The following is a 288,358-nucleotide window of genomic DNA, read 5'->3' as shown; positions in this document are numbered from 1 at the left end:
TCTTAATCTCCTGGCTCTTACTGAAACCTGGATCCAGCAGTCAGACACCACTGCTGCTGCTGCTCTTTCATATGGTGGACTACACTTTTCTCATACCCCAAGATCAGACAACAGAGCAGGTGGAGGCGTTGGCCTGCTCCTTTCACCCAAATGTACTTTCCAAGTTATCCCCCAAGTACCCTCACTTGTCTTCCCTTCCTTTGAGGTCCATGTGGTCAGACTCTACGTCCCCTTCTCCATGCGAGTGGCAGTGGTGTATCGTCCTCCCGGCCCCTCTCATCAGTTCCTGGATCACTTTGCCACCTGGCTTCCACACTTTCTCTGCTGTGACACCCCCACCCTTATCATGGGTGATTTCAACATCCCCATTGCCTCTCCCCTCTCCCCATCTGCTTCTCACCTTTTATCTCTATCCTCCTCTTTTGGCCTCTCGCAGCATACTAACTCTTCAACACATGAAGATGGAAACTCCCTTGACTTGGTCTTCTCCCGACTTTGCTCAGTGGATGATTTCACAAACTCCCCTCTCCCGCTCTCTGACCACAACCTTCTTTCATTCTCTATCAAGAACTGCCATCCCGCTCAGGTCACCCCCACTTTCCACACTTATAGAAACATACAGGCCATTAACACCCAGAAACTTATGAAGAACTTGCAGTCCTCATTGGCCCCTATCTCCTCCATCTCATGTCCTGATTCTGCATTGAAGCATTACAATGAAACCCTGCAAAGTGCTCTGGATGAAGCTGCTCCTCCTATACATAAAACAACTCGGCACAGACGGCAACAACCGTGGCACACGCTGCAAACACGTTTCCTGCAGCGGTGCTCCAGGTGCGCAGAACGTCTGTGGAGAAAATCTAATCTACCCGAAGATTTCATCCATTATAAGTTCATGCTAAAGACATACAATTCTGCACTTCACCTCTCCAAACAAACCTACTTCAACACCCTCATCACCTCCCTGTCCAAAAACCCTAAACGTCTCTTTGACACGTTCCAGTCCCTACTCAACCCAAGAGAGCAGGTCCCAACCACAGATCTCCGTGCTGACGATCTGTCCAATTACTTCAAAGAAAAAATTGACCACATTCGACAGGAAATCATCTCCCAATCTCTTCATACCATGCACTGTCCTCCCTCCCCCACTGCATCTAGTTCACTCTCTGACTTTGAAGCAGTTACAGAAGAAGAAGTAAGCAGGCTCCTTGCATCTTCTCGCCCGACCACTTGCACCAGTGACCCCATTCCGTCACATCTCCTCCAGTCCCTTTCCCCGGCTGTCACCTCTCACCTAACAAAAATATTCAACCTTTCCCTCACTTCCGGTATTTTTCCCTCCTCATTTAAGCATGCCATCATACATCCATTACTTAAAAAACCATCCCTCGATCAAAACTGTGCCGCTAATTATAGACCTGTCTCTAATCTTCCCTTCATCTCTAAACTCCTCGAACGCCTGGTCCACTCCCGTCTTACCCGCTATCTCTCAGATAACTCTCTTCTCGACCCTCTTCAATCTGGCTTCCGCTCTTTACACTCTACTGAAACTGCCCTCACTAAAGTCTCTAATGACCTACTTACAGCTAAATCTAATGGTCTCTACTCCATGCTAATTCTCTTGGATCTCTCTGCAGCATTCGATACTGTGGATCATCAGCTCCTCCTCACTATGCTCCGCTCCATCGGCCTCAAGGACACCGTTCTCTCCTGGTTCTCCTCCTATCTCTCTGACCGATCCTTCACTGTATGTTTTGCTGGTTCCTCCTCCTCTCACCTTCCCCTTACTGTTGGGGTTCCTCAAGGATCAGTCCTAGGCCCCCTACTCTTCTCATTGTATACTGCCCCTATTGGACAAACAATCAGTAGATTTGGTTTCCAGTACCATCTCTATGCTGACGACACCCAATTATACACTTCTGCTCCTGATATCACACCAACCTTTTTAGAAAACACCAGTGATTGTCTTACCGCTGTCTCTAACATCATGTCCTCCCTCTATCTGAAACTAAACCTGTCAAAAACTGAACTCCTCGTGTTCTCTCCCTCTACTAACCTACCTTTGCCTGACATTGCCATCTCCGTGTGAGGTTCCACCATTACTCCAAAGCAACATGCCCACTGCCTTGGGGTCATCCTTGATTCTGACCTTTCATTCACCCCCTACATCCGATCACTGGCTCGCTCTTCTTACCTGCATCTCAAAAACATTTCTAGAATTCGCCCTTTTCTTACTTTCGACTCTGCAAAAACTCTGACTGTTTCACTTATTCATTCTCGTCTGGACTATTGTAACTCTCTACTAATCGGCCTCCCTCTTACCAAACTCTCCCCGCTCCAATCTGTCCTGAATGCTGCAGCCAGGATCATATTCCTCACCAACCGTTACACCGATGCCTCTACCCTGTGCCAGTCATTACACTGGCTACCCATCCACTCCAGAATCCAGTACAAAACTACTACCCTCATCCACAAAGCACTCCATGGCTCAGCACCACCCTACATCTCCTCCCTGGTATCAGTCTACCACCCTACCCGTGCCCTCCGCTCCGCTAATGACCTCAGGTTAGCATCCTCAATAATCAGAACCTCCCACTCCCGTCTCCAAGACTTTACACGTGCTGCGCTGATTCTTTGGAATGCACTACCTAGGTTAATACGATTAATCCCCAATCCCCACAGTTTTAAGCGTACCCTAAAAACTCATTTGTTCAGACTGGCCTACCGCCTCAATGCATTAACCTAACGATCCCTGTGTGGCCTATTTATAATAAAAAAAAATAAATAAAAAAAAGGTTCCTCGCATCATGTTCTCATACACTTTATGCAGTATTAGCCCTCTGTGTCTGTACTGCTACATACTGGTTCATGCAGCTTTACATGAACACCTGAGCCTTACACTATAGCTGGTCCGAATAACTAAAGCAATTGTTACCATCCACCTCTCGTGTCTCCCCTTTTCCCCATAGTTTGTAAGCTTGCGAGCAGGGCCCTCACTCCTCCTGGTATCTGTTTTGAACTGTATTTCTGTTATGCTGTAATGTCTATTGTCTGTACAAGTCCCCTCTATAATTTGTAAAGCGCTGCGGAATATGTTGGCGCTATATAAATAAAAATTATTATTATTATTATTAGGATTAGGGACTGTGGTCAGTAGAGATACCACCTTCTCAGAGCTCGTTCCATGTTGCGTTTTAGCCACCAGGTCATTTCAGTGTGGCCTCTTAACCACCAGGTCATAAGTTACGCCCCTGGTTACAGTTGTTAGTTTATGGCCAAGGACTCATCTGCGCCCATTTCTGTTTTTGAGCCTTTACTTTTTTCCTTCTCTTCTTCTAAGGGTATTTGTCCACGTTCAAGATTGCATCAGGATTTGGTCAGGATTTTTCATCAGTATTTGTAAGCCAAAACCAGGAGGGGAACAATTAGAGGGAAAGTATAATATAAACATATGCACCACTTTTGCATTTATCACCCACTCCTGGTTTTGGCTTACAAATACTGATGAAAAATCCTGACCAAATCCTGATGCAATCCTGAACGTGGACACATACCCTTTAGACTCATAACTTTTTTTTTTTCCTTTGACATATGAAGGCTTGTTTTTTTGTAAGATGAGTTGTAATTTTGAATTACCGTATATAATCAAGTATAAGCCGACCCGAGTATAAGCCGAGACCCCTAATTTTGCCACAAAAAAACTGGGAAAATATAGGCTGTATATGCCTAGGGTGGGAAATGCAGCAGCTACTGGTAAATTTCAAAAACAAAAATAGATACCAATAAAAGTAAAATTAATTGATACATCAGTAGTTTAAGTGTTTTTAAATATCCATATTGAATCAGGAGCTCCATACTCCATACAGTTCATGATGGACCCCATAAGATGCTCCATATTAACCCCTTCATGACCTTGGGATTTTCCATTTTTCCGTGTTTGTTTTTCACTCCTCTCCTTCCCAGAGCCATAACTTTTTTATTTTTCCGTCAATATGGCTATGTGAGGGCTTATTTTTTGCGAAACAAGTTGTACTTTTGAACGACATCATTGGTTTTAGCATGTTGTGTACTAGAAAACGGGAAAAAAATTCCAAGTGCGGTGAAATTGCAAAAAAAAGTGCAATCCCACACTTGTTTTTTGTTTGGCTTTTTTGCTAGGTTCACTAAATGCTAAAACTGACCTGCCATTATGATTTTCCAGTTCATTACGAGTTCATAGACACCTAACATGTCTAGGTTATTTTTTATCTAAGTGGTGAAAAAAAATTCCAAACTTTGCTGAAAAAAAAAAATTGCGCCATTTTCCGATACCCGTAGCGTCTCCATTTTTCATGATCTGGGGTTGGTTGAGGGCTTATTTTTTGCGTGCCAAGCTGGCGTTTTTAATGATACAGTTTTGGTGCACATACGTTCTTTTGATCGCCCGTTATTACATTTTAATGCAATGAAGCGGCGACCAAAAAAAGTAATTCTGGCATTTCAAATTTTTTTCTCGCTACGCTGTTTAGCAATCAGGTTAATGCTTTTATTATTGATAGATCGGGCGATTCTGAAAGCGGCGATACCAAATAGTGTAGTTTTGATTTTTTTTTTTATTGATTTATTTTGAATGGGGTGAAAAGGGGGTAATTTAAACTTTTAGATTTATTTTTTTTTTTTTCACTTTTTTTTTTTACTTTTTTTTTACTTTTGCCATGCTTCGGAGGCTAGAAGCTGGCACAACTCGATTGCCTCTGCTACATAGCAGCGATCATTAGATCGCTGCTATGCAGCAGAAATGCAGGTGTGCTATGAGCTCACAGCTAGCCGGGATCAGTAACCATAGAGGTCTCAAGGACCTCTATGGTTACTATGCAGAAGCATCGCTGACCCCCGATCATGTGACGGGGGTCAGCGATGTGCTCATTTCCGGCCGGATGGCCGAAAGCGCCGGTTAAATGCCGCCGTTAATAAATGGGGGGCGAAGGTCTTTAAAGGGATAGTGTCCGTGACGCCACCTGTGGTATTCGGCCAGGGTGACCATCGCTGCTTAGGGGTCCGCTGGGGTGATGTGATGGCAGCTAGATGGTATACCTTCCCACAGGTGAAGTATGTCCCCAGGGCTTCCCAGTGTATAGATAGTGGATGGTGAGAGGCGCAGTAAAGAAAGAGGACACAAGGTTGCAGTCTCTTTACTAGTGTTGAGCATTCCGATACCGCAAGTATCGGGTATCAGCCGATACTTGCGGTATCGGAATTCCGATACCGAGATCCGATACTTTTGTGATATCGGGTATCGGTATCAGATCAATAGGGATGTGTAAAATAAAGAATTAAAATAAAAAATATTGATATGCTCACCTCTCCGGCGGCCCCTGGACATCACGCTGCTAACCGGGAAGCTTCTTTGTTTAAAATGCGCGCCTTTAGGACCTGCGAATGACGTCCCGGCTTCTGATTGGTCGCGTGCCGCCCATGTGACCGGCACGCGACCAATCAGAAGCCGTGACGTCATTCGCAGGTCCTCAGTTCCTAGAATTAGGAGTTTAGTGAATGAGAATGACGTCGCGGCTTCTGATTGGTCGCGTGCCGCCCATGTGACCGCCACGCGACCAATCAGAAGCCGCGACGTCATTCTCATTCACAAAAACTCCTAATTCTAGGAATTAAGGACCTGCGAATGACGTCGCGGCTTCTGATTGGTCGCGTGCCGGTCACATGGGCGGCACGCGACCAGTCAGAAGCCGGGATGTCATTCGCTGGTCCTAAAGGCGCGCATTTTAAACAAAGAAGCCTCCCGGTTAGCAGCGTGATGTCCAGGGGCCGCCGGAGAAGTGAGCATATCAATATTTTTTATTTTAATTCTTTATTTTACACATCCCTATGGATCCCAGGGCCTGAAGGAGAGTTTCCTCTCCTTCAGACCCTGGGAACCATGAGAATACCTTCCGATACTTGATGTCCCATTGACTTGTATTGGTATCGGATATCGGTATCGGCGATATCCGATATTTTTCGGGTATCGGCCGATACTATCCGATAACGATACTTTCAAGTATCGGACAGTATCGCTCAACACTACTCTTTACCTTTACTGGAGGCTTCAGTGTCCACAGTCCAGAGCACCAGATCACAGGGCAGGCAGAGTCCGGCCGGTCTGAAGACAAATCCAGAGTTCCCTTATCCAGGTGGAAATCAGTAGCCTTCCTCTAGCGCCTGAGTGTTGTAGTCCCTCCCTGCTGAGCTTCTTGGTGAGGTCCTCACAACTATTGTAGATGTAACGTCTCTTTCTCTTTGTCCCCCTGATGGGTAGGACAGGACAAACCCGTATGACTGATGGCCTGAGGCTTTTTACAGGGACACTATCACGCCCCGGCCCTCACAAGTTGCCATCATGCCTCCTGGGTATAAGGTCAGGCAGCCAACGTGGAATTAACTGTCCTGCCAGTCTCTGAAGTAAAGCGTAGATATCCTTACTCCCTCGGTGTTCTGGCTACCGGCTTCTGTGCCTCAGAAAGGAGGCAGCCTTTTACAGGGCAGAACTCCTTCTGGTTTCCTCTCGTTTTGCTATGACTTTGTTTCTCACTCACTACAAGACAATTCCCTTCTGATCTCTCTTTCTTAGGATGCTGCCTCACGTGGGCAGGTGCAGCTCCATGGACCCTCATCCTCCGCAGACCTCAGTCTGCATCTGGCTTCCTCTCTCTCCAGCCAGCTTCTCCCTTTCTTCCTATCCAGACTACCAGTTTTACCTAGTTGTGAGGAGTGCCCTAATAGATAGAAGCATGGCTCCCCCTGGCGGCCTGGAGTGTGAAGTGTGTTGGGTGGTTTGTGATACCTGGTAGGGTGATCTCCTTTATTGCCTTCAGACGTAACACAACTCCCCCTGGTGGAAGAGCGATATTACTGCAACAACCAGGACCCTGGGGTGCTGCACTTTCAGACCTCAAATAATGCAAAGAAAACAAGTTCATAATCATTTAGAAACAATAATACTAATGCTTTAACTCGGGAAGAGTTCAGAAATCATTATTTTGTGGAATAACCATGATCTTTAATCACAGCTTTCATGCGTCTTGACATGCTTTCCACCAGTCTTTCACACTGCTTCTGGTGCAAAAACGTAAGCAGTTCTATTTTGTTTGATGGCTTGTGACTATCCATCATCCTCTTCATTACATCCCAGGGGTTTTCAATGGGGTTCAGGTTTGGAGATTGGGCTGCCCATGACAGGGTTTTGATGTGGTGGTCTCTTAATTTTTGCCAGAGCTGTATATTATGTCCCTATAGGCAGGGCACAGAGGGGCACAGTCGGGGACAATGGCACGCTATGGGGCCTGTGTGTGCTTTAAACATTTGAAATCCTCACCTATCCTCATTCCCCGCTGGTCGCAGTTCCGGTATCTTCTGACTCTCTGATGTCTCAGGGAAGAGAGCGCGATGTCTCTTCGGTGTACCTTCTGCACTGAATAGTGCAGAGAGCCAGAATAGGCTGAAGACACCGGAGCCGAGGAGACCGGAGCTGCAGCTGGCGGGAACGAGGAGATGTAAGTATTTAATTATTATTTATGTATGGGGCCCATTCTTTGTGGAGTATTATATGGGGCCAATTCTGTATGGAGCATTGTATGGGACCCATTCTGTATGGATTATTACATGGGGCCCATTCTGTGTGGATTATTATATGGAGCCAATTCTGTATGGAGCATTATATGGGACCCATTTTGTGTGGAGCATTATATGGGGCCCATTCTGTGTGGAACATTATATGGGCCCATTCTGTGTGGAGCATTATATGGGGCCCATTCTGTATGAAGAATTATCCCATTCTGTGTGGAGCTGTCATGATCCAGTTCTGAGATTATGTTCAGCTCCCTTGTCTCTGGACTGGTCATGTGGGAATTAATCCTCTCTGTATGACCTTGTTTCATGTCCCTTTCATTACCTGTGACACCTGTGTTGTTGCTCAGTGTTGCTGTGCTGTATGTGCAACCTCCTTTCCTTAGCCAGCACCCCCTGGTGGAGGTTGCTCTATACTGCACTGCAGCAGCACATTACATTATAGCTGACCAGACATTTAAAGGGGATTTTGTCATTTTTTTTTCTCTGGTCATGGATCCGCTTTGCAACCTGGCGGATCAAGTGTCCAGTTTGACACAGATGGTGCGGGATTTTTTGGTGGAACATCGGGCCCTTGTCACGTCTCATGCTCTCTTACAAAAAGAACTGACAGAGACTGTTCTGACCATGCAGGGAACCACCCCCCCTTGCTGTTAGTCAACCTGGTGAGTCTGTAGATGTTGCTCTGCATTCTGCCGAACCCTTGGTTCAGCTTCCTGACACTTTTTCTGGCGAAAAAGATAAATTTCACCTGTTCAGGGAAAGCTGTAAGTTATTGTTTTCCCTTAGACCTCTATCGTCTGGGAATGAGACTCAGCGGGTAGGGGTTATTATTTCCTTACTTAGGCAGGGTCCTCAGTCTTGGGCTTTCTCACTGCCCCTCACTGCTCCTGAACGCATGTCAGTAGATAGGTTCTTTGAGGCCCTAGGACTTATTTATGATGAACCGGACCGTGTCAGGTTGGCAGAGGACACTATTATGGGTCTGGTTTAGGGGGAGCGCTCAGCCGAGTGGTACAGCTCTGAGTTCCGCCGATGGTCCACTGAGGTGTCCTGGGATGACTCTGCGCTTAGATGTCTGTTCAGGAGTGGACTGGCGGATTACCTGAAGGACGCTCTGGCCTTTCATCCACCTCCCAGCTCATTGGAGGAGACCATGACTCAGGCTATCCGCATGGATCGGAGGCTGAGGGAGAGAGGTATTGCACAGCGAAAGGGTCCGTTTTTTCCTGCAGGTCCTGTTTCATCCCCATCTGAACCTATGGAGGTGGGAGTCGCCAATCTCAAGGAGAAGGAGAGGAGACGACGGTTTGAAGCAAAGTTGTTTCTACTGTGGAGATCCTGGACATTGGAAAAAAGACTGCTCCTCCTGTCCACCAACCTACAAGCGGCTGAGTCTGGGTGATTGCCGTGGTAGTCACCCCGACTCTCAAGTACCTTTTTTGGCATTTTCAAAAATTTTGTTGGAAGTGGAACTTTGTTGTGGGAGTGGCTCCGTGTCCACTTCTGCCTTCGTGGATAGCGGGTCGTCCATGAACTTTATTAACTCTGACTTGGTGTCCAGGTGTAAGTTAGGGACAGTTAGGCTGGAGACTCCTATTCATGTTGTTGCCATTGACAAAACACCACTGGCTAAGACTGTCATCAAAATGATTTCTGAAGAGTTTCTCCTTAAAGTGAGTGCTTTACACCAAGAACGTATTTCATGTTTTGTTATGGACAATCTGCCTGCGGGACTGGTGTTGGGGCTTCCCTGGTTGCAATCACATATAAACTGGGAATCCCGGGACATTGTTAAATGGGGTCCCAATTGTTCTAAGAAATGTCTTGCTTCTGTATCTGTGTCATCCGTCAGTCTGGAGGGTATTCCGGAGTACCTGAAGGACTTTGAGGATGTGTTCTCCGAAAAGGAGGCTGAGGTTCTGCCACCACACCGCCCATTCGATTGTACTGTTGATCTTGTTCCTGGTGCCAAATTGCCCAAAGCCCATCTGTACAATCTCTCTGCCCCTGAGCGGGCTGCCATGAAGGAGTACAGGTCCTTCTCAAAAAATTAGCATATAGTGTTAAATTTCATTATTTACCATAATGTAATGATTACAATTAAACTTTCATATATTATAGATTCATTATCCACCAACTGAAATTTGTCAGGTCTTTTATTGTTTTAATACTGATGATTTTGGCATACAACTCCTGATAACCCAAAAAACCTCAGAACAATTTGGGCCCAGCTGCACCCTGCAAAAAATATACGTGCAAAAAAAACCATATAAATATATGTAAGGTATTAGTTGATATTACGGCCATAATATGGAAGCTGGCAACCTTACATATATTTATATGGTTTTTTTTGCACGTATATTTTTTGCAGGGTGCAGCTGGGCCCAAATTGTTCTGTACATTGTGGCCTCTGTTCACGCAGGATGCATTTTAGCACTGGGCAGCCCGCCATACGGCATCATTAATAGGCTGTAGCCAGACGCTTTGTATTCCTTGTGTGAACACGCCACATACAGAGTATTTTATCTTAGTGCATTGGTGTACCACATGGCCAAACCCTTATTGAAGGCTCGCTGTTTCATTAGGTATTGCACCTGTGCATTTGCTATTTTGTTTGGGTCCACTGCACCCTGCTTGTGCATTTGTATTGAGGCCTATTTAGACAGGTAAGCATCTTTGCCTGTTTTTGGTGTTTTTTCTTGAATGTGTCCTTTTTTGGTGTTTTTCATGGTTATCCACTAAGAATATTAGATTGAGGATTCCCTCTGCTAAGCTGGGTCCCAAGTTTTTTGGCCCTTATGAAATTTTGGAGGTGGTTAATCCTGTGTCCTTCTGTCTATGCTTGCCTCCGTCGTTGCGGATCCCCAATGTATTCCATAAGGCGCTTCTGAAGCCATCAGTGCCTTCCTCAGGTGAGTGTCCCGCGCACCCTCCGCCTGTTGTGGTTGATGGCCAGACCGAGTATGAGGTGGAACGGGTGGTGGATTCTCGTATGCTCCGCCGTTCACTGCAGTACTTTGTCCATTGGAGGGGTTACGGTCCTGAGGACCGGTCGTGGGTGCCAGCGCGTTTGGTCCATGCAGATGGGCTGGTCCGGGCCTTTCATGCTCGTTATCCAGAGAAGCCTGGGGGTCCAGTGGCCCCCCATTGAGAGGGGGGTACTGTCATGATCCAGTTCTGAGATTATGTTCAGCTCTCTTGTCTCTGGACTGGTCATGTGGGAGTTAATCCTCTCTGCCTCACCCTGGAGCTGGCTGAGCTATTTAAGTCCTCTGCAGCCTGTGGGCCAGTGTCAGCTATAGTTCATGCTGCACTGTTTGAGCTCCTGACCTGATCCCTGTAATAGTGTTCCTGTTTGCCTCTGACTGACTGCACCCGTTTATGACTTGTTCTGACCTCTGGCCTGTACCCTGACTCCGTCTTACGTCTCATGTTTTGGTTACCACGTTCCCGGTAGGTTCTGACATCTTGCTTGTCCCCGACGATTCTCTGCTTGCCCCTTCTGTACCGCGCTGCTATCTCTGTGTATGACCTTGGCTTGTTTCATGTCCCTTTCATTACCTGTGACACCTGTGTTGTTGCTCAGTGTTGCTGTGCTGTGTGTGCAACCTCCTTTCCTTAGCCAGCACCCCCTGGTGGAGGTTGCTCTATACTGCACTGCAGCAGCACATTAAGGGAGCATTATATGGGGCCCATTCTGTGTAGAGCATTATATGGGGCCCATTCTGTGTGGAGCATTATATGAGGCCCATTCTGTATGCAGCATTATATGGGACACATTCTGTGTGGAATATTATATGGTGCCCATTCTGTATGGAGCATTATATGGGGTCCGTTATTCGGTGTGCAGCATTATATAAGGCCCATTATTCTGTGTGGAATATTATATGGGGCCCAATATTCTGTATGGAGCATTATATGGGGCTCATTATTCTGTATTGAGCAATATATGGGGTTCATTATTATGTATGGAGCAATATATGTTCCCATTTACAGTATACTGTACTAGATGGTGGCCCGATTCTAACGCATCGGGTATTCTAGAATATGCATGTCCACGTAGAATATTGCACAGCCCACGTAGTATATTGCCCAGCTACGTAGTATATTGCCCAGCCACGTAGTATATTGCCCAGTCACATAGTATATTGCCCAGCTACGTAGTATATTGCACTGCGACGTAGTGTACAGCACAGAGCCACGTAGTATACAGCACAGCCACGTAGTATATTGCCCAGCTACATAGTATATTGCCCAGTCACGTAGTATACAGCACAGAGCCACGTAGTATATTGCCCAGCCACGTAGTATATTGCCCAGTCACGTAGTATATTGCCTTGCGACGTAGTATACAGCACAGAGCCACGTAGTATACAGCAGAGCCACGTAGTATATTGCCCAGCTACGTAGTATATTGCCCAGTCACATAGTATATTGCTTAGCGACGTAGTATACAGCACAGAGCCACGTAGTATACAGCACAGAGCCACGTAGTACAGGTCCTTCTCAAAAAATTAGCATATAGTGTTAAATTTCATTATTTACCATAATGTAATGATTACAATTAAACTTTCATATATTATAGATTCATTATCCACCAACTGAAATTTGTCAGGTCTTTTATTGTTTTAATACTGATGATTTTGGCATACAACTCCTGATAACCCAAAAAACCTGTCTCAATAAATTAGCATATTTCACCCATCCAATCAAATAAAAGTGTTTTTTAATAACAAACAAAAAACCCAACAAATAATAATGTTCAGTTATGCACTCAATACTTGTTCGGGAATCCTTTGGCAGAAATGACTGCTTCAATGCGGCGTGGCATGGAGGCAATCAGCCTGTGACACTGCTGAGATGTTATGGAGGCCCAGGATGCTTCAATAGCGGCCTTAAGCTCATCCAGAGTGTTGGATCTTGCGTCTCTCAACTTTCTCTTCACAATATCCCACAGATTCTCTATGGGGTTCAGGTCAGGGGAGTTGGCAGGCCAATTGAGCACAGTAATACCATGGTCAGTAAACCACTTACCAGTGGTTTTGGCACTGTGAGCAGGTGCCAGGTCGTGCTGAAAAATGAAATCTTCATCTCCATAAAGCATTTCAGCCGATGGAAGCATGAAGTGCTCCAAAATCTCCTGATAGCTAGCTGCATTGACCCTGCCCTTGATGAAACACAGTGGACCAACACCAGCAGCTGACATGGCACCCCATACCATCACTGACTGTGGGTACTTGACACTGGACTTCAGGCATTTTGGCATTTCCTTCTCCCCAGTCTTCCTCCAGACTCTGGCACCTTGATTTCCGAATGACATGCAAAATTTGCTTTCATCAGAAAAAAGTACTTGGGACCACTTAGCAACAGTCCAGTGCTGCTTCTCTGTAGCCCAGGTCAGGCGCCTCTGCCGCTGTTTATGGTTCAAAAGTGGCTTTACCTGGGAAATGCGGCACCTGTAGCCCATTTCCTGCACACGCCTGTGCACGGTGGCTCTGGATGTTTCCACACCAGACTCAGTCCACTGCTTCCTCAGGTTCCCCAAGGTCTGGAATCGGTCCTTCTCCACAATCTTCCTCAGGGTCCGGTCTCCTCTTCTCGTTGTACAGTGTTTTCTGCCACATTGTTTCCTTCCAACAGACTTACCATTGAGGTGCCTTGATACAGCACTCTGGGAACAGCCTATTTGTTGAGAAATTTCTTTCTGGGTCTTACCCTCTTGCTTGAGGGTGTCAATGATGGCCTTCTTGACATCTGTCAGGTCGCTAGTCTTACCCATGATGGGGGTTTTGAGTAATGAACCAGGCAGGGAGTTTATAAAAGCCTCAGGTATCTTTTGCATGTGTTTAGAGTTAATTAGTTGATTCAGAAGATTAGGGTAATAGGTCGTTTAGAGAACCTTTTCTTGATATGCTAATTTATTGAGACAGGTTTTTTGGGTTATCAGGAGTTGTATGCCAAAATCATCAGTATTAAAACAATAAAAGACCTGACAAATTTCAGTTGGTGGATAATGAATCTATAATATATGAAAGTTTAATTGTAATCATTACATTATGGTAAATAATGAAATTTAACACTATATGCTAATTTTTTGAGAAGGACCTGTATATTGCCCAGTCACGTAGTATATTGCCCAGTCACGTAGTATATTGCCCAGTCACGTAGTATATAACACTGCCCACGCAGTATATAACAGTGACCACGTAATATATAGCACAGCCCACGGAGTATATCACACAGCCCACATAGTATATAACACTGCCTATGTATATATAGAAGCCACGCGGCATCTAACACAGCCCACATAGTATACAGCAGTGTGGTCACCATATCCCTGTTAAAAAAAATAATTAAAATAAAAAATAGTTATATACTCACCCCCTGGGATCCACCGAAACTCCGGCGATATGCGCGCGGCTGCCGCCATCTTCCGTTCCCAGGATGCATTGCAAAATTACCCAGATGACTTAGCGGTCTCGCGAGACCGCTAAGTCTTCTGGGTAATTTCGCAATGCATCGCCGGAAACGGAAGATGGCGGCAGGCGCGAGCGGATCGTCGGACAACGGAGGGTGAGTATAGCAGGTTTTTTATTTTTAACATTACATCTTTTTACTATTGATGCCGCATAGGCAGCATCAATAGTAAAAAGTTGGGGACACACAGGGTTAATAGCAGCGGTTACGCAGTGCGTTACCCGCGGCATAACGCGGTCTATTACTGGCATTAACCCTCTGTGAGCGGTGACGAGGGGAGTATGCGGGCGCCGGGCACTGACTGCCGGGAGTAAGGAGGGGCCGTTTCTTCCGGACTGTGCCCGTCGCTGATTGGTCGTGGCAAAACAATCAGCGACTTGGATTTCCATGACAGACAGAGACCGCGACCAATGAATATCCATGACAGACAGACAGAAAGACAGACAGACAGACGGAAGTGACCCTTAGACAATTATTTGGTAGATGGAGCGCTATATGGGGTTCATTATACCGTATAGAGCAATATATGGGGTCCATTATTTTGTATAGAGCAATATATTTTGCCCATTATTCTGTATGGAGCACTATATGGGGCTCACTATTCTATATGGAGTGCTATATGGCAGGGGTGTCAAACTGCATTCCTCGAGGGCTGCAAACAGGTGATAATTTAATCACCAACTCATTATTTGTGTAGGTGATTAAATTATCACCTGTGCAGTACAAGGAAATCCTGAAAACATGACCTGTTTGCAGCCCTCGAGGAATGCAGTTTGACACCCCTGCTATATGGGGCTCATTTTACTATATGGAGCAATATATAGGGTCCATTATTCTGTAAGGAGCCATATATGGGGTCCATTATTCTGTATGGAGCAATATATGTTGCCCATTATTCTGTATGGAGCGCTATATGGGTCCATTATTCCGTATGGAGCATCATATGGGGCTCATTACTCTGTTTGGAGCATTATATGGAGTCCATTATTCTGTATAGAGCATTATATGGGGCCAATTTTTCTGTATTGAGCATTATATGGGGCCCATTATTATGTATGGAGCATTATATGGGCCCCATTATATGGGGCTATACAATACCCAGAGAGATTAGCAAAATTAGGATTATACGACTGAGGGGCGATCTAATAACCATGTATAAGTATATAAGGGGACAATAACAATATCTCTCCGAGGATCTGTTTATACCAAGGAAGGTGACGGTCACAAAGGGGCATTCTCTGCGTCTGGAGGAGAGAAGCTTTTTCCACCAACATAGCCTGGCCCTAAAGAATCCTCTTCTATGTGCCCACATTGCAGAATCTTTGCAGAATTTTCCTGAGCAAAACCGGACTCCCTGTGCAGGAAATCAGCTTGCGGGGTTTTTTTGCATTTTTCTTGCGGTTTTTCCACGTTTTTCTCGCTTTTTTGCGTTTTTTCCGGAGCTTCGCAATGCAATAATATAGTGGCAAAATCGCAAAAAATCAGCAAAATGAATGAACATGCAGCGTTTTTTTTCCGCGATGCGTTTTTTTCCCGTGAAAAAAACGCATCGCGGAAAAAAAACGCTGCATGGGCACAAACATTGCGGAATGCATTAAAATGATGGGATGCTTAACCCCTTCCCGACCTGTGACACAGCGTATGCGTCATGAAAGTCGGTGCCAATCCGACCTGTGACGCATATGCTGTGTCACAGAAAGATCGCGTCCCTGCAGATCGGGTGAAAGGGTTAACTCCCATTTCACCCGATCTGCAGGGACAGGGGGAGTGGTAGTTTAGCCCGGGGGGGGGGGTGGCTTCACCCCCCCGTGGCTACGATCGCTCTGATTGGCTGTTGAAAGTGAAACTGCCAATCAGAGCGATTTGTAATATTTCACCTAAAAAACTGGTGAAATATTACAATCCAGCCATGGCCGATGCTGCAATATCATCGGCCATGGCTGGAAATACTAATGTGCCCCCACCCCACCCCACCGATCGCCCCCCCCAGCCCCCCGATCTGTGCAGCGCTCCCCTCCGTCCTGTGCTCCGCTCCCCCGTCCTCCTGTCCGCTCCCCCCGTGCTCCAGTCAACCCCCCCGCACTCCGATCACCCCCCCCGCACATCGATCCCCCCGTGCTCCGATCACCCCCCCCTGCACAGCGATCCCCCACCCCGTGCTCCAATCCACCCGCACTCACACCGATCCTCATCCGTGCTCCGACGCCCCCCACCCCGTGCTCCGACGCCTCCCCCCCGTGCTCCGACGCCCCCCCCCCCGTGCTCCGACGCCCCCCGTGCCCTGATCTCCCCCCCCTTATACTTACCGAGCCTGCCGGTGTCCGTCTTCTTTCCTGGGCGCCGCCATCTTCCAAAATGGCGGGCGCATGTGCAGTGCGCCCGCCGAATCTGCCGACCGGCAGATTCGTTCCAGAGTGAATTTTGATCACTGAGATATAACCTATCTCAGTGATCAAAATAAAAAAATAGTAAATGACCCCCCCCTTTGTCACCCCCATAGGTAGGGACAATAAAAAAAATAAAGAATTTTTTTTTTTTCACTAAGGTTGGAGTCAGAACTAGGGGTAGGGTTAGGGGTAGGGTTAGGGTTAGGGGTAGGGGTAGGGTTAGGGGTAGGGCTAGGGGTAGGGTTAGGGGTAGGGTTAGGGGTAGGGTTAGGGTTCGGGATATGCACACGTATTCTGGTCCTCTGCGGATTTTTCCGCAGAGGATTTCATAAATCCGCAGTGCTAAACCGCTGTGGATTTACCGCGGTTTTTCTGCGCATTTCACTGCGGTTTTACAACTGCGATTTTCTATTGCTGCAGTTGTAAAACCGCTGCGGAATCCGCAGAAAGAAGTGACATGCTGCAGAATGTAAACCGCTGCGTTTCCGTGCTGTTTTTCTGCAGCATGTGTACAGCGATTTTTGTTTCCCATAGGTTTACATTGAACTGTAAACTCATGGGAAACTGCTGCGGATCCGCAGCGTTTTCCGCAGCGTGTGCACATACCTTTAGAATTAGGCTATGTGCACACGGTGGCTGAGGATTCACAGCGGATTGGCCGCTGCGGATTCGCAGCAGTGTTCCATCAGGTTTACAGTACCATGTAAACATATGGAAAACCAAATCCGCTGTGCCCATGGTGCGGAAAATACCGCGCGGAAACGCTGTGTTGTATTTTCCGCAGCATGTCAATTCTTTGAGCGGATTCCGCAGCGTTTTACACCTGTTCCTCAATAGGAATCCGCAGGTGAAATCCGCACAAAAAACACTGGCAATCCGCGGTAAATCCGCAGGTAAAACGCAGTGCCTTTTACCCGCGCATTTTTCAAAAATGGTGCTGAAAAATCTCATACGAATCCGCAACGTTGGCACATAGCCTTAGGGTTGGGTTGGAATTAGGGTTGTGGTTAGGGGTGTGTTGGGGTTAGGGTTGTGATTAGGGTTACGGCTACAGTTGGGATAAGGTTTAGGGGTGTGTTGGAGTTAGAATTGAGGGGTTTCCACTGTTTAGGCACATCAGGGGGTCTCCAAACGCAACATGGCGCCACCATTGATTCCAGCCAATCTTGTATTCAAAAAGTCAAATGGTGCTCCCTCACTTCCGAGCCCCGACGTGTGCCCAAACAGTGGTTTACCCCCACATATGGTGTACCAGCATACTCAGGACAAACTGCGCAACAATTACTGGGGTCCAATTTCTCCTGTTACCCTTGAGAAAATAAAAAATTGCTTGCTAAAACATAATTTTTGAGGAAAGAAAAATGATTTTTTATTTTCACGGCTCTGCGTTGTAAACGTCTGTGAAGCACTTGGGGGTTCAAAGTGCTCAGCACATATCGAGATAAGTTCCTTGGGGGGTCTAGTTTCCAAAATGGGGTCACTTGTGGGGGGTTTCTACTGTTTAGGCACACCAGGGGCTCTGCAAACGCAACGTGACGTCCGCAGACAATTCCATCAAAGTCTGCATTTCAAAAGTCACTACTTCCCTTCTGAGCCCTGACGTGCGCCCAAACAGTGGTTTACCCCCACACATGGGGTATCGGCGTACTCAGGAGAAACTGGACAACAACTTTTGGGCTCCAATTTCTCCTGTAACCCTTGGGAAAATAAAAAATTCTGGGCTAAAAATTATTTTTGAGGAGAGAAAACGTATTTATTATTTTCACGGCTCTGTGTTATGAACTTCTGTGAAGCACTTGGGGGTTGAAAGTGCTCACCACATATCTAGATAATTTCATTTCGGGGTCTAGTTTCCGAAATGGGGTGACTTGTGGGGGGTTTCTACTGTTTAGTCACATCAGGGGCTCTGCAAACGCAACGTGACGCCCGTAGAGCATTCCATCAAAGTCTGTATTTCAAAACGTCACTACTTCACTTCCGAGCCCCGGCAAGTGCCCAAATAGTAGTTTACCCCCACATGTGGGGTATCACCGTACTCAGGAGAAACTGGACAACAAATATTGGGGTCAAATTTCTCCTGTTACCCTTGGGAAAATTAAAAAATTCTGGGCTAAAAAATTATTTTTGAGGAAAGAAAACGTATTTATTATTTTCACTGCTCTGTGTTATGAACTTCTGTGAAGCACTTGGGGGTTCAAAGTGCTCACCTCACATCTAGATAAGTTCCTTTCGGGGTCTAGTTTCCAAAATGGGGTCACTTGTGGGGGGTTTCTACTGTTTAGCCACATCAGGGGCTCTGCAAACGCAACGTGACGCCCGCAGAGCATTCCATCAAAGTCTGCATTTCAAAACGTCACTACTTCACTTCCGAGCCCCAGCATGTGCCTAAACAGTGGTTTACCCCCACATATGGGGTATCAGCGTACTCAGGAGAAACTGGACAACAACTTTTGGGGTCAAATTTCTCCTGTTACCCTTGGGAAAATAAAACATTGTGGGCTAAAAAATCATTTTTGAGAAAAGAAATTTTTTATTTTATTTTCATGGCTCTGCGTTATAAACTTCTGTGAAGCACTTGAGGGTTCAAAGTGCTCACCACACATCTAGATTAGTTCCTTTGGGGGTCTAGTATCCAAAATGGGGTCATTTGTGGGGGATCTCCAATGTTTAGGCACATAGGGGCTCTCCAAACGCGACATGGTGTCCGCTAATGATTGGAGCTAAATTTCCATTTAAAAAGCCAAATGGCGTGCCTTCCCTTCTGAGCCCTGCCGTGCGCCCAAACAGTGGTTTACCCCCACATATGGGGTATCTGCGTACTCAGGACAAACTGGACAACAACATTTGTGGTCCAATTTCTCCTATTACCATTGGCAAAATAGGAAATTCCAGGCTAAAAAATCATTTTTGAGAAAAGAAAAATTATTTTTTATTTTCATGGCTCTGTATTATAAACTTCTGTGAAGCACCTGGGGGTTCAAAGTGCTCATTATGCATCTAGATAAGTTCCTTGGGGGGTCTAGTTTCCAAAATGGGGTCACTTGTGGGGGAGCTTCAATGCATAGGCACACAGGGGCTCTCCAAATGCGACATGGTGTCCGCTAACAATTGGAGCTAATTTTCCATTCAAAAAGTCAAAAGGCGCGCCTTCCCTTCCGAGCCCTGCCGTGTGCCCAAACAGTGGTTTACCCCCACATATGAGGTATCGGCGTACTCGGGAGAAATTGCTCAACAAATTTTAGGATCCATTTTATCCTATTGCCCATGTGAAAATAAAAAAATTGAGGCGAAAAGAAATTTTTTGTGAAAAAAAAGTACTTTTTCATTTTTACGGATCAATTTGTGAAGCACCTGAGGGTTTAAAGTGCTCACTAGGCATCTAGATAAGTTCCTTGGGGGGTCCAGTTTCCAAAATGGGGTCACTTGTGGGGGAGCTCCAATGTTTAGGCACACAGGGTCTCTCCAAACGCGACATGGTGTCCGCTAACGATGGAGATAATTTTTCATTCAAAAAGTCAAATGGCGCTCCTTCCCCTCCGAGCCTTACCATGTGCCCAAACAGTGGTTTACCCCCACATGTGAGGTATAGGTGTACTCAGGAGAAATTGCCCAACAAATTTTAGGATCCACTTTATCCTGTTGTCCATCTGAAAATGAAAAAATCGAGGCGAAAATAATTTTTTTGTGAAAAAAAAGTACTTTTTCATTTTTACAGATCAATTTGTGAAGCACCTGGGGGTTTAAAGGGCTCACTATGCATCTAGATAAGTTCCTTGGGGCGTCTAGTTTCCAAAATGGGGTCACTTGTGGGGGAGCTCCAATTTTTAGGCACACGGGGGCTCTCCAAACGTGACATGGTGTCCGCTAAAGAGTGCAGCCAATTTTTCATTCAAAAAGTCAAATGGCGCTCCTTCCCTTCCAAGCCCTGCCGTGCGCCCAAACAGTGGTTTACCCCCACATATGAGGTATCAGCGTACTCAGGACAAATTGGACAACAACTTTCGTTGTTCAGTTTCTCCTTTTACCATTGGGAAAATAAAAAAATTGTTGCTGAAAAATCATTTTTGTGACTAAAAAGTTAAATGTTAATTTTTTCCTTCCATGTTGCTTCTGCTGCTGTGAAGCACCTGAAGGGTTAATAAACTTCCTGAATGTGGTTTTGTGCACCTTGAGGGGTGCAGTTTTTAGAATGGTGTCACTTTTGGGTATTTTCAGCCATATAGACCCCTCAAACTGACTTCAAATGTGAGGTGGTCCCTAAAAAAAATGGTTTTGTAAATTTCGTTGTAAAAATGAGAAATCGCTGGTAACATAGTAACATAGTAACATAGTTAGTAAGGCCGAAAAAAGACATTTGTCCATCCAGTTCAGCCTATATTCCATCATAATAAATACCCAGATCTACGTCCTTCTACAGAACCTAATAATTGTATGATACAATATTGTTCTGCTCCAGGAAGACATCCAGGCCTCTCTTGAACCCCTCGACTGAGTTCGCCATCACCACCTCCTCAGGCAAGCAATTCCAGATTCTCACTGCCCTAACAGTAAAGAATCCTCTTCTATGTTGGTGGAAAAACCTTCTCTCCTCCAGACGCAAAGAATGCCCCCTTGTGCCCGTCACCTTCCTTGGTATAAACAGATCCTCAGCGAGATATTTGTATTGTCCTCTTATATACTTATGCATGGTTATTAGATCGCCCCTCAGTCGTCTTTTTTCTAGACTAAATAATCCTAATTTCGCTAATCTATCTGGGTATTGTAGTTCTCCCATCCCCTTTATTAATTTTGTTGCCCTCCTTTGTACTCTCTCTAGTTCCATTATATCCTTCCTGAGCACTGGTGCCCAAAACTGGACACAGTACTCCATGTGCGGTCTAACTAGGGATTTGTACAGAGGCAGTATAATGCTCTCATCATGTGTATCCAGACCTCTTTTAATGCACCCCATGATCCTGTTTGCCTTGGCAGCTGCTGCCTGGCACTGGCTGCTCCAGGTAAGTTTATCATTAACTAGGATCCCCAAGTCCTTCTCCCTGTCAGATTTACCCAGTGGTTTCCCATTCAGTGTGTAATGGTGATATTGATTCCCTCTTCCCATGTGTATAACCTTACATTTATCATTGTTAAACCTCATCTGCCACCTTTCAGCCCAAGTTTCCAACTTATCCAGATCCATCTGTAGCAGAATACTATCTTCTCTTGTATTAACTGCTTTACATAGTTTTGTATCATCTGCAAATATCGATATTTTACTGTGTAAACCTTCTACCAGATCATTAATGAATATGTTGAAGAGAACAGGTCCCAATACCGACCCCTGCGGTACCCCACTGGTCACAGCGACCCAGTTAGAGACTATACCATTTATAACCACCCTCTGCTTTCTATCACTAAGCCAGTTACTAACCCATTTACACACATTTTCCCCCAGACCAAGCATTCTCATTTTGTGTACCAACCTCTTGTGCGGCACGGTATCAAACGCTTTGGAAAAATCGAGATATACCACGTCCAATGACTCACCGTGGTCCAGCCTATAGCTTACCTCTTCATAAAAACTGATTAGATTGGTTTGACAGGAGCGATTTCTCATAAACCCATGCTGATATGGAGTTAAACAGTTATTCTCATTGAGATAATCCAGAATAACATCCCTCAGAAACCCTTCAAATATTTTACCAACAATAGAGGTTAGACTTACTGGCCTATAATTTCCAGGGTCACTTTTAGAGCCCTTTTTGAATATTGGCACCACATTTGCTATGCGCCAGTCCTGCGGAACAGACCCTGTCGCTATAGAGTCACTAAAAATAAGAAATAATGGTTTATCTATTACATTACTTAGTTCTCTTAGTACTCGTGGGTGTATGCCATCCGGACCCGGAGATTTATCTATTTTAATCTTATTTAGCCGGTTTCGCACCTCTTCTTGGGTTAGATTGGTGACCCTTAATATAGGGTTTTCATTGTTTCTTGGGATTTCACCTAGCATTTCATTTTCCACCGTGAATACCGTGGAGAAGAAGGTGTTTAATATGTTAGCTTTTTCCTCGTCATCTACAACCATTCTTTCCTCACTATTTTTTAAGGGGCCTACATTTTCAGTTTTTATTCTTTTACTATTGATATAGTTGAAGAACAGTTTGGGATTAGTTTTACTCTCCTTAGCAATGTGCTTCTCTGTTTCCTTTTTGGCAGCTTTAATTAGTTTTTTAGATAAAGTATTTTTCTCCCTATAGTTTTTTAGAGCTTCAATGGTGCCATCCTGCTTTAGTAGTGCAAATGCTTTCTTTTTACTGTTAATTGCCTGTCTTACTTCTTTGTTTAGCCACATTGGGTTTTTCCTATTTCTAGTCCTTTTATTCCCACAAGGTATAAACCGCTTACACTGCCTATTTAGGATGTTCTTAAACATTTCCCATTTATTATCTGTATTCTTATTTCTGAGGATATTGTCCCAGTCTACCAGATTAAGGGCATCTCTAAGCTGGTCAAACTTTGCCTTCCTAAAGTTCAATGTTTTTGTGACTCCCTGACAAGTCCCTCTAGTGAAAGACAGGTGAAACTGCACAATATTGTGGTCGCTATTTCCTAAATGCCCAACCACCTGCAGATTTGTTATTCTGTCAGGTCTATTAGATAGTATTAGGTCTAAAAGTGCTGCTCCTCTGGTTGGATTCTGCACCAATTGTGAAAGATAATTTTTCTTGGTTATTAGCAGAAACCTGTTGCCTTTATGGGTTTCACAGGTTTCTGTTTCCCAGTTAATATCCGGGTAGTTAAAGTCCCCCATAACCAGGACCTCATTATGGGTTGCAGCTTCATCTATCTGCTTTAGAAGTAGACTTTCCATGGTTTCTGTTATATTTGGGGGTTTGTAACAGACCCCAATGAGAATTTTGTTACCATTTTTCCCTCCATGAATTTCAACCCATATGGACTCGACATCCTCATTCCCTTCGCTAATATCCTCCCTTAAAGTGGACTTTAGACAAGACTTTACATAGAGACAAACCCCTCCTCCTCTCCGATTTTTACGATCGTTTCTAAACAGACTGTAACCCTGTAAGTTAACTGCCCAGTCATAGCTTTCATCTAACCATGTCTCGGTTATTCCCACTATGTCAAAGTTACCTGTAGATATTTCTGCTTCTAGTTCTTCCATCTTGTTTGTCAGGCTTCTGGCGTTTGCAAGCATGCAGTTTAGAGGATTTTGTTTTGTTCCAATCTCCTCACTGTGGATTGTTTTAGAAATGTTCTTACCTCCCTTCTGAGTATGTTTTCCTGGGTCGTCTTTGTTCGAGTCTAATGTTTTTCTTCCCGTCCCCTCTTCTTCTAGTTTAACGCCCGCCTGATGAGTGTAGCGAGTCTTCTGGCGAATGTGTGTTTCCCAGGTTTGTTGAGGTGTAGTCCGTCTCTGGCGAGGAGTCCATCATACCAGTAATTCACACCGTGGTCCAGGAATCCAAATCCTTGTTGTCTGCACCATCGTCTTAGCCAGTTGTTTGCATCAAGGATCCTGTTCCATCTCCTGGTGCCATGCCCGTCTACTGGAAGGATAGAAGAAAAAACTACCTGTGCATCCAGTTCCTTTACTTTCTTCCCCAACTCTTCAAAGTCCTTGCAGATTGTCGGTAGGTCCTTCCTTGCCGTGTCATTGGTGCCAACATGTATCAGAAGAAATGGGTGGACGTCCTTGGAGCTGAAGAGCTTTGGTATCCTATCGGTCACATCCTTGATCATCGCACCTGGAAGGCAGCATACTTCTCTTGCAGTTATGTCCGGTCTGCAGATGGCTGCTTCTGTGCCTCTCAGTAGTGAGTCTCCCACCACCACCACTCTTCGTTGCTTCTTGGCTGTACTTTTTGCTGTCACTTGTTGCTGTGTGCCCTTTTCTTTTTTGCTTGCTGGTATTGCTTCATTCTTAGGTGTGCCATCTTCATCCTCTACAAAGATTTGATATCGGTTCTTCAGTTGTGTGGTTGGTGATTTCTCCATGGTCTTCTTGCTTCTTTTGGTCACATGCTTCCACTCATCTGCTTTTGGAGGTTCTCTGACACTTTTTTCACCTTCTGTGACCAGTAGAGATGCTTCTGTTCTGTCTAGAAAGTCTTCATGGTGAAATTTTAACCCTTATAACTTCCTAGCAAAAAAAAATTTTGTTTCCAAAATTGTGCTGATGTAAAGTAGACGTGTGGGAAATGTTATTTATTAACTATTTTGTGTCACATAACTCTCTGGTTTAACAGAATAAAATTTCAAAATGTGAAAATTGCGAAATTTTCAAAATTTTCGCCAAATTTCCGTTTTTATCACAATTAAACACAGAATTTATTGACCTAAATTTACCACTAACATGAAGCCCAATATGTCACGAAAAAACAATCTCAGAACCGCTAGGATCCATTGAAGCGTTCCTGAGTTATTACCTCATAAAGGGACACTGGTCAGAATTGCAAAAAACGGCAAGGTCTTTAAGGTCAAAATAGGCTGGGTCATGAAGGGGTTAATGTAAGCGTTTTTTAAGCATTTTTGCGGCGGAAAACTGCTGCAAAAACGTGAAACAAACGCTAAAAATCCTGAACATGGGCACATAGCCTTACTGTTAGGGCAGTGAGAATCTGGAATTCCTTGCCTGAGGAGATGATAATGGCGAACTCAGTTGAGGGGTTCAAGAGAGGCCTGGATGTCTTCCTGGAGCCTAACAATATTGTATCTTACAGTTATTAGGTTCTTTAGAAGGACGTAGATCTGGGGATTTATTCTGATGGAATATAGCCTGAACTGGATGGACAAATGTCTTTTTTCGGCCTTACTAACTATGTAACTATGTTACTATGTTGCTTTTATTCTGTATAAAAATATATGGGGTCTATTAGTCTGTATGGAGCATTATATGGAGTCCATTATTCTGTATAAAGCATTATATGGCGCCCATTATTCTGTATAAAGCATTATATGGGGCCCATTATTTTGTATGCAGCATTATAAAGGGTTAATTATTCTGTATGCAGCATTATATAGGGTACATTTTTCTGTATGGAGCATTGCATGGGGTACATTATTCTGTATGGAGCAATATATGGGGTCCATTATTTTGTGTGGAGCAATATATGGAGTCCATTATTCTGTATGGAGCACTATATGAGGTCCATTATTATTTATGGAGCAATGTATGTTGGCCATTATTCTGTATGGGGCAATATATGGGGTTCATTATTCTGTAGGGAGCAATATATGGGGCTCATTATACTATATGGAGCAATATATGGAGTCCATTATTCTGCATGGAGCAATATATGGGGTACATTATTCTGTATGGAGCAATATATGTTGCCCATTATTCTGTATGGAGCACTATATGGAGCTCATTAAACTGTTTGGAGTAATATTTGTAGTCCATTCTGTATGGAGCAATATATGGGGTCCATTATTATGTATGGAGCAATATATGCTGCCCATTATTCTGCATGGAGCACTATATGGGGCTCGTTATACTGTATGGACCAATATATGGTGTCCATTATTCTGTATGGAGCCATATATGGGTCCATTATTCTGTATGGAGCAATATATGGGGTCCATTATCCTGTATGAAGCAATATATGGGGTCCATTATTCTGTATGAAGCAATATATGGGGTCCACTATTATGTATGGAGCCATATATGGGTCCATTATTCTGTATGGAGCACTATATGGGGCAAATTATACTGTATGGACCAATATATGTTGTCCATTATTCTGTATGGAGCAATATATGGGGACCACTATTCTGTATGGAGCATTATATGAGGTCCATTATTATTTATGGAGCAATGTATGTTGCCCATTATTTTGTATGGAGCAATATATGGGGTCCATTATTCTGTAAGGAGGAATATATGTTGCCTATTATGTATGGAGTGCTATATGGGGCTCATTATACTGTATGGAGCAATATCTGGAGTCCATTATTATGTATTGAGCAATATATGTTGCCCATTATTCTGTATGGAGCACTATATGGGGCTCATTATACTGTATGGAGCAATATATCGGGTCCATTATTATGTATGGAACAATATATGGGGTCCATTATTCTCTATATAGCACTATAAGGGGCAAATTATACTGTATGGACCAATATATGGTGTCCATTATTCTGTATGGAGCAATATATGGGTCCATTATACTGTATGGAGCAATGTATGGGGTCCATTATTCTGTATGGAGCAATATATGGGTCCATTATCCTGTATGGAGCAATGTATGGGGTCCATTATTCTGTATGGAGCAATATATGGGTCCATTATCCTGTATGGAGCAATGTATGGGGTCCATTATTCTGTATGGAGCAATATATGGGGTCCATTATTCTGTATGGAGCAGAATAGATTATATACACATGTGGTCAAAACTGTTGGTACCCCTCGTTGATGACAGAAATAACTGAAAAACCCACAATGGTCACAGAAATAACGTGAATCTGACAAAATTAATAAGTAAAAAAAATCTATGATAATAAACAAATGAAAGTCAGACATTACTTTTCAACCATGCTTCCACAGGATAAAAAAAAAAAATAAAACTCATGAAATAGACCTGGACAGAAATGATGGCACTCCTCAAGAGCAAACTGCTCCAGTTGTCTTGTGCTTGAAGGTTGCTTTTCTCCAGACGGCATGTTTCAGCTCTTTACAAAGATGCTCAATAGGTTTTAGGTCAGGGCTCACAGAAGGCCACTTCAGAATAGTCCAATGTTTTCCTCTTAGCCATTCTTTTGTGTTTTTAGCTGTGTGTTTTGGGTCATTATCCTGTTGCAATTCAAAAACCTGATCTGCACATCCAAACATAGACTGAGTGTGAACAGGTGCTGAACCCAGAGTCGCCAACTCGTACATAGTTAAATAAATAGGGCAGCACACTGCAGCGCCAAAACATGCAAACTTGAAAACACGAAATTTAAACTGCATTACTGCACTAGAAACATGAAAAATGAGAGCTTTTAGCGCATAAAAATGGCCAATTTTATGTGTACCTCGTAGCCACTTTACGGCATCTCTCTTATACGAGGTCCTACTCTAAACCTACCTCGCTGAGAATAAACGTCTCCATCTGAACGGGTACATGTGAAACCTCTTCTTGGACTCAAATTCTCTCTCTCTGTGGAGGGGTATTGGACCTACTATAATTAAAACACCTGAAGCTAGGAGGCAGGGAGTGCACGATCAGAAGGCTAGAGAATACATTTCAAAAACCTGATCTGCACATCCAAACATAGACTGAGTGTGAACAGGTGCTGAACCCAGAGTCGCCAACTCGTACATAGTTAAATAAATAGGGCAGCACACTGCAGCGCCAAAACATGCAAACTTGAAAACACGAAATTTAAACTGCATTACTGCACTAGAAACATGAAAAATGAGAGCTTTTAGCGCATAAAAATGGCCAATTTTATGTGTACCTCGTAGCCACTTTACGGCATCTCTCTTATACAAGGTCCTACTCTAAACCTACCTCGCTGAGAATAAACGTCTCCATCTGAACGGGTACATGTGAAACCTCTTCTTGGACTCAAATTCTCTCTCTCTGTGGAGGGGTATTGGACCTACTATAATTAAAACACCTGAAGCTAGGAGGCAGGGAGTGCACGATCAGAAGGCTAGAGAATACATTTCAAAAACCTGATCTGCACATCCAAACATAGACTGAGTGTGAACAGGTGCTGAACCCAGAGTCGCCAACTCGTACATAGTTAAATAAATGGGGCAGCACACTGCAGCGCCAAAACATGCAAACTTGAAAACACGAAATTTAACCCCTCTGTGACCTTAGACGTACTATCCCGTCGAGGTGCCCTGGGCTTATCTGACCCTGGACGGGATAGTACGTCATAGCCGATCGGCCGCGCTCACGGGGGGAGCGCGGCCGATCGCGGCCGGGTGTCAGCTGCTTATCGCAGCTGACATCCGGCACTATGTGCCAGGAGCGGTCACGGACCGCCCCCGGCACATTAACCCCCGGCACACCGCGATCAAAGATGATCGCGATGTGCCGGCGGTGCAGGGAAGCACCGCGCAGGGAGGGGGCTCCCTGCGGGCTTCCCTGAGCCCCCCGCAGCAACGCGATGTGATCGCGTTGCTGCGAGGGTCTCCTCACCTCCCTCCCTGCTCGAGCCCCGGATCCAAGATGGCCGCAGATCCGGGTCCTGCAGGGAGGGAGGTGGCTTCACAGAGCCTGCTCAGAGCAGGCACTGTGAAGCAGCCTGCACTCCTATCAGATCGGTGATCTGACAGAGTGCTGTGCAAACTGTCAGATCACTGATCTGTGATGTCCCCCCCTGGGACAAAGTAAAAAAGTTAAAAAAAATTTTTCCAAATGTGTAAAAAAAATAAAAAAAAATATTCCAAAATAATGAAAAAAAAAAAAAAATATTATTCCCATAAATACATTTCTTCATCTAAATAAAAAAAAAAAAACAATAAAAGTACACATATTTAGTATCGCCGCGTCCGTAACGACCCGACCTATAAAACTGTCCCACTAGTTAACCCCTTCAGTAAACACCGTAAGAAAAAAAAAAAAAAAACGAGGCAAAAAACAACGCTTTATTATCATACCGCCGAACAAAAAGTGGAATAACACGCGATCAAAAGGACAGATATAAATAACCATGGTACCGCTGAAAGCGTCATATTGTCCCGCAAAAAAAGAGCCGCCATACAGCATCATCAGCAAAAAAATAAAAAAGTTATAGTCCTGAGAATAAAGCGATGCAAAAATAATTATTTTTTCTGTAACATAGTTTTTATCGTATAAAAGCACCAAACCATAAAAAAATGATATAAATGAGGTATCGCTGTAATCGTACTGACCCGAAGAATAAAACTGATTTATCAATTTTACCAAACGCGGAACGGTATAAACGCCTCCCCCAATAGAAATTCATGAATAGCTGGCTTTTGGTCATTCTTCCTCACAAAAATCGGAATAAAAAGCGATAAAAAAATGTCACGTGCCCAAAAATGTTTTCAATAAAAACGTCAACTCGTCCCGCAAAAAACAAGACCTCACATGACTCTGTGGACCAAAATATGGAAAAATTATAGCTCTCAAAATGTGGTATTGCAAAAAATATTTTTTGCAATAAAAAGGGTCTTTCAGTGTGTGACGGCTGCCAATCATAAAAATCCGCTAAAAAACTCGCTATAAAAGTAAATCAAACCCCCCTTCATCACCCCCTTAGTTAGGGAAAAATAAAAAAAATGTATTTATTTCCATTTTCCCATTAGGGCTAGGGTTAGGGCTAGGATTAGGGTTAGGGTTAGGGCTAGGGTTAGGGCTAGGGTTAGGGTTAGGGCTAGGGTTAGGGCTAGGGTTAGGGTTAGGGTTAGGGCTAGGGTTAGGGCTAGGGTTAGGGCTAGGGTTAGGGTTAGGGTTAGGGCTAGGGTTAGGGTTAGGGCTAGGGTTAGGGCTAGGGTTAGGGTTAGGGTTAGGGCTAGGGTTAGGGCTAGGGTTAGGGCTAGGGTTAGGGCTAGGGTTAGGGTTAGGGCTAGGGTTAGGGTTAGGGCTAGGGTTAGGGTTGGGGCTACAGTTAGGGTTGGGGCTAAAGTTAGGGTTAGGGTTTAGATTACATTTACAGTTGGGAATAGGGTTGGGATTAGGGTTAGGGGTGTGTCAGGGTTAGAGGTGTGGTTAGGGTTACCGTTGGAATTAGGGTTAGGGGTGTGTTTAGATTAGGGTTTCAGTTATAATTGGGGGGTTTCCACTGTTTCGGCACATCAGGGGCTCTCCAAACACGACATGGCGTCCGATCTCAATTCCAGCCAATTCTGCGTTGAAAAAGTAAAACAGTGCTCCTTCCCTTCCGAGCTCTCCTGTGTGCCCAAACAGGGGTTTACCCCAACATATGGGGTATCAGCGTACTCAGGACAAATTGGACAACAACTTTTGTGGACCAATTTCTCCTGTTACCCTTGGGAAAATACAAAACTGGGGGCTAAAAAATAATTTTTGTGGGAAAACAAAAAGATATTTTATTTTCACGGCTCTGCGTTATAAACTGTAGTGAAACACTTGGGGGTTCAAAGTTCTCACAACACATCTAGATAAGTTCATTGAGGGGTCTAGTTTCCAATATGGGGTCACTTGTGGGGGGTTTCTACTGTTTAGGTACATTAGGGGCTCTGCAAACGCAATGTGACGCCTGCAGACCATTCCATCTAAGTCTGCATTCCAAATGGCGCTCCTTCCCTTCCGAACCCTCCCATGCGCCCAAACGGTGGTTCCCCCCCACATATCGGGTATCAGCGTACTCAGGACAAATTGGACAACAACATTTAGGGTCCAATTTCTCCTGCTAACCTTGGAAAAATACAAAACTGGGGGCTAAAATATAATTTTTGTGGAAAAAAAAATATTTTTTATTTGCATGGCTCTGCGTTACAAACTGTAGTGAAATACTTGGGGGTTCAAAGCTCTCACAACACATCAAGATGAGTTCCTTAGGGGGCTACTTTCCAAAATGGTGTCACTTGTGGGGGGTTTCTACTGTTTAGGTACATTAGGGGCTCTGCAAACGCAATGTGACGCCTGCAGACCATTCCATCTAAGTCTGCATTCCAAATGGCGCTCCTTCCCTTCCGAACCCTCCCATGCGCCCAAACGGTGGTTCCCCCCCACATATGGGGTATCAGCGTACTCAGGACAAATTGGACAACAACTTTTGGGGTCCAATTTCTCCTGTTACCCTAGGGAAAATACAAAACTGGGGGCTAAAAAATAATTTTTGTGGGAAAAAAATTTTGTTTTATTTTTATGGCTCTGCATTATAAACTTCTGTGAAGCCCTTGGTGGGTCAAAGTGCTCACCACACATCCAGATAAGTTCCTTAGGGGGTCTACTTTCCAAAATGGTGTCACTTGTGGGGGGTTTCAATGTTTAGGCACATCAGTGGCTCTCCAAACGCAACATGGCGTCCCATCTCAATTCCTGTCAATTTTGCATTGAAAAGTCAAACGGCGCTCCTTCCCTTCCGAGCTCTCCCATGCGCCCAAACAGTGGTTTACTGCCACATATGGGGTATCAGCGTACTCGGGACAAATTGGACAACAACTTTTAAGGTCCAATTTCTTCTCTTACCCTTGGAAAAATAAAAAATTGGGGGCAAAAATATAATTTTTGTGAAAAAATATGATTTTTTATTTTTACGGTTCTGCATTATAAACTTCTGTGAAGCACTTGGTGGGTCAAAGTGCTCACCACACCTCTAGATAAGTTCCTTAGGGGGTCTACTTTCCAAAATGGTGTCACTTGTGGGGGGTTTCAATGTTTAGGCACATCAGTGGCTCTCCAAACGCAACATGGCGTCCCATCTCAATTTCTGTCAATTTTGCATTGAAAAGTCAAACTGCGCTCCTTCCCTTCCGAGCTCTCCCATGCGCCCAAACAGTGGTTTACTGCCACATATGGGGTATCAGCGTACTCAGGACAAATTGGACAACAACTTTTGAGGTCCAATTTCTTCTCTTACCCTTGGAAAAATAAAAAATTGGGGGCAAAAATATAATTTTTGTGAAAAAATATGATTTTTTATTTTTACGGTTCTGCATTATAAACTTCTGTGAAGCACTTGGTGGGTCAAAGTGCTCACCACACATCCAGATAAGTTCCTTAGGGGGTCTACTTTCCAAAATGGTGTCACTTGTGGGGGGTTTCAATGTTTAGGCACATCAGTGGCTCTCCAAACGCAACATGGCGTCCCATCTCAATTCCTGTCAATTTTGCATTGAAAAGTCAAATAGCGCTCCTTCCCTTCCGAGCTCTCCCATGCGCCCAAACAGTGGTTTACTGCCACATATGGGGTATCAGCGTACTCAGGACAAATTGGACAACAACTTTTTGGGTCCAATTTCTCCTGTTACCCTTGGTAAAATAAAACAAATTGGAGCTGAAGTAAATTTTTTGTGTAAAAAAGTTAAATGTTCATTTTTATTTAAACATTCCAAAAATTCCTATTAAACACCTGAAGGGTTAATAAACTTCTTGAATGTGGTTTTGAGCACCATGAGGGGTGCAGTTTTTAGAATGGTGTCACACTTGGGCATTTTCTATCATATAGACCCCTCAAAATGACTTCAAATGAGACGTGGTCCCTAAAAAAAAATGGTGTTGTAAAAATGAGAAATTGCTGGTCAACTTTTAACCCTTATAACTCCCTAACAAAAAAAAAATTGGTTCCAAAATTATGCTGATGTAAAGGAGACATGTGGGAAATGTTACTTATTAAGTATTTTGTGTGACATATCTCTGTGATTTAATTGCATAAAAATTCAAAGTTTGAAAATTGCGAAATTTTCAAAATTTTCGCCAAATTTCCGTTTTTTTCACAAATAAACGCAGGTACTATCAAAGAAATTTTACCACTATCATGAAGTACAATATGTCACGAGAAAACAATGTCATAATCACCAGGATCCGTTGAAGCGTTTCGGAGTTATAACCTCATAAAGGGACAGTGGTCAGAATTGTAAAAATTGGCCTGGTCATTAACGTGCAAACCACCCTTGGGGGTAAAGGGGTTAAACTGCATTACTGCACTAGAAACATGAAAAATGAGAGCTTTTAGCGCATAAAAATGGCCAATTTTATGTGTACCTCGTAGCCACTTTACGGCATCTCTCTTATACGAGGTCCTACTCTAAACCTACCTCGCTGAGAATAAACGTCTCCATCTGAACGGGTACATGTGAAACCTCTTCTTGGACTCAAATTCTCTCTCTCTCTGTGGAGGGGTATTGGACCTACTATAATTAAAACACCTGAAGCTAGGAGGCAGGGAGTGCACGATCAGAAGGCTAGAGAATACATTTCAAAAACCTGATCTGCACATCCAAACATAGACTGAGTGTGAACAGGTGCTGAACCCAGAGTCGCCAACTCGTACATAGTTAAATAAATAGGGCAGCACACTGCAGCGCCAAAACATGCAAACTTGAAAACACGAAATTTAAACTGCATTACTGCACTAGAAACATGAAAAATGAGAGCTTTTAGCGCATAAAAATGGCCAATTTTATGTGTACCTCGTAGCCACTTTACGGCATCTCTCTTATACGAGGTCCTACTCTAAACCTACCTCGCTGAGAATAAACGTCTCCATCTGAACGGGTACATGTGAAACCTCTTCTTGGACTCAAATTCTCTCTCTCTGTGGAGGGGTATTGGACCTACTATAATTAAAACACCTGAAGCTAGGAGGCAGGGAGTGCACGATCAGAAGGCTAGAGAATACATTTCAAAAACCTGATCTGCACATCCAAACATAGACTGAGTGTGAACAGGTGCTGAACCCAGAGTCGCCAACTCGTACATAGTTAAATAAATAGGGCAGCACACTGCAGCGCCAAAACATGCAAACTTGAAAACACGAAATTTAAACTGCATTACTGCACTAGAAACATGAAAAATGAGAGCTTTTAGCGCATAAAAATGGCCAATTTTATGTGTACCTCGTAGCCACTTTACGGCATCTCTCTTATACGAGGTCCTACTCTTAACCTACCTCGCTGAGAATAAACGTCTCCATCTGAACGGGTACATGTGAAACCTCTTCTTGGACTCAAATTCTCTCTCTCTGTGGAGGGGTATTGGACCTACTATAATTAAAACACCTGAAGCTAGGAGGCACGGAGTGCACGATCAGAAGGCTAGAGAATACATTTCAAAAACCTGATCTGCACATCCAAACATAGACTGAGTGTGAACAGGTGCTGAACCCAGAGTCGCCAACTCGTACATAGTTAAATAAATAGGGCAGCACACTGCAGCGCCAAAACATGCAAACTTGAAAACACGAAATTTAAACTGCATTACTGCACTAGAAACATGAAAAATGAGAGCTTTTAGCGCATAAAAATGGCCAATTTTATGTGTACCTCGTAGCCACTTACGGCATCTCTCTTATACGAGGTCCTACTCTAAACCTACCTCGCTGAGAATAAACGTCTCCATCTGAACGGGTACATGTGAAACCTCTTCTTGGACTCAAATTCTCTCTCTCTGTGGAGGGGTATTGGACCTACTATAATTAAAACACCTGAAGCTAGGAGGCAGGGAGTGCACGATCAGAAGGCTAGAGAATACATTTCAAAAACCTGATCTGCACATCCAAACATAGACTGAGTGTGAACAGGTGCTGAACCCAGAGTCGCCAACTCGTACATAGTTAAATAAATAGGGCAGCACACTGCAGCGCCAAAACATGCAAACTTGAAAACACGAAATTTAAACTGCATTACTGCACTAGAAACATGAAAAATGAGAGCTTTTAGCGCATAAAAATGGCCAATTTTATGTGTACCTCGTAGCCACTTTACGGCATCTCTCTTATACGAGGTCCTACTCTAAACCTACCTCGCTGAGAATAAACGTCTCCATCTGAACGGGTACATGTGAAACCTCTTCTTGGACTCAAATTCTCTCTCTCTGTGGAGGGGTATTGGACCTACTATAATTAAAAGACCTGAAGCTAGGAGGCAGGGAGTGCACGATCAGAAGGCTAGAGAATACATTTCAAAAACCTGATCTGCACATCCAAACATAGACTGAGTGTGAACAGGTGCTGAACCCAGAGTCGCCAACTCGTACATAGTTAAATAAATAGGGCAGCACACTGCAGCGCCAAAACATGCAAACTTGAAAACACGAAATTTAAACTGCATTACTGCACTAGAAACATGAAAAATGAGAGCTTTTAGCGCATAAAAATGGCCAATTTTATGTGTACCTCGTAGCCACTTTACGGCATCTCTCTTATACGAGGTCCTACTCTAAACCTACCTCGCTGAGAATAAACGTCTCCATCTGAACGGGTACATGTGAAACCTCTTCTTGGACTCAAATTCTCTCTCTCTGTGGAGGGGTATTGGACCTACTATAATTAAAACACCTGAAGCTAGGAGGCAGGGAGTGCACGATCAGAAGGCTAGAGAATACATTTCAAAAACCTGATCTGCACATCCAAACATAGACTGAGTGTGAACAGGTGCTGAACCCAGAGTCGCCAACTCGTACATAGTTAAATAAATAGGGCAGCACACTGCAGCGCCAAAACATGCAAACTTGAAAACACGAAATTTAAACTGCATTACTGCACTAGAAACATGAAAAATGAGAGCTTTTAGCGCATAAAAATGGCCAATTTTATGTGTACCTCGTAGCCACTTTACGGCATCTCTCTTATACGAGGTCCTACTCTAAACCTACCTCGCTGAGAATAAACGTCTCCATCTGAACGGGTACATGTGAAACCTCTTCTTGGACTCAAATTCTCTCTCGCTGTGGAGGGGTATTGGACCTACTATAATTAAAACACCTGAAGCTAGGAGGCAGGGAGTGCACGATCAGAAGGCTAGAGAATACATTTCAAAAACCTGATCTGCACATCCAAACATAGACTGAGTGTGAACAGGTGCTGAACCCAGAGTCGCCAACTCGTACATAGTTAAATAAATAGGGCAGCACACTGCAGCGCCAAAACATGCAAACTTGAAAACACGAAATTTAAACTGCATTACTGCACTAGAAACATGAAAAATGAGAGCTTTTAGCGCATAAAAATGGCCAATTTTATGTGTACCTCGTAGCCACTTTACGGCATCTCTCTTATACGAGGTCCTACTCTAAACCTACCTCGCTGAGAATAAACGTCTCCATCTGAACGGGTACATGTGAAACCTCTTCTTGGACTCAAATTCTCTCTCTCTGTGGAGGGGTATTGGACCTACTATAATTAAAACACCTGAAGCTAGGAGGCAGGGAGTGCACGATCAGAAGGCTAGAGAATACATTTCAAAAACCTGATCTGCACATCCAAACATAGACTGAGTGTGAACAGGTGCTGAACCCAGAGTCGCCAACTCGTACATAGTTAAATAAATAGGGCAGCACACTGCAGCGCCAAAACATGCAAACTTGAAAACACGAAATTTAAACTGCATTACTGCACTAGAAACATGAAAAATGAGAGCTTTTAGCGCATAAAAATGGCCAATTTTATGTGTACCTCGTAGCCACTTTACGGCATCTCTCTTATACGAGGTCCTACTCTAAACCTACCTCGCTGAGAATAAACGTCTCCATCTGAACGGGTACAATACCCCTCCACAGAGAGAGAGAATTTGAGTCCAAGAAGAGGTTTCACATGTACCCGTTCAGATGGAGACGTTTATTCTCAGCGAGGTAGGTTTAGAGTAGGACCTCGTATAAGAGAGATGCCGTAAAGTGGCTACGAGGTACACATAAAATTGGCCATTTTTATGCGCTAAAAGCTCTCATTTTTCATGTTTCTAGTGCAGTAATGCAATTTAAATTTCGTGTTTTCAAGTTTGCATGTTTTGGCGCTGCAGTGTGCTGCCCTATTTATTTAACTATGTACGAGTTGGCGACTCTGGGTTCAGCACCTGTTCACACTCAGTCTATGTTTGGATGTGCAGATCAGGTTTTTGAAATGTATTCTCTAGCCTTCTGATCGTGCACTCCCTGCCTCCTAGCTTCAGGTGTTTTAATTATAGTAGGTCCAATACCCCTCCACAGAGAGAGAGAATTTGAGTCCAAGAAGAGGTTTCACATGTACCCGTTCAGATGGAGACGTTTATTCTCAGCGAGGTAGGTTTAGAGTAGGACCTCGTATAAGAGAGATGCCGTAAAGTGGCTACGAGGTACACATAAAATTGGCCATTTTTATGCGCTAAAAGCTCTCATTTTTCATGTTTCTAGTGCAGTAATGCAGTTTAAATTTTGTGTTTTCAAGTTTGCATGTTTTGGCGCTGCAGTGTGCTGCCCTATTTATTTAACTATGTACGAGTTGGCGACTCTGGGTTCAGCACCTGTTCACACTCAGTCTATGTTTGGATGTGCAGATCAGGTTTTTGAAATGTATTCTCTAGCCTTCTGATCGTGCACTCCCTGCCTCCTAGCTTCAGGTGTTTTAATTATAGTAGGTCCAATACCCCTCCACAGAGAGAGAGAATTTGAGTCCAAGAAGAGGTTTCACATGTACCCGTTCAGATGGAGACGTTTATTCTCAGCGAGGTAGGTTTAGAGTAGGACCTCGTATAAGAGAGATGCCGTAAAGTGGCTACGAGGTACACATAAAATTGGCCATTTTTATGCGCTAAAAGCTCTCATTTTTCATGTTTCTAGTGCAGTAATGCAGTTTAAATTTCATGTTTTCAAGTTTGCATGTTTTGGCGCTGCAGTGTGCTGCCCTATTTATTTAACTATGTACGAGTTGGCGACTCTGGGTTCAGCACCTGTTCACACTCAGTCTATGTTTGGATGTGCAGATCAGGTTTTTGAAATGTATTCTCTAGCCTTCTGATCGTGCACTCCCTGCCTCCTAGCTTCAGGTGTTTTAATTATAGTAGGTCCAATACCCCTCCACAGAGAGAGAGAATTTGAGTCCAAGAAGAGGTTTCACATGTACCCGTTCAGATGGAGACGTTTATTCTCAGCGAGGTAGGTTTAGAGTAGGACCTCGTATAAGAGAGATGCCGTAAAGTAGCTACGAGGTACACATAAAATTGGCCATTTTTATGCGCTAAAAGCTCTCATTTTTCATGTTTCTAGTGCAGTAATGCAGTTTAAATTTCGTGTTTTCAAGTTTGCATGTTTTGGCGCTGCAGTGTGCTGCCCTATTTATTTAACTATGTACGAGTTGGCGACTCTGGGTTCAGCACCTGTTCACACTCAGTCTATGTTTGGATGTGCAGATCAGGTTTTTGAAATGTATTCTCTAGCCTTCTGATCGTGCACTCCCTGCCTCCTAGCTTCAGGTGTTTTAATTATAGTAGGTCCAATACCCCTCCACAGAGAGAGAGAATTTGAGTCCAAGAAGAGGTTTCACATGTACCCGTTCAGATGGAGACGTTTATTCTCAGCGAGGTAGGTTTAGAGTAGGACCTCGTATAAGAGAGATGCCGTAAAGTGGCTACGAGGTACACATAAAATTGGCCATTTTTATGCGCTAAAAGCTCTCATTTTTCATGTTTCTAGTGCAGTAATGCAGTTTAAATTTCGTGTTTTCAAGTTTGCATGTTTTGGCGCTGCAGTGTGCTGCCCTATTTATTTAACTATGTACGAGTTGGCGACTCTGGGTTCAGCACCTGTTCACACTCAGTCTATGTTTGGATGTGCAGATCAGGTTTTTGAAATGTATTCTCTAGCCTTCTGATCGTGCACTCCCTGCCTCCTAGCTTCAGGTGTTTTAATTATAGTAGGTCCAATACCCCTCCACAGAGAGAGAGAATTTGAGTCCAAGAAGAGGTTTCACATGTACCCGTTCAGATGGAGACGTTTATTCTCAGCGAGGTAGGTTAAGAGTAGGACCTCGTATAAGAGAGATGCCGTAAAGTGGCTACGAGGTACACATAAAATTGGCCATTTTTATGCGCTAAAAGCTCTCATTTTTCATGTTTCTAGTGCAGTAATGCAGTTTAAATTTCGTGTTTTCAAGTTTGCATGTTTTGGCGCTGCAGTGTGCTGCCCTATTTATTTAACTATGTACGAGTTGGCGACTCTGGGTTCAGCACCTGTTCACACTCAGTCTATGTTTGGATGTGCAGATCAGGTTTTTGAAATGTATTCTCTAGCCTTCTGATCGTGCACTCCCTGCCTCCTAGCTTCAGGTGTTTTAATTATAGTAGGTCCAATACCCCTCCACAGAGAGAGAGAATTTGAGTCCAAGAAGAGGTTTCACATGTACCCGTTCAGATGGAGACGTTTATTCTCAGCGAGGTAGGTTTAGAGTAGGACCTCGTATAAGAGAGATGCCGTAAAGTGGCTACGAGGTACACATAAAATTGGCCATTTTTATGCGCTAAAAGCTCTCATTTTTCATGTTTCTAGTGCAGTAATGCAGTTTAAATTTCGTGTTTTCAAGTTTGCATGTTTTGGCGCTGCAGTGTGCTGCCCTATTTATTTAACTATGTACGAGTTGGCGACTCTGGGTTCAGCACCTGTTCACACTCAGTCTATGTTTGGATGTGCAGATCAGGTTTTTGAAATGTATTCTCTAGCCTTCTGATCGTGCACTCCCTGCCTCCTAGCTTCAGGTGTTTTAATTATAGTAGGTCCAATACCCCTCCACAGAGAGAGAGAATTTGAGTCCAAGAAGAGGTTTCACATGTACCCGTTCAGATGGAGACGTTTATTCTCAGCGAGGTAGGTTTAGAGTAGGACCTCGTATAAGAGAGATGCCGTAAAGTGGCTATGAGGTACACATAAAATTGGCCATTTTTATGCGCTAAAAGCTCTCATTTTTCATGTTTCTAGTGCAGTAATGCAGTTTAAATTTCGTGTTTTCAAGTTTGCATGTTTTGGCGCTGCAGTGTGCTGCCCTATTTATTTAACTATGTACGAGTTGGCGACTCTGGGTTCAGCACCTGTTCACACTCAGTCTATGTTTGGATGTGCAGATCAGGTTTTTGAAATGTATTCTCTAGCCTTCTGATCGTGCACTCCCTGCCTCCTAGCTTCAGGTGTTTTAATTATAGTAGGTCCAATACCCCTCCACAGAGAGAGAGAATTTGAGTCCAAGAAGAGGTTTCACATGTACCCGTTCAGATGGAGACGTTTATTCTCAGCGAGGTAGGTTTAGAGTAGGACCTCGTATAAGAGAGATGCCGTAAAGTGGCTACGAGGTACACATAAAATTGGCCATTTTTATGCTCTAAAAGCTCTCATTTTTCATGTTTCTAGTGCAGTAATGCAGTTTAAATTTCGTGTTTTCAAGTTTGCATGTTTTGGCGCTGCAGTGTGCTGCCCTATTTATTTAACTATGTACGAGTTGGCGACTCTGGGTTCAGCACCTGTTCACACTCAGTCTATGTTTGGATGTGCAGATCAGGTTTTTGAAATGTATTCTCTAGCCTTCTGATCGTGCACTCCCTGCCTCCTAGCTTCAGGTGTTTTAATTATAGTAGGTCCAATACCCCTCCACAGAGAGAGAGAATTTGAGTCCAAGAAGAGGTTTCACATGTACCCGTTCAGATGGAGACGTTTATTCTCAGCGAGGTAGGTTTAGAGTAGGACCTCGTATAAGAGAGATGCCGTAAAGTGGCTACGAGGTACACATAAAATTGGCCATTTTTATGCGCTAAAAGCTCTCATTTTTCATGTTTCTAGTGCAGTAATGCAGTTTAAATTTCGTGTTTTCAAGTTTGCATGTTTTGGCGCTGCAGTGTGCTGCCCTATTTATTTAACTATGTACGAGTTGGCGACTCTGGGTTCAGCACCTGTTCACACTCAGTCTATGTTTGGATGTGCAGATCAGGTTTTTGAAATGTATTCTCTAGCCTTCTGATCGTGCACTCCCTGCCTCCTAGCTTCAGGTGTTTTAATTATAGTAGGTCCAATACCCCTCCACAGAGAGAGAGAATTTGAGTCCAAGAAGAGGTTTCACATGTACCCGTTCAGATGGAGACGTTTATTCTCAGCGAGGTAGGTTAAGAGTAGGACCTCGTATAAGAGAGATGCCGTAAAGTGGCTACGAGGTACACATAAAATTGGCCATTTTTATGCGCTAAAAGCTCTCATTTTTCATGTTTCTAGTGCAGTAATGCAGTTTAAATTTCGTGTTTTCAAGTTTGCATGTTTTGGCGCTGCAGTGTGCTGCCCTATTTATTTAACTATGTACGAGTTGGCGACTCTGGGTTCAGCACCTGTTCACACTCAGTCTATGTTTGGATGTGCAGATCAGGTTTTTGAAATGTATTCTCTAGCCTTCTGATCGTGCACTCCCTGCCTCCTAGCTTCAGGTGTTTTAATTATAGTAGGTCCAATACCCCTCCACAGAGAGAGAGAATTTGAGTCCAAGAAGAGGTTTCACATGTACCCGTTCAGATGGAGACGTTTATTCTCAGCGAGGTAGGTTTAGAGTAGGACCTCGTATAAGAGAGATGCCGTAAAGTGGCTACGAGGTACACATAAAATTGGCCATTTTTATGCGCTAAAAGCTCTCATTTTTCATGTTTCTAGTGCAGTAATGCAGTTTAAATTTCGTGTTTTCAAGTTTGCATGTTTTGGCGCTGCAGTGTGCTGCCCTATTTATTTAACTATGTACGAGTTGGCGACTCTGGGTTCAGCACCTGTTCACACTCAGTCTATGTTTGGATGTGCAGATCAGGTTTTTGAAATGTATTCTCTAGCCTTCTGATCGTGCACTCCCTGCCTCCTAGCTTCAGGTGTTTTAATTATAGTAGGTCCAATACCCCTCCACAGAGAGAGAGAATTTGAGTCCAAGAAGAGGTTTCACATGTACCCGTTCAGATGGAGACGTTTATTCTCAGCGAGGTAGGTTTAGAGTAGGACCTCGTATAAGAGAGATGCCGTAAAGTGGCTACGAGGTACACATAAAATTGGCCATTTTTATGCGCTAAAAGCTCTCATTTTTCATGTTTCTAGTGCAGTAATGCAGTTTAAATTTCGTGTTTTCAAGTTTGCATGTTTTGGCGCTGCAGTGTGCTGCCCTATTTATTTAACTATGTACGAGTTGGCGACTCTGGGTTCAGCACCTGTTCACACTCAGTCTATGTTTGGATGTGCAGATCAGGTTTTTGAAATGTATTCTCTAGCCTTCTGATCGTGCACTCCCTGCCTCCTAGCTTCAGGTGTTTTAATTATAGTAGGTCCAATACCCCTCCACAGAGAGAGAGAATTTGAGTCCAAGAAGAGGTTTCACATGTACCCGTTCAGATGGAGACGTTTATTCTCAGCGAGGTAGGTTTAGAGTAGGACCTCGTATAAGAGAGATGCCGTAAAGTGGCTACGAGGTACACATAAAATTGGCCATTTTTATGCGCTAAAAGCTCTCATTTTTCATGTTTCTAGTGCAGTAATGCAGTTTAAATTTCGTGTTTTCAAGTTTGCATGTTTTGGCGCTGCAGTGTGCTGCCCTATTTATTTAATTATCCTGTTGCAAGACCCATGACCTGCAACTGAGACCTAGCTTTCTGACACTGGTCAGCACATTTCTCTCTACAGGGAGGGCCATGTATATGGATACACCTAAATAAAATGGGAATGGTTGGTGATATCAACTTCCTGTTTGTGACACATTAGTGTATGGGGGGGGGAAACACTTTTCAAGATGCTTGGTGACCATGGCGGTCATTTTGAAGTCGGCCATTTTGGATCCAACTTTATTTTTTCCAATGGGAAGAGGGTCATGTGACACATCAAACATATTGAGAATTTCCCAAGAAAAACAATGGTGAGCTTGGTTTTAACATAACTTTATTCTTTCATGAGTTGTTTACAAGTTTCTCTTTGTTTACAGCCATTGACATGTCACCGAGGTTACATGCTTAGGGTGTCTTGCATTGAAATCAATGACCCGGGTACTGCGTCCAACAGACAGCAACACAATTTCTATCCGCTCCTCATGTGTTAACCTCTGCGACATGTCAATGGCTGTAAATAAAGAGAAACTTGTAAATAACTTATGAAAGAATAAATCTACATTAAAACCAAGCACACCATGTTTCCCTAACACTGTTGTCCCATTGATGCTCTTTAATCTTCCTTTTTAAATGTCACAATTAAAGGTCATGTTTTAATCTTTTTACCCATTTGCAGCAGATGCTGTTTTTTTTCTTCATCTTATTGCTGTCTTCTCTGCCCAGGAGCCGGTCTGGAGTTCCCGCACACCTCATCTCTGGCCAATCTCTACATGGCATGGTGGGAGGAAATAGTTTTATATCTGCCAATCAACCCTTTTCATCGTAACATCATTTAGTATGGCAGGTATATTGACGACTCATTGTTCATCTGACTGTCATGAAAATTCATCCGTTATTCAGAATTTTTGCCTTTCCTTACAGTAATACCTTTAATCTGTGGTTTACAGTGTTTTGTCTGGTTCACATACACCATTCCTAGATGTTCATGATTAAGGGTGCTTAGTCACCGGAAACGCGTTGACCTTGGTTTTAATTTTTTTGTATGCTGATGTTTTGTCCTTTCACTATATTTTAAGTGAAATAAATTATGGATTTTTCACTATTTCGTTGAGCTGGATCTCCTTCTCTTTCCTGTTCCAAGACTATTACCTATGTTACATTCTTCAGTACGGATTACCAAGCCATAGTATCCATTTTCAATAAAAATCTTTCTATCCGTTATCAGGATGGTAAACTGGCCAGCATCCTTTACCAAGGTATTAGGGTATGTGCACACGTCAGGATTTCTGGCAGAAATTTTCCTGACAAAAACCGGACATTTCTGCCAGAAATCCGCATGCATTTTTTTTGCTTTTTCTTTTGCGTTTTTTATTGCTTTTTTTGCGCGCTTTTTAATGCGTTTTTGATGCTTTTATTTTTGCGTTTTTTCCAAATGCATAGGATAGCGGGAAAAACGCGAAAAAAAACTGCAAAATTAATGAACATGCTACTTTTTTTTACCACGATGCATTTTTTTTCGCGGAAAAAAACGCATCATGTGCACAAAAATTGCAGAATGCATTCTAAATGATAGGATGCATAATGCATGCGTTTTTAATGAGTTTTTACAGCATTTTTATCATGAAAAAACGTGAAAAAAACGCGAAAAAACCTGAACGTGTGCACATACCCTTAGACATTCTGCCTGTGCACAAGTCTAAATCCTTAAGTGACACACATGCTCATCTAGCCTCTTTGGCTCTTTGGGAACACGTCCCTACTTCATACACTTGCCTGACTAAAAAAGGCAACTTTAAAAGGAACCTGTCAGCAAAATTGTGCACAGAAACCTACAGTGTCAGGTCGGCACCGTTATACTGATTAAATTGATACATTGGTTGATGAAATCTGTCTTGTGGTTGTGCTTTACGGTATGTGCACACGTCAGGATTTCCTGCAGAAATTTCCTGACAAAAAACTGACATTTCTGCCAGAAATCCGCATGCGTTTTTTATGCGTTTTTTGCGTGTGTTTTTTTTTTTTTGCGTTTTTTCCCAATGCATAAAATAGCGGGAAAAACGTGAAAAATCCGCAAAATTAATGAACATGCTGCTTTTTTTACCGCGATGCGTTTTTTTCACGGAAAAAAAACACATCATGTGCACAAAAATTGCAGAATGCATTCTAAATGATAGGATGCATATGTATGCGTTTTTATAGCGTTTTTATCGCGAGAAAACATGAAAAAAACGCGAAAAAACCTGAAAATGTGCACATACCCTTAATCTTTTTTTTTTTTACGGTTATGAGTTAATGATTTGCTCGTGCCCTGGGGCGTCCTGTGGGGGTCTCCATGTGGTGCTCTGATTAGATATTCATAATGCAGACTGCTGATAGGTCACTGATCCCTCAGTGACCTGCCTCTAGTTTGCATAATGAGTATGTGTACATAAAAAAAAAACGAAAAACCTGCAGACAAGTGCCAACAGTGGCACTTGCTCTGCAGCATAACACATGTTCTTGATGTTATTCAGCGAGAAAAAAAAAAAACAATTTGAAAATGGCGCACGCCGCGCCTGTGCATTATCAGCTATTGGTGTATATAGTTGTGATCCAATTGCTGCTACTGCGCAAGCACTGGCGGCGCCATCTTACTGGAGAAGAAAAAAAAATTCCTCCTCCAAGATGGCGCCGTCCACACCTGTGCAGTAGCAGCTCTCGGAGATAGCCTTGGCTTTGTGTTAACTGCACACATAAACCAGATGTTGCAGAGCCACCTGCTCTGCAGCTTGCAAACCAACACTGACACACACAAATCTTTGCAGGGTTTTTAGCATGGAATCTGTGGCCATGGGCCACTTGTAAGACCCAGCTGGAAACTGAGCTGCTCGACTGCTATCCTGTAGTTCACTCCAAAAATAAAAGCCCTCAACGGGTTTTCCTAAATATTGCATTGGCCAAATAACTTGACCAGGTCCACACTTACTTTTACTCTGCACTACAACAACAGCTATGCCTGTGACTGCAATGCACTCCAGCGGCCTCAATATGCTTCTATGCGCATCCTGGGGGATACATATCGACCCTCGCATATGATCTCCCTCACTGCCTCACATCGGTGAGCCTATCCATCCTCCCCCTGCCCTTCCCTCTTTGTTTTGTGTCCTTTTCATAAGACTTTTATCATGGGGGTACCGTGACAGAGCGTTGCCTCTATTTCAGTGGTCGAAAGATCGCAGCGTTTGGCTACACGCATGTCTGTACTGGTTGGATCAGCTTTGCTTTCCAGTCAGCTGTGCAGATTTCCCTTGGTCATTTGTTCGAAGTGTTAAACACTTCTGCTTGTTTCCTTTGGTATAAGTGCTCACAACTTAGCCTGGGTATTTGCCAGTGATAGCTTGCTATACCTTGGAATTGGTTTGGAGCTGTGAGCCATGGAAAGAGAAGGGTTTAGAAATCTTCTCTGGAGATTGCTGTTTGGAAGCTTGTTTGGTGTCTTCCTTTTTATTTTCTCTGTCATGGGTTTACCCCAACAGAGAGGAGCCAGAAGACTACAGCGTCTGATGACTCCCACTCCTGCACTGATTAGAAGCACTTCACCTTCATATTAAATGGTGTAAATTTCTTTTAGCAGTGCTCTGCTTAGAGCTCCTGAAAGCTTTCCTGGTTAAGGCTCTCAGCTGTGCACTGTTAGCCACTCCCACCTCCTATATAGTCTAGGCCCTGGCAAGCACTCATTGTCAGAGTTAGCTTATGTGGCATGGCTGGAGGTTGTTGGTGGTTGTTATTGGAGAATGTGTATGGTGGATTTCTCTGTGACTGTTGCTAGTTTTGAGTTTGTGATAACTCCCTTTTTACTCCTACTTTGGTTTATTGCCATACTCCACTCCCTGGTGTTTACCTCTGTTGTTTATGTGTGTATATTTGTATTATTGGTATTTTCCTTTACCCTGTTTGGAGTACCTTGTTAGACTGGTTGGTGTATTACAGTACTAATCTCCTCTTACCTTGGTGATGGAGGGGTACAGACTGAGGGAGGATTCAGGAGCTAAGGCAAGGTACATGGCCCCGGGTCTTCACCATCAGAAGGAATTGGGGGAACAGGGCAAGCTAGGGCACCCCTAGCATTAGGAACATGGAAGGAGCCCTTGTTCCTGGGACACCGTCGGTCTGTTCCACCATCTCTGTTATATTTGTTTACCTGTTTGTCCTGCTGGGATAGCTGCCACATGTCCAGGGTCTAACTGGAGGTAGCACCTGTGTCCCCCAAGTATTCCACTCTGGTCCTGTTCGAGGGATCTTACTACGGATACCTGGGTCTCACTAGTTACTCCCCCTTCGGAGCTCTCCAGACCGTGGTCCTAAGGTTCCACTCAAAAAAAAAACAAAAAAACGAATGTGAACTTCATCACCTGTGCCTCCGCTTCCATTCATTACAGATTGCTCCGCCATGGAACCCGCTGAATCATAGAGACCTCAAACTGTGGAGCTTTGCCCAGAGGTGACCCATCTAAAGAATCAACAGGATAAGATCACGACTTATCTTCGCAGCTTGTCTACCCGCGAGAACTCCTTGCTGACTTCGGCTGCAACTAACTCGTCTACCAGCACTCAGGTACCTGCCTGCACGGCAAGTAAAGGTCCTTGTCTGTCAGCCCCCTACTCGCTTCCATGGCGACCCCACTTAGTGTCAGGGTTTCATCAACCAGTGAACGCTGCACTTCGAAATCCTGGGGCATATATTTGCTTCCGACCGAGGTAAGGTGGACTTCATAATGTCACACCTTGCCAGAGGGGCCCTCGCCTGGCTGAACCCTCTATGGGAGAGAGGGGACCCTCAGGTTAATGACCTCCAGTCTTTCCTAGAAGCATTTTGCATGACCTTTAATGAACTTGGTTGTGCCACGTCGACAGCTTCAGCTCTGCTCCATCTACGTCAAGGAACGCTCAGGGTGGCTCAGTATGCTGTTCAGTTCCGCACTCTCTGGTCCAAATTATCCAGGAGCAATGAGTCCTTGCTGGCTGCCTTCCGGGAGGGTTTGTTGGGAAGAATCAAGGATGAGCTGGCGGGACGGGACAGGCTTACCACCCTGGGTGACCTGATTTCTCTTGCAACCCGAATAGATCTGCGTTTTCAGGAACATGCCAAGGAGATCAAATGAGACAAAAGGCCCTATCATCTGGGCTCTAACTCACCTAAGTCGGCTCCCTCGTCTTCCTCTCCTGAGCCCATAGAGTTTGATTGTGTAAGTGTGGTCAGCCGCCGCCAGGTGGTGCATTGCAAGGAGGGAAGTTGTCTCTACTGCAGTAGTCTAGAACACTTGATTCGTACCTCTCCAAAGAGGTCGGACAAATCCAGTGCCTGGGTTCGGTTGGAGAGGCCACCCTAGGTAGAGAACGTTCCTCTCCATCTTTGCAAGTCTCGGTCACCGTGTCTTTCAGAGCAATTGAATTTCCTGAACTCTGTTTGCTGGATTCTGGAGCCACGGGGAACTTCATCCAGCAGGCGGTTGTGGATCGTTACCACTTACCAGTCCAGTGTCTTCCTGATCCATTGCGGGTAACCGCCGTCGCTGGCAAAAGACTGACTGAGCCTGTGCGGTTTCAGACCGAGTCTGTGGAATTTCGGGTAGGTCTAACGCATTCTGAAAGAATCCGATTTTATATGTATCCCGGTTTGTCTCATCCCTTACTTCTAGGTCTTTCATGGCTTCAGATGTATGAATTGGTCCTAAACTGGAGAACAGGAGAGGTTCTACATTGGGGAGATTGCTGCATGAAATGATGCCTAACCTGGATTCATCCCATTTCTCCTCCATCCTCTTACTGGTCCTTCTCTGATGTTTTTGGGAAAAAAAGAGGCTGAGAGACTTCCTCCGCACAGGTCATATGACTGTCCGATTGATCTTCTCCCTGGAACATCTCCTCCTCGTGGGGGAGTTTATCCTCTTTCTCAAGCAGAGACTCAGGCCATGTCAGACTATATCAAAGAGAACCTGGCAAGAGGGTTTATCCGAAAGTCATCTTCACCGGCAGGAGCGGGATTCTTCTTTGTGAAGAAAAAAGACGGATCCCTGCGGCCCTGTATCGACTACCGGGGCCTAAACCAGATCACGGTAAAAAACAGGTTTCCATTTCCTCTTATTTCAGAGCTGTTTGATAGTCTCCGAGGGGCCAGGATCTTTACTAAATTGGATCTCAGAGGGGCCTACAACCTGATCCGAATCCGAGAAGGAGACGAATAGAAAACAGCCTTCAACACCCGTGATGGCCACTATGAATACCTGGTAATGCCGTTTGGCCTAAGCAATGCACCTGCGGTCTTTCAGAAATTTGTTAATGATATTTTCAGGGACCTGCTCTATACTTGTGTCGTTGTCTACCTGGACGACATTCTGATCTTTTCTTCTGACTTGGTCTCGCATTGGAGGCAAGTGCGTCTGGTACTACGAAGACTCAGAGAGAACAGGCTTTATGCCAAATTCGAGAAATGCCACTTTGAACAATCTTCTTTGCCTTTCCTCAGCTACATTGTATCTTCTACAGGATTAAAGATGGACCCCGAGAAATTGTCTGCCATCCTCAAGTGGCCTTGTCCATCTGGACTGAAAGCCATACAACGATTCCTGGGGGTCGCCAACTACTACCAGCAACTCATCCCACACTTCTCCACCCGAGTGGCGCCCATCACAACTTTCAACCGGAAAGGGATAAACTCCAAGGAATGGTCTTCCGAGGCTGAGTAGGCCTTTGTTTCTCTCAAGAAAGCCTTCGCTTCTGTACCTGTTCTCCATCATCCAGATTCTAATGAGCAATTCTTCCTTGAGGTAGATGCTTCCTCCATAGGTGCAGGAGCGTTTCTCATCCAAAAATCGTCTACCGGTAGGATGGTTTCCTGTGGTTATTTTTCTAAGGTTTTTCCCCCGCAGAGAGAAACTATTCCATTGGAGATCGGGAATTGTTGGCTATCAAATTAGCTTTGCAAGAATGGAGACCTCTTCTAGAAGTAGCACTTCATCAGGTAGACATATTCACCGATCATAAAAACTTGCATACCTTCAATCCGCACAGAGGCTGAATCCCTGTCAGGCCCGTTGGGCTTTGCTTTTTGCTCGCTGGGCTTTCCTTTTTGCTTGTTTTAATTTTGTCCTTCATTTCCGTCCAGCTGACAAAAACAAAAAGGCAGATGCACTCTCCAGAGCCTTTTTGCCTCCTGAGCTGGAAGAAGAACCTCAGCTCATTTGTCTCTGTGGCGCCCAGACTGGTTGGCGTGGGCGTGCGGGGGTGTGGCCCCACTGTGCCACAAGCCAGACTACCCTGGAAGGGGCGTAACTAAGTAGCTTCCTTGGTATTCGCTGGAGCCTCTGATGGTGAGGTCAGACTTGTGTGGCAGGAAGCTACCAGGTACCTCTCCAGGGTGATGTCTGACTGTGGCTGCTGATCCCACCGGGGGACAGAACACGGTGGAGACCATGGCGGGCAGACGGGCACGGTTGAGACACTGGCAGGCGGGCACGGCTGGCACACTGACAGACAGGCGGGCACGGCTGAGACACAGGGCAGGCAGGCACAGCAGGTACTCAGGCAGGACAGGATGATTGAACTGGTACACTAGCAGGACCGGTATACAGGCAGGTACGACTGGTATAATGGGAACAGATAGGGATCTGTTCGGACAGGAGGAACAGAGGTAAAGGAAGACCGCAAGAGCAGATGCAAAGCAGAAGCACAGGAGGTAGCGCTAAGAGCAGGTGGCGGAGCCAAGAACAGGAGGCAGAGGCAAGAACAGAAACACAGGAGGCGGAGCAAAAAGTAGAGACGTAGAAACAGAGCAAGGTAGAACCGCAAGGAGCGGAGCCAGGTGGAGCCGCAAGGAGCGGAGCCAGGTAGAACCGCAAGGAGCGGAGCCAGGTAGAACCACAAGGAGCAGAGCCGCAGAGCGAGAGCAGAGGGCAGAGCAAGAGTGCAAAGCCGAGAGCAGAGCAAAGCAAGACACAGAGTGCAGAGCAAAGCAAGACACGGAGTGCAGAGCCAAGAGCAGAGCAAAGCTAGATACAGAGTGCAGCGCCAAGAACAGAGCAAAGCTAGATACAGGGTGCAGAGCCGAGAACAGAGCAAAGCAAGACACAGAGTACGCACAACAGAGAAATCAAATCAAGACAGGGATATAAACGGACTCAGGAACAGGAATAGACTAAGACAGAGTCAGGAACGGGACAACACACAGATATAAGGATACAAGCCAGGGTACAATGCCGCACTGAGTGGCAGACAAGGACACAGGACACAGGCCAGGGTACAACGCCCCACTGGGTGGCAAACACAGGAGTCAGAAAAAGGGACCTGGCACCTCAGCAGCAAGGAATTGACTGAGGAAGAACGTTGCACAGGCCCCCACCAATGGGTGGGAAAGTCTTAAGTACAGGAAGCCTCAGAGCAATTGGCTGGGGACACCTTAGCAGTCTCAATAAGAAGGAGTTGCCGGCGCCGCCCCCTATGCACACAGACAGAAGGCATACACAGAGCAAGCAGGAGACATGAGGCACACAGCATGGAGCCGGCAGCAGAGAGAAGTCACAACATGGCCCAGAGAAGTGAGTGAGTTTGTGTGTAATGCAGGGGGGGGGGATGGGAGGCCATGCAGTGAAGCCGGCAGGGTTGTTACAACATTACTGAACTTTCATGGTTAGTTTCTGTTGCTTCTATTGATCTTGCCAGGCTTCCCCCAGGGAAAACTCTCGTGACCACCTCAGAACGTAATCGTGTCCTGCGGTGGGGTCATTCTTCCAAGTTGGCTGGTCATGCTGGTCAGAAAAAGACTCTGCAACTCATCACCCGTTACTACTGGTTATCTGCCATAGATAAAGATATCCAGGAGAATGTTGCAGCCTGTCCTTCATGTGCCTGTAACAAACTTGATAAACGCCTACCAGCCGGTAGGTTACAGCCTCTTCCGATTCCGTCCGCTCCCTGGCAGCACATTGCGATGGATTTCATCACGGATATTGCCATCTCTTCTGGCTGTTCTGTGGTATGGGTTGTGGTGGACCGCTTCTCTAAGATGGCTCACTTTGCTGCGCTACCCGGTCTCTCATCTGCTCCTGAATTTGCGGATCACTTCATTCAGCATATCTTCCGTCTCCATGGATTTCCTCTCCACATCGTGTCTGACAGGGACATCCAGTTCACCTCAAAATTCTGGAGAGCAATCTGCAACCTGGTAAAAATAGAACTGGATTTCTCTTCAGCATACTATCCCCAATCCAATGGTCAAGTGGAGAGGACCAATCAAATCCTGATGGATTCCTGCACCACTTCGTCAATGCACACCACGACGACTGGGTAGAACTACTGCCTTGGGCGGAATTCTCCTACAACAACCAAGTGAGTGAATCTTCTGGAAAATCTCCCTTTCAGATTGTGTTTGGACTCCAACGTGGAATTCCTCTTCTTATCTCTGGACCATCTGGCTTTCCGGCAGCCAATACCTTTACCGAGGATTTCTCGAAAATTTGGAGTGATACAAAGACTGCATTGGAGAAAACCTCACAACGTATGAAAAGGCATGCGGCCAAAAGACGCTTGGATGCTCCCACCTTTCGTTCTGGAGACAAGGTATGGCTCTCCAAGTACATTCATCTGAAGTTGCCTTCCTACAAATTAGGTCCCCGTTTCATTGAGCCTTTTGAAGTCTTGAGACAAATCAACCCGGTCTCTTACAAACTGAAATTGCCTACTTCCTTACATATGCCTAACTCCTTTCATGTTTCTCTCCTCAAACCAGTAGTTTTGAGTTCCTTTTTCAAGGACCCGGGAACCACTCCAGATCCTGTCTCTGAGGTTGATGTTTTTAAGGTAAAGCATATCTTGGCCACTAAGAAAGTAAGGGGTAAGACCTATTACCTGGTGGACTGGAAGGGTTTTGGTCCTGAGGAGAGGTCTTGGGAGCCTAATGAGAACATCCAAGCCCCTCTCCTTCCTAAAAGACTTCACGCAGGCTTGAAAAAGAGGGGGCATAAAGAGGGGGATACTGTTACACCCGATTCTGGCGCTGCCCCCAGTTCTGGTCCCTCACCTGCTCCTGCTCCCAAGGCAGCCCCTGCACCTCTGCGACGTCCCTGCCTGGATCCTCGCTCTCGGTCTCTTCCCCCTCGATGTCCTGCTGTTGCTTCTCCCTCCCTCACTTCCTGGCACGCTGCCAGCAGGCTTCCAGGGAAAATGCTTAGGACAGGTGACCATACCTCTGGTCTCTTAAAGGGACAGCGCGCATTTTTTAAAAATCTTAATTAACCAATGGCAGCGTACTGATTACTACTTCTGGCCCCTCTGTCAAAGGGAGGGTGCCGGAGCAACGAGTATCTACTCTTGCTATTTCTGGTTCTGTTCTGTCTGCGCTGTTATAGCATTCCATTTGGCACTCTGCTTATACTGTTTGTTTCCATAGAATATCAGTGTCCAGTTGTTCGGCAATCCTAAGACGACTCCTGCACCTTTATATTCAAGTGCCATCCCGTTCCACCACCCGCCACCTGTACCCCTGGACTACGCTAAAGGTGCCAGAGCCAGCTTCTTCTCATCTACCCGGAATCTGACTACACTCACCAGAGCCAGCTTCATATCTCATACCCATTGTCCGTCGGTCTGCTCCACCATCTGTTATATTTGTTTACCTGTTTGTCCCACTGTGACAGCTGCCACGTGTCCGGAGTCTAACTCTAGGTAGCACCTGTGTCCTCCAGGTATTCCACTCTGGTCCTGTTCGAGGGATCTTACTATGGATACCTGGGTCTCACTAGTTACGCCCCTTTCGGAGCCCCCTGGACCGTGGTCCCAAGGTTCCATGTAAAAAATAAAAAACGAATGTGAACTTCATCACCTGTGCCTCCGCTTCCATTTGTTGCAATGGGTTTATCATGCTCATTCATCGTGGGGTTGAGATAGTGCTCTGTGCAGTTGTAGGGTACGCTGTGCGAGAACGGGAAGAAATGAAAGATCTAAGCTGAGAACTTGAATGTTTTATTTAGATCTAGCAGTTAACAAGATCGCTTCTTTCTCCTTGTATAAGTGCACACAGCAAATAATGTCACGTGGTCTTTACAAAGATGTAGGTTTAGGGCCCAGAGCTCTATGAATTCTATCAATTTTAAAATGGTGATTATCTGACTTTCCCAGCAAATCACAAAAAATATTTGCAAATTTCTGTAGATCTTGAGTGAGGACTTCCTCAGATAGCCCCTGTATTCAAAAATTATATTCCACCTACGGCAGTTTTCTATCTCCTTCATATGAGTGAGAAGATAGGCTATCTGGTAGAATGAGGTGTTGTTCATCTAGCCTATGATGTAAGGTCGATGAGTCAGATGCAAAATCAGCCACTCTTTTACCTACTTCAGTGAGATCCTTTTTCACTGACTGATGGTGTGGGTCTGTGCTTCCTTGAGTTGATAAACAGAAGGTCCTGTCTTATGAGAATAGATCATAAATGTTGTCTCCAATCCCACTCACCACCTGAATCTTGCAAAGATTGTTCCTTCAACTACTGATCTGGCTTTGGCATTGCGGTCAAGAAAGACAGAAGACAAGCAAGGACTAAGACTGGGAGGAGACTCAGAGCTGCAAGACTGTGCCGTGTCAGAAGTAGTCTACACAGAGCTGATCATATACTCTGTGACGTAGATATCGAATAATACTGGAATCAGATATCAACAAACTTGGCGCCGTGGTCATTGAAGCTCTCATTTTGTCCATCGACAGTGTGGTGTTACCCCTTAGTGACAAGGCCAATTTTTTAAAATCTGACCAGTGTCACTTTATTTAGTAATAACTCTGGAACGCTTCAACAAATTCCAGTGATTTTGAGATTTTTTTTTCGTGACACATTATACTTTATGATAATGGCAAATTTAGGTTGATATGTTTTGTGTTTTTTCTCAAATTTCTGATATTTTTTGTAAATAATTTTAAAAAAATTAGCAACTTTCAAACTTTGAATGATTATCCCTTTGATCCATATAGTAATACCATAGCAAAACCTTAATAAATAACATTTCCCTCATGTCTGCTTCAAATCAGCACCATTTGTAAAATGTTATTTTATGTTGTTAGCATTTCAGGAGGTTTAAAAATGTAGCAGCATTTTTTTAATTTTTTCAAGGAAATTTACAAAATTAATTTTTTAGGGACCTATCCATGTTTGAAGTGACTTTGAGGGTCCTATATATTGGGAATGTAAGGAGGTGGCAGGGACCTCGTCTGCCCCTCTCTCCCGTGTGCTGGGCCAGTGCCTGGACGGTGTACCTGTTTATTAATGCACTAGATTGTGGCCCGATTCTAACGCATCGAGTATTCTAGAATATGCATGTCCCCGTAGTATATGGACAATGATGATTCCAGAATTCGCGGCAGACTGTGCCCGTTGCTGATTGGTCGAGGCAACCTTTATGACATCATCGTCGCCATGGCAACCATTATGACATCATCGTCGCTGTGCCCGTTGCTGATTGGTCGAGGCCTGGCGGCCTCGACCAATCAGAGACGCGGGATTTCTACGTTGATGCTGTGCCCGTCTCTGATTGGTCGAGGCCTGGCGGCCTCGACCAATCAGAGACGCGGGATTTCCTGGACAGACAGACAGACAGAAAGACAGACAGACAGACAGACAGACAGACAGAAAGACAGACAGACGGAAAAACCCTTAGACAATTATATATATAGATTAATGCTATATTCATGTGATGTACTGTGTTTGTGATGTCTTTATGCGGTATCATTGTAATGTATGTGCTGTGATGTTCCTTGTGTTTTGCATTGTTATTAACATGCACCAGGGGTGTCAAACTGCATTCCTCGAGTGCCTTAAACCATGCATGTTTTCAAGATTTCCTTAGCATTGCACAAGGTGCTGGAATCATTCTCTGCAGGTGATTAAATTATCACCTGTGCAATGCAAGGAAATCCTGAAAACATGACCTGTTTGCAGCCCTCGAGGAATGCAGTTTGACACCCCTGACATGCACTGTAGTGTGCTGTGTTTGCCATGTACATGTTAGAGGCAGGGACAGAATGGGTTAACCCAGGAGGCTGGGCTAGCAGCTTCCAAGCAGACAGGAAGTCCCTGTCTGCAGCTCAGTGAGCTTGCCTGTGGCTGGGTCACTTGTGCTCCCCAGCTGGGAGCTGGCCATACCCCTGGAGGGGAAGGCTACTTTCACACTGGCGTTTTTTTTAATACATCGCAATGCGTCGTTTAGGGGAAAAAACGCATTCTGTAAAGTTGTTTGCAGGATGCGTTTTTGCCCCAAAGAGTTATATTACCGACGCATTGCGACGTATTGACACACGTCGCAACCATCTTGCGACGGTTGCACTGTGTTGTGGCGGACCGCCGGGAGCAAAAAACGTTAAATGTTTTAACGTTTTTTGCAGCCGGCGGACCGCTTTTTTCGATCGTGCATGCGCGGCCGGAACTCCGCCCCCACCTCCCCGCACCTCACAATGGGGCAGCAGATGCGCCGGAGAAATGCATCCGCTGCCTCCGTTGTGCGGCACAACAAACGCTAGCGTCGGAATCTCGGCCCGACGCAATGCGACGGGCCGAATCCGACGCTAGTGTGAAAGTAGCCGAACAGAGCAGCCAGTGACTGTTGGGCAGCAGGCACAGTTACTGTCTGTGTGCCCCACAAGAGACTTGCAGCTCCTGGAATTTGTCTGGAGCTAATGACTGCTTCTGCAACTGTTGCTGGAGAGAGGGACAGCTCAGGAATTGTACCTTCCTTTCTTCACCACCTTTATTAAATACAAGTTGCCACTGTTGGGCCCTACAACGTGTGACGCGAGGTGCATTCGTTCCAACATGGAGAGGAGCTAGATGTCTGAGGTAACCCACTGTGACGCGGGGCTAGGACTAGAACTGTCATTTCATGTGCAAGGGGCCGGGATGCTCACTGATTGTGACCTAGTGGACTCGGCTATGACTACCACCCAGTGCCACCTTTACAGGAAACCCCCAAAAGTGATACCATTTTAAAACCAGCAAATTGAAAACTGCTGTCTGGTAGTTTACCCTTGAAGAAATTTTCAGGAATTAATGCAAAGTGACATGACAGGAATGAAAAAGTGTATTTTTACCACCTAAATGTCGGTAACTTCTGAACAGGTCGCTATAGCCGGCAGACTCTAAGGTCGCTATTTGGTCATGAATTGCCATGGCAAACATCAGGAGCACACAGTCATGATCTCAGGGTGCTGATGGAGTTAAAGAGGAAGCCTGCACACTCTATCAACCATTTACATGATGTAGTTACTATTGACAGCAGCATCTAAGGGGTTAACCAGATATGGCAGTGCCAACACTGATGGTGGCTGATGCAGCAGGGTGTCAGCTATAGTGTACAGCTGCTGGATTGTCACCTGTATGGTGGATGCTATTCTCTTAAATCTCAGGTCAGTAAAAAGATGTATTGGCGGTCATTAAGGGGTTTAAGAAAAAATAAATGTATGTAAAAATGATTGGGTCCTGAAGGAGCTCAGCAAGCGTACGTCAAACATCCATCCAGCATATGTCTTCTTTTAAATAGACTGCTTTTCTAATTTGCACTTGTAAATTATGTGTCTGTTGCAGGACATGTCTTTGTTTTATCTGCTCATTTGATTTACGTCTATTAGATTTGATCAGTATTCTCCATATTGATCCCATGTGTAAGTTCTTAATGTTAATCTTACAGACAAGTTCTGTATGCTGTTTTGATAGAGGGTCTGCAAGGAAAAGCCTAGAACAGAGGATAAACTACTGCATTTACATTAGAAGAGACTATCCAATGAGTTTAAAGTAGGGCACAATCTAGCAACACTTTTCCAGACTAAAGTCTACAATTCTGTCTGAACAGGATATGATAAAAGCCTCGCCAACATATCATGGTACTGGGTATTGCAGTGATATGTGAATTAGTATGGGTTGGAAGAAATGCATTAATAAAGATACAAAGTGCTTTAACATCCAGCTGTTCAAGAGGAATTCCATTAGGAAATCAGAGCTTCTGCCAAATCAGGACCCACTTCTTAATCAGGACATCCCCAATCCAGGAATAGTAAAAAAACATGAGCAGGGGAAGATTAAGGCTATGTGCACACGTCAGGATTTTCTGCGGAATTTTCCTGAACAAAACCGGACTTTTTCTGCAGGAAATCCGCATGCGTTTTTTTTTTTCGCGTTTTTACCGCGTTTTTTTCCAGAGCTTTCCCAATGCAATTAAATAGCGGTAAAAACACGAAAAATCCGTAAAATTAATGAACATGCTGCGTTTTTTACCGTGATGCGTTTTTTTTCGCAGAAAAAAACGCAACATATGCACAATAATTGTGGAATGCATTATAAATGATGGGATGCATATGTATGCGTTTTTTAAAGCATTTTTATCGCATTTTTATAGCAAAAAACACGAAAAAAAGCAAAAAATCCTGAACATGTGCACACAGCCTAAGAGTAGCTAGGGCCCCAGGCAGTTTAGAAGGCGGGGGTGCCCCATTCCGGTACCTGATGTATCACAAGACATGTCACATGATCCCCTTTGATAGATTATGTGATAGGTCATGGCAGTAACACACAGATGCTCTGTAGATGGAAAAGGACAGAGATAACGGCAGGCTATGCAAATGTTTCCCTTCTGTACCGCACTATACATAACATAGCGCTGTACAAAACAGAGCAGGGGTGGGAGATTAATTTTTCCAAGGGGCCACATGAGAGACCACCGCCTTTCAGGGCTTATTTACAGCACTCTCTAATGCTATAGATAATCTCCCGATCCGACCTGCGAGAGAAGAAAAATAACTTTTATTATACTCACCTGGGGGCGGTCTGGTCAGATGGGCGTCGCTGGTCTTAGTCCAGCGCCTCCCATCTTCTTGCGATGCCACCCTCCTGCTTACTTCACAGGCTCCCTGGCATTGCGCTCCTGCGCAGGCGTACTTATCTGCCCTGTTGAGGGCAGAGTAAATATCTTCAGTGTGCAGGCGCTGATCCTCTCTGACCTTTCCCGATGCCTGTGCACTGCAGTACTTTGCTCTGCCCTCAACAGGGCTGAGAAGTACACCTGCGCAGGAGCACGATGCCAGGGAGCCTGTGTGGATGACTCACAGACGTGTCACCCACATGAAGCAAGCAGGAGGGCGGCAGCACAAGAAGATGGGAGGCGGTGGATCAGGACCTGCGCCACCAATCGGACCGGACCGCTCCCAGGTGAGTATAATAAAAGTTATTTTTCTTCTCTTGCAGGTCGGATCGGGAGATTATCTATAGCATTATAGAATGCTGAAGATAAGCCCTGAAAGAGGGTGGCCGTAACTTGTATAGGCCAAACCTGGTGATAGGTTCCCTTTAAGAATTTGTGGTCTCTTGCATGGACCAGAACTTGGTAATAAGCATCTTTTTAGGTCCAGCAGATTCATGTAACAATCTGGAAACAGAAATTTTATAGCCAATTGTATTGACTGCATTTTGAAAGGTCGATATATCAGGAGTTTGTTCAGACTCTTGACATTGACGATGGCTCTGAAGGTGCCATCTGACTTTATCAAGAAAAGGAGGGCATAGAATCCCCTTTTTTCTTCTTCCACTGGTATCTATGAGAACCTGTTTTTGAACTAAATTAATAACTACTGCTTCCAGGGCTTAATGCTTGTCCCAAGATTTTCTGGGGGATGTTACTGCGAATGTTTGGGAAGGAACAGTCCTAAATTCCAACCTCATGAATGATTCCATTATATCTAGAATCCAGCCATTGGAAGTATAAAACAGATGAACGGATGACACATAGACTTAAAAAAAAAAAAACATCTGGATGGCATACAGATATGAAAAATGGACATATGGAATACAATACGGATGCAATAACTAATTTTTTGCTCAACAAAAAATAGGAAATTTTGCATACACTAGTGTGAACCCTACATTAAAAACTGCACAGCGTCTGAGAAAATACACATTTAAAAGCCGTCCAGAAACCATGGATGACCAGTCCAAGAGGTGGGTATTTGGTAGCATTTCCTTTCTCGCTCCACCTGAGTGGCAGGTCTCTTTTTATGTGTGTTTGTAGAGATAGACCTGTTTCTCAAGGGGAAGAGGGTTAAGGAGAAGCCTTTTGGACCAGACACTTGAGTGACATGGTCCACAGAAAACTTTTAGATCTCATTCAGATGTCCATGTATCACAATACTACAATGCACAGACTGGCCTCATATCTCTTCATCCATACGTGACCCACATAGCCGTATATGAGGATACCAAATTCAGGTCAGGAGACCTATGGCCAGTTCATCCATTGCTGTCTGTACTCAGACTGTGATATATGGACATTTGCATTAGGCATGTTTTATCTAAAACATAGCATCGTTTCAGAGTAAATAATGCCTGGCTACAATGATCGAACCAGTGTCTGATTTATGCTGCCCGTGAGTCTGGCAGCTTAAATCAGCTGTCGGGTTCCCTTCAAAGAGGTTATGCTGAAATTTTTTTACTATGGTCCTAAAAACTAACAGACAGGTAGTTGCTAACAACCTGTCTGTTCAGCGCACTGCCAATCACTGCCGACTCCGCGTAAACACAGACTACTGCTGCCAGCGATGTCAACAGAGCATCCCTTTGGCCGGCTTCACACTTGCGAGTTTTACGGACGTAAGAGCGCAGAAACTACGTCCGTAAAACTCGCAAAAAATACGGCACAATTATTCTCTATGCCCCTGCTCCTATCTGCCGTATTTTACTGATCAGTATTATACGGCTTTCTACGGCCGTACAAAATCGCAGCATGCTGCGTTTGTCATCGTACTGCGCAAGAAATACGCCAATGAAAGTCTATGGAAGCGTGAAAAATACGGATTTCACACGGACAAGCAGTGTGACTTGCGAGAAATACGCAGCGCTGTTAGAGAGAAAAGCCGGTAATTCAGTGCGGTGTACAGTAAAATCACACTGACAGCTTACAGTAGAATAGGTAGAATAAATGTGTACACATAGAATAGGTATATATATATATATGTCAGTGAGACACATATATGTATATATATTAATATTTATTCCAGCGCTATACAGCTTGAAAGCCGGTAATTCAATTACCGGCTTTTTCTTTCTCCTTCCTAAAACCCGACATGATTTGAGACATGGTTTACATACAGTAAACCATGTCTTCTCTCCATTTTTTTTGCAGATTCCACACTACTAATGTCAGTAGTGTGTATCTGCAAAATTTGGCCGTTCTAGCTCTTAAAATAAAGGGTTAAATGGCGGAAAAAATTGGCGTGGGCTCCCGCGCAATTTTCTCCGCCAGAGTAGTAAAGCCAGTGACTGAGGGCAGATATTAATAGCCTGGAGAGGGTCCATGGTTATTGGCCCCCCCCCTGGCTAAAAATATCTGCCCCCAGCCACCCCAGAAAAGGCACATCTGGAAGATGCGCCTATTCTGGCACTTGGCCACTCTCTTCCCATTCCCGTGTAGCGGTGGGATATGGGGTAATGAAGGGTTAATGCCACTTTGCTATTGTAAGGTGACATTAAGCCTAATTAATAATGGAGAGGCGTCAATTATGACACCTATCCATTATTAATCCAACTGAATGAAAGGGTTAAATAAAACACAAACACATTATTTAAAATTATTTTAATGAAATAAAAACAATGGTTGTTGGAGTATTTTATTCTACGGCCAATCCAGTCACTGAAGACCCTCGTTCTGTGAAAGAAAAAACATAGTAAACCAACAATATACTTACCCTCCGCAGATCTGTAACGTCCAACGATGTAAATCCTTCTGAAGGGGTTAAAACATTTTGCAGCAAGGAGCTTTGCTAATGCAGGCTGCTCCTCGCTGCAAAACCCCGGGGAATGAGTCTAAATATAGATCAATGAGCTATATTTAGCTTCATTTGCGGTGAGGCGCCCTCTGCTGGATGTTCATAGATCGTGGGAAATTTCCTAGAAAGCTCCCAGGCTTTCTAGGCAAGTTCCCACGATCTATGAACATGCAGCAGAGGGCGCCTCACCGCAAATGAAGCTAAATATAGCTCATTGATCTATATTTAGACTCATTCCCCGGGGTTTTGCAGCGAGGAGCAGCCTGCATTAGCAAAGCTCCTTGCTGCAAAATGTTTTAACCCCTTCAGAAGGATTTACATCGTTGGACGTTACAGATCTGCGGAGGGTAAGTATATTGTTGGTTTATTATGTTTTTTCTTTCACAGAACGAGGGTCTTCAGTGACTGGATTGGCCGTAGAATAAAATACTCCAACAACCATTGTTTTTATTTCATTAAAATAATTTTAAATAATGTGTTTGTGTTTTATTTAACCCTTTCATTCAGTTGGATTAATAATGGATAGGTGTCATAATTGACGCCTCTCCATTATTAATTAGGCTTAATGTCACCTTACAATAGCAAGGTGGCATTAACCCTTCATTACCCCATATCCCACCGCTACACGGGAATGGGAAGAGAGTGGCCAAGTGCCAGAATAGGCGCATCTTCCAGATGTGCCTTTTCTGGGGTGGCTGGGGGCAGATATTTTTAGCCAGGGGGGGGGCCAATAACCATGGACCCTCTCCAGGCTATTAATATCTGCCCTCAGTCACTGGCTTTACTACTCTGGCGGAGAAAATTGCGCGGGAGCCCACGCCAATTTTTTCCGCCATTTAACCCTTTATTTTAAGAGCTAGAACGGCCAAATTTTGCAGATACACTCTACTGACATTAGTAGTGTGGAATCTGCAAAAAAAATGGAGAGAAGACATGGTTTACTGCATGTAAACCATGTCTCAAATCATGTCGGGTTTTAGGAAGGAGAAAGAAAAAGCCGGTAATTGAATTACCGGCTTTCAAGCTGTATAGCGCTGGAAAAAATATTAATATATATATACATATATGTGTCTAATGACATATATATATATATATATAGACAGTATATATATATTTTTTTTTCTTTTTGGGACACATGGATCATTTCTATAGCGGTATGTTGGTTTTGCAAGCCTGCGAGAAAACCACGCAGTACGGATGCCATACGGATTACATACGGAGGATGCCATGCGCAAAAAACGCTGACACACCCTGCCTACGGAGGAGCTACGGACCACTATTTTCGGGACATTTCAGCGTATTACGGCCGTAATATACGGACCGTATTTTCATACGCTGAGTGTGAAGCCGGCCTTTCTCTTCCACTTTGCTCTGTTGAGAGGGCAACTGCCAGTGTTATGCTAGTTGACAGCCGGCTCCCTGCAACCTAACTAACTGCATGAAGCTGGTAGTCAATCACCATGACCTTGGCAGAAACAACCCGTCGACAGAGCAGCTGGGAAAAGGAAGAGCTGCTCTATTGATGTGAAGCAGCAGATTCGCGTCAAGAGCGGTTAATAACCATACAGTTAGCAACTACCTGCCTGTCAGTTCTTAAGCCCATAGTGAGAAGCTAAAAAAGTTCAGCAGCATAAATCAGACACTGACTCAGTCATTTCAACCAGGTATGACTGAGGTTATGTGCACACGTATTCTGGTCTACTGCAGATTTTTCCGCAGCAGATTTGATAAGTCCGCAGTGTAAAACTGCTGCGGATTTACCACGGTTTTTCTGTGGATTTCACTGCGGTTTTACAACTGCGGATTTCTATTGTAGCAGTTGTAAAATCGCTGCGCAATCTGCAGAAAGAAGTGACATGCTGCGGAATGTAAACCGCTGCGTTTCCGCACATTTTTTTCCGCAGCATGTGCACTGCCTTTTTGGTTTCTCATAGGTTTACATTGAACTATAAACTCATGGGAAACTGCTGCGGATCCGCAGCTGCTGAAACGCTGCAGATCCGCAGCAAAATCCGCATCGTGTGCACATACTCTTACTCTGAAAAATAAAATAGTCCCGGAAAACCCCATTAAGGCCGGTTTCCTCACGTACCGGAGACACTGACTCACATAGACACATTAAAATCAATGTGTCTCTGCACATGTCAGCGTGTTTTCACGGACCGTGTGTCCGTTTGAAAAACACGGAGACATGTCAGTGTTTGTGGGAACGCACGGATCACACGGACCCATTAAAGTCAATGGGTCCGTGTAAAACACGAACCGCACACAGATGCTGTCCGTGCGCAGTCCGTGTGCCATGCAGGAGACAGCGCTTACAGTAAGCGCTGTCCCCCCAGCTTGTGGTGCTGAAGCCCCATTCATTTCTTCTCTACAGCAGCGTTCGCTGGAGAGAAGGAATGAAAAATCATTTTTTTTATTTTTTTTTGCGGTGTAAATAAAGTTCCCGGTAATCTCCCCCCTCCCTCCCCCTGTGCGCCCGCCCGCTGGCATTAAAATACTTACCCAGCTCCCTCGGCGCTTCCTCTCAGCGTCGCTGCTTGTTCTGTATGAGCGGTCACGTGGTGTTGCACATTACAGTGATGAATATGCGGCTCCACCTCCCATAGGGGTGGAGCTGCATATTCATCACTGTAAGGCCGGCGTCACACTAGCGAGGTTTACGGACGTATGAGCGCATTAAATACGTCCGTAAAACACGCATTACACACGGCCCAATTATTCTCTATGCCCCAGCTCCTATCTGCCGTATTTTACAGATCCGTATTATACGACTTTCTACGGCCGTAGACAATCGCAGCATGTTGCGTTTGTCACCGTATTGCGCAAAAAAATCTCCAATGCAAGTCTATGGGGGCCCGAAAAATATGGATTACACACGGACCAGCAGTGTGACTTGCGAGAAATACGGAGCGGTGTTAGCGAGAAAAGCCGGCAATTCAGTGCGGTGTACAGTAAAATCACACTGACAGGTTACAATAGAATAGGTGGAATAAATGTGTACACATAGAATAGGTATATATATATATATATATATATGTATATGTCATTGAGACACATATATGTATATATATTAATATTTCATCCAGCGCTAGATAGCTTAAAAGCCGGTAATTCAATTGCCGGCTTTTGCTATCTCCTTCCTAAACTTGACATGATATGAGACATGGTTTACATACAGTAAACCATGTCATATCCCCCTTTTTTTGCATATTCCACACTACTAATGTTAGTAGTGTGTATGTGCAAAATTTGGCCGTTCTAGCTATTAAAATAAAGGGTTAAATGGCGGAAAAAATTGGCGTGGGCTCCCGCGCAATTTTCTCCGCCAGAGTAGTAAAGCCAGTGACTGAGGGCAGATATTAATAGCCTGGAGAGGGTCCATGGTTATTGGCCCGCCCCCCCCGGCTAAAAACATCTGCCCCCAGCCACCCCAGAACAGGCACATCTGGAAGATGCGCCTATTCTGGCACTGGATGTCCGTCGAGCATGGGAAAAATTCAGAAAAGTTCCCAGGCTCGAGTTCATATGAGGACAACCAGCAGAGGGCGCCTCACCGCGAATGAAGGTAACTACAGGTCATTGACCTAGTTTCCATTCATTCGCTGGGGTTTTACAGTCAGGAGCATAGCTGCATTATAGCAGAGCTCCTGGCTGTAAGAAAAATTAACCCCTTCAGATGGATTTACAACGTGGGACGTTACAGATCCTCGGAAGGTATGTATATTGTTGGTTTATTATTTTTTCTTTGTCACAGAGCGAGGGTCTTCAGCCAGTGGATTGAGCGTACAATAAAGTATTACAACAAACGGTGTGTTTATTTCATTAAAATACTTTTTAATGCGTGTGTGTTTTTTTAACTCTTTCTGTGTGTTTTTTTAACTCTTTCATACAATTGGAATAATGATGTTCGTCCTTCGTTTTCGAAGATGACCATGACTTCAGGGCTAGAAGAGAATTAATAGTTATGGGTCCGGAGGTGGCTGATGAGTCCAATCCGGGCCCTGAAGGTTCGCCCACATACTTGACATACGAAAGCAGATGTGATCAGTACACCAGATTCTGCTTGTGCCTTGCGTACAGCATGCTTTCTTTTTGCGTCACAGATTTTCCTATCTTCAGCTGCACATGCTCCTGAGGTGATCCTGCCCCGCCAACCTGGACGATCCAGGGCAAGCTCTTCCCATTCATTGGTGTTGATTTCCAGGTTTTTGAGAGACACCTTAAGGCAGTCTTTATAGCGCTTCTTCTGCCCCCCAACTGCTCGCTTTCCTTGGCACAGTTCTCCGTACAGCAGTTGTTTCGGTAGTCGGCTGTCCGGCATTCGGACCACATGTCCAGCCCACCTGGCTTGGACTTTCAGCAGGAGAGTGTAAACGCTGCAGAGCCCAGTTTGTTCCAGAATTGCCGTGTCTGGGACATTGTCTTGCCACCTGATGTGGAGGAGTCTGCGGAGGCAACTCATGTGGAAATGATTAAGCTGTTTAGCATGCCGGCTGTACACTGTCCAGGTCTCGCTAGCATAGAGAAGTGTGGTGAGGACCACTGCGCAGTAGACCTTCAGCTTGGTGGTAAGGCTGAGTCCCCTTCGTTCCCAGACGTTCTTACGCAGTCTCCCGAAGGCGGCACTGGCTTTGGCAATTCTGTTGTTAACCTCAGCGTCTATGGTTACTTCACGGGAAAGTGTGCTGCCTAAGTAGGTGAAGTTATCGACTGCTTTGAGGTTTTGCTCCTTCACCGTGATACGTAGCTCCTTGTACAGTTTTCCTGGAGCCGGTTTATACATAACTTCGGTTTTTCTAATGTTGATCTCGAGACCAAAAAGGCTTGCGAAACACTGTCCATTTCATGCTGCATCTGCTGTTCCGTGCTAGCGTTAAGTGCACAGTCATAAGCAAATAGTAATTCACGGATAACAGTCTCATGCACTTTCGTAACCGCCTTCAGGCGTTTTGGGTTGAATAGCTTGCCATCAGTCCTGTACCCAGCCTGGATTCCATCTTCAGTTGTTAAAGGCATCACTTAACATTGCAGAGAACAGCATACTGAACAGGGTTGGAGCCAGCACACAGCCTTGTTTTACGCCATTTGTTACTGGCAAAGCCTCAGATACGTCTCCATCGTTCAGAACCTTCACCATCATGCCATCATGGAACTGCCGGATGACTGAGATGAACTTGCTCGGGCAGCCAAATTTTGCCATGATCTTCCACAGGCCATCTCTACTGATTGTGTCAAAAGCCTTGGTCAAATCAACAAAAGTTACATAAAGGTCACGGTGTTGCTCCTGGCACTTTTCCTGAAGTTGACGTGCTGAAAAGACCATATCTACTGTTCCACGTTTAGCACGGAAACCACACTGGCTTTCGGGTAAGAGTCCTTGCTCAAGGTGATGTAAAAGGCGGTTGAGCAAGACACGAGCCAATATCTTGCCTGCAGTGGACAGAAGGGAGATGCCTCGATGGTTGTCACAAGATTGGCGATTACCTTTCCTCTTGTATATGTGGATTATGCTGGTATCTTTCATCTGTTGTGGAACCTGTTCCTTTGTCCACATATATTGGAATAGTTTGGTCACCGTTTGCATCAGAACAGGGCCGCCAGATTTATATACCTCAGCAGGTATAGCATCATTTCCGGGTGCTTTTCCACAAGAAAGTTGTTTTACTGCTTTCCTGACTTCATCTCCACTTGGAAGAACATCAAGCTCCTTGTTGATTTCTACCTGGGGCAGGCGAGCAATAGCCTCATCATTGATATTGGCAGGGCGATTAAGAATATTATTAAAGTGCTCAGCCCACCGTTCCAGAATTTGTTTCCTTTCTGTCAGCAGCTTAGTTCCATCTGCGTTAAGCAGAGATGAAGAGCTTGATGACTGGGGTCCATATACAGCTTTGAGCGCATCGTAGAAGCGTTTCTGGTCATGGGTATCTGCATAGCCCTGAATTTCGTCGGCCTTCTTGCTAAACCAGATATCCTGCATCTCGCGTAGCTTGATTTGTACCTTTCTTTTTATGTTGGTAAAGGCACCTTTCTTAGCTAACGACGTGGGGTCATTTTGGTACACCTTATACCGCTGATGTTTCTCTTCTAGGAGTGTCTTAATTTCCTCGTCGTTTTCATCGAACCAGTCTTGATTATTTCTGGTTGCTGATCCAAGATGCTCCAGAGCAGTATTATAAACAGCATCTCTCAGAATTGTCCACTGTTCCTCAACGCCAATCTCCTCTGCCTGTAGTATATTTAACAGTCTGCCATCAAGGTCATTGGCAAATTCCCTTGCAATTCTTTTATTTTGCAGCTTATAGATATTCAGCCTCTTTGTCGTTTTCTGCCCTTGGGGTCTCCTCGCAGGCAGGATGCGGAGCCTGCACTTCGATACAATGAGGCGATGGTCAGTCCAGCAGTCTGCACCACACATGGCCTTCGTCACTCTAAAGTCCATCTTATCCCTTTTCCTGGTAATGATGTAATCAATGAGATGCCAATGCCTCGAGCGTGGGTGCATCCATGATGTCTTCTTGCGGGTGGGTAAGCGGAATAAAGTGTTGGTGATGACAAGTTCATGTGTGGCACACATCTTGAGGAGCAGCAGGCCATTACTGTTACACTTGCCAGTGCCGTGTCTCCCAATGACCCCTTCCCAGTTTTGATGGTCTGTTCCCACTCTGGCATTAAAGTCTCCAAGTATAATGAGCTTGTCTGCCTGTGAGATTGCTGAAATAAGTGTGTCAAGTTCATCATAGAACTTATCTTTAATGTCATCCGGATTAGTCATCGTGGGAGCATAGGCACTGATCAGAGTCGCGCGTTTCTTGTTTGTAAGTGGGAGCTGAAATGTCATCAGACGTTCGTTGATGCCCTCCGGAAGCCAGGTAAGTTTACGAGCAAGATGAGTTTTGATAGCAAATCCCACGCCTGCTTCTCGTTTTTCAGTGCTGCCTCGACCACTCCAGAAGAATGTATATCCACCACTATGCTCTGTCAATTGACCCTTGTCTGCCAGGCGTGTTTCGCTGAGAGCTGCTATATCAACCTTGTAACGAGCTAGCTCCCGAGCAACCAATGCCGTTCTTCTCTCTGGTCTGTCTGCCTTGGTATTATCCAGCAGAGTTCTCACATTCCATGTGCCAAGGTTGAGTACCATCATTTTCTTTTTCTTTATTGTGTGTTGACCGCTGTATGGGAAACCCGCCAGCTGCGGTAGGCTGGCCAGGTGAAATGAGGCAGACTATGTTTGAGGCACCTTTTCTAGCCCCTTCCTCGATTGAGGTGAGCAGAGTGATCCTGAACAGGACTGCTCAGACACCCAGGAGGCTGCCGAACTCCACTGCTGCTTCGGTCCAGTAGAGAGCGACCATATGGCCTGGGCTGCCTGTGTGCAGGTTCGTGACTACAGCTTCCAGTGACTCCACACCTGCTGCTTTGCCACTCTCCCATCGCCACAGGACTTTTTTGCAGTGGTTGAAGTCATGACTTGCGCTTGACTTGGATTAAAGTGAGGAGTTGCGCAGTCGTCAACCTCACTCTCTCGCCCGTACCTATCGAGCCCCAGTGGCAAGAGCTAGGCGAGACAACTGGAGATAGGTCAGGGTGCAGTGGATGGCCAGCAGTGTCCTATATGTGCCTCCCTGCGCCCTCTCAGCGCTACACAACACTGTGCTGGAAATCGCTTGTCTGTCCGTTGAACCTTGGTTTCTTCCGCACAGTCTGCCATATCCAGTCTTCACATGCAAGGGTAGGCAAACCCTTGAAAATCACTGTAGGTCTCAAAGAAACCCAACAGCTACCCTCACCTGGTTTGGCCCGCCTGCCGAGGCGGTGTTCCGGGGTGTACCCGCTGCCGCATGCTAGCAGCTACTTGGAGGTACAGGTGAGAGTTGAGCATCAGATGAGGACCAAAGATGGAAGAGCTGTCCGAAGAGGACACGGCAAGCACTCCACCAGAGGTGCTACCTCTATCTAGATACCCCATATACCCCAATTGGATTAATAATGGATAGGTGTCATAATTGACGCCTCTCCATTATTAATCTGGCTTAATGTCACCTTACAATAGCAAGGTGGCATTAACCCTTCATTACTCCATATCCCACCGCTACACGGGAATGGGAAGAGAGTGGCCAAGTGCCAGAATAGGCGCATCTTCCAGATGTGCCTTTTCTGTGGTGGCTGGGGGCAGATGTTTTTAGCCGGGGGGGCCAATAACCATGGACCCTCTCCAGGCTATTAATATCTGCCCTCAGTCACTGGCTTTACTACTATGGCGGAGAAACTTGCTCGGGAGCCCACGCCAATTTTTTCCACCATTTAACCCTTTAATTTAATAGCTAGAACGGCCAAATTTTGCACATACACACTACTAACATTAGTAGTGTGGAATATGCAAAAAAAAGGGGATATGACATGGTTTACTGTATGTAAACCATGTCTCAAATCATGTCGGGTTTTTGAAGGAGATAGCAAAAGCCGGCAATTGAATTACCGGCTTTTAAGCTATCTCGCGCTGGATGAAATATTAATATATATATGTGTCTCACTAACATATATATATATATATATATATACAGTACATATGTTTTTATTATTTTTTGAGCTCATGGATCCCTTGTATATCCGTATGTCGGTTTTGCAAGCCTGCGAGAAAATCTCGCAGTACGGATGCCATACGGATTACATACGGAGGATGCCATGCGCAAAATACGCTGACACACCCTGCCTACGGAGGAGATACGGACCACTATTTTGGGGACTTTTCAGCGTATTACGGCCGTAAAATACGGACCGTATTGTCTTACGCCGAGTGTGACGCCGGCCTAATAAGCGGCACCACGTGACCGCTCAAACAGGAAGAGCTGCGACGCTGAGAGGAAGCGCCGAGGGAGCTGGGTAAGTATTTTAATGCCAGCGGGCGGGCGCACAGGGGGTGGAAGGGGGGAGATTACCGGGAACTTTATTTTAACAACAAAAAAAATTAAAAAACCCCTGATTTTTCATTCCTTCTCTCCAGCGAACGCTGCTGGGAAGAAGGAATGAATTCTGGATTCAGCACCCAAAGCAGGGGACTGCGCTTAACTGTAGCACTGTCTCCTGCATGATGCGTGTGGTACCCAGTCTGCACACGGACGGCACACGGCTGCCGCACGTGTGCCACACTGATGTGCCACGTGAGCACATGGACACGGAAAACTCCAGTACCGATTTTTCGTGCGGGATCTGGACGTGTGGGACAGGCCTAACACAACAAAAGCCATTGAATTCATATTGTTAGGTGTCCAGTTACACTTTTCTGCATTGTGACATCTTTGTCATTTTAAGAAAATTTACATCATACAGCTATAGAGCTAATTATTTTACCACTGTAATGAGCATTTATTACATCACTCATTAGATGCACATTTACAAATTAGGTCTCGTTTTGTCGAGTTGATAATCTGTGAACGTTCGTTCTTTGGGTGACTGGATAATTTATGCTGAAGTAATGACATTGTAAGAACAAGTGCACACGTTTAGTATTTAGTCAGTTTTTTACCTTAGTATTTGTAAGCCAAAACCAGGAGCAATCAGAGGAAAAGTATAATAGAAACACATCACCACTTCTGTATGTATCACCCACTCCTGGTTTGCAAATACTGAAGTAAAAAAAACCTCACCAAATACTAAACATGTGAACGTGGCCTTATCAACAGCAAATCGTTCTGAGTAAAGAGGGAGCGTGCTGCCAATAATATAATAAGTAGCTTGGCAAAGGTCAGGTGTCGGCTGTTATCGGTGTGCCTTCGGTGTGATCAAATAATATGTTTGGGTCCCTGCAGCTGCATGATTCGCAGCTGTTAGACAGCCACAACACATGTGGGATTGCCTAACACACAGGTAATCCTTCCATGTATTGCAGCTGTCTAACAGCCGTGAGACATGCAGCCGCAGGGACTCGAGCACGATGAAAACACCCTGATAACACCGGAGCATGCCCAGATAGCTTGATATCTGAGCACGTTCGCTCATCACTAATTGTAATCTCTAATGAAGACAGGGAGTACAAAGCAGTTATGGCTTTAAAAAAACCCTCATTGTCAGGTTCTTCTCTCAGGGCACAGCTGCAAGTTCTTGAAGAGAAGTAGGTCCACCCTTGTGCATTCATTTTTTGTCATCAGTCAGCAATGTCAAGTTTACAAGGCTGTCTGTGACTGGTGACTTATCAGCCATTAGTTAATCAGTCTGAGGAATTTTAGGCCTTACAGTAGTATGAAGCTCACTCTCCTGGGGATAACTGAACATAACAGGCCCCATCTAGTACACTGTGTCCTGTGTATGTTAAATGATTAAAGTCATTAACTCTACTGTGGACGATGCATTTTATGTACAGAATAAAAATAGTTTGTCACTGGAAAAGCATACCTAGCGAAAAGGAGCCAAATCAGGACACTGAACGATGACCATTAATCCTCATGTTAACAGATTCCATAAAGCAATTATATAGCATTTCAGCTTGCATTTTTGCTGCGTTCTTTAATTGAAATTTTATTGTGCTTTCTACAGTACCAGCAAAACCTGTGAGATTTTAGAAATCTCATACACACACATTGTTTTTTTTTTCCTGACTGAATTGGAAAACTTCATTTTTGCAAACTGCAGAATGTCACTTCTTTCAGCCTGTTTTCAGCATTTTTGCAATTTTTTGACAGTTTTTCATTTGTGCCTAGTTTGAATTGAAATTAACCCCTTTAGGCTAGGTTCACTTTTGTGGTTGAGTCCACAGCGTATCATCCGCAAACGCATGCAAAAACGCATACAAACGCGTGATAACGCTGGGTATTTTATCCGCATCAGTGACGGAAAAAAAAACGCAACCTGTCTCATGGGATTTCTGTATATAAACCCTTGTACAGATGAAATCCTCACATTTTGCTCCTGTATCCTGCGTTAGATGGATCTTCGCATGGAGAGTTTCTATCTGAATCTGGATTTGGATGTCAACTTGTTTCGTTTCTTTGCATTTGCTTGTGAGCAAGAACGGAAAAGAGAAAAACAGAGAAGACAGCGTCGGCGCTTTTGGCAACACCCGGTTGTTGAACTCTGACAGAACCGTGGAGCCTACCACTCCTTATTCAGTGAGCTTCGTGAAAACCTGGAGAAATATTTTGAGTACATGACGATGTCTCAAGACAGCTTCATGGAATTGCTGGTTCGTGTACAAGGAGCCATCAGCAGGGAATGTCTGCTGGTGACACTAAGGTAAGTAATATTTAAACATTAACGCCTGTCATCATTCTTATTGTTCTGCAATGTACTTAATATTTTTCTCTTTTTTTGTTTTGCAAAAAAACTGTCCTAAATATTATTGTTATAAAAGCCATGTCCTTTTCTTTTCTTTCTCTGTTTTGTAAAACCCCTGTAATAAATATTATTATTCTGAATTTTTTTTTCTTTCTCTGCTCGGCAGATTCCTGGCTACCGGAGAGAGCCTACCATCACTCCAATTCCAGAGCTTCCAGTTCCGGATAGGAATTTCCACATTATATGGGATTGTCGCAGACACCTGCCGGGCTTTGTGGGATGTTCTCCATGAGGAATTTATCCCCCTACCCACCACGGAAATCTGGCAGGAAAATGCCGATAAATACTGGCAAATTTGTAATTTCCCCAACTGTTTGGGAACAGTGGATGGAAAACATATTAGAATTACCAAACCGGCTGGAACTGGATCCGAGTACTTTAATTATAAAAAATATTTTTCTATAGTGCTCATGGCAATTGCAGCTGCGGACTGTAGTTTTGTCGCCGTGGACTTTGGATCATTTGGCTGTGGTAATGACTCCGAGACATTTAAAAACTCGGACATGGGCCAACGGTTGTATGGCAATCACTTCAATTTCCCCCTGCCACAACCTCTTCCCAACACTCAAGGCCTGCCAATGCCATTTGTTGTGGTTGGGGATAAGGCCTTTCAGATGTGTGGAAACCTCCTTAACCCCTTTACCCCCATGGGTGGTTTGCATGTTAATGACCGGGCCAATTTTTACAATTCTGACCACTGTCCCTTTATGAGGTTATAACTCTGGAACGCTTCAACGGATCTTGATGATTCTGACACTGTTTTCTTGTGACATATTGTACTTCATGATAGTGGTAAAATTTCTTTGATGTTACCTGTGTTTATTTGTGAAAAAAACAGAAATTTGGCAAAAATTTTGAAAATGTTGCAATTTTCCAAATTTGAATTTTTATGCCCTTAAATCACAGAGATATATCACACAAAATACTTAATAAGAAACATTTCCCACATGTCTACTTTACATCAGCACAATTTTCGAACCAAAATTTTTTCTGTTAGGGAGTTTTTTCACAAAAAATTTACTTCAACTCCAATTTGTTTTATTTTACCAAGGGTAACAGGAGAAATTGGACCCCAAAAGTCGTTGTACAATTTGTCTTGAGTATGCTGATACCCCATATGTGGGGGTAAACCACTGTTTGGGCGCATGGCAGAGCTCGGAAGGGAAGGAGCGCCGTTCGACTTTTCAATGCAAAATTGGCTGGAATTGAGATCGGACACCATGTCACGTTTGGAGAGCCCCTGATGTCCCTAAACAGTGAAAACCTTCCAATTCTAACTGCAACCCTAACCCAAACACAACCTTAACCATAATCCCAACCATAACCCTAACCACGCCCCTGACCCAAACACGCTCCTAACCCTAATCCCAACCATACTACTAACCCCAACTCACCCCTAACCCTAATCCCAACTCTAACCACACCCCTAACTCCAACACACCCCTAACCCTAATCACAACCATAACCCTAACCACACCCCTCACCCTGACACACCCCTAACCCTAATCCCAACTGTATATGTAATCCAAACCCTAACTTTGTCTTGCCAGGACACACGTCCACTCTCAGAAATAAATTAGGACGAGAGGGTAATGATGATAATCTGGCAATGGGTTACTTACAGGTTCATCAAGTTCAACGTTGGGTCGTTCTTTAGCCATTATGTAGTTGTGCAGAACCACACACGCCTTGACAACCTCATCAACTGTCTCAATTTTGAGATTAATGGTAGTCCTTAAAATGCGCTATTTTCGAGACAAGGATACCAAAGGCACACTCAACTGTCCTTCATGCCCTGGTCAGTCGGTAATTAAAAATCCTTTTTGTGTGTGTTAAGTCCTGGTTTAACCCCTTTCTGACATCTGACGTACTATCCCGTTGAGGTGGTATGGGCCCGTATGACCACCGACGGGATAGTACGTCATCACTGATCAGCTGCTCTCACGGGGGGAGCTGACTATCACAGCTGACATCCGGCACTATGTGCCAGGAGTGGTCACGGACCGCTCCTGGCATATTAACCCCCGGGACACTGCGATCAAACATGATCGCAGCGTTCCGGCGGCATAGGGAAGCATCGCGCAGGGAGGAGGTGCGTGCTTTCCTCGGAGCAGCGCAATGTGATTGCGTTGCTCCGAGCATCTCCTCCGTCTTCCTCCCTGCAGGCCCCGGATCCAAGACGGCCTCGGGGCTCCTTCTGGGTCCTGCAGGGAGGCGGCTTGCAAGCGCCTGCTCAGAGCAGGCACCAGCAAGCCTTCTGCAGTGCCTGTCAGATCGCTGATCTGACAAAGTGCTGTGCAAAGTCCACCCTGGGACAAAGTAAAAAAAAAATATTTACATGTGCAAAAAAAAAATCCTAAATAAAGAAAAAAAACATTGTTCCAATAAATACATTTCTTTATCTAAATAAAAAAAACTATAAAAGTACACATATTTAGTATCGCCGCGTCCGCAACGAACAGTAAAAAAAAAAAAAAAAAACAGGCAAAAAACAACACTTTATTATCATACCGCCAAACAAAATGTGGAATAACACGCGATCAAACAGACGGATATAAAAAACATGGTACCGCTGAAAATGTCATCTTGTCCCACAAAAAACGAGTCACCAAACAGCGTCATCAGCGAAAAAATAAAAAAGTTATAGTCCTCAAAATAAAGCGATGCAAAATTAATTATTTTTTATATAAAAGTTTTTATCGTATAAAAGCGCCAAAACATAAAAAAAGATATAAATGAGGTATCGCCATAATCGTACTGACCCCAAAAATAAAACTGCTTTATCAATTTTACCAAACGTGGAACAGTATAAACGCCCCCCAAAAGAAATTCACAAATTGCTGGTTTTTAGTCATTCTGCCTCACAAAAATCGGAATAAAAAGAGATTAAAAAATGTCACGTGCCTGAAAATGGTACCAATAAGAACATCAACTCGTCCCGCAAAAAACAAGACCTCACATGACTCTGTGGACGAAAATATGGAAAAATTATAGCTCTCAAAATGTGGAGATGCAAAAACAATTTTTTGCAATACAAAGTGTCTTTTAGTGTGTGACAGCTGCCAATCATACAAATCCACAAAAAAAAAACTATAAATAGTAAATCAAGCCCCCCATTATCACCTCCTTAGTTAGGGAAAAATAATAAAATTAAAAAAATGTATTTATTTCCATTTTCCCATTAGGGTTAGGGTTGGGGGTAAAGTTAGGGTTAGGGCTAAAGTTAGGGTTAAGGTTGGGGCTAAAGTTAGGGTTAGGTTTACATTTTCGGTTGGGATTAGGGATGTGTCAGGGTGAGGGGTGTGGTTAGGGTTATGGTTGTGATTAGGGTTAGGGGTGTGTTGGAGTTAGGGGTGTGGTTAGAGTTGGGATTAGGGTTAGGGGTGTGTTGGGTTAGTGGTATTGTTGGGATTAGGGTTAGGGGCGTGTTCGGTTAGGGGCGTGGTTAGGGTTATGGTTGGGATTAGGGTTAAGGTTGTGTTTGGGTTAGGGTTGCAGTTAGAATTGGAGGGTTTTCACTGTTTAGGGACATCAGGGGCTCTCCAAAGGCGACACGGTGTCCGATCTAAATTCCAGCCAATTTTGCATTGAAAAGTCGAACGGCGCTCCTTCCCTTCCGAGCTCTGCCATGCGCCCAAACAGTGGTTCACCCCCACATATGGGGTATCAGCATACTCAAGACAAATTGTACAACAACATTTGGGGTCCAATTTCTCCTGTTACCCTTGGTAAAATAAAACAAATTGGAGTTGAAGTAAATTTTTTGTGAAAAAACTCCCTAACAGAAAAAAATTTGGTTCCAAAATTATGCTGATGTAAAGTAGACATGTGAGAAATGTTTCTTATTAAGTATTTTGTGTGATATATCTCTGTGATTTAAGGGCATAAAAATTCAAATAGTGTTCTTGTAATGTTACGTAATGTTATGTACCTGTAATTATTAAAATGTACCTTAAATGTTTGCTGACAATAAAACACCTCTAGTTAAGGTACCTTCACACATAACGATATTGTTAACGATATCGTTGCATTTTGTGACGTAGCAACGATATCGTTAATGAAATCGTTATGTGTGACAGCGACCAACGATCAGGCCCCTGCTGGGAGATCGTTGGTCGCTGAACAAAGTCCAGAACTTTATTTCGTCGCTGGATCTCCCGCGGACATCGCTGGATCGGCGTGTGTGACACCGATCCAGCGATGTCTTCACTGGTAACCAGGGTAAACATCGGGTAACTAAGCGCAGGGCCGCGCTTAGTAACCCGATGTTTACCCTGGTTACCATCCTAAAAGTAAAAAAAGAAACACTACATACTTACCTAACGCTGTCTGTCCCCCGGTGCTCTGCTCTGCACTCCTCCTGTACTGGCTGTGAGCGTCGGTCAGCCGGAAAGCAGAGCGGTGACGTCACCGCTCTGCTTTCCGGCCGCTGTGCTCACACAGACAGTACAGGAGGAGTGCAGAGAAGCAGAGTGCCGGGGACAGACAGCGTTAGGAAAGTATGTACTGTTTGTCTTTTTTACTTTTAGGATGGTAACCAGGGTAAACATCGGGTTACTAAGCGCGGCCCTGCGCTTAGTTACCCGATGTTTACCCTGGTTACCGGCATCGTTGGTCGCTGGAGAGCGGTCTGTGTGACAGCTCTCCAGCGACAAACAACGGATCGTTGTCGGTATCGCTGCAGCGTCGCTTAATGTGAAGGGGCCTTTAGACACCTGTTTCAAGTGCCCTCTATATTGCAATATTTTTTTTAAAGTTTAATAAGGTGATCACCAGTTCACAACTACAGTTTTTGTAAAATCCACTCGCTGTATCATGCAGATTGCATGAAACAGGATTTGGATTATAACCAAATTGGGATATGTAACCCATGCTTTACACTACACCTCTTCTCTCTGAGGTCAGTGCTATGGTAGGTGACATTGGATTAGCTCCATCGTCTCATCAGTCTGCATTTCTATAGTTCCATATATTAATGCAGACTGAAGAGATGATGGAGCTAATCCACCTCATAGCTTTACTCACCTGCCCATGTGTCAGAACTAGTGCACTCAGGATGCAGAAAACACAGCATCCTGAGTGCACTTGTGCTGACACCTGGGCAGGTGAGCATTGCTGACCCCTGACCTTTTGTGCTGCATTAATATATATTTTTAGAGGATTTTCAGTCCTCTTTGTGTTTTTGCCACCTCATGACAGACACAAGAAGCAAAGCTGCAGAAACCACCGGAAACTAGACGGAGGTGGACATGACTTGGGGATGGGTGGACCGAGAACTCCTGCAGCTTTTGTTTGTATTGCAGTGTAGATTTTAAACAAGAGAGTTGTTGCTTTAAGAGGAAGTTTAGAGGTTTGTGCCTGGTGTATTACTGTGAGGAGGGTGGGGCTTATATAGGGGAGGCAACTCTGGCTCTCCCTCTTTCTCTCACAGGATGGACAGGAAAAAGACCAGCAAGCGCCAGGACCGTATCTTAAAACTGTTTCAGCTGCGGGATCGGACTACCAACAGTGCTGAGCTTGCTCAGGAATAGCAGCAGGCTGGTGTGAGTGCTTCTGTACACACTGTGAGGTGGAGACTCTTTGAGCAAGGCCTGGTTTCAAGGAGGACAGCAAAGAAGCAACTTCTCTCCAGAAAAAACATCAAGGACCGACTGATATTCTGCAAAAGGTACAGGGAGTGGACTGCTGAGGACTGGGGCAAAGTCGTTTTCTCTGATGAATCCCCTTTTCGATTGTTTGGGACATCTTGAAAACAACTTATTCGGAGAAGAAGAGGTGAGCGCTGCCACCAGTCTTGTCTCATGCCAACTGTAAAGCATCCTGAAACCATTCATGTGTGGGGTTGCTTCTCAGCCAAGGGAATCGGCTCACTCACAGTCTTGCCTAAAAACACAGCCATGAATAAAGAATGGTACCAGAATGTCCTCCAAGAGCAACTTCTCCCAACCGTCCAAGAGCAGTTTGGCGCCCAACAATGCCTTTTCCAGCATGATGGAGCACCTTGCCATAAAGCAAAGGTGATAACTAAATGGCTCATGGAACAAAACATAGAGATTTTGGGTCCATGGCCTGGAAACTCCCCAGATCTTAATCCCATTGAGAACTTGTGGTCAATCATCAAGAGACGGGTGGACAAACAAAAACCAACAAATTCTGGCAAAATGCAAGCATTGATTATGCAAAAATGGACTGCTATCAGTCAGGATATGGTCCAGAAGTTGATTGAGAGCATGCCAGGGAGAATTGCAGAGGTCTTGAAGAAGAAGGGTCAACACTGCAAATATTGACTTGCTGCATTAACTCATTCTGTCAATATAACCTATTGGTACTCATAATATGATTGCAATTATATTTCTGTATGTGATATAAACATCAGACAAACACTAATAAAAACCAGAGGGCAGCAGATCATGTGAAAATATAATTTTGGTGTCATTCTCAAAAATTTTGGCCATGACTGTACTTGCATCCTTGACCTCCCAGACCCCACAAGTTTAGTTACCTCTTCCCCTGGAACCCCTTCATCATCCACACGTAGCCAATCCTCCCAGCTCCACACCCCCAGGTCCATAACATTACCCCCTCATTGTTTTGTAAAATTTAATATTTTTTTTGTTTGTGTAACACCCCTTTAGGGCTACCACGGTACACTGGGTGTTATGAGGGGTCTCGCCTCTCCAGGGCGCAGTGCCTCCACCCGAATCTTGATTGGAGCTCTCTCTCTGGGACTGCAGAAGGACTATTATTTTCTGCCAGGGGCTGACTAGGGAAGCCCCTGCCACACTCAGTACACACTCACAGGGATCAGTGGTAAAACAGTTTAACACTTTTATTGCTATGCAGCATAAATGAGATGGATTTAAATTTGCAGCATAAATGAGATGGATTTAAATTTGGAAAATTGCAACATTTTCAAAATTTTTGCCAAATTTCTGTTTTTTTCACAAATAAACACAGGTAACATCAAAGAAGTTTTACCACTATCATGAAGTACAATATGTCACGAGAAAACAGTGTCAGAATCATCAAGATCCGTTGAAGCGTTCCAGAGTTATAACCTCATAAAGGGACAGTGGTCAGAATTGTAAAAATTGGCCCGGTCATTAACATGCAAACCACCCATGGGGGTAAAGGGGTTAAGGAGGTTTCCACACATCTGAAAGGCCTTATCCCCAACCACATGGCATTGGCAGGCCTTGAGTGTTGGGAAGAGGTTGTGGCAGGGGGAAATTGAAGTGATTGCCATACAACCGTTGGCCCATGTCCGAGTTTTTAAATGTCTCGGAGTCATTACCACAGCCAAATGATCCAAAGTCCACGGTGACAAAACTACAGTCCGCAGCTGCAATTGCCATGAGCACTATAGAAAAATATTTTTTATAATTAAAGTACTCGGATCCAGTTCCAGCCGGTTTGGTAATTCTAATATGTTTTCCATCCACTGCTCCCAAACAGTTGGGGAAATTACAAATTTGCCAGTATTTATCGGCATTTTCCTGCCAGATTTCTGTGGTGGGTAGGGGGATAAATTCCTCATGGAGGACATCCCACAAAGCCCGGCAGGTGTCTGCGACAATCCCATATAATGTGGAAATTCCTATCCGGAACTGGAAGCTCTGGAATTGGAGTGATGGTAGGCTCTCTCCGGTAGCCAGGAATCTGCCGAGCAGAGAAAGAAAAAAAAATTCAGAATAATAATATTTATTACAGGGGTTTTACAAAACAGAGAAAGAAAAGAAAAGGACATGGCTTTTATAACAATAATATTTAGGACAGTTTTTTTGCAAAACAAAAAAAGAGAAAAATATTAAGTACATTGCAGAACAATAAGAATGATGACAGGCGGGGGCGTGGCCTGAGAGTCCATGTGAGCGGACGTGCGGCTGTGAGCTCCCGCCGCTGTATATCTAAAAATCCTGCAGAGCCGCTGCTGTTTGGTCCCTGAGGGGGCTTACCGGCTGCGGGGAGACTTGTGGAGCCCGGTGGCGCTGAGCGGTAGCGCTGGAACCGGCGAACATGACAAGGAGACCGCAGAAGGACGCAGGAGCCGGGGATGCAGGCGCAATCCAAGATGGCGCTGACACAAGGGAGAAGGCGGATAAGGAGAACGCCGCATGCAGAAAGCGTATGGAGGTGGCGGCAAAGCTCCAGCAGTTTGCGAGAGCGGAGGCCGCAGAGGAGGGAGCCGGAGCTGATACCGAAGAGGAGGAGGAGGAGGAGAGCCCAGCAGGAGAACATGAGGTACAAAAGGGGAGAAAGGAGAGTAAAATGGCGGTGGCAGAAGGGGGACCCGAGGAAATGGCGCCAGAAGCTGAGCCTACCTTAAGAGACGTTTTTGCGCTAGTTTCTTCATCTAAACAGTCTCTGACCTTACAGATACAGGAGGTTAAGGGAGACACAGCCCAGATAAACGCAGCCATGCAGAAGATTGACAAACGTGTGGGGGAGGTAGAGGAGAGAGTGAGCACTGCAGAAGACCATATAGTGCAGCTGCAAAAAGCAGAGAAAAAGTTCACTCAAGCAATAGCTGAATTGGCGGCGAAAAATGAGGACCTTGAGAACAGGTTCAGAACAGGTCCAGAAGAAACAATATTCGCATAGTGGTCATCCCTGAAAAAGCTGAAGGGAGGAATCCAATGGAATATATTGAAAACTGGCTGTTAGAGACTTTTGGAGATATGGCGCTAACAAAAGTGTTCGCGGTAGAGAGAGCGCATAGGGTCCCACCGAAACCACCTGTCCCTGGAGCGAATCCCTGTACCATGCTAGCCAAAATTCTAAATTATAGAGACAGAGACATTATCCTGAGGAAGGCTAGAGACATGACGGATCTGACAGTTGAAGGCCAAAAGATTGCTATCTACCCGGACTATTCTACTTTGGTGCAGAGACAACGGATGATGTTCACGGGTATAAAGAGACGGCTGAGGGAGCTGGGAGTGCAATATTCCATGATGTTTCCAGCAAGACTGAGGGTGGTGGCGTTTGATAAAATTCATATTTTTCAGAAGCCGGAGGAAGCTACCCAGTGGATCGATATCAATGCTAAAAAGCTTAAAGGAAAAGGAGACTGAAACTGTGGGAAGAGTCTGATTTTGGTTACCTATTTGTCAGTGGGCATAGAGTCATGTGATTGACAAACTAGGGGGTATGGGTGGTGAAGAAGGGAGCTGGATTATACTCAGTTAAAGTTAAAGGGAGAGTGTAATGGCTGCTGGGAAGGAGGGAGGAAGGGTAAGCGGCATATTTTAAGTGTATGCAGGTTTCTTGCGTGTGTAAATAATTCTACGTTAAAATACTTTGAGACACGTTATTTTTCAAAATGTCTGAAATCCTGTTATGTACAGTGGTGGGAGGAGGGTTGGGAAGGTAATGCCAAAAGGAGTGTTCGCTATGGGCGATGATGCCCCACTCTTGGAGAGAGGTGGAATGGTTAGATGTGAGGGGGGAAGGGTGGGAGAGGGAGATGGGAGGGGGGGAGGGAAGTTAGACAGCTCGTGCTCAAAAAAGATGATACTTTGAGTGAAGATGAGCCAAGTGATGGGGACCCGTTTTAAGATTTTGTGCTGGAATGTGAGAGGCCTAGGGGAGAAATCCAGACGTGCCACGTGTTTGCAACATGTAAGAGACCAACGGGCCTCAGTGATTTGCTTGCTGGAGACGCATTTGGTAAGGGAAAAGGTGGATGTCCTGAATAGACGGTGGATCCAGAGGGGATATCATTCTACCTTCTCCACGTATGCAAGAGGAGTCTCAATCTTGGTTCCAGCGGGAGTTCAGTATGAGGAGGTGAAGGTATATGTGGATGTGGATGGGCAGTACGTACTAATACGGTGTATATTGTATGGAGTGATGTTGTGTGTTGCCGCGATCTATATTCCGCCCCCCTACTCTAGCAGGAAAATTAGAGAAGTAATGGAGCGAGTGGAAAGATGGGGACCAACACCGTTAATAATTATCGGGGATCTAAACAACATCTGTGATGAATATTGGGACAAAAATAAAAATACTCAGAATAGGTCGGAGGGACACATAACAACATTTGGCACCTATATACAGGAGATAGGTATGATTGATCTTTGGAGGGTCAGACATATTGGAGAGAGAGGGTACTCATGTTATTCACCAGCGCATGCCACGCTCTCTAGGATTGATATGACTCTGGGTAACAGGATTTTGGACACGTTGGTTGGGGAGGTGAGATATCTGCCAAGGGCCCTGTCAGACCATAGTCCAATTGAAGTAGAGGTTAGATTGGAGGGGGCACGTTCGACAAGTGGGAGAGAATGGAAGATTCATCCCAATTGGTTACAGAGTATTGAGTTGGAAAGTATAGGACGGGAGGTGGCGGAATTCTTTCTCTTAAATGATGGAAGCACTGATGCTCTTACAATCTGGGATGCAATGAAGGCGTATCTGAGGGGACTACTGTTTAGGGACATTAGTAGGTGTAAGCGGAGGACGAGGGAGGCAGAAAAAGCGGCAATTGAGGAGTTGAAGGAAGCAGAAGACGGGATGGTCACACTGGGAACCCCTGAGGCAGAGAGAAGGATGAAAAACGCACAAAATCATTTGGAAAAAATTCTGTTAGGCAAAGCTGAGAGGAAACGGGATTTCCAAAGGGTATTGTTTTATCAGGAGGGAGAAACAGTGGGACATATGCTATCGGTAGTGGCTGCTGCTCAGAGAGGGTCTTCATATATACACTCTTTGGAATCTGCAAGTGGAGGTAGAATAACGGAAACGCCTGAAATCTTGAGGGCCTTTGCGGACTTCTATGCAGATTTGTATTCCTCTCGGGTTGGTGAATCGGTCGAGGACACATTGACTTTCTTGGAGGGTCTGGATCTGCCGAGACTGAATGAGGCAGATAGGGAGAGCCTTGAGGCCCCTATCACTGAGGAGGAATTGAGTCGGGCATTGATGTCTATGACTAATGGGAAGGCGCCTGGGGTTGATGGGCTACCCGCTGAGATCTATAAAGGTTTGGCAGAAGTGTTGATTCCTAGATTAAAAATGGTACTGGAGGAAGCTAGGTCCTGTGGGTGCTTGCCAGCCTCTATGAGAGAGGCCATAATAGTGGTTATTCCAAAGGAGGATAAGGATTTGGGGAAACCGGAGTCATACCGCCCAATTTCTTTACTAACTATTGATGTCAAGCTTCTGGCCAAGGTGTTGGCTCTCCGCCTCTCTAGTGTTATTGCGAGTCTGGTGCACTCGGACCAATCTGGCTTTATGCCTGATAGATCAACGGCGATCAATTTGCGGAGATTATATGTAAATTTGCAGGTAGAGTCTGATAACTGTGGTCGAAGAGTGATTGCATCGCTAGATGCGCATAAGGCGTTTGACAGTGTTGAATGGGGATACCTCTGGCAGGTGCTGGAATGTATGGGGTTTGGTCCGCAGTTTGTGGCCTGGATACAGCTGTTGTATTCATTACCGTCGTCTAGAATTAGAGTAAACGGGGAGCTGTCTCGACCTATAGAGCTGGCTAGGGGTACTAGGCAGGGATGCCCGCTCTCACCCTTCCTGTTCGCGTTGGCTGTAGAACCTCTTGCTACTAAGATTCGGCAGTCTGATGGGGTCCCTGGGTTTAGGTATGGGAAAGTAGAGGAAAAAATAGCGTTACACGCGGATGATGTTTTGCTGTTCCTGGCGGATCCAGACGATTCACTAAGAGGGGCCATTGAAATTGTTGAGAGATTTGGTACTGTGTCGGGACTAACAATTAATTGGGATAAGTCGGTTCTTTTTAGGGTGGATGACGTAGGAGAGAATGTGAGTGAGGATGTTGGGGATGAGAGGCTAAAGGTGGTTTCCCAATTTAAATACCTTGGAATATGGATTTCGGTGCCAATTGCGGAGTTCCTGCAAAGGAATTTGACTCCTGTTATGGGGGTACTCAAGGCGAAGGTAGATGCCTGGAATAAACTACATCTATCGGTCGTCGGTAGAGTAAACCTTATTAAAATGGTCCTGATGCCAAAAATTCTATATGTTCTACATAACGCACCAATTTGGATCCCTCGGGGGAAGTTCAGGCAGATTAATGCCCTCTTTAGAAGTTTGATATGGGGAAGACAATATCCACGTATTGGCCTGGAGACGCTTCAGCGACCCAAGGAAGATGGTGGATTGGCTTTGCCCAACCCGGAAATATACTTCCTTGCGGCCCAGAGCCAGCATTTGAAGGGCTGGGCGCGAGGGGCGTCATCCAGTGCAGTACAACATCTAATGGAAGAGGTGACGGACCGACGACCGGTGGTCAGGTGTTTGGAGGATGGCTACTTGGGCTCTTTGGGGAGAGTATACCCAACCCTGTTCCTGATTCGCAAATTATGGAATAGACTAAGGCAGATTCGCGGGGTTACAGGGTTGACTAAATTCACACCGATATGGTCTAACAACAATTTAAAGGAATTTGAGGCCTTGGGGGGGCTGATGGAATGGCAGAAATAAGGGAATTTGCTTTGTTCACCAGATAATCCAGCAGCAGGCATTGAAGTCCTTTTCCCAATTGCAGGTAGAATTTGGTCTGCGATCCACAGGGGAATATCAGTATGCGCAGATGAGACATGCCTTTAGAGCTCAGAATAAAAAGGTTGATATCAGGGTTCAAGATGATATAGTGTTGGAGTATGTGTGTGGTGACGGGACTACAAGGGGAGTTATTTCCACTCTGTATAAGGACCTTATGCACACTTTTTTGCTAGATTTCCCTATAAAGGCGAGAGGTAAGTGGGAGAGGGACGTAGGGCCGATGGAGAATGAAACCTGGGAATCGGTGATGGAGTGGGTTCCGCGACTATCCTTGAGTGAACCATATAGACTCTCGCAGCTATATATTCTGCATAGAGTATATAAATCTCCGGAAGTGCTATACAAAGCGGGATTGCGTGCCAATTCTGAGTGCCCGAGGTGTGCGAGTGAGAATGCAGGAATATATCACATGATGTGGACGTGTCCTAGGCTGACTGCTTTTTGGGTGGTGGTTTTGAGCCGGGTTGAAGTAGCGTATAAGTGTAGAGTTCTTAGAGACCCGATAGTATGCGTGCTGGGATATGTGGAAGAAATTGGAGTTGACAATACTTGGAAGATTGCAATCGCTAGGCTACTATACATGGCCAGGAAAGTAATAGCACGAAATTGGATAAATGCGGAACCACCTGCGAGAAGGGAATTTCTCCAATATGTTCAACATGGTCTAAAATTGGAAAAGGGGGTGTACAAAAAAAGGGGAAAATAGAAATGTTTAATAAGATGTGGTCTCCTTGGCTTGAATTGGATTGAGGAGTATAGAAGTCGAGTTTCTTAAGACCTGGATAAGGATAAATTGCACGAGGCAGAGAAGGCCTCAGTGGGGTGAAGATTGGGATTGAGCTGTCTTAGGGGGGAGGGGGGTAGTTGGGGTAATGTTGGGGTTTATTAAATAAGAAAATGTGTATGTGATATATTGCAATGTAAATGGCATTCTGATGTTCTTCTTTATATTGTTAATAAAAATCTATTTAAATTAAAAAAAAAAGAATGATGACAGGCGTTAATGTTTAAATATTACTTACCTTAGTGTCACCAGCAGACATTCCCTGCTGATGGCTCCTTGTACACGAACCAGCAATTCCATGAAGCTGTCTTGAGACATCGTCGTGTACTCAAAATATTTCTCCAGGTTTTCACGGAGCTCACTGAATAAGGAGTGGTAGGCTCCACGGTTCTGTCAGAGTTCAACAACCGGGTGTTGCCAAAAGCGCCGACGCTGTCTTCTCTGTTTTTCTCTTTTCCGTTCTTGCTCACAAGCAAATGCAAAGGAACGAAACAAGTTGACATCCAAATCCAGATTCAGATAGAAACTCTCCATGCGAAGATCCATCTAACGCAGGATACAGGAGCAAAATGTGAGGATTTCATCTGTACAAGGGTTTATATACAGAAATCCCATGAGACAGGTTGCGTTTTTTTTCCGTCACTGATGCGGATAAAATACCCAGCGTTATCACGCGTTTGTATGCGTTTTTGCATGTGTTTGCGGACGATACGCTGTGGACTCAAAAGGGAACCTAGCCTAAAGGGGTTAATTTCAAATCAAACTAGGCACAAATGAAAAACTGTCAAAAAATTGCAAAAATGCTGAAAACAGGCTGAAAGAAGTGACATTCTGCAGTTTGCAAAAATGATGTTTTCCCATTCAGTCAGGAAAAAAAAACAATGTGTGTGTATGAGATTTCTAAAATCTCACAGGTTTTGCTGGTACTATAAAAAGCACCATAAAATTTCAATTAAAAAAACGCAGCAAAAATGCAAGCTGAAATGCTATATACCGTAATTGCTTTATAGAATCTGTTAACATGAAGATTAATGGTCATCGTTCAGTGTCCTGATTTGGCTTCTTTTCGCTAGGTATGCTTTTCCAGTGACAAACTATTTTTATTCTGTACATAAAATGCATCGTCCACAGTAGAGTTAATGACTTTAATCATTTAAGATACACAGGACATGGTGTACTAGATGGGGCCTGTTATGTTCAGTTATCCCCAGGAGAGTGAGCTTCATACTACTGTAAGGCCTAAAATTCCTCAGACTGATTAACTAATGGCTGATAAGTCACCAGTCACAGACAGCCTTGTAAACTTTACATTGCTGACAGATGACAAAAAATGAATGCACAAGGGTGGACGTACTTCTCTTCAAGAACTTGCAGCTGTGCCCTGAGAGAAGAACCTGACAATGTTTTTTTTTTAAAGCCATAACTGCTTTGTGCTCCATGTCTTCATTAGAGATTACAATTAGTGATGAGCGAACGTGCTCAGATATCAAGCTATCTGGGCATGCTCGGGTGTTATCAGGGTGTCTTCAGCGTGCTCGAGTCCCTGCGGCTGCATGTCTCATGGACAGGAGGAAACATTACCCGCCTTCCCGCCCTGTTTATAATCTCTGTCCTTAAACGTTTTAATTATTGCTTGTATAATGATAAATGCTTTATTGTGTTTTTGAATTTGTCATTGTATATCTTGTACCAGGTTCAATTGTATATTGGCTATAAAGAGTTATTATTTGTGGTAACCTTCTAAGCCATGGTTCCCTGGAGGTTTCCTCCACAGGGGTTTTTTCCTCTCCTGAACGCTGTAGGATGACTCTTTGTGAGTCGGGGGTTTGCCAAGTTTAGTCCCAATAATGCTTTTGCAGGGACTTCAAGTTTTTAAGTTTACAAAAATGATTTAATTATTAAAAAAAAAGTGTCAAATGAGACTTGGAATTTATAACTCGTCACGGCTTTGCGGTTTAGGAGTCAGGTGGAAGTTGCAGACAAGTTAAGGTGGACTCATTTTAACTAATAGAGGATGTAAAACCTCATTGTGGTGAGCAGGCTCGGCTTTGGTGGCCAACCTCGAGGACGTTGTAATGGTAACATCAATCAGGGGCGGGCACAGTGGTTAAGCACAGGAGTGAGGATAATAGGGTCATTGGTGCCTTGAAAGTTTACTGGCTCTGCTTGAATGGCAAGCCAGTGCGTGCCACCCCTTTATGGCTGTCTGTCCTGGTGCTGTATGTCAGACAGCTGGGGATATCGCAGTACTTGTGAATCCCAATGTACTAGCACTCCACCTGACTCCTACTGTGATTATTTAATCCTGTGATTTGAATAAATGCTGGGGCCATTTTGACAACCAAAATAATGTATTTTTTGTATTTATTTTAGTACCTAGGTTTACAGTAGTTATGGTGGTTTTAAGAAGGAGTGGGGTCCATCCCACATCCAAAAGTCAAGTGTAAAGCAAATAAAGAAGAGGGGTGGCAGATTGTGTGTCATGGAGCTATGAGGTGGCAAAAACACAGTGTGTGTAGATGGCGACATGTGTGTTGACGGCACACGGTGTGTGTTGCCGGCAACGAAAGGGACAAAGAACAAGCAATGATTGGTGAAAAAACAACACAAATTTATTTAAACAACCAAATGTAACACCTGCACTGGGAACTGTCAGGGCAGCTACTGGTATACTGGGACTTACAGACACTAAGAAGAGCTTTGCAGCTGCTGTTAAACAGGGACCTGTTGCCTTTTCTGTTTTGGCTGGGGGCAGATGTTTTTAGCCAGGTAGGGGGGCAATAACCATGGACCCTCTCCAGGCTATTAATATCTGCCTTCAGTCACTGGCTTTGCCACTCTGGCGGAGAAAATTGCGCGGGAGCCCACGCCAATTTTTTCCGCGATTTAACTTTTTAATTTAATAGCTAGAGCGCCCAAATTTTACACATACACACTACTAACATTAGTAGTGTGGAATATGCAAAAAAAGGGATATGAGATGGTTTACTGTATGTAAACCATGTCTCATATCATGTCGGGTTTGAGATGGAGAAAGGAAAAGCCGGCAATTAAATTACCGGCTTTTAAGCTATCTAGCGCTGTATGATATATATATATATATATATATATATATATATATATATATACCGTATATAATCGAGTATAAGCCGACCCAAGTATAAGCCGACCCCCCTAATTTTGCCACAAAAAACTGGGAAAACTTATTGACTCGAGTATAAGCCTAGGGTGGAAAATGGAGCAGCTACCGATTAATGTCAAAAATAAAAATAGATACCAATAAAAGTAAAATTAATTGAGACATCAGTAGGTTAAGTGTTTTTGAATATCCATATTGAATCAGGAGCCCCATATAATGCTCCATACAGTTCATTATTGCCCCATAGATGCTCCATATAGTGCTCTGCACCGTTCATTATTGCCCCATAGATGTACCATAGAAAGGTGTGCCATATAGTGCTCTGCACCGTTCATTATTGCCCCATAGCTGTGCCATATAGTGCTCTGCACCGTTCATTTTTGTCCCATAGCTGTGCCATATAGTGCTCTGCACCGTTCATTATTGCCCCATAGATGTGCCATATAGTGCTCTGCACCGTTCATTATTGCCCCATAGCTGTGCCATATAGTGCTCTGCACCGTTCATTATTGCCCCATAGCTGTGCCATATAGTGCTCTGCACCGTTCATTTTTGCCCCATAGCTGTGCCATATAATGCTCCTGCACCGTTCATTTTTGCCCCATAGCTGTGCCATATAGTGCTCTGCACCATTCATTATTGTCCCATAGCTGTGCCATATAGTGCTCTGCACCGTTCATTATTGCCCCATAGCTGTGCCATATAGTGCTCTGCACCGTTCATTATTGCCCCATAGCTGTGCCATATAGTGCTCTGCACCATTCATTATTGCCCCATAGATGTACCATAGAAAGGTGTGCCATATAGTGCTCTTCACCGTTCATTTTTGTCCCATAGCTGTGCCATATAGTGCTCTGCACCGTTCATTATGGCCCCATAGCTGTGCCATATAGTGCTCTGCACCGTTCATTATTGCCCCATAGCTGTGCCATATAGTGCTCTGCACCGTTCATTATTGCCCCATAGCTGTGCCATATAGTGCTCTGCACCGTTAATTATTGCCCCATAGCTGTGCCATATAGTGCTCTGAACCGTTCATTATTGCCCCATAGCTGTGCCATATAGTGCTCTGCACCGTTCATTATTGTCCCATAGCTGTGCCATAGAAAGCTCTGCCATTGCTGCTGCTGCAATAAAAAAAAAAAAGCCATACTCACCTCTCTTGCTTGCAGCTCCCGGCGTCCCGTCCCGGCATCTTTCCACACTGACTGATCAGGCAGAGGGCACACTATATGCGTCATCGCGCCCTCTGACCTGCACAGTCAGAGCGGAGAGACGCCGGGAAGATGGAGCAGCGCCGGGAAGATGGAGCGACGCCCGGCGTGTGGAATGGGGATAGGTGAATATGACATACTTACCTGCTCCCGGGGTCCCGCTCCTTCCCCCGGACAGCTGCTCTTCGGTGCCGCAGCTTCTTCCTCTATCAGCGGTCACCGTTACCGCTGATTAGAGAAATGAATATGCGGCTCCACCCCTATGGGAGTGGAGTCCATATTCATTTTTCTAATGAGCGGTCCCATGTGACCGCTGAAGAGGGGAAGAGCTGCAGCACCCGAAGACCGTGGGACTGCAGGGACAGCGCCAGGATCGCCGGAACTAGGTAAGTATGCCTCAGCGCCCTCTCCCCCTCACCCCCCGACCCTGCCACCCACCGTGACTCGAGTATAAGCCGAGAGGGGCACTTTCAGCCTCGGCTTATACTCGAGTATATACGGTATGTATATATATTTATATATATATATTTATATATAGACCGTATATATGTTTTTACGATTATTTGAGCCCATGGATACATTGTATGTCCGTATGTCGGTTTTGCAAGCCTGCGAGAAAATCTTGCAGTACGGATGCCATACGGATTACAAACGGAGGATGCCATGCGCAAAATACGCTGACACACCCTGCCTACGGATGACATACGGATCACTATTTTGGGGACTTTTCTGCGTATTACGGCCGTAAATAACGGACCATATTTTCATACGCTGAGTGTGACACCGGCCTAAGGAGGGAGCGTGCTGCCAATAATATAAGTAGCTTGGCAAAGGTCAGGTGTCAGCTGTTATCCGTGTGTCTTCGGTGTGACCGAATAATATTTTGGGTCCCTGCAGCTGAATGATTCGCAGCTGTTAGACAGCCACAACCCATGTGGGGATTGCCTAACAAACAGGTAATCCCTCCATGTATTACAGCTGCTTTTTCTGGAGAGAAGTGGCTTCTTTGCTGCCCTCCTTGAAACCAGGCCTTGCTCAAAGAGTCTCCGCCTCACAGTGCGTGCAGAAGCACTCACACCAGCCTGCTGCCATTCCTGAGCAAGCTCGGCACTGCTGGTAGTCCAATCCCGCAGCTGAAACAGTTTTAAGATACGGTCCTGGCGCTTGCTGGTCTTTCTTGGGCGCCCTGGAGCCTTTTTGACAACAATGGAAGCTCTCTCCTTGAAGTTCTTGATGATGCAATAGATTGTTGACTGAGGTGCAATCTTTGTAGCTGCAATACTCTTCCCTGCCATTTTTGTGCAGTGCAATGATGGCTGCACGTGTTTCTTTAGAGATAACCATAGTTAACTGAAGAGAAACAATGATACCAAGCACCAGCCTCCTTTTCAAGTGTCCAGTGATGTCATTCTTACTTAATCATGACTGATTGATCGCCAGCCCTCTCCTCATCAACACCCACACCTGTGTTAATGGATCAATCACTAAAACGATGTTAGCTGCTCCTTTTAAGGCAGGACTGCAATGATGTTGAAATGTGTTTTGGGGGTTAAAGTTCATTTTCTGGGCAAATATTGACTTTGCAAGTACAGTAATTGCTGTCAAGCTGATCACTCTGACATTCAGGAGTATATGCAAATTGCCATTAGAAAAAATGAAGCAGTAGACTTTGGAAAAATTTATATTTGTCTCATTCTCAAAATTTTTCTCCATGACTGTAGACACATTCAGAGTGGAAATGCAGCACCCCAGGTGACCGGTTGCTGCATTGATGTTGCTTTTCCTTTGGGGAAGGTAATGTCATGCTCAGAGGCAATGGAGTTCTCTTCACCAGGTAAGGCTACTTTCACACATCAGGTTTTATGCATCAGGCACAATCCGGTGAATGTTGGAAAAACTGGATCTGGCGCAGATTGTGAAAAACTGATGCGACTGATCCGTTTTTTCGACGGATCCGGCTAGCATACAGTATCTAGATTATTGGGTAAAAAAAAATTTGCAGCATGCTCAGTTAAAAAAATATGGAATCCGGCGCCAGAGTCCGTCATTTTCCGGATCCGGCACCTTCCGGCTCCCATAGACTTCCATTGTAGCAAACGTTTTCACCGGAGACAGATGCTATGGACGTTTTTCAAGAAACTGGAAACGGCAGATTTGGACGAAATGCAAGGTCATCAGGCGCAATCCGGCACTAATACATGTCTATGGGGAAAAAATGGATTTGGCGGCAACATTCGCTGGTTCCGGTTTTTTGAAAATTAGCCGGATTGAGCCTGAAGCTGAAAAGCTGATGTGTGAAAGTAGCCTTATGCACACACATGCAACACATTCTGAATCCAGGCCAGGAGGGGGAGCTCAATACCCGGATTCAGGGGAGCTTCCCTAGGCTTTATTCTGACCTGGAGGAGGAGCTAGTTAGTTGTACAGAGACACAGAAGTAGAAGGAAGTTTGGAACTGAGTGCAGACAGAGAGGCCTGGCAGCCACGAGGGAGCTGCAGCCTCTGGAAGGACAGATAACCTGGAAGGGTTGAATGTTGGGTAGCCAGAAGGGAAGGAGCACAGGAGAGAAATAGAGTTCAGAGGGGAACTGTGGCATCGCACCCTCAGATCTGAAGCGCAGTAGCCAGGAACCAGGAGCCCGAGGCTTTTGTGGGACTCTAGGACACAGAGCAGAACCGGAGGGCACGACACTACACGTTAACTGCCCACACCACGCCTGAGATGCAGCAGCACCTAAGGAGCCTGGGGCATGTTAGAGTCCCTGTAAAAAGGCTCAAGCTGCTCATTGTGCAGGTACCTGTCCCAGGACAGGGGGAAACTGGAGGACCCTGTAGGAAGCTTCAGGCAGCAGGGACCTCACCTTTAATGGCACGAGTTGGAAAGGCCCACGGACCTCTACTGGAGAAGGGAACCCTCTATTGCCTCTGAGCCAGTCGGACCACCACCATCCGTGCCTGGTACCCTGGACTGTGGCCAGCAACCTGCAGTAAACCAGGTAAAGGCTTACAACTTGTCTCCTCCATTTAATCATTGGCACATATCATCTTAACGACACATCATAGGACCCATGGGGACCCTGCTTCACCTGTGGGAAGTGTAACATCTGTGCTGCTGCAACATCTCCCAGGGGACCCCTTTAATGCAGCGTCGGTCCTACTACTGACCGAACTCCACAGGTGGCGTCACGACAAACTTTGAACATTTTCCCTTTTACTGTTGAGGCCCATGGCCACGGAACGGGTCGCAGCCACCGTGACATCCCCCTTGCGACCGGACCTGGTACCGTGTACCCCACTGCCCTGCGGACGACTCAAAGCATGGGATGGGAGAGACACATTGGAAGGGAGAAAAAAACTCAACACAGACACATTGGGAGGTGAGGGTGGAGGTAGTACGACAGTTATGGTGGCACGACTCATTCTAGCTTTCCGGCCCATCTTAGGCGGCTGCCTTTTTTTGTGTGTCTCCTTGGGAGGGTGGGAATGGTGGGGTCAGCAGTGCTTCCAGAATGTGGAAGCGGCTTGGTGGTGGACAGCCGTGCAGGATCTGGAAGCAGCCTAGTGGTGGTGGCGGTGGATAGCCATGCTAGATCTGGAGGCGGCCTAGTGCTGGTGGTAGTGGACAGCCATGCAGGATCTAGAGGCGGCCTAGTGCTGATGGCGGTGGACAGCCATGCAAGAGCAGGACTCGACATGGTGGTGGTGGTAGAGTTGCTTTCATCAGCACCCGGCATGGTGGTGGCGGTGTAGTGGTGTGCAGCAGGCCTGGGCATGGTGGTGGTCGTACAGTGGTATGCAGCAGAACTCAGTATTGAGGTTGAGTGGGTAATTTGTAGCACAAGTGGAAATGCCACCTTTGGCTGCTGTAAGTACCGAGTCTGCTGCATAGCCTGAATGTAAGCAGCATTGCAGGCATGCATCACATTGAGCTGGAGTTCAGGCATAAGGTGTTTCGTCATGCCCCGCTCTATCTGATTAAAAAAATGGTGTGCTGGTCTCTGGAGGTCGGCCTCCAGACAGTTAAGGCATTGGTTGACATCCTGGAAAAGTGTGTTAGACTGGAAAGACTCACTGGTCTGACTCATCTTATCTCCCAGCACCTTCAGGCCATTCTGGAAGATCAAGCTCAAGTGATTAAACTCGGGCATGAGTGACCTGTCTGAGGCCTTGTGCCGCTGGCGGGAAGATCCCCCCCAAAAAAGGTAGATGACTGGGACAGGGGAACACCTGAAGGACCAGCTGCCTGTTCTCCAGACTGTGACGCCGACCCACTTGCTGCTTAGCTGGTGGATGGCTGGGACTGGTCCGTGGCTGTTCGATGAGGGCTTGCTCCAGAGGACGATCCAGGTTCGAGGGGGCTGCTCCAGGTTCTGTGAAAAGAAAAAACATAACAATAACAATTGTAAAAGCGCCAGCTCCTGTGGAATAATAGAAAAATTCAGATTAGGGAATACAACACAATGGAATACAACACAAAAATACTTACGATCTCTGAGCAAGGACAGGCCTCAGGAAATCCAGTACCGATGGAATTTGTATTTCCCGATCCTTGCTGCAGCACCACTGCGAACTTGGATCTCCTGTCTCAGGTCCTTGTTGAAGCGATCCTTCATCGAACGCCAACGGGTTTTGACTTTGTGCACTGTGAATAGGGAAAAAAAATTGTTAAACAATGCACTTTGGGCCGGGATCACACAACCCTGTGTAATGCGAGAAACTCGCAGGAGTTTCTCGAATCACACAGGGTTGTGTGATCCCGGCCTTCAGGTTCACTGCCCCATCAGACCACATTGCAATACTTACGAAAAGCCTTTCTGACTCATGGCGTTGTCCCGGGCATCCATCATACAGCGTCCAAGTGCTGCTGCTCCCGGGTGTCCCACAATGCAGCTCGCTCCTGCACCAATGTGATGAGGAGGTCATTGTTAAGGAATTCCTCCTCCCATTGTGGAACCTAGAAATGAAACAAAGACATTAATGTTGGAAAGATAAAACACTTAAAACAAAGAAAGGCAAAAAGAAAAAAAATAGTCGTGTACCAAAAACAGTCAAGAATAAATAAAAACAGTCAAGAGTACACGCCTTCTTGCCACCGGAACTTGAGCCTGAGCCTGCTCAGGGTAGTGCTGTTATGAACAGTAACACGCTGCCACTTTAAGAGACAGCACCCCCTTGTCTGGTACGATGGAATGTCCTGCTTCCCCCTGCCCTAGGAAGAGGGGAGGAGTTAAGCCTAAACTGTGTGTGTGAGCTGAAACTGCGAGAGGGAGAACTGTGTGCTGTTTGCTACAAGAAAGGTCCCACAGCTTGGGACGAAGTTTACTTGTGAAATTTGCAAGACTTTTCCAGGTACAGCAAAGGTGGCTGTTCTGTGCTAGTTTGTGAAGCCACGAAGATACTGAGAAAGGGACTTACAGTTTCCAGGAGCATCCCTAGGATCCAGAAGCAAGAAGAACACGTTTCACAGAGCTGACAGAAAGCCGTGCGCACCACCAGGTTGGACTTCTGGGGGCCCCCTGGGACTGGACCTGAGTCCCCAACATCACCGTGAGTCTTTTCCTGTTTGGTGCACCTGTTAGGGCCTAGTGTAGGCTTCAGTAGCCAGTACACGGGAGCCGTGTGGCCTGCTTAGTACAGGCCAGGGAGGTTATACATAGAGTAGCATCGTTAATTGTTTAAACTTGCTTGTGAGACATATTCTGAGTCTGTAATAGTTGTCGCACCGTGCTATTTTACAGGAAAGATAACACATGTACATTGTCTTTTGCCATTGTAAACCCCTGTTTGCATCTTCCTCATTCCCTTCATTCCTTGCCTTCTAATAAATCAACCCTTTGTTGTTTGCACCTCATCTTGTGTACAGTAGTCTTCCTGCACAGTGGTGGTCCCCCGACCATCGCTTCACTGCTGCTCCTGCTCATCTGCACTGGAATGGTTCTGTAAAAAGAAAAATAAATATTTTGCAACAAGTGTAATAGTGACAGTGAATACTTACCAATCAGTAGCAAATGTATTCACTTCAGTCTCCTGTCCACTGTGTGAGGTCTACTCTTCACTGGAGGACATGTGGAGGAATGCTGCAAGAAAGATAAATTATTACAGACTCCAGGGAGAAAAACAGACAGGCAGACATATAGCTTGTACATTATAGTCAGAGTCTTCCAATGCTTTTAAAAAAAGTATTCCAATGCTTGTAGAGTCTTGAGAGTACTGGACTTCCACTGCCCACACCTTCTTTTATAAGCTTTGTTTGGGGGGTGGCTTAAAACCAGTTCCTAGACATGTTTAGTCATAAAAACGCATGCATACACAAACGCAATCACACGCATGTACTTGCGTACCAATGCGTTCCCATAGACTGTAATGCGTTTAGTTGACGCACTCCTTCTGCAAGCGTCCGCATGCATATGGCGGCGGAGATTTTCCGCCACAAAAAATGCAACATGGTGCATTAGCTGCGCCCAGCCGCACATCGTGAAAAGACGCATCCATAAGCAAACGCAGGCAAACGCATGCAAACGCATGCACCTGCGTCTACAATGTTAGGCTACGTTCACATTAGCGTTGCGCGCCGCTGCATCGGCGACGCAACGCACGACGCACAAAAAAACGCGCGCAAACGCACGCAAAAACGCAAAAAAGTCTAGTTCTGTGAGGTCGGTGGTGTAAAACTTGATTCCTGATTCTGTCACAAAATCAGGAATCAGTGGCTCATAATTTTTTTTTTTTTTTGGGGGGGTGGGGGCGAGGTCCATGCAGGGTCCGAAGAGGGGTGCGCTGGTTCATTTTCATGAATGGGCGCTGCCTCATTTTCTGTCCTGGGACGTCTGCGTGGCAGTTCCACAGGACCTGAGGAAGAAAATAAGGAAGAGGAGGAGGATGATGAATCCGAAAAGTATAGAGATGTGGGATCCTCTCCCTTGCTATCAGTGTCGGAGACAAGGAAAGCATATTCCTCCTCCACTGAATAGCGCTGTTGGGACGAAAGTGACTGGCGGGACATTTTGTTTGTGAATATGGTGCTTTGTGTACCTTATTTATAACTGTATGTGTATGTGTGTGCGGGGGGGTAGTGATTGGTGCAAACTTACCTGAAAAGAAAAAGCTAAAAGAAAAAAGCAAATAGGGAGAAAAAAGTGCCTGTGAAAAGAAAAGTCTAAAACAGCAGGCCCCAGCTCTGATAAGTGAACTGCGTCACTTATCAAAGTTCGGCGGCTGCGGGATGTGTGTACGGAGTTGGCGCAAAGGGGGCTGAGAAAAAAAAAGTGAGCACGAGTGTTGATCGGTGAACTGCATCACCAATCAATGCTCGGCGGCTGCTAAATGTTCGTATGAAGGCAGTGCAAAGGGGGGTAAAAAGGGGAAGGGTGGAATGGGAGGATTGGGGTGGATGAAGAGAGATTGGACAGGGATCAGGGATCAACACTTATGGTTGTAGTCTCTCTTCTTTCTTTTTTCTTCTGTTTTCTTTCTTCAGCAGGAATTGTGGTGTTACAGGCTATTGTGGCACCACAAGTCCCAGCATAGGAGGAGATCTGGCAGTGTGACTGCTCTGCAGGAATCCTCAGCTAGTGTGAGGATTTCTGCAGAGCAGTTAGACAGGTCACTCACAGGTCATAGACAGGTCACAGAACGGTCATACCGCTGCTGTGACCTGTCATTAGTGGGATCGATATGATCATCGATCCCACCAATCAGAGCTGGTCCTGGTGATGCCAGTGATGCTAGGCACCAGCCTAGGATCAGAGCTTACAGCTCTGATCGTAGGCAGGTCACCAGCAGGTCACCGGTAGGGCAAAGCTGCTGTGCTCTGTGATTGGTGCAATCGACGATTGGCGTAAGATGGCGTCGGAATTTTAATGCGATCACCACGACTTAAGTCGCAGTGTCGCATTAAAGGGCATGATGTGTTAGGGCTGGCGGAACGCACCGAATAATTATGAAGATAATAATAAAGTGCATTTGCAGCCCGGGGTCCACCGTGCAGAGATGGAACCTGCTGCTAGGTAATGGCGGCACTATATGGTGGTACTACGCCAGAATAAACACGGTTTCCGTCACCCGGTATGAACTGACGCGAACTCTGTTGCTTCACAGAGACGCAGAGAAACAAAGGGAACGCTGTGCCCTGTTAGCAGTCACAGGATGCAGCAGATGGACGCTAGTGGGATCCCTGAAATTCACCCCCACAACCCTGGTGATTGATCTCGCTCTGACCCTCAGTGGCTTTTGAGTCCGCGCCTGAGGATGCCCTGAGTCAGATGCTGAGATCAAGCGGGAATTCCCACCCTACACTGACCAGTAGGGTTAATGTAGCTGAAAAGCCATTATTAGGTGCTGACTGCTTGCTCCACTCACCCTAATACCCAGACAACAACCAAAGGGATGGGGATCACTTAGGAGCATTCACCAGTATCAATCTCTTAGCACACACATACATAGTCAAGTCTATACTAGCCCATGAACCTTTTATAGTCGCAGCCTTCCAGGACCTTCCTGGTGGTCCAATCAGAGCTGCTACAGGACCTGGGCATGTGACCTCCAACCTCCAATGAGAGGTCGTCCCACAGGCATGCTCAGTAGATGAAAAGCAGGACTTAGTCCCTGGAACGTCTGCTCGCTGCTGATCAATGCTGATTACAAAAGCTGAACCTGGGACAGCAGCTGCAACCAGATGCACAGTATCAGCTTGAGCCAGACGCTAGGACCGATGTATCCGCTGAGCAGACTCCACTGCGGCTGGGGAAGAATGGGAGACCGCAGAGGACATAATGCGAGATTCTCCCTGTACAGCGGCGGGAAGTCGACACCTAACATGACATACTATTCCGTCCATGGGAATTAAGTCCCAGGTCACATGGACGGAATAGTACATCAGATGGCAGAGAGGGTTTAATTAGATATAAATGATTAGTTGTTGAGATCACACATGCAAATGTTCAAATTATTGATATTAAAACCTTAGGCATTGGTACGAATGAAGCTAAGTAGGTGCTGGCATGGCTAGCACCGATCTTAAAGTTTGCCAACAATTGGTTTTCCCTGAGTAATGGTCAAACAGGTTTCAGCCCCCATGGCTAGCTTTTCTAGAAGTACCGTATATACTCGAGTATAAGCCGACCCCCTTAATTTTGCCACAAAAAACTGGGAAAACTTATTGACTCGAGTATAAGCCTAGGGTGGAAAATGGAGCAGCTACCGGTTAATGTCAAAAATAAAAATAGATACCAATAAAAGTAAAATTAATTGAGACATCAGTAGGTTAAGTGTTTTTAAATATCGATATTGAATCAGGAGCCCCATATAATGCTCCATACAGTTCATTATTGCCCCATAGATGCTCCATATAAAGCTGTGCCCCATATACAATGCTCTGCACCGTTCATTATTGCCCCATAGCTGTGCCATATAGTGCTCTGCACCGTTCATTATTGTCCCATAGCTGTGCCATATAGTGCTCTGCACCGTTCATTATTGCCCCATAGCTGTGCCATATAGTGCTCTGCACCGTTCATTATTGCCCCATAGCTGTGCCATATAGTGCTCTGCACCGTTCATTATTGCCCCATAGCTGTGCCATATAGTGCTCTGCACCGTTCATTATTGCCCCATAGCTGTGCTGCCATATAGTGCTCTGCACCGTTCATTATTGCCCCATAGCTGTGCTGCCATATAGTGCTCTGCACCGTTCATTATTGCCCCATTGATGTACCATAGAAACCTGTGCCATTGCTGCTGCAATAAAAAAAAAAATGCCATACTCACCTTTCTTGCTTGCAGCTCCACCTTCCCGGCACCTCTCCTCACTGACTGATCAGGCAGAGGGCGCCGCGCACACTATATGCGTCATCGCGCCCTCTGACCTGCACAGTCAGAGCGGAGAGACGCCGGGAAGATGGAGCGGCGCCGGGAAGATGGAGCGACGCCCGGCGTGTGGAACGGGGATAGGTGAATATGACATACTTACCTGCTCCCGGCGTCCCGCTCCTTCCCCCGGACAGCTGGTCTTCGGTGCCGCAGCCTCTTCCTCTATCAGCGGTCACCGTTACCGCTGATTAGAGAAATGAATATGCGGCTCCACCCCTATGGGAGTGGAGTCCATATTCATTTTTCTAATCAGCGGTCCCACGTGACTGCTGAAGAGGGGAAGAGCTGCAGCACCCGAAGACCGTGGAATGGTAGGGGGAGCGCCAGGACCGCCAGGACTAGGTAAGTATGCCTCAGCGCCCTCTCCCCCTCACCCGCCAACCCTGCCACCCACCATGACTCGAGTATAAGCCGAGAGGGGCACTTTCAGCCCAAAAATTTGGGCTGAAAATCTCGGCTTATACTCGAGTATATACGGTACTTTGCTCAGGAGCACAATTCTAATGCAGCACAAACAAGTGGCATTGGTGCAGATGAGAGGACAAATTAGAAAAATTTGCACCTGTTCTTTGTTTAGATTGTGGGGGTTGTGACAAAGTCACTGGGGAAGTAATGGAGGGGAGATACGTGTCACTGCGCATGATGGCGTCAGTGATGTAAAACCAAAGTAGTTTCCTCCAGCACACTACGTGTTGGGAGGATTAAGTAAAAGTTATATTATGGGCTGGTTTTAGTGGATCTTCATAGAGTGGGTGGTAGGAGGTCGACCGTATCTCCACACGCAGTTTCCTGAAAGGACCTGTGTGATGTTAAGATCATGTGATCAGTCACATGATAAAGGAGTCACAAGGTCTGGGCTTAAATAGCTGAAGGTAAAGGTTTCAGTGTTCAGTGTGTGCCTGGAGAGGGAGCACTCCAGGAAAGTGTGTGCTAAATCTGAACTGTGTACACTGGTCCCTGTAAGTGGGCTAATCCCTGCTAAGAAAAGGACTGTGTTTCTTTTTGTTTCTTTGTTTTGCCCAGAGGGCTGTCTTTATTTTGCCAAGCTTGTTTATGCTGTCTACAATAACCAAGCCTTTTCTTAAAGAGGCAGTGTTCCGGTTCCGGTTATACCTCTGTGTCCTGCTGAGTGAGCCGCTCTACCACAGGGTTTTTACCTGTTTTTCCATTTGCACCTAATTATTCTTTTAATTTGCGGCTTTTTGAAGTCTATTCTATATGTGTTCACCTGTTTTTTTTTTATCTTTTTTAGCTTGTGAGAGGAGTTTATGATCTCCAGATGTTTTCTTCTAATTGATCATTTGTGACCTTTTCGAAAAGTTACAAATTGTCACAATTCTACTTCCGAACCCCCCACACCAGAGTGATTTTATGTATGCCAGATATTTTGGTGTTACTTTTGCATCATTTTACAAAATGTGATTTTTTGCACTTAAAAGTTGTAAAAAAGATTATAGACAAAAATAAAGACAATGTTTTACTTTGCATAAAATTCTTGAAAAATATGGCAAAACAATCCATGTCAACCACAAGACAAAAAGAGAAAAACGACTTTAAAAATATCCAAATGACGAATCTGGCCCTTTTTTTTTTCCCCATGCCCCTCATGCCATTATTACTACCCAGACTACGAGTGTAATGTTGAATAGTTTCAGTTTGTGACATTTTATGGAATTGCTATACAAATTCAGAATATACTGTCAAGTATCAAGGCAAAACTAATTTTTCAGGAAAACACATGAGAAACTAAAAGCAAAGCTTTGTATATTTCAAAATGGGATGAAATTAGAGAAACTGTAGATTGCCGAGTCTTGCTTTTTAGCTTTCTGAGATGATAGTAAATCCCAAATGTTAAACTCCCACGTTCTACCTCCCTATATTCTGAAACTGATACCAATTCGATGAATGATGGCAAAAGTAATTGTTCCATGTCTGCATTTCTAACAAATTAAAGGCTTGGCAGTTCGTAACCCACAGTTTCTAGATGACGCAGTACTTATTTTCAGATGCCAAGGCATATAAGACAGTAACTGGCAGTCCTATAGAGCCTTTTGCTTTTCTATGAAAATTGGATCAAAGAGATTTTGTAGGTATTTTCAGTAAATCTTCTACAGTCATTTGCTGATGGACAAGTTAACTCCAGCGATTAATAATATGCTATTATGGAAGTAGCTGTCAGCGACCACCATTCATAAATACCAAAACTAAATGTTCACTCTATTTATTGAAAAAAAAATTATCAAGTACCTTAGAGATATCATTAAAAAAAGACATCAAAGAAGTGTGCTGTGAGTAAATGATGGGCTACTTCTTTTACGAACTTTTGAGACAATGGGGATCTTAACCAGGGCTGGCTTCAGCATCCAGCGCACCCAGGCAAGGGTCCGCAAGTGGGCCACCAGCGCTTGCTCAGGGCCCCAGTACTTGCAATACTTACTTCTCCCTGTTCCTCCTCTGCGGTGTCTTCCACGTCTCATGACTCTGTGACGTTTCAGGTGAGATTACATCACTAGTTTGCACCCTCTGCGCTGAACAGTGACAGTGTAGAGAGTTGGAAGACACCGACTCTGAGGAGTCTGGAGCAGAGCAGAAGCCAGCGAGGAGAGGTGAATATTTTTTTTTATAATGTTTGGAGCAATATATGGGGACCATCATATACTGGAGCATTATATGGATCCCATCATATACTGTATGGAGCATTATATGGGGCCTATTCTGTATAGAGCAATATATGGATCTCATTATTCTGTATGGAGCAATATATGGGGTTCATTATACTCTGTGGAGCATTATATCGGTTCCATTATTCTGTATGGAGCAATATATGGGTCTCATTGTACTGTATGATGCATTATATGAGGTCATTATTCTGTATGGAGCAATATGTGGTGCCCATAATACTGTTTTGAGCAATAGATGGGGCCCATTATTCTGTATGGAGCGCTATGTGGTGCCCATAATACTGGATGGAGCAATATATGGGGCTCATTATTCTGTATAGAGCACTACGTGGCGCCCTTAATACTGTATGGAGGAATATACTGTCCGTTTTCTGAGATATTGTAGAATTTACAATAGATATCACTCATGTAATGTAAGAAGTAAGCAAAATCTTGGGCATTGTAGTATACTTATATTTCTCTGACGTATCTGTGCCTCATGAATCGTGGTACCCACTGAGACTCTTTTGGCCAGGGCCCATGAAAACCTGGAGCCGGCCCTGATCTTAGCGAACATACTGTATATTTATCAACTCTCCTGAAAAGGGGAAACCTTCCGATTAAGGCTACTTTCACACGTGCGGTTTTTTAATCCGTCAGAATCCGTCGTTTTTTGTGAATGCTGCAAAAAAATTTGCAGGATCCTGCATTTTCCCTTAAATTTGTATTAGTGACGGATTGTGACGGATGGCCATCGGTTTCATCCGTCGTGCACTGGATCCATTGTAAAATAGCGGTCCGTCGTGCAGAGAAAATGTTAATAGGAACTTTGTTGTGCACGTCGGAAAATCGGTCAGCGACGCATCCTGCGTTGCCCGTCGTCGCCTACAATGGAAGCCTATGGACGCAGGATCTGTCGCTGACCATCACACACAGGAATCCAGCAGCGGATCCAGTTTTTCCCCTCTGAGCATGCCCGGAAAGATTTTTCAAGCCCGGGAAAAAGTCTCTCTCTCTCTCACTGGATCCGTCGCACACGTTTTTCACTATTTTCATGACGTTCGTCGATACGTCATTTCACTGCACGATGATGGAAACCAGAAAACGCAAGTGTGAAAGAAGCCTAAGCCAGAAAAATCTGTTTTGCAATGGTACAAATCATATTTGGCTGAAGAAAGTATATAGCAAAGGTACAATACAAGCGTAAAGCTGGAGTCACACATAACGATATCGTTAACGATATCGTTGCAACATCACGCTTTTGGTGACGTAGCAACGATCCCGCTAATGATCTCGTTATGTGTGACAGCGACCAACGATCAGGCCCCTGCTGGGAGACCGTTGGTCGTTGGGGAATAATCAGGACCATTTTTTGGTCGCTGATCACCCGCTGTCATCGCTGGATCGGCGTGTGTGACGCCGATCCAGCGATGTGTTCACTTGTAACCAGGGTAAATATCAGGTTACTAAGCGCAGGGCCGCACTTAGTAACCCGATATTTACCCTGGTTACCATTGTAAAAGTTAAAAAAAAAAAACAGTACATACTCACATTCTGATGTCTGTCACGTCCCCCAGCATCCACAGGGTTAAAACTGCTTTCGGCAGGAGCGCTGCTAATGTGTCAACGCCGGCCGTAAAGCAGAGCACAGCGGTGATGTCACCGCTGTTACTGCCGACGCTGGCACAGTCAGTGCATCTCGGCAGCAGCGCGTGCATTAGCAGCGCTCTAGCCGAAAGCAGTTTTAACCCTATGGACGCCGGCGGGGGACGTGACAGACATCAGAATGTGAGTATGTAGTGTTTTTTTTTTCTTTTTACTTTTACAATGGTAACCAGGGTAAATATCGGGTTACTAAGCGCGGCCCTGCACTTAGTAACCCGATGTTTACCCTGGTTACCCGGGTGCTGCAGGGGGACTTCGGCATCGTTGAAGACAGTTTCAATGATGCCGAAGTCTTTCCCCTGATCGTTGGTCGCTGGAAAGAGCTGTCTGTGTGACAGCTCCCCAGCGACCACACAACGACTTACCAACGATCACGGCCAGGTCCTATCGCTGGTCGTGATCGTTGGTAAGTCGTTTAGTGTGACTAAAGCTTAACAAACATTTCTTAAATGCAGCTACTCCCAAGAACTGTACAATCCTTTACCGTCAGTGGCTACAAGACAGCTTGAGGTCAAATCATAAATCTTTTAGTATGATGTGATTTGGAAAAAGCTGAGTCACTTAGAAATCCCTGCTGTGAGTATGAATAGTGTGTGTTGGCTGTTCCACTGTCCCTGGGGAGATTAGGGTTCAGAATAAAGCCTCTAAGCGCCATGGCTCATCTCAACAGACCTGACTTGTATTTACCTCTACAAGTTCACATCCCTCCTGAACACAGCATTAATACATTAGTTAACAAAAGAAATCGAGTTTATTAGGGTTTGTTCACATGGATTATTTTTGCAGGGTCTTTGCTGCTTGTTTTACTAACCGTACATGGTGCCTAAAGTGCCCAGCGTTTACAGCACCATCATAAACAATTTTCTGAAATTTTACGCTTTTTTTTATGTGTGTATTTTGAGCCCAGCTGCATTTTTATATGTATGTATATTCAGATCCTGAAACTTAGAAAAAGTGTTTACTTCCTGATTTAAGAATTTTTTTAAGACACTTCCTCCTCTACTACATTGCCTCGCTTTCACCTGTCCTTCCATTTGAGAATTTGGACAAAAAGAGGTCTAAGTACTATCCACTTATGAGTTATGCATCCATAAATCTGTGGAATTGGTACTGTATTAGTCTACCAAGGTTTGGGTTTATTACAGAGCGGGCAATCGAATCGAACAAATGTTGTACATTACAGGGTTTCCTAAACTTGGGTTATTGAGGTGACAATCCCAAACAGATTTATGCTGGAATGCACACATCAATATTCATGCATAGGAAGATTAACTGAAAAATCAACATTGCAGCAGAGTAGAGCCCTTCACCGAGACCTCTGATGTCATCGATGTCTTTAACCTTTTAGTTGAATGGACTGCAATGGACCCAATGAAGATTATTATTATTATTTATTATTATAGCGCCATTTATTCCATGGCGCTTTACATGTGAGGAGGGGTATACATAATAAAACAAGTACAATAATCTTGAACAATACAAGTCACAACTGGTACAGGAGGAGAGAGGACCCTGCCCGCGAGGGCTCACAATCTACAAGGGATGGGTGAGGATACAGTAGGTAGGGTAGAGCTGGCCGTGTAGCGGTTTGGTCAATCGGTGGTTACTGCAGGTTGTAGGCTTGTCGGAAGAGGTGGGTCTTCAGGTTCTTTTTGAAGGTTTCGATGGTAGGCGAGAGTCTGATATGTTGTGGTAGAGAATTCCAGAGTAGGGGGGATGCACGAGAGAAATCTTGTATGCGATTGTGGGAAGAGGAGATAATAGAGAAGGAGATCTTGTGAGGATCGGAGGTTGCGTGCAGGAGAGTACCGGGAGACGAGGTCGCAGATGTATGGAGGAGACAGGTTGTGGATGGCTTTGTATGTCATGGTTAGGCTTTTGTACTGGAGTCTCTGGGTGATGGGGAGCCAGTGCAGGGATTGACAGAGGGGAGAGGCCGGGGAATAGCGGGGGGACCAGTGGATTAGTCGGGCAGCAGAGTTTAGAATAGATTGGAGGGGTGTAAGAGTGTTAGAGGGGAGGCCACAGAGCAGGAGGTTACAGTAGTCAAGGCGGGAGATGATGAGGGCATGAACTAGGGTCTTTGCAGATTCTTGGTTTAGGAATGAGCGGATCCGTGAAATATTTTTGAGTTGGAGGCGGCAGGAAGTGGAAAGGGTTTGGATATGTGGTTTAAAAGAGAGATCAGTGTCAAGGATTACCCCAAGACAGCGGGCTTGTGGGACTGGGGAGAGAGGGCAGCCGTTTACTGTAATGGATAGGTTCGTTGGGGAGGTAGTGTGAGATGGGGGAAAGATGATGAATTCTGTTTTGTCCATGTTAAGTTTTAGAAATCTAGTGGAGAAGAAGGATGAAATAGCAGACAGACATTGAGGGATTCTGGTTAGTAGGGTGGTAATATCTGGTCCAGAGATGTAGATCTGTGTGTCGTCAGCATAGAGATGATACTGAAAGCCGTGAGATTCTATGAGCTGTCCCAGGCCAAAGGTGTAAATGGAGAAGAGCAGGGGTCCTAGAACTGAACCTTGCGGGACTCCGACAGATAGGGGGCGAGGTGAGGAGGTGGTGTGTGAGTGGGAGACTCTGAATGTACGGTCAGTTAGCTATGACGAGATCCAGGATAGGGCCAAGTCTGTGATTCCAAGGGATGAGAGGGTCTGCAGCAGCAGGGAATGGTCCACTGTGTCAAAGGCAGAGGACAGGTCCAGGAGGAGGAGGATAGAGTAGTGTCGCTTGCTCTTGGCGGTTAATATGTCATTGGTGACCTTAGTTAGGGCAGTTTCAGTGGAGTGGTGTGACCGGAAGCCTGATTGAAAGCGGTCGAAGAAGGAGCAGGAAGATAGATGGGAGGACAGTTCAAGATGGACATGTTGTTCCAGTAGTTTTGAGGCAAAGGGGAGAAGTGATATAGGGCGATAGCTAGATACAGAGGATGGGTCAAGAGAGGGCTTTTTGAGGATAGGTGTGATTGAGGCATGTTTAAAGCTTGAGGGGAAAATGCCAGTTGTTAGTGATAGGTTGAAGAGATGGGTTAGGGTTGGGATGAAGACTGTGGTGAGGTTTGGGATGAAGTGGGATGGGAGTGGGTCAAGTGCACAGGTGGTGAGATGCGATCTTGAGAGTAGAGTGGAGAGTCCGTCTTCTGTAATGGTGGAGAAGTTGGTTTTGGAGGTGGAGGGCTGGGTAGTTGGGAGGAAGGGTTCTGGGGGTTGTTTACTAAAACTGTCTCTGATGTTCTCAATTTTCTGCTTGAAAAATGAGGCAAAGTCTTCAGCTGAGATGAGTGGGGAGGGAGGAGGTGCTGGGGGATGGAGGAGAGAGTTGAAGGTGTTGAATAACTGTTTGAGGTTGTGAGACAGGGAGGATATGAGAGATGAGAAGTAGGTTTGTTTTGCTGTGGCGAGCGTGGTTTTGAAAGTAGTGAGGGACTGTTTGAATGTGATGAAGTGCTCGTTGGAGTGGGATCTTTTCCATCTGCGCTCAGCAGCTCTGGAAGCTCGCCTCAGTTCTTTGGTCACGCTGGTGTGCCAGGGTTGTCTGTTGATTTTGCGAGCTTTGGTATGTGTGAGAGGGGCAAGAGATTCCAAAGCTGCAGCTATTGTGGTGTTATATAGAGCGGCAGCATCATCCGCATTGTGTAGGGAGATTATGTCTGAGAGAGGGAGGAAGGATTCAGAGAGTGAGTGAAGATCAAGGTGTTTAAGATTTCTGCGAGGGTGTGAGAGTTTGTGGGGTGGGGGTTGTAGACAAGGGAAGGGAAGAGAATGTGAGTAGGTTGTGGTCAGAAAGAGGAAGAGGTGAGTTTGAGAGGTTAGATAGGGAGCAGAGGCGGGTGAAGATGAGGTCCAGTGTGTGACCATCTTTGTGGGTGGCTGTAGAAGACCATTGAGTGAGGCCAAAGGAGGAAGTGAGGGATAGAAGTTTAGTGGCAGCTGAGAGGGAAGTGTCAATGGGGATGTTGAAGTCGCCCATGATGATAGTGGGGATGTCGGTGGCGAGGAAATGGAGTAGCCAGGTGGTGAAGTGGTCAAAGAAGGTGATGGCTGGCCCTGGGGGACGGTAGATGACAGCCAGTTGGAGGTTGGAGGGGGAGTAGATGCGCACAGAGTGATGAGTGATGTCATATAAATAATAAATAGGTCACATATGACGACTATATTATGTACATATAAATACCAACATCTCTGTGTCCGACCTCCGAGTATACAATAATTTATAAAACCACTATTCTGAGCAGCTGCAATATTATGCTCTAAAATTAATTCCAGAAAAGGGTATTTTAGCTGTAAGAGGTTAAACTATATCATATCATGTTATCATATCAACTGCTGTAGAATTTTAGACAGTATTAGAAACAGAAATACTGCATCATAAAAAAGCATTGCAATTGTGGTCGAGATAAAATGGACACAGACGTGTTCAGATTCCGAGACTTAAAACCTTGGGTATCAGTGGGGATAAAGCTAAGTGGGTTTAGTGGTGTTTGGTTATCACTTAGTTTGGAAGCTTTTGAATAGTGATCAGACAGCATTTTACACCACCACAGATAACTATCCATTTGTAAATATTACCTGGTAAGGTGGATCCTTGAAGTCCTATGCCAAGGAAGGCAGTTCTAATGCAGCATGAATAGTAATATTGGTGGAGTTGAGCAATGGAGTAGTTGGAATGATAATGGCGAAACTGGAACAATGGCAACTGGAGAAGCAGAGCTATGTTTGCCATGAGGTTCAGTGTAACATAGCTGGATTTGTTGTAGAGTCCAATGTAGTACTAGCATAGCAGAATAGCAAAGTTAGGTATTGGTAAAGTGGAGCAGGTATTGTCAGAGACCACAGTACCCAGTGGTCTGGCAGAGATGTTCAATAGTATAGCTAAACTAGTATTGTCAGAGACTAAAAATGGTGATAATCCACAAATATGGGTGGGTCTGTCAGAAGGTTAAAGAGGATGCAGTCTACGGTAGTGTGTGGACCCTTACTTTCGAAATACTGAGATGATGGCCTATAAAACCTAACAGTGTGACATCAGAGCAGTATGCCAATTCTCCACGGCATCTCAACATGAAGAACAGCAGAGAGGATGACACAACACTCGAACCTGGAGCCATGACTTATGAGAAACAACTGTACACTAACGTTTTTCACCAAAATAATGGCCCATGGCATTAATAAATTTGGTACATTTTAGGACAACTTTTAGGTAAGCCCCATTTTTCTAGACCCATTTCAACAATTTATGAAGAAATTCAAAAGCATTTTGCTCGTTTTAGAAATCATCCAGCCAAATGGTCAATCATCCAATGATTATGACTTCACCATACACATGAATGCATAGCTCATTTTAATGAGGATAGTGGAAAGAGCTGTGGCATTAGAAGGAAGAGGCGGTGGACAGGAGGACACATGGACCTCAGAAAGAATTAAGGAAGGAAGAAAGGAAGGAAGGATGTTGGGGTTGTAGTGCTATTTCTTATAGCATGGTGTTATTCTAAATACCAGGTGGTGTTATTAAAACATTTTGCAAGTTTTACATTATCAAAAGGATATGATATTGCTAAATGTCAAAGTACTAGAACTAATGTCTTATGTTGTTCTCGTCTAATATTGAATATTCATATTTCATTATAATTTATAATAACTAATAGCACAATAGGCGATAACCATTCTTCAAAACGTTATGACAATAAAATTATGTATACACAATCAAATTATTTTGAGATTAAAATGTGTATTTTCCGGTTCTTTACTGATGTTTGGATATAAGTCTCATTATTTCATTTTTCAAATTACCTTTACAATGTCAGTGTGGGTAAAACTAGAATACCTTTCAAGTATGTGCTATAATGTGATGCACAACAGAGGGTTAAAAAGCAATAACTTGGACATTTCAGTACTGACATCGCTAGAGCATAAAACTGGATTAGTACTATATTTGTCCTTTTCTTCTCTCTGTAGTGGACAGCCAGCAGGTTGATTGGGTCATGTAAGCCTTGTTAGCTATTATTATTATTTATTGTTATAGCGCCATTTATTCCATGGCGCTTTACATGTGAGGAGGGGCATCCATAATAAAAACAAGTACAATAATCTTAAACAATACAAGTCATAATTGGTACAGGAGGAATGAGGACCCTGCCCGCGAAGGCTCACAATCTACACAGGTAATCCGACACTGAAAGGTCCCCTTATACGCACAGCCCATATGCTGCACAAGGAAACATTTGGTGCCTTAATATGACAGATTGAAGAAACTGAATCTGTGACATATGCCAAAAACACAACCAAATCCCGTTCATCATCTTCCATCAGCCACAGAAGTGTATCTACTAAAAGCTCTTCTGAAATGTTCCTTTCTGCTTTTGCTGCATTTGAACTAATGATGTTATTATGTTATACCTATTAGAAACTATTCACTTATTTTTAGTGATATTGTATAGTAGGAAAATTCTCCAGATATGCCTTTCATATCGATCACTCACCAGTGAGTACAGATGTATGCTACAATTACTTCATCAATTAGACATCCCACTGCCTACATTGAAAATGCAGTAATTGAATTGTATGGCAATGAACATTGGAAAATGTTAGATCAGCCTACTTATGTATCTTAACGGTATGGGTGCTTTGGATATTTGAGAATGTGTATTATTAATACATTTATGCATCTAAGTATTTCTATAATTCCTGCTGAGAAGCTTCAAAGCTTGTATTTATTTACTGAAGTAAAGAATGCTTGATGTCATACTTATCATTATCTAAAGCATGTTACTTGGAGATTGTATGAAAAGTCCTGCTCTGCAACTTTGGGTTGTATGTATGCAAAATGATCTTTGATATTATCTGTTTTCAGGGGGAGGGGTGATTTTTTTTTTACGGTTACCAGTTCCATGCTATGGCATAAAGCTAGAACTATGGATATTTTGACTCCATATCTAAGCTGCGAGAGTAGGGCACTCTCAAGACACTGTTTCTAGTCTGTCTCTATGTAACATTACTCACACAAAAAGAGATTTCATCAGATAGCTTGACTCGACTGCAGGAGGCACATATGAAGATTCCAGAAGGCTTATTTTCAAGCTGAATTCTTGAAGTATGCACAATTACATTAGCATTAGCTTTGACAGCTGTAGTAGGTTAAAAAGACTATTCTGAACAAGGGATACAAGACATATACTTCCTAAGATGGCTGACAAAGAATGAGGAAAAAAAGGGGAGTTGTTGACATCAGTCCTAGGGAGAGAGACAGGGAGAGAGGGAGGATAAATATCTAAAAGGCAAACCTTATTTCATAGCAACACAACAGCAACAATACTATATAATACTGTATGATTTCCAAGTCATCGGACATGACATTGTTCATCTGAAATCTTTAGATTTCACAATAATTCACTTGGAGTTGAAGATATTCTAAGACCTTCAGAGACTTCTTCCATGTCTACCAAATTTGTTGTTTTTGGGACAGTAGCAGAGGGTCCCAATCCACACTCTCAGCTGCAAGCTGTCTCAGCAGTATCTTCCTTAGAATGGTGATGGGTGCTATGAACCCAGGAGGACCATAGCTACTGTTCATGACAGATAAGACTCCGTGTTTGGTGGATGGTATATCGTAGAACATCAGAACCCTTTAAGCTCATTGCATGGTCTTCACATGGCAATGCTTTTATTACCTCCTGGCTGTTGGAGATGATTTTGTAAAGTCTGAGGTTTGCTGCAGACAGCATTTCCTGTGTTCTGGAGAGACAATCAATTACCTCTCCACTTGTGGGCAGAGACTTAAGTCCATCATCTACGTAGAAGTTCCATGAATATACGAGCATCAAATCCATAGCATCAAGGGCTTATCTACAGCATTCTGTAATGCTGTAGATAAGCCCCCGATGTATCCTGAAAGATGAGAAAAAGAGGTTATATTATACTCACCCAGGGGCATTCCCACTGCGGTCCGGTCCGATGGGCATCGCGGGCCGGTCCGGGGCCTCCTATCTTCATAGGATGACGTCCTCTTCTTGTCTTCATGCTGCGGCTCAGGCGCAGGCGTACTTTGTCTGCTCTGTTGAGGGCAGAGCAAAGTACTGCAGTGCGCAGGCGCCAGGCCTCTCTGACTTTCCCTGCGCCTGCGCACTGCAGTACTTTGCTCTGCCCTCAACAGGGCAGACAAAGTACGCCTGCGCCGGAGCCGCAGTGTGAAAACAAGAAGAGGACGTCATCGTAAGAAGATGGGAGGCCCCGGACCGGACCGCGACACCCATCGGATCAGACCACCCACCCAGGTGAGTATAATCGAACCTCTTTCTCATCTTTCAGGATACATCGGGGGCTTCTCTATAGCATTACGGAATGCTGTAGATAAGCCCCTGATGCCGGTGGGCTTAGCTCATCTTCGATTTTGGGGGTAACAGGTTCCCTTTAATAGTAATTTTACAGTCTTTAGCAAAGTGCTCAGAAGAAGCACAGCATCTGTAACATATCTCAAACGTCTTCAGAAGTTCCTGGAACGGTTTCATTCTGAAGCTGTTATACTTTTTTAGGGTAAAGGATGTGGCTTCCTATGAATGAAACACAGACAATTAAGGTTTTCTACCTTTTTGCCTTTGTTGCTCTTTTCTGGAGCTGATGTAGATGTGGAAAGAACATTAGTCTTTTTCACAGACACTGGACCTCTATGTTTCTGTTGTTCGAACGTGGACTCGCGTATTTAGGAGATAAATCAGGGCCACTCGCTTCTCCGTAGGAAAAGCTTGAGTCAGTCTTATATTCTATAATGTCCTTATTAAACTCATAGAAGTAGAAAAACGGAGGAAAAGAGACTTTATGGTCTCTTTTGTATCTTGACCCAAGTGTGGTGCACTTTTCTTGAATATTGTGTGGCATCTTAGAGACTATGGGTTTACCCTCGAGCAATGTCCAGGTAGCTGAGGCCACGGAGTTGAGTGTCTGCCTTGGTTAGCTGGAGCTCTAGCAGTAGGTCCCTGAGCTCTTGGAATTTTAAACTTTTAGGAAAATCTTATAGTCGCTTGATCACTGCATTTTCTATGGCTTCAGGACTACCAAAGTTCCATTCTAGTCTCTCCCATGCAGCCATCAGACCAGCCACTGGATAACTTATGTGGACAAGTCTGAGTCTCTCGACCTGCTCTGAGAATTGTGGCCCGAGCCACCTGATCAGAAAATCTAGCTCTTCAACAGCAGTGATGCTAAGGTCACTAATTACGGTTCTAAAGGCACATTTCCAACCTCCATAGTTCTCAGGTTGATTATTGAACCTTGTGAGATAAGTCTTAGTGGGTTCACGATGAACCATGTACCTTGCGTAGTCAGTCATGTCTGTTTTCTCAGATGCTAAGTAGTGCTATTCATTTGGTTGGTAGCATCCAGACAAAGAGATGCAGGAAAGTAATGTGTAGCATAGACATTCAGTCCAGTAACTGGTTTGATGTGCATAGTTTCTGCCACATGTTGTTAGGAGTATGATTACTTGCTCGCATATTGACTTGCACATGTGTGTCTATGTATGTGGTTTGCATACTTTGGTGCATGAAAGAAGTTCAGGATGAGGGATTGGCTGCACATTGTACTAACCTTGATGGCAGGATGCTTGAGATGTATCTGCGTCCTGTTGCTTTGAATGAATATTTGTACTGTCAGGAACGATTGTTGCAGTAAGGGATGCGCTATTTTGGCTTAGTACATAGTCACTTGTGCTCTTATGAGGGTCTTCTGTATCAAGATAACGTCAACTGATGCTGTCTCTGACTCTCATTGATCGCTTCTTCCAGGACCTTTAACTTTGTCATGGCTGTGGCATACTCGCATTCCTTCTCTAGGGCTTCTATTTCTGCTCTCCTTCATATTGTGCTTGCTTCCATCTCTAATTTCTCGCATTTCTGGGCTGCTACACTCGCTTCAAATCCATCCATTTCTGCCTTCTTCAGTCCTGCTATCGCTTCCATCTCTACCTTCTTGTGAGCTGCTTTGGCTTCCAATGCATCCATTTCTGCCTTCTTGAGAGCTACTTCGACTTCCATCTCAGTTTTCTTGTGTGCAAAGGTGACTTGAATCTCAGTTGCTTTAGCTTATGCACATGCTCTTATTAACTGCTCACTGAGAGTTGAATATTTCAAAGAGCGTGACTTAGATGATCGTTTTGATGGCTTAGTGGACCCAGAAATGTGACCTGACATCTTTGATATTTGTGTAAGTCTTGTCTGTCTCAGACTTAATATCACATAGTGTGCGGTCTCTCTCAGAATTAAGTTTTTGGAAACTTTGCAGGTCTTCAAGATAATAATGTGTATTAAGCTTCTTCAGAGTTGTATTATATTCATGCACCTTTCTGTTATAAATCTTATGTACTGCATACAGTTGTCCCAGAGCTCCCTCCAATGGCAATTTGTGAGAAACATGATGTTCATGTGACTAAGCAATTTTTGTCATAAGTCTGATATATTACAAAAGTGTAATGATTTCATGGTGTTCGTTAACCTTCCACGTGAGGTTGGTAGAGCGTTTACCTTTCCCACTTGTCTATGGATTGAACACTACAGATTCGTCATTTGATTGTGGATTTTGCAAAGACAGTGTAGTGTTTCTCTCACCATTGAAAGGTGGTGAATTCTCCTTCCATGGAAGTCTTCAAACAGTGGCTGGACAGACATCTGTCTGGGATGATTTAGTGAATCCTGCTTTGCAGTCCACTCAATGGTTACATCCTTGTCAAGCTAGGTGGGCACCACTCGTTTTGATTTTGAGCTACACTCCCATCTAGCAGTGAAGAATGTTAAAGTAGATGCTCTGTCTTGATCTTTTGGCGTGACTGATTCCGTGGTAGAGGCTCAGCACATTATGGACCTGGGTTTCCTCCTGAAAAACATTCCCCTTGAGGAAAAAACCTTTGTTCCTACTGGTAAGAGAAGAAGAATATTATCAAGGGGACACGATTCCAAGCCAGCGGGTTCTAGGGCCATAATCAGCATTTGTGCAGCATTATATGGGGCAAATGTCTGTATGGAGCATCTTATGGGGTCATAATCAACATTTGTGCAGCATTATATGGGGCATATTTTAATATGGATATCTTATGGGGCCCATCATGAACTGTATGGAGCGTTATATGGGGCTCCTGATTCAATATGGATATTCAAAAACACGTAACCTACTGATGTCTCAATCAATTTTACTTTTATTGCATTTTCCACCCTAAACTTATACTCGAGTCATTAAGTTTTCCCAGTTTTTTGTGGCAAAATTAGGGGTCTCAGCTTATACTCGGGTCGGCTTATACTCGGGTATACACGGTACTTTTCTTTCACAAATATTTTCCTTTAGACCTATTTATTTTTACTTTCGCAAGGGTAATAGGAGAAAATGGACCATACAATTTGTTTTGCAATTTATCCTAAGCATGCAGATACCCCATATGTGGGAGAAATCTTCTGTTTGGGCACACAGCAGGGCTTGGAAGGGATGGAGCGCCATTTGACTCTTCGAGAGTAAAATTTGCTGGAATAATTAGCGGATGCCATGTTGTATTTGGAGAGCCACTGATGTGCCTAAACAGTGGAAACCCCCACAAGTGACACCATTTTGGAAACTAGACCCCTTTGGAAACTTGTCGAGATGTGTATTGACCACCTTAAACCCCAGGTGCTTCAAATAAGTTTTTAACATTAAGCCGTGAAAATAAAAAAATCACATTTTTCCCGCAGAAATCTATTTAAGTTCCAAATTTTGTATTTTCACAGCGGTAACAGGAGAAATTGTTTTGCATTTTCTCCTGAGTTCACCGATACCCCATATGTGGTCGAAAACTACTTTTGAGGCACGGTGCAAAGCTCAGTAGGGAAGTAGCGCCATATTACAATGCAGATTTTGCTGCACTGGTGTGAGGGTGCCATGTCGCATTGGCAGAGTCCTTGAGGTGCCAAAACAGCAGAACCCCCCATAAGCGACCCCATTTTACAAACTAAACCTCTCAATTAATTCAACTAGGGGTGCAGTGATTATATTGACACCACAGGCGTGTCACTGAATTGGAAAATTATTTGTTTCTTTTTTTTTCTTTATTTCAGGACATGAAAAAATATATTTTTACACTTTTTAATCCTTTTACTCTGCACTGTAGAGAATCACATCAGCATCTGACAGTCAGGGAAGGAGGCATGTCAGAGCCTGCTTAGAGCAGGTGCTCACAAGACACCTTCCCTACAGGACTCTGAAGGGCCATGTGGCCATGTTGTGGCCGGGGGTCTCCATGGAGACCATCAGGACAACGCGATCGCCATCTATGCTGCTGTCACTAGTGACAGCGGAATCAGATGGGCTAAATGCTAGCACCGATCGTGGGCGTTGCTGTGGGGTGTCATCTCTCATGCAGCTACAGCAGAGCAGTACATGTACGGCGCTTATTGGGAAGGGTTTAAAGGAAAACTGGTTACACTACCTGTATTTAGTAGAAAGAGGAAGTTATAACAAGATTTCTGAAGTGATCAAAAATTCGTGAGTGAAAGGAAAAGACCGGCAGCAAGATTTGGTGGCAGCAGGCATTAAGGTTTCTGTTTGCACTGCAAAACACATACTAAATGCCCAAAGGGAACCCATCATGTCCAGAAACTCTATTAACCTGATACAGGGTTAACCTACAGGTTAATAGTGTTCCAAAGCTGTCCAGCTGTCTTTCTGAAATCGCAGCTATAGGAAAAGAAATTTACTTTGCTCCCCCAAGGAGCTACTGGTCTTCATTTATACAGATGTGCCAAGAGTCATTGCTTACACCATTATGCGCACCACCCTCATGTACAGCTGACACCCACAGGAATCGCTGCTATTCCCAATCGCTGTTTTAAAAAGGCAATGAGGGAATAAGTGGTTTTAATACATATTGGTGGTCGTTAAGGAGTTAATTGATTGGCCACTACATGATGTACCGTGACTTGAACAGTCAGTAATTGTAAAAGGAACCTGTCAGCAGGATTGTGCACAGTAACCTACACACACTGTAACGTTGGCACCTTTATAATGATTAAAATGATACCTGGGTTGATGAAATCCGTCTTTGGTTGTTGTATAATCTTTATTTTCAGTTTTGAGTTAATGATATGCTCGTGCTCCGGGGTGGCCTGTGGGGGGGTCTTCATGTGGTGCTCTGATTAACTCTTCATTATGCAGCCTGCTGACAGGTCACTGATCCCTCAGTGACCAGCCCCATAGTTTACATAATGAATATTATATACTAGATGGTAGCCCGATTCTAACGCATCGGGTATTGTAGAATATGTATGTAGTTTATTTATGAAGATTTTAGAATAATACGTTGAATACACAGGATTCGGCCGGGCATGACCAATTAGCGAATTGTGGTTCAAATCCCGCGCCAATTCGCGGCCAGACTGCGCCTGTCGCTGATTGTTCGCGGCCGGCCACGTAGTATATAGCACAGCCACGTAGTATATAACAGCCCACGTAGTAAATAGCACAGCCACGTAGTATATTGCACAGCCACGTAGTATATTGCACAGCCACGTAGTATATTGCACAGCCACATAGTATATAGCACAGCCACGTAGTATATAGCACAGCCCACTGAGTATATAGCACAGCCACTTAGTATATAACACAGCCCACGGAGTGTATAACAGCCCACATAGCATATAACACAGCCACGTAGTTTATAACAGCCCACGTAGCATATAACACAGCTCACATAGTATATAACAGCTCACGCACGCAGTATATAACACAGCCCACGTAGTGTATAATACAGCCCACATAGTGTATAACACAGCCCACGTAGTATATAGCACAGCCACGTAGTATGTTGCACAGCCACGTAGTATATTGCACAGCCACGTAGTATATAACACACCCGTAGTATATTGCACAGCCCACGTAGTATACTGCACAGCCCACATAGCATATTGCATAGCCCATGTAGTATATTGCACAGCACACATAGTATATTGCACAGCCCACCTAGTATATTGCACAGCCCACGTAGTATATTGCACAGCCCATGTAGTATATTGCATTGCCCACGTAGTATATAACACACCCGTAGTATATTGCACAGCCCACGTAGTATACTGCACAGCCCACATAGCATATTGCATAGCCCACGTAGTATATTGCACAGCACACATAGTATATTGCACAGCCCACGTAGTATATTGCACAGCCCACATAGTATATTGCACAGCCCATGTAGTATATTGCATTGCCCACGTAGTATATAGCACAGCCCACGTAGTATATTGCACAGCCCACGTAGTATATAGCAATGTGGGCATCATATCCCTGTTAAAAAAAATTTAAAATAAAAAATAGTTATATACTCACCTTCCGTTGGCCCCCGGATCCAGGCGAAGCGTTTACCAATGCTCCTCGTGCGCTATGGTCCCAAGAGTGCATTGCGGTCTCGCGAGACCGCTACGTCATCATCTTGCGAGATTGCAATGCATGGAGCGGTCACCGGGGCGTCGCGAGGAGTGGGAAAGGCCTGTTCTGGATCCGAGGGGCCGACGGATGGTGAATATATAACTATTTTTTATTTTTATTATTATTTTTAACATTAGATCTTTTTACTATTATTACTATTATTCATTTTTATAGCGCCATTTATTCTATGGCACTTTACATGTGAATTGATGCTGCATAGGCAGCATCAATAGTAAAAAGTTGGTTCACAGAATTAATAGCAGCGTTAACGGAGTGCGTTACACCGCGGCATAACGCGGTCCGTTAATGCTGCCATTAACCTTGTGTAAGCGCTGACTGGGGGGGGGGAGTATGGACTGCGGGCACTGACTGCGGGGAGTAAGCGGCCATTTTGCCGCCAGACTGTGCCAGTCGCTAATTGGTCGTGGCTGTTTTGCCGCGACCAATCGGCGACTTGGGATTTCCGTTACAGACAGACAGAAAGACGGAAGTGACCCTTAGACAATTATATAGCAGATACATATTGAAAATAAGGAAAAATCCCTTCTGCAGCCAGGTGCCAGCCTTAGCACCTGCTACTGCGCAGGCGCATGTGGCTCCATCTTGTAGGAAGATTATTTTTTCTCTAGCAAGATGATGCTGCCTGCGTAATAGCAGCTACTGGCGATCACCGATAGCTGCTATTGCGCAGATGCGCCATTTTCAATCTGTTTGTAATGACTCTATATACATAATATCTGAGTTTCACTTTCTGTAGGTTACTAGGTTACTGTGCAAAATCCTTTTTTTCTGCAATTTACTGACCATTTCGATTTTTATAACTGTTTAGGAAGTAGTATTATTTTTATATAAAACACATTTGAACAGTTGCTTTAGCTACCATCTACCATACACTGGCATGGTAAACAGGAGACTTACCGTATATACTCGAGTATAAGCCGACCCGAGTATAAGCCGACCCCTCTAATTTTGCCACAAAAAACTGGGAAAACTTATTGACTCGAGTATAAGCCTAGGGTGGAAATGTAGCATTTACCGGTGAATTTCAAAAATAAAAATAGATCATTATTTCCCCATAGCTGTGCCATATAGTGCTCTGCACCGTTCATATTGCCCCATAGATGCTGCACAGATGCCCCATATAGTGCTGTGTGCCGTTCATACTGCCCCATAGATGCTGCACAGATGCCCCATATAGTGCTGTGTGCCGTTCATACTGCCCCCATATAGTGCTGTGTGCCGTTCATACTGCCCCCATATAGTGCTGTGTGCCGTTCATACTGCCCCCATATAGTGCTGTGTGCCGTTCATACTGCCCCCATATAGTGCTGTGTGCCGTTCATACTGCCCCCATATAGTGCTGTGTGCCGTTCATACTGCCCCCATAGATGCTGCACAGATGCCCCATATAGTGCTGTGTGCCGTTCATACTGCCCCCATATAGTGCTGTGTGCTGTTCATACTGCCCCCATATAGTGCTGTGTGCCGTTCATACTGCCCCCATATAGTGCTGTGTGCCGTTCATACTGCCCCCATATAGTGCTGTGTGCCGTTCATACTGCCCCCATATAGTGCTGTGTGCCGTTCATACTGCCCCCATATAGTGCTGTGTGCCGTTCATACTGCCCCCATATAGTGCTGTGTGCCGTTCATACTGCCCCCATATAGTGCTGTGTGCCGTTCATACTGCCCCCATATAGTGCTGTGTGCCGTTCATACTGCCCCCATATAGTGCTGTGTGCCGTTCATACTGCCCCCATATAGTGCTGTGTGCCGTTCATACTGCCCCCATATAGTGCTGTGTGCCGTTCATACTGCCCCCATATAGTGCTGTGTGCCGTTCATACTGCCCCCATAGATGCTGCACATAAATCTGTGCTGCCGCTGCAATAAAAAAAAAAAAACACATACTCACCTCCCTTGATTGCAGCTCCCAGCGTCCGGTCCCGGCGCCTCCATCTTCCCGGCGTCTCTGCTCTGACTGATCAGGCAGAGGGCGCCGCGCACACTATATGCGTCATCGCGCCCTCTGCCTGAACAGTCAGAGCGCAGACGCCGGGAAGATGGAGGCGCCGGGAAGATGGAGCGACGCCCGGCGGCTGGAACGCGGACAGGTGAATATAACATACTTACCTAGTCCCAGCGATCCTCGCGCTGTCCCTGCCTTCCTCCCCGTCTTCTGTGCTGCAGCATCTTCCTGTCAGCGGTCACCGGCACCGCTGATTAGAGAAATGAATAGGCGGCTCCACCCCTATGGGAGGTGGAGCCGCTTATTCATATCTCTAATGAGCGGTCCCACGTGACCGCTGAAGAGGGGAAGACGCTGCAGCACAGAAGACGGGGAGGAAGGCAGGGACAGCGCGAGGATCGCTGGGACTAGGTAAGTATACCTCAGCGCCCTCTCCCCCTCACCCGCCGACCCCACCACTACCGTGACTCGAGTATAAGCCGAGGGGGGCACTTTCAGCCCAAAAATTTGGGCTGAAAATCTCGGCTTATACTCGAGTATATACGGTAGATGTAATATTTGCCTTTTTTATTTGCAGTAAATCTCTGCTTGAGACAGGAAGCAAATATTAAAATTCAACAGAAATTAACCTGTCACATTGTTGGGACGTGACCCAGGTGTTTCTTTAGGGATTCATCCACACATTATATCTAGAGATGTGTTTGCAGAAGATTCCAACTATGATTGCACCTTCTCACCTCTGTAGCACATCCACTCAGATTACCTATTTGTTCAAAATTTACTCCTCCGATCCTACAACAAGAAAAGAATGTGTTAATGAAGCTAATTTATCTTCTGTTTAGAAGTGATCATTTTTTCTTCATATAAATTATTAATAAAACCTTTGAAAACGTGGTATAATGAGCAATGAAATTACACTCTTACAATAAAACCATTAATATTTTGCTCTTTCTGTTCAGTTTGGTTCTCAAAATAACTTTTAGAATTAGCCAAAACACAATTGAGTTAATTTATCAGTCATTCTGCTGGATACTTGTTTTCCGCAAGGTTAGGCCAATTTCACATTAGCGTTTTGAGGAGCTGCGGAGGGCTGCGGACTTCCTCCGTGAAGCCCCGCCCTCGGCCGCTCCTCCGCTGCTAGCTCCGCCTACTTCTACATTCGGCCTGCATGTGGCCTGCGTACCTATCTTTAACATTAGGTACGCAGGTCGTGAGGCTGTATGCGAATGCTTCTGCATGCATCATTTTGACGATGTGGCAACCAACGTAGGACGCATCTGCATACAGCCGCATGACCTGCGTACCTAATGTTAAAGATAGGTATACAGAAGTAGGCACAGCTAGCCGTGGAGGTGCGGCCGTGGGCAGGGCTTCACTGAGGAAGTCTGAAGCCCTCCACAGCTCCTCAAAACGCTAGTGTGAAACTAGCCTTAGTCTTCTGTCGAGGCTCTACTAACCTACACAGAAAGTCTCTTGTCTGAAGAGATGTAGAGGTGAGAAGGAAACTGGACAGACGGGTAGCTGTTGATATAGTGTTTTTGGACTTTCCAAAGGCATTGACAATGTCCCAAATAAACACCTAATGGGAAAATTAAAGGCTATAGATTAGAAAGTAAGATTTGTAATTGGATTGAAAAATGTCTCAAAGATCACACCCATAGAGTTGTGGTGAATGACCACTGCTCTGATTGGTCTCCGGTTATAAGTAGTGAACTTCAAGGTTCAGGGCTTGATCCATTATTATTCAATTTATCTGCTCTTCCTTAAACTGATCTGGTCCCTTGCCACCATCTAGAAGTCAGAGCTAACGGTTTTAGTTATCTAAAAAACTAATTAAAGCTGCCAAAAAGGAAACAGAGAAGCACATTGCTAAGGAGAGTAAAACTAATCCCAAACTGTTCTTCAACTATATCAATAGTAAAAGAATAAAAACTGAAAATGTAGGCCCCTTAAAAAATAGTGAGGAAAGAATGGTTGTAGATGACGAGGAAAAAGCTAACATATTAAACACCTTCTTCTCCACGGTATTCACGGTGGAAAATGAAATGCTAGGTGAAATCCCAAGAAACAATGAAAACCCTATATTAAGGGTCACCAATCTAACCCAAGAAGAGGTGCGAAACCGGCTAAATAAGATTAAAATAGATAAATCTCCGGGTCCGGATGGCATACACCCACGAGTACTAAGAGAACTAAGTAATGTAATAGATAAACCATTATTTCTTATTTTTAGGGACTCTATAGCGACAGGGTCTGTTCCGCAGGACTGGCGCATAGCAAATGTGGTGCCAATATTCAAAAAGGGCTCTAAAAGTGAACCCGGAAATTATAGGCCAGTAAGTCTAACCTCTATTGTTGGTAAAATATTTGAAGGGTTTCTGAGGGATGTTATTCTGGATTATCTCAATGAGAATAACTGTTTAACTCCATATCAGCATGGGTTTATGAGAAATCGCTCCTGTCAAACCAATCTAATCAGTTTTTATGAAGAGGTAAGCTATAGGCTGGACCACGGTGAGTCATTGGACGTGTTATATCTCGATTTTTCCAAAGCGTTTGATACCGTGCCGCACAAGAGGTTGGTACACAAAATGAGAATGCTTGGTCTGGGGGAAAATGTGTGTAAATGGGTTAGTAACTGGCTTAGTGATAGAAAGCAGAGGGTGGTTATAAATGGTATAGTCTCTAACTGGGTCGCTGTGACCAGCGGGGTACCGCAGGGGTCAGTATTGGGACCTGTTCTCTTCAACATATTCATTAATGATCTGGTAGAAGGTTTACACAGTAAAATATCGATATTTGCAGATGATACAAAACTATGTAAAGCAGGTAATACAAGAGAAGATAGTATTCTGCTACAGATGGATCTGGATAAGTTGGAAACTTGGGCTGAAAGGTGGCAGATGAGGTTTAACAATGATAAATGTAAGGTTATACACATGGGAAGAAGGAATCAATATCACCATTACACACTGAATGGGAAACCACTGGGTAAATCTGACAGGGAGAAGGACTTGGGGATCCTAGTTAATGATAAACTTACCTGGAGCAGCCAGTGCCAGGCAGCAGCTGCCAAGGCAAACAGGATCATGGGGTGCATTAAAAGAGGTCTGGATACACATGATGAGAGCATTATACTGCCTCTGTACAAATCCCTAGTTAGACCGCACATGGAGTACTGTGTCCAGTTTTGGGCACTGGTGCTCAGGAAGGATATAATGGAACTAGAGAGAGTACAAAGGAGGGCAACAAAATTAATAAAGGGGATGGGAGAACTACAATACGGAGAAAACCAAAATACCAATAACCGAGGTCTATAATTAAGAAGAAAAACCAAAAAACTAACACAAGACCTAAAACAATGAATTTTAATATAATAATTAAAATACAAAAAAAGCAAAAATATCGTTCAAACCAGTAGGAGGAATCCTACGGGAAAATTTTCCCTAGGCCTTTCATGTACATTTGTTTTATATTTTTCTGGGACTCTTAGTGATACCAGTGACCCTGTTTTTCCCGTAGGATTCCTCCTACTGGTCTGAACGATATTTTTGCTTTTTTTGTATTTTAATTATTATATTAAAATTCATTGTTTTAGGTCTTGTGTTAGTTTTTTGGTTTTTCTTGAGAACTACAATACCCAGATAGATTAGCGAAATTAGGATTATTTAGTCTAGAAAAAAGACGACTGAGGGGCGATCTAATAACCATGTATAAGTATATAAGGGGACAATACAAATATCTCGCTGAGGATCTGTTTATACCAAGGAAGGTGATGGGCACAAGGGGGCATTCTTTGCGTCTGGAGGAGAGAAGGTTTTTCCACCAACATAGAAGAGGATTCTTTACTGTTAGGGCAGTGAGAATCTGGAATTGCTTGCCTGAGGAGGTGGTGATGGCGAACTCAGTCAAGGGGTTCAAGAGAGGCCTGGATGTCTTCCTGGAGCAGAACAATATTGTATCATACAATTATTAGGTTCTGTAGAAGGACGTAGATCTGGGGATTTATTATGATGGAATATAGGCTGAACTGGATGGACAAATGTCTTTTTTCGGCCTTACTAACTATGTTACTATGTTACTATGTCACTAATAGCTCTCAGTGTAAGACTATGAAAATCTCATTCTGGCTATTATAGACTTACTAGATGGTGGCTCGATTCTAACGCATCGGGTATTCTAGAATATGCATGTCCACGTTGTATATTGCACAGCCCACGTAGTATATTGCCCAGCCATGTAGTATATTGCCCAGCCACGTAGTATATTGCCCAGTCACGTAGTATATTGCCCAGCCACATAGTATATTGCCCAGTCACGTAGTATATTGCCCAGCCACGTAGTATATTGCCCAGCCACATAGTATATTGCCCAGTCACGTAGTATATTGCCCAGCCACGTAGTATATTACCCAGTCACGTAGTATATTGCACAGCCACATAGTATATTGCCCAGTCACATAGTATATTGCCCAGTCACGTAGTATATTGCCCAGTCACGTAGTATATTGCCCAGTCACGTACTATATTGCCCAGTCACGTACTATATTGCCCAGCCACGTAGTATATTGCCCAGTCACGTAGTATATTGCCCAGTCACGTAGTATATAGTATATTGCCCAGCCACGTAGTATATTGCCCAGCCACGTAGTATATTGCCCAGCCACGTAGTATATTGCCCAGTCACGTAGTATATTGCCCAGTTACGTAGTATATTGCCCAGTTACGTAGTATATTGCCCAGTGACGTAGTATACAGCACAGAGCCACGTAGTATATTGCCCAGCCATGTAGTATATTGGCCAGTCACGTAGTATATTGCCCAGCTACGTAGTATATTGCCCAGCCACGTATGTCACAGGTTAAAAAATAAAAAATAAACATATACTCACCTTCCGAGGGAGCCCTTGTAGTCATGTCGCCTGTGAGCGGTGCACTCGGCAGCTTCCGGTCCCAGGGTTGTTAGCGCAGGACCCGTGATGACGTCGCGGTCACATGACCGTGACCTCATGGCATGTCCTTCTCGCACAGGTGTGCAGGACCAGTGATGAGGTCGCGGTCACATGACCGTGACGTCATGGCAGGTCCTTGTCACATGCCATCCTTGACACCGGAACCTGCCGCTTGCATGGAGCGGTTACCGGAGCGTGGTGAGGAGTGGGAAAGGCGGCAGAAGGTGAGTATATAATGATTTTTATTTTTTTATTATTTTAAACATTAGATCCTTTAACTATTGACACTGCATAGGCAGCATCAATAGTAAAAACTTGGTCACACAGGGTTAATAGTGGCGGTAACGGAGTGAGTTACCCACGGCATAACGCGGTCCGTTACCGCCAGCATTAACCCTGTGTTAGCGGTGACCGGAGGGGAGTATGCGGGCGCCGGGCACTGACTGCAGGTAGTAACGAGCGGCCATTTTCTTCCGGACTGTGCCCATCGCTGATTGGTCGTGGCTGTTTTGCCGCAACCAATCAGCGACTTGGATTTCCTTGACAGACAGAGGCCGCGACCAATGAATATCCGTGACAGACAGACAGACAGAGAGACAGACGGAAGTGACCCTTAGACAATTATACAGTAGATATTGAGAAGTGACTTCTATTTCGTCACTCAAACACTGGAGCAATCCTGCAAGTCACAAACTGCGGGAGACAAGTGGAGCAGAGCCAAGAACAGCCAAAGATAGCAGCTGATAAGTATTCTACTACACACAGGGAACATTCATCATTGATACCTCTCCAGCAGTGAAGCAAAAAAAGCACATAGTGGTGCTTTAATGATATAGAAGATGGGATTATTAACATTTCTATTTTTGCAGATGACACCAAACTATGTGGTGTAGTGCAGTCTACATATCTAAAGTATCTCCCGCAACAACAATCTTTATTTTCACTACACGTAGTTCTCACCACTAGTCATCAGGAACACTTCTTTTAACTTTAACTAGTTATACTTGCCCCTCCACACACTGTTTTACACAGAAAATAATACTTCCTTCTACATTAGTAAGATGAGGTGAAACCAGTCAGGTTATGTGCAATTGATGTTTTATGATATCGGCAGGTTTCAATTGTATATCCTGTAAGTATAACGAGAGCAAGAAAGGAGGGACAGAGAGTCTCCACACAATAGATCTAAGGCTGAAATCCAGTTGAGATCGCTAATATACAGCCGGTGGGTTCTGATCCTGCTGGTGAGCACAGCAATCAGAAGAAAGCTGCGGGAAAATGTATTCAAACATGATTAAAACAAAAAAACATTAAAATAATGAAGACCAATCGAAATAGTGTGGACACAATCAATATAAATAAAATGACTGGGGTAACTGGCAAAAGTGCTTAATTATGAGAGAAGCATTTTAGATATTGTGCCACTAAGTTCCCTAAAGGAATGAACTTTAAAAATGATCTTTTATATATATTGATTGTGTCCACACTACTTCGCTTGCTCTTCATTATTGTTTGTACAACTGTTATTATCATGTGATTATTTTTCTTGCTCTAATTGGTTCTGCTTTCTTTTTATACCAGTCTGCTTTCACCAACCAACACCCTATGACTAAGGGCTCATTACTGCACCAGAAGCGCGTCAGGTTGTTTTAATATATATATTTTTTTTTTAAATCTTGTTTAAACAAATTTTGGATTTTATCTGGTTGGTGTGCTGGAAACACATCCTTCCCCCTTTCTCGTGTAATTATAACATTAAAGTGTAGAGAAGTAACTTCTTTCTGATTTCCACGAGTCCAGTATCGTCTTCTTACAATCCAAGCCCATCCAAAATAAGGCTGCAGTAACACTTTGGGGAAGGTTCCTTGCATTGTGAGAGCTGATCTCTTTTGAACCAAATGAGCCTCTATAGAAATCAAGTGTGTATCCATCTGATGGTGCCAAGTTGAAATAGGATAGAAGAAAGTATTAATCACAGTCTAAAACTTTATCCTGTTAAAGTTAAAAAAAAATATTTCCAATGACGAGTGGTGAGAACAACGGTGCAGTGAAAACAATGACTGTTGCTAGTGGAGATATACTGTGCTTTCTACTGTCGGGATCACACTCAGTCGGAGCAGCCTTTGGAAGTGGGGAATCACAAGAAATAATACACAAGACACGTCTTGTATAGTGTATCACTGGGAAGTCTCTGAAGCACGCCTGCCTTCATGGTGCTATCCCTTCTTTATATAGTTGTTTCAGTAGGTTTAGTGGTTATACAAGTTTTGCATGTTAAAAAAAGAGACAAAACAGGAAAGAAAGAAAAGAAAACAGTTTCGTGGGCGGCAGTTTCACAACAAACAGTACAAAGGCAATTCCACAGACAAGAAAAACAGGATTTCATACTATAGCTAAAATGTCCTTGAATGGACAGGTCAATGTTTATCACAAATTCTTTTTTTTTTTGTTCATTGAGGTAATCATTTTTGTTCTGCTCTTCACAATCCCCCCTTTGACATATTCCATTCAAAACCTTGTCGATCATTTTAGTCATTCTTTTTGTGATATTACAAAAAAAACTTTATATTCTCGCATCCATTACACAAAATTTATTTGTGCATACCGAGATACCCTTGAGTACAACCTTGAATAATACATATATAATTACAATAACCATAACTGTATGTATTAGGCTTTGCATAATCCCGGTAACCCACCCACCGATCCCTCTGAACCAATTGGCCGGGTTAAGAAAAGAAAAGGTATCTGACCACCAGCTATCCTTATTTTGGTCATTGTCTTTGTCATACTGATCCCTGAGTCGTTGTACGTCTTTTAATTTAAATCTCATACTCATAGTACTATTCGGGTCTATATAATGACAGCAGGTGGGTCCGATGATTTGACACATACCCCCTTGTGAGGCAGTTAGGTAATCCAATACCAGGGTATGTTGGTTAGTGACTATTATAAGCTGATTCTGTACAGCTATACTAGTATTTAATATGTCCAATATATCCCAAATCTGATCATCTAGATAATCCGTGGCTCTAACTAATTTATCCCACATCTGTGTTAACATAGGATAAATAAAAATGGTACTAGCAATTTTGTTGGGAATTCCCATTTGTACTATATGCGGCCTCCCCGAGGGACGTGGTGAGTTATCTGCAGCTCTTTTATACAGTGTGTGCTTGGGCACGGCTTGCATATTCACTTGTTTATTTGAAATTATGAAAGTAGCCGGGGTTAGGCGTCCTAATGTACAAGTACCCTTTATACCTACGGGAAGCCATTTATATGCTCCTTCTCCGCATATCCAAAATGTACCCTCAGGCAGATCCCACAAAGCTGAGTGCTGCAATACCAATCTGTGAGCCAAATCCACAAAACTAGATACATTCTGAAGCATACACCAAGAGGGTTTTTGTCCCAAGGGGCTACAGTACCCGGCTGCGGGATTCCCACATACATGCATTCCGTTGACATACTCATTGGATTCATTACAAACCAGGTTCCCCGGCTTACATAGTTATTAAGGTTGAAGGAAGACTATATGCCCATCTAGTTCAACCCATAGCCTAACCTAACATGCCCTAACATGTTGATCCAGAGGAAGGCAAAAAAACCCATGTGGCAAAGAGTAAGCTCCACATTGGGGAAAAAAAATTCCTTCCCGACTCCACATACGGCAATCAGACTAGTTCCCTGGATCAACGCCCTATCAAGGAATCTAGTGTATATACCCTGTAACATTATACTTTTCCAGGAAAGGTATCCAGTCCCCTCTTAAATTTAAGTAATGAATCACTCATTACAACATCATACGGCAGAGAGTTCCATAGTCTCACTGCTCTTACAGTAAAGAATCCGCGTCTGTTATTATGCTTAAACCTTTTTTCCTCCAACCGCAGAGGATGCCCCCTTGTCCCTGTTTCAGGTCTATGATTAAAAAGATCATCAGAAAGGTCTTTGTACTGTCCCCTCATATATTTATACATTAAAATAAGATCACCCCTTAGTCTTCGCTTTTCCAAACTAAATAGCCCCAAGTGTAATAACCTATCTTGGTATTGCAGACCCCCCAGTCCTCTAATAACCTTGGTCGCTCTTCTCTGCACCCGCTCCAGTTCAGCTATGTCTTTCTTAAACACCGGAGACCAGAACTGTGCACAGTATTCTAAGTGTGGTCGAACTAGTGACTTGTATAGAGGTAAAATTATGTTCTCCTCATGAGCATCTATGCCTCTTTTAATGCATCCCATTATTTTATTTGCCTTTGCAGCCGCTGCCTGACACTGGCCACTGAATTTAAGTTTGTCATCCACCCATACACCCAGGTCTTTTTCATTGACGGTTTTGCCCAGAGTTTTAGAATTAAGCACATAATTATACATCTTATTACTTCTACCCAAGTGCGTGACCTTACATTTATCCCCATTAAAGCTCATTTGCCATTTATCAGCCCAAGCTTCTAGTTTACATAAATCATCCTGTAATATAAAATTGTCCTCCTCTGTATTGATTACCCTGCAGAGTTTAGTGTCATCTGCAAATATTGAAATTCTACTCTGAATGCCCCCTACAAGGTCATTAATAAATATGTTAAAAAGTAGAGGGCCCAATACTGACCCCTGTGGTACCCCACTGCTAACCGCTACCCAGTCCGAGTGTGCTCCATTAATAACCACCCTTTGTTTCCTATCCCTGAGCCAGCTCTCAACCCACTTGCACATATTTTCCCCTATCCCCATTATTCTCATTTTATGTATCAACCTTTTGTGTGGCACCGTATCAAAAGCTTTTGAAAAGTCCATATACACTACATCCACTGGGTTCCCTTGGTCCAATCCGGAACTTACCTCTTCATAGAAACTGATCAAATTAGTCTGACATGAACGGTCCCTAGTAAACCCGTGCTGATACTGGGTCATGAGGTTATTCCTCTTCAGATACTCCAGTATAGCGTCCCTTAGAATGCCCTCCAGGATTTTACCCACAGTAGAGGTTAAGCTTACTGGCCTATAATTTCCGAGTTCAGTTTTTGTTCCCTTTTTGAATATTGGCACCACATTTGCTATACGCCAGTCCTGCGGCACAGACCCTGTTATTATGGAGTCTTTAAAGATTAAAAATAATGGTCTATCAATGACTGTACTTAATTCCTGCAGTACTCGAGGGTGTATCCCATCCGGGCCCGGAGATTTGTCAATTTTAGTGATTTTTAGACGCCGCCGCACTTCCTGCTGGGTTAAGCAGGTGACATTTAATTGGGAATTTTTATCACTAGACATTTTGTCTGCCATGGGATTTTCTTGTGTAAATACTGATGAAAAAAAGTCATTTAGCATATTGGCTTTTTCCTCATCCTCATCCACCATCTCACCCAGACTATTTTTAAGGGGGCCAACACTATCATTTTTTAGTTTCTTACTATTTATGTGGCTTACTTGTACAACTGTTTGCATCACCTTGGGGGAACAACTCAGAATGTTCCCATTTTCTATTATGTATATATCTTTCCAATACTGTAGGTTTGAAAGCATCAGAGGAAGGGGTGGTTGTACTGAAACTGACCTGTAGATTTTCAGTGGGGACCTGTCCTAAATCAGTTAATCCAGTCTTATTCCTAGGTACCCATTTTCCTCCCTTGAATGCTAAATATTGTAAGTTGTCTATTTTTCCTGTAAGATTGCCCTGCCACCAAGGAAATTCTACCCATCCCACAATTGGTATGGCGATTGTAGTATTCCATAGTCTAGTATTGCCAGGTTGGTTGTTGGCCAGGTTGTCTGAACAATTAGGCCAAGCGAATATTTCTTCAGCTGACACGGGAACTGCTAGAAAAGGTATACTTGTGGCTGATACTGGTGAATGGGTACAGATCCAACAATCTGCCAGGGGTTGCGTATTATTTAACAAGTCATGCACTAATTTTCTATGATGTTGTACGAATCTATTGTTCAAAGGGGCTAGAGAATTCAGTCTTTCCCATGCCTCCGTTGAGGTTAACATTATTAACATCAATATCATGAGTCTTATACTGCTTTTTTGCAATGGCTTGCATGTATCCATGATGCCTTTCCTTCAAGCTTGACTGCTGTTGGAGTTGTTAACAGGACTTGGAAAGGTCCGTCAAATCTCGGTTCCAGAGTCTTTCTGGTGTGTCTTTTCACGTAGACTTGATCACCAGGTTCCAACTTGTGGCCTCCTTCGAGATTTTCTGGATCTGGAAGGGAAGCAAAAACTTGCGAATGCACTTTAGTTAAACGTTTTTGTAATTCTTGTACATAAGCAGTTAAAGTCTCATTATTCACGCCTATCCTTAAAAAGCCAACCCTCGATCCAACTTCTATGTCCAGCTATCGCCCAATATCGCTGCTCCCATTTGCTTCCAAACTCCTGGAGCAGCACGTCCATGCTGAACTCTCCTCCCACCTCTCATCTAACTTGTTGTACGACAATCTACAATCTGGTTTCTGCCCCCATCACTCAACTGAGACTGCCCTGACCAAAATCACTAACGACCTACTTACCGCCAAAGCTACTGGACAATACTCTGTACTCCTCCTTCTAGACCTGTCCTCTGCTTTCGACACAGTTGACCACTGCCTCCTACTACAGATCCTCTCCTCCTTTGGCATCAAAGACCTCGCCCTATCCTGGATCGCCTTGTACCTTTCCAACCGCACATTCAGCGTTTCCCACTCCCATACTACCTCCTCATCCCACCCTCTCTCTGTTGGAGTCCCCCAAGGCTCTGTTCTAGGACCCCTACTCTTCTCAATCTATACACTTGGCTTGGGACAACTCATAAAGTCCCATGGATTCCAGTACCACCTCTATGCTGACGACACTCAGATCTACCTCTCTGGCCCAGACGTCACCGCTCTGCTGTCCAGAATCCCAGAGTGCCTATCAGCCATATCCTCCTTCTTCTCCTCTCGCTTCCTCAAACTCAATGTGGACAAATCTGAACTCATCATCTTTCCTCCATCACACAAATCTTCCTTACTTGACCTATCTATCGCAGTCAATGACATCATGCTTTCCCCTGTACCCGAAGTCCGCTGCCTCGGAGTAACCTTCGACTCTGCCCTGTCCTTCAAACCACACATCCAAGCTCTTTCCACCTCCTGTCGCCTCCAGCTCAAAAATATCTCCAGGATCCGTCCTTTCCTCAACCCCCAATCTACTAAAATGCTTGTGCACGCCCTCATCATTTCCCGCCTTGACTACTGCAACATCCTTTTCTGTGGCCTCCCTGCTAACACCCTTGCACCTCTCCAGTCCATCCTTAACTCTGCTGCCCGACTAATCCATCTCTCTCCTCGCTACTCCTCCGCTTCCCCCCTCTGCAAATCTCTTCACTGGCTCCCATTCCCTCAGCGTATCCAGTTCAAATTGCTAATACTGACCTACAAAGCCATCCACAACCTGTCTCCTCCATATATCTCTGAACTAATCTCTCGATATCTTCCCTCACGTGACCTCCGGTCCTCCCAAGACCTCCTTCTCTCCTCCACACTTATTCGCTCCTCATCCAATCGCCTCCAAGACTTCTCCCGAATATCCCCCATCCTCTGGAACTCTCTGCCCCAACACGTCCGACTATCAACCACAGTCGGATCCTTCAGACGGAACCTGAAAACTCATCTCTTCAGGAAAGCCTACAGCCTGCACTGACACCGCTGCTGCCTCATCACCAACGAAGCTACCGCCTCACCAACACCGGAGCTACCGCCTCACCAACACCGGAGCTACCGCCTCACCAACACCGGAGCTCCTGCAACCCTCAACCTACCCCATAATCCTGTAGAATGTAAGCCCGCAAGGGCAGGGTCCTCGCCCCTCTGTATCAGTCCGTCATTGTTAGTTTGTTTACTGTATGTGATATTTGTAACTTGTATGTAACCCCTTCTCATGTACAGCACCATGGAATCAATGGTGCTATATAAATAAATAATAATAATAATAATAATAATAATATTCAACATCAGTTGTTGTGGAAAATAACAACCCAAATTTGCTGCTCTACCAAAAAGAATCTCATGTGGTGACAGCTTAGCCTTCCCCCTTGGGGTGTTTCGGATGGAATACAGGGCAAGTGGTAGACACTCGGTCCAAGGCTTTCCTGTTTCTGCCATGGCCTTCTGGATTTTTAATTTTATTGTCCCATTTAATCTTTCCACTTTACCTGAACTCTGTGGATGATATGGAGTGTGAAACTGGTTTTCTACTCCCAACATTTTCATAACATTCTGGAATATTTCCCCAGTAAAATGGGTACCCCTATCTGACTCGATCACCTCAGGCATGCCGTAACGGGGTATCAGTTCATGTGCTATTTTAATGGCAGTAGTTTTTGCTGAGGCTTTACGAACTGGATAAGCCTCTGGCCACCCTGAGAACATGTCCACACACACAAGCACATATTCGTATCCATTGTACCTAGGAAGTTGGATGTAGTCGATCTGGAGTCTTTGAAAGGGATACAGTGGTCTTACATGATGCTTGGTTGGGGTTTTAATGGCCTGACCTGGATTGTGTGCCAGGCATATAGCGCATGCAGCACACATGTTCCGAGCAAAATTACCAAAACCTGGAGCCAACCACCTTTCTTTTACCTTGAGCGTCATACCATTTGCCGACACATGCGTGGGTAGGTGGAGGTCACTTGCCACTGCGGGGTACCAGGCTCTGGGTAAACACAACAAAGTTCCTTTTTTCCATAATCCTTGCTGATCTTCTGCCCCTTTTTTCTGCCACTGCCCTCGTTCTTCGTCGTCTACCTGTTTCTGAGCTTCCTTCAATCTTTCCTCATCATCTTCAGAGCTATCTAGTGTGTGGGCATGATGTAAGGATTTACGTGCTGCCTGTTTTGCTGCCTTATCGGCTTTATCGTTACCCCTGGCTTCCTCGGTGTCGAGTCTCACATGTGCAGCTACCTTTATCACCGCTATTTCTTTAGTTTCTTGTGCTGCCTCCAGAATCTGTCTAATGAGGGAGGCATGTTTAACAGGTTGGCCTGAAGCAGTCATATAACCTCTGGCTCTCCATATTACGCCAAAATCGAAAATAATGCCATGTGCATATCTAGAATCAGTGTATATGTTTGCTGTCTGATCTTTGGCTATTTTTAGAGCTTCAACTAATGCCGTAAGTTCTGCTTCTTGTGCAGACTGATTAGCAGGGAGAGGTTCTGCTTTCAGCACTTCATGCTGAGTTACTACCGCATAACCTGTATGAAATTGTCCATTCATATCTGCATATCTACTGCCATCTATGAAAAGTTCAAATGTAGCATTACAGAGTGGCTTGTCACGTACATTACATAAGCCCTGAGTCTCTTGTTCCATTAATTGTACACAATCATGCATTGACTTTGATGGGTCAAAGGAGTTGGAGAGTGCAGTTTCAAAGGAGTTGGAGAGTGCAGTTTCCTCAGGTATGGTACCCCCCTCAGACTCTAAAGGGAGCAAAGATGCGAGATTAAGAGTCTGAATCCTGGCAAAGGAAATGTTGGGCGGCAGTAGTAGGGAACATTGGAGACGGAGGTGTCTGGCCATTGAAATATGTTTAGGTTGGACCTGGTTAAGAATGCCATGTACATCATGAGTGGTCTGAACTAGAAGTGGGTGATCAAGAACAATCTCAGAAGCTTTATCTAATAACAGTGAAATTGCGGCTACTACTCTTACACAAGAAGGTGCGGCTCTAGCTACAGGGTCCAGATGAGCTGATATGTATGCCACAGGTCTCTGTTTGTTTCCATGTTTTTGTGTGAGCACCCCTGTAGCATGTGAGGATATCTCAGCTGCCATCAATTGAAAAGGTTTAGTGTAGTCTGGGAGTCCCAAAGCCGGAGCTGATACCAGTGCTGTTTTCAAAGAGGAAAATGACTGTTTAGCCTCTTCACTGAGTGAGTATGGTGTGTTGGCAATACAGTCATATAAAGGCTGCATGAGTTGACTTGCATGTATGATCCACTGTCTACAGTGTGAAACAATACCTAGGAAAGCACGCAGCTGTTTGTGATTCCTGGGTTCAAGCATGTTACGTATGGCTTCCGTACGTTGAGGTGTGAGGTGTCTGATGCCCTGTGATATGCAGTGACCTAAAAACACGACTGTTTGTTGACAAGCCTGGAGTTTCTGTCTATTTACTTTACAGCCTTCTTGCGCTAGGAAAATTAAGAAATTAACAGTTGAGGTAACTGCCGTCTGCTCATCAGGGCAACAAATAAGTAAGTCATCTACATACTGTAGAATGACTACTCCTGGTTCTGGGATGAAATTTTTTAGCACGGTCTGCATTGCTTCAGAGTACAAAGTTGGTGAGTGTACCATACCTTGTGGCAATCTTGTCAATGCTAATTGTTTACCCTTGAATGTAAAGGCAAACAAATGCCAACAGTTCTTATGTAGTGGCACAGAAAAAAATGCGTTTGATAAGTCAATTACCGTAAAATATGCAGCAGTGCTGGGAATTTGAGACAGTAAGGTATGAGGATTCGGTACCACAGGGGTGACCGGTGCCAAAACCTTATTGATTTCCCGTAAGTCGTGCACCATGCGATATTTCACCATAGTTTCTTTGGAGGACACTTTCTTTTTAACAGGATATAAGGGTGTATTGGCGGGTGACCTGATTTCTACCAAAACACCTTGTAACACATAATCCTGAATTTGTTGAGAAATCGCCTGTTCTTGCTGGGCGCTGATGGGGTATTGCCTAAGCTGAGGTAATATGGTTCCCGGGGCAGTTTCTAACAGTATAGGAGCTACTGATAAAAATCCTACATCAGTGTCTCCTTTTGCCCATAGGCTGTCAGGAACCCGAGACAAGTCAATTTTTGCTTGTTGAGTGTAAATTTCGGGAAAATCCTCCATTGCCTGTATTCTAACATATGGTTCCAGAGTTTCTGCATCTTCAGGGATGGTCAGCATAACTGTGCCATCTTCTCTAAAATGGATGTTTGCATGCATTTTACTTAAGACATCAGTACCCAACAAGCAGGTAGGTGCACCTTTAGCAAATAAAAATTTGGATACAAAAGTTTTAGGGCCAAAGCTCACATTTAAAGGTTTTGTAAAGGGCAACGCCTGAATTTTACCATCATACCCTTCTGCATATGTAATCTTTGAGGATATATTGTCAGGATATGGTAAAAAGTCCTGATTTAAAATGGAGGATGTTGCTCCCGTATCTATCAGAAAAGGTACATTTTTACCCTCAACTTCAACTTGTATTATTGGTCTTCTAGAAGGAAGAGAGACCTGCATAACTTTCAGTCATTCTGAGCTGTCTGTTTGATCAGGCACTGGGTTATTTATCCTATTTTTGGGTACAAAGGTTCCTGAATCTATATCTGCTTTTCTCTTCCTACATTCCCTTTGGAAATGTCCTGGCTTCTTACAGTAATGACAAGTAAACTTTTGATTAGCAGAGCCAATATTAGCCTGTGCAATTCTTACTGGCTTAGAATTTTCTCTTAAGTCCATTTCTATCCCTACAGCTTTCTGTCTAGCCAGGTGTGGGTCTTCCAAGGTTCTCCAATCAGGGGTTGCGGCCTTAAGCTTTTCCTTCACTTTTGGAGACAATCCATCTATAAAGGTTTTTGTAACTAACCTCATCATTCCTGGAGCGGTTAGATCCATGCCTTCATCTCTGAAATTATTTTCTACACTTAGATAATATTCGTCTACTGATTGTCCAGATTTCTGAGCCACCACTCCCGTTGTTCCTCTCTGCCTCGGTCTCTCCCTCATGAAAACCATTAAGTGATCTACAAATTGTGTACCTGATTCTATCGTTTGTAAGGCACCATCTCCTGCTTGGGGCCTATGTACCTGTAGATTTGCTAATAGCTCCTGGAAGAGTCCAGGAGTCATTTTCATTCTACATAATTCTTCTCCATCTGCCCAAACTCCAGCGTGAGTCTGCATAATTTGCTGTATATATTGTGCAAATCTAACTGGACACTGGGTGGGATCTGGTGCGTTATGCAAGAGAGACATGCCTTCAGCGGGGGACCAAGGGAAATATTGTCGAGTTTGGTGATATCTAGTTCCCATTACTCCGTGAGCACCAGGTTCCCTAAAGGGTCTTGGCACTACCCTAACAGGGGCAAGTACAGCGCCATGTCTAGGTGTACCACAGGCTAGGCAATCATTTCTCCAGTCTGGATTTTGTTGTCCACAGTGCGGACATACCCATCCTCCTGGTCCGGCTAAACTTTGAGGTGGTGTTTGGAGAAAAGCTGGGGCATGTGGGTTAAGGTATGGGGGTGGGATATTTTTAGATTCCACATTTTGTTTTTCTCCACAGCCTGTGGGTCTAATACACCACTTTTTACTCTGTTGATTATATGTCCATCCCTCATTTTCTGCTACCCTAGAGACATCAATCAATGCTTGGATCTGATCTATCCATTTCTTGTCTCTGATTATGCCTTTTTTCCTTTCCTGAATTCCTTCCCATAGTTTTCTACTAAAAGCTTCTGCCCTAGTAACTCCAAACTTACTAAAAATCTTTTTCAGCCCCTTAGTGGCATCTTCACCACTTCTCTCCTTTATGATAGTATAGATATCTAATTCTTCTGGTTCCGACTTTGTTTGCTTATTCCCCATTTTCTTATCCTGAGCTTTCTTGCCCTAGGTGGCGTTTGGGTATGAGAATACCTCGTTACCTTCTTCCTAAGGAGCTAGGATGTCTTTTTCTTGCCCTAGGTGGCGTTTGGGTATGAGAATACCTCGTTACCTTCTTCCTAAGGAGCTAGGATGTTTAAACTGTGTTGATGTAAGAAAATACTGATTCCTACACCTATAGCAAACAACACAAATGCAACCAGACAGAAAAAGAAAAAGAACATACAACGTATCTTGTCCCAGGCTAATTTATCTGTCCTGGGCTTATACTATCACATACAACGTATTCTTGTCCCAGGCTAATTTATCTGTCCTGGGCTCATACTATCATTCACTTATCCGTCACCAGGTTTTTGTCAAAGACAGGATCAGAGATTGAACATAGGCGCGGAGGTCTCCCCGAAAGGACGCAACCACGTTGCCCAGTGGGACAGTCACTTCTTCTGTTTCAACCCCCTGGGCGGCTTATAGGGCTATTCCCAACTTCCACACACCTTCTATTCACATTCACTCTCATTCAATGCCGTACTCCGTGAGGTGATCAATTCCTAAATAGTTCAAGAACCCGAGCTATAGGTATCCTCCTCTACTAGAACTACCCGCTAAAGAACACGACACAGAAAATCTTACGGACAGTGCAGGGCAGATATAAGAGATCTAACAGTGTCTCTTACCTGGCCAGGTTTTTGTTCATCTGCCGTCCATTATCCCAGATTCTCTTTTCGTTCGTATTCTGCCGGTGTTCTTGAAGGAATACACAGACCTCGGGTCCTTGTTCAGGCGCCAGGAAATGTCGGGATCACACTCAGTCGGAGCAGCCTTTGGAAGTGGGGAATCACCAGAAATAATACACAAGACACGTCTTGTATAGTGTATCACTGGGAAGTCTCTGAAGCACGCCTGCCTTCATGGTGCTATCCCTTCTTTATATAGTTGTTTCAGTAGGTTTAGTGGTTATACAAGTTTTGCATGTTTAAACAAAGAGACAAAACAGGAAAGAAAGAAAAGAAAAGAAAACAGTTTCGTGGGCGGCAGTTTCACAACAAACAGTACAAAGGCAATTCCACAGACAAGAAAAACAGGATTTCATACTATAGCTAAAATGTCCTTGAATGGACAGGTCAATGTTTATCACAAATTCTTTTTTTTTTTTTTTTGTTCATTGAGGTAATCATTTTTGTTCTGCTCTTCACACTACTGATTAGAATACTTGCCAATATTAGCTCCAAGCCTATAACTTATAGAGTTGTTCAGTTTGGTCTGTACTATTTTTTGGGATTAGTGGGGCTTGTATTGAGTTAAGTTTTTAGTGATGAGCGAGTGTGCTCATTACTCGGGTTTTCCAAGCATGCTCGGGTGTTCTCCAAGTATTTTGGTCGTGCTTGTAGATTACATTTGTGTCTCCGCAGCTGCATGATTTGCAGCTGCTAGACAGCCTGAATACATGTGGGAATTCCCTAACAAACAGGCATTCCCTGCATGTGTTCAGGCTGTCTAGCAGCCACAAATCATGCATCTGCGGAGACACAAGCATAATCTACGAGCACGCCCAAAATACTCGGAGAACACCTGAGCATGCTCGGAAAACCGGAGTAACGAGCACACTTGCTTATCAGTAGTTAAGTTATGAGTTTTATGCTCTGCAAATTTTTATATACAAATTTGTAGTTTTGTGTATGTAAAATGGAGATGCAGCACCCCAGGTGACCGGTTGCTGCAGTGATGTTACTTTTCCTTCGGGGAAGGTAATATCATGCTCAGAGGCAATGGAGTTCTCTTCACCAGGTAAGGCACACACATACAACATATTCCAAATCCAGGCCAGGAGGGGGCGCTCAGGACCCGGATTCATGGGAGCTTCCCTGGGCTTTATGTATCCTAACCTGGAGGAGGAGCTAGTTGGTTGGTCCTAGGAGACCAAGGAGAACAGACGTCCAGGAGAGACACAGAGCAGACAGAGAGGCCTGGCAGCCACGAGGGAGCTGCAGCCACTGGAAGGAGTGAGAGAACATGAAGGGTTGTTGAATGTGCAGTAGCTGGAAGGGAAGGAGCACAGGAGAGAAACGGAGCTCAGAGGGGAACTGTGGCAGGGCACCCTCAGAGCTGAAGCGCAGTAGCCGGGAACCGGGAGCCCGAGGCTTTTGTGGGACTCTAGGACACAGAACAGAACCGGAGAGCATGACACTACAAGTTACCTGCCTGCACCACGCCTGAGACGCAGCAGCACCTGAGGAGCCCAGGGCATGTTAGAGTCCCTGTAAAAAGGCTCAAGCTGCCCGTCGTGTAGGTACCTTTCCCAGGACAGGGGGAAACTGGAGGACCCTGTAGGAAGCTTCAGGCAGCAGGGACCTCACCTTTAATGACGCTAGTTGGAAAGGCCCACGAACCTCTACTGGAGAAGGGAACCCTCTATTGCCTCTGAGCCAGCCGGACCACCACCATCCGTGCCTGGTACTGGTACCCTGGACTGTGGCCAGCAACCTGCAGTAAACCAGGTAAAGACTTACAATTGTCTCCTCTATTTATTAACTGGAACATACCATCATCTCTGCCTTACTCTATAGGACCCCTGGGGACCCGGCTTCACCTGTGGGAAGTGTAACATCTGTGCTGCCGCAACATCCCCAGGGGACCTCTTTAATGCAACGTTGGTCCCACTACTGACCGAACTCCACAGGTGGTGTCACGACAAACTTTGAACATTTTCCCCTTTAACGTTGAGGATCAGGGCCACGGACCGGGTCGCAGCCACCGTGACATCCCCTCTTGCGACTTGACCCGGTACCGAGTACCCCACTGCCCTGTGGGCGACTCAGAGACTGCATAAAATATCCAAGCCTTTGAAAGCTTATTTTAGTGCTGTGGGTATAAGGCAACATTACTACACAACATAAGAATATGAATCCAATTATTGTGTGATGATGGAGTAATCTTCCTGAAAAGATCTAGCCTACATAGCAGTGATAAATGTTGCTATATAACATGAAGTATTAGGTTATAGTGTAAATGTGGTGATAAATTCATAGACCATAAATCTATAGTATTCCTGAAGAAAAATATTTGTATTTTTGTATATACCTGTCATGCCAGGGCAGGGAGATGCATGCAACGCAAAAGGAGGGGATGAGGGAGCTGATAAAGGGGAGCCCTGAGGGTAGGGAGATGGTTGACCATCTCAACGTTCACCTTATGTGGACACCTGCGCTTCCTATCACCCTAGACGGGTCCTTCCCCCTCTGCGCCGTCTTGTGCATGAGACCTGGCTGACCCTGGCCCTAGCTAGTGAGCTGGACAGCAAGACACTAGTCTTACTACTACAATAAGACAACACATGGAAAGGGACAGACAGGAGAAACACAAAACAAAGGATATCCACAGGAACCAAAAGGAACACAAACACTTCTCCGAGAACACTTTGGCCTCTCCTGGAACACCACACCTACTCCAGGTAAGTTAGGCTCAGGATAGTAAAACCTATTGCTGGCATGGGAGGAAGGCAGACCTGAGTTCAAATAGTGAAGGGGGAGTGCACCAATAAGCAGCAGCTGAGACCAAAGCCAGATGGAATCTCAGCAAACTAAAACCAAGAAACAGTAGCGTAGCTACCGGGGGGGCGGTCAGAGGGTGCTCTGAGGGGGCCCACCCAAAGCTACGCTACTGTAACTGTATTGTTACATTCTGTGGCAGAGCAGGGAGAATCGATCTCCCTGCTCTGCCGCCCGGCCGCTATGGGGGCCCGGTGCCAGCAGTGCGGCCCCCGCAATCATCGGAAGATCAGCTGTACCGGCATTTAGCCGATACAGCTGATCGCATTGATGGGAGAAGGAGCGCTGTGCTCCTTCTCCCATCATCCCCCTGTCAGTGTCAGCGTCTGAAGTCACCGACACTGACAGCGGGCGCGATGACGTCTTTGCCCGGCGCCTGCAGTCAGGAGATCAGCGTGAGCAGCGCAGGAACCAGGAAGAAGAGAGGTGAGTATTTATTTATTATTTTTTTATGGGTGCTGCCGCCTTATTACAGGATCTGACTATGGGGGCTGCCTTATTACAGAGTCTGACTATGGGGGTGCTGCCTCATTACAGGGTCTGACTGTGGGGGCTGCCTTATTACAGGGTCTGACTATGGGGGCTGCCTTATTACAGGGTCTGCCTATAGGGGTGCTGCCTCATTGCAGGGTCTGACTATGGGGGCTGCCTTATTACAGGGTCTGACTATGGGGGCTGCCTTATTACAGAGTCTGACTATGGGGATGCTGCCTTATTACAGGGTCTTCCTATAGGGGGTGCTGTCTTATTGCACGGTCTGACTATGGGGGCTGCCTTATTACAGAGCCTGACTATGGGGGTGCTGCATTATTACAGGGTCTGCCACCTTATTACAGGGTTTGCCTATGGGGGTGCTGCCTTATACTACAGAGTCTGCCTATGGGGTACTGCCTTATTACAGGGTCTGCCTATATGGGGGTGCTGCCTTATTACAGTGTCTGCCTATGTGGGCTGCCTTATGCTATAGAGTCTGCCTATTGGGAGTGCATTATACTATATTGTGGACTATTTGGTGCATTATGCTACTGTATATGGAGGCTATCTAGGGGGCCATCATACAGTATGGAGATTAGAGTGTGGGGGTCATTATACAGTGTTGGAGCCATCAAACGGTTTGGGGGCTACTAAGGGGTCAGTATACTGTGTGGGTGGTACTATACAGTGAGGGGCATTATACTGTGTATAAGAGAGCATCATGCTGTGTATAGGTGAGCTGTACAGGGGGAGACTCGGAACATTATTAAATGTAAAGTGAACACTTATTGTTATAAGGGAACTCAGGTTACTGTGGATATCAAAGGGGCACACAGGTCATTATTACTTTCTAGGGGGCAAAATATGGGCACTGTTTTCTAGGGCACTTGCATCCAGTATTACTATATTATAGAGGGGTACTTTAGAATATAGAGGGTATAGAGAACCACACAGCAGGTGCAGTAACACAGACACATACGGCAGCAGCAGCTCAGTATTGGGGTATCAGGTGCAGTAATAGGGACACATACGGCAGCAGCGGCTCAGTATTGGGGTATCAGGTGCAGTAATAGGGACACTTACGGCAGCAGCGGCTCAGTATTGGGGTATCAGGTGCAGTAATAGGGACACATACGGCAGCAGCGGCTCAGTATTGGGGTATCAGGTGCAGTAATAGGGACACTTACGGCAGCAGCGGCTCAGTATTGGGGTATCAGGTGCAGTAATAGGGACACATACGGCAGCAGCGGCTCAGTATTGGGGTATCAGGTGCAGTACAAAGGAGGGCAACAAAATTAATAAAGGGGATGGGAGAACTACAATACCCAGATAGATTAGCGAAATTAGGATTATTTAGTCTAGAAAAAAGACGACTGAGGGGTGATCTAATAACCATGTATAAGTATATAGGGACAATACAAATATCTCACTGAGGATCTGTTTATACCAAGGAAGGTGACGGGCACAAGGGGGCATTCTTTGCGTCTGGAGGAGAGAAGGTTTTTCCACCAACATAGAAGAGGATTCTTTACTGTTAGGGCAGTGAGAATCTGGAATTGCTTGTGGATCGCCCCCAGACACAGGGCCACGTGTTTCGGTACCGGGCCTCTCTGGTTCGGTTCTGAGGCTGTCACGGTGGCTAGACCCGGTCCGCGACCCTGCTAAGGGGCATCCAATGAAAGTAGTGGTGCAGTCTGTCAGGAGTTCGTGACGCCACCTGTGGTGTTCGGTCAGGGTGACCGACGCTGCTATGGGGTACGCTGGGGTGATGGAATGGCAGCCGGATGGTATACCTTCCCACAGGCGAAGTATGTCCCCAGGGCTTCCCAGTAAGGTGGATGGTAATGGTGTGAGGTGCAGTCAATAACGAGGACACAAGGTTGCAGTCTCTTTACCTCTTTACTGAAGGCTTCAGGATCCTCAATCCAGAGTACGTTTAACAGGGCTATCAGAGACCGGCCGGTCCGATGGGCACATCCAGAGTTTCCATCACAGATGGAAATCGTTGCCTACCAATAGCGCCTGTGTGTTGTAGTCCTATCCTGCTGAGCATTCGGAATAGTCCTCACAACTGCTGTTCTCGTTCGTTCGTTCTCTACAGCTTTCTTTCTCTCTCTCGTTCTTTGGTTCCAGATGTTACTAGTTTCTAATGTCCCCCAGATATGTTATGGCTAGGACGCCACCCGTTTGACGGGAAGGCTTGGAGGTCTTCCGGGACCCTAGAGACGCCCCTCTCCCAATGTTGCCCCCTATGTCTTCGTAGGTGTAGAAGGTAGACAGCCAACCTATGATTAACTGTCCAGCGGAATTTGAAGTAAGGCCTGAAGTCAGTTACTCCTACGGTGATCCGGCCACCGACTACGCGCCTCAGTAAGATGTTGCCTCTCTCTCTCGGCACGACTCTTACTGGCTCTCCTTTGTGCTGATCTCGTTTACACTGTTCCACAATATCCTTCCCTTTGTGTCTCTCTCCTGGATACCGCCGCAGGGTGTGCAGGCGCGGTTCCGTTACGTTCTGTTCTGTTCGCTAGGCACCTGACAGGTTCCCACGCCTGACAGGGACCCCCCTGTGCCTTCTCCCTGCAACACCCCCTGCCACGGGATGTTGCCTGGTTCCAACCCAGTCAGCTTCTGACTAACTTCCTCCCCAGCCCCTAGTTTTACCAGTGTGAGGAGTGGCCCAATAAATGAAGCCTTTTTCTCCCCCTAGTGGCCGGAGTGTGAAGTGTAATGTGTTCTGGTGATACCTGGTCAGGAGAACTCCTTAGTGCCATCAGACGTACCGCTACTCCCCTTAGCGGCAGAGTGCCATACTGCAACGACCAGGTCTCTGGGGCGCTGCACTTGCCTGAGGAGGTGGTGATGGCGAACTCAGTCGAGGGGTTCAAGAGAGGCCTGGATGTCTTCCTGGAGCAGAACAATATTGTATCATACAATTATTAGGTTCTGTAGAAGGACGTAGATCTGAGGATTTATTATGATGGAATATAGGCTGAACTGGATGGACAAATGTCTTTTTTCGGCCTTACTAACTATGTTACTATGTTACTATGTAATAGGGACACATACGGCAGCAGCGGCTCAGTATTGGGGTATCAGGTGCAGTAATAGGGACATACAGCAGCATTGGCTCAGTATTGGGGTATCAGGTGCAGTAATAGGGACACATACGGCAGCAGCGGCTCAGTATTGGGGTATCAGGTGCAGTAATAGGGACATATGGCAGCAGCGGCTCAGTATTGGGGTATCAGGCGCAGTAATAGGGACACATACGGCAGCAGTGGCTCAGTATTGGGGTATCAGGTGCAGTAATAGGGACACATACAGAAGCAGTGGCTCAGTATTGGGGTATCAGGTGCAGTAATAGGGACACATACGGCAGCAGTGGCTCAGTATTGGGGTATCAGGTGCAGTAATAGGGACACATACAGAAGCAGTGGCTCAGTATTGGGGTATCAGGTGCAGTAATAGGGACACATACGGCAGCAGTGGCTCAGTATTGGGGTATCAGGTGCAGTAATAGGGACACATACAGAAGCAGTGGCTCAGTATTGGGGTATCAGGTGCAGTAATAGGGACACTTACGGAAGCAGCGGCTCAGCATTGGGGTATCAGTAAAATGAGGAGTTTGTCCAGGTTGAAGATAGATGGTGATGGGGCTGGAATGTGAGAAGTGAAATGTGTCTTTGTTGTATTTTCTGCAGCCGAGTTGTAGCTGGAAGAAGTTGTGTCGGTCTGGGCCAGATGGAAAAGACGGGAAAAATGAACGATTCCATCAGAAAGAAAGTCAACGGTAAGACACTATCTGTAACTGTGCTGTGATCTCTTATATGTTCTGTAGGACTGGTATTTACCACTGACCATATGGCGGTAATATCCATGTTGGTCGTTACATAGAGATTATCTTCAGTAATAGCGTGGTCATCTGCTGAGGTTCTCCTCCAGTATTAGGGCACGTCACCGAGTTGTAATCAAGGTTACCTGGTTAGGGGCCCACTCAGAAGCTTGGCCTCCCTGTACCAAAACCCAAGCTACGCCTCTGCCAAGAAACCAAAAGAAAGAATAAACGTGCACCACTCATGTGAATGGTCGTGTAGACTCTAAAGAGGAACTGTGATCAACTAATCTCTGGGATCTTCTGATCCCAGGTGCACCAGTCGGGTGTGGCACATTCGTGATAGTATTGTCACAAGGCGAAAGACAAAAAAGTCCCCAAAATATCTTATTTTCTGAATGAAGCTTTTAATCAAATGTAGAGTTTTACACTGGTAACAAACATATAGCTCACCTGGGTCTGTAGGGTCTATAGCATTGTCCTTGTAGACGAACGTCATAATATTCTAAACATGTCTTAGGCTACGTTCACATTTGCGTTGTGCGATGTTGCGTCGGAGATGCAACGCACAACGCAAACAAAAACGCAAAACGCACGCTAAAACGCAGCATTTTGCGACGCATGCGTCCTTTTTTGCTGAATTTTGGACGCAAAAAAAATGCAACTTGCTGCGTCCTCTGTGCCCTACGCTTGTGGCAAAAAACCGCATGCGTCGCAAAACGCAGCACAACGCATGTCAATGCGCCCCCCATGTTAAATATAGGGGCGCATGACGCATGCGTCGCCGCGGCTGCGCCCGACGCAGCCCGGCAGAACGCAAATGTGAACGTAGCCTTACCCCGATATATTATTACTAATTGTTTTATTGACTATTATTATTGCCATAAAGTTTTCTCTGTCAATACAGAAGTTTATTTACCTGAAGAGGAGATAAGTTCGTGTAAGTGAAGTGCTCATTAAGAGCTGCGGACATCTGATGCAGTGATATGCCCTGTTTTATTTACCCACTCAGAGAATAAAGCTGTAAGACCAAGACACGCGCACGTAATTACTGAGCAAACTAGAAACTGCTGCACCTGCATAACAAATAATGAAAAGAGATTCTGAAAAGTATTTACCTCCCTTTGTAAATGGCCTCTGGGCTCACATGCATTTTATATAATATTTTCAAGAGGGAAATATTTTTTAACAGGCTTTTAACTTATGAACAGAATCTGGTAGTTTTTTTAGAGCCACCATGGTTACAACCACTCATATTGTGACCAGGGCCGTATTTAGAGTTTCTGCTGCCCTAGGCACTTTTAGTGCTGCCTCCCCCTTTGGTGAGTATGACACTATCGGCAGTGACTTTGGCAAAAATCGCTGATGTGAAAGTCGCCTTTTGCAGCAGATCCGACAGTTTTTCCGCATCTGCCGCGTAATGGATCACTTAGGGCAACACTGCGTTCGGCCTCATTCATTCCCTATGGGACTTACAGACATGTGCGGCTCTTGCGGTTTTGCCGCCATCCGGCAAATGCGGTACTTGCAGCAATGAGAAAAAACACTACTAGCAGTGTTTTATGTATCATCGTAAGTGCAAAACCGCAATTGCCGCACATGTTCGCAAGTAGCCATCACTACCTGTCCCTGCACCTTGCTAGCTCATCCCTATCCAACCCTCCCTGACCTAAAACTACACTATAAAGCTTCAGAAAAGCAATTTATTAACTGCCATATTCCTATGATAATGAGGGCTCTAGGCTACGGCGTAGACTGGGACGGGCAGTCTCCGGGTCTCCATCCTCTCTGTGCACACCCTCAGTCCCTGCCTCACTGCCTGTGCACAGACCTCCCTCCACCGCACCCGGTAATCACCGCTCGCAGTAGCATACCAGCATAGGTGTATCTAGGGTTTCTGGCACCCGGGGAAAGCATTCATTTTGGTGCCCCCCCTCCGCCAAGGACATATGTGATTTGCACACTCAGTCATGTGCCCACGAGCTCCTCTCCCTAATGCTCTCAATGTTCAGTGAAAAACTAAGAGAAGCAGAAGAGAAGCTCGATGTCGCAGGACCATAAGAGTATGTGTCCACGTTCAGGATTGCATCAGGATTTGGTCAGGATTTTTGATCAGTATTTGTAGCCAAAACCAGGAGTGGAACAATTAGAGGAAAACTATAATAGAACCATATGCTCCACTTCTGTATTTATCACCCACTCCTGGTTTTGGCTACAAATACTGATGTAAAATACTGACCAAATCCTGATGCAATCCTGAACGTGGACACACACCCTAAGTCTGAAAAATCGCATATGAGTGACGTGTCCATGTGACGACTACTGGAATTTGCAGAGCTGAATCCTGACATCGCAGCTTCTGAATTCTCACAACGCATGCACTGCACTTTTAGGATTCTCCCTTGCCGGTGGACGGTCATGTCAGCACAAGTATGTGATTTGTAGACTTCTGACCACATTCTGACTAGATGTGCCCGGCCTCGCTCAGTTCATTTTCATTGACGGAGGTCACGCATGTCTAGTCAGCACGTGATCGCATTAATGTAAATCCCCAGCATGAGAGAATCCTGACAGCGTGCAGTGTGCACTGTGAGAATTCAGAAGTCTGCAGTCACAAAGAATGACTGCAGACTCATCACAAGCCTGGACATCCCCTTTAAAAGGGACTCTGTCACCTGAATTTGGAGGGAACAATTTTCAGCCATAGGGGCGGGGCTTTCGGGTGTTTGATTCACCCTTTCCTTACCCGCTGGCTGCATGCTGGCTGCAATATTGGATTGAAGCTCATTCTCTGTCCTCCATAGTACACGCCTGCGCAAGGCAAGATTGCAGATTGTGCAGGTACAGTATGTACTACGGAGGACAGAGAATGAGCTTCAATCCAATATTGCAGCCAGCATGCAGCCAGCGGGTATGGAAAGGGTGAATCAAACACCCGAAAACCCCACCCCTATGGCTGAAAATTGTTCCCTCCAAATTCAGGTGACAGTGTCCCTTTAAATCTCCTAACATATATAAAAACATGAGAGTTAGCATCACAAATAACATTTACATCCAGGTACCTGATAGATGACGTCGCCTCTGGAGCCGTTCTCCTTTTCTTCATCTTGTCCAGATCCCATGATGAGTTTTCTCATCCACAGCCGTCTCTGCAGACTTCCATCTTCGCCGCTCTTTTGCAGAAAGTCTCCACATGACGCCCTTAAAGATACAAGTGTCATTATAATGCTCCCAAATAAAAAATTGCCCCTCACTATATTGTCTGCACAAAGTATGACCCCCACACTGTCCCTCTTATGGTACATGCTCTTCACACTGTCCTCTCCTTTCTATACCAGTCCCCTCTTCACACTGTCCTCTCACACTGTGTCCCCCTTATAGGGCCCAGTATTTATACTCCATATTTATACTCCATCCTCCCACACTGCGTTCATGCCTCCCCCATCCTCCCACCCTGCGTTCATGGCTCCCCCATCCTTCTCCCCTGCAAGCATGGCTCCCCCATCCTCCCACTCTGCGTTCATGGCTCCCCATCCTTCTCCCCTGCGTTCATGGCTCCCCCATCCTTCTCCCCTGCGTTCATGGCTCCCCCATCCTCCCACTCTGCGTTCATGGCTCCCCCATCCTCCCACTCTGCGTTCATGGCTCCCCCATCCTCCCACTCTGCGTTCATGGCTCCCCATCCTTCTCCCCTGCGTTCATGGCTCCCCATCCTTCTCCCCTGTATGCACGGCTCCCCATCCTTCTCCCCTGTGTACATGGCTCCCCATCCTTCTCCCCTGTGTGCACGGCTCCCCATCCTTCTCCCCTGTGTACATGGCTCCCCATCCTTCTCCCCTGTGTGCACGGCTCCCCATCCTTCTCCCCTGTATGCACGACTCCCCATCCTTCTCCCCTGCATGCACGGCTCCCCATCCTTCTCCCCTGTATGCACGGCTCCCCATCCTTCTCCCCTGTGTGCACGGCTCCCCATCCTTCTCCCCTGTATGCACGACTCCCCATCCTTCTCCCCTGTATGCACGGCTCCCCATCCTTCTCCCCTGTATGCATGGCTCCCCATCCTCCTCCCCTGTGTGCACGGCACCCCACTTTTTTTCCCTGTCATACTTACCTCTCACCGGCGCGCAGCACAGAACTTCCTGGCATCTCAGCGTCTTCCTTCCTGTCTTCAGCGGTCACATGGTAGCGCTAATTAAGGGTGATGAATATGCGCATATTCATCACCCTTAATGATCGGTACCATGTGACCGCTGAAGACAGGACGGCGCTGAGACGCAGTTGCAGCCACCGCTGGAGGAAGGTGAGTATTACGTCTTCAGGGAGGGAGGGAGGGGGGCGGGAAGAAGGGAGGAGGGGGGGCGGGAAGGGGGGAGGGAGGAGGGGGGGCGGAAACTTGACCCCGGAGTTTTATAAAATAAAAAAAAAAAAAAAAAAAGAAAAAACCTAGCTCAAGGGCGCCCCCCCGCATCCCGCCGCCCTAGGCACGTGCCCTCAAGTGCCTAGTGGCAAATACGGCCCTGATTGTGACAATTAGTTAGCTGTTAGTGATCATAAGTATAACCATAGATACCTAAGCTACTACAATGCCCTGCACATGGTGTAATGGACTACATTCTGCTACATTTCTAATTGGAAGTATTTTCTAATATTATTATTACATATTGGGATAGGATCTCAAAGATGGGAATACCTTTTTAAGGTTTATTAAAGGTTTCATATGGTATATGGCATATGTGCATGGATGTAATATAGGAACCACTGTCTAATATTAAAAACCTTACACATACAGCACAAAACACATGTTTACATTGGCCATAAAACATACAAAACCTACAAGCGGAAAAATGAGCTGGAGATTGCATATAAAGCTCCCTCAGGCTGGTGTTCTACTGGTTGGGCCCAGTCCTGTTGTCTGCCCTTCTTCAACATTAACGCATGGTAAGGTTTTTAATATTAGACAGTGTAGGACTGTCCCGATCAGAGTTACCTTGTCGTGGTGGGATGGCTTTTATGCTATTTTTGATCAAAAACAGCATTACTAAAAACTCTGTGTTATTTAGATGCACTTTTTGCTTTTTACTTATTTACAGCAGGGTTTTTGCTCATTTTTCCTCTTGTAGGTTTTTTTTTTTATGGCCAATGTGAACATGCGTTTATGTGCTGCATGTGTACCAACTTAAGTCAATTTTTGTGTTTATTCCAACAAATGTAGAATTAAAGCTGGTTATACCGCTCACATATCAGTCAACCAAAGTTTCTTCAACTCCTCCTACCCCCATACACATGCATCCTCAGCTCAGCACATGTTCTGTATGGAGGGAGTAAGGCCCCCATACACATTAGACTAATGTCAGCCGAACCAGACAGTATTGATGGCACAAGTCTAACTGTCAGGGGAGAGGTTGACCAAACATGATTTGAGACTTTCGCTTTGTTCTCCTGGAGACAAGCCACTGCCACACAATTCTGTCATCGGACCTCTCATTGAGAACATAGGAGCGCTTGGCCAAATGAGCGCTCCTGTGTATGGGAGAGCCATCCAATATGGCTGCCAGAACAGTCATTTACCCAACAGCCTGCTGTTATGTATGATGGCCGTAAGCTGCTGCCAGGCACCCCCTGAGACTAAGGATAGAACACGTGGGAATCCAACAATCATATGGCCATGTATACGGTTAGCTCAGTGCTGCAGTATATAATGCACTACGGAAGCTGATGTACTATGATAATGATATACACTGCTCAAAAAATAAAGGGAACACGAAAATCCCACATCCTAGACATCACTGAATGAAATATTCCAGTTGTAAATCTTTATGCATTACATAGTGGAATATGTTGAGAACAATAAAACAAAAAAATGATCAACGTAAATCACAACTAATATCCCCCAGAGGTCTGGAGTTGGAATGATGCTCAAAATCAAAGTGGAAAATGAAGATACAGGCTGATCCACTTTTAGTAGAAATGCCTCAAGACAAGGAAATGATGCTCAGTAGTGTGTGTGGCCTCCATGTTCCTGTATGACCTCCCTACAACTCCTGGGCTTGCTCCTGATGAGGCAGCAGATGGACTCCTGAGGGATCTCCTCCCAGACCTGGACTAAAGCATCCGCCAACTCCTGGACAGTCTGTGGTGCAACGTGACGTTGGTGGATGGTGTGAGACATGATGTCCCAGATGTGTTCAATTGGATTCAGGTCTGGGGAACGGGTGGGCCAGTCCATAGCTTCTATGCCTTCAGCTTGCAGGAACTGCTGACACCTCCAGCCACATGAGGTCTGGCATTGTCCTGCATTAGGAGGAACCCAAGGCCAACCGCACCAGCATATGGTCTCACAAGGGGTCTAAGGATCTCATCTCGGTACATAATGGCAGTCAGGCTACCTCTGGCGAGCAAATGGAGGGCTGTACGGCCCTCCAAAGAAATGCCACCCCACACTATTACTGACCCACTGCCAAACCGGTCATGCTGAAGGATGTTGCAGGCAGCAGATCGCTCTCCACGGCATCTCTAGACTCTGTCATGTCTGTCATATGTGCTCAGTGTGAACCTGCTTTCATCTGTGAAGAGCACAGGGCACCAGTGGCGAATTTGCCAATCCTGGTGTTCTGTGGAAAATGCCAAGCATCCTGCACGGTGTTGGGCTGTGCGCACAACCCCCATCTGTGGATGTCAGGCACTCAGACCATCCTCATGGAGTCGGTTTCTAACCGTTTGTGCAGACACATGCATGGTGGTGATGGCGAACTCAGTCGAGGGGTTCAAGAGAGGCCTGGATGTCTTCCTGGAGCAGAACAATATTGTATCATACAATTATTAGGTTCTGTAGAAGGACGTAGATCTGGGGATTTATTATGATGGAATATAGGCTGAACTGGATGGACAAATGTCTTTTTTCGGCCTTACTAACTATGTTACTATGTTACTATGTATTTGTGGCCAGCTGGAGGTTATTTTGCAGGGCTCTGGCAGTACTCCTCGTTTCTCCTTGTACAAAGGCTGAGGTATTTGTCCTGCTGGTGGGTTGTTGCCCTCCTATGGCCCCCTCCATGTCTCCTGGTAGCGCCTCCAGTCTCTGGACACTACACTGACAGACACAGCAAACCTTCTTGCCACAGCTCGCATTGATGTGCCATCCTGGATGAGCTGCACTACCTGAGCCACTTGTATGAGTTGTAGAGTCCGTCTCATGCAACCACGAGTGTGAAAGCACAACCAACATTCAAAAGTGACCAAAACATCAGCCAGAAAGCATTGGTACTGAGATGTGGTCTGTGGTCCCCACTTGCAGAACCACTCCTTTATTAAGTGTGTCTTGATAATTGCCAATAATTTCCATCTATTGTCTATTCCATTTGCACAACAGCATGTGAAATTGATTATCAAACAGTGTTGCTTCCTAAGTGGACAGCTTGATTTCACAAAAGTTTGATTTACTTGGAGTTATATTCTGTTGTTTATCGTATTTTTCAGATTATAAGATGCACTTTTGCTCCCCCAAATTTTTGGGGAAAGTAGGGAGTGCGTCTTATAATCCTAATCTGTGTGCTGTGCTGTAGAGGAGGGGGCAGCTCTGGAGTGGTGTCAGGGGGCTGAAGTGGACTGGCTGCAGAGACAGCAGGAGGTCCTGTGCTCCCGCTCATTAGCCTCATGTAATATTCACTGCACCCGCTGTCCATCACCTCGGTGTTGAAGCTGCGCAAGTTGCTTGACAGGGGAGCAGTGCAAATTGCATGTGCCTGCACTCACCACATCATGAATATGCACCCCCCCGGTCACTCTATATGCCCCCCTGCTGGCACACACATGGCTCCCCCTCTCTCTATATGCCCCCCTGCTGGCACACACATGGCCCCTCCAGTAACTACATGCCCTCCTGCAGGCACGCACATGATAAAATAACAAACACTTAACTCGCCTTCCGATGATGGCTCCATTCTCCCGTGGCTCTTCCTGTGTCTGTGCCGACATCGATCATGTGATTGGCACAGCACAGTGTGTGCCCAGGTCACATGATCTGATGCCTGGGAAACAGGAAGCGCAACCGAGGAGCTGGGAGCACGGAGCCATCATCGGAAGGTGAGTTAATTGTTTGTTATTTTATCATGTGTGTGCCTGCAGGGGGGCACATAGTGACCGGGGGGGCCATGTTTGTGCCAGCAGGGGGGCATATATAGAGAGGGGGGCCATGTGCATGCCAGCAGGGGGGGCTTATAATGACAGGGGGCCATATCCAGGATGAGATGGGGGCAGTGTGCCAGCAGCACAGGGAGGCAGTGTGCCAGCAGCACAGAGGGGCAGTGTACCACCAGCACAAGGGGGGCAGTGTGCCAGCAGCACAGGGGAGCAGTGTGCCAACATCACAAGGGGGGCAGTGTGCCAGCAGCACAGAGGGAGCAGTGTGCCAGCAGCACAGAGGGGGCACTGTGCCAGCAGAACAGGAGGGCCGTGTGCCAGCAGCACAGGGGGGCCGTGTGCCAGCAGTACAGGGGGGCATTGTGCCAGCAGCACAAGGGGGCAGTGTGCGAGCAGCACAAGGGGGGCAGTGTGCCAGCAGCTCAGGGGGGCCGTGTGCCAGCACCACAGGGAGGTATTGTGCCAGCAGCACAGGGGGGCATTGTGCCAGCAGCATAGGGGGGCAGTGTGCCAGCAGCACAAAGGGGGCAGTGTGCCAGCAGCACAAGGGGGAAATGTGCCAATGTGCCAGCAGCACAGGGGGGCCATGTACCAGGATGGCGGTTATATAGATACTAGGATGAGGAACATATATATGATTTGTGAGACGGACACTGGCATTATAAGACAGACCCCCATTTAACATAAAAAAATTTTTTTTTCTTCACCAAATTTGGGGGTGCGACTTATAATCAGGTGCGTCTTATAAAGCGAAAAATACGGTAAGTGTTCCCTTTATTTTTTTGAGCAGAGTATAAAGTGCAAAGAATTTTAAATATTACTGTTGCATTGATATCTATAATGACGTTAGGAAGTATAAAGGTAAATGCATAGCTATGAGGTTGTGGACATGGCAGCTTCTTGCCATCTACTACATAGGAAAATATCAGTACTATGTGTATCATATCCCATTTATGTTTAAAGGGGTTTTCCCATTAACAAAGTACATTTTAATCAATAGATCTTGGAATAATAATAATTTCCACAATTGGATGTGTAACGTTATCTCAGCACAGGAACATTTTATAACTGTGCCCCTGCTGTGTACTGTGTAATGGCCGTGTCTGACTATACAGGGACATTGTCTGATCATACCACAGCTCCTGGTTACTGTTCAGGAAATAGTGAATTTTCCCTTAAATAGGCCACTAGGCCCACATCATTTCAGTGCTCCAACGACCTGGCACTGCCAGTAATGCAGAGGGAGAAAGAGAAGGGAGGAAGGACTTACTTTAGAAAAATGTAGAGGGTTTATAACAAGTTTTAAAGTTGTCAACTGATTGGTCAAGATTGTACATCTGGTATTCTGGCAAATGCCATATGTGCCAGCCTAGCAGTTGGCCACATTGGCTCACAACACTTTCTCCTGAAGAACCAGATGATGCTGTTAACAACTGTGGCAGTGAAGAGAGTCAATGTCTCTATGTTCAACCACCTACTCATGCATGCAGCCGGCTGCTAATGGCCTGCAAGAAGCCAGTGCCACACAGAAGACATCAAACAGTGTGATAGCATCACTTCATCATCACGCCGGTGCCAGGCTGGCGACTGCAGTGAAGTGGAGTGCATCACCTCTTGTCAGGACAGAGGAGTGATGTGACTATTAAATTATCTTAATTGCTTGCCAGTCACTGTGGGGGCACTATTATTATTAAAAGGTTTTGTGTGGGACCCCCATTTTAGGAAATGTGTGTGTATGGTAAGGGATGCAGCATAGGCCTGCGTGCTTACAAATGCCAGGGATGAATTTCACTCCCAGTCTAGCCCTTGTGATAACTTACTGATTTTTGAGGATTGGACTGCTGGAGCCCCCACTGTCCCAAGAATGGCAGTCTACAGATCCACTTTTGAATAAAGTAGAGATCAAGCATGTACAGTATATCACAAATATTTTATTATATTTTTTCATGAGACATCACTGAAAATATGACACTTTAATACAATTTAACCCCTTCATGACCCAGCCTATTTTGACCTTAATCACCTGGCCGTTTTTTGCAATTCTGACCAGTGTCCCTTTATGAGGTAATAACTCAGGAATGCTTCAACGGATCCTAGCGGTTCTGAGAATGTTTTTTCGTGACATATTGGGCTTCACGTTAGTGGTAAATTTAGGTTAATAATTTTTGAGTTTATTTGTGAAAAAAATGGAAATTTGGCTAAAATTTTGAAAATTTTGCAATTTTCAAATTTTGAATTTTTATTCTGTTAAGCAAGAGAGTTATGTGACACAAAATAGTTAATAAATAACATTACCCACATGTCTACTTTACATCAGCACAATTTTGGAAACAACATTTTTTTTGCTAGGAATAATAGGTTATAAGGGTAAAATTTGACCAGCGATTTCTCATTTTTACAACGAAATTTACAAAACCATTTTTTTTAGGGACCACCTCACATTTGAAGTCAGCTTGAGGGATCTGTATGGCTGAAAATACCCAAAAGTGACACCATTCTAAAAACTGCACCCCTCAAGGTGCTCAAAACCACGTTCAAGAAGTTTATTAACCCTTCAGGTACTTCACAGCAGCAGAAGCAACATGGAAGGAAAAAATGAACATTTAACTTTTTAGTCACAAAAATGATGTTTTAGCAACAATTTTTTTATTTTCCCAAGGGTAAAACTGGACCCCAAACGTTATTGTACAATTTGTCCTGAGTACGCCGATGCCTCATATGTGGGGGGGAACCACTGTCTGGGCGCACGACAGGGCTCGGAAAGGAAGGAGCGCCATTTGACTTTTTCAATGAAAAATTGGCTCCACTCTTTAGCGGACACCATGTTGCGTTTGGAGAGCCCCCGTGTGCTTAAAAATTGGAGCTCCCCCACAAGTGACCCCATTTTGGAAACTAGACCCCCCAAGGAACTTATCTAGATTCATAGTGAGCACTTTGAACCCCCAGGTGCTTCACAAATTGATCCTTAAAAATGAAAAAACACTTTTTTTTCACAAAAAATTTCTTTTAGCCTAAATTTGTTCATTTCCACACAGGAATGGATCCTAAAATTTATTGAGCCCCTGTGTGCCTAAACATTGGAGCTCCCCCACATGTGACCCCATTTTGGAAACTAGACCTCCCATGGAACTAATCTAGATGTGTGGTGACCACTTTAAACCCCCAAGTGCTTCACAGAAGTTTATAACGCAGAGCCGTGAAAATAAAAAATCATTTTTCTTTCCTCAAAAATTATATTTTAGCCTGCAATGTTTTATTTTCACAAGAGTAACAGGAGAAATTGGACCCCAAAAGTTGTTGCCCAGTTTGTCCTGAGTACGCTGATGCCCCATATGTGGGGGGGAACCACTGTTTGGGCACACGTCGGGGCTCAGAAGGGAAGTAGTGACTTTTGAAATGCAGACTTTGATGGAATGGTCTGCGAGCGTCACGTTGCATTTGCAGAGCCCCTGATGTGCCTAAACAGTAGAAACCCCCCACAAGTGACCCCATTTTGGAAACTAGACCCCCCAAGGAACTTATCTAGATATGTGGTGAGCACTTTGAACCCCCAGGTGCTTCACATAAGTTTACAACGCAGAGCCGTGAAAATAAAAAATAATTTTTCTTTCCTCAAAAATTATGTTTTAGTAAGCAATTTTTTATTTTCACAAGGGCAACAGAAGAAGTGGACCCCCATATTTGTTGCCCAGTTTGTCCTGAGTAGGCTGATACCCCATATGTTAAGGTAAACCACTGTTTGGGCACACGTCGGGGCTCAGAAGGGAGGGAGCACCATTTTACTTTTTGAACGCAAGATTGGCTGGAATCAATGGTGGCGCCATGTTGCGTTTGGAGACCCCTGATGTGCCTAAGCAGTGGAAACCCCTCAATTCTAACTTCAACACTAACCCCAACACACCCTTAACCCTAATCCCAACTGTAGCCATAACCCTAATCACAACCCTAACCCCAACACACCCCTAACCACAACCCTAACCCCAACACACCCGTAACCCCAATCCCAACACTAATCCTAACCCTAATCCCAACCCTAACCACAACTTTAACCCCAACACACCCCTAACCCTAACCACAAGCCTAATCTTAACCCTATTTCCAAACCTAGCCCTAATTCCAACCCTAACTCTAATTCCAACCCTAACCCTAAGGCTATGTGCCCACGTTGCGGATTCATGTGAGATTTTTCCGCACAATTTTTGAAAATCCGCAGGTAAAAGGCACTGCGTTTTACCTGCGGATTTACAGCAGATTTCCAGTTCCTATTGAAGAACAGGTGTAAAACGCTGCGGAATCCGCACAAAGAATTGACATGCTGTGGAAAATACAACGCAGCATTTCCGCGCTGTATTTTCCGCACCATGTGCACAGCGGATTTGGTTTTCCATAGGTTTACATGGTACTCTAAACCTGATGGAAAACTGCTACGAATACGCAGAGGCCAATCCGCTGCGAATCCGCGGCCAATCTGCTGCGGATCTACGGCCAATCCACTGCGGATCCGCAGCCAAATCCGCACCGTGTGCACATAGCCTAATTCTAACCCTAACCCTAGTTCTAACCCTAGCCCTAACCCTAGTTCTAACCCTAACCCTAGTGGAAAAAAATATATATATTTTCTTTATTTTATTATTGTCCCTACCTATGGGGGTCATTTACTATTTTTTTTATTTTCATCACTGTGATAGGTTTTATCAGTGATCAAAATATACCTGGAATGAGTCTGCCGGCCGGCAGATTCGTCGGGCGCACTGCGCATGCGCCCGCCATTTTGGAAGATGGCAGCGCCCATGTAAAAGACGGACGGACACCGGGAGGCTCAGTAAGTATGAGGGGGGAGATCGGAGCACGGGGGGGATCGGAGAACAGGGGGGTGGGATCGGAGCACAGGGGGAGCGGGCAGGAGGACGGGGGAGCAGACGGGACGATGGAGGGGAGCGGGGCACAGGACGGAGGACTGGGGAGATCGGTGGCGGTGGGGGGGGGCAGATCAGGGTTTCGAGCCATGGCCGATGATATTGCAGCATCGCCATGGCTGTGTTGTAATATTTCACCAGTTTTCATAGGTGAAATATTACAAATCGCTCTGATTGGCAGTTTCACTTTCAACAGCCAATCAGAGCAATCGTAGCCACGGGGGGGGGGGGGGGGGGTGGCGAAGCCGCCTCACCTGGGCTGAAGTACCCCTCCCCTTGTCCCTGCAGATCGGGTGAAATTGGAGTTAACCCTTTTACCCGATCTGCAGGGACACGATCCCTCCATGACGCCACATAGGCATCACAGGTCGGATTGGCACCGACTTTCATGATGCCTATGTGGCGTCACAGGTCAGGAAGGGGTTAAAGTAGTCAGTGTACAGCTTGTATAACAGTGTAAATTTGGTGCCCTTTAAATAACTCCACACATTAATGTCTAAACTGTTGGCAACAAAAGCGAGAAGATCCATAACTGAAAATAGCCGTATTGTGCCCAATTTCCCTCCCCGATGTCATGTGACTCATGAGTGTTACAAGGTCTCAGGTGTGAATGGGGAGCAGGTGTGTAAAATTTGGTGTTATCACTCTGCCACTCCTCACTGGAAGTTCAACATGGTGCTTCATGGCAAAGAACTGTAGGAGGATCTGATAAAAATAATTGCTTCTCTACATAAAATGGCCTAGGTTATAAGAAGGCTATCAACACTCTGACACTGAGCTGCAGCACGGTGGCCAAGACCATACAGTGGTTTAACAACTCAGAACTGGCGTCATTATGGTCGACCAAAGACATTGAGTGCACGTGATCAATGTCAGAACCAGAGGTTAGCATTTCAAAACAGGCTTATGAGGGTGGCCAATATTGCTGCAGAGGATACAGGGGTGGGGGCTCAGTCTGTCAGTGCTCAGACCATATGCTGCCACACACTGCATCACATGGTGTGCATAGCTGTCATCCCAGAAGGAAGCCTCATCTAAAGATTATGCACAAGAAAGCCCACAAACACTTTGCTGAAGACAAGCAAACTAAGGACATGGATTACTAGAACCATGTCCTGTGGTGTGATGAGACCAAGATAAACATATTTAGTTCAGGTGGTGTCAAGCTTGTGTGGCAGCATCCAGGTGAGGAGTACAAAGCCAAGTGTGTCTTGCCTACAGTCAAGAATGGTGGTGGGAGTGTCATGGTATGGGGCTGTATAATAGCTGCTGCTTGTGAGAAGCTACAGTTCATTGAGGGAACCATGAATGCCAACATGTACTGTCTCAACATGTACTGTGACATACTGGAGCAGAGCATGATATCCTCCCTTCGAAAACTGGGCAGAAGGCAGTAGTCCAACATGATAACAACCCCAAACACACCTCCAAGATGATTACAGCCTTGCTAAAGAAACTGAGAATAAAAGTGCTGGACTGGACAAGCATGTCGGCAGACTCACCCAATGGAGCATTTATGGGGCATCCTCACACGGAAGGTGGAGAAACGCAAGGTCTCCTACATCCACCAGCTCTGTGATGTAATAGTGGATGAGTGGAAGGGGGTTCTAGGGGAAACCTGTGAAGCTCTAGTGATCTCCATGCCCAAGAGTTAAGGCAGTGTTGGAAAATAATGGTGGCCACAAAATATTTAAACTTTGGGCACAATTTGGCTATTTTCACTTAGGGGTGTACTCACTTTTGTTGCCAGCGGTTTAGACATTAATGGCTGTGTGTTGCGTTATTTACCCGGCACACCACATTTACACTGTTATACAAGCTGTACACGAACTACTTTACATTGTATCAAAGTGTGATATCTCCAGTGTGGTCCCAGGAAACGATATGATGAAATATTTACAAAAATGCGAGGAGTGTATTCATTTTTGTGATATATTGTATGAATCTGCCTGTCAATCTTTATGGGAATTTTGGAAATACGACTGCCCGAGTGTCATGATCGTTATACAGTTCTGCAGTGTGATTATTATAGATACCGTATATACTCGAGTATAAGCCGACCCGAGTATAAGCCGACCCCCCTAATTTTGCCACAAAAAACTGGGAAAACTTATTGACTCGAGTATAAGCCTAGGCTGGGAAATGCAGCATTTACCGGTGAATTTCAAAAATAAAAATAGATGCTCCATACCGTTCATTATTGCCCCATAGATGCTCCATATACAACTGTGCTATATAGAATGCTCTGCACCGTTGATTATGGCCCCATAGATGCTCCTTATAATGCTGTGCCATATATGCTCTGCACCTTTGATTATGGCCCCATAGATGCTCCTTATAATGCTGTGCCATATATGCTCTGCGCCGTTGATTATGGCCCCATAGATGCTCCTTATAATGCTGTGCCATATATGCTCTGCGCCGTTGATTATGGCCCCATAGATGCTCCTTATAATGCTGTGCCATATATGCTCTGCACCTTTGATTATGGCCCCATAGATGCTCCTTATAATGCTGTGCCATATATGCTCTGCACCTTTGATTATGGCCCCATAGATGCTCCTTATAATGCTGTGCCCCATTTATGCTCTGCACCTTTATGGCCCCATAGGTGCTCCTTATAATGCTGTGCCCCATATATGCTCTGCACCTTTGATTATGGCCCCATAGGTGCTCCTTATAATGCTGTGCCCCATATATGCTCTGCACCTTTATGGCCCCATAGGTGCTCCTTATAATGCTGTGCCCCATTTATGCTCTGCACCTTTATGGCCCCATAGGTGCTCCTTAGAATGCTGTGCCCCATTTATGCTCTGCACCTTTATGGCCCCATAGGTGCTCCTTATAATGCTGTGCCCCATATATGCTCTGCACCTTTATGGCCCCATAGGTGCTCCTTATAATGCTGTGCCCCATATAATGCTCTGCACCTTTATGGCCCCATAGGTGCTCCTTATAATGCTGTGCCCCTTATATGCTCTGCACCTTTATGGCCCCATAGATGCTCCTTATAATGCTGTGCCCCTTATATGCTCTGCACCTTTATGGCCCCATAGGTGCTCCTTAGAATGCTGCTGGTGCTGCCATAAAAAAAAAAAAAATCACATACTCACCTCTCTTCTCAGGACGCCGGCGCTTTCAATAATTACCTGCTCCTCTGCGGCTCCGTCTCCAGCACTGACGCTCAGCAGAGGGCGCGCACTGACTACGTCACAGCGCCCTCTGACCTGAGCGTCACTGCTAGAGGACGCTGCAGACGGAGCCGGAGCGAGGAGCAGGTAATTATAGCGCTGCGCTCCCCTTACCTGCTGCGGCGCGGTCCCTGCAGTCCCTGGCTTCTCCGGCGCTGCAGCTTCTTCCTGTAATTGAGCGGTCACATGGCACCGATCATTTACAGCAATGAATATGCGGCTCCTCCCCTATGGGGGTGGAGCTGCCTATTCATTTCTGTAATGAGCGGTGCCATGTGACCGCTCAGTGCAGGAAGAATCTGCAGCGCCGGAGAAGCCAGGGACTGCAGGGACCGCGCTGGGAGCAGGTAAGTATGACTACACAGCCCCCGCTCCCCCTCCCCTGCTGACACCCGGGTATATGACTCGAGTATAAGCCGAGAGGGGGACTTTCAGCCCAAAAAAATGGGCTGAAAATCTCGGCTTATACTCGAGTATATACGGTATATCATTTACAATAATGATTATAATTTTGCAGAAAATAAAACCTATGCATGGGTAGACTATATATAGAATACATTTACCTTCAGGCAAATATATATGAGATATTTCACTGCATAACCAGCAAATTTGCAGATGATTGCTAGCCAAAAATGTTTGGTCACATATTAGGGTTTATCTGGAAAGCTTCTCTTCTTTTCCAATTACAGAAGAATAAAGGATTTGATAGACGGAACAACTAATTTCCTTGTTCTTTGAGGAAGTTGCTAGGCAACAAACAACTGATCAGCGGATCTGGGGTTAACACGACTCTACGGGCTGCTGAGATCACAGTTAATATACAGACAGGGCTGCTTAGTGGCCGGCACAAAGCATCCAAAGGTTTACAATACAAAACTGAATGTTCATAATTAGAAAAGAAAAATAAGCCAGGATATGGCAAATGTTTGTTATCTAAATATACAGTGGGTACGGAAAGTATTCAGACCCCTTTACATTTTTCACTCTTTGTTTCATTGCAGCCATTTGGTAAATTCAAAAAAGTTCATGTTTTTTTCTCATTAATGTACACTCTGCACCCAATCTTGACTGAGCAAAAATAGCAAATTTAATAAAAAAGAAAACTGAAATCACATAGTCATAACCTTTGGCCAAGTCTGAGGTCCAGAGCACTCTGGAAGAGGTTTTCATCCAGGATAGCTCTGTTCTTGGCCGCATTCATGTTTCCTTCATTGACAACCAGTCGTCCTGTCCCTGCAGCTGAAAAACACCCCCATAGCATGATGTTGCCACCACGTTTCACTGTTGGGATTGTATTGGGCAGGTGATGAGCAGTGCCTAGTTTTCTCCACTCACACTGCTTAGAATTATCACCAAAAAGGTCTTCCTTCGTCTCATCAGACCAGAGAATCTTATTTCTCATAGTCTGGGAGTCCTTCAAGTGTTTTTCAGCAAGCTCAATGCAGGCTTTCATATGTTTTGCACTGAGGAGAGGCTTCCGTTGGGCCACTCTACTATAAAGGCCCGACTGGTGGAGGGCTGCACTGATAGTTGACATTGTGGAAATGTAAGAACAAGGACTGAACCAAGGGTACCTGTCTTGTGCCAGGTCCGGAACAGTTGGAGCTGTCTCCTCTGTTGTCCAGGGTAAAACTTAGAGATCCGGACCGACCTTTGCATGACAGAGCAGGGGGCGTAGCTACTGAGAAAAATCCTGCGAGCGCACGTAAGCAGACAGACTTGGCGGGAAGAGACAGCGGCGGCAGGGACAAGAGAGTGCTCTGACTACTGAGCATCAAAATAGCGCAGGCCCACGCTCATGCTTCCCTGCGGTAACTCGCAAAGACTCTGACCAGTATCTTGCCATGTGCCCGCTGGCTCCTGCAACCCCAGGTGCCAGACGCTTCAGGCCTGTGAGTAACGCACGCGCACCACTTAGGAAAGACCAGGTGACTCACCCACATCTGTGCTCTCATCCCCCGGTATACATTTGCCAAGCCACATTAGTCTCTGTTGTGGACTGTATTGCACCATGCACAGCAGATTCCAAACCAATGAACTCGTTAAAGATGCCAAGGACAAGCCACTGCTGTCGGGATGCGCCTCAAGGACACCTACAGGACGACACCGGTTCCATCCCACCCTGACCGTGTTGGCGCCATCGTACCTATTGTGGAATCTTCAGTCAGGAAGCCGTCAGACAGATAAGTTAACTCTTGAGAACTGTTGCTATCTCTATTATACACTTTACCCCATCCCGTATAGTAAACTGTTAAACCCCAGTTTTACCCTACCTCTTCCCTGCATGGAATATACTCCTGTTCCAGTAAATCAAGTTAACTCTTGCTCTGTCTCTTGTCCATTACTGCATCCCGCAACCTGCTCACAGAACTTTCTCCCATCTCCCTACTGCATCTCTGTAGCTCAGCCACAGTGATCTTGGGGTTCTTCTATACCTCTCTCACCAAGGCTTTTCTCCAGCGATTGCTCAGTTTGGCTGGATAGCCAGGTCTAGGAAGACTTCTGGTGGTCCCAAACTTCTTCCATTTAAGGATTATGGAGGCCACTGTGCTCTTAGGAACCTTGAGTACTGCAGAAATTCTTTTGTAACCTTGGCCAATTCTGTCTCTGAGCTCCTTGGCTATTTCCTTTGACCTCATGATTCTTATCTGGTCTGATATGCACTGTGAGCTGTGAGGTCATATAGACAGATGTGTGTCTTTCCAAATCAAGTCCTATCAGTTTAATTACACACAGCTGGACTCCAATGTAGGAGTAGAACCATCTCAAGGAGGATCACAAGGAAATAGACAGCATATGACTTAAATATGAGTGTCTGAGCAAAGGGTCTGAATACTTATAACCATGTGATATTTCAGTTTTTCATTTTTAATAAACTTGCAAAAATTACTACATTTCTGTTTTTGTTCAGTCAAGATGGGGTGCAGAGTGTACATCAATGAGAAAAAAATGAACTTTTTCTGCAGCACAGCTTTTCTCCTTTATAGTTGCCTCCTCTGCCAGCACCTCACACTCCTCTTCCATATGCAATTGGAAACACTTGATCCCGAGAGATATTTTCACTAATTGTAATAAAGCGTATCATATAATAATAATAATTTTATTTCTATAGCGCAGCACTTTACATTTTAGAAGGAACTTGTACATACAATAGACATTACAGCATAACAATAAATACATAGATCAAAACAGATACCAAGAGGAATGAGAGCCCTGCTCACAAGCTTACAATCTGAGGAAAAGGGGAGACACGAAAGGTGGATGGTAACAATTGCTTTCGCATACACACCCTACTTCTTCTGCAGCACCACACTTTTCTCTTAGACCTCGTTCACACGTTATTTGGTCAGTATTTTTACCTCAGTATTTGTAAGCTAAAACTTGGAGTAAAACAATCTGAGGAAACACGTCACCACTTTTCTCCCACTTGTGGTTTTGGCTTATAAACACTGAGGTAAAATACTGACCAATTAGTGAATGGTTGAATGTGGCCTTATACACAGCTGTTGTGAATTCTGTTTTCGGGCTCCCTTCTGTGGTCATGAATGGTACTTCAGCTGGTTCTGTCTATGGAGTTTCTCTGATGCCTGTGGGTGTTTCTGAGTTTCCTTCTACAGGTGACGAGGCTAATTCGTTAGTGGGCTGCTCTATTTAACTCCACTCGGATCCTTGTCCGATGCCAGCTGTCAATGTTGTAGCATTGGTCTAGTTCGCTCCTGGATCTTCCTGGTTACCTGTTTCCTCCAGCAGAAGCTAAGTTTTGCTTTGCTTTTTCCTTGTTTGCTATTTTTTCTGTCCAGCATGCTTATGTGAATTTTGCCTTGCTTGCTGGAAGCTCTGGGACGCAGAGGGGCGCCTCCGCTCCGTTAGTCGGTGCGGAAGGTATTTTTCCCTGCACTCTCTGTGTGGCTTTTGTAGGGTTTTTTGCTGACTGCAAAGTGACCTTTTCTATCTTCTGTCTGTTTAGTAAGTCGGGCCTCTCTTTGCTAAATCTATTTCATCTCTGTGTTTGTGATTTCATCTTACTCACAGTCAATATATGTGGGGGGCTGCCTTTTCCTTTGGGGAATTTTCTCTGAGGCAAGATAGGCTTATTTTTCCTATCTCTAGGGCTAGCTAGTTCTGAGGCTGTGACGAGGCGCCTAGGTCATGATAGGAGCGCTACACGGCTATTTCTAGTGTGCGTGATAGGATTAGGGATTGCGGTCAGCAGAGGTTCCACTTCCCAGAGCTTGTCCTGTATTAATGTGCTATCAGGTCTTTTCTGGTGCTCTAACTACCAAGTCCACTATTTGTCCTAACCACCAGATCATAACACACAGCCTCCACCTGCAGCGCCTCACTCTTCTCTATACACAGCCTCATACTGCAGCAGCACCACACCTCTCATTTTCCCATCACATCTCTCATTTCCCCCCTCACATCTCTCATTGTCCCCCTCACATCTGTCATATTCCCCTCACTCCTCTCATTCTCCCCCTCACACCACTCCTTTTCCCCCTAACTCCTCTCATTTTCCCCTGTCACACCTCTCATTTTGACCTCACACCTGTCATTTTCCGATCACTCCACTATTTTCTCCTCATTCCTCTCATTTTCCACTCATACCTCTTCATTTTCACCTCACACCTCTCATTTACCCCTAACTCCACTGTTTTCCCCTTACTCTGCTCATTTTCCCCTGACTCCACGATTTTCCCCTCACTCCTCTCATTTTCCCCTCACTCCTCTCATTTTCCCCTCACTCCTCCCATTTTCACCTCACTCCTCTCTTCCCCTCACATGTGCACAGCAACTTCCTGTTGTGAGCACAGCGGTGTAATCCATGAGGCTCCTCCCTTTCCCTTAATGTCATGCCTCACAGGAACAACTCATTCTAGACATGACGGAGCTAGATGTGACCTATGCCTGCCGCGCACTGATGCTCTGTAAGCAGTGGCCCTGTTTTGTAGCTCGCAGCAGCTGGAATGTTGCAGTTGGTGAGTTTTGCAGGGTGGCTTTCGAGGTGAATGTGTCTCCAGCCATGTGCGCAAACAATGTGGGCCATGTGGACGTGGCTTTGCGTGTGTAGTGGGTGTGGCTATGTGTAGTGGGCAGGGCTATGTGGAGTGGGCGTGGTTTGATACATACACACATACATGCACTCAGCTTAATATATATATATATATATATATATATATATATATATATAGAGTCTCATTTAAAAGTTGTGGAAATTTCTGTGACTATAATAATATACTTTCAAGTTTGCTTAGGTATATGTGAACACTGAATATATGAGGTTTGAACTGCATTACTGCTATATTCACTATACTTGTAGAATTGAGATATTTTGTGCACAAATTGTCCAATTCATGTGTGTGCATCATCTAAGACAAAGATCGGCAGACAACATGAATCAGATCATCGCCAGGCATATATTTATTTGAAACACTGCACTGCTACAGATGATTGACATGTCTCCCACTATATACATTCTGCAGCAGTGCAGGGAAATGAGGTGTGGGGACAGAGCCCAGTAGTCTCATCTCAGGCCAGAGTTTTAACCCTTTAGTGACCAAGCCAATTTTGACCTTAATGACTGGGCTAATTTTTACAATTCTGGCCAATGTCACTTTATGAGGTTATAGCTCTCTAACCCTTAAAGGATCTCACTCATTCTGAGATTCTTTTTTCGTGACATATTGTACTTCATGTTAGTGGTAAAATTTCTTTGATATGACTTTTATGTTCATAAAAAAAATGGAAATTTGTCAAAAATTTAGAAAATTTCAAAATTTTCAAACTTGTAATTTTTGTGCCCTTAAATCAGAGAGTCATGTCACACAAAATAGTTAATAAATAACATTTCCCACATGTCAACTTTACATCAGCACAATTTTTGAAACATAATTTTTTTTGTTAGGACATTATAAGGGTTAAAAGTTGACCAGCGATTTCGCATTTTTCCAACAATATTTACAAAACCATTTTTTTAGGTACCACCTCACATTTGAAGTGAGTTTGGAGGTCAATATATCAGAAAATACCCCAAAATGACATCATTCTAAAAACTCAAGGTGCTCAAAACCACATTCAAGAAGTTTATTAACCCTACAGGTGCTTCACCAGAAGTAAAGCAATGTGGAAGGAAAAAAATGAACATTTTAATTTTTTCACAAAACATTTACTTTAGACCCAAACTTTTTATTTTCACAAGGGTATCAGGAGAAAATGGACCACAAAATGTGTTGTGCAATTTCTCCTCAGTACACCAATACCCCATATGTGGGCGAAAGCCACTGTTTGGGCGCATGGCAGAGCTCAGAATGGAGGGACCACCATTTGACTTTGTGAACACAAAATTGGCTGGAATCAATGGAGGGTACCATGTCGTGTTTGGAGACCCCCTGATGTACCTAAACAGTGAAAAACCCCAATTCTAACTGCAATCCTAACACAGCCCTAGCCCCAACCCTAACCCTAATCCAAACCCTAACTGTAATCCCAACCCTAACGACAACCATAACCCTAACCACCACCCTAACCCCAACACCACATTCGTAACCCCAACCCTAACCCCAACCCAATCCTAACCCCAACACAACCCTAACCCCAACCCTAGCCCCAACCCTAACCCTGGTGACATTATACACAGGAGTTCTGTCTATAGTGTCAGTGTACAGGTAATACAGTGATCACAAGTGACATTATACACAGGAGCTCTGTATATAGTGTATTGTGAATCGGTAATACAGTGATCACCAGTTACATTATACCCAGAAGCTCTGTATTGTGTATACTGTACAGCTAATACAATGTTCACCAGTGACATTATACACAGGAGCTCTGTATATAGCATTTCATGTATAGTGTAAGTGTACAGGTAACACACTAATCCACTAGAGACGTCTCGAGTTGAAGTCCTTGATCTTCGCTTTTCTTCTTTTCAAGCGCAGACTGCCATCACTTCCAACCAGCACTAGTCTATGCAGAAAATAAAACACAGTTATCTAGAACACTTCTTCCAGAGAACATTCCCCAATTTTTCACCAATTTCTACCCTACATCAGATGAAGAAAAAAAAAGTGACATAGTGTCACCATGCACAGTAACAAGACCCCTCCCCCACTGAAAACAATATCCTCAAATGAAATACATCACGGCAGTACAGTGATAATATCCCTTAATTAGCCCCTACAGTAATAATGTTACAAATCCTGGCCCCTTCCTGTAATTAGAGTAGCCCCAAGCACATTATCTGGACCACAAGAAACACATCCTAAGACTACGTGAACATGGAGGTTTTTTTATTTAGTGTGAATCAGTTTAAAAAAAAAAAACACTGAAAAATTAGCTAAAAAAATCCTTCCTATTTATTTCTATTGTAAAACCACTTTGCTGCTCAAATCTACAATTTTTTGAGCATTTTTTTCCACTTCAGGTTTTGACAAATGTTTGGTGGAAAAATAGAAAATATATATCATGTCTTTGAAGTGGCTCCTGATGGAGGAGAGTTTTGGAGCAGCCTCATCTAAAAGTAAAATTGTGCTCACCTTACCATAACTCTTCAAAACTGCTTTAGGAAAGTAAAATCTTCTCCAAAAACTTCACAAAGAAGGAGCATTTGTGAAGTGATTTCCACTTGAAAAATGCATTGTTTTTGACCACTTAAAAAAAAACTTAGTGTGAACATGGCCTCAGTGAGTGAACTTGCATTAAAGGGGTATTCCTATCTCCAAGATTCTATCTCAATATGTAGTAGGTGTAATAGTAATAATATTAGAAATGTAGTATAGTTTTTCTGATTCGCTGTCTATTTTCTCATGTGCAGGAATTGCAGGACCTTTGGTATACATGGTTACGACCACTGATATAATGACAGTTAGTTAGTTGCTAGTGGTTGTAACCATGGATACCTAAGGTCCTGCAATGCCTGCACATGAGGAAAGAGACTTAGCGAATCAGAAAAATTATACTACATTTCATTTGGAGGTATTTGCTTATATTATTATTATTACATCTACTGCATATTGGGAAGGATCTTGGAGATGGGAATACCCCTTTAAGTTGCCCTGATCACCATTTACTTTTAAGTATAAAATGAAACAAAAATGTATTCTTCTTTCCATAGCTACTTATAGAACATTTCTGTCTATCAAATGAAGGATCGATAAAGCAGAACCAGTACAATCCATATGGCTAGGTTAGCAATTGAAAAATAAGATGTGTCGACTCAGTCTTGGGCAAATGCTGGGTGCATAGGGGCCTTTTGACATATTTGGCAAATACTCCTAGAGCTTTCCCAGCACATAAGTTGCATGTCAAAGTCAAATATGAATGTGAACAGAGCCCAAAATGTTTTTAGAATCACTAAATCAACAAATCTATTGCAAAGAAAAACATTACTTTCTGCTTTGTATTTAATACAATCACAGGGAGGTATTTTTTAGACATTGTCCATAGTGAAAATACAGAATAACACAGTATTTAAAGGTTTAAGTATGTGGTTAAACTTAAAATGACAAATTTTGGAGGTGTCAACACTGTATACTAAGCAGGTGCAAAACTTGAATTCTCACTCAGAAGGTCAATTCATACAAGTGCATGTCTGTGTACAGAATACCTTTAAAATAATAACTCAAATAGCACCTGTACTTTACCAGTATTGCACTGTATTATAAATCTGGCAAGACTGCCAATTTGAACACAAATGTAATAACTGGTGCAGTTGTAGAAGGGAAGACTGGGCTACCAGAGCTGCTGAAGTGCTGGGTCCGGAACTGCTGGGGCCGAACCTCCTGTTCCTGGGGAAAATGAGGATGCAGCCGGAGTGAGCCAGTAACCAGGGTGAAGGGGGCGTGGCCAGTCAGTATAAGGTAAAATGGGTTGCACGGCAACGGAAGCAGTCGTGCCGCCAGAATGCTGCTGAGGTACAGGCCGCAGCATGAAAAGAAACAGTGGCATAGTGAGGGACTCGCCGAAACAGACGGGTGTGCAGGGGAGCGTGCGATCGACGTAGAATCGCAGTACGAACGTCCGGGTGTCGGCTGATATCCAGAGAGGCGCACGCCGGGTAAATAATTGCAGTGCAGCCTTTCAGGTCACAGAGGCTGATCAAGGAGAACAATGCCGAGAGGAATCTTGTGGGGAGCTCTACTCTCCTACTCCACAGATATATAGACTAGGGGCTCAGCGGGTAAAACCGGAGACTGCCCGCTGCTGCCAGAAGAAGGACCGTGTGCTCAGCCAGGACGCCAACAGACAGTACACTGAACACTGCCGGCATTCTGCAATCGACAGGCCTTCAGGGAGAGACAGGCTACGGAGCCACAATAAGTGAACTGTTAATCATAGACTGTTAGTTAACAACTATTTATTCGGTGGAGTTTTGTACCATTTTACTCTGCTAACTCCCTGTGTGGAGTTCCCTACTGTTGACTATTACTAATTAAAGGGAACCTGTCACCCCGAAAATCGTGGGTGAGGTAATTCCACCGGCATCAGGGGCTTATCTACAGCATTCTGTAATGCTGTAGATAAGCCCCCGATGTTACCTGAAAAAGGAGAAAAAGACGTTATATTATACTCACCCAGGGGCGGTCCCGCTGCTGGTCAAGTCGGATGGGCGTCTCCGGTCCGCTGCGGCGCCGCCTATCTTCTTTCCATGACGTCCTCTTCTGATCTTCAGCCACGGCTCCGGCGCAGGCGTACTTTGCTCTGCCCTCTTGAGGGCAGAGGATAGTACTGCAGTGCGCAGGCGCCGGAAAGGTCAGAGGCCCGGCGCCTGCGCACTGCAGTACTTTGTCTGCCCTCAACAGGGCAGAGCAAAGTACGCCTGCGCCGGAGCCGTGGCTGAAGATCAGAAGAGGACGTCATGGAAAGAAGATAGGAGGCGCCGCAGCGGACTGGAGACGCCCATCCGACCTGACCAGCAGCGGGACCGCCCCTGGGTGAGTATAATATAACGTCTTTTTCTCCTTTTTCAGGTAACATCAGGGGCTTATCTACAGCATTACAGAATGCTGTAGATAAGCCCCTGATGCCGGTGGGATTACCTCACCCACGATTTTTGGGGTGACAGGTTCCCTTTAAATAGAGTTAATCCCTGCTCTGCAGCATTTGTGTTACTGCATCCCAGCACCTGCATATTACACAGTATTGAGGACATACAAATACATTAGCATTTTGAATACACTCCTTATGCTGGTCTCCACGGTCAGTATTAGGCAGTGCTTTGGACGCAGAACATGTCCGCTCTGTCCAAAGCGCTGCCGGCTTTTGAACGTAGGTGATTCCGCATTTGTTCATTGAACCATGCGGAATCACCGTGCCCAATGCAGTGGACTGGTGATATTCATCTTGCAGAGACTGAGCGTCTCCGCAAGATAAATTGACATGCTGCGGTCTGGAAAGATGCGCTGTATGTTCGTCTCCGCAGGGAAGCCAGAAGCTTCTGGGAACAGGGAAGATCCAGAGTCCCGCCGTGATAATAGAATGATTTGTCGACAGAGACCTCTCACTTGTTTCAATTGTGGTGACAGTGGACATATAGAGTGGGAGTGTACACGCCGAGGAAGAGTTCCACCACATCATCCGTTAAACTAACAGGCTTTGAGCCGGGGGGATGCCGTCCGGAGGCAGAACAGATGCAGAGGAGTAGTAGAAGTCCCACAAGTTTAGCGTCAGTGTGCCCTCTAGTCTGGGCAGAGTTCGACAGTCATGCAGTGCGCTGCCTGGTGGACACGGGTTCACAAGTGACAATGATGCCAGAAACTTACTTCCGATGACATTTTCCTGAAGCAAGGCGGCCTGAGTGGGGTCCAGTGATAAAGTTAATGGATGCCAACCAACTGCCCATCCCGTCACAGAGGTGGCGTGGATGCAAGTCTCCATTTGCGGAAAGGATCTGGGATGGAAGGGGGTGGTGCTAACCCAGGGAGAAGTGAGTAGCGGACATACAGTCACTTTAGGGATGAATGTTTTAAAGGAATTTGAGAGCCTCCTCATCCATGAACCCTCCAATGAGACTCTGAAGCAATGGAGTCCACATATGCCTCAAAGAAAAGTATTCCAACAGTTAGTGCGAGCAGATAAAGCTCAAGACACTTGCTGTGAAGGAGGAATGTTAGGCAAAGTGATTGTTCCTGCTTCTTCTAAGCTTATTCTACCACCTGGACAAACAGTACTCACTCTGCCCATCCGAGCTAGGGTCCCATGGAAGGAGTTGAGATTCAAATTGAGCCTTCTTCCTTGGAGCAGCTTCCCTCTGCATTCCTGGTGGCCCGTACGTTAGCCATTGTACGCGATGGAACTGTTCCTGTACGTTCCATCAATTTAGAGGATCAGGACATCATGGTTCTTCCCAAATTTGAAGTAGCCCAGATTGTGAGTATGCCTGAAGGGATAGTACCAACTCAGTCTGTGCAACTGGAGGTACAACAAGGAGACCCCTGGACTGTGAGGGTAATCCCCACTTCATTACCAGAACCCCAACATATTCAAGATGGACGACTTGTCCTGGAGCAAATGCGGGCTGAATTGGCTGGACTCACTCAGGCTCAGCTACACCAGGTGGAGGCTCGGATATGGCACTACAGGGACATGTTCGCTTGCCATGAAGACAATTTTGGCTGCACCACGGCCATCACCAACGAGATATCTACCGGAAATACCACACTCATTAGGGAACGCTATCGGCAAATTCCACCACAGTTGTACCAGGAGGTGAAGGGCATATTGGGACAGATGCTGCAGAAAGGTGTCATCAGAGAGAGTCAGAGCCCCTGGGCTGCTCCGATAGTGCTGGTGTGGAAGAAGGACGGGTCTCTGTGTTTTTGTGTGGATTACTGGAAACTCAATGCATGTACCGTGAGACTCGTACCCTTTAAAAAAGATTGAGGGATCTCTGTCTGCACTAGGAAAAGCCAAATTCTTTTCTACAATGGACCTTGCCAGCGGTTATTGGCAAGTGCCAATGTGCAAATAGGATCAAGCAAAGACCTCTTTCATTCTACCCATGGGCCTGTTCGAATTCAACCGATTGCCGTTCGGCCTGGCCAACGCCCTCGGAACTTTTCAACGTCTCATGGAAAGATGTCTGGGCGACTTGAATTTTGAGGTCACCCTTATCTACCTAGATTACATCATAGTTTACGCTACTTCATTTGAGGAACATCTCCGACAGCTAGAACAGGTGTTGAGTCTCCTCCAAAAGCACAGCTTAAAGGTGAAACCCCAAAAATGTCATTTATTCCGCTCACAGATTGAATATTTGGGTCTTGTCATTTCTGCTGATGGGGTGAAGCCGTTCCGTGAAAAGATTGCGGTGATACAGGTTTGGCCCACTCCAGAGATGGTGAAGTATGTCCGAGCGTTTCTGGGATTGACCGGTTATAAGAATTTCACCCGTCGGGCAAGACCGCAGTAGGAGCTGCTTAAAGGGTACCCTCAAGCGCAAAGAACTGGAGCATTTATTGGAAGGAAAATCAGGAAGCTTTTCAAGAGTTGAATAAAGCATTGATGGAAGCTTCTGTGTTGGCCTATGAGGATTTCTCTCAACCATTTATTCTCCACACTGACGGGAGTATGCTGGGACTTCACGATTCCAAGCGTAACCCTGACAATTACAGTTCTTTTAAGTTGGAGCTGCTGGCGTTAAGGCCCCTTCACATTAAGCGACGCTGCAGCGATACCGACAACGATCCGGATCGCTGCAGCGTCGCTGTTTGGTCGCTGGAGAGCTGTCACACAGACCGCTCTCCAGCGACCAACGATGCCGGTAACCAGGGTAAACATCGGGTAACTAAGCGCAGGGCCGCGCTTAGTAACCCGATGTTTACCCTGGTTACCATCCTAAAAGTAAAAAAAACAAACACTACATACTTACCTAACGCTGTCTGTCCTCCAGCGCTGTGCTCTGCACTCCTCCTGTACTGTCTGTGTGAGCACAGCGGCCGGAAAGCAGAGCGGTGACGTCACCGCTCTGCTTTCCGGCTGACCGACGCTCACAGCCAGTACAGGAGGAGTGCAGAGCACAGCGCTGGAGGACAAACAGCGTTAGGTAAGTATGTAGTGTTTGTTTTTTTTACTTTTAGGATGGTAACCAGGGTAAACATCGGGTTACTAAGCGCAGCCCTGCGCTTAGTTACCCGATGTTTACCCTGGTTACCAGTGAAGACATCGCTGGATCGGTGTCACACACGCCGATCCAGCGATGTCAGCAGGGAGTCCAGCAACGAAATAAAGTTCTGGACTTTCTTCAGCGACCAACGATCTCCCAGCAGGGGCCTGATCGTTGGTCGCTGTCACACATAACGATTTTATTAACGATATCGTTGCTACGTCACAAAAAGCAACGATATCGTTAACAATATCGTTATGTGTGAAGGTACCTTTAGTGTGGGCTATGACGGAGAGGTTCGTGGAATTTTGTCTGGTTCCAAGGTACTGCTGCGCACCGACAACAACCTATTGGCTCACCTGGACAATGCAAGACTGGTAGCTCTGGAACAACGATGGGTGGCCAGAATGGCAAATTTTCATTACAAAACTGCTTACAAGAGAGGAGCAGAGAACACTCACGTAGATGCCTTATCTAGGGTGAAACATGTGAAATCCGAGTGGAATAGAGATGAAGAACTGGAAAGTGAGGAGGTCCCCAGGTTCCTAGGCCTCGCCAGGATGGTGGTGACCTCGATGGACCAGGTACAAATCCCTACTCAGGAGGGTGTCTTGGGTCGGTCTTGGGATGTGTGGGTCCGGTTACAACAGGAAGATAGTGAGCTTGCTCTGCTTAGACAGTGTGAGAGAAGTACCCTGTCCAAGGGAACTCCGCAGATTCTTTGACAGTGGGAACGCCATCAGATGAAGAATGCTTTACTATACCGGAAAGTGCAACTTCAGGCAGAGCTGGGTGCCACCTGGCAAGTCTTGGTTTCAGAATCATTGTTGTCTGAGATTGCCACCAAAGCACATGAAAAAGGAGCATACTTTGATCACGAGAACACTTTTCAGTGGTTATAACGCTTAATTTTTCATCCTCAGTTAAAGACGGTCGTGGAAGAAGCATTTAGGGCATGCCGCACATGTGAATTGGCTAAGTCACCGAAGCAGATGGTCCCCATACAGTCCATTGTGACATCCGCCCCTTGGAGCTGTTAATGATAGACTTTCTAACCATTGGGCCGCCCACTAGGGGTATGAACATTTTTTTAGTAATGGTGGATCATTTCACGAAATTTGCTGTTGTGACTCCAACCAGGGACCAGACCGTAGAATCAGCCACACATGCAATCTGTAAAAATTTAATTCAACTCTATGGATGTCCAACAAGGATCCATTCCGACCAGGGCGCCTGTTTCTTGGGAAAAGTGATGGAAGAATTACACCATATGTACCAGATTGACAAGTCCCACACCACACCATATCACCCTCAGGGAAACGGCACCTGTGAGCGATTCAATCGAATGTTAATTCAAATGTTGAGAACCCTGGAAGAAGACCGGAAAGCCCCGTGGCGTGAGTATGTATCAGATTTGGTATGGATATACAACAGAGTGCACCGAACTACGGGCCACACTCCCTATTCTCGCCTGTTTGGTCAGGCTGGAAAGGGAATTAGCGAGTTAGAGTTGGATCCAGAAGAGGACTACCCATGGATGGGGTGTCCTCCTGGGTTCAAGAACATTGTCATCGCCTGAAGAATTTTTATCGGTCAGTAGAGACCAGGCTTCGGGAGTCAGAGCATGCTGAGAGGACCCCATCGCGGGTGACAGATCTTCAGGTCGGAGACCGTGTTTTAGTGAGAGAAAGACGCCCTCGAGACAAGTTAGAAAATCGGTGGGAGGAGGACCCGTACAAGGTTAAGTCCATGCTGAGAGGCCTGTGAATTAGATTCAGCCTCAAGGAGAACAGAGCTCTCCCACTTGGATAGTACATCAGATCATGCTTCTGCCTTGTCTGTCAAAAGACCCAGTAAGAGCAGAAGAAACTCCAGAGACCCCTGAACCAGTTCCCATGGTGGTAGAAGAAGAAGATGAGGAAGGCGAGAAATCAAGACTTGGGGCTCATGAAGACCCTGATCCTGAGAACACAGATGTACCAGTGTCCACTTCTGTACAACCTGATACTACCGCTCAAGGGGACTCCACTACTCCTTCCAATTTACAACGCTCCGAACGAACAACGGCAGGCAAACCCCCCAATCGTTTTGATCAGGAACATTTTATTTGGCAGCAGAATGTACCAAAGAAAAGAAGATGGCAATGTGTTTAGCAAGAACCCTCGCCCATGGAATGGCGAGCTAAAGGAGTGGGGGAATGTAGGAAGATGGACCAGAACAGTAGTCTCTCCTGCATGTCCGGGCCGGAACTATCAGGTCTGTCACCTTTGTTGTCGGATGAAGCACTTACTGACTGGGATAGACCTTTGCACCTGACTTCTGGGGGCGGGCGTGATATAAAGGGGACTGCGCGTGGAAACAGAACTTTTGTCGGGGATCCAGCGTGTGCAACAAGAGAAGGTTCACTCCCTCTCCACAGACAGACATCAGCTTACAGGCCCACGTTACAGCATTACATACAAACTGTGCAATTCCAGAGACTAATCCCCCGTTAACCCCCGACTCTAACGGCACCAACCGGTCGGTGCAACTTACACCTGCTGACTCTTTTCACAACGCTGATCCAGTGACATGTGCGGTTTGTAGCTTTGGGACTGCAGCCTTCACCCCAATACTTTGTACTTCTTTGGCTGTGCAGCAATCCTACCCCCGTACTGCACCTCATTCCAGGATCATTGGACCACATATAAGAAGATCAGGACACTTGGCCGCCGTACAGAGACAGTGCTTCACCTTTCTCCAGGACCGGCTCCGAGATGTCATGCGCCACCTACGGCGCCATCGTGGGATCTTCAAACCACCATCATCCAGGAACCAGAGACTGATAACTTAACCCTTTGTTTTACACCTGTTGCAATTCCTTTATTGATAAATATATTTTGTGGGCCCGTATGCTTATACCCACTTACTCCCTGTGTCGTGTATTTACTGTTGGGATATATTCTCATCTAAAATTTGTTAACTCTTGCTCTGCCTGCTGCTCGTCACTGCATCCCACGTTCCTGCTAGTACCTTACAAGCACACCAAAAAGTGGAGTACATATTTCTAACATATTTTAGACATACAGTATAATATCTAGTAAGCTATATATGTTATATTTGTTAAAATTGGGCACTATTTTTGTGCTAAAATGTTGCTATTACAGTTATGAATTGGCATACGGAATAGATAAACTTTATGCCTTGCAGGATACATTGTCATGTATGAAACATTATTGATAAAAAAAACGTCCAGAAAACGTATAAGAGTAGCACATTCTGCATATTTCAGACACAAACAAATTTTGTATCGCCAGCTAAAAAGCTGCACAGATGGATTGGTCCTTGTGTTAAACGAAAAAGCCCACAATGGTCATTGAAATAACTTGAAACTGACAAAAATAATTTTCAATTTAAATTTACTGAATATCAAATCTTGAAAATCACACGTTATTTTTTCAATTGTAGTTAAACAGAAAAATGTAAAAACAAAAAAATGAAAATGGCCTGGACAAAAATTATGGTACCCTTAACTTAATGTCTTATTGCACAACCTTTTGAGGAAATCACTGCAAATAAAGGGGTGTTTTGGCCCACTCCACAAAAACAAACTGCTCCAGTTGTGTCAGGTGTGAAGGTGCCTTCTCCAGATTGCATGTTTCTGCTCCTTCCACAGATGTTCAATAGGATTTATATCAGGGCTCCGAATACACTTCTAAATAGTCCGATGCTTTGCTTTTTGCCATCCTTTGATGTTTTTACCTGTGTGTTTTGGGTCACCCTTTACCATGTTGGAGGACCCATAACTGAGATTCAGATGAAGCTTTCTGACACTGGGCAGCACGTTTGGTTCCAGTATGTATTGACAGTCTTGAGATATCATTACACCCTGTACCAGATGCAGCAAGATGGAGACTTTTTTTCTCCATCTTCTCCTCATCTGAGAGAATCTGAATATACTATTGTGGCACCCCAGGAGTTCGGGTACCACAGTAGTGCTGCCTTCCTCTCGGGGTGGGTAGTGCTATGCCTGGAAACAGAAGGAATTCCTTTGGCAGGTAAACCACACACACACCTTCTGAATCCAGGCCAGGAGGGGGAGCTCTAAACCCGGTTTTAGGGTAGCTTCCCTGATTAAACATCCTGGTCTGGAGGAGGAGCTAGTTTAGTCTGGAGCAGACAGTGAAGGGAAAGAAATAGAGGAGAGATTCACGGCTAAGGGAGGCTGCAAGTGGGCCTCCTGTGAGCCAGAGCGCGGAGACTGGGTACTGGGAGCCCAAGGCTGTGGGGAGCTGCAAGCATAGAAGGGCATAGGACTATACATATACTGCCCGTATTAAGCCTGTGGTACAGCAGCATTCTGGAGCCTGGAGTCACCGTGCAGAGACCCCCAGAAGGAACTGCTCAAGCTGCCTACGATACAGGTACTGTCCCAGGACAGAAGAACCAGGACCTTGTTAGAACACTTCAGGCAGCAAGGGACTTATAGCGAGCGCAAAGTGGAAGGCTCCCAACCTGACTTGCCAAAGGGATTTCACTTGTTTCTGGGCTGCCTGGACTCCTTATGCACCTGTTGTCGGTTCCCTGGACTGAGGCCTGTTACAACTTCAGCAAACCAGGAAAAGACTGCAGTGCTATGTTCTTTATTCATTCACCGGCATACACCATCATCCCCACACACCTTGGGAGCCCTGGGGACCCCGTTTCTCCTGTGGGTAGCGTCACCATTCAGCCACCATACCATCACCCCAGAGGACCCCTTTCAGCAGTGTCGGTCCCTACTGACCGAGAACCACAGGTGGCATCACGAAAAGACTTTATTACCAAATTCTCCTTAAAGACCGTTCCCCTTTAATTGAGTCCTAGGGCCACGACCGGGTCACAGCCACCGTGACATCACCTTTAAGAGCGACCAGACCCGATACCGAGTACCCCACTGCTCTGGTGGGCGACTCAGTATGGTCATACTCTGATCAAATTCTAAGTGTAATTTGAATAATTGGCCCAATTCTCTCGGATGAGAGAAGCTATGCTTGTCTGCACTTGCCTGAACTATAAAAGATGTATAAGTGGTTAAAAAATATCCAGTCTTTAACGATAGATGAGTGAAGGCAGGTAATGGGTCGGGTCATGTATAAAAATTCCAATTTGTCTTGTCAATGTTTCCAAAACTAAGATATTACTGCTTAAGATGATCTAGTTGTGACCTTACAACCTGAGACAGGGCAGAGCTAGAATTAGTCTATCTGTCCAGTCCGCTCCTGTAGACACATTTGTTCCTTTTGTTATGTACACCAAATGAATTCAAGTGCCTAAATGTCACAGCTTTGTATGACACATAACAATGGGAAGCTGCAGTGCTCATTGCCTTGGGCAGCAGAACAGTGAGTGAACAGTGAGTGAAGGACTCCCAACACTATGGCAGAAAGGGATCCCAAGCCTTCCATGAGCTAATAATGTCAGGCCTGTAAATCAAGCATAGTATGAAAGCTTCTCCATGATTAATGAACTGTCAGGGCTTGATGTCTCCATTTACTGGGAACTATTCATTTCCAGTTATAATCAGGATAAACACTCACTTTTACAAGTAATGTGAAGACATTCGAATATTAAACTTCACCCAGAATATGTCAGCAAACAGAACAATACAGTGATCATAAAAGTATAGGTGAAGACGATTTAGTATATCTACGTTGTATGTAGCAGAACTATTTTCTCTGAACCGTATTTCTTTTATATTCAGAATCATCTGTAAGCAGATGTAAGAAGAAGGACTGGAGCGGGGGTACCTGTCTTGTGCCGGGTCCGGAACTGTCGGGGCTGTCTCCTCTGTTGTCCGTGGGAAAGCTTAGAGACCCGGACTGACCTTTGCATGACAGAGCAGGGGGCGTGGCTACTAAGAAAAAGCCTGAGCGCGCGCGTAAGGAGACAGACTTGGCTGGAAGAGACAGCGCGCGGCAGGGACAAGAGTGCTCCAACTACTGAGCACTGAAATAGCGCAGGCCCGTGCTCGTGATTCCCTGCGGTAACACACAAAGACTGTGACCAGTATCTTGTCGTGTACCTGCTGGCTTCTGCGATGCGAGGTGCCAGACGCTCCGGGCCCGTGAGTATCGCGCACGCACTGCTTAGGAAAGACATCTGTCGAGCCACGTTAGGCTCCGTTAGCGTTGTGGACTGTACTGCACCCTGCGCAGCAAACCTGGACCAAGGAACTTGTTATAGATGCCGAGGACAAGCCGCTGCTGTCGGGATTTTTTACTCAAGGACACCTACAGGACGACACCGGATCCATCCCTCGCTGACCAAGTTGCCGCCACCGTACCTATTGTGGACTCTTCAGTCAGGAAGCAGTCAGACTGATAAGATAACTCTTGAGAACTGTTGTCTCTATTATACACTTTAATCCATCCCGTATACCAAACTGTTAAACCCCAGTTTTACCCTACCTCTTCCCTGCCTGGAGTATACCCCGTTCCAGTAAACCAAGTTAACTCTTGCTCTGTTTCCTGTCCATTACTGCATCCCGCAACCTGCTCACACAGGTTCAAAAATGCAGTAATGCAGGGATTGCAGAACAATGCTGTATAACAATATTATTTAATTTTTAACAAAAGGATGAAAATTATCTCCTTTCAGGGAGTTAATAAACAGGAATCAAGGGAAGTAAATAATTAACGCAACAGTCTGACAGTTAAACAGCACTTATCTTAGTGTTCTTTGATCCTCATCCACATACAGTCCGATGGGAGTTGGAGTACCGGCAATGGCCAGCGCTCTGTCCTCAGATGAATCCAACAGATCATGGTCCAGTTTCTGGATGGTTTTGCCCACTGAGCCCCTAGTCCATAAAACTGTGCAGCCAAAGTAAGGAGCACTGCAGTAGTCTGTGTCCCACACGTGCGCTGCTGCGCATTTATCAGTAATGGGGAACACACCTCAGGGTCCAGCCACTGACACGCACTTCTCAGTGCGACCACTGCACTCTGTTTGGCCCAGTGCGCAGCACTCAGAACGCTCGCTGGCTCACTGGAGCATTCACCTAAGCTCTGCCTGGGCACATCTCTGCACTGCCTCTGTAACTGCGGAGCACACCTCTCTCTGCTCTCTCCACCAGTGGGAAACTGAGAGCACTTTCCCTCGTTTCCTGCTCACTGCCCGGCTTAGCCACGCCCCCTCTACCCGGGTCATGGGGCCTGTCCGGTCCCCCATTCTCCCCCCCCACCCCACCGCAACGCTGGATGCAGCTTCAACATTTCTGGACCCCGCATGATGTAGGTGGGTTTTTCTCCTTACACTCCCACCCTCATTTAACTCGTCATTCCACAGGCGAGAGTTCCTTCATCAGACATTCACACTTTTCCATTTCTTGCATAATACATTGCCAAATAAAGAAGTCTTGTTCAGAACGAGTTGTAGGTATTCCAGCTGTTGTCTGCTCCGTACGGCTTAGTTCAGATTCAGTGGTAGAGGACGGGAGCATATCTTGATCTGACGAATCGGCAATCTCTGGGGTTTCAGGTCTACTCATTTCCCTGGGACTGGCAGGCGGCGGACTATCCAAGTCCGAGAACAAGGCAAGTATCTCTTCCTCATCACAGTCGAGAACCGTTGGGGTGAGTGTCTTGGTGGTGTTCGGCATTCTCTTTCCTTCAGGACCCTGTGACAAGCAAGGATGCTGTGGTGCACTATTCGCGTAGGTGTTCCTACTTCCCATTCGGCTAGGACTTCATACACTGGCCCATCAGACCCAACTCGGCGTTTCACTCGATACAGGGGTTTTTTCCATTGATGTTCCAACTTGCCCCCAGCCCGCTTGTCTCGGACAACACTCGATCTCTGGTCTTGTGAGATGTCCCTCAAATAGACATCATTTCATGGTGTTGGAGTTCCTGAAACTTAGTCTGCACCAGCCGGTGAAGAGTCTGCAGTCGATGTTCTCGGATCCAGGAAGAAACCCCCGTCTGTGGGTAGTCATCTTCCAGCTCCAACTCCAGCTCTGTGATTTCCTGTCCCTTTTGCCTGAACAGCAGGGTATATGGAGTGTATCCTGTTGTACTGTGCACTCGGGTGTTGTACACTCAAACAAATTCAGCCACGTACTCAGGCCTCCGTATTTTTCGATCTTCCTCCAATGTGCGGAGCATCTGGATCAGCATCCGATTGAAGCGTTCACAGGCTCCATTCCCCTGAGGATGATAGGGCGTCATCCTGGACTTCTCAATCCGGTACAGACGATGTAACTCCTCCATCACTCATCCTTGGAAACAAGCACCTTGGTCGGAATGGATCCTCTTCGGGCAACCGTACACCCGGATGAAGTCTCGGCAGATAGCCTGCACCGCTGACTCAGCAGTCTCATCCCGAGTTGGAGTCACCACAGTGAACATGGTAAAGTGGTCGGTCATCACCAGACAATGTTCATACCCGAGATGAGCTGGGCCTATGGTCAAGTAGTCGATCATCAACAATTCTAGGGTGGCAGAAGTCACGATGGTCTGCGTTGGGGTTCTCTGCTCTGGAGGTTTGGCTAGTTCACCCCTCTGACATTGTTAACAGGCCTCCTCTACTGCAGTCTTCAATCGAAGGTGATATACCAGCTTGTGCAACCACTAGAATGTCTTCTCTGGACCGAAGTGAACCCCCCTCTCATGGGCCTCTGTAGCCACTACACAGATCAACTTCTCTGGGAGCACCACTTGCCAGGTGACCCCCAACTCCTGCACCAACTGCACTTTTCTGTACACCAAACCGTACTCCAACTGGAGTCTCTCCCATTGCCTTAGAATCTGCTGAGTCTCCGGGGACAGAGCGTCTCTTTCACTCCGGCTGGGGAGTCACTTCAAAGCCACCCACTGTCTCAACTAGGAAGTTCCTTATTTTCTTGCTGGAGTTGCACCCAGTAATCCCGAGGTCGTCCCAGCAACTGTTCCCCAGATGCCTCTTCGATCTGTCCCTGCATTGCCACCAACAACCTAGCGAGATCCCGGAAAACAGGAAGCTCCTCCACCTATTGCTCTTCATCTTGGTCGTGACCAGGCCTCTCATGGGTCACTCTCGACATAGCATCAGCATGCGTGTTCTCGGTTCCGATCGAGTGATCCCGTGTCTCCGGTCGCAGGAGCTGCTGGATGCCGGAACAAAATGCTGCGAGGGCACGCAAAGAAGGTAAGTAGGATGTTTTTTTTTGCTGTTTTTTATGATTTTCTCATGGGGGACCATGCATTCAAGGATAGGGATGAGGAACCATGCATACAAGGATAGGGATGAGAAGCCATTCATACCAGGACAGGGATGAGAAGCCATGCAGACAAGGACAGGGATAAGGAGCCATGCATACCAGGACAGGGATGAGGAGCCATGCAGACAAGGATGGGGATAAGGAGCCATGCATAGTACTGCAGTGCGTAGGCACTGGGAAAGGTCAGAGAAGCCCAGTGCCTGCTCACTGCAGGATTTTGTTCTGTCCTCAACAGGGCAGATAAGTACGTCTGTGCAGGAGAGCAATGCTGAGCAGACTATGTGGATGATTCAGGGATGTGTCATCCACATGAACCAAGAAGGAGGGTGGCATCGCAAGAAGATGGGAGATACCGGACCAAGAAGAGCGACACCCATCAGAACGGACCGCCCCACAGGTGAGCATAATAAGTTATTTTTCTTCTCTTCCAGGTCGGGTTGGGTGCTTATATACAGCATTATAGAATGCTGTATATAAACCCTGAAAGGCGGTGGCCGTAACTTGTATCAACCTAACATGGTGACAGGTTCCCTTTAACTTTCTTGATGAGGCCCCCTCCCCCAATGGGCGTCTGTGCACTGGAACCACTGCAGACGCAGAATACTCACCTCTGAACCTGAGCTGTGCCAGGCAATACTCACCCGTATCTTTCAGGCGGTCCCTCTTATAGAGTGCGGGTGCGCACATTGCCGTAGCACACATTAACTAAGCTGTGTAATTAAAGGGCCGGGCCATGAAACCATGCCCTGCAGCCCACTATGTGTCTTAGATCTGCATCCCACCAGGAATCTGCTAAGGGGGTGTTATGGTCTGGTAATTATGGAGCGACATGAGACTAGCTCTGAGCAGGTGGTATCTATACTGACCGCAGACCCTAAGTTCAACACACAACTAGAAGCAGCCGTGGATTGCTCCTAACGCTCCCTAGGCAACTCGTCACAGCCTAAGAGCTAACTACCCCTAAAGATAGAAGCTGGAAAACTATCTTGCCTCAGAGAAAATCCCCAAAGGAAAGACAGCCCCCCACATGTAATGACTGTGAGCGGAGAAGGAAATGACATACGTAGTATGAAACAAGATTGAGCACAGGAGGCCACTTCTAGCTAAAAAGGAAAGTACAGAAAAGAGCTCTGTGCGGTCAGTAGAAAAAACTAGAAAAAGTCCACCGCAGGGAAATGCAAAAATCTCCACACCTAACTAAAGGTGTGGAGGGCAAACTCCGCTGCCCAGAGCTTCCAGTTTAGCTAAATAGATCCATACTGATAAACTGGACAAATGAGCAAAAAACAAGACAGTTACAAAACAACAAGTCCACAATAAGTGAACTGCAAAGGACATGGAAAGACTTAGCTTAGCAGAACTTGGTCAGAGTGTCAGGAGAATCCAAAGAGCATTGACTCCAGGCAGAGACAATTGACAACTGGCATAGAATGAGGGCTAAGGCCAGACTAATATAGCCGAGCCCAAAAGACAATCAAAGGAAACAGCTGAGAAGCTAAATCCAAGAAGCAGTCATACCACTAAAGACCACAGGAGGAGCCCAAGAGCAGAACTCACAAAAATACTACTTACAACCAAGAACAGAATTCACAACAGGGGGGCAGATTGCCGGTCCGGGCCTGTACGGCTTATTATTGTTGTATGGACAGATACTCCAGCCTCTCCTTGGGAAATCTGCATCTCCTTCAGGGTTACCTTTGGTCTCTGTGCTGCTTCTCCGATTAATGCCCTCCTTGCCCGGGGTGAGAGTTTTGGTGCCTCTCTTGGCAGGTTTGATGGGGCACCATGTTCTTTCCGTTTGATGATAATGGATTTTATGTTGCTTGTCACGGTTACACCCCTCAGTGTGTCGGGAATGCGATTACTGACAAGTAGGCCATCCTATCGGGTACAGGGACACGCTGATGCTGGCAGTACTTTGATTGACAGCTCGGCCATCCAATCTGGTACAGAGGATTGCTGAACTGTCAGTGTGTTGATTGACAGCTCAACTATCCAATCTGAGACTGAGAGGCGTTAGCTGTCTCCAAGTGTTCATTATTCCGGGTGATTGCCATGCTACTTAACTGAGCTGCTTCTCCCAGACCACTGCCAGATGTACATTCAGCTTGTGAGGCTTGTTCTCCTGTGCCTTGAGTTCGATATGCTTGATCTTTTGATGCCTGACTTTGGACTTCGTTCTGACCATCCAATAGTTTAACCTCTTGTGCTCTGATCTGTTATCTTCCTGGTATTCTGACATCAGAACGTTACCTGACCATGCTTGTGTCTCTTCCTTCTGTTTATGATGTACCCTCCTGGCTTCTGACCTTGGGACTCCTTGACCATTCTGAGTCACTTCACCAAATTAGACTATTTGGTGCTGATGCATCACACACAAATCAAATTACAAAATATTAAAACACAGGTTGTTGTAATGTAACAAAATAGGTAAAAAACCAAGGGGGTGAATACTTTCACAAGCCACTGTACATCACAGTGGATGTTGGAGCATATGCATCACAGGAGACGCTGGGAGCATATACATCACGTGAGGGGTTGGGGCATATACATCACAGGAGAAGCTGGGAGTATATATATCACATGAAGGGCTGGGAGCATATACATCATTTGAGACTCTGAGACATACAGTTGTGTAAAAAAGTGTTTCCTATTCTTTTGCATGTTGGTCACACTTAAATGTTTCAGATCACCAAATAAATTTAAATATTAGATAAAGATAACACAAGTAAACACAAAATGCAGTATTTGAATGAAGGTCTTTATAATTAAGGGAAAAATAAATCCAAACCTACAGTGCCCTGTGTGAAAAAGTGATTGCCCCCTTAACCTAATAAGTGGTTAGGCCACCCTCAGCAGGAGCAACTGCATGAATCATTTTTGATAACTGGCAATGAGTCTTTTGCAACGCTATGGAGGAATTTTGGCCAACTCATCTTTGCCGAATTGTTGTAATCGAGCCATACTGGAGAATTTCTGAGCATGAGCCACCTTTTTAAGGTCATGCCACAGCATCTCAATCAGATTAAGGTCAGAACTTTGACTAGGCCACTCCAAAGTCTTATTTTTTTTCTTTCAGAGGTGGACTTGCTGGTGTGTTTTGGATCATTGTCCTGCTGCATAACCCAAGTGCGCTTCAGCTTGAGGTCTCGAATAGATGGAAGGATATTCTCCCTAAGGATTTTTTGGTAGACAGAATAATTCATGGTTCCAATTACCACAGCAAGTCTTCCAGGTCCTGATGCAGCAAAACAGCCCGAGACCATCACACTGACTGTATTTCAAATGTTTATTTCTGTTAATGTTGATGATTATGGCTTACAGCCAATGAAAACCCAAAAGTCATTATCTCAGTAAATTAGAATACTTTATGACACCAGCTTGAAAAAGTATTTTAACCCCTCTGTGACCTTAGACGTACTATCCCGTCGAGGTGCCCTGGGCTTATCTGACCCTGGACGGGATAGTACGTCATAGCCGATCGGCCGCGCTCACGGGGGGAGCGCGGCCGATCGCGGCCGGGTGTCAGCTGCTTATCGCAGCTGACATCCGGCACTATGTGCCAGGAGCGGTCACGGACCGCCCCCGGCACATTAACCCCTGGCACACCGCGATCAAAGATGATCGCGATGTGCCGGCGGTGCAGGGAAGCACCGCGCAGGGAGGGGGCTCCCTGCGGGCTTCCCTGAGCCCCCCGCAGCAACGCGATGTGATCGCGTTGCTGCGAGGGTCTCCTCACCTCCCTCCCTGCTCGAGCCCCGGATCCAAGATGGCCGCGGATCCGGGTCCTGCAGGGAGGGAGGTGGCTTCACAGAGCCTGCTCAGAGCAGGCACTGTGAAGCAGCCTGCACTCCTATCAGATCAGTGATCTGACAGAGTGCTGTGCAAACTGTCAGATCACTGATCTGTGATGTCCCCCCCTGGGACAAAGTAAAAAAGTAAAAAAAAAAATTTCCAAATGTGTAAAAAAAATAAAAAAAAATATTCCAAAATAATGAAAAAAAAAAAAAAATATTATTCCCATAAATACATTTCTTCATCTAAATAAAAAAAAAAAACCAATAAAAGTACACATATTTAGTATCGCCGCGTCCGTAACGGCCCGACCTATAAAACTGGCCCACTAGTTAACCCCTTCAGTAAACACCGTAAGAAAAAAAAAAAAAAAACGAGGCAAAAAACAACGCTTTATTATCATACCGCCGAACAAAAAGTGGAATAACACGCGATCAAAAGGACAGATATAAATAACCATGGTACCGCTGAAAGCGTCATATTGTCCCGCAAAAAAAGAGCCGCCATACAGCATCATCAGCAAAAAAATAAAAAAGTTATAGTCCTGAGAATAAAGCGATGCAAAAATAATTATTTTTTCTGTAAAATAGTTTTTATCGTATAAAAGCACCAAACCATAAAAAAATGATATAAATGAGGTATCGCTGTAATCGTACTGACCCGAAGAATAAAACTGATTTATCAATTTTACCAAACGCGGAACGGTATAAACGCCTCCCCCAATAGAAATTCATGAATAGCTGGCTTTTGGTCATTCTTCCTCACAAAAATCGGAATAAAAAGCGATAAAAAAATGTCACGTGCCCAAAAATGTTTTCAATAAAAACGTCAACTCGTCCCGCAAAAAACAAGACCTCACATGACTCTGTGGACCAAAATATGGAAAAATTATAGCTCTCAAAATGTGGTATTGCAAAAAATATTTTTTGCAATAAAAAGGGTCTTTCAGTGTGTGACGGCTGCCAATCATAAAAATCCGCTAAAAAACTCGCTATAAAAGTAAATCAAACCCCCCTTCATCACCCCCTTAGTTAGGGAAAAATAAAAAAAAATGTATTTATTTCCATTTTCCCATTAGGGCTAGGGTTAGGGCTAGGGTTAGGGCTAGGGCTAGGGTTAGGGCTAGGGTTAGGGCTAGGGTTAGGGCTAGGGTTAGGGTTAGGGCTAGGGTTAGGGCTAGGGTTAGGGCTAGGGTTAGGGCTAGGGTTAGGGCTAGGGCTAGGGCTAGGGTTAGGGCTAGGGTTAGGGCTAGGGTTAGGGCTAGGGTTAGGGCTAGGGTTAGGGTTAGGGCTAGGGCTAGGATTAGGGTTAGGGTTGGGGCTACAGTTAGGGTTGGGGCTAAAGTTAGGGTTAGGGTTTAGATTACATTTACAGTTGGGAATAGGGTTGGGATTAGGGTTAGGGGTGTGTCAGGGTTAGAGGTGTGGTTAGGGTTACCGTTGGAATTAGGGTTAGGGGTGTGTTTAGATTAGGGTTTCAGTTATAATTGGGGGGTTTCCACTGTTTCGGCACATCAGGGGCTCTCCAAACACGACATGGCGTCCGATCTCAATTCCAGCCAATTCTGCGTTGAAAAAGTAAAACAGTGCTCCTTCCCTTCCGAGCTCTCCTGTGTGCCCAAACAGGGGTTTACCCCAACATATGGGGTATCAGCGTACTCAGGACAAATTGGACAACAACTTTTGTGGACCAATTTCTCCTGTTACCCTTGGGAAAATACAAAACTGGGGGCTAAAAAATAATTTTTGTGGGAAAACAAAAAGATTTTTTATTTTCACGGCTCTGCGTTATAAACTGTAGTGAAACACTTGGGGGTTCAAAGTTCTCACAACACATCTAGATAAGTTCATTGAGGGGTCTAGTTTCCAATATGGGGTCACTTGTGGGGGGTTTCTACTGTTTAGGTACATTAGGGGCTCTGCAAACGCAATGTGACGCCTGCAGACCAATCCATCTAAGTCTGCATTCCAAATGATGCTCCTTCCCTTCCGAGCCCTCCCATGCGCCCAAACGGTGGTTCCCCCCCACATATCGGGTATCAGCGTACTCAGGACAAATTGGACAACAACATTTAGGGTCCAATTTCTCCTGCTAACCTTGGAAAAATACAAAACTGGGGGCTAAAATATAATTTTTGTGGAAAAAAAAATATTTTTTATTTGCATGGCTCTGCGTTATAAACTGTAGTGAAATACTTGGGGGTTCAAAGCTCTCACAACACATCAAGATGAGTTCCTTAGGGGGTCTACTTTCCAAAATGGTGTCACTTGTGGGGGGTTTCTACTGTTTAGGTACATTAGGGGCTCTGCAAACGCAATGTGACGCCTGCAGACCATTCCATCTAAGTCTGCATTCCAAATGGCGCTCCTTCCCTTCCGAACCCTCCCATGCGCCCAAACGGTGGTTCCCCCCCACATATGGGGTATCAGCGTACTCAGGACAAATTGGACAACAACTTTTGTGGTCCAATTTCTCCTCTTACCCTAGAGAAAATACAAAACTGGGGGCTAAAAAATAATTTTTGTGGGAAAAAAATTTTGTTTTATTTTTATGGCTCTGCATTATAAACTTCTGTGAAGCCCTTGGTGGGTCAAAGTGCTCACCACACATCCAGATAAGTTCCTTAGGGGGTCTACTTTCCAAAATGGTGTCACTTGTGGGGGGTTTCAATGTTTAGGCACATCAGTGGCTCTCCAAACGCAACATGGCGTCCCATCTCAATTCCTGTCAATTTTGCATTGAAAAGTCAAACGGCGCTCCTTCCCTTCCGAGCTCTCCCATGCGCCCAAACAGTGGTTTACTGCCACATATGGGGTATCAGCGTACTCGGGACAAATTGGACAACAACTTTTGAGGTCCAATTTCTTCTCTTACCCTTGGAAAAATAAAAAATTGGGGGCAAAAATATAATTTTTGTGAAAAAATATGATTTTTTATTTTTACGGTTCTGCATTATAAACTTCTGTGAAGCACTTGGTGGGTCAAAGTGCTCACCACACCTCTAGATAAGTTCCTTAGGGGGTCTACTTTCCAAAATGGTGTCACTTGTGGGGGGTTTCAATGTTTAGGCACATCAGTGGCTCTCCAAACGCAACATGGCGTCCCATCTCAATTTCTGTCAATTTTGCATTGAAAAGTCAAACTGCGCTCCTTCCCTTCCGAGCTCTCCCATGCGCCCAAACAGTGGTTTACTGCCACATATGGGGTATCAGCGTACTCAGGACAAATTGGACAACAACTTTTGAGGTCCAATTTCTTCTCTTACCCTTGGAAAAATAAAAAATTGGGGGCAAAAATATAATTTTTGTGAAAAAATATGATTTTTTATTTTTACGGTTCTGCATTATAAACTTCTGTGAAGCACTTGGTGGGTCAAAGTGCTCACCACACATCCAGATAAGTTCCTTAGGGGGTCTACTTTCCAAAATGGTGTCACTTGTGGGGGGTTTCAATGTTTAGGCACATCAGTGGCTCTCCAAACGCAACATGGCGTCCCATCTCAATTCCTGTCAAGTTTGCATTGAAAAGTCAAATAGCGCTCCTTCCCTTCCGAGCTCTCCCATGCGCCCAAACAGTGGTTTACTGCCACATATGGGGTATCAGCGTACTCAGGACAAATTGGACAACAACTTTTTGGGTCCAATTTCTCCTGTTACCCTTGGTAAAATAAAACAAATTGGAGCTGAAGTAAATTTTTTGTGTAAAAAAGTTAAATGTTCATTTTTATTTAAACATTCCAAAAATTCCTATTAAACACCTGAAGGGTTAATAAACTTCTTGAATGTGGTTTTGAGCACCTTGAGGGGTGCAGTTTTTAGAATGGTGTCACACTTGGGCATTTTCTATCATATAGACCCCTCAAAATGACTTCAAATGAGACGTGGTCCCTAAAAAAAAATGGTGTTGTAAAAATGAGAAATTGCTGGTCAACTTTTAACCCTTATAACTCCCTAACAAAAAAAAAAATTGGTTCCAAAATTATGCTGATGTAAAGGAGACATGTGGGAAATGTTACTTATTAAGTATTTTGTGTGACATATCTCTGTGATTTAATTGCATAAAAATTCAAAGTTTGAAAATTGCAAAATTTTCAAAATTTTCGCCAAATTTCCGTTTTTTTCACAAATAAACGCAGGTACTATCAAAGAAATTTTACCACTATCATGAAGTACAATATGTCACGAGAAAACAATGTCAGAATCACCAGGATCCGTTGAAGCGTTTCGGAGTTATAACCTCATAAAGGGACAGTGGTCAGAATTGTAAAAATTGGCCTGGTCATTAACGTGCAAACCACCCTTGGGGGTAAAGGGGTTAAAATCCGAAATGTTGGCCTACTGAAATGTATGTTCAGTAAATGTACTCAGTACTTGGTTGGGGCTCCTTTTGCATCAATTACTGCATCGATGCGGCGTGGCATGGAGGCGATCAGCCTGTGGCACTGCTGAGGTGTTATTGAAGCCCAGGTTGCTTTGATAGCAGCCATTAGCTCATCTGCATTATTGGGTCTGGTGTCTCTCATCCTCCTCTTGACAATAACCCATAGATTCTCTATAGGGTTAAGGTCATGTGAGTTTGCTGGCCAATCAAGCACAGTGATACTGTTGTTTTTAAACCAGGTATTGGTATTATGGACAGCTGTCAAGTCCTGCTGGAGAATGAAGTTTCCATCTCCAAAAAGCTTGTCGGCAGAGAGAAGCATGAAGTGCTCTAAAATTTCCTAGTAGACGGCTGTGCTGACTTTGATCTTGATAAAACACAGTGGACCTACACCAGCAGATGACATGGCTCCCCAAACCATCTCTGATTGCGGAAACTTCACACTAGACTTCAAGAAGCTTGGATTGTGTGCCTCTTCACTCTTCCTCCAGACTTTGGGACCTTGATTTCCAAATGAAATGCAAAATTTACTTTTATCTGAAAACAACACCTTGGATCACTGAGCAACAGTCCAGTTCTTTTTCTACTTGGCCCAGGTAAGACACTTCTGCCATTGTCTATTGGTGTTAAATATTAATTATTCTTATTTTTATTCTGTACTGAGCACATTGCTTGTTGCTGACATTGGTCATAAGTGGCTTGACACAAGGAATGTGAAACTTGTAGCCCATGTCCTGGATACATCTGCGTATGGTGGTTCTTGAAGCAATGACTCCCGCAGCAGTCCACTCCTTGTGAATCTCCTCCAAATTGTTGAATGACCTTTTCGTAACAATCCTTTCAAGGCTGCGGTTATCCCGGTTGCTTATGCACCTTTTTCTACCACACTTTTTCCTTCTATTCAACTTTCCATTAGTATGCTGGAATACAGCATTCTATGAACAGCTAGCTTCTTTAGCAATGACCTTTGATGGCTTACCCTCCTTGTAGAGTGTGTTAATGACTGCCTTCTGGATATCTGTCAAGTCAGCAGTCTTCCCTTTGATTGTGGGGCCTACTAAAACAGACTAAGGGACCTTTTTTAAATGCTTAGGAAGCCTTTTCAGGTGTTTTTTGTTAATTATTCTAAAAAGGAAAGTGTTACAGAAGGTACGCTGCAAAGGGGACATTGTATGTATGTGGCTGGAGACAAGGGCGTGATTAAGCAATATATGTAAGCCACAACTACTGCCCTGGCTGCCCTCACACTAAGCTCACACTAAAGGTAAGGTCACATTAACCCCTTCATGACCCAGCCTATTTTGACCTTAATGACCTGGCCGTTTTTTGCAATTCTGACCAGTGTCCCTTTATGAGGTAATAACTCAGGAACGCTTCAACGGATCCTAGCGGTTCTGAGATTGTTTTTTCGTGACATATTGGGCTTCATGTTAGTGGTAAATTTAGGTCAATAAATTATGCGTTTATTTGTGATAAAAACGGAAATTTGGCGAAAATTTTGAAAATTTCACAATTTGAATTTTTATTCTGTTAAACCAGAGAGTTATGTGACACAAAATAGTTAATAAATAACATTTCCCACATGTATACTTTACATCAGCACAATTTTGGAAACAACATTTTTTTTTGCTAGGAAGTTATAAGGGTTAAAATTTGACCAGCGATTTCTCATTTTTACAACGAAATTTACAAAACCATTTTTTTTAGGGACCACCTCACATTTGAAGTCAGTTTACGGGGTCTATATGGCTGAAAATACCCAAAAGTGACACCATTCTAAAAACTGCACCCCTCAAGGTACACAAAACCACATTCAAGAAGTTTATTAACCCTTCAGGTGCTTCATAACAGCAGAAGCAACATGGAAGGAAAAAATGAACATTTAACTTTTTAGTCACAAAAATTATCTTTTAGCAACAATTTTTTGGATTTCACAATGGTAAAAGGAGAAACTGATCCATGAAAGCTGTTGCCAATTTGTCCTGAGTACGCTGATACCTCATATGTAGGGGTAAACCACTGTTTGGGCGCACGGCAGGGCTCAGAAGGGAATGAGGGCCATTAGACTTTTTGAAAGAAAAATTGGCTCCACTCTTTAGCGGACACCATGTCACGTTTGGAGAGCCCCCGTGTGCCTAAAAATTGGAGCTCCCCCACAAGTGACCCCATTTTGGAAACTAGACACCCCAAGGAACTTATCTAGATGCATAGTGAGCACTTTGAGCCCCCAGGTGCTTCACAAATTGATCCGTAAAAATGAAAAAGTACTTTTTTTTCACAAAAAAATTCTTTTAGCCTCATTTTTTTCATTTTCACATGGGCAACAGGATAAAATGGATCCTAAAATTTGTTGGGCAATTTCTCCTGAGTACACCGATACCTCACATGTGGGAGTAAACCACTGTTTGGGAACATGGTAAGGCTCGGAAAGGAAGGAGCGCCATTTGACTTTTTGAATGAAAAATTATCTCCATCGTTAGCGGACACCATGTCGCGTTTGGAGAGCCCCTGTGTGCCTATACATTGGAGCTCCCCCACAAGTGACCCCATTTTGGAAACTAGACCCCCCAATGAACTTATCTAGATGCCTAGTGAGCACTTTAAACCCTCAGGTGCTTCACAAATTGATCCGTAAAAATGAAAAAGTACTTTTTTTTCACAAAAAAAATTTTTCGCCTCAATTTTTTCATTTCCACATGGGCAGTAGGATAAAATGGATCCTAAAATTTGTTGGGCAATTTCTTTCGAGTACGCCGATATCTCATATATGGGGGTGAACCACTTTTTGGGCACACGGCAGGGCTCGGAAGGGAAGGCGCGCCATTTGACTTTTTGAATGGAAAATTAGCTCCAATTGTTAGCGGACACCATGTCGCGTTTGGAGAGCCCCTGTGTGCCTAAACATTGGAGCTCCCCCACAAGTGACCCCATTTTGGAAACTAGACCCCCCAAGGAACTTATCTAGATGCATATTGAGCACTTTAAACCCCCAGGTGCTTCACAGAAGTTTATAACGCAGAGCCATGAAAATAAAAAAATAACTTTTCTTTCCTCAAAAATGATTTTTAGCCTGGAATTTCCTATTTTGCCAAGGGTAATAGGAGAAATTGGACCCCAAAAGTTGTTGTCCAGTTTGTCCTGAGTACGCTGATACCCTATATGTGGGGGTAAACCACTGTTTGGGCGCACGGCAGGGCTCGGAAGGGAAGGCACGCCATTTGGCTTTTTAAATGGAAAATTAGCTCCAATCATTAGCGGACACCATGTCACGTTTGGAGAGCCCTTGTGTGCCTAAACATTGGAGATCCCCCACAAATGACCCCATTTTGGAAACTAGACCCCCAAAGGAACTAATCTAGATGTGTGGTGAGGACATTGAACCCCCAAGTGCTCCACAGAAGTTTATAACGCAGAGCCATGAAAATAAAATAAAAAATTATTAAAAGTTGTTGTCCAGTTTCTCCTGAGTACGGTGATACCTGTTGTGAATTCTGTGGTCAAGCTCCCTCCTGTGGTCATGAGTGGTACTTCGGCTGGTTCTGTCTATGAGCTTCCTCTGGTGGATGTGAGTGGGGCTGCGGCTTCTGAGTTTCCTTCCTCAGGTGTCGAGGTTAAGTCGTTAGGTGCTGCTCTATTTAACTCCACCTAGTTCTTTGTTCCTTGCCTCCAGTCAATGTTCCAGTATTGGTCTTGCTCTCTCCTGGATCGTCTTGTGGCCTGTCTGCCCTGCATAAGCTAAGTTCTGCTTGTGTTACTTTTGTTTGCTATTTTTTCTGTCCAGCTTGCTATATTGGTTTTTCTTGCTTGCTGGAAGCTCTGGGACACAGAGGGAGCACCTCCGTGCCGTTAGTCGGTACGGAGGGTCTTTTTGCGCCCTCTGCGTGGTTGTTTGTAGGTTTTTGTGCTGACCGCAAAGCTGTCTTTACTATCCTCGGTCAATTCAGTAAGTCGGGCCTCACTTTGCTAAAACCCATTTCATCTCTGTGTTTGTATTTTCATCTTTACTCACAGTCATTATATGTGGGGGGCTGCATTTTCCTGGGGGAATTTCTCTGAGGCAAGGTAGGCTTATTTTTCTATCTTCAGGGCTAGCTAGTTTCTCAGGCTGTGCCCGAGGCGCCTAGGTCTGGTCAGGAGCGCTCCACGGCTACCTCTAGTGTGGTGTGATAGGATTAGGGATTGCGGTCAGCAGAGTTTCCACGTCTCAGAGCTCGTCCTATGTTATTCGTAACTATCAGGTCACTTTGTGTGCTCTTAATCACCAAGTCCATTGTGTTTCTGAATCACCAGTTCATAACAGTACTGGAGGCCCAAAGTACTAATGCTTCTCAATAGAGGGAAGAGAGAAGTTCTGAGACCATTTTTTTTTCTCTGCACTGTGTTTTGTCTTTCTTTTCCCCTAGACATTTGGGTGGTTCAGGACACAGGTGTAGTGATGGACATTAAAGGTCTGTCTTCTTGTGTGGATAATCTCACTGCAAGAGTACAAAAAATTCAAGACATTATGGTTCAGAAATCTATGTTAGAACCTAGAATTCCTATTCCTGATTTATTTTCTGGAGATAGAGCTAAGTTTCTGAATTTCAAAAATAATTGTAAACTGTTTCTGGCTTTGAAACCCCGCTCCTCTGGTGACCCAGTTCAACAAGTTAAGATCATTATTTCTTTATTACGTGGCGACCCTCAAGACTGGGCATTTTCCCTTGCGCCAGGAGATCCTGCATTATGCGATATTGATGCGTTTTTTCTGGCGCTCGGATTGCTGTATGATGAACCTATTTCAGTGGATCAGGCAGAGAAAAATTTGCTGGCTCTGTGTCAGGGTCAGGATGAGGTAGAGATATATTGTCAGAAGTTTAGGAAATGGTCTGTGCTCACTCAATGGAATGAATGTGCGCTGTCAGCAATTTTCAGAAAGGGTCTCTCTGAAGCCCTTAAGGATGTCATGGTGGTATTTCCTATGCCTGCTGGTCTGAATGAGTCTATGTCTTTGGCCATTCAAATCGATCGACGCTTACGTGAGCGTAAAAATGTGCACCATTTGGCGGTATTATCTGAGCATAAACCTGAGCCTATGCAATGTGATAGGACTTTGACCAGAGCTGAACGGCAAGAACACAGACGTCGGAATGGGCTGTGTTTTTATTGTGGTGATTCCACTCATGCTATCTCCGATTGTCCTAAGCGCACTAAGCGGTTCGCTAGGTCTGCCACCATTGGTACTGTACAGTCGAAATTTCTTTTGTCCGTTACTTTTATCTTCTCTTTGTCATCCTACTCTGTCATGGCATTTGTGGATTCAGGCGCTGCCCTGAATTTGATGGACTTGGACTTTGCTAGGCGCTGTGGGTTTTTCTTGGAGCCCTTGCAGTATCCTATTCCATTGAGAGGAATTGATGCTACGCCTTTGGCCAAGAATAAGCCTCAATACTGGACCCAACTGACCATGTGCATGGCTCCTGCGCATCAGGAGGATATTCGCTTTTTGGTGTTGCATAATCTGCATGATGTGGTCGTGTTGGGGTTGCCATGGCTACAAGTCCATAACCCAGTATTGGATTGGAAATCTATGTCTGTGTCCAGCTGGGGTTGTCAGGGGGTACATGGTGATGTTCCAGTTCTGTCTATTTCATCATCCACCCCTTCTGAGGTCCCAGAGTTCTTGTCGGATTACCGGGATGTATTTGATGAGTCCAAGTCCAGTGCCCTAGCTCCGCATAGGGATTGCGATTGTGCTATCGATTTGATTCCTGGTAGTAAGTTTCCTAAGGGTCGACTGTTTAATTTGTCTGTGCCTGAGCACGCCGCTATGCGGAGTTACGTAAAGGAATCCTTGGAGAAGGGTCATATTCGCCCGTCGTCGTCGCCATTGGGAGCAGGGTTCTTTTTTGTGGCCAAGAAGGATGGTTCGTTGAGACCTTGTATTGATTACCGCCTTCTAAATAAAATCACAGTCAAATTTCAGTACCCCTTGCCGCTGCTGTCTGATTTGTTTGCTCGGATTAAGGGGGCTAGTTGGTTCACCAAGATAGATCTTCGTGGTGCGCATAATCTTGTGCGTATTAAACAGGGCGATGAATGGAAAACAGCATTTAATACGCCCGAGGGCCATTTTGAGTACCTGGTTATGCCATTCGGGCTTTCCAATGCTCCATCAGTATTTCAGTCCTTTATGCATGACATCTTCCGAGAGTGCCTGGATAAATTCCTGATTGTATACTTGGATGATATTTTGGTCTTCTCGGATGATTGGGAGTCTCACGTGAAGCAGGTCAGAATTGTGTTCCAGATCCTGCGTGCTAATTCTTTGTTTGTGAAGGGGTCAAAGTTTCTCTTTGGTGTTTCATTTTTGGGTTTCATTTTTTCCCCTTCTACTAACGAGATGGACCCTGTTAAAGTTCGGGCCATTTATGATTGGACTCAGCCGACATCTGTGAAGAGTCTTCAAAAGTTCCTGGGCTTTGCTAATTTTTATCGTCGCTTCATCAATAATTTTTCTAGTATTGTTAAACCGTTGACTGATTTAACCAAGAAGGGTGCTGATGTGGTCAATTGGTCTTCTGCTGCTGTAGATGCTTTTCAGGAGTTGAAGCGTCGTTTTTCTTCTGCCCCTGTGCTGTGCAAGCCAGATGTTTCGCTCCCGTTCCAGGTCGAGGTTGATGCTTCTGAGATTGGAGCAGGGGCTGTTTTGTCGCAGAGAAGTTCTGATGGCTCGGTGATGAAACCATGTGCCTTCATTTCCAGGAAGTTTTCGCCTGCTGAGCGTAATTATGATGTTGGCAATCGAGAGTTGTTGGCCATGAAGTGGGCGTTCGAGGAGTGGCGTCATTGGCTTGAAGGAGCTAAGCATCGCATGGTGGTCTTGACTGATCACAAGAACTTGACTTATCTCGAGTCTGCCAAACGGTTGAATCCTAGACAGGCTCGTTGGTCGCTGTTTTTCTCCCGTTTTGACTTTGTGGTTTCGTACCTTCCGGGCTCTAAGAATGTGAAGGCGGATGCCCTGTCTAGGAGTTTTGTGCCCGACTCTCCGGGTTTGCCTGAGCCGGCGGGTATTCTCAAAGAGGGGGTAATTTTGTCTGCCATCTCCCCTGATTTGCGGCGGGTGCTGCAAAAATTTCAGGCTAATAGACCTGACCGTTGCCCCGCGGAGAAACTGTTTGTCCCTGATAAATGGACGAGTAGAGTTATCTCTGAGGTTCATTGTTCGGTGTTGCCTGGTCATCCTGGAATCTTTGGTACCAGAGATTTGGTGGCTAGATCCTTTTGGTGGCCGTCTCTGTCGCGGGATGTGCGTTCGTTTATGCAGTCCTGTGGGATTTGTGCTCGGGCTAAGCCCTCCTGTTCTCGTGCCAGTGGGTTGCTTTTGCCCTTGCCGGTCCCGAAGAGGCCCTGGACACATATCTCTATGGATTTTATTTCGGATCTCCCTGTCTCTCAAAAGATGTCGGTCATTTGGGTGGTTTGTGATGGCTTCTCTAAGATGGTCCATTTGGTACCCTTGTCTAAATTGCCTTCCTCCTCTGATTTGGTGCCATTGTTTTTCCAGCATGTGGTTCGTTTACATGGCATTCCGGAGAACATCGTTTCTGACAGAGGTTCCCAGTTTGTTTCGAGGTTTTGGCGAGCCTTTTGTGCTAGGATGGGCATTGATTTGTCTTTTTCCTCGACTTTCCATCCTCAGACAAATGGCCAAACTGAACGAACCAATCAGACCTTGGAAACATATCTGAGATGTTTTGTTTCGGCTGATCAGGATGATTGGGTGTCCTTTTTGCCTTTGGCTGAGTTTGCCCTTAATAATCGGGCCAGCTCGGCTACTTTGGTTTCGCCGTTTTTCTGCAATTCTGGTTTCCATCCTCGTTTCTCTTCAGGGCAGGTTGAGTCTTCGGACTGTCCTGGTGTGGATACTGTGGTGGATAGGTTGCAGCAGATTTGGACTCATGTAGTGGACAATTTGACATTGTCCCAGGAGAAGGCTCAACGTTTCGCTAACCGTAGGCGCTGTGTGGGTCCCCGACTTCGTGTTGGGGATTTGGTTTGGTTGTCGTCTCGTTATATTCCTATGAAAGTTTCCTCTCCTAAGTTTAAGCCTCGTTTCATTGGTCCGTATAGGATTTCTGAGGTTCTTAATCCTGTGTCTTTTCGTTTGACCCTTCCAGCTTCTTTTTCCATCCATAATGTATTCCATAGGTCATTGTTGCGGAGATACGTGGCACCTGTGGTTCCATCCGTTGATCCTCCTGCCCCGGTTTTGGTTGAGGGGGAGTTGGAGTATATAGTGGAGAAGATTTTGGATTCTCGTATTTCGAGACGGAAACTCCAGTACCTGGTTAAGTGGAAGGGTTATGGTCAGGAAGATAATTCCTGGGTCTTTGCCTCTGATGTTCATGCTGCCGATCTGGTTCGTGCCTTTCATTTGGCTCATCCTGGTCGGCCTGGGAGCTCTGGTGAGGGTTCGGTGACCCCTCCTCAAGGGGGGGGTACTGTTGTGAATTCTGTGGTCAAGCTCCCTCCTGTGGTCATGAGTGGTACTTCGGCTGGTTCTGTCTATGAGCTTCCTCTGGTGGATGTGAGTGGGGCTGCGGCTTCTGAGTTTCCTTCCTCAGGTGTCGAGGTTAAGTCGTTAGGTGCTGCTCTATTTAACTCCACCTAGTTCTTTGTTCCTTGCCTCCAGTCAATGTTCCAGTATTGGTCTTGCCCTCTCCTGGATCGTCTTGTGGCCTGTCTGCCCTGCATAAGCTAAGTTCTGCTTGTGTTACTTTTGTTTGCTATTTTTTCTGTCCAGCTTGCTATATTGGTTTTTCTTGCTTGCTGGAAGCTCTGGGACGCAGAGGGAGCACCTCCGTGCTGTTAGTCGGTACGGAGGGTCTTTTTGCGCCCTCTGCGTGGTTGTTTGTAGGTTTTTGTGCTGACCGCAAAGATATCTTTACTATCCTCGGTCTATTCAGTAAGTCGGGCCTCACTTTGCTAAAACCTATTTAATCTCTGTGTTTGTATTTTCATCTTTACTCACAGTCATTATATGTGGGGGGCTGCCTTTTCCTTGGGGCAAGGTAGGCTTATTTTTCTATCTTCAGGGCTAGCTAGTTTCTCAGGCTGTGCCCGAGGCGCCTAGGTCTGGTCAGGAGCGCTCCACGGCTACCTCTAGTGTGGTGTGATAGGATTAGGGATTGCGGTCAGCAGAGTTTCCACATCTCAGAGCTCGTCCTATGTTATTCGTAACTATCAGGTCACTTTGTGTGCTCTTAATCACCAGGTCCATTGTGTTTCTGAATCACCAGTTCATAACAGATACCCCATATGTGGGGGTAAACTACTGTTTGGGCACATGCCGGGGCTCGGAAGTGAAGTAGTGACGTTTTGAAATGCAGACTTTGATGGAATGCTCTGCGGGCGTCACGTTGCGTTTGCAGAGCCCTTGATGAGGCTAAACAGTAGAAACCCCCCACAAGTGACCCCATTTTGGAAACTAGAGCCCGAAAGGAACTTATCTTGATGTGTGGTGAGCACTTTGAACCCCCAAGTGCTTCACAGAAGTTTATAACGCAGAGCCGTGAAAATAATAAATATGTTTTCTTTCCTCAAAAATAATTATTTAGCCCAGAATTTTTTATTTTCCCAAGGGTTACAGGAGAAATTGGACCCCAAAAGTTGTTGTCCAGTTTCTCCTGAGTACGCTGATACCCCATGTGTGGGGGTAAACCACTGTTTGGGCACACGTCGGGGCTCAGAAGGGAAGTAGTGACTTTTGAAATGCAGACTTTGATGGAATGGTCTGCGGGTATCACGTTGCGTTTGCAGAGCCCCTGGTGTGCCTAAACAGTAGAAACCCCCCACAAGTGACCCCATTTTAGAAACTAGACCCCACAAGGAACTTATCTAGATATGTGGTGAGCACTTTGAACCCCCAAGTGCTTCACAGACGTTTACAACGCAGAGCCGTGAAAATAAAAAAATCATTTTTCTTTCCTCAAAAATGATGTTTTAGCAAGCATTTTTTTATTTTCACAAGGGTAACAGGAGAAATTGGACCCCGTAATTGTTGCGCAGTTTGTCCTGAGTATGCTGGTACCCCATATGTGGGGGTAAACCACTGTTTGGGCAAACGTCGGGGCTCGGAAGTGAGGGAGCACCATTTGACTTTTTGAATACAAGATTGGCTGGAATCAATGGTGGCGCCATGTTGCGTTTGGAGAACCCTGATGTGCCTAAACAGTGGAAACCCCTCAATTCTACCTTCAACATTAACCCCCCCACACCCCTAACCCTAATCCCAACTGTAGCCATAACCCTAATCACAACCCTAACCGCAACACACCCCTAACCACAACCCTAACCCCAACACACCCCTAACCCTAACCACAACCCTAATTCCAACCCTAACCCTAAGGCTATGTGCCCACGTTGCGGATTCGTGTGACATTTTTCCGCACCATTTTTGAAAAATCCGCGGGTAAAAGGCACTGCGTTTTATCTGCGGATTTACCGTGGATTTCCAGTGTTTTTTGTGCGGATTTCACCTGCGGATTCCTATTGAGGAACAGGTGTAAAACGCCGCGGAATCCGCACAAAGAATTGACATGCTGCAGAAAATACAACGCAGCATTTCCGCGCGGTATTTTCCGCACCATGGGCACAGCGGATTTGGTTTTCCATAGGTTTACATGGTACTGCAAACCTGATCGAACACTGCTGCGATTTCGCAGCGGCCAATCCGCTGCGGATCCGCAGCCAAATCCGCACCGTGTGCACATGGCCTAATTTTAAAGGTATGTGCACACGCTGCGGAAACCGCTGCAGATCCGCAGCAGTTTCCCATGAGTTTACAGTTCAATGTAAACCTATGGAAAACAAAAATTGCTGTACACATGCTGCAGAAAAACTGCACGGAAACGCAGCGGTTTACATTCCGCAGCATGTCGCTTCTTTCTGCGGATTCCGCAGCGGTTTTACAACTGCTCCAATAGAAAATTGCAGTTGTAAAACTGCAGTGAAATGCGCCGAAAACCGCGGTAAATCTGCCATAAATCCGCAGCGGTTTAGCACTGCGGATTTATCAAATCCGCAGCGGAAAAATCCGCAGAGGACCAGAATACGTGTGCACATACCGAAACCCTAACCCTAGCCCTAACCCTAGCCCTAACCCTAGCCCTAACCCTAACCCTAACCCTAGTTCTTACCCCAACCTTAGTGGAAGAAAAACAAAAAATTCTTTATTTTATTATTGTCCCTGCCTATGGGGGTGACAAATGAGGGGGGGGGTCATTCAGTATTTTTTTTATTTTGATCACTGCGATAGGTTTTATCGCAGTGATCAAAATGCACTTGAAACGAATCTGCCAGCCGGCAGATTCGGCGGGCGCACAGCTCATGCGCCCGCTATTTTGGAAGATGGCGGCGCCCAGGAAAGAAGACGGACGGACCACGGGAGGCTCGGTAAGTATGATGGGGTGGATCGGAGCATGGGGGGTAAATCGGAGCACGGGGTGGATCGGAGCACGGGGGGTGGATTGGAGCATCGGGGGGTGGATCGGACTGCAGGGGGGTGGATCGGAGTGCAGGGGGGGTGGATCGGAGTGCAGGGGGGGTGGATCGGAGTGCAGGGGGGGTGGTTGGAGCACGGGGGTGGGATTGGAGCACGGGAGTGAGCGGACAAGAGCACGGGGGGAGCGGACAGGAGGATGGAGGGGAGCGGAGCAGTGTAAAGGACAGATCGAAGGGCTGGGGGGGCGATTGGTGGGGTGGGGTGGGGGCACATTAGTGTTTCCAGCCATGGCCGATGATATTGCAGCATCGGCCATGGCTGGATTGTAATATTTCACCAGTTATAATAGGTGAAATATTACAAATCGCTCTGATTGGCAGTTTCACTTTCAACAGCCAATCAGAGCGATCGTAGCCACGGGGGGGGGGGTGAAGCCACCCCCCCTGGGCTAAACTACCACTCCCCCTGTCCCTGCAGATCGGGTGAAATGGGAGTTAACCCTTTCACCGGATCTGCAGGGACGCGATCATTCTGTGACACAGCATATGCGTCACAGGTCGGATTGGCACCGACTTTCATGACGCATACGCTGTGTCACAGGTCGGGAAGGGTCTTCCCCTTGATTGTGGGGCCTACTAAAACAGACTAAGGGACCTTTTTTAAATGCTTAGGAAGCCTTTTCAGGTGTTTTTTGTTAATTATTCTAAAAAGGAAAGTGCTACAGAAGGTACGCTGCAAAGGGGACATTGTATGTATGTGGCTGGAGACCAGGGCGTGATTAAGCAATATATGTAAGCCACGACTACTGCCCTGGCTGCCCTCACACTAAGCTCACACTAAAGGTACCGTCACATTAAGCGACGCTGCAGCGATATAGGCAACGATGCCGATCGCTGCAGCGTCGCTGTTTCATCGCTGTGTGGTCGCTGGAGAGCTGTCACACAGACAGCTCTCCAGCGACCAACGATGCCGAAGTCCCCTGGTAACCAGCGCAGGGCCGCGCTTAGTAACCCGATGTTTACCCTAGTTACCATTGTAAATGTAAAAAAAAACAAACAGTACATACTTACATTCCGGTGTCTGTCCTCCGGCGTCAGCTTCCCTGCACTGTGTCAGCGCCGGCCGGCCGTAAAGCAGAGTGGTGACGTGACCGCTGTGCTTTACGACCGGCCGGCGCTCACAGTCAGTGCGGGAAGCTGACGGCGAGGGGACAGACACCGGAATGTAAGTATGTACTGTTTGGTTTTTTTACATTTACAATGGTAACCAGGGTAAACATCGGGTTACTAAGCGCGGCCCTGCGCTTAGTAACCCGATGTTTACCCTGGTTACCAGTGAAGACATCGCTGAATCGGCGTCACACGCCGATTCAGCGATGTCTGCGGGAGATCCAGCGACGAAATAAAGTTCTGGCCTTTCTGCTCCGACCAACGATGTCACAGCAGGATCCAGATCGCTGCTGCGTGTCAAACACGGCGATGTCGCTATCCAGGACGCTGCAACGTCACGGATCGCTAGCGATATCGTTGTTAAGTTGTTCAGTGTGAAGGTACCTTAAGTTTATATAGATGGAGTGTTTTGTTGGGATGCAAATAGTTTTTTACAATTTGTTCTGGTGTTTGAACAAGTCATTACAGAGCTATAGTTCTGTGCTGAGGATGCAGGAACCTGTATAGCTTCCTTCCTGCTAGAGCTTTTTACAGCAGTGTCTAGTCAGCGCTCCATTAGATCAGTGCGGGCTGCAGTAAACTGTTGCAGTCAGGTATTAGTCCGAGGTGGATGGGAAGGTACATAAATGTTTAATTACTGCCACTGACATTACCACATTAGTGAAATAGAGCAGACACTGATAACACAAGACATTGCAGTAGAAGCTCGTATCTAATATACAGAACCTGTCACCTTTCATAAATTATAATAAATTACTAAGAAATTATTATTATTATTTATTTATATAGCACCATTGATTCCATGGTGCTGTACATGAGAAGGGGTTACATACAAAATACAGATCTCATTTACAGTAATCAAACTAATAATGACAGACTGATACTCAGGGGAGGAGGAGCCTGCACTGCGGGTTTAAATTCTACATTACTACATTTTTATATATTTTTTAAACTGTGTTATTCTCGGTGCCCCATATTTTTGCCCCCTCATTTTCCCCATTTTAAAATACATGAGAGCTGTCTAGACTATATAGAAGCAGCATTAGTCCTGTCCTGCTTCTTCTCTAGAGCACTACTAAAGAGTACACACAGTATATTAACACAACATGAGTACAATCCTTTTCCTTTGGTAAGTTCTATAAATCACCCTGAAAAACAGAGCTTTTAGAATGTGACAGGTGCTATATAATCAGCCTTCCTTGGGATGATTCTACTTAATGACAATTTAAACCAGATATTTGGGGAACAATACTGGATGACATCTGGATGCTCATCCCACACATGTACCGGCAGGATTACTTCCAGCCTCACTGGTGCCCATCAGTGCACAGGCTGTTATACTCAATGGTGATCATTTTTTATAGTATTTAAGAACTTTGCAGATAATAATCCTATTAATTTCAATTGTTTAGCATCAGATTATTCAGCAACACTACTAATAACTACTGTAAATGAACAGAAAAATCGCATCAGAACGGAACCTGCATCTTGGCTTTCATAATGTTGCTTTATTTTATACATTGGATTTGTTCACACAGAAATAAACAAACTTATGTGGAATAAGTCTTGAAATACATGAATGTGATTACCAGTCCACAGGCTTAATTATCCACATAGCAGCAAATCCAAACTAATCTCCAAAGACTCATTAAAAATTCTAGTAGGTGGATGGACTCCACTGAGGTGGAACATCGCTTCTCACTGCCAGATCATCCAATATTTCTCTACCCACAGAGGAATGCTTGAAAACACCCAAGGAAGAGAAACATTTCAACTCACATTGAACTTTAACTCTATAAATTGTGGTTTTACATTGCAATGATTTCCTAGCTCTTCATGCACATACTGTATCTCTCCATTCCCAGATGTCACTCATGTGGAATCGATTTAGTGGGAGCAAAATGCAAATTCTTTAAACACAATGCCTGTAGTTTATTAAATGATCCATGGCTTCCAGATTTTGAAGAAGGCACAGGTATTTGATAAGTCCTACACATTGTGTGCTAATAACAGTATGTGCCTGCTATATTGCCCCATAGCAGCTGTAGTGCCCCCAAACAAGGAACCCATAATTACGCCATCCATTATTCAACTACAACAAAGCTAGTCAGCGTAATATGCATTCCATGTCCACACTTTAACGCTGCTCTCCTCTTGTACTTCTAATTGAAATTACCTTGTCTTCTACATTGAGGCACTGTGATTGGTGATTACACATATACCAGGAATTGTCTCCCCGTACATAGACCCACCTTACTGGGAGGAAAGTAGCTTTATTCCCCCTGGCAATGCTCAAGTTTCAGTCACGGGGACAGCGCAAGCCCAGGTTCAGTCACCGTCAGTGTATAGACAGCAGTGACCTTAACTGCGCCCCCCACTGACTGACAGCTTCCTCAGCATTAGCGCCTGCTGTCAGTGCCAGAGGGAAGTTAGAGCTGACCCGTGCCATCTATGTACGGGTGCTGGGCAGGTTCACAATGCTATTAACATGCAGATTAAACCCATATCTACAAGTTAATAGCATTATTTCAGGTGACAAGTTACATTTAATATCCTGAAAGCGGATCCACTATCTGATAGACTAATAGCATGCCCCAAATGCCATCTTTCCAATTCTGACCTTATTCATGGTTTTTGGCACTGCTCAGTTACAGAATCTTTTTGGAGGTCAGTCTCAGATCTAGTGAGGGCACCCTTTGGAGCTCTGAATGACCATTGTCTCCTCAAGCGACCCTCTACACTACAAGGAAACTCAGATACGGCCAACAAACATAAGTAAAGGTCCTTCAAAACTTCTCCACACTATATTAATATTAACCAAAAAACTAATTCTTAAGCATTGGCTGAAGCCCTCCTCCACTTCTATCTCAGAACTGATAACTCAGCACTTTATGATGATGGAATAAGGAGATGGAATTACAAATAAGGAATCACAAACAGGAAAGTTTCTCTTGAAGTGAAAACATTGTATTGTAAAATATTTGTAGTCTCGAGGAGAAAAAGAAAATCGTAGGGCCTTTTGTCTCCACCACTTGGTACATCCTAGAGGACATAAAGTATAACCTAGGGCTACTCCATATTAATAATTGAGAGATTAGAAAAATTGACTGATTGACAGGGTTAGTGACTAGCAATTAGTGAATCTTTAACCTTATATACAGTTTCTACGATGGCTTTTATAATGGTTTATGGTTTAGTGTAATGGTTACCCTATTTTCTTTTTTGTGTTGTGCAACTGGGCTTTAGCCTATTCTTTCAAAATAATATAATACCCAGTGAATTAATAATTAATATGTTAGTTTTAAAAAATATTTAGAATTGAGAGTCCTCAGTGGTTGATACCTTTTAATGGCTAACTGAAAAGATGGTAACAAATTGCAAGCTTTCGAGGCTACACAGGTCTCTTCATCAGGCAAAGACTAAAACAAATTCTGAAGAATCACATATTTATGCACAACATGGCATAGAAAAAAAAAAAGGGAAAAACCATGGATAAGACAGGTGTCACCTGTCTTATCCATGGTTTGTTTTTCCCTTTTTTTTTCTATACTATGTTGTGCATAAATATGTGATTCTTCAGAATTTGTTTTAGTCTTTGCCTGATGAAGAGACCTGTGTAGTCTCGAAAGCTTGCAATTTGTTACCATCTTTTCAGTTAGCCATTAAAAGGTATCAACCACTGAGGACTCTCAATTCTAAATATTTTTCTATCTACTGGCTAACAACACGGTACCAAAATATATTTCTTTTATGTTAGTTTTAGTAACCTTATTTACCCAGTTTACCCAGTCTGCATATTCGATTATTTAGCTAATAATGCTGACTTTACTGTTTAACAAAATTTTTCAATAAAAATTCTATACATAAAAAAACAGTGAATTAATCAAAATGACAGCATGCAGCCCAGGAAGTCTCTTTTCCCTGCTCATACTCCCCTGCGAAAAACTTGGATGAGTCTCGCATTTTAATACCCGGCACTCAGATCGGAGCGTGCGGCCCCATAGGAATACATGCAGCACACGCTCCGCTCCTGAGTGTCGGGTGTAGCGTCGGGTATTAACATGCGAGACTCATCTGAGTTTCTCACAGGTGAGTATGAGCCCTTAGAACTACAAACCTATATCACTGACAAAAGGAAAAAAGGAAGGTAGATAAAAGCAAAGAGAGCAAAGCAGCTGGGTCAGACATTAAAGAGGGGTGGAGCTGGAATGGCAGGGACTTTTCAGTGACATAAAATTGTAGTTCTAATGATGGCCCATGCAGTGAAGAGACTTCCCGTTTCTACATAGAGCTTAGAAGGAATCAGATAGTCTGTTTTTAATCACATGATGTCATAGACCTAATAGAAAACAGAAGAATTAACTGGGTAGAAGGAAAAATAAGCAATTGTAAGTACACGGTGCTATATAATATGATGATTGCAATATATTAAGAGGATAAAAACTTTGATGGAAGTATTTCTTTAAATTTAAAATTGGCTCTGTTAACTAAAGGTTTGCCCAGGTAACTGGCAACTTTAAGACTGCAGGGTGGCAGTTAACCAAGGCAACAAACTATAAACTATATTGTAACGGCAGTAGTGGAACCACTGGTGGTGGTGACTAGGCGAACACCTGACTTTTCACTAGAGCCCCTGATGCTGGGATTAAACTTTGCTCCAGATGGACACCAGGTGCTACTTTCAGGACAGACTTCAGACGTACGGCAGCTGACCCCCAAAGAGACAGGTAGATGGAACGGACAAGAGTAGATAAACTTGATAAACATAGGCTAGGCAGACATGACAGGAATAATGGGAGGTACAACAGATGTAGACAGGTACATCTGGTATACAGACTGGCACGGCAGGTGCAGACAGGTACGGCTAGTATACAGCCTGGCATGGCAGATACGGCCGGTATACAGACTGGCATGGCAGGTATACAGACTGGCACATCAGGTGCAGGCAGGCACGGCTGGTATACAGGCAGGCTGGTACAGGCAGGCACAGGGACCTTACCATCTGGCGCAAGTAGGAAAGGCTTACGGACCTCACCTGAAGTGGGATCCTTTATTGCCTCCAAGCCAGCCGGACTACAGCTACCCTACACCTGGTACCCTGGACTGAGGACTGCTACCATCAGTAAACCAGGTAAAAGACTGCAAACTCTGTGTCCTTCAATTATTCGTCGGCATACACCACCTTTGCCACACACCGTGGGAGCCCTGAGGACATACTTCACCTGTGGGAAGTTATACCATCTAGCTGCTATACCATCACCTGTGCAGTTGCCATTTTACTTGGGTCTGCTGCACCCTGGTAGTGCAATAGTATTGAGGTCCATTTAGACAGGTAAGTATCTCTGCCTGTTTTTGGTTTTTTTCTTGAATATTGGAGGATTTTTTCCTCTTTTTGTGGTTTTCATGCCATACCATCACCCCAGAGGACCCCTTTAAGCAGCGTCGGTCCCACTGACTGAATACCACAGGTGGCGTCACGAACAATAGACATTACAAATCCCTTTAAAGACCTTCCCCTTTAATTGGATGCCCAGGACCACGGATCGGGTCGCAGCCACCGTGACATCCCCTTTAAGACTGGGCCCGGTACTGAGTACCCCGCTACCCTTGTGGGGCGATCCATAAAGGCAGGTACTGGCAGGCACGACTGATATATGGACAAACTGGAGCAGGTGGACACAGCTAATATACAAGTAGGCAGGCTAGTGCAGACAGGCACGGCTGACGTAGGGGCAGGCACGTGCTGGCAGGTAGGCTGATATACAGCCAGACTGGTGCAGGCAGGCACGGCTGATATACAGGCATGCAGGTGCTGACGGGCACAGCTGATATACAGGCAGGTTGGTGCAGGCGGGCAAGACTGATATACAGGCAGGTGCTGGTGGGCATGGTTGGAATACAGGGACACAAGGCAAGTATAGGCAAACAGGTACACTACAGACAAACTAATTGGCAGATACTAGTGACCTGGCAAGCGTGCAGACAACTGACTTTACACATTGCTCTGGCACCTCGATTCAGGTGGAGGTGCCTTAATTTAGGACGGAGCTCGCTGTCACTTTAAGAAAGAAGGAGTGCGTGCCCTAAGCACAGTGTCCAGTGATCAATGAGCCATGTGTAGACCCCGGGGCAGCAGCTGGAGAAGGAGGAAGTGAAGGACGGGGGGCCACGGCAATGAGTGAGTCGGAGTCCCTGCCGAGGGAGGAGAGAAGCGTGTTGGGATGACGGTGCTACATATAGAACTAAAATTTTATCTATTCCTGAGACTGGAAAAGATTTTTAAAGAAGTACTCCCATCAAAGTTTTTAGTATTTTGCAGTCATCGTATTATCTAGCAATGTGTACTTGTAAAGAACTTCTCTGGCTTAGGTTTACTTCGGAAGCCCTACATACCAAATGGATGGGTTGCCAGGAGGGTGCAGTAACATACTTTTACCTTAAGGCTGGGCTTACACTTGCGAGTGCAATGCGAGAAACTCATGCGAGTCTCTCGCCTCAATACCCGGCACTGCTGCCAGCACTCAGGACTGGAGCGTGCGGCTGCATGTATTTCTATGAAGCTGTACGCTCCGGTTCCGAGTGCCGGCAATAGTTCCGGGTATTGAGGCGAGTGAGTCGTGCGAGTTTCTCGCATTGCACTCACAAGTGTGACCCCGAACTAAATGTCACTCTCAAGGTGGACCCTGGCATGTCACGGTGGAGCCCACAAGGGGATAAAATACATACAGTAAAATACATTCCACATAAAATACAATAACAGTGTCTTCAGAGAGAGTACACAAGCTCGTCTTCATCTTTACATATGCCCTAGCCTGGCCCCCTATGTCCCTTGTACAGCCTGCCCCCAGATATCCATCCTGCCCCCTCCAGCTATACATAATGGCCCCCATATGTCCCTTGTCCTGCCCACCCATATATCTTTCCTGGATCCCCATATATCCATCCTGGCTCCCCCAAATATCCATCCTTGCTCCCTCATATATCCGTCCTGGCCCCTGCATATATCCATCCTGGCCCCTCCATATATCCATCCTGACCCCTCCATATATCCATCCTGGCTCCTCCATATATCCATCCTGGCTCCCCATATATCAATCCTGGCCCCCATATATCCATCCTGGCCCCTCTGTAGGAGGGTGGTGCTGTTATGAACAGTAAGGAACACGCTGTTACTTAAAGAGACTGCACCCCCTTGTCTGGCATGATGGAATGTTCTGCTTCTCCCCTGCAATAGACTGTATGAATGGACTGGACTGTGCAGATGGCAGGGGTGGAGCCTGAACTGTGTGTGTGAGCTGAGGCTTCTGCAGAGAGAACTTTGTGCTGATAGCTGCAAGAGAGGAGAACTGTGTCCTGATATAGCTGCAAGAGAGGACCCCCAGCCTGTAACGGAGTGGACTTGTGAGATTTGACAGACTTTTCCGGGTGCAGCGAGGGTGGCTGTCCTGTGTTAGTTCGAGGAGCCATGAAGATACCGAGAAAGGGATTTATAGTTTCCAGGAGCACCTCCAGGACCCAGAAGCAAGGAGAAGACCACGTTTCATGGAGCTGGCAGAGAGCTGTGCGCACCACCATACTATACTGCTGGGGGCCCCCCAGGACCGGATCTGAGACCCCAACATTACCGTGAGTTTGTTCCTGTTTTGTGCACATGTCAGGGCCTAGTGTAAGTTTCAATAGTCAGAACACAGCAGTCATGTGGCCTGCTTAGTAAAGGCCAGGGAGGTTATACGTAGAGTAGCATAATTCTTTGTTTATTGTTTGCATTTACTTGTGTAACATATATTGAGTCTAACAGTTGGGGCACCATGCTATTTTATGGACAAGCTAAAGAATATAACTCTTGTAAATTATCTTTTGTCATTGCATACTCCTGTTTGCATCTTCCTCACCCACTTCATTCCTTGCCTTGCAATAAATCTACCATTGGTTGTTTGCACCTCATCTTGTGTAGAGTAGTCTTCCTGCACCGTGGTGGTCCCCCGGCCATCGCTTCACCTCCATATATCCATCCTGGCTCCTCCATACATCCATCCTGGCTCCTCCATACATACATCCTGACTCCCCCATATATCCATCCTGATGCCTCCATATATCCATGCTGGCATCTCCATAAATCCATCATGGGCCCTCCATATATCCATCCTGCCCCCCTATTTTTCAATTCTGGTCTCTTGTCCTGGCCCCCTATATATCCATCTTGGCTCCCCCATATATCCATCCTGCCCCCCCAGATATCTATCCCACCCACCTACCCTCATATATCCATTATAGTCCTTTGTCCTGGCCCCTCTATATATCCATCCTGGCCTCCAATATATATGCATCCTAGGTCCCCCATATATCCATCCTGGCTCCCTCAGATATCCATCCTGCCCCCCCACCTAGATATCCATTCTGCCCCCCCCCCCCAGATATCTATTCGTCCCCACATATAACCATCCTGGCTCCCCCATATATCCATCCTGGCCCCCCATATATATGCATCCTAGCTCCCCCACATATCCATTCTGGCACCTCCATATATCCATCCTGCCCCTTCATTTTTCCATTCTGATCCCTTGTCCTGGCTTCTCCATATATCCATTCTGGCTCCCCATATATCCATCTTGGCTACCCCATATATCCATCCTGCCCCCCAGTTGTCCATCATTGCCTCCCAGATATCCATCCCGACCCTCCCCATATAACCATCCTGGCTACCCCATACAGTGGGGCAAAAAAGTATTTAGTCAGTCAGCAATAGTGCAAGTTCCACCACTTAAAAAGATGAGAGGCGTCTGTAATTTACATCATAGGTAGACCTCAACTATGGGAGACAAACTGAGAAAAAAAAATCCAGAAAATCACATTATCTGTTTTTTTAACATTTTATTTGCATATTATGGTGGAAAATAAGTATTTGGTCAGAAACAAAATTTCATCTCAATACTTTGTAATATATCCTTTGTTGGCAATGACAGAGGTCAAATGTTTTCTGTAAGTCTTCACAAGGTTGCCACACACTGTTGTTGGTATGTTGGCCCATTCCTCCATGCAGATCTCCTCTAGAGCAGTGATGTTTTTGGCTTTTCGCTTGGCAACACGGACTTTCAACTCCCTCCAAAGGTTTTCTTTAGGGTTGAGATCTGGAGACTGGCTAGGCCACTCCAGGACCTTGAAATGCTTCTTACGAAGCCACTCCTTCGTTGCCCTGGCGGTGTGCTTTGGATCATTGTCATGTTGAAAGACCCAGCCACGTTTCATCTTCAATGCCCTTGCTGATGGAAGGAGGTTTGCACTCAAAATCTCACGATACATGGCCCCATTCATTCTTTCATGTACCCGGATCAGTCGTCCTGGCCCCTTTGCAGAGAAACAGCCCCAAAGCATGATGTTTCCACCACCATGCTTTACAGTAGATATGGTGTTTGATGGATGCAACTCAGTATTCTTTTTCCTCCAAACACGACAAGTTGTGTTTCTACCAAACAGTTCCAGTTTGGTTTCATCAGACCATAGGACATTCTCCCAAAACTCCTCTGGATCATCCAAATGCTCTCTAGCAAACTTCAGACGGGCCCGGACATGTACTGGCTTAAGCAGTGGGACACGTCTGGCACTGCAGGATCTGAGTCCATGGTGGCGTAGTGTGTTACTTATGGTAGGCCTTGTTACATTGGTCCCAGCTCTCTGCAGTTCATTCACTAGGTCCCCCCGCGTGGTTTTGGGATTTTTGCTCACCGTTCTTGTGATCATTCTGACCCCACGGGGTGGGATTTTGCGTGGAGCCCCAGATCGAGGGAGATTATCAGTGGTCTTGTATGTCTTCCATTTTCTAATTATTGCTCCCACTGTTGATTTCTTCACTCCAAGCTGGTTGGCTATTGCTGATTCAGTCTTCCCAGCCTGGTGCAGGGCTACAATTTTGTTTCTGGTGTCCTTTGACAGCTCTTTGGTCTTCACCATAGTGGAGTTTGGAGTCAGACTGTTTGAGGGTGTGCACAGGTGTCTTTTTATACTGATAACAAGTTTAAACAGGTGCCATTACTACAGGTAATGAGTGGAGGAAAGAGGAGACTCTTAAAGAAGAAGTTACAGGTCTGTGAGAGCCAGAAATCTTGATTGTTTGTTTCTGACCAAATACTTATTTTCCACCATAATATGCAAATAAAATGATAAAAAAACAGACAATGTGATTTTCTGGATTTTTTTTTCTCAGTTTGTCTCCCATAGTTGAGGTCTACCTATGATGTAAATTACAGACGCCTCTCATCTTTTTAAGTGGTGGAACTTGCACTATTGCTGACTGACTAAATACTTTTTTGCCCCACTGTATATCCATCCTGGTCCCTTGTCCTGGTCCCTCTATAACACCATGCTGGCCCCACATATATCCATCCTGGGCCCCCATATATATATTCATCTTTGCTCCCCATATATCCATCATAGCTCCCCCATATATCCATCCTGGCCCCTCCATATATCCTAGCTCCCCCTTATATCCATTCTGCCCCCCCTCCTATATTTCCATTCTAGTCCCATGTTCTGGTCCCTCCATATATCTATTTTGGCCCCTCTATATATCCTGGCTCCCCCATATATCCTTCCTGGCCCCCTCTGATATCCATTCTGGCGCCCCCATATAACCATCCTGGCTCCCCCATATATCCATCCTGTTCCCTTATCCTGGCCCCTATATATATCCATCCTGGCCCCCCATATATCCATCCTGTCTCCTCCCATATATATCCATCCTGGCCCCCCATGTATCCATCCTGGTCCCTTGTCCTGGCCTCCTGCACAGAGAGAGAAAAAAAAAGATTCCTTTTAACTGCTCGTGCCCCTGGCGCCAGGCGGCATCCTCATGACAACATGCGAATACTCGTAAGTGATAATCGGAACGTGAGATGCGGCGGTTCAGGTAATGAATGCTTCATGCGTGCGCCCCCAACATACTCTACCTGCGCTTTTAAAGGGCCCATGCCCCTAAAAACCACCGTCTTTTTTTTTCTCTCCTTCCCACCACCATCTCTCTGGTCCACTGCAAGGGCCCACCAGGGATTTCCCCGATACCCCACCAGACCAGTCCGACCTTCCCTACGTGGTGATTATAGATGGTGGTACAAAACTTGTGGTTAATGTTGCTAGTTTACAGCAGGCTACTTTGGGGATCTCCATCTTCCTGGAATAGAGCCACATGGATTAAAGTGTTTTGCTGTGACCATTGTACCCTAACTGCACTCTGTGTGAAGGGTGTAAAGGAACTCTCACTAGCTACCACCTTACTGATGTGCTCCAGCCTGGCTGCCTGTATTCCAAGTATGGCTAACACTTCACCAACACCCTGAGGTTCTCCTATTAGGCTCCCCAACATGCCTTGCTGAGAAACGATTTTGCCATCCTTGTTGCTTGTCTGTTGTAATGCTTGCTACTTCATTGCAATACTGATTATCTTCAGCACACCTGTATACAGCTCTGTGAATCCTATATCTTCTCTAGTTCACTTCCAACTCACTACTCTCTACATAAAACCAGGAACTCCTCTATTAAACCCCACTCCACTCCTCCCAACTGTGGGCCGGCTCTGCAGTTAATCGTGTCCTTTCTGCCTGACAGGACACTGCAGCCCACAAGGGATAAAATACATACAGTAAAATACATTCTACATAAAATACAATAACAGTGTCTTCAAGGAGAGTACACAAGCTCTTCTTCATCTTTACATACTTACTATTGCTCATTTTGCCCTTCTACCCAGTAAATTATTTTTTTTACCTTATATGGCTCCCCCATTTTGTGAAAATTTATATCCTTCTAAGGATCAGGAAGTCAGTTTTCCTTGCATGACTCAAAAGTCCCTGCAAAAGTCCCTGTCATGGGGATGACTGAGCAGGTGGGTCATGAATTGAAGAGGGGAATGATTTTTTGCAGGCAAAAGAGACTTTCTGTTTCTACACAGAGCAAAGAAACGAGAAGAATTAGCTGTATAGAAAGGCAAAATGAGCAATTGTAAGTACACAATGCTATATGATATGATGATTACAACATATTAAAAGGATAAAAACTTGGATGCTTCTTAAATAAGAGATAAATTGCTTAACACGTGCTCCTCCCAGCATTTTGCAACTTTAACCATTAGAGACAGACAACCCGTTTAAATGCAAAAAGTGATAGAAAAGCATGACCAAGTTCTATTTGATCCAACTTAAAGAGAATTTGCCAGCTCTCCTGACACATCATTTTAGGAAATAAATGCATTCACCCTATTATAACATTTCTGATGAATCTTTCCTTAGATCTGCACTTTTTGCCACTTCTCTGTTAGGCTGGAGTCACAATAGTGAATTTTACGGACGTAAGAGCGCAGAAAATACGTCCGTAAAACTCGCCAAACAAACGGCACAATTATTCTCTATGCCCCTGCTCCTATCAGCCGTATTTTACTGATCAGTATTATACGGCTTTCTACGGCCGTAGAAAATCGCAGCATGCTGCGTTTGTCACCGTATTGCGCAAAAAAACCTCCAATGAAAGTCTATGGAAGCCCCAAAAATACGGATTACACACGGACCAGCAGTGTGACTTGCGAGAAATACGCAGCAGTGTTAGAGAGAAAAGCCGGCAATTCAGTGCGGTGTACAGTAAAATCACACTGACAGGTTACAATAGAATAGGTGGAATAAATGTGTACACATATATATATATATATATATATATATATATATATACATACACCTATTCTATGTCAGTGAGACACATATATGTATATATATTAATATTTCATACAGCGCTAGATAGCTTTAAAGCCGGTAATTCAATTACCGGCTTTTGCTATCTCCTTCCTAAACCCGACATGATATGAGACATGATTACATACAGTGAACCATCTCATATCCCCATTGTTTTTGCATATTCCACACTACTAATGTTAGTAGTGTGTATATGCAAAATTTGGCCATTCTAGCTATTAAATTAAAAGGTTAAATGGCGGAAAAAATTCGCGTGGGCTCCCGCGCAATTTTCTCCGCCAGAGTAGTAAAGCCAGTGACTGAGGGCAGATAATAATAGCCTGGAGAGGGTCCATGGTTATTGCCCCCCCCCTGGCTAAAAACATCTGCCCCCAGCCACCCCAGAAAAGGCACATCTGGAAGATGCGCCTATTCTGGCACTTGGCCACTCTCTTCCCATTCCCGTGTAGCGGTGGGATATGGGGTAATGAAGGGTTAATGCCACCTTGCTATTGTAAGGTGACATTAAGCCTAATTAATAATGGAGAGGCGTCAAATATGACACCTATCCATTATTAATCCAATACTAGTAAAGGGTTAAAAAAAAAAAACATTATTAAAAATTATTTTAATGAAATAAAAACAAAGGTTGTTGTAATAATTTATTCTATGCTCAATCCTTCTGAAGACCCTCGCTCTGTAACAAAGTAAAAATACCCTTTACTAGTATTGGATTAATAATGGATAGGTGTCATAATTGACGCCTCTCCATTATTAATTTGGCTTAATGTCACCTTACAATAGCTTCATTACCCCGTATCCCACCGTTACACGGGAATGAGAAGAGAGTGGCCAAGTGCCAGAATAGGCGCATCTTCCAGATGTGCCTTTTCTGGGGTGGCTGGGGGCAGATGTTTTTAGCCAGGGGGGGCCAATAACCATGGACCCTCTCCAGGCTATTAATATCTGCCCTCAGTCACTGGCTTTATCACTCTGGCGGAGAAAATTGCGCGGGAGCCAACGCCAATTTTTTCCGCCATTTAACCCTTTAATTTAATAGCTAGAACGGCCAAATTTTGCATATACACACTACTAACATTAGTAGTGTGGAATATGCAAAAAAAAGGTGATATGAGATGGTTTACTGTATGTAAACCAGGTCTCATATCATGTCGGGTTTTAGGAAGGAGATAGCAAAAGCCGGCAATTGAATTACCGGCTTTAAAGCTATCTAGCGCTGTATGAAGTAATAATATATATACATATATGTGTCTACTGACATATATATATATATATATATATATATATATATAGATAGTATATATGTTGTTTTTTTTTTTTTTTTCACATGGATCCCTTGTATAGCCGTATGTTGGTTTTGCAAGCCTGCGAGAAAAACACGCAGTACGGATGCCATACGGATTACATACGGAGGATGCCATGCGCAAAAAACGCTGAAAAACCCTGCCTTCGGAGGAGCTACGGACCACTATTTTGGGGACTTTTCAGCGTATTACGGCCGTAATATACGGACCGTATTGTCTTACGCTGAGTGTGACTCCAGCCTTATTCTTTCTAGAAATGTATGAACAAATTGACAACAGACTGATCCCATTGGCAGTGTCTGTGCGCACAAATATAAGCCAATCATTGCTGACAATGTCACACTGTATAGGATTACACCCTTTTGACAATTGGAGTGCTAGTGTCCAGTTGTTAAATTAATCATATATTTCTAGGAGTAACAGAATTCGCACAGCAAAGAGTTGTATAAAAATAATTGTTGGGTGGTATACAAGTATTTACTAAAACAGACCAAACAGGTTAGTAATGGCAACAGGTTTTTTATAAAAATAAATAAATACTACGATTTCTATGCCTACATATTTATGGGCCAATAAAACTAGTTATACAAGTATACTGGCAGAGCTTCAGAGGAAAGTGACTGGCCTGTACTTACTGTGCAGACATATTAGGTGGTTGCCTGGAGCGGCACACTTTAGAGGGAAGATGCCAAACTGAATCTTACATTTCTTTTCATTCTTTGTTTTCATGAATAATGTCTTATTTTTGGAAAGGGTTTTTAGTTTTATGAAATCAAGCTCAGTCACTGTATTGCGATGAAAAGTTCTAAAATCTTCGGATGTATTTTACTATTTTATTCCTTATCGTTCTCAAGATCTCTGGTGTTAAAGAGAACCTGTCATTGCAATTTTGTAATGTAAGTAAAGACATGACTGTAATGGCACTGTAATAGTAATTACATTGATACCTTTGGTGAAGAAATCCGCCTTGTGCTTCTTCTTTAAGCAACATTTGAAGTTTTCTGCTAATTACATTTCGGTGCACAGAAGCCAGACTGTGTACTGGTCCTTCTCCTTCCTGTCTGTGACTCCCCACCACATCCGCATGCCTCCGGTCTTGGAATGACCATCCTTCTCTGATTGAAATCTCAGCAATGAACTCTCATTCAAAGACTGGAGGCAGGCAGAGGGGCCAGGGGAATCACGGACCTATACACAATATGAGCCCTCACATAGCCTATTTACAGTGTCAGCCCCCACATAGCCCCTATATAAAGTATGAGCCCTCACTTTGGCTCATATATACAATATGAGCCCCACATCGCCTCCCTATATATACAGTATGAGCTTTCTCATAGCCACGCTATATACAATATGAGCCCACACATAGCCTCCTATATACAGTATGAGCCTCTACATAACTTCCTATATACATTTAGCCTTCAGATAGCCCCTATTTGCAGTGTGAGCCCGCACATAGCTTCCGATATAAAATATAAGCTCACACATATCCTCCTATATACAGTATGAGCTACCACATAGCCCCCTATATAGTGTGAGCCACCCACATAGCCTATGTACAGTGTGAGTCCCACACATTATTATTATTATTTATTATTATAGCGCCATTTATTCCATGGCGCTTTACATGTGAGGAGGGGTATGCATAATAAAACAAGTACAATAATCTTTAACAATACAAGTCACAACTGGTACAGGAGGAGAGAGGACCCTGCCCGCGAGGGCTCACAATCTACAAGGGATGGGTGAGGATACAGTAGGTGAGGGTAGAGCTGGCTGTGCAGCGGTTTGGTCAATCGGTGGTTACTGCAGGTTGTAGGCTTGTCGGAAGAGGTGGGTCTTCAGGTTCTTTTTGAAGGTTTCGATGGTAGGCGAGAGTCTGATATGTTGTGGTAGAGCATTCCAGAGTAGGGGGGATGCACGAGAGAAATCTTGTATGCGATTGTGGGAAGAGGAGATAATAGGGGAGTAGAGAAGGAGATCTTGCGAAGCGAAGTCTCCCTAAGCTAGAAGATCGTTGGGTACAGCCGGGACCAGCTGCTTCGAAAGCATCACCAAACCGCGCGCCGTAATTTTGCCTGTAGGACATTATTCTTGGCTGAGTAGATTACACAAGAAGGAAAACACACAGCAAGTCAGCAGGATCTAGGAGCAACATGGCAGATGTGACAACCTACATGGTGAGCTGCAGCATGTGCTACATGTTCACAGATCGACCAGAAGAAGAATCCAATTTCACCTGTCAGAAGTGTAGACTAGTGGCCCTTTTAGAAGAAAAGGTGCGGGGTCTGGAAGAAAGAATAGCAACTTTGAAACTCATCAAAGAGAATGAAGACTTTCTAGACAGAACAGAAGCATCTCTACTGGTCACAGAAGGTGCAAAAAGTGTCAGAGAACCTCCAAAAGCAGATGAGTGGAAGCATGTGACCAAAAGAAGCAAGAAGACCATGGAGAAATCACCAACCACACAACTGAAGAACCGATATCAAATCTTTGTAGAGGATGAAGATGGCACACCTAAGAAGGAAGCAATACCAGCAAGCAAAAAAGAAAAGGGTACACAGCAACAAGTGACAGCAAACAGTACAGCCAAGAAGCAACGAAGAGTGGTGGTGGTGGGAGACTCACTACTGAGAGGCACAGAAGCAGCCATCTGCAGACCGGACATAACTGCAAGAGAAGTATGCTGCCTTCCAGGTGCGATGATCAAGGATGTGACCGATAGGATACCAAAGCTCTTCAGCTCCAAGGACGTCCACCCATTTCTTCTGATACATGTTGGCACCAATGACACGGCAAGGAAGGACCTACCGACAATCTGCAAGGACTTTGAAGAGTTGGGGAAGAAAGTAAAGGAACTGGATGCACAGGTAGTTTTTTCTTCTATCCTTCCAGTAGACGGGCATGGCACCAGGAGATGGAACAGGATCCTTGATGCAAACAACTGGCTAAGACGATGGTGCAGACAACAAGGATTTGGATTCCTGGACCACGGTGTGAATTACTGGTATGATGGACTCCTCGCCAGAGACGGACTACACCTCAACAAACCTGGGAAACACACATTCGCCAGAAGACTCGCTACACTCATCAGGAGGGCGTTAAACTAGAAGAAGAGGGGACGGGAAGAAAAACATTAGACTCGAACAAAGACGACCCAGGAAAACATACTCAGAAGGGAGGTAAGAACATTTCTAAAACAATCCACAGTGAGGAGATTGGAACAAAACAAAATCCTCTAAACTGCATGCTCGCAAACGCCAGAAGCCTGACAAACAAGATGGAAGAACTAGAAGCAGAAATATCTACAGGTAACTTTGACATAGTGGGAATAACCGAGACATGGTTAGATGAAAGCTATGACTGGGCAGTTAACTTACAGGGTTACAGTCTGTTTAGAAAGGATCGTAAAAATCGGAGAGGAGGAGGGGTTTGTCTCTATGTAAAGTCTTGTCTAAAGTCCACTTTAAGGGAGGATATTAGCGAAGGGAATGAGGATGTCGAGTCCATATGGGTTGAAATTCATGGAGGGAAAAATGGTAACAAAATTCTCATTGGGGTCTGTTACAAACCCCCAAATATAACAGAAAGCATGGAAAGTCTACTTCTAAAGCAGATAGATGAAGCTGCAACCCATAATGAGGTCCTGGTTATGGGGGACTTTAACTACCCGGATATTAACTGGGAAACAGAAACCTGTGAAACCCATAAAGGCAACAGGTTTCTGCTAATAACCAAGAAAAATTATCTTTCACAATTGGTGCAGAATCCAACCAGAGGAGCAGCACTTTTAGACCTAATACTATCTAATAGACCTGACAGAATAACAAATCTGCAGGTGGTTGGGCATTTAGGAAATAGCGACCACAATATTGTGCAGTTTCACCTGTCTTTCACTAGGGGGACTTGTCAGGGAGTCACAAAAACATTGAACTTTCGGAAGGCACAGTTTGAACAGCTTAGAGATGCCCTTAATCTGGTAGACTGGGACAATATCCTCAGAAATGAGAATACAGATAATAAATGGGAAATGTTTAAGAACATCCTAAATAGGCAGTGTAAGCGGTTTATACCTTGTGGGAATAAAAGGACTAGAAATAGGAAAAACCCAATGTGGCTAAACAAAGAAGTAAGACAGGCAATTAACAGTAAAAAGAAAGCATTTGCACTACTAAAGCAGGATGGCACCATTGAAGCTCTAAAAAACTATAGGGAGAAAAATACTTTATCTAAAAAACTAATTAAAGCTGCCAAAAAGGAAACAGAGAAGCACATTGCTAAGGAGAGTAAAACTAATCCCAAACTGTTCTTCAACTATATCAATAGTAAAAGAATAAAAACTGAAAATGTAGGCCCCTTAAAAAATAGTGAGGAAAGAATGGTTGTAGATGACGAGGAAAAAGCTAACATATTAAACACCTTCTTCTCCACGGTATTCACGGTGGAAAATGAAATGCTAGGTGAAATCCCAAGAAACAATGAAAACCCTATATTAAGGGTCACCAATCTAACCCAAGAAGAGGTGCGAAACCGGCTAAATAAGATTAAAATAGATAAATCTCCGGGTCCGGATGGCATACACCCACGAGTACTAAGAGAACTAAGTAATGTAATAGATAAACCATTATTTCTTATTTTTAGTGACTCTATAGCGACAGGGTCTGTTCCGCAGGACTGGCGCATAGCAAATGTGGTGCCAATATTCAAAAAGGGCTCTAAAAGTGAACCTGGAAATTATAGGCCAGTAAGTCTAACCTCTATTGTTGGTAAAATATTTGAAGGGTTTCTGAGGGATGTTATTCTGGATTATCTTAATGAGAATAACTGTTTAACTCCATATCAGCATGGGTTTATGAGAAATCGCTCCTGTCAAACCAATCTAATCAGTTTTTATGAAGAGGTAAGCTATAAACTGGACCACGGTGAGTCATTGGACGTGGTATATCTCGATTTTTCCAAAGCGTTTGATACCGTGCCGCACAAGAGGTTGGTACACAAAATGAGAATGCTTGGTCTGGGGGAAAATGTGTGTAAATGGGTTAGTAACTGGCTTAGTGATAGAAAGCAGAGGGTGGTTATAAATGGTATAGTCTCTAACTGGGTCGCTGTGACCAGTGGGGTACCGCAGGGGTCAGTATTGGGACCTGTTCTCTTCAACATATTCATTAATGATCTGGTAGAAGGTTTACACAGTAAAATATCGATATTTGCAGATGATACAAAACTATGTAAAGCAGTTAATACAAGAGAAGATAGTATTCTGCTACAGATGGATCTGGATAAGTTGGAAACTTGGGCTGAAAGGTGGCAGATGAGGTTTAACAATGATAAATGTAAGGTTATACACATGGGAAGAGGGAATCAATATCACCATTACACACTGAACGGGAAACCACTGGGTAAATCTGACAGGGAGAAGGACTTGGGGATCCTAGTTAATGATAAACTTACCTGGAGCAGCCAGTGCCAGGCAGCAGCTGCCAAGGCAAACAGGATCATGGGGTGCATTAAAAGAGGTCTGGATACACATGATGAGAGCATTATACTGCCTCTGTACAAATCCCTAGTTAGACCGCACATGGAGTACTGTGTCCAGTTTTGGGCACCGGTGCTCAGGAAGGATATAATGGAACTAGAGAGAGTACAAAGGAGGGCAACAAAATTAATAAAGGGGATGGGAGAACTACAATACCCAGATAGATTAGCGAAATTAGTATTATTTAGTCTAGAAAAAAGACGACTGAGGGGCGATCTAATAACCATGTATAAGTATATAAGGGGACAATACAAATATCTCGCTGAGGATCTGTTTATACCAAGGAAGGTGACGGGCACAAGGGGGCATTCTTTGCGTCTGGAGGAGAGAAGGTTTTTCCACCAACATAGAAGAGGATTCTTTACTGTTAGGGCAGTGAGAATCTGGAATTGCTTGCCTGAGGAGGTGGTGATGGCGAACTCAGTCGAGGGGTTCAAGAGAGGCCTGGATGTCTTCCTGGAGCAGAACAATATTGTATCATACAATTATTAGGTTCTGTAGAAGGACGTAGATCTGGGTATTTATTATGATGGAATATAGGCTGAACTGGATGGACAAATGTCTTTTTTCGGCCTTACTAACTATGTTACTATGTTACTATGTTACTATGTATGTAGGATCGGAGGTTGCGTGCAGGAAAGTACCGGGAGACGAGGTCGCAGATGTATGGAGGAGACAGGTTGTGGATGGCTTTGTATGTCATGGTTAGGTTTTTGTACTGGAGTCTCTGGGTGATGGGGAGCCAGTGCAGGGATTGACAGAGGGGAGAGGCCGGGGAATAGCGGGGGGACAGGTGGATTAGTCGGGCAGCAAAGTTTAGAATAGATTGGAGGGGTGCAAGAGTGTTAGAGGGGAGGCCACAGAGCAGGAGGTTACAGTAGTCAAGGCGGGAGATGATGAGGGCATGGACTAGGGTCTTTGCAGATTCTTGGTTTAGGAATGTGCGGATCCGTGAAATATTTTTGAGTTGGAGGCGGCAGGAAGTGGAAAGGGTTTGGATATGTGGTTTAAAGGAGAGATCAGTGTCAAGGATTACCCCAAGACAGCGGGCTTGTGGGACTGGGGAGAGTGGGCAGCCGTTTACTGTAATGGATAGGTTCGTTGGGGAGGTCGCGTGAGACGGGGGAAAGATGATGAATTCTGTTTTGTCCATGTTAAGTTTTAGAAATCTAGTGGAGAAGAAGGATGAAATAGCAGACAGACATTGAGGGATTCTGGTTAGTAGGGAGGTGATATCTGGTCCAGAGATGTAGATCTGTGTGTCGTCAGCATAGAGATGATACTGAAAGCCGTGAGATTCTATGAGCTGTCCCAGGCCAAAGGTGTAGATGGAGAAGAGCAGGGGTCCTAGAACTGAACCTTGCGGGACTCCGACAGATAGGGGGCGAGGTGAGGAGGTGGTGTGTGAGTGGGAGACGCTGAATGTACGGTCAGTTAGGTATGATGAGATCCAGGATAGGGCCAATTCTGTGATTCCAAGGGATGAGAGGGTCTGCAGCAGCAGGGAATGGTCCACTGTGTCAAAGGCAGAGGACAGGTCCAGGAGGAGGAGGACAGAGTAGTGTCGCTTGCTCTTGGCGGTTAATAGGTCATTGGTGACCTTAGTTAGGGCAGTTTCAGTGGAGTGGTGTGACCGGAAGCCTGATTGAAAGCGGTCGAAGAAGGAGCAGGAAGATAGATGGGAGGACAGTTCAAGATGGACATGTTGTTCCAGTAGTTTTGAGGCAAAGGGGAGAAGTCATATAGGGCGATAGCTAGATGCAGAGGATGGGTCAAGAGAGGGCTTTTTGAGGATAGGTGTGATTGAGGCGTGTTTAAAGCTTGAGGGGAAAGTGCCAGTTGTTAGTGATAGGTTAAAGAGATGGGTTAGGGTTGGGATGAAGACTGTGGTGAGGTTTGGGATGAAGTGGGATGGGAGTGGGTCAAGTGCACAGGTGGTGAGATGCGATCTTGAGAGTAGAGTGGAGAGTCCATCTTCTGTAATGGTGGAGAAGTTGGTTTTGGAGGTGGAGGGCTGGGTAGTTGGGAGGAAGGGTTCTGGGGGTTGTTTACTAAAATTGTCTCTGATGTTCTCAATTTTCTGCTTGAAAAATGAGGCAAAGTCTTCAGCTGAGATGAGTGGGGAGGGAGGAGGTGCTGGGGGACGGAGGAGAGAGTTGAAGGTGTTGAATAACTGTTTGGGGTTGTGAGACAGGGAGGATATGAGAGATGAGAAGTAGGTTTGTTTTGCTGTGGCGAGCGTGGTTTTGAAAGCAGTGAGGGACTGTTTGAATGCGATGAAGTGCTCGATGGAGTGGGATCTTTTCCATCTGCGCTCAGCAGCTCTGGAAGCTCGCCTCAGTTCTTTGGTCATGCTGGTGTGCCAGGGTTGTCTGTTGATTTTGCGAGCTTTGGCATGTGTGAGAGGGGCAAGAGATTCCAAAGCTGCAGCTATTGTGGTGTTATATAGAGCGGCAGCATCATCCGCATTGTGTAGGGAGCTTATGTCTGTGAGAGGGAGGAGGGATTCAGAGAGTGAGTGAAGATCAAGGTGTTTAAGATTTCTGCGAGGGTGTGAGAGTTTGTGGGGTGGGGGTTGTAGACAAGGAGTGGAAAGGGAAGAGAATGTAAGTAGGTTGTGGTCAGAAAGAGGAAGAGGTGAGTTTGAGAGGTTAGATAGGGAGCAGAGGCGGGTGAGAATGAGGTCCAGTGTGTGACCATCTTTGTGGGTGGCTGTAGAAGACCATTGAGTAAGGCCAAAGGAGGAAGTGAGGGATAGAAGTTTAGTGGCAGCTGAGAGGGAAGTGTCAATGGGGATGTTGAAGTCGCCCATGATGATAGTGGGGATGTCAGCGGCGAGGAAATGGAGTAGCCAGGTGGTGAAGTGGTCGAAGAAGGTGGTGGCTGGCCCTGGGGGACGGTAGATGACAGCCAGTTGGAGGTTGGAGGGGGAGTAGATGCGCACAGAGTGCACCTCAAAGGAAGGGAGGGTAACAGAGGGTGGCAGTGGGATTGGGGTGAAGGAGCAGTTATCTGACAGGAGAAAACCAACTCCTCCGCCATGTTTGCTGCTGGGGCGGGGTGTGTGAGAAAGGTGGAAGCCACCGTAAGAGAGTGCCGCAGGGGAGGCTGTGTCAGAAGGGGTGAGCCAGGTTTCAGTGATGCCGAGGAAGGAGAGTTTGTTATTGATAAAGAGGTCATGGATAAATGACAGTTTATTGCAGACAGAGCGTGCGTTCCATAGTGCTCCAGATAGGGAAATTGGGGGAGTGGGGGCTGGATGAATGGGTATGAGGTTACTGTGGTTGCGAGGATGTGTAGAGGATCGTGGCAGGGGATTAGAAATGAGTGTGGGGATGTGATGAGTAGGGCCAGGATTTGGGGATATGTCGCCAGCAATGAGGAGCAGCAGACAGAGCGTTAGAAGGTGTGAGCTGGATAGGTCATGATGTGGCCGTGTGTGCCTGGCGAGAAAGGATTGTATGTGGAGGAATAGTTCTATGGAGGAGGTGAGATGACTGGGGAGGATGGAGGGAGAAATGACTAGTTCCTTACTGGGTGGAGGGACTACAGGAGTTAGGAAGAAATAAAGTAGTATGGGGGTGAATGTGAAGAGAAACCGAAACATTATAGTGGTATTCTATAGCCTCCTATAAACGGTATGAGCCCCTCATAGCCTCCATATATACAGTATAGTGTGAGCCCTCATATAGTCTCTCTTTATGTAGAATGAGTACACAAAAATCCTTCCCTATATACTGTATGAGACCCCACGTAACCTCTCTTTTATATTGTATGAGCCCCCACATAGCCTCCTATACACAGTATGAGCCCCCACATAACCTCTCCTATATACTTTGTGAGCTCCCAGCACATAGCTTCCGATATAAAATATAAGCTCTCACATATCCTCCTATATACAGTATGAGCCACCACATAGCCCCCTATATAGTGTGAGCCACCCACATAGCCTATGTACAGTGTGAGTCCCACACATAGCCTCCTATAAACAGTATGAGCCCCTTATAGTCTCCATATATACAGTATAGTTTGAGCCCTCATATAGTCTCTCTTTATGTAGAATGAGTACCCAATAATCCTCCCCTATATACTGTGAGACCCCACGTAACATCTTTTTTACATTTTATGAGCTCCCACATAGCCTCCTAAACAGTATGAGCCCCCACATAGCCTCCTATATACAATATGAGCCTCACATAGCATCCGTATATATAATATGAGCCCTTACATAGCATCTCTATATAAAGTATGAGCTCCCTCAAAGCCTCTTGAATGCCAGGCCCATCCCCCAGTCATCATACTGTGTCTGCACCCATCCCCCATACTGTTTCCACATACATGCCCCTATCACTCCCTTTGCTCCTCATATTGTGTCTTCAAATTTCTCCAGCACCACATATAGTGTCTGAACCTGTCCCTTCCTTGCTCCCCAAACTTGTGTCTTCAAATCATCCCCCATTATACTAATTCTCCAGCCCCGTTACACTAAATCTGCACACCACAAACAGTGTGGGGGGGGGGGGGAGGGGGGTGATTTACTATGTCTCCGCAGCCCCATTACATTGAATTATATACACCTCTGGTTTAAACACCCTACCACACTGCAAAATTGTATAGGAAAGGTTTGAGTACAAGGTGCTGACTTGACCCTTGATTTTCTCAAATTACAATTTGATTGAGCATCTGTAGGATGTGCTGAAAAAAAGAGGACAACTTCACCTAAAAAATTAAATATTGGTGCCAGATACCACGGGTCACCTACCCGCAGAGGTTTTGTGGACCCCATTCTTCAAAATGTTAGTTCTGTTCTGATAATAATGTGGGCAATCTATGCATTAGGCAGGCGGTTTTAGTGACATGGCTGATCACTGAGCATATGTATGTGTGTTTACCTTATACAGGTATTCATGTATGTTCTCCTCTCTGAACAAAATTTGCAGGGAAAGATACTGTAATATATGCTTCAGAAAAGAAAAAATGCGACCATAAAATGCAGCAGACATAATTAGCAATAGACACGGGAATAGTAATTGACAGGCAGCAAAGTGTCACGGTTGGCTTTATACAACTCTAGACGGCAGGTGTTGTGTTCTTAGGGGACTATCAGGTAATAGACAAGTGGTGCAGGATCGAAATCAATCTCCAGGGAGGAATTAGGGTAAGAGACACAGGCAGCAGTCCGTATAGTACAGTGTTCTAGTGAATCAAGATCATTCTGCAAACTATGAATAGCTGCTAAAGTTTGGGGCTTTTGGGGGTCTGTAGTATGTTTGTAGTCCAGCAGAAAATGACTGCAAAAGGTGTATATAAAGAAAAAAAAGAAAAAATATTGAAGAAGTACTGTAAAAGGAAACTTGTTCTTAGATTCATGCTGCTCTGACCACAGACAGCATGAATCAGAGCCTGGCTGCACAATTTCAGACCTGTATATTTTACAGTGAAATGCTGTGGCATTTAAGAGAACACATAGTTTGAAAAGATGGACGCAGAACATAGGGCGAGAGATGTTACTAGTCCGATGATGGCCCATTCAGTTGATTAACAGATCGTTACCTATGTACGGACATGGGAGAAACCATGACGGTGTTTTTCTTCGCCATGGATAATATTCTGCAATCATCCACCACTGCTGTCTTCTGTGGACGTCAAGGCCTTTTTGAGTTCCCAAGCTCATAAGTGAGATGTTTTTTTTGCAGAATGTACCAAACTGTTAATTTGGCTACTCCTAACATTTCTGTAATCTCTTTTATGGATTTTTTTTTTCAGCCTAATGCTAGTCTGTTTCTCTTCCATTGAGAGCTCCATTGACCGCATGTTGTGGGTTCACAGCAACAGCTTCCGAATGCAAATGTCACACCTAGAATCAGCCCCCAGCCCTTTTACAGGCTTAAATGATTATGAATAAATGCTGGAATAGCCCATGCAGCTCATTAAAGAGCTTCTGAGATAACTGTCCAAATACTTTTGGTCCCTTTAAAAAAGAGGAAGTTGCATATTAAAGCACTGTAATTCCTAAACCCTTACTCCAATTAGGATGTGAATACCCTCAAGTTAAAGCTGAGAGTCTGCACTTTAAGCCCACATTGATTATTTAACTGTATTTTGATAATATTTTTTCATCACGCCACCATTCTACATTGTCTATAAGCCAATGCTCTGCTTTGCTTTACACCAGGACCTGACCAAGCTAATTCAAACACTAAATAACAACAGGTTTACTGACAAGTCTATATTTGCAGTCATTTCTTGTGGCTGATTTGCTTGGACAGATACTTCAAAACTGGAACATTCAATTTCAGCCCATTAGAAGAGTTGAAAAGATAATGGTGCATGGGAAATGATGTATCTTGCTTGTTTGTTGTAGTCTATACTGTGCCTGAGGACACCTTTCCAAAGGACCATTCTCAATAGTATCCACTACCATTGTCATCTCTAGTTGTCCTGGTGACTTTGTTGCTGGGGAAACATTGTTTAGTCAATGGACAAAGCTATTACACTGCTCAGTGACTGCGGACAGATCGGGCTTCAGCCATTGATAAGTTACAGAACTTCTCATGTCATTTGACTGCCAGGCAGCACAGCATGCATCCAGTGCATAGTGGTCGGCCCTCAACCTCCTTGTCCTGCTGCGCTCATGCCTCTGGAAAGAGGATGCTATATACAGGTAACACTCCGGCACATCAATACGTCACATGTGCATGAGACATGGTGGCTGCTCGTTCAGCAAAAATGTATCTGCAAATAGTTCTAGTGTTTGCTTCATTATAGCCATAGTTCTGTTTGTGTATTTTATATCTATTTAATATTTATCTTTTTTGCTCAGCACATAGGTTAATTATAATCTATCACAGTTTTCTGACTTCATTATTAAATATACAGTCATTGTGAAGTTTTGAGGCTGCTTCAGAATTTTTACATTTTTGAGTCAGAGGTTTCTATTGTTACGAAGTACAGCATTCCACACGTTTTTACACTTTTATTGACAAATACATCAAGTTTATACGAGGGCCCAATATTTATAGTGATGACTCTTATTTTTAAAGACTTCTGCAATTTACCCCGGCAGGTGCATATCAACCTCCGGGTTAAATGCTGACTGATGACTGCCCATTCTTGTCTAATCAGTGCTTGGAGTTTCTCACAATTTTTGTATTTTTTTGTCTTTTACCCCCTTCCTGCTTTTTGAGTATTGACTACAGCTTCTTGATGGAATTGACATCTGGGGAGTTTCCTGGCCACGGACCCAAAATGTCAGTGTTTTTGTAACCAAGCCATTTATTTAGTTATCACTTTTACTTTGTGACATTTCCTCCATCATGCTGGAAAAAGTATTGTTCATGATCAAATTGCTCTTGGAGGAGGTTTAGATACCATTCTATATTCATTGTGCTATTTGGCAAAATTGTGAGTGAACCCACTCCCTTGGATGAAAAGCAACCGTGGACCTATAAATGTTATCAGGATGCTTAATTGTTGGCATGAGACAGTACCCATGGTAGCACTCACCATTTCTTCTCCTGAAAATATTTTTTCCAGATGTCCTAAACAGTCTCAGATGGGCTTTATCTGAGAAAATAACATTACCCCAGAAGGCCCATTTGCTGCCCATCTTTACACCAGGCAGCCTCCAAAAGCCTTTATCTCACTGTGGGTGCAGATGCACTGACACCTGCCTGCTGCCATTCCCAAGCAAGCTTTGCACTTGTGTTCAACCAATTAGATAGCTGGACCCTGTTTAGGAGACTGTCCTGGGCATTACTAGATGTTTTGAATGCCCTGAAGCCTTATTTACAGCAATTGAACCTCTCTTTTTTAAGTTCTTGATGATCTGATAAATGGTTAAATTAAGGGCTATCTTACAAGCAGCAATGTCCTTGCCTGTAAGGTCCTTTTAAAGTAAAGTATTGATGAATGCACGTATTTCCTTAATGGTAACCTTGGTGATTTAAAGCACCAGCCCCCTTTTAAAGCAATGAACCTACTCTTATAATTCATTTAGCATGATAGAGTGATATCTGCTGACTTATCCTCGTTAACAATTTTTCCCGAGCTAACGGGAAGATCACTGAAATTATGTAAACAGGTAATTTTGTAGCAAGGCTGAAATTCAGTGGAAATTTTTTTGCGATTAAGTTCATTTTCATGTCAAGGAATAACTTTGTGATTCATCTGATCATTCTATATAACAATCTAGAGTTTATACAAACTGTCATAATAAAAACTGAAGCAGCAAACTTTGTGGAAACCATTATTTGTGTTAGTCTCAAAACTTTTCTTCATAACTGTACAGTTGCAATCCAAAATTATTCAACCCCCAATGCAAATTAGGTTTATTAGCAAAATGTAAAACATTTACTGGTGTTTAAAAGTAACTTGTCATGTATAAAAATGCTATTAATCTGCAGTTATGGGTTTAATTTGCAGGCTAATAGCGTTCTGACACTGAGCAAGTGCCACATTGAGAGCCCCACTGCAGGAAAGAAATTAACTTTATTTCCCCCCACCCCCCAGCCTCGCTCTTTCAGTCATAGGGGTGCTGCTGGCACGGCTTCCGCTCAATGCATAGAGAGCAAAGGCTGTAACTGCAATGTTGTGCTGGGCGGTAGCCACGGGCGATGTACTTGTGCTTAACACCCCGGTACGCTACATGAAAGTGGAGGTCCTGGCTGGGTGTGTGGAATTGTCCTGTGATTGCGATTCACCTCTGCGGACCGCATGGTACTGTTGTACTCAGGTTGCCAGGACTGGATGTTACGGAGATTAGTGAACGAGACCAGAGTTCAAAAATAAACTTCTTTTTACTGAAGAATAATTTGGTATGACCTACAGTGGGGAAAATAAAGATTTGGTCCCTTGCTGATTTTGTAAGTTTGCCTTCTGAAAAAATATATGAACAGTCTATAATTTTAAGGGTAGGTAAATTTTTACATTGAGAGATAGAATATGAAAAATAAAATCCAGAAAATCACATTGCATAAATTATATAAATTTATGTGCATTTTGCAGTGAGAAATAAGTATTTGATTCCTCTAACAAACAAAACTTAATACTTGGTGGCAAAACCCTTATTGGCAAGCACAGCAGGGGGACATGTTGTGTAGTTGATGATGAGGTTTGTGCACATGTCAGGAGGAATTTTGGTCCACTTCTCTTTGCAGATCATCTCTAAATCATTAAGATTTTGAGGCTGTCGCTTGGCAACTTGGAGCTTCATCTCCCTCTATAAGTTTTATATGGGATTAAGGTCTGGAGACTGGCTAAGCCACTCCGTGACCTTAATGTGCTTCTTTTTGAGCCACTCCTTTGTTGCCTTGGCTTTATGCTTTGGGTTATTGTCTTGCTGAAAGAGACAGCCATGACCCAGTTTTAATGTCCTGGCAGAAGAAAGGAGGATGTCACTCAGGATTTTACGGTACATGGCTCCATCCATTCTCCCATTGATGCGGTGAAGTAGTCCTTTGTCCTTAGCAGAGAAACACCTCTAAAACATAATGTTTCCACCTCCATGCTTGACAGTGGGGATAGTGTTCTTTGGCAGCATTTCTCTTCCTCCAAAAACAGCAAGATGAGTTAATGCCAAAGACCTAAATTTTTGTCTCATCTGACCACAGCACTTTCTCCTAATCACTCACAGAATCATCCAGATGTTCATCAGCAAACTTCAGATGGACCTGCACATGTGCCTTCTTGAGGAGGAGGATGTTGTGAGCACTGCATGATTTTAATCCTTTATGGCGTAATGTGTTACCAATGGATTTCTTGGTGACTGTTGTCCCAGCTGCCTTGAGATCATTAACCCCTTTCTGTCATTGGATGTACTATTCCGTCCATGTGGGGCGGGCCCTACTTCCCAAGGATGTGATAGTACGTCCAGCGTGATCGGATGCGCTGACGGGGGAAGCGCGGCTGATCGCGGCCGGGTATCAGCTGACTATCGCAGCTGACATCCGGCACTATGTGCCAGGAGCGGTCACGGATCGCCCCCGACACATTAACCCCCGGCACACCGCGATCAAACATGATCGCGGTGTTCCGGCGGTATAGGGAAGCATTGCGCAGGGAGGGGGCTCTGTTATTATACGGTGGTCTAGGAGCAACATGGAACGAGCTCTGAAGGAAGTGGTAACTGTACTGACCGCAGTCCCTAAGCTCAACACAACACTAGAAGTAGCCGTGGAATGCTCCTAACTCTCCCTAGGCATCTCGTCACAGCCTAAGAGCTAACTACCCCTGAAGAAAGAAGCAGGAAAGCTATCTTGCCTCAGAGAAAATCCCCAAAGGATAGATTAGCCCCCCACAGATAATGACTGTGAGTGGAGAGGGAAAAGACATACACAGAATGAAACCAGGATGAGCACAGGAGGCCAGTCTAGCTAAATAGATAGGACAGGATGGAATACTGTGCGGTCAGTATAAAACACTACAAAAATCCACGCAGTTTACAAAAAATCTCCACACCTGACTAAAGGTGTGGAGGGCAAATCTGCCTCCCAGAGCTTCCAGCAAGACAGAATAAATTCACACTGATAAGCTGGACAAACATAGAAAGCACAGAATGGATAAGTCCACAATCTATGGACAGAAAAGAGCAAGCAAAAACTTAGCTTTGCTGAACTGGTCAGGATAACAGGGAACTCCAAAGAGATGTGAATCCAACCAGGAACCATTTACAAGTGGCACTGGCTGAAGAAAGAGCCAGGCCTAAATAGCCGAGCAGAAGAGACGATAAGTGGAGACAGCTCACTCCAAGGAGCAGCCATACCACTAGAAACCACAAGAGGGAGCCCAAGAGCAGAACTCACAAAAGTGCCACTTACAACCACCGGAGGGAGCCCAAGAGCGGAATTCACAACAGTACCCCCCCCCTTGAGGAGGGGTCACCGAACCCTCACCAGAGCCCCCAGGCCGATCAGGACGAGCCAAGTGAAAAGCACGAACCAAATCGGTGGCATGGACATCGGAGGCAACAACCCAAGAATTATCCTCCTGGCCATAACCCTTCCACTTGACAAGATACTCAAGCCTGTGCCTCGAAAAACGAGAATCCAAAATCTTCTCAACCTCATATTCCAACTCTCCCTCAACCAACACCGGGGCAGGAGGGTCAACCGAGGGAACAACGGGCACCACATATCTTCGCAACAAAGATCTATGGAAAACAATATGAATGGCAAAAGAGGCTGGAAGAGCCAAACGAAAAGACACCGGATTAATAATTTCAGAAATTTTATAAGGACCAACAAACCGAGGCTTAAACTTAGGAGAAGAAACCTTCATAGGAACATGACGAGAAGACAACCAAACCAAATCCCCCACACGAAGCCGGGGACCAACACATCGACGGCGGTTAGCAAAACGTTGAGCCCTTTCCTGAGACAACGTCAAATTGTCCACCACATGAGTCCAAATCTGCTGCAGCCTGTCCACCACAGAATCAACACCAGGACAATCAGAAGGCTCAACCTGCCCAGAAGAAAAACGAGGATGAAAACCAAAATTACAAAAGAAAGGTGAAACCAAAGTAGCCGAACTCGGTAGGGCAAACTCGGCCAACGGCAAGATAGACACCCAATCATCCTGATCAGCAGACACAAAGCATCTCAAATAGGTCTCCAAGGTCTGATTAGTTTGCTCAGTTTGGCCATTAGTCTGAGGATGAAACGCCGAAGAAAAAGACAAATCAATGCCCATCCTAGCACAAAAGGCCCGCCAAAATCTAGAGACAAACTAAGAACCTCTGTCAGACACAATATTCTCCGGAATGCCATGCAAACGAACCACATGAAAAAATAATGGAACCAGATCTGAGGAGGAAGGCAACTTAGGCAAAGGTACCAGATGGACCATTTTAGAGAACCGGTCACAAACAACCCAGATAACAGACATCTTCTGGGAAACAGGAAGATCCGAAATAAAATCCATGGAAATATGCGTCCAGGGCCTCTCAGGGACCGGCAAAGGCAAAAGCAACCCACTAGCGTGGGAACAGCAAGGCTTGGCCCGGGCGCAATTTCCACAGGACTGCACAAAAGCACGCACATCGCGCGACAAGGAAGGCCACCAAAAGGACCTAGCAACCAAATCTCTGGTACCAAAAATCCCAGGATGACCAGCCAACACTGAACAATGAACCTCAGAAATTACCTTACTTGTCCATCTATCAGGAACAAACAGCTTCCCCACAGGACAGCGGTCAGGCCTATCAGCCTGAAATTCCTGAAGCACCCGCCGCAAATCAGGGAGATGGCAGAAAGAATCACCCCCTCCTTAAGAATGCCAACCGGCTCAAGGATTCCAGGAGAATCAGGCGAAAAACTCCTAGAGAGGGCATCAGCCTTAACATTCTTAGATCCCGGAAGATACGAGACCACAAAATCAAAACGGGAGAAAAACAGGGACCATCGAGCCTGTCTAGGATTCAGCCGCTTGGCCGACTCAAGGTAAATCAGATTCTTATGATCGTTCAGGACCACAACACGGTGTTAAGCTCCCTCAAGCCAATGTCGCCACTCCTCAAACGCCCACTTCATAGCCAACAACTCCCGATTGCCGACATCATAATTGCGTTCCGCAGGCGAAAACTTTCTGGAAAAAAAAGCACACGGTTTCATCAAAGAACCATCAGACTCCCTCTGAGACAAAACGGCCCCTGCCCCTATCTCAGAAGCATCGACCTCAACCTGAAAAGGAAGAGAAACATCCGGCTGACGCAACACAGGGGCAGAAGTAAATCGGCGTTTAAGCTCCTGAAAGGCCTCAACAGCCTCAGAGGACCAATTCGTCACATCAGCGCCTTTCTTCGTCAAATCAGTAAGGGGCTTAACCACACTGGAAAAGTTGGCAATGAAACGGCGATAGAAATTAGCAAAGCCCAAAAATTTTTGAAGACCCTTCACAGATGTGGGTTAGATCCAGTCATGAATAGCTCGGACCTTAACAGGATCCATTTCTATAGACGAGGGAGAAAAAATAAAACCCAAAAAAGAGACCTTATGAACTCCGAATAGGCACTTAGACCCCTTCACAAATAAAGCATTATCACGAAGGATCTGGAACACCATCCTGACCTGCTTCACATGAAACTCCCAATCATCGGAAAAAATCAAAATATCATCCAAATATACGACCACGAATTTATCAAGATAATTGCGGAAAATATCATGCATGAAAGACTGGAACACAGATGGAGCATTAGAGAGCCCAAATGGCATCACAAGGTATTCAAAATGGCCTTCGGGCGTATTAAATGCAGTTTTCCATTCGTCACCCTTTTTAATACGAACAAGATTATATGCCCCTCGGAGGTCAATCTTAGTAAACCAACTAGCCCCCTTAATCTGAGCAAACGAATCAGTAAGCAAAGGCAAAAGGTATTGGAATTTGACCGTGATCTTATTAAGAAGACGATAATCAATACAGGGTCTCAAGGAGCCATCCTTCTTAGCAACAAAAAAGAAACCCGCTCCCAATGGTGACGAAGAGGGCCAAATATGCCCCTTCTCCAAAGACTCCTTAACATAACTCCGCATGGCGGCATGCTCTGGCACAGACAGATTGAAAAGTCGGCCCTTAGGGAACTTGCAACCAGGAATCAAGTTAATAGCACAATCACAGTCCCTGTGCGGAGGAAGGGAACTGGACTTGGGCTCATCAAATACATCCTGGAAATCCGACAAAAACTCAGGGACCTCAGAAGAGGGGGAAGAGGAAATTGACATCAAAGGAACGTCACTATGTACTCCTTGACAACCCCAACTAGTCACCGACATAGTTTTCCAATCCAGCACCGGATTATGTTCCTGTAACCATGGAAATCCCAGTACAACAACATCATGTAGGTTATGCAACACCAGAAAACGGCAATCTTCCTGATGTGCAGGAGCCATGAACATAGTCATCTGTGTCCAGTACTGAGGTTTATCCTTGGCCAAGGGTGTAGCATCAATACCCCTCAAAGGAATAGGGCTCTGCAAAGGCTGCAAGGAAAAACCACAGCGCTGTTGTGAATTCTGTTGTCGAACTCCCTCCTGTGGTCATGAATGGTACTTCGGCGAGTTCTGTCTATGGGCTCCCTCTGGTGGCTATGAGTGAAGCTGCTGCTTCTGAGGTTCCTTACACAGGTGACGTGGTTTATCCTTTGGTTGGCTGCTCTATTTAACTCCTCTCAGATCGTTACTCCATGCCAGCTGTCAATGCTTTTGCATTGGTTCAGTTCGCTCCTGGATCTCTCTGGTGACCTGCCTTCTCCTGCAGAAGCTAAGTTCCTGATAGTCATTATTTGTTCACTGTTTTCTTGTCCAGCTGGTTATCATGATTTTGTCTTGCTAGCTGGAAGCTCTGGGATGCAGAGTGGCCCCTCCGCACCGTGAGTCGGTGCGGAGGTCTTTTTTGCACACTCTGCGTGGTCTTTTGTAGGTTTTTGTGCTGATCGCAAAGTTACCTTTCCTATCCTCTGTCTATTTAGTAAGTCTGGCCTCTCTTTGCTGAAACCTGTTTCATCTCTGCGTTTGTGACTTCCATCTTTACTCACAGTCAATATATGTGGGGGGCTTCCTTTACCTTTGGGGAATTTCTATGAGGCAAGGTAGGCTTTATTTTCTATCTCTAGGGCTAGATAGTTCTTAGGCTGTGATGAGGCACCTAGGTCTGGTCAGGAGCGCTCCATGGCTATTTTTAGTGTGTGTGATAGGATTAGGGCTTGCGGTCAGCAGAGCTCCCACATCCCAGAGCTCATCCTGTATGAGGTTTAACTATCAGGTCATTCCGGGTGCTCCTAACCACCAGGTCATAACACAGCGCATGGCGAATTCTAAGTCCATTAAGTTCAGGGCAGCGCCTGAATCCACAAATGCCATGACAGAAAAGGACGACAATGAGCAAATCAGGGTCACAGATAAGAGAAATTTAGGCTGTATAGTACTAATGGTAACAGACCTAGCGACTCTCTTAGTACGCTTAGGGCAATCAGAGATAACATGAGCCGAATCACCACAGTAAAAACACAGCCTATTCTGACGTCTGAATTCCTGCCATTCTATTCTAGTCAAAATCCTATCACATTGCATAGGTTCAGGACTTTGCTCAGAGGATACTGCCATATGGTGCACAGCTTTGCGCTCGCGCAGACGCCGATCAATCTGAATGGCTAAAGACATAGATTCGCTCAAACCGGCAGGCGTAGGAAAGCCCACCGTAACATCTTTAAGGGCTTCAGAAAGACCTTTTCTGAAAATAGCAGCCAGAGCCTCTTCATTCCATTTAGTAAGCACAGACCATTTTCTAAATTTCTGGCAGTATAACTCTGCCGCTTCCTGACCTTGACACAAGGCCAACAGGGTTTTTTCTGCATGATCCACAGAATTAGGTTCGTCATACAATAATCCGAGCGCTTGAAAAAATGCATCTACATTCAATAGTGCCGGATCCCCTGTTTCAGGAGAAAAAGCCCAGTCTTGAGGGTCACCACGCAGCAAGGATATGATGATTTTTACTTGCTGAATGGGATCACCAGAAGAACGGGGTTTCAAAGCAAAAAACAATTTGCAGTTATTTTTAAAGTTCAAAAACTTGGATCTGTCCCCAAAAAACAAATCAGGAGTAGGAATTCTAGGCTCTAAAGCCGGAGTCTGGACAACATAGTCCTGGATACTCTGTACTCTTGCAGCAAGTTGATCCACTCGAGAAAACAAACCCTGAACATCCATGCCAAAGCATATATCCTGAACCACCCAGATATCAAGAGGGAAAAAAAGACAAACCAGAGCACAGAAAAAAAAATGGTTCAGAACTTTCTTTTCCTTCTTTTGAGATGCATTTATTTCATTTTTGGCCACTTGTACTGTTATGATACGGTGGTCTAGGAGCAACATGGAACGAGCTCTGAAGGAAGTGGTAACTGTACTGACCGCAGTCCCTAAGCTCAACACAACACTAGAAGTAGCCGTGGAATGCTCCTAACTCTCCCTAGGCATCTCGTCACAGCCTAAGAGCTAACTACCCTTGAAGAAAGAAGCAGGAAAGCTATATTGCCTCAGAGAAAATCCCCAAAGGATAGATTAGCCCCCCACTAATAATGACTGTGAGTGGAGAGGGAAAAGACATACACAGAATGAAACCAGGATGAGCACAGGAGGCCAGTCTAGCTAAATAGATAGGACAGGATGGAATACTGTGCGGTCAGTATAAAACACTACAAAAATCCACGCAGAGTTTACAAAAAATCTCCACACCTGACTATAGGTGTGGAGGGCAAATCTGCCTCCCAGAGCTTCCAGCAAGGCAGAATAAATTCACACTGATAAGCTGGACAAACATAGAAAGCACAGAATGGATAAGTCCACAATCTATGGACAGAAAAGAGCAAGCAAAAACTTAGCTTTGCTGAACTGGTCAGGATAACAGGGAACTCCTAAGAGATGTGAATCCAACCAGGAACCATTTACAAGTGGCACTGGCTGAAGAAAGAGCCAGACTTACGAGCAGAAGAGACGATAAGTGGAGGCAGCTGATGACAGCTCATTCCAAGGAGCAGCCATACCGCTAGAAACGACAAGAGGGAGCCCAAGAGCAGAACTCACAAAAGTGCCACTTACAACCACCGGAGGGAGCCGAAGAGCGGAATTCACAACAGGACTCCCAGCGTGCTTCCCTGAGACCCCCAGAGCAATCGCGTTGCTCCGAGGGTCTCTTACCTCCTCCTCCCTGCAGCAGGCCCGGATCCAAGATGGCCACGGCATCCGGGTCCTGCAAGAAGGTGGCTTCACTGCGCCTGCTCCGAGCAGGCGCCGGGAAGCCTGGAGAAGTGCACGTTAGATTGCTGATCTGACACAGTGCACAGCAAAGTGTCAGATAAGCGATCTTACACTATAACATGATGCCCCCCCGGGGCAAAAAAAAAAAAAAAAATTATATATATATATATATATATATATATATATATATATATATATTGTTCTTATAAATGCATTTCTTTATCTAAATAAAAAAAACACAATAAAAGTACACATATTTAGTATCACCGCGTCTGTAACGACCCCACCTATAAAACTATATCACTAGTTAACCCCTTCAGTGAACACCATAAAAAAAAAAACAGGCAAAAAACAACGCTTTATTCTCATACCGCCAAACAAAAAGTGGAATAACACGCGATCAAAAAGATTGATATAAATAACCATGGTACCGCTGAAAACGTCATCTTGTCCCGCAAAAAACAAGCCGCCATACAGCATTATCAGCTAAAAAATAAAAAAGTTATAGTTTAGCGATGCAAAAATAATTATTTAGTTTTTATCGTATAAAAGTGCCAAAACATAAAAAAATGATATAAATGAGGTATTGCTGTAATCGTACTGGCCTGAGAAATAAAACAGCTTTCTCAATTTTACCAAACGCGGAACGGTATAAACGCCTCCCCTAAAAGAAATTCATGAATAGCTGGTTTTTGGTCATTCTGCCTCACAAAAATCGGAATAAAAAGCGATCAAAAAATGTCACGTGCCCGAAAATACTACCAATAAAAACGTCAACTCGTCCCGCAAAAAACAAGACACATGAATCTGTGGACCCAAATATAGAAAAATTATAGCTCTCAAAATGTGGTAACGCAAAAAATATTTTTTGCAATAAAAAGCGTCTTTCAGTGTGTGATGGCTGCCAATCATAAAAATCCGCTAAAAAACCCGCTATAAAAGTAAATCACACCCCCCTTCATCACCCCCTTAGTTAGGGAAAAATAAAAAAATAAAAAAAATGTATTTATTTCTATTTTCCCATTAGGGCTAGGGTTAGGGCAAGGGTTAGGGTTATGGTTAGGGCTTAGCTAGGGTTAGGGCTAGGGTTAGAGCTAGGGTTAGGGCTAGGGTTAGGGTTCGGGCTAGGGTTAAGGCTACAGTTAGGGTTGGGGCTAAAGTTAGGGTTAGGGTTGGGGCTAAAGTTAGGGTTAGTGTTTGGATTACATTTACGGTAGGCAATAGGGTTGGGATTAGGGTTAGGGGTGTGTCAGGGTTAAGGGTGTGGTTAGGGTTACCATTGAGATTAGGGTAAGGGGTGTGTTTGGATTAGGGTTTCAGTTATAATTGGGGGGTTTCCACTGTTTAGGCACATCAGGGGCTCTCCAAACGCGACATGGCGTCCGATCTCAATTCCAGCCAATTCTACGTTGAAAAAGCAAAACAGTGCTCCTTCCCTTCCGAGCTCTCCCGTGTGCCCAAACAGGAGTTTACGCCAACATATGGGGTATCAGCGTACTCAGGACAAATTGGACAACAACTTTTGGGGTCCAATTTCTCCTGTTACCCTTGGGAAAATATAAAACTGGGGGCTAAACAATAATTTTTGTGGGAAAAAAAGATTTTTTATTTTCATGGCTCTGCGTTATAAACTGTAGTGAAACACTTGGGGGTTCAAAGTTCTCACAACACATCTAGATAAGTTCCTTGAGGGGTTTAGTTTCCAATATGGGGTCACTTGTGGGGAGTTTCTACTGTTTAGGTACATTAGGGGCTCTGCAAATGCAATGTGACGCCTGCAGACCAATCCATCTAAGTCTGCATTACAAATGGCGCTCCTTCCCTTCCGAACCCTCCCATGCGCCCAAACGGTGGTTCCTCAACACATGTGGGGTATCAGCATACTCAGTTCAAATTGGACAACTTTTGGGGTCCAATTTCTCCTGTTGCCCTTGGGAAAATACAAAACTGGGAGCTTAAATATAATTTTTGTGGGAAAAAAAATAATTTTTATTTTCACGGCTCTGCGTTATAAACTGTAGTGAAACACTTGGGGGTTCAAAGCTCTCACAACACATCTAGATGAGTTCCTTAGGGGTCTACTTTCCAAAATGGTGTCACTTGTGGGGAGTTTCAATGTTTAGGCACATCAGTGGCTCTCTAAATGCAACATGGCGTCCCATATCAATTCCAGTCAATTTTGCATTGAAAAGTCAAATGGCGCTCTTTCCCTTCCAAGCTCTGCCATGCGCCCAAACAGTGGTTTACCCCTACATATGGGGTATCAGTGTACTCAGGACAAATTTTACAACAACTTTTGGGGTCCAAATTCTTCTCTTACCCTTGGGAAAATAAAAAATTGGTGGGCGAAAAGATCATTTTTGTGATAAAATATGATTTTTTATTTTTACGGCTCTGCATTATAAACTTCTGTGAAGCACTTGGTGGGTCAAAGTGCTCACCACACATCTAGATAAGTTCCTTAGGGGGTCTACTTTCCAAAATGGTGTCACTTGTGGGGGGTTTCAATGTTTAGGCACATCAGTGGCTCTCCAAACGCAACATGGCGTCCCATCTCAATTCCTGTCAATTTTACATTGAAAAGTCAAATGACGCTCCTTTGCTTCCGAGCTCTGTCATGCGCCCAAACAGTGGTTTACCCCCACATGTGGGGTATCAGCGTACTCAGGACAAATTGTACAACAACTTTTGGGGTCCATTTTCTCCTGTTACCCTTGGTAAAATAAAACAAATTGGAGCTGAAGTAAATTTTTTGTGAAAAAAAGTTAAATGTTAATTTTTATTTAAACATTCCAAAAATTCCTGTGAAACACCTGAAGGGTTAATAACCTTCTTGAATGTGGTTTTGAACACCTTGAGGCGTGCAGTTTTTAGAATGGTGTCACATTTGGTTATTTTCTATCATATAGACCCCTCAAAATGACTTCAAATGAGATGTGGTCCCTAAAAAAAATGGTGTTGTAAAAATGAGAAATTGCTGGTCAACTTTTAACCCTTATAACTCCCTAACAAAAAAAATATTTTTGGTTCCAAAATTGTGCTGTTGTAAAGTAGACATGTGGGAAATGTTACTTATTAAGTATTTTGTGTGACATATCTCTGTGATATAATTGCATAAAAATTCAAATTTGGAAAATTGCGAAATTTTCTAAATTTTCGCCAAATTTCCGTTTTTTTCACAAATAAACGCAGGTAATATCAAAGAAATTTTACCAATATCATGAAGTACAATATGTCTCGAAAAAAGATTGTCAGAATCACCAGGATCCGTTGAAGCCTTCCAGAGTTATAACCTCATAAAGGGACAGTGGTCAGAATTGTAAAAATTCGCCTGGTCATTAACGTGCAAACCACCCTTGGGGGTAAAGGGGTTAACAAGTTCCCCTGTGTAGTTTTAGGCTGATGTCTCACCTTCCTCATGATCAAGGATAACCCATGAGGTGAGATTTTGCATGGTGCCCCAGTTCGATTTCTATTGACAGTCATTTTGTATTTCTTCCATTTTCTTAGTATTGCCCCAACAGTTGTCTCCTTCTCACCCAGCGTCTTCCTTATGGTTTTGTAGCCCATTCCAGCTTTGTGCAGGTCTATGATCTTGTCCCTGGCATCATTATAAAGCTCTTTGGTCTTGCCCATGTTGTAGAGGTGATAGTCTGACTGATTAATTGAGTCTGCGGACAGGAGTCTTTTATAAAGGTGACTATGTAAGACAGCTGTCTTTAATGCAGGTAACGAGTTAATTAGGAGCGTCTAACAGGTTTGTAGGAGCCAGAACTCTTAATGGATGTCAGGGGATCAAATACTTATTTCTAACTGCAAAATGAAAATAAATTTATATAATTTATATAATGTGATTTTTTTGAATTTTATTTTTGATATTCTATCTCTCAATGTTAAAATTAACCCACCCTTAAAATTATAGACTGTTCATGTCTGTCAGTTGGCAAACTTACAAAATCAGCAAGGGATTGAATACTTATTTCCCTCATTGTATATACAGTAAATAGTAGGCATTTCATTTCCTATCGGCAGCAGGTTTCTCAGTGCTCTCAGATGAGCCCCATATCTGCAAATTAATAACATTTATTTTGCAAGACAAGTTACCTTTAAAATAAACAAATCAAAGAAGATTTGCTCTGACTTTCCATAAGGTTACATTGTAAAATTGACTTCCAGCTTACAAAAATAATTATTTTTTTCTATAAAATAGCTTTTATTGTTAAAAAGCGGCAAAACATTAAAAAAAATACTACATAAATGTGATATCGATGTAATCGTACTGACCGGATGAATAAAGCTGGCTTATCAATTTTACCACAAGCAGAACGGAATAAAATTTAAAAAAAATCTTGAGTTGCTGTTTTTTTGTTCATTCTACCTCCCAAGAATCAGAATAGAAAGCGATCAAAAAATGTCAAGTGTGCAAAAAGGTACCGATAAAAAACGGCAACTCGTCCTGCAAAAAAAGAAACTGTCACATGACTTTGTTGGCCGAAATATGGAAAAATTATAGTTCTCTAAAAAAGGAGATTCAAAAAACAGTTTTTGCACTAAAAAGCATCTTTTAATCTGTGACAGCAGCCAAACATAAAAACCCGATATAAATCTGGTATCGCTGTAATCGCACCGACCCAAAGAATAGAGTCGCCTAATCACTTACACTGCATGAGGAACGGTGTAAAAAATAAATAAAACCAATTCTTCACCTGCTGTTGCTTTGTTCATTCTGCCTGCCAAAGATTGCAGTTATCCTCAGCTCACATTTATCCTGTTCTCTATGCTGACGCCATAGGACCTGTGATCCGGCATTGTCAGTCTTTTTGGGTGTGCATAAAAACGCAGTCGACCACAGTTTTGTGCACTTCTGAAAAGGACCACTCTGAACAGAGGCCAGACAGAGTCCAGAGTAACTCTTCCGCCTCATTATAGTAAACGTATATCTCGGGTGTTTCATCTTTCACGTCACTCGGAGATTTCGATTGAAACCCCAAAGTAAGTGCTAGAATAGAGCGCCGGATAAATGTGCTCCCAAATGTTATTTAAAATGTTCCCAATAAAAGCTTCAACTCAATCCACAAAAAACAAGTCCCCATTCAGGTCCGTCATCTGTTAACGGAAATATAGGGGACTTTCACGTTGGGAAAGCGAAATGGCTCCTCGTCCCTCAAAAGAAATTCAGCAAATCCTGTGCTCCCAAATGCAAATGCCCCCCTCCCTTCTGAGCCCCAGTGTGTCTAAACCACATTTAGCACCCACATGTTTGGCATTTCTGCAGTGATGAGAGCTCGCCTAATTTACAGCTGTATAACAGAAAGAGTGCACCAGGCGCACTACCAGTATTGGATAAATATAAAAGGGTGCAGCAATAAGTGGTCAAACAGGTATGCAATAAAGAGAGAGAAAAAGGGACCACTACATAGAGCGCGCACCACAAATAGTAATTTTATAAAAAGGAAAACTTTATTGGCAACAGTGAATTAAAACATAAGTAAAAACACTGAGTTCCCTCCCCCAATGATCAGGGTGTTAATGCAAAAATGACAATGCCTAAAGAACAAATACAGTGGGGCAAAAAAGTATTTAGTCAGTCAGCAATAGTGCAAGTTCCACCACTTAAAAAGATGAGAGGCGTCTGTAATTTACATCATAGGTAGACCTCAACTATGGGAGACAAACTGAGAAAAAAAAATCCAGAAAATCACATTGTCTGTTTTTTTAACATTTTATTTGCATATTATGGTGGAAAATAAGTATTTGGTCAGAAACAAAATTTCATCTCAATACTTTGTAATATATCCTTTGTTGGCAATGACAGAGGTCAAACGTTTTCTGTAAGTCTTCACAAGGTTGCCACACACTGTTGTTGGTATGTTGGCCCATTCCTCCATGCAGATCTCCTCTAAAGCAGTGATGTTTTTGGCTTTTCGCTTGGCAACACGGACTTTCAACTCCCTCCAAAGGTTTTCTATAGGGTTGAGATCTGGAGACTGGCTAGGCCACTCCAGGACCTTGAAATGCTTCTTACGAAGCCACTCCTTCGTTGCCCTGGCGGTGTGCTTTGGATCATTGTCATGTTGAAAGACCCAGCCACGTTTCATCTTCAATGCCTTTGCTGATGGAAGGAGGTTTGCACTCAAAATCTCACGATACATGGCCCCATTCATTCTTTCATGTACCCGGATCAGTCGTCCTGGACCCTTTGCAGAGAAACAGCCCCAAAGCATGATGTTTCCACCACCATGCTTTACAGTAGGTATGGTGTTTGATGGATGCAACTCAGTATTCTTTTTCCTCCAAACACGACAAGTTGTGTTTCTACCAAACAGTTCCAGTTTGGTTTCATCAGACCATAGGACATTCTCCCAAAACTCCTCTGGATCATCCAAATGCTCTCTAGCAAACTTCAGACAGGCCCGGACATGTACTGGCTTAAGCAGTGGGACACGTCTGGCACTGCAGGATCTGAGTCCATGGTGGCGTAGTGTGTTACTTATGGTAGGCCTTGTTACATTGGTCCCAGCTCTCTGCAGTTCATTCACTAGGTCCCCCCGCGTGGTTCTGGGATTTTTGCTCACCGTTCTTGTGATCATTCTGACCCCATGGGGTGGGATTTTGCGTGGAGCCCCAGATCGAGGGAGATTATCAGTGGTCTTGTATGTCTTCCATTTTCTAATTATTGCTCCCACTGTTGATTTCTTCACTCCAAGCTGGTTGGCTATTGCAGATTCAGTCTTCCCAGCCTGGTGCAGGGCTACAATTTTGTTTCTGGTGTCCTTTGACAGCTCTTTGGTCTTCACCATAGTGGAGTTTGGAGTCAGACTGTTTGAGGGTGTGCACAGGTGTTTTTTTATACTGATAACAAGTTTAAACAGGTGCCATTACTACAGGTAATGAGTGGAGGAAAGAGGAGACTCTTAAAGAAGAAGTTACAGGTCTGTGAGAGCCAGAAATCTTGATTGTTTGTTTCTGACCAAATACTTATTTTCCACCATAATATGCAAATAAAATGTTAAAAAAACAGACAATGTGATTTTCTGGATTTTTTTTTCTCAGTTTGTCTCCGATAGTTGAGGTCTACCTATGATGTAAATTACAGACGCCTCTCATCTTTTAAAGTGGTGGAACTTGCACTATTGCTGACTGACTAAATACTTTTTTGCCCCACTGTATATATATATATATATATATATATATACACACACATATACACACACACACACACACACACACACACACACACACACACATATATATATATATATATATATATATATACATAGTTTGGCCACACCTTCTCATTTAAAGATTTTTCTGTATTTTCATGACTATGAAAATTGTACTTTCACACTGAAGGCATCAAAACTATGAAGTAACACATGTGGAATTATATACTTAACAAAAAAGTGGGAAACAGCTGAAATTATGTCTTATATTCTAGGTTCTTCAAAGTAGCCACCTTTTGCTTGATGACTGCTTTGCACACTCTTGGCATTCTCTTGATGAGCTTCAAGAGGCAGTCACCGGTAATGTCTTCCAACAATCTTGAAGGAGTTCCCAGAGATGCTTAACACTTGTTGGCCCTTTTGCCTTCATTCTGCGGTCCAGCTCACCCCAAACCATCTCGATTGGGTTCAGGTCTGGTAACTGTGGAAGCCAGGTCATCTGGCGTAGCACCCCATCACTCTCCTTCTTGGTCAAATAGCCCTTACACAGCCTGGAGGTGTGTTTGAGGTCACTGTTGTGTTGAAAAATAAATGATGGTCCAACTAAACGCAAACCAGATGGAATAGCATGCCGCTGCAAGATGCTGTGGTAGCCATGCTGGTTCAGTATGCCTTCAATTTTGAATAAATCCCCAACAGTGTCACCAGCAAAGCACCCCCACACCATCACACCTCCTCCTCCATGCTTTACGGTGAGAACCGCATGTAGAGTCCATCCGTTCACCTTTTCTGTGTCGCACAAAGACACGGTGGTTGGAACCAAAGATCTCAAATTTGGACTCATCAGACCAAAGCACAGATTTCCACTGGTCTAATGTCCATTCCTTGTGTTCTTTAGCCCAAACAAGTCTCTTCTGCTTGTTGCCTGTCCTTAGCAGTGGTTTCCAAGCAGCTATTTTACCATGAAGGCCTGCTGCACAGTCTCCTCTTAACAGTTGTTGTAGAGATGTGTCTGCTTCTAGAACTCTGTGTGGCATTGACCTGGTCTCTAATCTGAGCTGCTGTTAATCTGCGATTTCTGAGGCTGGTGACTCGGATAAACTTATCCTCAGAAGCAGAGGTGACTCTTGGTCTTCCTTTCCTGGGGCAGTCCTCATGTGAGCCAGTTTCTTTCTAGCGCTTGATGGTTTTTGCAACTGCACTTGGGGACACTTTCAAAGTTTTCCCAATTTTTTGGACTGACTGACCTTCATTTCTTAAAGTAATGATGGCCACTCGTTTTTCTTTACTTAGCTGCTTTTTTCTTGCCATAATACAAATTCTAACAGTCTATTCAGTAGGACTATCAGCTGTGTATCACCAGACTTCTGCACAACACAACTGATGGTCCCAGCCCCATTTATAAGGCAAAAAATCGCACTTATTAAACCTGACAGGGCACACCTGTGAAGTGAAACCATTCCCGGTGTCTACCTCTTGAAGCTCATCAAGAGAATGCCAAGAGTGTACAAAGCAATCATCAAAGCAAAAGGTGGCTACTTTGAAGAAACTAGAATATAAGACATAATTTCAGTTGTTTCACACTTTTTTGTGTATATAATTCCACATGTGTTAATTCATAGTTTTGATGCCTTCAGTGTGAATGTATAACTTTCATAGTCACGAAAATACTGAAAAATCTTTAAATGAGAAGGTGTGTCCAAACTTTGGTCTGTACTATATATATATATATATATATATATATATATACTGTATATATATATATATATATATATATATACAGTGGGGCAAAAAAGTATTTAGTCAGTCAGCAATAGTGCAAGTTCCACCACTTTAAAAGATGAGAGGCGTCTGTAATTTACATCATAGGTAGACCTCAACTATCGGAGACAAACTGAGAAAAAAAAATCCAGAAAATCACATTGTCTGTTTTTTTAACATTTTATTTGCATATTATGGTGGAAAATAAGTATTTGGTCAGAAACAAACAATCAAGATTTCTGGCTCTCACAGACCTGTAACTTCTTCTTTAAGAGTCTCCTCTTTCCTCCACTCATTACCTGTAGTAATGGCACCTGTTTAAACTTGTTATCAGTATAAAAAAACACCTGTGCACACCCTCAAACAGTCTGACTCCAAACTCCACTATGGTGAAGACCAAAGAGCTGTCAAAGGACACCAGAAACAAAATTGTAGCCCTGCACCAGGCTGGGAAGACTGAATCTGCAATAGCCAACCAGCTTGGAGTGAAGAAATCAACAGTGGGAGCAATAATTAGAAAATGGAAGACATACAAGACCACTGATAATCTCCCTCGATCTGGGGCTCCACGCAAAATCCCACCCCGTGGGGTCAGAATGATCACAAGAACGGTGAGCAAAAATCCCAGAACCACGCGGGGGGACCTAGTGAATGAACTGCAGAGAGCTGGGACCAATGTAACAAGGCCTACCATAAGTAACACACTACGCCACCATGGACTCAGATCCTGCAGTGCCAGACGTGTCCCACTGCTTAAGCCAGTACATGTCCGGGCCTGTCTGAAGTTTGCTAGAGAGCATTTGGATGATCCAGAGGAGTTTTGGGAGAATGTCCTATGGTCTGATGAAACCAAACTGGAACTGTTTGGTAGAAACACAACTTGTCGTGTTTGGAGGAAAAAGAATACTGAGTTGCATCCATCAAACACCATACCTACTGTAAAGCATGGTGGTGGAAACATCATGCTTTGGGGCTGTTTCTCTGCAAAGGGTCCAGGACGACTGATCCGGGTACATGAAAGAATGAATGGGGCCATGTATCGTGAGATTTTGAGTGCAAACCTCCTTCCATCAGCAAAGGCATTGAAGATGAAACGTGGCTGGGTCTTTCAACATGACAATGATCCAAAGCACACCGCCAGGGCAACGAAGGAGTGGCTTCGTAAGAAGCATTTCAAGGTCCTGGAGTGGCCTAGCCAGTCTCCAGATCTCAACCCTATAGAAAACCTTTGGAGGGAGTTGAAAGTCCGTGTTGCCAAGCGAAAAGCCAAAAACATCACTGCTTTAGAGGAGATCTGCATGGAGGAATGGGCCAACATACCAACAACAGTGTGTGGCAACCTTGTGAAGACTTACAGAAAACGTTTGACCTCTGTCATTGCCAACAAAGGATATATTACAAAGTATTGAGATGAAATTTTGTTTCTGACCAAATACTTATTTTCCACCATAATATGCAAATAAAATGTTAAAAAAACAGACAATGTGATTTTCTGGATTTTTTTTTCTCAGTTTGTCTCCCATAGTTGAGGTCTACCTATGATGTAAATTACAGACGCCTCTCATCTTTTTAAGTGGTGGAACTTGCACTATTGCTGACTGACTAAATACTTTTTTGCCCCACTGTATATATATATATATATATATATATTAGCACCTTAAAACACAATAATAACAATTGTGTGGCATGAATGACCAAGTGTGATCATTAGTGATGAGTGAATATACTTGTTACTCAAGATTTCCCAAGCACGCTCGGGTGTCCTCCGAGTATTTTTCAGTGCTCGGAGTTTTAGTTTTTAGCGCCGCAGCTGAATTATTTACGTACATCTGTTAGCCATAAGTACATGTGGTGGTTGCCTGGTTGCTAGGGAATCCCCACATGTACTTATGCTGGCTAACAGATGTAAATCATTCAGCTGCGGTGCTAAAAACTAAATCTCCGAGCACTAAAAAATACTTGGAGGACACCCGAGCATGCTCGGGAAATCTCGAGTAACGAGTATATTCGCTCATCACTAGTAATCATACAAAGCATAAAGGTGCCAATAATGATATACTACATGTCCACGCAATTGTCAACAATTAACATATAATAGACAACACACTAGGCAAATAAAAGGACACCACATGGCTAAAACTGGCCACAAGCAAACACCAGATGAGCCTGTACGCTACCTGAGAGCTGCTACACAGAGAACCCCCAGTGAGGTGAATCAAAGGACTGCTGGGGCAATGTGGCCAGGATCACCTAAAGCAAGTCCATGTAGGAGGTGTGAGGCAGTGACCGGTGTCATATGCGAGGGTCGCTATGTGTCCCCCAGGATGTGCTTAGAAGCATATTAGATCCGCTGGAGTGCCCTGTGCTCACAGCAGATTGCCTGTGAGACACAGGGAAGAATAAAAGTAAGTGTGAACTGGGTCAAGTTAGTTGTCCCAGAATTTATTCAGGAAAACCTGGTATGGGCTTTTATTTTGAAACGGACTGCAGGATGGTAGTGGGGCCGGTCCGTTTCCTCCAGCCCAGATCTTATAGTGACCCATGGCCATAGAATCTGGAGGATAGAAAAAAAAACCCCAGCAAGAGAGTTTGGGTGTGTCAGTCTGATCTGGGAGTCAGACCTTGCAGGAGGCTTGTGCAAAGCTCCTTCTGTGTGGAGAAACACGGGCCAGGCAGAGCCTGAAAAGCCAGACACCCCAGCGTACACGGGGGGTGTAATACGCTCACGGCAGCGGACTATGGACTATTGTTATTTTTTTCCCGGCTGCATACTGAAGGACTTGTTTGCTTTTCTTTTCCGGTTTGTGAGTATGCTGTGTAATAAACAAGACTTTGTTTGAACTTTATATGGGTCACTGCCTATTCACTGCACAGCAAGGACATCGCTACATCACAGAGGGCAAAGTATTGCGGCAGGGGGAGGGGAAGGAATGGACACCCAACGCATGTCGCTGTTACCAGGACGGCTTTGTCAGGGGAAATGAGCAGTTATGTCAATAGGCGCTTTAAATACCTTAATAATTGGTGATCAGTGTATGCCAGTGAGTCAGGACAATCAGAAACGGAACTGGGAGTAGTAAGAGGACGTGTCAAGTAAGGGCAGACGTCTCTGCCCATAGTAGACCAGTGTGCCTGCGCCGCTGCATGTCTCCATAAGCATGTGCTAGTCATAATATACTGGTCATTATAACGCACTGGTCACTACAATGGCAGTTGCAATTTTCACCCATGGAGTTAAAATCGTCAGTATATCTATAGATAAATTCCCAAAGGGGTATAATTTCCAAAATAGGGTCACCGGAGGGGGGATTCTGCTATTTTATCACTTAGGGGCTCTGTATATGGAGTCTGCAAACTATTCTAGGAAAATTTGCGCTCCAGGAGGCAAATAGCGCTCTGTCCCTCCCGTATGTCGCCATGTGGCTAAGCAGCACTGTACAGCCACATATGGGGTATTTCTACATTCAGCAGATATTGTGGGACAAATTTTCGTGTAAATTTTACCAATTTACCAGTATGAAAATGCAAAATTTGGGGCTAACACACAATCTTGGTGGTAAAAATATAAATTATTTTTCTTCAGTGCCTAATAGTATACAATTCTGTGACTGGATCCCTAGATGAATTCATTGGAATGTATAGTTTGTAAAATGGGTAACTTATGGGGGTTCTGCTGTTCTGGCACCTCAGGGGCTCTGCCAATGTGACATGGCACCCTCAAACCATCTCAGAAAAATTTGCACTGTAAAATGGCGCTCCTTCCCTTCTGAGCTTTGCACTGTGCCTCAAAAGTAATTTTCGACCTCATATAGGGCATCATTGTACTCATAAGAAATTGCACAACACATTTTGGCATCAAGTTTCTCCAGTTACCCTTGTGAAAATGCAAAATGTGGGGTTAAAACACATTTTGTAGGAAAAATTAGATTTTTTTTTATTTTCATGGCAACTTATATGAAGCACCTGGGGTTGCAAGGTGCTCACGCACATCTAGATAAGTTCCTTGAGGGGTATAGTTTCCAAAATGGTGTCACTTATGGAGGGTTTCAACTGTTTAGGCACATCAGGGGCTCTCCAAACACTACATGGTGTCCGATAATTATTCCAGCAAATTTTGCATTTAAAAAGTCAAATGTTGCTCATTCCCTTCCAAGCATACTCAGGATAAATTGCACAACAGATTGTATGGTACAATATCTCCTGTTACCCTTATGAAAATGCAAAATTTGGAGCAAAAAATTATTTTTGTTTGAAAAATTAGATTTTTTTTTATTTTCACTACTCAACATTATATAAATCTGTGAAGCACCTGGAGGTTCAAGGTGCTCATTATACATCTATATAATTTCCCTGAATGATGTCACTTGTGGGGGGTTTGCACTGTTTAGACACATCAGGAGCTCTTCAAATACGACATATCATCCGCTAATTATGCCAACAAATTTTACATTCAAAAAGTGAAATTGTGCTCCTTCCCTTTTGAGCCCTGCTGTGCACCCAAACAGTGTTTTTCCCCCACATATCAGATATCGGCATGCTCAGGAGACATTGCACAACAAATTGAATGGTCTATTTTCTCCTATTACCCTTGTGAAGTAAATATTAGGTATAAAGAAAAAATTTTGGGAAAAATAAATTTTTTCTTCTACATTGCATTTATTCCTGTGAACCAGGAGGGTTAATAAACTTCTTGAATGTAGTTTTGAGAATTATAATGGTGTCACTTTTGAGTATTTTCTGTCATATAGGCCCCTCAGTTACTTCAAATATTAGGTGGTCCCTAAAAAAATGGTTTTGTAAATTTTGCCGGAAAAATTAGAAATCGATGGTCAACTTTTAACCCTTCTAACTTCCTAACAAAAAAATTATGTTTCCAAAATTGTGCTGATGTAAACTAGACATATGGGAAATGCTATTTATTAACTATTTTGTGTGACATGACTGATTTAAGGGCAGAAAATGTTTGAAGATTTTCACCAAATTTCTGATTTTTCACAAATAAACGTAAGTCATATCAAATAAACTTTACCACAATCATGTAGTACAATATGTCATGAAAAAGTTATGACCTCATGAAGTGACAGTGGTCAGAATTGAAAAAATTGGTCTAATCAGGAAGGTGAAAACAGGCTTCGGGGTGAAGGGGGTTAACTTACATGTCTGACAATCTGTGAAGCAACTGTCTCACAATTTTGGATAAATGTTCAAAAAAATCAGAATTTTTCATTGTCTACAGATAGAAAACAAATAGTCAGCTAGCCTGACTACTACAAACTGTCTCTATTGATTTATGGAGCACAATAAAACCTCACAAAACCATTGATGTAAATGTAACTAAGCAACATTAGTCACTATCAGGTAATTTTCAAAGCATCTAATATTTACTGACTTTTCATACCAGTCAATAAAATAAATAATCCATGAGAAGGATTATTAAGAATGATGTGTAACACAATCTAAATAGCAATTCTGTGTGGCAGAAAACAATATTGAGCCAAGAGGACACTTGGTAATCACACATGCATAAAGGGGTTGTCCACCACTCAGTTAACCCCTTCTTAAATTAGGTATTTTCCCATTTAAAATATAAAAACAGATATTTACCTACTGCACTGGTGCTGTTTCAGTGATGGTGGTGCTGGATCTCCTGGTACTTGCATGACATGTCATTGTTATGAGCACTGCAGCCAATCAATGACTGGTAATGAGCTGCCACACTCACACATTCCTTGGACAAAACTCAGCATCCCGGGAGATGGGTGAGCACTGCAAACCGTTAGCGGCCACTGATTGGCTGCAGTGCTCATGTGACATAATAATTACATGCTAGAACTGGCGCCAATATCACTGGAATGACGACGGTACTGGGGGTGAGTATGTAGTTTATATATATATATATATATAAACACAGCATATATATAGTATATATATATACATACAGTATACTGTACATATGTATTAAATGGGGGAATACAGTATTTAAGAGTGTGATGTCCAATTTGTGGACAACCACTTTTTGCTTCATGCACATACAATTCCAATATCATGGCTGTTACCACAGAATTCCCCAGTCTTTAGACTTCTGGAATGACTTCCACAATACTTTCGAGTGTGTTTGTGGGAATGTTTACCCATTCAGCCGAAATAGTTACTGTATGTGAGTTCAGGCACTGACGTTGGATTAGAAGGCCTGGCACACAATCGGCAGTCCATTTCATCCTAAAGGAGGTTGATGGTCTTGAAGTCAGGACTTTGTATAGCTACTCAAGATCCTTCACATCAAACTTATTATATCATGTTACTATGGACTTTACTTTGTCCATGGGGCACATTCATGCTGGAACAAGAAAGGGTCTTTGAAAAACTGTTGCCACAAAGTTGGAAGCTACGAAAATTATAAGCACAAACCCTGTAAAACTCTAATCTATTATAGCTCCTCCACCAAATTTTAAAGTAAGCACCTATGGACACGTGCTAAGTGCTCACTAATTTCTGATCTGCTTCTCTCAATAGACCTGTGGGAGAAGTGGAGGAGAATCTATTTGGCATACGACCGGCCTCCATCTAGAAATGGAGAGGAATCCTGACAGTTTTCGCCAATCTGCAGCCACAAATAATGACTGCAAAAATTCAGCTAAAGCCCCAAATCCTCTTTAGCACCCCAAATCCACTAGTAGCAATGCTGATGCACTTTATACCACTCCAGTGGACACTTGGCATTACACAAGGAGATCTGAGGCTTGTGGGCATCTACTTAACTGTTTTGATCATTTTACTGATCACAGTTATTGTGCCAATGTCATTTTGAGGGGCAGCATGTTACCCTGAGTGATCCATCAAAGGATAGACAATTCTGTGTGCCAAGCGTTCAAGCAATCTGCAGACCCGCTCGGCCAGTTTGTGGACTACCTTTGTGGCTGAACTGTTGCAATTTCTAGATTCTTCTACTTCCTGAAAACAGCACTGACAAGTGACTGGAGAATATCTAGCAGATCAGAAGCAGATCAAAATAACATGAACTGACTTGAGGAAACATGGCCATGCTTTTTAATACTTCGTTGTTCAGGACAGCCAAAACTACTACCCATGGTGGTCCTTACCGGTTCCCAGGATACGTCTATTGTTATCCTTTCCTTCACTTTGACATCAACGCAAATGAGGTTTTTCACTGTGAGAGCAATGAAACTATGTTAATTTGTGCCATAAGGAATTGTCATGTTTGAAGGGTTTAAGGAGGCCTGGATGCCTTTCTTGAGTGTTGTAATATTACATGCACCAGATGACTATGTGGTACAAGGACTGTCCAGGGATTTATTCTCCAGGATTGGAGGCATGAAGGACTTTTTCTCTATAGCAAGAACCACTCTCGTCTTCCTTAAGGGGGTTGTTATACCTTCACAGGTTATTAGGTTAATATAGACTTATATCTTTAACCAACCATGTGACTATTTGCAGCCCATGACCTGATTCATCCTTCATATATATGGTTCACTAAAAGCCATTTGCATCATTCTGTCCTTTGTAGGCCCGGACTATATGAGAGATTACAGGACAAAACTCCCTGATTTCACCAGATATATTGGAGAAAGGATGCCATCCTCTGAGAGCACCAGTGATGTCGATTATCTGTGTCGTGCAGCTCCAAGCACTCCTGCTCCTCTGCCAAAAGACTATTACGTGGGTGGAATAGGTTGGGGAGTGTCGGAATTCAGCTTCCTAAACAGAAGTCAGTTATGTAGTAATCATCAGATCAAGGTATGTATGGTGGAACCACATACATGTCACCATACAAGTCCATAAACATATCCAATTCAGCAATGCCAATAATAGGCTTACTCTAGAAAGCCCACCTGTTATCCTCTCTGGACCTGTCTGTTTCCTTCTATACTAGAATTGTCTGCTTAATCTGGGGCAAGATACTTTCATCATCTGTTGCAGCCATATTTGTCTTCCCGGGGCTTGATTACTGGCCTTCAAAGGGAATCCGTCACCAATGTAGGGGCAAAGACCCTGATTACAGAAATGTGTCACTTACTGGGTTGTTTGATATCATTTTGATACAATCACTATTTTACCTGCACATTTAGCAGTTCTCTGAATGTTGAGCTGCGTATAACCGTGTACAGAGAAAGCTATCAATCAATGGTGGGCGGTGTTTATAAAGTGCTCATGAATATGGAGGACTACATGGCAGCTGGTTTACTAGTCCTCCAGTGATAATCTCCTGCTGATAAAAAAAAATCTACTAGGTATATAATTGTCTAAGGGTCACTTCCGTCCGTCTGTCTGTCTGTCCTTCTTTCTGTCTGTCACGGATATTCATTGGTCGCGGCATCTGTCTGTCACGGAAATCCAAGTCGCTGATTGGTCGTGGCAAAACAGCCACGACCAATCAGCGACGGGCACAGTCCGGAAGAAAATGGCCGCTCCTTACTCCCCGCAGTCAGTGCCCGGCGCCCGCATACTCCCCTCCGGTCACCGCTAACACAGGGTTAATGCCGGCGGTAATGGACTGCGTTATGCTGTGGGTAACGCACTCTGTAACTGCTGCTATTAACCCTGTGTGTCACCAACTTTTTACTATTGATGTTGCCTATGCAGCATCAATAGTGAAAAAATGTAATTTTAAAAATAATAAAAAAACAAAAAACCTGCTATACTCACCCTCCGTAGTCCGCCGAGCCGCATGCGCCTGCCGCCATCTTCCGTTCCCGGTGATGCATTGCGAAATTACCCAGAAGACTTAGCGGTCTCGCGCGCATATCGCCGGTGCTTCGGTGGATCCCAGGGGGTGAGTATATAACTATTTTTTATTTTAATTATTTTTTAACAGGAATATGATGCCCACACTGCTGTATACTACATGGGCTGTGTTAGATACCACGTGGCTGCTATATACTGCCTGGGCTGTGCTATATATTAGGTGGCCAGTGTTCTATACTGCGTGGCCTGTGTTATATACTACATCGCCTGTGTTATATACTGCGTGGCTGCTATATACTGCGTGGGCTGTGTTATATAGTACGTTGCTGTGTTATATACTGCGTGGCCACTGTTATATATTGCGTGGCCTGTATTAACGCATTGGGTTTTCTACAATATGTATGTATATAGCAGCCACATAGTATTTGTCTGCTACTGTATACACTACATGGCTCCTATATACTACATGGCCTGTGCTATATACTATGTGGCTGCTATATACATACATCTAATATATAAAGCTGAATGTGTGTGTGTATGTATGTATGTAAGAATGTATGTGTGTATGTCGGGGATTGGCGTCTGCACCGTCGCAGCTACAGCCACAAAATTTTGCACAGTCACACGTCTGGACCCCGAGAGCGTCATAGGCTATGTTGTGAGGCGAAATTTTAACCCCGCGCATTCCAATTCACTAAACAATTTTGCCCCTATCTACATAATGGGGAAAAAGTGAAAGGAAAAGTGTTGGAGGCAAATTGACAGCTGCCAGATGTGAACAAGGGGGGACTTAAAGAGTGAAAGCGATGGCGCCAAAGAGTATATACCGTACAGTTGCTAAGGTGGGGCCCCGACATGGGATACTCACCACACACGGGGATATGAACACACACACAAAAGGCGCCAAACTACCACGTGCTTGAACACATATACCACCCTCAGCACATATTTCACCACACATACACCAACCTCGCCACATAACAGTCGAAACACAAAAGTCGCCGCTCAAAACTCGCCACGCGCAAAACTCGCCACATGCAAAACTAGGCTCACGCAAAACTCGCCACACGTGCAAAACTCACCTCATGGAAAACTCGCCACATGCAAAACTTGCACACGCGGAAAAATTGCCACATGCACAAAAGTTGCAACACATGCAAAAGTTGCATCACACAAAACTTGCACATACTCAAAACGCACCACACATAAAACTCGCCACGCGCAAAACTCGCCATCCGCAAAACTTGCTGCACACAACTTGCTACACTAACCTGTCACATGCAACTCGACACACAAAAAATTGCTACACGCATGTCGCCACACAAAACTCATCTCACAAAAGTCGCTACATGCATGTCGCCACATACAACTCAACACACACAACTTGACACATGAAACTCGCCCTAAAACACACACAAGTCTGGTATTATCCTTCAAAAATAAAAATCTGATTAATAAGCAGACAAACTACAAGAGCAACAAATGTACCATATAGGAAATACGGCAGCTGTCAGTCACATGACCTCTCTATTATGTGTATGTGTGAGCTAATATATACTGCCAGGGGGGAGGGCTTCCTGTTGGCTGGGGATTTATCAGACTGCCAATTTAGCTTACAAATGCTGAGGTAAAAATACTGACCAAATGTGTGAACGCGGTCTTATACAGGAGGAGATGACACACAGATATATACTATATAGAGGAGATTACACACAGGTATATACTATATACAGGAGAGATGACACACAGGTATGTACTATATACAGAGGAGATGACACACAGGTATATACTATATACAGGAGGAGATGACATCCAGGTATATACTATATACAGGAGATGACACACAGGTATATACTATATACAGGAGGAGATGACACACATATATACTATATACAGGGGACATGACACACAGGTATATACTATATACAGGAGGAGATGACATACAGGTATATACTATATACAGGAGGACATGACACAGGTATATACTATATACAGGAGGAGATGACAACCTGGTACATACTATATACAGGGGAGATGACATACAGGTACATACTATATACAGGGGCGATGACACACAGGTATATACTATATACAGTGATGACACACAGGTATATACTATATACAGGAGGAGATGACATACAGGTATATACTATATACTGGAGATGACACACAGGTATATACTATATACAGGAGCAGATGATACACAGGTATATACTATATACAGGAGGAGATGACTTACAGGTACATACTATATACAGGAGGAGATGACACACGTATATACTATATACAGGAGGAGATGACATACAGGTATATACTATATAAAAGAGAAGATGACATAGGTATATAGAGGAGATGACATACAGCAGGTATATACTATATACAGGGGAGATGACATACAGGTATATACTATATACAGGAGATGACATACAGGTATATAATAGAGGAGATGACACATGGGTATATATATATAGGAGATGACATACAGGTATATAGTATATATAGAAGAGATGACATACAGGTATATAATAGAGGAAATGACACATGGGTATATACAATATACAGGAGGAGATGACATACAGCAGGTATATACTATTTACAGGGGAGATGGCATACAGGTATATACTATATACAAGAGAAGACATACAGGTGTATACTATACATAAGGGAGATGACAAACATGTATATACTAAGGTGAAAATGAAAAGGTGTGAGTGCAAAATGAGAGGAGTGAGGGAAAATAGTGGAGTGATCGGAAAATGACAGATGTGAGGTCGAAATGACAAGTGTTAGGGGGGAATGAGAGGAGTGAGGGGGAAAATAAGAGGAGTGAGGGGGAAAATGAGAGGTGTAAGGGAGAAAATGAGAGGTGTAAGGGAGAAAATGAGAGGCATGATGGGAAAATAAGAGACGTGAGGTGCTATAACTAACCACAGATATTTACTATGCCCAGGCAACGCCGGGCTCTTCAGCTAGTAAATACATATTTTAGAATACCCGATGCGTTAGAATCGGGCCACCATCTAGTGATTTTATAAAATCTACACTAAGAAGTTCAGTAAGTGACACTTCGCTGGAACTAAGGTCACTGCCATTATGTTATGCTCTCAGATTCCATAGCAAAACCTGGTAACGGATTCACTTTCACAAGAACATTTCTAAATGTCATAGTTTTGGACTTTGCCAATATGTCGAGATTCACAGGAACAATGTAAAGATTATAAATCCTCTGTGCATGTATTGTCATGTTGATTGTATCTGATGGATAGAACCATTAGTTGACCTCAGTAAATATAACCTTTTTAAAGTGTATCTGTCCACACAATTATTAGGCAAGCACGGTTGCATTACACCATTCAGAGTGTGATTGTGGGAAGCGACCCTAATCTCATTATTTTATTCTGTCTATTGTGGTGTTTTTATAAACTTTCTGCTCCTACATAGAGCCAGCTCCACTGAAATTGACTTTTACTCCATACTTTTGTAGCTCATATTTATTTATATTTATTTATTTATAAATGATTATTTGGATCCCCAGTGGTTCAAGGTAAGCAGTTACTGGATCTGTGATCCTACCAGCAAGCAGGCAACGTGAATCCTGTCAAAACACTTACTTCTTGCAACAGTGCCCCTGATTCCTTGCAGTTGCTGAACTCCTGGGCAAAAGCTCTCTTCTGCTAGTTATATAAAGACTGTATGGGATCTGGTAAAATGTGTGGATGCTGTTTTTTCAGCAGAGAAACCAGCCCCCACCATAGCTGGCAATACATTTATAAGTTAATCACACATGCAGGAATTTTGTGGCGCTACAGACACGGGCGCCACACCGACGCCGCTAGAACAGTGTCAGCACAGGAGATGAGTATACGGCTGGAAACAGACTAGTGTATGGCATTCGATACGAGATGCTAATGACCCTTAGCTCCAGCTCTGCTGCTAGGGTGCTCCAATGCTATCTTATGAGAGAATCGCAGCACAGGTGCGGAGGAGACAGAGAAAGTAATTTCTCCATCTCCATAGCCTGACTTGGCATATATTGTACTGTACTGGGATGACATCGGAGAGCAGTGCAATGTTTCACACGCATCCATAGACTTGTATGGGTGCGATGGAGCCAAGTCTTGCTGCCAATCGCAGCATGCTGATATTACCCTCTCATCAGCATAAGTTAAATAATCGCAGAGCTGAGCTTCCCCATAGAATAACACTGGGCAGAGTGCTATGCGATGTTTTATTGCATAGCACTTGGCCGTGTTATATGGTAATGTGACTCCGCCCTAAGTGTTTTTATTTTAATGGGGTCAAACATTCAGATCTAGAATGGGTTGTATTAGTGGACAAACCCTTTAATAATAGTTTTTTTCCTGTACAGTTAACTTTGGTGCATGTTATAGAAACTTTAAACTAGTGGGTAGCATGGTGGCGCAGTGGATAGCACTGCAGCCTTGCAGCGCTGGAGTCCTGGGTTCAAACCCCACGAAGGACAACATCTGCAAAGAGTTTGTATGTTCTCTCCGTGTTTGTGTGGGTTTCCTCCCACATTCCAAACACATACTGATAGGGAATTTAGATTGTGAGCCCCATCGGGGACAGTGATGATAATGTGTGCAAACCTGTAAAGCGCTGCGGAATATGTTAGCGCTATATAAAGATTATTTATTTAACTAGTGCTAATCAACTTTGTGTATTGTCGATCGGCACTTGTTGTGCATAGTAAGTTGCCTGTATAAATCCGTTTTTACATTAGTTACAGGTTTAGTATGTTACTCTTCACTTCCCTGATTCATCAATGTGTAATCACAGTTTATTAGCCCTGATTAGAAAGGGTCAGAGCCTTATTCAGACGTGCAATTTAAGGGTAGGACATGTACTCATTATAGTATATAGGCTGTTGACATGTTTGTGTTCTTTTGCAGACGACAAGTGCACAATCCAGTCTATGGGTCAGTGAAAAACTCAGATGACACATGGATGCCATCTAAATGTGGTCTAGTTTTCACTGATTGATTGTTTGACAGGGGAAGCTTGATAAACCTCCATCAGTTGTTTCTTTTTCATACTAGAAGCGCTGATGAAGCGCTGAAGGTAAAAACTGACACCATGCCAAAAATCTGGTCCAGCTCTTAGCATTTCGTTTGGGTGGACATCTACACTCATAGAATACTGAGGACTGTAGCAAATTGGAGGCCATTGACATAGCAATGTCACTTAAAGGGGTTGTCCCACAAACAAGGTCGATTTTAATCAACAGATCTTGGAATAATAAGTCCACAATTGAATGTTATAAAATGTTCCTGTGCCGAGATAATCTTATAAATGTGCCCCTGCCGTGTACTGTGTAATGGCTGTGTCTGACCGTACAGGAACATAGTCTGATCACACCAAGTGTGGAACTTAGTATTAGTCCAAAATCTATTGATTAAAATGTCCTTTTTTATGGCACAAACCCCTTTAAGAGTCAGGAGGAGAGGCAGCACTGATAGCTGAGAAGCGTCATCGGTGTGGGAGGTAAGTACCGTATATGGTTTTTGTCTTTCAATATGGCTTCTATTAACTTCTTAGAAGTGAAGACGCTGTCTTGTCGATAACAACCCTTTACGTTTGCACCATCTGCTGCCAGCTATTAGAATTAGACCAACTGATAATTATAATTTTAGGTTTACGAATAACGAGAAATCTTATAACTCAACCTGTTAGACATTTTATTGAGACTCCCAGCAGCCAGATTGTACTGGTTAATTAGATCTGAGTGGTCTCTAGAGGAGATCACAAGTTGTCATAACCCTTACGAAGATTATAGCATGTCTTTACACTCAATAAAACTATGTGGTACCTTCTACCGTTCTGAAGAGACGTATGGACTTGTAACATTATTTCTGCCTGACCAGTTGTGTAAATGGGATTACATAGTTATGTATTCAGAAACTCTTCTGCCATGGAGCATGATCAAACCAGAGCAGACACTAATTTGTCAAGCATGGTTTACTTGTTTTAATTGAGAACTAAGTTCTTTGTCCTTCAACGTTTCTAGGTCACATCTTGTCAATGGCCTTACACTTCAAGTATCTATTGCCCTTAGAGCGGTTCAATACACCTGGAAATAGGATAAGATAATAGTCGGACATTGACGTCATAATGACTGCTTAGATTTATTACTCTTAGTATAAAGGACACAACTCATTCAATCCATTGAGAAGTTGTGCAGCATTATTAACGACATGCTAGAGGCTAGCCTGTGGACTGCCCGTTCTTATCCTTTCCGTTTCCTAAGCTCAGAATAGAACAGCAGGAGCGCACTCTTAATGACTAGCCTTCATGGCATTTCCTACAACGCTTTTCTCAATAGGTCACCTATGAATTAAAGCAAACACTGACTAGTCTGGAAAGTTATAATTATGTTCTTAATTATATAGAGAAAAAATGCCATCAATTCATCTCCATTATCGCTGGTGGGCAGAAGAATACACCATGTATTTCTGTACAGTCACTGGTGACTACATTATCTGTGATTACTGTCATGAAGCATTACCAGGACACTCCGGCATCTGCTGTAGCTGTGTGTACAAGCGCCTATAATCACATGGCTGCTAGGAGAAGGCGAAACCTTCTGCTGGTCATGTGAATTTTTCCATAAAGAGATATTTAGTCAGGCTATTTCTAGGTTCTCATGTTTGGGGTGTGTCCCTTAAAATATTATTATCTTTGCAGTTTTCCTAAATTGCAGCTAATTTCTTTACTCCGACAAACTCTGCTACTGTCAACGGGAGTGGTAACACATAGTTTTAATTCTATTCACACATTTCCTGAAGAAGCTTTAGGAAAAGATGTTCTAGAATTAATTTATGAAGGCGAAAAGTATTTACTAAGCAGACAAGTCAGGAGAGCTACTAGATCTCCATTATACAGAGGCTTAACTAGAATCTACATTGCAGTTTGGGATAATGCTCCTACCCACCATGTATTGTGGCAGATCCAATTTTAGATCCATTCTGGACCAATACTGGCGGTTTTTGTCTCTGGCACACAAAGGTATTATGGCACTATGAAGCTCTGGTGCCTGTGTAACAGCTGCCCCCTTACTTCTTATGGCTATGCCCCTTTCTTTAAAGCACCACTCCAGCAGTTTTTTTTTATTGCATTGCTGATGTGGTGCTAGTAGTGTAAGGTTCCTGCTCCCAGTCTGGTACTTACCAGTAACGATCTTCACCTCTTACCAGCGCCGCTCCAGTCGGCCTTCAGCAGTTTGTACCCTGCTAGATCGCTCCAGTATTTCATGGAGCGAGCTGGACATCACTTTTCAATGTAACAGAGCCCTGTTCTGGCTCTCATAAACTTCCATCAAGAGCTTGTAATTGTTAGTTCTGACTTTCGATCAGGCAGAAGTTGCGGTCACAAGATGGCGCAGATAAAAAGTGAAGGATGCGGCTTGTAAGTATAATACTAGTGTCAAGGACCTTAGATGAGTAGCACCACTGCTTTTAAGAAAACTTGTCAGAACAGTTTTGCCGATAGAAGTAATGGTGTGGCTGTGTAGGCACTTATGTCCCAATATAAATTATACTTTTTTTTGTAGCGATCCAATGTGGAAGTCATGGGAGATCTTGTGTAGAAGCAATATGCAAATTAAACTGGAAGTGCAGTGGGGGCGTATCAATGCATTCAAAAGAAGTCAAAGTGCATAGACACGCCCCAGTGCACTACTACTTTAAGGTTTCCTTTAACCATGTACATGCATATCCAAAAACATATGTATAGAATAAAAGCCCAGACTAAGCTCTCAGGACTTGCATCAATCCATTCACTGTGGTCATACATTTAAGGCAAAAGTAATTGCAACAGGATTTAACTGTATGTAAAAAAAAACATGGCATGAGCCAAGTGGCCTTAGGCTACATCATCTATATTTTTTTTTAAATTTTCTGAATATGTCAGGATAATTTTTCATCATATCCACTCATACAATAGCATGCATCATCCATGGACCTTGTACATCTCTGCAATGACCAACTGTATAGGAAAGACCAGCAGGCTACTTACAAAAAGCTTCAATGAAGTATACCTGCCCGATGGAGGCATCTGTCTACGGACCACAGCCTTAGCCATAGTAAAGAGTTCTTCACATTTTGTATTAGTCTAGCCTGATGAAGAGGCATGCAAAGTCTCGAAAGCTTGCAATTTGTTACCATCTTTTCAGTTAAGGTATCAACCACTGAACTCTCAGTTCTACATATTTTTTCATGTACCATAGTAATCTTCCCCTGATGATGAATCATCAGGAAAATAATGGAGACCGTAGTATCTCACAATGGTCACCACAACCCAACGGTCTTCTGTCTGATGCTCATGCTGCTGTGATTTTATCTCTTACATTAGATTGGAGAATTTCGCAGAAACTGTGAAGATAAAATAACTCACAGATATCAAAATCCTTGGTAAGTGCTGTGTGCCAGAATATTATCATTAACCTTTGTTATAAAGTACCAGTGATTCATCCAGCGGTGTGCGTTCACGGAATACTTCATTTCCACTGACATTTAGAAGATTAATTCTACACCACAAAGATAAGTGCGCGAGGCTCCAAAACAACCAGCATGTCACATAATTACCCCAAGTCAAGAGGATGACTCTTGTAGTCCCTAAATGATCACCATCTTGGGATCTCATTTATCAGGACTTGTTTGGACAAACCTGACCCTGATATAAATGGCCGTGCTCTACAACCCTTAGGAGGTTTTATTTTTTAACTAGAAAACACTCAATGGGGTTCTCCTCTTTGTATAATGCCTTTCGGACCCTCCAGTGACACACTTTTTAAAAGGTATCCTGTGAGTCCACAGTAATCAGCTGAAATCTGTAGGGCAGTCCCAGAAATAACTGTTTAATTACCCTATAGGACCAGGACATGGGGAATAAGATGCTACACAATGCCCACTGACATCAATGGACTCTATACATATATAATGAATGGATGTGGGATAGTCTGGGACTTTAACTTTGATGGCCTATCCTTAAGATAGGTCATCAATATCTGATCAGGTGAGGTGCGAAAGCATGCATCCCTGCCGATCAGCCATCACTCAGAATGGTGTTCATTAACCCGGATTATCCAGAATAAACTTACTGTGAAAAGTCGGCCGAGGACTGTGATTCACGGTGTCCATGGTTCTGACCGTATGAAGCTGATGACAGGTTGCCTTTAAAGACAAATGACGTCACACTATGCTATCATTTGCAGTAGACTAGTAATGTGTGATTCCTGCAGCTATTTTCAACACTCTGACCCCAAAATAAACTAATTTTTTTTTTTCCAACAATTTCAGTGCTGAAACTAAAAATGATGACTAAGATTGTGTAAAAATGTTTGAGAGATTAGTTTGCAAAATGTTTTGGACTTCAAACTTCTTTCTACTGACTAGGAACAAATGGAATGCTGTATTGTGGAAGAAAAATATTTATGTTTAATTTGACCTGTCTGTGAGGATCAAAATCCAGATGGGATCTATTAGGAAACTTCTGTGATGTCACTGGTAAAAAGGGAGATACACATGACACAGCTCTGTAGGGCCACCTACTGGCAGAGAAGGAAACTTCTATGAAGAGTGTGATAGGAAGCGAACCTTATTTGTCCAAGTGGAATGGGGAGAATTTACTAATACTGACATTTTTTTATACATTAGTCTTAAGGTACCGTCACACTTAGCGACGCTGCAGCGATACCGACAACGATCCGGATCGCTGCAGCGTCGCTGTTTGGTCGCTGGAGAGCTGTCACACAGACCGCTCTCCAGCGACCAACGATCCCGAGGTCCCCGGTAACCAGGGTAAACATCGGGTAACTAAGCGCAGGGCCGCGCTTAGTAACCCGATGTTTACCCTGGTTACCATCGTAAAAAAATAAACAGTACATACTTACATTCAGCTGTCTGTCCCTTGCCGTCTGTTTGCTGCACTGACTGCTGGCCGCAAAGTGAAAGCAGAGCACAGCCACAGCGGTGAGTCACCGCTGTGTGACTCACCGCTGTGCTGTGCTTTCACTTTCACTTTGCGGCCAGCAGTCAGTGCAGGAAATAGACGGCAAGGGACAGACAGCTGAATGTAAGTATGTACTGTTTGTTTTTTTACGATGGTAACCAGGGTAAACATCGGGTTACTAAGCGCGGCCCTGCGCTTAGTTACCCGATGTTTACCCTGGTTACCAGTGAAGACATCGCTGAATCGGTGTCACACACACCGATTCAGCGATGTCTGCGGGGAGTCCAGCGACGAAATAAAGTTCTGGACTTTCTTCCCCGACCAGCGACAGCACAGCAGGGGCCTGATCGCTGCTGCCTGTCACACTGGACGATATCGCTAGCGAGGACGCTGCAACGTCACGGATCGCTAGCGATATCGTCTAGTGTGACTGTACCTTTAACCTAAAATGCAAATCTGTGATTTAATACTAAAAAGCCATGCACCTGTTAGATCAACAAAAAAGCAGAGAAGTTACAAATGAAGGCATGATGCAGAAATTACAACCTATATTAAGAATGTCTAAAGTAGGGTGCCAAAAACCCTGTAAGTGCAGTGGTCATGCGCATGCTCAAACACCACATCATTCATTCTACAGAACTGATGAAAATGACTATTTCATCAGTCTCATAGAAGAGAAAAGAGCAGTGGTCCAGCATTCACACAGGAGACTTGTGACCTCTATTCTTGGCATGATGAGGGACCGGCGTGCAATCTAAATGTCACATCGTCTGTCAGTGTATACACACCGTTTCTGAAAGGCTGCAACATCATTAAGAAAGAGGCATCACTAACCAAACAACACCATGAAGACCAACGAGATCTCCAAGCAAGTTAGGGACAAAGTTGTTGAGAAATACAAGTCAGGGTTGGGTTATTTAAAAAAAAATCCCAATTTCTGATGATCTCCTGATCACCATCAAATCCATTATCATCAAATGGAAAGAACATGTTACCACAAGAAACCTGCCAAGAGAGGGCCACCCACCAAAACTCTCAACCGGGGCAAGGAGGGCACTAATCAGAGAGGCAGCACGGAGACCAAAGGTAACCCTGGAGGCAAAGTTAACAAGCATAGACAGGAGTATCTGTCCATAAGGCCACAATTAGATGTACACTTCATAGAGGTGGACTTTATGGAAGAGTGAGCAGAAAAAAAGATTTTACTGGCACAAAAATTGTAAGGCTCATTTTGAGTGTGCCAAAAGACATGTGGGAGACTCCCCACATGTATGGAGATAGATGAGGAGGTCAGATGAGACCAAAATTTAACCTTTTGGCCACCAAGGTAAACGAAAATGAGTGTTTCACCCAAAAATTATGCGAATCGCAATATTGTCAGCAGGGGTAATAAGGGTAGACATTTCTCCCAAGATTAATATATAACACAGTGGTATTAGATAGGGATAATATAGTAAGATACCCATGTTAAAACCCATGTTACCCAAGTGCTGAAGTATATCTAGAGTAAAGTTGTCGAGGTGATGTGCAGGGCTATTGTGCAGATAAGCTACCATATATAGATGCTGTAAATTTACGTAAACCCATATTTAGTTGTATGTTATTTGAAGTGCCATAGTTTACTATATGTGGACACTATCAGATATAATCATGTTAACCATTGAGACTGAGCAACACTCCAGTGGTTTAAGGGGACATGCGTAATTGTTTTAGAGTGGCCTAGTCAAAGCCCAGACCTTAATCCAATTGAGAATAATGGGGTTGTGTGGCGCCCTATGTCTGTGTCACGACAAAATGGTCACATATGTACTATTTTATATGTGTATTGCAATTGATGGGAGTTATGCTTTCTCTGCTGGGGACAATTGCACACATAATTTACCCCGCTACCTTACTCTGCCTGAAGCTTAGAGCTTTGCATAGATACCCTAAGGGTATGTTTCCACTATCCGGGTTTCATAAGTATTTGCTGCGGATTGAACCCTGCGTACATCCACAGCGTCCAGATGTTACAGCAAAGTGGAGGGGATTTTATGATATCCCGTCTCCACTATGCGTGCAGGGCTGCATCTGGCGGCCCTGCGTAACCGGACATGCGGAGTGTCTTTCGTGACCGCAGCATGTCTATTTATCTTGCAGAGATGCTCAGTCTCCGCAAGATAAATTACACAGTCCATGTGCGACACCTGCTAGGGCCGTGGGGTACTCAGAACCGGGTCACATGGCTCGTAAAGTGGTGATCACGGCAGCGGTGACCCGGTCGGTGGCTCTGGGAGCGCAATTAAAGGGATGAAGAATAGAAAATGGATGATGGTGGAAATGGAAATAAAGTTTGTATAGGAAAAGGGGATTGTCCGTGACACCACCTGTGGTGCTCGGCTATAAATTGCGGACACTGCTTAAGGAGACCACTGGGGCCAATGGCGATGCAACTGGGATGGTGGAGCGGTGCCCCAGGGCTACCAATGCAGTTCTGTAAGGAACTTGTGGACGTTGGAGTGCAGGACTGAGGGTGCAGGAATAACTAGAGGACACAAGGGTTGCAGTTTCTTTACCTTTAATCCCAGGTTAAAGGCACAATAGAAAGAGCAAAAGCTGACAGCACTCTCAGTACTGGGGCGCCCGTTCAACATCCAGGGAACCGTCCCGGATATAGCCAAACCAATAAATGTAAAATGAACAGCGCTCCATCCAGGTGTAGAAATCTTGAAAATAAGCTTTATTAAGCCATGACACAGCAACGTTTCGACCACCACTTGGTCTTTGTCAAGCAAGATTAAAGGCACAAGTCACAGCTGGTGATGGAGATCTGGGCAGCCTGGAAGCAATTGAGAGTCCCCCTAGCCAGGTGGGGTTGGAGGCCTTCCTACTGCGCTGTTCTCTGGGTGCTTGGTGCTTTTAGTTCTCCTCAAGTCCCTCTCTCAGTCTGTCCACTAAGTCAAACACTACCCGCATGGCAGACAGCTTGAGCCTGTTCCAGGTGTCACTCCCTTGTGGTGACTCCGGGCTCTCGTATGCTGCTGTGCCTTCGGGTGTCAGCTGAGGCCAGGAGACCTGCAATCTCCTGTCCTCCAGATTTGATTGCGGGGCCTCAAGATACCCACACAAACATGGACTCCGTTGTCCAGTCTTCGGCTCCTAGTCCTGGGGTAAGCTCAGTCACAGCTCCTATCCCCCAGATTTTCCTCATTTCTTGCCTCTTCCACCTTCACGGTCTGCTCTCTTACACTGAACTCATTAACCCTGCCTCCGGGCCAGAATTTATAAGGAAGTTCCCTTAAAACAGGTGTTAGAGCTCCCCCTTCTGGTCTGGAGTCAGAAAAGGTGTTGTATGCTGAAATTACCTGGAAAGGGGACCCCTCTTATTTCCAGGCATGGCATCACCCCCCGTGAGGGAGGCAATGCCACTGTGACAACTGGATTCCTGGGGTGCCACATTCCCCCTAGTGCAATTCAGTACTCCCGAAGTGAGGAAACATAAAAACATGTAAAAAGGTTTACAATTAGAACTATTCAAGATTTCAAAAAGATAAAAATTACAAAAACCTTGAAAACGATAAGAATTTGCCAGTTAAGTTCCTGAGGGCAACACTGGTCCATTTGCGGTACCCTACGGACTTTTGAGTTTCCTTGGTGAGATCTGCCCCAACCCACCTTTGCTTCGTTCCCGGGGTGGCTACGGGAGTCTAGACCTGACTTGTTCTGGCTCTTTGGCCACCCCGACGGTTTTTATTTACATCAGGTCAGGGAACTATCTATATATATAATTGTCTAAGGGTTTTTCCGTCTGTCTGTCTGTCCTGGAAATCCCACGTCAGCAACGGGCACAGTATCGACGTAGATGTCATAATGGTTGCCATGGCGACGATGATGTCATAAAGGTTGCCTCGACCAATCAGCGACGGGCACAGTCTGCAGTGAATTCTGGAATCATCATTGTCCATATACTACGGGGACATGCATATTCTAGAATACCCGATGCGTTAGAATCGGGCCACAATCTAGTATACAATAAAGGTCCTGACCACACATAGTCCTGTGGCCCAATAGTCCTTCAACAGATTACAATGAATATTTTTCAAAGTTCTTACAGAGTCTCTGTAGGCTCATACGCTTAATGGTTGCAATTATATACGTTATTAACTTATTTATATTATTAATACATTAACATTTTAGTCCCTATTATTGATGAGCGAGTGTACTTGTTGCTCGGGTTTTCCCGAGCACGCTCGGGTGATCTCCGAGTATTTGTTAGTGTTCGGAGATTAAGTTTTCATCATAGCAGCTTTTAGCCAGGCTGAGTACATGTGGGGGTTGCCTGGTTGCTAGGTAATCGCCACATGTAATCAAGCAGGCTAATAGCTGTAAATCATGCTGCTGAGGTGATGAAAACTTAATCTCCGAGCAGTCATAAATACTCGGAGACCACCCGAGCGTGCTCGGGAAAACCCGAGCAACGAGTACACTCGCTCATCACTCATCCCTATACCAGGCTGGGATCTGACCACTGGTACTATGGGTGGATCTATGCAGTATAGGTACCTCTGATGACCTAGCCTGGTCTGATGTGTTTGTGCTACCTGTAGGCCTGCATTGTACTGGTAAACTGGCCAGCCGTCTGCGACTTCTTAGACTCACCATGGGTCTGACAGATTCACCGCTAGCAGGGGTTAGATTCTCTTGCTCCGCTGATGGTATGGCATCTGCTGCTTGAACTGACGGGTCTAGAGTCTTTGCTGCTTCAGGTGCAGTAGGTTGGGGAAAGATCAGGACAGGTACTACAATGGCTTGGTTTACCTGTGTCCATGACTGGGGAAAGTCTCCAAGAACGGTATTAATTTTCTCTTCCTCCTATGGGTTGAGGGGCATTTTGATCTTCTTCTTTGTTTCATAACTGGTCAGGGCATACCTACAGATGATCTCTCAACACTGCTGCTGAAGTTTCTCCTCCATCTTTATTGACGATGCATACCTTGGTATTATCAAAGTTTGAAGGCATGACAGTGTATGGTTCAGCCTCCCACTGATCATCTAGTTTGTGCATCCTCCTCTTTCTTTTGAGAACCTGTTCTCCAGGTACTAAAAGAATTAGCTGGAGCTTGTTGGTTGCAGCTCTTTTCTTTTCTCTGCCTTGCTTGGGACAAACATTTTTCCACACACTCTTGCACTTTGCGGTATTGCTGCTGCCGCTCTGTATCCCAGTCTGCATCTGGGGATGTTGTTTCAGGCATTAGAACTCCCATGTCCAAGTCAATGGGTAACTTGCCAGGTCTCGCTCTCATCAGGTAGACTGGAGTGCAGTTGGTGGAGTTCACTGGGATATGGTTCTATAAATCTACCAAGTCTGGCAACTTCTCTGGCCACAGGTTTCTCTCTTCCAGGGGCAATGGTTCATTTTCTCGCACATGCCATTTGTCTGTGGATGGTATGGCGTTGTCCTGATTTACATGCAGTTGTACAGGTTACAGAACTTCTGGAACACTTCGGCTTCAAAGGCTGGGCCTTGGTCGGTGAGCACTTGTTCAGGGTAACCGTGCGGTCGACAAAAGTGTTCTTAGAATGCTTTGGCTGCCGTCTTTGCTGTTTGGTCTTTAACAGGCATGACTATCAGGAACCTTGAGTAATGGTCCACTATTTTCAGGGCATAGACATAGCCTAACCGGCTTGGGGCTAGCTTCACATGGTCGAAGGCTACCAGTTTGAACGGTTGTTTAGTGATTATTGGCTGTAATGGGGCTCGCTGGCTGTTGCGGTCTTTCCTGCGCAAGTTGCATGGGCCACACTCTCGGCACCACTTCTCAATGGCTTTTCTCATGCCAACCCAGTAGAATCTTTCACGAAGTAGGACCTCCAACTTCTTCCACCCAAAATGTCCTGCTCCATCGATTCCAAGACCATTGGCGCATCCCTCTTCAGGACTACCACCTGCCAGACCAGTTCATGAGTGCGTGAGTTGATGTTCCTCTGATACAGCTTACCCTCATGGATGAACAGCTTTCCCTTCTCCTTCCACAACTGCTGTGCTTCCTGTGGAGCATCTGGACCAGGGTGTGAGTCAGCTTGTGTCAGTAGCTCCTTTGCTAGGCGGACTACTGGATCGCTATCCTGCTTCTCTGCCCACTCATGGTGGGGCAATGGGTTTAACGTGGCCTCCTGCACAATGCAGCGCTTGTTCCTCACCCCCTGGGAGCATTGGGCCGCAACTGGGCAGTGGAAGGCTGGTAACTCAACTTCTTCAAATGCTTCTGGATCTTCTCCCTCATCTGGTAAATTGGGCCTTCTGGACAGCGCATCAGCATTAGCGTTCTTATGTCCCACTCGGTACTTGATGGTAAACTTGTAGTTGGACAGCCGGGCTATCCATCACTGCTCCAGTGCACCCAACTTTGCCGTTTCAAGGTGGGTTAACAGATTATTGTCCGTGGAAATAGTAAACTTCGATGACGCCAGGTAGTGCTTGAAGCGCTCCATTACCGCCCAGACTATGGTGAGGAACTCCAGTTTAAAGGAACTGTAGTGGTCGGGGTTCCTTTCAGTGGGATGAAGCTTCCTGCTGGCATAGGCAATCACTCTCTCCCTGCCTTTCTGCATTTGTGACAGCACAGCTCCTAATCCCACATTGCTGGCATCTGTGTAAAGAAAAAATGGTTGGTCATAGTCAGGATAGGCCAGGACTTCATCTCCCGTGAGTACCAACTTCAACAGAGTGAAGGATTTGTCTAACCTGTTGTTCCACTCGAAGGGATGATTCTTGTTCTTGGCCTTCTTGGATGGCCCACTAGGAGGACTTGCAGGGGTGCAGCTATCTTGGTAAAGCCCATGATGAATCTCCGATAGTAGCATACCAACCCGAGGAACTGCCGTACTTCATGAATGTTGTTGGGTTTTGGCCAGTCCCTGATAAAGGTGACTGTCAGGGTCTGATGCCACACCTTCGGCACTTACCACATGACCTAGGTACTGCACCTTGGGCTTCAGCAGGTGGCATTTGGACGGTTTCACTTTCAGGCCAAAGTTGACAGGGCTTCAAACACCTCGGCCAGGTGCTTCAAGTGGTCTTCATAGGTCTTGGAGAAGACAATGACGTCATCGAGGTACAACAGAACGGTTTCAAAGTTCTTGTGCCTGAGGCAACACTCCATCATCCTTTAAAACGTCCCTGATGCGTTGCAAAGCCCGAATGGCATGTAGTTGAACTTGCAGAGGCCCATTGGTGTCGTAAACGCTGTCTTTTCGCTATCTGCCTCTGCCACGGGAACATGCCAGTACCCACTGGTGAGATCTAAGGTGGAGAAATAGCTAGCGGATCTCAGTGCATCTAGTGATTCCTCATTTCTAGGTAATGGGTAGGTGTCCTTGTGTGCTGTTAATTCAGCTGTAGTCAACTTACATTCTCATGGTACCATCTTACTTTTTAACGAGGACTAATGGAGCTGTCGAGGGGCTACAACTATCTCTGATTACCCCAGCCTCCTTCAACTCCCATAACATATCCTTGGCGCGTTGATAGTTTGCTGGGGGTACAGGCTGGTACCTTTCTTTAATGGGCAGATGATCTCTAGTGGGGATATGGTGTTGGACCCCTTTTGCCGGCCCAAAGTCTAGAGGATGTTTGCTGAAGACCCGCTCATACTCTCGAGGCACCCGATAAGCCCCATTCTTTCGGTGCAAAGGAGTGGAGTCAGTGCCTACGTGTAACTGTTGACACCAATCCTCCAGCTGCCCCTCAGAGACATTGTCCTACAACTGGTCAGATGAAAGCAAGGGTTCTGCTTTATTTCTTTAAGGGTTATTTATTTAAGGGTTTATTTAAGGGGTTATTTAAGGGTTTATTTATTTAAGGGTTCTATTTCATTGTTACTTACAGTGAACAGCTTAACAAGGGTGGCATATTGGGGTAAATGGACCTCTTTTTCCCCACAATTCAGGATGCATATCGGTACTCTCCCCTTGCGAATATTGACTACCCCACTGGCTATCAGGATAGCGGGCCTACTATCAGAGTGCACTGGTTCTACCAGGGCCTGGTAATCTTGATCCCTGAGGCCTATGGCTGCCCGCCACCAAATTAACATTTCACTCCTTGGGGGTACTGCAATGGGGAACGGATCACTCACTCTGACACTGCCGACTTCTCCACCAGACAACTCCACCTGTTGTCTCTGCATAAGTGCTTTGATCTCCTTTTGCAGGACTCGATGCTGACTGGAACTGGCGGTCTTGGCTACCTGTTGCAACAAAACCATAATTTCTGCAAGACAATGTTCTATTACATTGGTGCCTAAAGTGATCATAGAATGGCATTCTTGTTTGTCAATATCAACTATAATCAAACCTTCTGACTGCAATTCTACTCGGCCAATCTTAATGGTCACCTCCTTATACCCCACTTGTGGCAAAGGCTGACCATTAATGGCAACTATTGTCAGGTCATTATCTGGGCGGCGGGTAATATCAGAGTCAGCCCAGTATGGTTTGTAAAAAATATATGGCACAGTCGTCATCTTGGAGCCAGTGTCCAGTAAATTGGGATGCCATCAATCACAACTGGGAGGACCGGTCATCCTCCAATGCACTTGGCTCGCCAGCTTTGTGGGTCTGGTTGTCTTACTCCTGGGGGTTGGCCCTCTGCCCCAGGGGTTGCTCGTTGAAATTGCAGAATCTTGTGATGTGCCCCGCCTTGCTACAGCGGCGACAGATGGGTCGCCTGTTCTGGTCATAGCGGTCGTTGTCTCTCCCTCTGGTTGGTGGGTTCCTCTTCTGCTGTCTCCACGGCACGTCACCTGGACGGGAAGCCAGCTGGATCTTCTCCTTTGAGGACACTTGCAGGGACTGCACAGTTTTGGTTAGTGCAGCCACACTTTTGGTCAGCTCCTAGACCTGGAAATGCAGTCCTGCAGCAGGGTCATTATCTAGGGTCTGCGTGTCGGTCTCAACAGGGGCCTGTGGAAAGGATGCCACATCCCGGTGGTATGTAATTGCTGGGCACCTAGGGGACGCTGTGTGGCTGGAATTTGGTTCATGCAGCACCCCGATGGCCCTATCTTTAAAGTGTGCAAAGTCCAGGTCAGGGCTTTGTAGAGCTAAGGTACGCAACTGTGTCCTGTGGGTGCTGGACAGGAGTCCCTCAATAAATTGCTCCTGTAACAATCTGTCCCCATCTTACACACTGTCAGGATCAACCTGCTTAATGACCCGCAGCGCCTCCTGGAGATTAAGGGCATAGTCCCATATACTTGCCTGCACCCTTTGTTTGCATGCTGAGAATCTCATTTTTATCTCTGCTGCAATGCTTTTATTGGTGTCCAGCCAGAACTTTACCTCCCTCTGAGCTGCACCAGCTAACTGGCCAATGAGGATGCTGACCTTGTGAATCTCAGGCAAGGGGTACACTTCAAACAAATTGCAGAGTCCCTCCTTAAAATCGCATACTGCGGTAACATGGCTGCTCCCGGTATGTATGGCATTGATAACGGCATTATGGGAGCTGTGGCTGCGGCCGCCGCTGAATCTGGATGCATCGTGGGGGCTGCGACCGTCACTGAATCTTCTCCCGGATTGGAGATTTTCTCCTCCCCCACTAGTGAACCTCAGCCAGGCCCTGCGTTTGTTACGGGAGTCAGCGGCTGCTCCACCTGCGGTCTAGATGGTGGTGCTTTTGGTTTTCAAGTCGGGGCCTCCTGCTCTTCATCCGCTCATGGCAGAGCACAGAGCGCAGCTCCTCTTTGCACTCTTTCTTAGGCTCCGCCCATGAAGACACACACCCTCTGATCCTCGCACACTGCACGGCGTGAAAAATGGCAGTTATCACACAGTTCAACAAAGTCTATGGTGCACCGGACCCAGTTTGCTGGGTCGGTCCATCCTGTTCATGACGCCAGAAATGCGACACCAGTTATGGCCGTGGGGTACTCGGAACCGGGTCACAAGACTCTTAATGGGGTGGTCACGACAGCAGTGACCCGTTCTGTGGCCCTGGGCGTGCAATGGGAATAAAGTTTGTATAGGAAAAAGGGATTGTTCGTGACACCACCTGTGGTGTTCGGCAATAAATGTCCGACGCTGCTTAAGGAGACCACTGGGGCCGATGTAGATGTAGCTTGGATGGTTCTGCGCCCTTCCGGTGGAGCGGGTCCCCAGGTCTACCGGTGCAGTTCTGTAAGGGACTTGTGGACTTTGGAGTGCAGGACTGAGGGTCCAGGACTGAGGGTGCGGGAATAACTAGAGAACACAAGGGTTGCAGTTTCTTTTCCTTTAATCCCAGGTTGAAGGTGTAGTCCGGGGCATAAGTCACAGCTGGTGATGGAGATCCAGGCAGCCTGGAAACAATTCAGAGTCCCCCTAGCCAGGTGGGGTTGGAGGCCTTCCTACTGCGCTGTTCTCTGGGTGCTTGGTGCTTTTAGTTCTCCTCAAGTCCCTCTCTGCCTGTCCACTAAGTGAAACACTACCGCATGGCAGGCAGCTTTAGCCTGTTCCAGGTGTCACTCCCTTGTGGTGCCTTCGTGTCCTCCGGATTTGATTGCGGGGCCTGAAGTTTCAACACAAACATGGACTCCGGTGTCCAGTCTTCTGCGCTTAGTCCTGGGGTGAGCTCAGTCGCAGCTCCTATCCCCCAGATTCTCCACACTTCTTGCCTCTTCCTCCTTCACTGTCTGCTCTCTCAGACTGAACTCACTAACCCCGCCTACAGGCCAGGATTTATAGGGAAGTTCCCCTAAAACAGGTGTTAGAAGCTCCCCCTTCTGGTCTGGAGTCAGGAAAGGTGTTGTATGCTGAAATTACCTGGAAAGGGAACCCCTCTTGCTTACAGGCATGGCACCACCCCCTGTGAGTGAGGCAATGCCACTGTGGCAACCGGACTCCTGGGGTGCCACATATGAATACGATGTGGTGATTCCGCATGTGTTTAATGAAAACATGCGGAATCACCGCATGTACAACAGGGAGCGGCGCTTTGGGCGGAGGGGGGGTATCTGCTGTGTCCAAAGCACTGGGATTCCTGACGGTGGAAACATACTCTTGCTGGGAGGGGAGGGGTGTAGTTAGTCTGTGAAGGGACAGAAAAAAGGAAAATGGAGAATGTCCAGGGAGGAGAGACATGTGCTTCCTCCAGGGACCATGCTGAGAAGGATCAGGGTATCAGCTCCAAGGCCATCCAGACTTCCAGAGTGGGGTGGTAAGTTGAGAGGCTGTGCGGTTTTCATAATCAGCAGTGAAGTGTTTTTCCCAGGAGCTCCATAGCAACAGAGAATCAGTGAGAGATTGTGTAAGAACAAACATGTGCTTCACATAGGATTTATGCTGCAAGTTGCCGGGGGAGAAAACGCCGTGAGTACTTGGCTGTACTGGAAGTTTCAGACTCCAGGAATCTTTGTCCCAGAAGGGATTAGGGCGGCATTGAGTTAATACTGGATCATAGCAGAGAGAGATAATTCCCATCGTGCACAGCAGACTGTGTACCTGGTGAGAGTTGTATTCCATCCTCTGAAAATGTATTTGGACTTCAGTAAATGGTAAAGTGACTTTCCTTGTCTCCTGCCTTATTACTCTGCACCATCTACTTCTATCACTATCCCTGGGGTCCAGCCCTAGTTGGAGGGGAGTTAAACACCAGCACTGACATCATCATCTACCCCCAGAGATCATCTGCAGTGCTGGCCATATTACAATCGAACACTCCAACTGGCGTCACAAACTTTTTTTTTTGTTTCTTTATTTTTCATTCCTGTTTCACTGTCCCCACAGCACAGGCAAGGCCGCCATCCCCATGACCCCCAGAATCCAACGCTGCCCAGTGACCCGAGTACCCCGCTCTGGGCTATACAGTTGCAGCCTCTGTGGCCTTTCCAAAAAATTGTGTGTATACTGACAGACCATGTGACCTTTAGGTGGACTTCTTTTCACTAAACATGTGATCCCATTAATTTTATTTATGCCTATATTCTTCCCACTTCACTTCAGCAACTTATGCATGCAGTTTTGGAGCTAATGTGGTAGCCATGATAACACAAGACATATTGCACCAACCCCACTTAACTCTAATACGAAATAAGACACAGGACAACTGCTGTGGTGTCAAAAATTGGCCGAGGTGCCTTTATTAAGGGGTTACCTGAAAATATTAGTATGAGTTTAATCTCAAATCCATAAATGGGATAAATAATCATTAAATAATCAATTTAATAAAATACCAGAACCAATCCGTAACAAATCAGAAACTCGTCCACCTTAGATAGGTGACTTATTCTCACTATTAAAGGACCTCGACAGTATAAAATAATAGAATCCATACTCAAAAGAGTTCTTCAGTTGGTCTGCAGTCCTGACAGGAATGTAGGTCTATTTATAGCTTACATTTTGGCGCCCTTTCTCTGGCCCAATCATAACAGACCTGCTCTGAGGAGAGAAAAGAACCAATCAAACAACACAAGCTAATTTAAGCGGTTGCTAAGCCCCCAGTAAGATTAACCCTTGATAAACCAAACTAAAATTAATACAATGCCAGGCCTGTGACATCATGCAACCACAAGCTTATGCAGCTGTGTGGTTTTCCATTACACAAACTGCATAATGGTCCCCACAAAAGGCTCACAAACTGTATAATTTCCCTCCCCCCACATTAGCTCCTAAGCTGTATAATGGTCCCCACACTAGCTCCAACACTGTATGATGGCCTCTGCATAAGTCCCCAAGCTGTATAATGGCCTCCACATTAGTCCTCAAACTGTAGGATAGCCCCCACATTATTCCCCAAGCTATATAATGGTCCCTACCTTAGTTCCCAAGCTTTATAATTGCCCCTATATTAGTCCTCATGCTGTATAATGGCCCCCACATTAGCTCCCACACTGAATATTGGCCCCCACATTAGCCCTGTATGATGGCCCACACATTATTCCCCAAGCTGTATTATGGATCTCACATTAGCTTCCACACTGTATAATGGTCCCCATATTAGTCCCCAAGCTGTATAATGACCCCTTAATTGGTCATCAAGCTGTATAATGGCCCACATTAGCTCCCACAAGGTATAATGGCCCCTACATTAGTCCTCAACCTGTATAATGGTTACCATATTAGTCCTAAAGCTGTTTATTGCCCCCACTCTATAAAATGGCCCCCTGCTTTAGTCCCCAAACTGTATAATGGCCCCTATATTAGTACTCAAGCTGTATAATGGTCACCACATCAGCTCCCACACTGTAAAATGGCTCCTGCATTAGTCCACAAGCTTTATAATGGCCTCCACATTAGTCCTCAAGCTGTATCATGGCCCCTGCATTAGCTCTCACACTGTATAATTGCTCTTGCATTAGTCCCCTAGCTGTATAATGGCCACTGCATTAGACCCCAATCTGTATAATGGCCCCTGCAATCGTCCCCAAACTGTATAATGGCCCATGCATTAGTCCCCAATCTGTATAATGGCCCCTGCAATAGTCCATAAAATGTATGATGCCCCCTCGCACTATTTCAGGGTCCCACTAGACTATAAGGGTCTCTCATTGTTTATGATGACCCCACTTCACCAGGACTCTGACATTCTGTGCAAGCTTCGGGACCTTGACAGTTCTGTGAACCGCTGGTTTAATAAAGCAACCTGCAGTCTACAGAATGGAGAATGGTAGTGCAGGGAGGACATATCTCTCAAGCCAGGACAATCACACTGCCTATATCTTATTAGTTTATGTGAACTGACCCTTACCCCCATAATGTCAGTGTGTAACTCTTTTCCATCCTTTTTTAACCATTTAAAGGGACACTGTCACCTGAATTTGGAGGGAACAATCTTCAGCCATGGAGGTGGGGTTTTGGGGTTTTTGATTCACCCTTTCCTTACCCGCTGGCTGCATGCTGGCTGCAATATTGGATTGAAGTTCATTCTCTGTCCTCCATAGTACACGCCTGCGCAAGGCAAGATTACCTTGTGCAGGCGTGTACTACGGAGGACAGAGAATGAACTTCAATCCAATATTGCAGCCAGCGGGTAAGGAAAGGGTGAATCAAAAACCCAAAAACCCCGCCCCCATGGCTGAAGATTGTTCCCTCCAAATTCAGGTGACAGAGTCCCTTTAAAAAACTCTCTGTACAACTCTGTTGTACTGCTATCATGCATGCTGAGTCTGAGGAAGACATCCGATGTTGAAATGTGAAGCCCTTATCTTTTAATAAATTCTTATGAAGATACTAGATGGTGGCCCGATTCTAACGCATCGGGTATTCTAGAATATGCATGTCCACGTAGTATATTGCATAGCCCACGTAGTATACTGCACAGCCCACGTACTATATTGCCCAGTGACTTAATATATTGGCCAGCCGCGTAGTATATTGCCTAGTGACGTAGTGTATTGCGCAGCCACGTAGTATATTGCCCAGCCACATAGTGTATTGCCCAGCCACGTAGTATATTGCACAGCTCACGTAGTATATTGCCCAGTAACGTAGTATATTGCGCAGCCACGTAGTATATTGCCCAGTGACGTAGTATACAGCACAGAGCCATGTAGTATATTGCACAGCGAAGTAGTATACAGCACAGAGCCACGTAGTATATTGCACAGCGAAGTAGTATACAGCACAGAGCCACGTAGTATATTGCCCAGCCAGGTTTGTCACAGGTAAAAAAATAAACATATACTCACCTTTCCGAGGGAGCCCTTGTAGTCCACGGCAGGTTCCGGTCCCAGGGTTGGTATTAGCGCAGGACCTGTGATGATGTCGCGGTCACATGACTGTGATGTCATGGCAGGTCTTTGTCACGCAGGGCCTGTGATGACGTCGCGGTCACATGACCGTGACGTCTTGGCAGGTCCTTAGGCAGCGTCAATAGTAAAAAGTTGGGGACACACAGGATTAATAGTGGCGGTACCCGCGGCATAACGCGATCCGTTACCGCCGGCATTAACCCTGTGTTAGCGGTGACCGGAGGGGAGTATGCGGGCGACAGGCACTGACTGCGGGGAGTAAGGAGCGGCCATTTTCTTCTGGACTGTGCCCGTCGCTGATTGGTCGCTGCAGCCATGACAGGCAGCTGGCGAGACCAATCAGCGAATGAATAACCGTGACAGAAGGACAGACAGACGGAAGTGACCCTTGGACAATTATATAGTAGATTACCTCCCGTCTGTCCCACTCATCAGCGCTTATATCACCCCGTTTTATATTTCAATTTTTATACTATTTATCTTGTGATTAGAAGGCAATTCAGAATCACATGTCATATTAGTACACCCGTACATCATACAAAGGTTTCTGTCTCACAGGGCTTCCATCTATGAGTCAGAATTGACAGCAGCTCCATAAGAACACATTTAAACTCTCGCATGGATAGTCATTTGTTTTGTCTTTTTGAAATAACCTTTTAAGAACAATTATACATTTAGTCAATTTGTGAACAATTAACTCAGGAGTTTAAGTTTTTATATACTGTACACATTTGGCAATTTGATGTAAATGCCATTTGAAATACCGAGACATAGAAATTGAGGATAATACACAGTTCAGGTATCTGGGCATGTCTCAGTTTATTGATGAGTGTTAGAGAACCTGTCAGGGGACTTTTACAATTGAAACTGAATATATATATATATATATATATATATATATATATATATATATATATATATATATATATATATATTATAATATACATATATATAACCTTTACAGTAATCAAGCTTCAAACCATATGCAAATCAGCTTTGAAGTGCATTGGGGGCTTGTCAATATATACTCTGAGATTAACTCCTCCCCCAATGCACTTCGAAGCTATTTGCATGTAGCTTCAAAGCTTAATTTCTTAGCAAAGGAGCATCAGATTACTACGGAACAGGTACGACTACAATTCTGCTAGGACCTAACTAGCCACATAACGAGTTTCAGTAGTGAACTTGTACAGACAGTTTCACGTTAAATTACTTTGGTGAATGAAAAAAAAATCTGTTAAATGTTTTTTTTTTTCTTGTAATACAGGCACCCTCTGCCACATATTCTTGATTCACAAGGATCTGGATCACGAGCAGCATTAGCGTGGACTCAGGACAGATATATTGGTTACTGCTATCCTGAAACAGCATGTGCACCAATGCTTGAATAATACGAGACACTTTGTCCAGCTTCACCATCTTTAGTGCAGGTAACCCTCTTTCAAATGCAAAGTCCATATTACAGTGATCAGTACAGTGCTTGATATCCAAATGAATATTTCTTTCTGAAATTTCACATTAGAGTATGGCTTGTAGGCCAGCTCATAGACACCTCAGATAGTAAGAACTTGGATATCCAATCATGGTGTGAGGAATGTATGGAACAGGTCCAGTTCTACCTTTTATCTCCAAGAGAAGTGGTACTGAAAGAAAATGGACCTTATTTTGTTCTGTAATTCCTGCTAAATGCGGTGATACAAAATATGTAGTCAAAAACTGTTTGGCCCAGAAAAAGGAGCATCATTTGACCTTTGGAGAAATAGTTGGTGGACACCATTTCCAGTGCCTCCATGATGCTAGAACAGTAGTTTACTTAAATTAATTGATTTCATTATCTACAGGTATAGTGACTATTTTGGTCCCACAAATTAAAAAAAAAAAAAAAAAGTAAAGTAGATGCTGCACATATATTGAACCTCTGGAGTCGTGCACCCCTCACTACAGTTTCTGCACACTTAACAGGGACAAAGGTATTTGTGAGCGCAGATTTCACCAGATTTTATTTAAAGAGTTTTTTGGAGGTTTTCCAATATATAGGACCCCTAAAGTCACTTCAAACCTGGATAGGTCCCTAAAAAAATAATTTTGTAAATTTCCATGAAAAAATTACTGCTACATTTTTTAAACCTCCGAACATGCTACCAAAATAAAATAGCATTTTACAAATGGTGCCGATGTAAAGCAGACGTGTGGGAAATGTTATTTATTAATGTTTTGCTATGGTATGACTATCTGAATTAAAGGGATAATCATTCAAAGTTTGAAAATTGCAATTTTTTTTCTACTTTTGCCAAAATTCTGATTTTTTTTTATAAACACAAAACATATCGACCTAAAATTTACCATTATCATAAAGTATAATGTGACAAGAAAAAAAAAAAAAATCTTAAAATCACTGGAATGTATTGAAGCGTTCCAGAGTTATTACCACATATACGGTACGTGAGGTGACAGTTTCCTCACATACCGGAGACACTGACTCAAGTAGACACATTGAAATCAATGTGTCTCTACACATGTCAGCGTGTTTTCACAGACCGTGTGTCCATGTGCAAAACACGGAGACATGTCAGTGTTCGTGGGAGTGCACGGATTACACGGACCCATTACAGTCAATGGGTCCATGTAAAACACGTACCGCACACGGACGCTGTCCGTGTGCCGTGCAGGAGACGGCGCTACAGTAAGCTCTGTCCCCCCCACGTGGTGCTGAGGCTGCCATTCATATCTTCTCTCCAGCAGCATTCGCTGGAGAGAAGATATGAAAAATCTTTTTTTTTTTTTTCGTGTTTAAAATAAAGATCCCTGTCCCCACCCCCTGTTGATAAAATACTCACCCGCTCCCTCGCAGCGTCCTCTCCGCGCCACAGCTTCTCCTGTATGACCGGTCACGTGGGGCCGCCGATTACAGTCATGAATATGCGGTTCACCTCCCATAGGGGTGGAGCCGCATATTCATGACTGTAATGGGTGGCCCCACGTGACCGCTCATACAGGAGAAGGTGCGGCGTGGAGAGGACGCTGCGAGGGAGCCGGGTGAGTATTTTATCAACAGCGGGCGGGCGCACAGGGGGTGGGTACAGGGATCTTTATTTTAAACACGAAAAAAAAAAAAAAAAAGGATTTTTCATATCTTCTCTCCAGCGAACGCTGCTGGAGAGAAGATATGAATGGCAGCTTCAGCACCAGATGCAGGGGAAAGCACTCCTCTCTAGCGCTCTCCGTGTGGTACCCAGTCGGCACACATGTGCCGCACGTGTGCCACACGGATGGCCTACGTGAGCTCACGGACACGGATAACTCCAGTACCGATTTTTCCGGTACCAGAATTATCTGGATGGGTGGGACAGGCCTAAGGAGGATCACAAGGCAATGGACAGCATGTGACTTAAATACATGTCTGAGAAAAAGGGTCTGAATACCATGACCATGTAATATTTCAGTTTTTCGTTTTTATTATATTTGCACAAGTTTCTACATTTTTTTTTCAGTCAAGATGGGGTGCAGAGTGTACATTAATGAGGAAAAAAAGAACTTTTTTGAATTTACCAAATGGCTGCGATGAAACAGAGTGAAAAATTTAAAGGGGTCTGAGCACTTTCTGTACCCACTGTGTATAACATTATAGAATAAATAACAATTTTTCTTTTCTTTTAGAATGAAGTGCAGTATGGACCGTAAATCGCAGATTTAATATGAACGACAACTGAAGACAAAGAGCATATACACTAAATATAGTTATTTTATGTTTATGGTTGCCCTAGAACTTAAAATAGAACAATATCTGGTTTTACATACTGTAGTTCCCTTGAAAATCCCACACACATTAAAAGTCGGCTGAACATTAATGTGTATGGGGTTGTTCTGATTCCACCTGACGCGTCTCTTTTCCATTCTATTCAGGGGAAGTTGAAGTTGTTTTCCCTGGAGATCAGCTTATAGCCCAGGTGCCTGGTAGCAGCCAACACTGGCGAAACAGAATTTGCTCAATGGTTGAATGAACACATTATATTTCTCATTAAACGGCCAGTTTGCAGAAGCCAGCAGGGGACA

General features: G+C 44.7%; 1 protein-coding gene across 2 annotated transcripts; it reads left to right on the top strand.

The window, feature by feature from the left end:
• Positions 1-95,509: 95,509 nt before the first annotated feature.
• On the top strand, positions 95,510-288,155 carry SPMIP2 (sperm microtubule inner protein 2). Of its 2 annotated transcripts, none has more exons than XM_069745764.1 (5): positions 95,510-95,797; positions 258,451-258,680; positions 267,999-268,057; positions 285,573-285,735; positions 287,963-288,155. In XM_069745764.1, the coding sequence occupies exons 2-4, from the start codon at positions 258,462-258,464 to the stop codon at positions 285,694-285,696; spliced, it is 402 nt and encodes a 133-aa protein (XP_069601865.1). In that variant the 5' UTR covers positions 95,510-95,797; positions 258,451-258,461; the 3' UTR covers positions 285,697-285,735; positions 287,963-288,155. The 2 variants fall into 2 exon arrangements, with proteins under 2 accessions (XP_069601865.1, XP_069601863.1); XM_069745762.1 differs by lacking the exon at positions 95,510-95,797 and adding an exon at positions 231,751-231,914.
• The last annotated feature ends 203 nt before the right edge of the window (positions 288,156-288,358 follow it).

Source organism: Ranitomeya imitator, chromosome 1 (assembly GCF_032444005.1).
Source record: "Ranitomeya imitator isolate aRanImi1 chromosome 1, aRanImi1.pri, whole genome shotgun sequence".
NCBI lineage: Eukaryota > Metazoa > Chordata > Amphibia > Anura > Dendrobatidae > Ranitomeya > Ranitomeya imitator.
The sequence above is the reverse complement of the archived record's forward strand: the minus strand, read 5'-3'. Positions and strand labels throughout refer to the sequence as shown.

Coding starts and splice junctions, on each gene's coding strand:
- SPMIP2 (XM_069745762.1), top strand. CDS start 231,833: ATGCATCCAGTGCATAGTGGTCGGCCCTCAACCTCCTTGTCCTGCTGC. Junction 231,915..258,450: donor AAAGAGGATGCTATATACAG/GTAACACTCCGG, acceptor TGTCCTTTGTAG/GCCCGGACTATATGAGAGAT. Junction 268,058..285,572: donor CACAGATATCAAAATCCTTG/GTAAGTGCTGTG, acceptor CTTGTAATACAG/GCACCCTCTGCCACATATTC.